General features: G+C 45.4%; 1 protein-coding gene and 1 long non-coding RNA gene across 3 annotated transcripts; one reads left to right on the top strand and one right to left on the bottom strand.

Annotated features, from left to right (window-relative positions):
* Nucleotides 1–71,049: 71,049 nt before the first annotated feature.
* LOC118883858 lies at nt 71,050–74,587 on the bottom strand. Of its 2 annotated transcripts, none has more exons than XR_005017106.1 (3): nt 74,504–74,587; nt 72,972–73,277; nt 71,050–71,137 (listed from the first exon to the last, which is right to left on the bottom strand). It is a non-coding gene; the product is annotated as an uncharacterized LOC118883858 (long non-coding RNA). The 2 variants fall into 2 exon arrangements; XR_005017107.1 differs by lacking the exon at nt 74,504–74,587 and adding an exon at nt 73,681–73,797.
* Nucleotides 74,588–75,252: 665 nt separating this feature from the next.
* On the top strand, nt 75,253–246,364 carry LOC118883628. Its single transcript, XM_036830644.1, has 7 exons — nt 75,253–75,341; nt 88,435–88,627; nt 104,674–104,778; nt 134,349–134,449; nt 239,814–239,907; nt 242,859–242,995; nt 243,729–246,364. Exons 2-7 carry the CDS (start codon nt 88,472–88,474, stop codon nt 243,757–243,759), a joined length of 624 nt encoding a protein of 207 aa, XP_036686539.1. The 5' UTR covers nt 75,253–75,341; nt 88,435–88,471; the 3' UTR covers nt 243,760–246,364.
* The last annotated feature ends 2,042 nt before the right edge of the window (nt 246,365–248,406 follow it).

Genomic DNA, 248,406 nt, shown 5'->3' with positions numbered 1-248,406 from the left:
ATGAAGAAGTCAAGTCTCTGGAAAAGATTAATTTAAGCCTCAGAGCTAGCAAATTGCAAACCTGGTATTTCAACTCAGATTGATCTAACTTCTGGGGTATTTCAACCCTAGGCACTTAACCACTGTGCTGGGGTGATGAACATTCATCAACAAACATTTACTGGGTGCTGTGTGCTAGGTACTGTTTTAGTTGCAAGGATGTAGCGAAAACCAAAAATAGGCTAGGGCCCTGCTGTCATTGGGCTTATATGCTGATAGGAAGAGATAGGTGATACACAGATACAAATACAATTTTTGTAGATGGAGGAATACTATTAAATATGGTGATGGGGTGGTCAGGGAGGAGCTCTCTGTGGAGGGGCCGACTCTGCTTACACCTGAGTGATGAGAAGCAGTGGTCAGACAAAGCTGGCTGGAGAATGTTCCAGGCAAATGGAAGAGCCAATGCAAAGGTCCTGTGTTGACAGTGAGCTTGGAAGAAGCAGGGGCAGGGAGCCTGTTTGCCCAGAAGATTTGGGGGGTAGGGACCAAACTGGTCCTGGTGGATTTGGATTTCTTTTCTAAGTGCCATAGAAAGTTTCTTGGAAGGTTTTATGCAGAGAAGTGATATCATATTCATGTTTCTAAAAAAATAATCCCTATGGCTGCAATGTGAAAAAAATGGCTTGTAAAGAGGAATCAGGAACCCCATTTGGGAGACTGTTGTAGCAGCCTTGGATCAAGGCAGTAGGTAGCAGTGGAGACGGAAAGCAGTAAATGGATTTGGGATATGTTTTAAAGAAGTAGAGCCTCCAGTTTACATTAAGTGAATAATTTGAATTAACTTTTCAGGATTACTCCTACTGAAATATACCCAAAGGTAAAACCAACAGATGAAGAACATACACTGTTTTTTTCTTTTAATTCCATGATTAGTGTTAATAGAAAAGATGCTAGGAACAGAAATCTTTCTGTCCATGTCCTGTTACAAAGTTATCTTTTAAGTTCAATGAAAATTATTTGTTAATTATCTTTGGGAAGAGTTTTTAGCAATTATTTCTAATAGATAGCGGAGGTAAGAAGGTGTGTGCATCGTTGAAATGATGTGTGTGCAGTGAACATCAGTGCGCCTCCAGAGCCATCAAGAAATTTAAATTAGGAAGCAAAACAATGTAAATGACCTCTACTAGCAAGCACTTAAAAGTTAGAATATACCGTATTCATTCAACTTGGCTCTCTAATGAGCAATGTTATGTGTTTTCTTAGCACAGGTAAGATTTACCACCGTTTTATAGACACTTTATAGTAAAGTAAACTATATTTGGCAAAATAGATGTATAAATTACCACCCGGAATATTTAGTCTAACGTAAGACTCCTTCAGTGAAAGTATTTCATCATTGGATTTTTTGTTGGGAGAGTCACCTAATTTGGAGATTTTTTTTCTTGTAGGAGTTAGAATGGTGATTTTCAAAGTATTTTGAGCTGTATAAATCATTTCTATGTCTAAGGTTTTTGCTGAACTTTCCTAATGCTCTAAACCAAAACTAAAAAACTCCCTGTATGTATGTGTTGGCAATGTAGGTCCACTGTCCTAATGGGCCTGTTGGTCTGTAGATCTTATTCTGGATCTACCAATGTAGAGTTGATTTTTAATTTGCATCTCCTTGTTGAATGTTTACCATGTAATTTAAATGAAATTGAAGAATAGGGTAATGACAATTAAAATTTCAAATATTCTTTCATCTGACATCTTTAGCTCCTAGCTCCAGAACGATTGACTCTTATCATATGTGTAGCTCCTAAACTAGTTGAAATTTTCATCAAATGAACAAAGATGGCAGAACCCATCTCCAAACGCAATACAGACATGGTATTTAAGTGTAGTGGTGTCTCCCAGTAGGTTTCTTCCTGTGAACCTTTCTCACTCGCGAGGTCTTTACTGGGCTGCAAGATAAATCTGTCATGGTGAATCTGAGTTACAGCTGAAGGACAGCATAATAGATTTATTTCTAAGGTATAATAAAGAGAAACACTAAGTCAAAGTATTGTTTAGGAATCACTTAATACTCTACTCTTGGTGATTTCCTCCATCGTCCCTTGCCCGCCTCTGCATTTTGATCTGAAAATTACAGGAATTTTCATTGATTTCAAAATTACAAATGAGAGGAACCTGATTCTTTTCCGTGACTTAAACCAGGTACTGCAGTAGCTTCACATCCTTTGCAACCCAAAACCATCTCCTAATTGTCAGCTGCAGCTAAAGCAACTTCAACTTGGATGTAGGCTGGGTGACTGAAACCTAAGCGGGCTGTAAATTTAATAGTTTGGGGAGCACACGTCACGTTTTGGAACGGAAAATTCATCCTGTTCAACATGTTTCACCATGTTTCCTTGGGAGTCAGGAAGCTCTTAACATTTTAGAATTCAGCATTTTTGTTTGGTAATAGGCACTTGTGAGTTAACCCACAGCACAGCCTGGCGTGTTAGCTCGGAGTTCTTGCCACTAGCCGTTTACCTGGTGAGGCAGGATCTCTTGCCCGAGTCTGAGTGCTGAGACAGGTGTGGTGGCGAGAACTAGTATTTAGACTTCTCCACTGTAAGCCGTGTCCAGCAGTGGGCTGTCTGTGTGAAGTATAAACCTGCCATTCTTGTTAATTCAAGTCCGTGAGCTTAAACAAAAACTCCCAACCTAAAATAGAATAAGCTACACACTCTTTTAATAACAGCTGATGTTGTGATCTGAAGAACAAGCCAGAAGGTTGCAGTCTCTCATGCTGCAAGACCAAAGTACCCCAGGACAGGATGACTGAAAGATGTTCAAGTTAAAAAAAAAAAAAGTGTATCCAATTACGAGCTTGCTTGATTTACATCCATGCTGATTTTATGAAAGAAGCTGCGCAACCGATAGTCTAAATATCTTTGCACATTCTTGAAGCTTATTCCTTAGAATTTTGGGATAGTGAATCGCGTATCTGAATGGCCCTAGCAGGCAGCCCCAGCTAAGTCTGGGACTTGAAGTCCCTGCAGGGATGGGACACGGCCTTGGCAGCCTCCACCCCTCCAGGGCTTTTCTGGGCAGTTGCGGCTCTCAGGACAGATTTGCATATCTGTAGCTGCAGAGCTCCCGTTCTCTCACGAGGCTGGAAGCCCTGCGAGGCGCCTCTGGGATCCTTTCCATCTGATTGTAAGTGTCCCTGGAAAATGAGAGCAGCCACCGTGTCTGACTGCGGAGGCATTGTTCTTGCTGGACGAAGCTGGCCTGCTTCTCAGCCCCTGGGTTTCTGCTGCCTCAGCCTGGCCCGCTCTGAGGAGCCGCTGGACTGACTCAGTGGCCTGAAGGGTTACATGAAACCGTTTAAAATTCTCCCTTTCCCCCTCGCTCTCCAAAACATAAAGTTACAAACAAACCCCAAACCCCCTTTTCTTTCGAGCCTCATCTTGTGCAGAGCCTGTGTGTTCCGAGAGAAAACAGAGAGAGTAACACAGCAATGGCAACTCAAGGACAAGGGGCTCAGCTCTGCCCCTCAGCCTCCAGACGGCTCTTGAGAAAAAAAACACCATTGGCCATCAGGACAGCCTGCGGGGGGAGGGCAGGATGCAATTAAAGCTGAAAGTGTCCCTTTACGTTTCAACCAGAAAGCTGTCCCTTGCTAGGAGATGCTCGGGTATCAAATGTTTATTACCATTAAAATCCTCCCGTGGGGGACAGTCACTGCGAAAACCCAAACGCCGTTTGTAATGTCAGAGAAACAAAAGCTTTTGTGTTTATGTTGTTGTTGTTTTTTTCAATGTGGTTTGGGAGCAGCTCTGACCTGTGAAAGGGGAGAGGGGATTGAGCGACCAAGGTGGAAAATAGACGCAGGAAGAAGAGCAGTTTTGCGAATCCTCTGGTGTTCCTCCTTGTATTTGGATCTCAAATGACTAAATGGCCAAAAACTCATCTCCAGTCCACATGTTCGCAACACGCTTGAACTTACTTCTCTGTGTACGTTCGTGTGCGTCGGACAGCGCACGATTTTACTTTGCACGTGGTATAGCATTAAGGCACAGGGAAAAGGGAGAACTGATCGCAGCGCTCCCACTGTCTAAAATGCTGCTGACGTGGCACGTGTATCCTCATGGGTGACGGGAGTCTGGTGCCTCTCCCTGCCCTCAAGGAAACACGGAAATCCACCGTAACTGGAGGATTTAGGCAGATTTACAGTTTTAATAGCCGTTCCAGGTACACAATATCTTGGCCAGTTGATTGTCAGCTGTGTCTAAATGTATTGAATACTTAAGGAGGGCCTGAGCCCACAGATCCTGGAGGAGGGGGATGACACGATGGGTTGTCCTCGGCTCCAGGTAATTTTGACTCCCTGCACCTGACAACCTCATTTCCAGAGCACCAACAGCTTGAACTGATCTCGATTAACTCAAAGGCGAGGCCATCTAGGCTTCTGAATCATTGCCACTCCCCCCCCAAAAAAAGTTTAGAAACATCAGTTGCACGGCTCACACATCAGCCCCTCCTGCGTGAACGTGGTCGTGACGCCTCTTTTCTTGTTGGTGCACCAGCGGTGATCTGAAAATGACGGCAGCAGGGCCCAGGACGGCATCCCCGCGGCCCGTGCCCACGGCCAGTTTCCTCCTGGACCTGGACACCCTTGCTTGGTGGATTCAGGCAGCCATTCTGTGCTCGGGGCTTCCTACAAGAAGCCTCCTCTCTCTCAAGGACAAATGTCATGGAGTCTTTTTGTGTATGAAGAACACTTTTTTTAAAGCTCACTAGGGAAAGGGAATAATAGGCATCATTCTTGTTCTTAAGCAGCCATCAGTTGGCAAATATTTAATGTGCAGCTAGAGGGTGTGCCAAGGGGTGGGGACGCGGGACAAAGGGTGTAGTCAGGGTCCTTGCTCTCTGGGCCCTTCGCGTGTTGCTGACGTAGTGCGTGTAAATAATATATACCTGCCTGCGATTTCGAGATTTCAAAGCACGAATGCAGGCATTATCTCAGCTGATAGAACTTTGAAACCGCAAGTTAGTTGTGAGTTTAGAGATGGAAGATATTAAGGCTCAGCCATCCCAGAGTAGCAAGGGGCCTAGTTGGGTCTTGCAGGCAGGTGTTTGGACTGTAAACCCAGAGATCTTTCTACCACGTTACGACAGCCAGCGGGCGACTCCACTATGCACAGCGGGGCAGCCCTGCACGGCCAGAGTTCGGCTCTCCTCTGAGCCTCACCGCCCTCATTTGTAAACTTGGAATAAAAATAATAATAACACCAAGCATGCCTTCCTTGTAGTGTTGTGGGAAGATTAGAAATTGTGACTGTGCAAAGTCCTTAGCGCCTGGCACTGAATTGACACGCAGTAAAGGATGACTTTAAAACCATCCTGAAACTAACACAGCACTGTAAAGCGATTATACTCCAATAAGAAAAAGTCTTAACAAAATTAAATGAAACCATCCTCATCTGTCGAGTTAGCCAGGCGGCGTGGGAGGTGCAGTCGAAAGCACTGAGGGAGGGGCTGGGGTGACGGGTCTGCAAGGAAGGTCCCACGGAAATGAGGCTGATGCCCGTCCTGAGCACTGGCGGGCAAGAGCAGCGCAGAGCCTGGAGGGGGGAGTCCGGGTGGCGGCGAGGCTTCCGGGGCGCTGGCTCTCAAGCGCCACAGAGACATGCGAGCGGCACTGGGACCTGGTACATGTTCACATTTGCATATGAATCTTCTTCAAAACTTCACGCAGTACAACATATCCTTACTTCCTCTAATGCGCTCTTCTCTGTTGTGTCCTATTCCATTAAAAAAATAAATGTTCACACCCCTCTAAATTGATTTCAGGATTCAATAATGGATGGTTATTGGAAAATTATTTGAATGAATTGAAATTTCAATTGTTTCAATAAATTGAAATCTATAATTACCTGCTTTTTGGAAAATTGTGCTTTAAGACAAGGACTTTTAACTTGGGCCTGTGGATGGGCTTTGTGGGAGGCAGGTGAAGGTGGCCTCAGATTTCCTGGAGTTGGATGCACAATTGTGTGTGTATGCGTTTTTCTGGAAAGAGGGTCCCTGAGTTTCATCTGGTCCTCAAAGCATCTGACTCCCTCTTTGAGAGGGTAGTGAGAAAGAGAACCAGAAAATTAAGTTTGCGTTGATTGGGAATTGCCTTTAATGCCACTTAGAAATGGAGAACTGATGAAAGAGCAGTCCCTGAAGAGGAGAACCCAGTTCACAGTTACACTGAGGGTCCTCCGCACATCTCCCGGATAGAGGACGCCTCTCTCCGTTGTGTCACGGCCAGCGGTCATGACTGCCCCGCTTTTCTCCTGCACCAAGTCGGGATGGAAAGAGCACCCACCATATAGGCCTGTTTTGAAGACTGGATGAGATAATGCATATAGAACAATGAGCAGAACGGGCAGAAGATAAACACACTCACAATGTCGACTATTGTGCGCACGGACCCTGCGTGATGGTGGTACCACAGGGAAGGTTGTCCCCATTGTATCCGCTCCGTTCTTGTATGAGTGTGTGTGTTGTTTTTAGTAGAATGAATGATTTCCCTCATTCATTAGGATCAAGGCTGATAGTTAGAAATTCAGGGCAATCAAATATACGTCTGGGCCTCTCCGCACGGTCCTCATACAAAGCTAGAGGATAGAAACGAGTCCTTTCCTCCCTCTCTGGCTTCTGGAAGCGGGCCCCGGGGCCTGAATGGCATGCCGGCCAGGCTACCCCAGGTTCCTGGGTGCCTATGTGCCTTGCTTGCCAGCTGGCAGACAACGCCCAGGACCTGCACTCGGGCCCTACTCACCCTTCGGTATAAAAATCAAATCAGAAGAAAACAAAATAGGCCCGAGAGAGTTGCCCTCCACTTTCCATCCTTGTGAAGAAGAATGTGAGTTGAGAAGGAAGATGCGTCTGTGTGTGCGTTGCTTGCCTTTGGGGGAGGCTGGATTTCTGCCTTTTTATCTGCGAAGCCCACCACACTGTCTGCTGTCACGCTGCTCAGTCATGACGCCTGGCTCCACACAGCAGTGGCTCTGCTGGACACAGCAGTAGGCAGTGCGGCAGCTCAGGCTGCGCTGGACACAGATGGACCGTGAGGTCGGGTGCTGCTCCCAGGAGGGGCTGAAATGCAAGCAAACAAGTCCTCTGCCAGAACCAGCTCTTCTTTCTGGAGCTTGGCTTCGAAGGACACAGAGACCAAAGCTTTTGCTGGTTTTAACAGCTCATACCTGGGAACGAATGAAGATGTACATACCTACAAGAATCAGGCCTATTTGTTTTATTTATTTATTTTTTTATAAATTTATTTATTTTTGGCTGCCCTGGGTCTTTGTTGCTGCACGCGGGCCTTCTCTAGTTGCGGCGAGCGGGGGCTACTCTGTTGTGGTGCGCAGGCTTCTCATTGCAGTGGCTTCTCTTGTTGCGGAGCACGGGCTCCAGACGCGCAGGCTCGGTAGTTGTGGCTCACGGGCTTAGTTGCTCCGTGGCATGTGGGATCTTCCTGGACCAGGGCTCGAACCCGTGTCCCCTGCATTGGCAGGCGGACTCTGAACCACTGCACCACCAGGGAAGCCCTAGGCCTATTTGTTTTAAATCAGGTGTTTTCCACTGGGAAAAGGCATGCTGTGCTATAGGCTGACTTGAGTTCCCCCCCAACCCCGTCCAGTTGATACGTTGAAGCCCTGACGCCCCCCCTCCCCCGCCAGTGCTTCAGAATGTGACTATATTTGGAGACAGGGTCTTTCAAGGGTAATTAAGATAAAATAAGGTCCTATCAGTTGGCCCTAATCCAGTGTGGCTGGTGTCCTTATAGAAAGGGGAGATCAGGACACAGACCAAGGGAAGACCATGTGAAGACACGGAGAGAAGACGACCATCCACGAGCCAAGGAAAGAGGCCTCAGAAGGAACCAACGCTGCGGACATCTTGATCTTGGTCTTACGGCTTCTAGAACAGTGAGACAATAAATTTGTTGTTTCGGCCACCCCATCCGTGGTACTTTGTTACAGCGGCCCCAGCAAACTAACACCCTGTGTGCTTTATGAATTCATATAGTAACAGTTTACAAGTCTGGCCAGCCACATGAGAAAAGGAAAAAATAAGAAACCATCACAGAGACGTGAAAAGCAGTGGTGAGGCATACCGACTTGGGTTGGAGTGAGTCTGCTTGAATCTTACTCAGCCAGTTACAAGTCCATATCCAGGGCAAGCTGCTCTACCTCGCTGGGGCTGTTTGCTTAAATGCGATGGTGATGATGATGGTAATGATGGTAGTGATGATGGTGGTAGCGCCCACTTCACAAGCCTGCCGGAAGGATTCAGCAGTTTACCATGTGTCCAGCACCTAGCCCTGAACCTGTACCTAGAAGTACTATCTGAGTGATTATTTTGTTACTATTACAAACCTGACGCTCGGCTCCAAGTCTGGAACCTCCTCCTTCCCAGATGTGTGGCCTTGAGGAGGTCACCACCCCCTGGGGACACTTCATCTACACATTGAAGGCCTGGTGGCACTTGAGGACTCTTTCAGCACTAACGTTTTATTATTCTAATAAATGTTGATATGAACCATTCTGCAGGAGCAGTGAAAAAGCTTAGCAAGTTGTGAGAAGCATAACAATTTTGGGGGTTTCTATATGTGTTCATGGTTGAGAAACCCAAGTAAATGGGGTGCCTTTAAGGAATGACCTTCCAAATGATTCCCTTAAAAAAAATCTGTACCCTTGGATTCTGTACGCATTAACACAGAAAGGAGGGGAAAAAAAAAACTTCTACTTTTAAGCAGTGCAAAGTGACTGCAGTAAATCTGTTTAGGTATCATCGTGTTTGACTTTAAGAAAATGGCTGAGCTATGGGCAAAGTAATTCAAGAAGATATAAATGGCTGCATTATAATAAGCAGACACCTATTTTAAGCATGATCTATGTTTTTGAGAAAATTCATTACAATGAGTCTTACAATACCAACCTCTTCAATGAATTTTTCATGTCGGCCTACCAAGACGTATATAAAACGATCGTAATCATGTACCTTTGGGGCAATGCTGAGCGCCAGCTGTTTCGAGGATGATTTATAGGTTGCCACGCTCAAGGTTAATAATAAGGAGAAACAGGTTACCGTATGCAATGTATTTATGTCAGGTTAGAAGTTCAGTTAGTGGAGATAGCATGTTATAAGGAAGCACACACTTTTAATTATTTTCTAACCACCCTCCCCCTACCTCATTTCTCTGCAATAAACTAAAAATAAATGATGTTTTACATAGGGAACCCTTTCTGCCAAGTGTATCTTCTGGTTACTGTTGGCCTTATTTAAAGGGAAACGACCGCTAGGAGTTATTAGCTGTACATATGAAAACACAGCTTGAAGGTACTTAAACATCTGTGCAATGGGCCCACGTAAAGGGTGTGATGGAGTTTTGTAAACATCAAGGTAATTTTGCCCTTTGGAATGGCAGCATTTTGCTGCTGGCAGGATTTCTAGCAGGATTTTCAGAGATGTGACACATACCAACCACAAGTCCATATCCAGAAGCACTAAGATGTGACTTGTCTCCCTTTGGAGACAAAATTATTGCATCAGTTTCATAAAAATCTCGAAAATATTCCCATTTTGAATTGAGACAAAAATTTATCTTATCCTAGGAAACTTTTTTTTTTATAATAAATAATGAGAAAAAATTTTTTTCTGCAGAGGGTTGAGTTCATTGTGTTCCTCATTAATCATCATTGGTCTATAAAAGTCTCTCTCTTCTTTCACTTCTTTTTTTATTCTCTTTTACCCCAGTTCTGGTCTCTCAGCTCCCACTCACCTAGGAGACACTTTCTAATGTGTTTATCACAGATATATGCTTTAGTTTTGCTTATATTTTTTTCAAAATGTGTGTTGTTTTGCGTGCACACATATTTAATTATGTAAATGGTAGTTTGTGTATCTCATTCTACTTTTTAATCTTGTGAGTTTATCTTATTTTTAACAGCTTTATTGAGGTATCATTGGCAAACGTTATACTGAACATGTTTAGATAAGTTTGGACACCTGTGAAACCATCACCAAAATCAAGATAACGACAGGTCCATCATCCCTCAGGTTTCCTCTTGTTTCTTTGTAACCCCTCTATTCCTGCCCCTTCCCACCCGTCATCTCCAGGCAACCACTGATCTGCTTTCTATCACTATAGATTAGCTTGCATTTTCTAGAATTTTCCATAAATGGGATTCTATGGTATGTACTCTTTTTCTTTTTTTTTGGTCTGCCCTCTTTTGCAAAGCATAACTGTTTTTGAGATTCATTCATGTTGTGTGTATCAATAGTTCATTCCTTTCTGTGGTAGCGTAAGTAGTATTCCATTATATGGATATATCAATTTATGTACCTAGTCACCTGCTGATGGACATTTTGGTTTTTTCCAATTTCTGGCTGTTACAAGTAAAGCTGCTATGCGTTTTTTAATAGAGAGACACTTCTGTTACTTTTGGTTAAATGCATAGAAATGGAACACCTGGATTACGTGGTAGGTATAAGTTTAACTTTTTATAACTGCCAAACTTCTTTCCAAAGCAGTTGCAGTGTTTCATTTTCCTGCCAGAAGTGTTCCAGTTCCTCCACACGCTTGCCAACACTTGGTGTAGACAGTCCTCTGAATTTTAGACATTTTAATAGGTGCATAGTGGTGTATCATTATGGTTTTAATTTGCATTTCCCTAGTGACTAATGAAGTTAAGGACCATTTATGTGCTTATTTGCCATCTGTGTATCTCCTTTGGTGCGGTGTCTGTTCACATCTTCTGCCCATTTGTGGAGGAGGTTGTTTGTTTTCTTATTATAGAGTTTTGAAAGTTATTTTTATAATCTGGATACAAGTGCCTTATCATGCACTGTATAATTTGTGAATTTGTGGCTTTTTTTCATTCTCTTAATAGAGCCTTTGGAAGAGCAGAAATTTTTAGTTTGGACGAAGTTCAGTGTATCAATTTGTTTTTCTTCTGGATCATACTTTTGGGGTTGTATATGGACTCTATATTCTGTCCCATTAATCTGTTTGTCTATCTTGATGCCAAAACCACACTGTCTTGATTACTGTAGCTCTATAATAAGTCTTGAAGTCAAGGAATCTAAGTCCTCCAACTTAATTCTTCTTTTTCAAAGTTGTTTTAGCTATTCTAGTTCCCTTGTATTTCCATATAAATTTTAGTATTCACTTGTCAATTTTTAGGAAAAAAAAAAAAAAGCCTGCTGGGAATTTGATTAGGGTTGCATTGAGTCTACCTACCAATTTGAGCAGAAAGACATCTTAACAGTATTGAATTTTCCAATCCATGAACATGATATTTTTTAAAAACCCTTTTCTCTTAACATTGAAAAATTTAAGCTTAATTTATATTCCTATGTGTATATTTACTGCATTGCTTCTAACTCTTGCTTAATTTCAGCAAGAGTATTAGTTTCCTATTACAGCTGTAACAAGTTACACCTAAAGGCTTATAACATCACGAAAGTATTCTCTTACAGTTCTGGAGGTCAGAAGTCTGAAGTCAGTTTCACTGGGCTAAAGTCAAGGTGTTGGCCAGACTGGTCCCTTCTGGAAGCTCTGAGGGAGAACCTATTTTGCCGCCTTTTTTTCAGATTCTAATGGCTGCTTGTATCCTTTGGCTGTGGCCCTTCCTCTGTCTTCAGAGTGCATCACTCCAGCCTCTGCTTTGTCCTCACATCTCTTTCTCTCATTCTGACCCTCCTGCCTTCCTCTTATAAGGATGTTGTGATCACATCAGGCCCACCCAGATAATCCAGAATAATCTCCTCACCTCAAGATCCTTAACTTTATCACATCTGCAAAGTAATAGTCACAGGTTCCAGGGATTAGGACAGGGACATCTTTGGGAGGCATTATCCAGCCTACCACGTGCCACACGCATCCACCGCATTTTAGGTACACACTTTCCCAGTGATGGACACCAGGTTGGCCCCTAGTCTCCATCACTACAGAGAATGCTGCAAAGAGCATCTGCATTCATGTCTTCTTATGGACTTCCATGCAAACTTCCTTACGATGTGCACTCAGAAATGAGGTTGCAGGGTCACCGATGCGTGCCTACATCCGTGTCACTGTGCCTGAGCAGTGACGGGCTGCTCCGCAGAAGTGCTGCGCCCGTCTACCCTCCGCCACCCCAGAACCAGTGTTGCCCTATCTCCACATCCGCCCCAGCCTGTGCCATTGTCTGTCTTTCTAACTGTGGCCAGCTGTAAATTTATGTCCTGTGGTTTTATTTTCATTTCTCTATTTACCAATGAGTTTGAGCATCCCTTCATGTTTATCAGCGTTTTTGGTTTCATTTTGTAAATTGCCTGTTTAGCTTCTTTGCCTATTTTTCTATTGGGATTGCTTTATTTTCTGGTGAATTTAATTTTACTTAGAAAGTCAGTCTCCAAACCTATATCAGAAAGATCTTATCCTAGGCTTTCTTGACTTGGTAGTTTTACTTTTCACATTGAGAATTTTATCTATCCGGATGTCATCTTTGTACGTGCTATTATGTAAGGGTGCAGTGGTATTTTTCTCCTTAGAGTGAACCAGTTTCCCCATTACCAGCTACTAAAAATTCCGTACTCTCTCCATTGGTTTATAGTGCCACCATGATCATATGTTAACTTCATGTGTATGTGTGTGTGTAATATTCCATTAGCCTCTTTGTTCTTGTACCAATATCACATTTTTTCCCCCTGTGGCTTTATAATATACTTTATTATCTAGTGTGGAAAATCCTCTCTCTTTTATTTTCAAGATGGATTTAGATGTTTTATTCTTCCATATACATGTTAATATAAGTTTAAGTTCCTCAAAAATTCAATTTCTAATCATGATTATGACTGCATTGCAATCACGGGTTAATTTTAGAGACATTGACACAAACTATTAAATCATCCAAGAGCGTGGACTGTTTTCCCTGTTGATTTTCAGGTCATCTTCTATGTTCCTCCTCAAATTTAGTTTTCTCCACAAAAGACTTCAGGATTCTTAGACGCTTCATAGATTTTGTTGCTATTATGAATGAAGGATTTTATTTTATTTTTCATTAAAATTTCTAGTTGGTTGGTTTCTGCTCTTTAGTAGGTTGATCACACTGACTAAACCTGGCAAAACTCTTGGTTAGTTCTAAGGGTTGGTTGTTGATTCGTTCAGCACTTACGCCCCAGGTGGGTGATTCTATTATCTGCAAACAATGCTAATTTATCACTTTAGAAAACATTTCCCTCCAGAATCCTATGAAAGCTTCCTTGCCTAAATTAGGGAGTCCTCATGCAGGACATCTCTCCTTTTCTTATTTAGTATAATAACATTTGAAGTATACTTAACGACCACTCTCTTACTGTCATTTCAGTATACCTGTGAGCAAGACAAGAATGGAAGAGTTGTAATTTACAAAGATGTAATTACTCAACATTATTAAATATACACTGCCTGCTGGCCTTTCTCTTTAGGATTCTTTGTTTAGTCAACACTTTAAAATTTAGTTAAGAAATATAATGAGAAGACAAATTCAGAAAACTTTCAGAACTAAAGATGAAACACTTACAGTAATGACATCACATCCCCATTAATTATCCCTCTTTCAACATTCTGGGGATTACTAAATCTTTTCCTTGCTTTTCAAGTTTTTTGTTTAATATAGTCAGTAAACTACTCAAATCTAACCTGTTCTATAAAGGTTGGGTCATTTTTTCCAAGTCAATTTCACATTCTATTTTTTATAGGGAGCAAATAACTTGGAACATTATTTCGCAGTCCACACATCTAGGAGGTGTGTGGTATCGTGGTTTATACTTGCATGGTTGTCCCAAAGTTGTTCTAAGTATTTGCTATGTCTTAACTCATTTGAAAGTTCTGATTCCTTTGACTGAAATATTTGAGCGGAACTTGTCATTAGGTCCGGTGCTGGGAAAAATTGGAATGTGAATGAATTTCTCTTTTATGCAACACCTATCCAACACTCCATTGTGAGACATACCCCAGAGACAGGAGTTCCAGGAGAAGTGCAGCCTGTGGCCCTTCCCCTAACATCCTGAGCTTGTCAGAGCTGGATCCAACTGGAGGAAATCAAGCCCAAGCCTCTCAAGTTACAGATGAGGAAACTGTCTCCAGCCCACACAGCGAGAGGCGGGTATCAACACTCAGGTGCACTAACTCTCACCCCAGAACTCCTTCCAGCAGCACCCAAAATGGTCTGCCTTATACCTTATACAAGTGGTTACCGAGGACGACACAGAGGGAGAAGGAAAGGGCAGATATATCCTAAATAATAACTAACACTCTATAATTTTAGGTAATTCTCTTTAAGATTCACATCAATAATAGACACAGATAATGATATTTAACATCATGAATCCTTGCTATATGCATTTTATGCAGATTATCTCATTTAATCCCTACAAAAGCCCTAAGATATGGGTGCTTTAATTGTCATTTCTATTTTATAGATGAGAAAACAGGACAGTAACGTCAAGTAACTTGCCTAAGATGCCACAACTGGAAAGTGGCAGAGCAAGGACTTGAATTAAGGAATCATAAGTCTGTGTGCTTAACCGTTACCCTACAGTGGGCAATTTTCTTACCTCCATTTTACAGCTATGGACCTGAGGTCTAGCCCAGTGTGGCAGAGTTCTTAGTTACAACTTACAGCAACCGATTTTGGCTCATTTAAGTAGGAAGAGAAAACTTATCAAAACTCATGACTCCAGGTTCCAAGAACACTGCATCCAGAGGCTCTCCAGGGAGCTTCCTGGAGCCTGTCCATTGTCCCCTCTGTCCCACTGTGGAGCAGTAACTCCATTTCCTCTTTATAAGCAGATTAATTACTTCAGCCCCAATCCCTAACACCCCCATCACCACACACACACACACTTTTTTTTTTTTTTTTGTCTCTTCATCCAATGGAGGAGGGTCATAAAATGTCCAGGTGTGAGTCTCAGCTTCAAGTACAGTGGAACCAGTGTCACCCCACCTGGAGGAACCATTCTCTCCTCGTTTATTAAGACCTCTAAACAAAGCCCAGTGCTGTGGGATCAGAAAACAGAATGGTTCCAAGTGATCATGAGGTCATACCATTCCCACATCCACCCTATTCACCGGTGGAGGCACCACGTGTTGATTGCTGGCTCAACACATTCTGTATACCCTAAATCAGTAGGTTGAATGGCCTAAATGCACCATTTTTGTAGGTCAAAAATGGTTGTGTAATGGCAAGATCATTTGGTTCAATTTAAGGGCAAGATTTCTTTTTTCTACTTTTCCTGTCACTAGAACTAAGTCTTCAGTAGGTTATTCTGCTGTTCTATCAGGGCATCTGCTTCTGCGAAATGGGCCACAGGGTAAAATCAGTGAGTCTCATGGACACCAGCCCATTGACTGTCTTCTTTCCCTCAGAAGTAAGTGCTTTGGCGAGACGTAATTGTGTGTGAATGTGAGATACCATCATTAATCATTAATAAGATACCATCACTAATAAGACATCCGTAAGACTGTGCAGGTCATGGAGGAAGAGGCATGGTAGGAAGAAAGGCACATGTACTCCAGATCCAGAATAAGTGTTTACCCCAGTAAGGATGAATCGCTACCTCTTTAATTATGGAAAAGATCCAGTGTAATTAACCAGCCACCAGGAGGCTGGCTGCTCCTCCTGGGGATGGCACCGTATTGACACTTAGGGTTAGTCGCTGCTGCTGACAGGCTGGATACTCAGCCAGGTGAGGACATGCCCATGGTTTTGAGCCCATGCTTAGCTTCGCTGGCACCCTTCATGGCCACTTACTTCATGAACCTATTGAGTGCGCCCAGCTGTTGACTGATATTCAGAAAATAGGTCATCACATCCACCTTAGTAAAGAAAGCCTCCTCCATCACAAGGGACTTTTGGTGAGTATTGACATGGCACTCTCTGTGCCTGTTCTTAGAAGCCAGTCCATATTCTTTCCCTAATCTGGTCACCAGCTCTTAAATTTTACTCTTTCTCATTTCCTTACCATATGGCTAAACAATTAACCACTGCCTGTATAGACTGATCAGCTCCAATCGCCTTCCAGGTGAGATAGAGGATGAAAAAAAGTCAAAGTTATAGTGACTGGGAAGATTTCTTAGCCATCCTTCAAGGCCACCCCTGAGTCAGGTGTAACTCTTCAGCTCTCTATCTCTGGCTGACACCAGCATATAGTGAGGAGAATTCTCCAGGAGGCCCAGTTGTAGGTTGAGGGAAGGGTCATAATATAGGAGGAGGATTCAGACCAGGAGCGTGAGCCGTCTGCACATAACAATTTCCTTGTGCCTTCGGGATCTGTTCAGCCTGAATGATGGGTGCGTCTGGGAATGCCTGAATTTATGGCCAGGAGGATGAGATAAAACCCACTTCGTGATGTACCTTTCAGGTTTACCTGGTGTTCTAGGCTGAGATTTTTCAACACCCATCAGAGTCCAGTAGCAATGCCTATTTCTCAGAAGAAAAATCATTCCTGCCGAACGATTGTGGCTCTGCTTCGCAAACCTGGAGGCCTCTGCCGTGAGACAAGGTGGAGCCTGGCAGAGGTTTCATACGGTGTCCTCATCTGCTACAGACGCACTGGAACCTTTGGATCTGCCGTCATAAGGCTCACGCGGAAGGGCTGTGTCTGCCGCACACTCATGCTGGTGGAGAATGGTTGACCCCGACTTAAAGCTGGTCGCGTCTCAAGTTACCTGGTACCTGAGGGGAACAGGACCACCAAATGTTGTAAAGGTTGCCTCCAAACACCAAAGAAGTTCACGAGGCATTGTGCTTCTTTCTTCGGGACTGCAAGGTGCAACAGTTAGTTCTTCACTTTGAGAAGATATCCCTTCATGCCTCCCACAGAAACTGTGCTGATGTGGCCTTTATTGTCATGGGGTGTATCTGATATCTTTGGCTTCTACATAACTTACGAAGATATCTTGGCACCTGCTGTTTACTGCTCTCCAAGTTCTGTTACTATGGTGTTCTCAATGGAGTAGACCAGTGTGATGCCTTTTGGGAAAGAGAGAGGATCAGTGGCCCTTTGGCATAGAGCCTTGGAGCAAGGTGATAAAGTGTATTGCTGGCCGACCAGGCAAAACCAAACTTCTGATGTTCTCTACTTATTGAAGTAGAGAAAAAAGCATTGTTTTTTTTGTTTTTTTGTTTTTAGATTATTACCCACATAGAAAGTACCAGAGGCTCTGTTGACTTATTTCAGTAGAGAGAGACCACTTCTGGAAGAGTAGTGGCAATTAGAACAACCACTTTATTAACCTTATGATAATCCGCTGTCATTCATTCTCCAAAACCTGTCTATCCTCAGCATTGCCCTGAGGTCTGTAACCACTTCTGGTTCCATTTCCTTTACCCATGATCATCCTCAGTCAGAAGCAACAGAAACTGACTCTGGCTGATGTACGTACTTTACAACCCCCTACATCTTTGGTGAAAGAACTTATCTCTGCAATTCTCCCAGAGATAAAGCATAGTTTTGGATTTACTGTTTGCCAGGGGCAGTCAGTATGCTTCAGGGATTTCCATCCAATTCATTGACCATAGTAGCCTTTGCTCCTTTTCTAAGAGAGAGCCAAAGTGAGGATTCTATGAATTGTTGAGATGACACACTTAGTAAAGGGCGGGGTGGGGGAGGGGGACAGGGGCGGGGAGCAGGGGGGTAAGATAAGATTTTACTGAATCTCCCGGGAGAGGACTTTGGTCAAAGGTCAAAACACTGTTTCTTACCTCACTCTCCCAAATCTCCCTCTCTGACTGGAGGACTAGAGTGGTGTTCCGGGTCTCCAGAAGTGGGTGTTTTCTAAGACCACCAGCAGCGCAGCCTATAGAAAATGGCAACCCTAGCACCATACAAATACACTGGCCTTCACTTAACCCATGCACTTCTCAGTGCTTTGACGAAGGGAGTGTTTTCTTGGGGCCTTCTTTGGAGACACGGTACATTTGGGGGAATATATTTCACTTATTCACTTATGATAAATCTGCTTGTAACAGTCCTGTCCCTCCAAACTTGAAGTCTTTGGATTGATTTTTTCAACTACATCAACTAATTTTGGGTATCGCTGTCTCATTCAGCAGGGACTCTCGATGAGTCAGACTTCAGTTGACTAAACAAATAAATAAGTGAAACTGTTCCCAGCCGCCTGAGCTAACTCAGTGAACCCAGACTCTCCTATATCAACTAAATTCAGTTTGATCTACAAATATGTACTTATCTCCTTGGTGTGGATCTTTGTGGAAGGTTCACGGGGAGCCAGAGGATTTTAGTGGATCCTCCCCAGATCCCCATTTCAACTCCCAGGCTTTTACTCTTTCCTGATCAATGCCCTAAATTTTGCATAAAATACCTACTAAGGCTGTGAATTCAATTGGCAACGGAGTTCTTCGGCTTTCAGGATCCAACTGTGAGTCTGGCTGTTGTCTCCCTCAGGCTTATCTGCAAAAAGTGAGTTTATCTTAACTGTCATACAAGTCCCATGTTTTTCTGACTCTGCTTTGCGCCAAGAGTTTACATATTTGAGCTCCACCCTTAGATCTTTAGTTCCTTGTGGCCTTTGTACCATTGTTTGGCAGGAGTCACCTGTCCCCCTGAAGCCTGCCCTGAATGGGCACTTAATTCGGAGGACCACAGGTCACGAATAACCATTTTGCCACCATGCATTGGACCTTCTTACTGTGGTGGCTTATCTTGTTGCGGAGCACGGGCTCTAAGCATGCGGGCTTCAGTAGTTGGGGTACACGGGCTCAGTAGTTGTGGCTCGCGGGCTTAGTTGCTCCGTGGCATGTGGGATCTTCCCGGACCAGGGCTCCAACTCCTGTCCCCTGCATTGGCAGGCGGATTGTTAACCACTGCGCCGCCAGGGGAGTCCCAGAATCAGATTCTTACCTGAACTTTTTTTCTGCTATCTGCCGCAACTCGGTCTGATAACCAATCCCAGATTTCCCTCATTACCTCGAAGTCTGTTTCCTATAACCACCTCTGGTTCCAATTTCTCCATCCTTGAGCATTCTTAGAGGTAAGCAGCAGAAACTTATTGGGGTTGATTTAAGCAGAAAAGAAACTCATTAAAAAAGATATTGGGAATCCCAGAGAATCTAGCGGGGTGAGAGAAGGAATAACACCACCAGATTACATCACAGGATCTATCGAATGAAGACCCTGTGGTTCTCATCTCCTAGTACCATCTGTCATGGCTGCCACCCCTGACACCACTGGGCACGGTCATGAGACATAAGAGTCAGCACTGCTGGATCTGCTTTCTCAGGAACTTCACTCGCTACAATGATCCCTGTGCCAGAGAGCAGTCTGTGCCTCCTGATATGAGGCACCACGGAGGATACGTTACCTCTGAAGATTCCTTCCCAGTGATGCGGGACCTCAGTCTAGTCATGAGGAAACGTCAGGCAGAGCCAAATTGAGGACCATTCTACAAAATAACTGACCAGCACTCTTCAGAAGTGTCAAGGTCATGGAAGACAAGAAAAGACTGAGGAACTGCCACCAATCGGAGGAGATAAGGAGATGTGACAAATAAATGCAGCATGGGATGCTGGACTGGGTCGCCTAACAGAAAAAGGACATCAGTGAAAAAACTGGTGAAATCCAAATAAAATCTGCAACTTAGCTAGTAGAATTATACTGACATTGGTTTCTCAGATTTGATCATTGTGTTATGATTATGTAAGGTGTTAACATGAGGAAGCTGTATGAGGCGCATACAGGAACTCTCTCTTATTTTGGCAACTCACCTGTAGGCCGTCTAAAATCATCTCAACGTCAAAAGTTAAAACCAAAAAACAAACAATATTATGCCCTGTAATCAATGGCATGTTTGAATGGAGGGAAAATGCTCTATTTTCTCCTCTTTAGCTGCTGTTTCCCTGAGTTATTACATCAAGGTGACTAGACACCAGGGATAAGCAGAGAGAGGAGGAGGTTGGCAGGGGCGGGCGGGAGGGAGAAGTGGGCAAGAGTGGGTGGGGAAACCCCATGACAAACTCGTGGGGAAGGTATTTTTAAGCAGACATTTGAGATGCCTTAAATTCTGCCAAAAAATGACTATTGGTTTATGGGACTGGCTTTGGAGGTCATGATTTATCAATCTGGGATTAGGAGGAAGAATACTCCTTGGAAAATAGTAACCAGTCTTGGGCACCCAAGCTAGTGTCTTATTTTTTTTTAATAAATTTATTAATTTATTTGTTTTTGGCTGCACTGGGTCTTCGTTGCTGCACACGGACTTTCTCTAGTTGTGGCGAGCGGGGGCTACTCTTCATTGCGGTGCGCGGGCTTCTCATTGCGGTGGCTTCCCTTGTTGCGGAGCACAGGCTCTAGGTGCGCGGGCTTCAGTAGTTGTGGCACGCGGGCTCAGTAGTTGTGGCGCACGGGCTTAGTTGCTCCGTGGCATGTGGGATCTTCCTGGACCAGGGCTCGAACCCGTGTCTCCTGCATGGGCAGGCGGATTCTTAACCACTGGGCCACCAGGGAAGTCCCTAGTCTCTTATTTAGAAACAATTTTCCTTCTAATGACAGCTCTGGTCCAATAGAAATTTCAGTGATGGTGGAAATGTTCCGTATCTGTGCTGTCCTATACTGTTGCCACTAGCCACGTGTGGCCATGGAGCACTTGAAATGTGGCTCATGTAATGGAGGAACTCGTTTCCAGGTAGACAGCCATGGCGACTAACGGCTCCCGTGTTGGATGGGGCAGCTCTAGTAACGAACTAGCTTAAGTCTTTTTTTTTCAGTTGATCATGATATGGCTCAATATAGGCAAAGAGATATAATTTTAAAGATGTGTATGTATGTGTGTAATCAACTACCGGAACCCTGAAGACATACTGAAATAAGGACTAGCCAAATGAACAGTTTTGCAATTGGTAAATTGCTAAATCATGGAATTTCATAGCTAGAAGAGACCTTAGAGCTTGTCTGTTCCAACAGCCTCATCTTAACTGCTGACAAAGGTGGAGACCACAGGGATCTATATGATTTTTCTAGGATCAAGGGTGAGATAAGGGCAAAGGCAGGATCAGAACCAGGTCCCCCCAGACCCGTTCTGGGGCTGTGCACGCTCACAGGCGGCCTCACACACCTAGAACTAAAGATGACATTTGCCACCTCATTCACGCTAAAGCTGCATCCATGCCAGTGGGTGCCCCACTCCACTCCACTCCTCCCTTCCCACCTTGCCCCACCCCAGCCCCTACTGTTGAACCTCATCAAAATATCCCAAATGGGATGTTTGAAGAACAATTTATTGTTACAAAAAGTGTCAAAGCCACTGTCTTTCAGCCACATGGTCTGTCTTCTGGCCCCCAGGGAGGAGGAGAACTAACTAATAAATCCTCCAGAGGATCCAGAATCAAGGACACCAGAGAGCTCTCTCATAAATTGCCTCTCCATTACAATTTGAATATCTACAGAATAGAGAACTCTAAATAAGATGAGGGAGAGCCTAATTCATTTTATAAACATCGCTTTAAATCTCTTCGTGTACCTGAGCCACGAAATTAATTTTGACTATGATGAGATGGAAAAAAAAAAAGAGTCATTTAAAACTGTAATGAATATTACCAGAGCTACTTTCATAACCAGTTTACTTTCCAAAGATGAGTAGAGGATTTCTTGAATCTCAAGCCTTACGAAAGGGCAGAAGATGGCAAACCACAATAAATTGGGTAATTCAGCAGAAAATGCAGAAAATGTATGTGAGAGTCTCATTGTCAAGGATGTCTCTTTGTCCTAAAATGACCAACACAGTTTAAGTCCCCTGTTGGGGCAAACATTGGGAAAACCACCCTCAAGTGGAAACATGAAATTGCAAAGATCAGTACAGTCTTCTCAACAAGTTTGTGTGTGACGGAGCCTGGTATAGAGATATTCCAGATGTTTTTTTTTTTTCTGGTGTGAATTTGGGGTTTTTGAAAGGCCCATTTCTTACAGCTTTGCTTTTGGAATGTAAAGACTGACGCTTCCACCTGGTTATCAAGGGAGACCATTTTGAGAACTTTCACGTTTTATGTGACTTCATTTGAGTAAGAGCCCACTTTGGTGAAGTTCCAAATTCACTTACTGACATTGAATGTTTCTTTCTTTTGTTCAAGGTCTTTCCTAAGTGGGACCTGAAGCCTATGGCAACTGACAAATCTAGTGCGTGGATTAATTTCTGCTGACTGTAAACACACACGAGGTCAAAGTGACATCCCTAGCGCTCTCTCCAGCCTCGGGATGCCCAGAGGAGGATGGCGCTTTGTCAATGATCTATACACACATCAGTTGTCACAGGCACTGCATAAATAGTTAAGGATGGGGGAGAAGATATTATAGCAGCAACTAATATTTACCGAACGTTTTCTATGTGCCGGGCACTTTTCAACCATTATCTCTTACAGCCCTTTGCGATAGATAGTTTTATTATCATCTTCATTGATGAGGGAATTGAGGCAAAAAGAAGTAACTTGCTCCAGGGCAGAAAGCAACCAGGTGATGGTCAACGTATGAATCTATCAATAGATTTATCTGGCTCAGACCCTGAACTCTTAACCCTTCTATTAGTCTGCTCTCTTTTGAAGGAAAGAGGAGTAGAGAGAGACCCAGAACCGAGAGTTAATGGGGTCCCCTGCCTTGTGACAGATTGTTTCTGATCTTGGCTCCACTCACCACCTCACCCCCTAATCTCCCAGGTGGCAGGGGTGGTGGTGGAAAGTTGATGGGAATATTTGCCTTCCATGACTCTCACTGCTTAGTCCACGCTCCTTCCTTCCACCCCCATCCCCTGCCCCTACTCTCTGGTCTCAGTGTTTCTAGGTCCTTCTGCGTCCTCTCAAATCGCATCAAGTCTCCGTTCCATCTCGGTCCAGTGTATAAAGTGAGTGCTAACTGAATCAAGTTTCCTCCTTTAAGGTTATTGTAGCCCTCTGAGGACCGGAGAACTTTACTTCCCCCCGCGTGTCTTGGTGGTGGGCATTGTGGCTGCACTGCTTTCCCCCGGGCAGGGCTCCCACAGAAGCGCTCGCTCTGTGAGATCAGTGTCAGGGAGGAAATGGGGCTTGGGCTGCTCTGAGCATCCATGATTACAGCTTTCTTGGGAAGGCCAAACCTTTGCGTTGCTAACCTCGGACGCTGGGAAGTATCCAAGAACGATTTTGTTTTAGTTTTCTTCCAGTTTTATCGATATATAATTGACATGCAGCCCTGTGTAAGTTTCAGGTGTACAACATAATGATTTACCTTACACACATCATGAAGGGATGACCACAGTAGGTTTAGGGAACATCCATCATCGCAGATAGATACAACATGGAAGAAGTAGGAAAAAACATGTTTTTCTCCCTTGTGATGAGATCTCTTGGGATTGACTGTCTTAGCAACTTTCATCTGTAACCTACAGCCGTGCTTGTTATCTTCATCATGTTGTGCCTTCCATCGCTAGAACTTATCTTACGACTGGGAGTCTGTACCTTTTGACGGCCTTCATCCAGTGTTCCCTCCCCCACCTCTGGTAACCACAAATCTCATCTCTTTTCCTATGAGTTTGTTTCTTTGTTTTTGAAGTGTACTTGACCTGCAACACCACGTTACTTCCTGGTGCACAACATAGTGATTCAATATTTCTCTGCATTTCAAAATGAACTCCATGATAAGTCTAGCTGTTATGTCACCATACAAAGATATAATTACTGACTAATTCCCCATACTGTACATTTCATACCCATACTCATTTATTTTGTAACTGAAAGTTTGTACCTCTTAATATCCCTTACTTTCTTCTCTCCTACACTCACCTCCCCGCCTCCCGCCCCTGGCAATCACCTGTTTGTTGTCTGTATCTATGACTCTGTTTCTGTTTAGCTATGTTTTCTTTTCATTTGCTTTTTTTTTTTAGATTCCACATATAAGTGAAATCATATAGTATTTGTCTTTCTGTCTGACTTATTTCACTTAGCATAATACCCTCTAGGTCCATCCATGTTGTGCACAAATGGCAAGATTTCATTCTTTTTTATGGCTGAGTAATATTCCATTTTATATACATGTATATATATACACATATACATACATATATGTATACCACATCATCTATTGATGGGCACTTAGGTTGTATCCATATCTTGGCTATTGTAAATAATGCTGCAATGAAAATAGGGTTGCAGATATCTTTTCCAATTAGTGTTTTCTTTTTCTTTGGATAAATACCCAGGAGTGAAATTACTGGATCATATGATAGTTCTGTTTTTAATTTTTTGAGGAATCTCCATACTGTTTTCCAAGGACTATTTCAGAATTACCACAAAGTTTACTTTCCAAAAATGCCCTCTTCAGCTCTAGGCATATGCTGGGGAAAAGATAATCTAAATGTCAAAGTATTTTCCAGATAGACTGACCTGGCAGTTGATATCTGGGTGCTGATCCACATAGTATGTGATTTGATGGTGATAACTTAGCCGGGAACAGACCGTAATATTAGAGCATAATTGCCACATGCATATTTGCCTTAGTGAATTTGGCAATAAAGGTCCAAAAGAAAAAAAAAAGGTGGTGTGGGGAGTGCAGAATAACAGTATGACAGTGCAGGCAATGTTGTCTGTCCACTCAATGAGCTACACCCCTCGCAGGCTGAGATGGGCATCAGAAGTCTGTCCTTCTCCTAGGGGGCCTCAGCTGCCACACGCCTTTGTGGCCTGCTCTCTGTCACTCTGGCATTTAAAGAGGTGGATTCTCCACAAGTGCTCACACGTAAACACCGAGGAAGCAATGATCTGTCCAGAAGTGAGGAGAATCTGGACGTATTGGACCTTGGAGAAATTCTCTCCAATGTGGCAGCTTCCTAAGGGACTTTCAAGGGTCCTTTTGAAAATTTGTGACTTTGCCCTGAGAGTCAAGAGACGGGACCCCACCGGCTGATAAGGGTGTGTCGTGTCCTGGTAATGATAACTGTCACCGGCTAAGAAGCCATTGTGTTCTGAGCTTCTTTCTTTCAGCAAGTACGGTGTTAGGTTTATATGGTACCTACTAGAGAGAATGAGGGCCGGTCCTTCCAAGCTGGCCCAGCTATGCCACTGCCCCCTGAAGCAAGCGCCTGGCCCCATCACGGGGCCTCCTTCTGTGTCAGAGAGAGGCGGGCCTCACCTTCACGGCCCAGGCTTCCCCCTCGACCCCTTGGCTCTGCCTGTCTCTGGGCTGACTTCACCCTGGGGCCGACTTTCTCCGTATGGTGGCTCGGGGCAAAGTTAGCTTCACAACCGCAGCAAAAAGAGCTTCTCTCTGCAGCTTCAGTAACACTTCTGGAGGCCAGTTGCATTGGCTTCGCTCACCTGGTCTGGGTCACAGGCCCATCCTCACACCAGTCCCTGCAGCCAGGTGAATGGGGTGCTCTGACTGGCCAGTCCTGGAGCTGGAGCTGGGGTGCGTCCACGCCCTGAAAACAAAGCCCCGGAACGGGGGTTGGGGAGGTGCCCCAGGGATGGTCACGCCCCTGCCGCTGAAGGAAGGACCAGGGGTGCTCACCGCAAGCACAGCCCAGGCCAGCGCCTCCTGGTCCCCCCATCCTGCCACTACCGCCGGCCTCCCCGCCCCCTCCCCCCCCCCCCCCCCCCCGCCTCCCGGACTCTCGTAACCCAGGGCCTTGCTGCCTTCCAACTTCCACACCTTCATGCCTCCTGCTTACGTTCTTCTCTGACTCTCTTTCCATCCCTTCTCACTCCACTGTAGCTGTGTCTCTTTTAACAACTCACACTGCAGTTCCCTGAAAGTTACCTGCTTGGGTTTGTTAGCGTCTGGTCCAGAGCGTCTGTACGAAGCAGTGTGGTCGTGTCAGGACACCTCATAGCCACCAACCAGCCTACAGCTCGTTTCCTTCAGGTCAGACCCCTTTCCCTGGAATAGTCAGCCAGGATGATAGAGCTGTGCTGTGTTATAGATCAAGGGACCTATGGAGAAGCTCCAGTCTGGCTTTTTTGCTCGGCACAGCAATCAGCAATCTTTGTGGCCTAAAGATTACATTCAGTATTTTCCCCCACCATTATTTCTAGTGTACGCTGTACAAACCTAAAACAACACTGGCTGAAAGAAAGATCTTTGTAGAGAGTGGTTTTTTTTTTTTTTTTGAAACCCTAGGTGATACCACTAGAGTATATGTGACGAAATGGAAACTGGAAACCTACCATCTCAATGACTAAAGGAAAATGGGTTTGATAAGAAAAGGTAAAAGGGGTTGAGAGGGGCTAAAAGGTGATGTTTTTAGGAAAATAAAGGTTAAAAAAGACATTGCTCAGCTATTCCATACGTACAGGGAGCGCAGAGCTTCGTGGATGGGTTTCAATAGCAGCAAGAAACAACCTTATTAAACCAGAGTGCAGTCCTGAGAAAAGCTTCTAAAAGCGTGTTCTTAGATGAGGTGATGGAGTCAGGGGGATTATAATTTAGAGTTTTATAGTTTGAGTTCTAAAATATAATAGAAATGGGAAGCCCAATACTTCTCTGATTTTATTTTAGTGAAAGAGCCTTCATGCTTTCTACCATTCTCTCTTCCTTCCACCCCACTGTAATTCCTAGTGGGCCAGAACCAGAGGGAGGCACAAGCCCCCAGTTTAAGGAGGCCCTCCGTCTGCCTCTCAGGTGCCAGCCCTGCACTTGCCTGCGCTGGCCTGACAGTAAGTGCCTCCTTAAATTTTGTGCCCTGGGCTCCTGCCTGTCTTATAAGAGTCCCGGCCCTCTTCAAGGAAGTATGGTGGTTTCATTTTCCTAAAAGCAAATTTTTTTGGTGGTTTAGATGAGATCAGTCACTTTATCCTGCTCTTTCTGATACGGGTTAGTGCCCCCAAACTACAAAATGAAGAATTTTGTTTGTAAGTGTGTGAGATAGAGAAGGTAAAAATGCAGATTCTACTACATGTAGAAAAAGAGTCTTGATTTTATGTTGGCTCCCTTTTTTTTTTTAAATCCCTGTGGACTATCAAAACACCTCCTCTCCTGGCTGGATCCATCCCCAGGGCTGCCAGGTGATCCGCTCCGAGCACGTTCACACCGGTCATCTGTTTCCTGTGGTCCGAGCACATCTCCAGACAGCTCATGTTCACCTGTCTTATTAATAATTGGCTGCAACCTTTTCAATTTTCCCCTCTAATAGGCTCGCAGAATTGTGTTACTTATCACGTTATGAGCTCAATTCTTCTGGATTTTTACATTATTCCTCTAATGCCTTCAAGTAAATTGAAGGACCACCTGAGTAACCTGAGGCTGATGAGGAAGGCTTTGAGGCCAGCACGGACCCACCTACATTCGGGGCCAGGATGTTCTCTGGAAACCTGGCTTAATTGTCTCTAGGCTGCTCTACAGATGCATCATGTGTGGCTTTCCTCCAGCAGTAAAAAAAAAAAAAGTCCTGTGAACAAGTGTTTCCCCCAGAAAACAGTGAGACTGCATTACCCCTCATTTTCTCACTGAGTGGCACCATATTCATTCACTTATTCATTCATTCACTCTTCTACTTCCTAAGAGGCCTTACTTTCTGAGTTGAGCATACCTCATAATTGTAAGCATGATTTCTTTTCATTTTCTAGGAAAATATTCCAGCCTTCTTGCCCCACTAGAAATAGTTATGTCCATTCAGGAAGATTCTTCTTCACACCTTTATTCCCGGAGGGAAAATCCCTAGAAACTCTGACTTTGTGGTGTCTATTTTCAAGATTGTTGAAAAATAACTGCTTTTTGATTAATAGTTGTGAATCATGTGAAAAGTATCAAATGTCGGGATTGCAGCTGTGGGCTGAGGTGTTGTGAAGAGATGGGCACTTTCCCTCTCAGGGTTTCTCCAGGCTCTGGGGTTTTGCCACAGAGAGTTGCTGGATGCGTTACCAGGGGGCTAGCTGGCTGGGAGGCTGGGTTCCCAGGGGGCACTGCCTGGCGAAATCCCCAGTCTGGTCCCAGGCTTCTCAGGGCAAGAAATGATTAGTTAGGTCACTGGAGTGGTTGGCTTAGAACTGCTTCTTGCTTAACCAAAACCCACACGAAACTGACATGTCAACCCTAAGTCCAGCTAATTCATATGTAATGCAAAATATACCAACCACATGGTCAAGAGTACCTACAACACGAGGCCGCCGACGTCTGTCCTTCTTGCCTCCATCTCTGGGGTCGGGAGTCTGTCCCAGGGAGCATAATATTACACATTGGTCAAGTCGTCCTCTTCCCCCTTCCCCCCGACAGTCCTGGGGAGAGAGTGACAATTTCTGGATCTAAAGATCCCCGTGCTGAACATTTCAAGTTGAGATTGGGTCCCTTCGTTCCCTCACTGTGATGGGCCCGAGGTCTTCTTTGGTGACTTGATGTTACCTTCCTGAGAATGTGGGTTCGTCCCTCCGCGGGACCAGGCTTCTTAATTTTCTGCAAGCCGCACATTCACTGGCTACCCCCGAGAGCCTGTCATTTCTACAGACAGCTGATCATACCTCATACACCAAGTTTCCCCATGTCACAGAAGGCCTTCCTGAAGGGCTGAATGAGCCCCGATGTTGCTTTCATGAAAAGACAATTTTCACATCCACCACACAAGAGAAATCACTGATGAAACCAGAGCAAACTGAAGGTTCACTTTGCCTGCCTCTGCTGAACTTCAGCGTCATTGAAGTATAACAGCAAATGCACGTTACACAGAAGCTCAAGATTCGAAAACTCCCCCCTCAACACACACACACACACACACAGACACACACACAGAGTGAACCAGTGAAACCAAAATTGTGTACTAAAAAACACTGAGAGTGCATATAATCTCTCTCGCCTATGTTTTCACGATCAAGTTTGGATGTTACAAAATTCTCCTAAAAATCTCAATTTGGGCTGAATATTTATATTTAAAAAACCCATCTGATAGCAAGTTAGATGATGTCTCACTTATGCTCTAAGTAACATGCTGAAATGCATATCAGTGCCGGTCTGTGTGGGTAGGTTTTTCTTGTTTAAACTCCGACAACAGGCAGAGATGATTGATAATAAGACCAACTCTAGGTTGTTCCTCTGCAGCCCACCTTCTCATCCCCTCCCCCTGCAAGTACAGGTCGGCTCTCTTTCACAAACATGAAGGCTCAAAGTAAAAAAAACAGCTCTGGTTAGTCAAAACGCTCCCCTCACTGGAAAACCACCATTGGAGGGGCCAGGAAATGACAATTTTCAGCCTCCTGTGGTACGTGAATTATAAACCATACACAGTGTCATGTGAAACCAGGGAAATTCATATATTTCAGGAAAATCTCTCCCTCCCCCTGGGCTTGTTGTGTTTTGTTCCATGTGAATCGAATTCCTGTATTTTCCTACGGATCATCTATGGTTCCTGCCGGAAGGAAACAGAAAACTTCAGTTCTCGGAAGGGAAGCTACTGCATGTGCAGCTACAGGGCTTTGCTGGAACCTGGCCGCACTTCCTCAGTAGGACTTGCAGGTTTATCTCAGCTGTGAAAGCAACAGAAAGAGAAGACTAAGGACATTTTCCTCCTCACAAAAAAGCCATTTGCTTACTGTCTGGAGAAACAGCAAATCCTTAATTTTAAAGGCACTCCAGCAATTTAGGGATAAATCAGCCCCTCCTCTTTTTGAATTTTGCCTTTCTCTTGGGTGAGGGCTTCTTATGATTTATTCAAAGATTCAGAAGTACAGTTGTCCCTCGGTATCCAAGGGGGATTGATCCCAGGGTATCTGCAGATCTTCAAGTCCTTTATATAAAATGGCACACACACATGCACATCCTCCTTTAAACTTTAAATCATCTCTAGATTAGTTATAATACCTAATACAGTGTAAATGCTATGTAGATAGTTTCCTGCATGGAACAAATTCAAGTTTTGCTTTTGGGGACTTTCTGGAATTCTTTTTTTCCCCAAATATTTTTGATTTGAGGTTGGTTGACTCTGAGGATGCAGAACCCGTACATAGGGAGGGCCGACTGTACTAGAAGAATAGGTCACTGGGTTTGTGGCTACATCTGGCTCCTACTATTGTGAAATAAAACCATGTTCTGCTGGTTTCCTTAGGTAAGAGCAGAAATGACTGGATGGAATGCCCGTCAGCCCGTGCTATTTGAAGAGACCTTGTCTGAATCCTCAAGTACTTTGAAACCTTAAAAAAAAGTCAGAACTAGTAGGAAACATTGCATCTGAAGCCACAGAATACTTAATGTTAACCTGTATGGCTGGAATAAGTGTGCAAGATGATGTATTCATCTCTGATGTATTTGGAAATAGCGCCCTTCTGTAAATTCAAATTGTTCAGAGTCCCTTTTCTATCCAGTTTGGTCTTAACATTTCTTCACGATCACGTGTGTTTGTCATTTTGTTTTTGGCTTCAGTCAAAGCTAGCGACCTGAAACAGTCATTGCCCCATTTCAGCTGTAGGACTTCTGGCAAGTTATTCAACACCCCTGTGCCTCAGTTTCTTCATTTATAAAGTGAGGGTAATAATAGTATCCTCCTGTGAGAGTGCGTCTCTGTTGATTAATTTAACAAATACCACTGCGTGTCCCCAAAACACCAGGTGTGGAGGATACGTCGGAGAGCAACACTGAATGTGTGTCCCTGTCCTTCTGGCTTTTGTTGCTCAGGGAGGGAAATGAACAAGTAAGCAAACAAAAAATAAGCAATTTTACATGATGTTAAGTGTTATGAAGGAAAATAGGGTGATTTGATTGGTTTGAAGGAAGGTCTCTATGAGGTGGAGACGTTTAAATTGAAGAATGAACAAAATTAGCCAGGCAAAGGCTGGATATTTCAGGCAGAGGGAGAAGCATGTGCAAAGGCCCTGAGGTGCAAATGTCTTTGAAGGCTGAAGAAAGAGAACACTGGACTCTTGGTTGGAGAACAGTGCTGTGGGGCTGCGAGGGGAAATAGGCAACAGGCGGGTCCAGGTGGTGCCAGCTTGTGGGCCAAGGGAAGCAGTTGGAGCTCAGTTCCTGAGCACTTTGGGAGGCCATTGGAGGACTTCACTCGAGAGCAGCACTTGACCTCATTTACATTTTAAAAAGAGCTCTCTGGCTACTGCTGTGTGGAGTGGAGACTGGGGAAGGAGTGGAAGTCAGGGTTTTCTTTGTAAGGATTAAATGAGATAATGAATGTTCAGCAGTTGGTGCAATACTTGACACATAATAACTGCCCAGTTTACGTGATTGCTGTTAGTCATTATTATCGGTATTAATAGCAATAATGCTTCAGTTTGGCATCATAATCTGATGCTATAAATTCAACATATGTACACCTGAAATTAAACGTCTTCTCTAATTTCAGTCACTACAACGTCAAAAAAATTAGGTCAGGAGTTGGGCGGTGAGTTTACTAGCCTAGCTGGGTCTCGAACGTAAAGCCCATTTTGATCCCTAAACAGTTTATTATTGCCCATATAATGAGTTGCATGTGTTGAAGGCAAACTTTTTAAGAAGAAAGTTTGTGAAACATTTTTCACTAATTAAATTACTATACCAACCTATAAAAGAAGGCACTTCGTGAAAACAGTTGGTTTTCCAGAAACCCTAACATTAACTTCTGTGAGGTTTACTTCTGACCCGAACCAGGACATGTGTGGAGAGGATGTGTCTTTGGAGAATGAGCATTTCTGTGCCAGATCTCAAGCTTTGAGAAAGGGTCTTTGCTGGCTACAGAAAATCAGAATATACGTTCTCATTCTGCTTGCTCTCTGGTGGGCTTTTAGCTCCTACTGCCATCTCCTCATCTTCCAGGCAGTGGGACAGGACTGCTGGGCGCTGAGTAACTCCGTGTACCCCCCAGGGCTTCTCTAAGCCTCAGTTTTCTCATCTGTCAAATGGTGGTGGTAAGTGCTTCCAGAGTGTCTGACACATGAAAAGAGCTCAGCAATTAGCTGTTGAGGTGATTGTTATTTTAAGACCAAAGTACCCACTCCCCCTTATTTGACCTATTTAATTCCAGATAAAAAGGATAGTTCTGGTATTCCAGGTAGAACTGCTTTGGTTATCAGAATATTTTAGAGTGATGACCTTTGACATTTTATCTCTGACCCTAATTTGACCTTTGAGCTAGGAGGAGAGCTGGAAAGAAGCCCCCAGGGAACTGGTTCCAGCTGTCGAATCTAGAGTCACAGACTGGCAGCTTTGCTAGAGGTGGTGGCCTCCCAGCCCTGCTGGAAATTACACGTGTAAACCGGGAGTTTCATAAGCCAAGGGGTCTGGGGTTTCGAGTCCCCCGTTCTCCTTTTTTCTAACTGGCAGTAATTATCTTTGCAGTGCTCTAATGCTCAATAATGATGCTGCTAATGCACGCGGCATTCTCAGGCACAGGTGCCAGCTGGTACCTCGTCGGGCAGCTGACCGCCTGGGCGCTCTCAGGCGAGTTCCCGGGGCCCAGCCCCTGCCGGCCCGAGCCAAACAAAGGCAGCCCGACCTTCCCCCGTCCACCCCGCCCTCCTCCCTCGGCCTTAAGGAGGCCCGGTCCCTCCTCCCAGCCCTCTCCCCTCCCCCGCCCCTCTTTCGCCCTTCCTCTCGCTGCCCTCCCTCCCACTGGTGGTTTCTTCCTGCAGCAGAAATCCAGGAAGCCGCCCCCCACGTTTCCTCTCCGCACAATTTTCTCCAGGGCCTAACTCACACCCGACTCAGCTTGATTTGGAGTTCCCTTTTTTCTGCCCCAGGAGAACCCCCAACTCTGCCATTCATTTCTGGGAGTAGGGGCTTGCTAGAGAAGGTTGCTTATTTTTGAGTCTCATAGTTGACCTTTCATCATCATCATCAAAAAAAAAAAAAAAAAAAAGCATACTGAAGACAAATTACCGAAGAACAAATGTGAGGCTTCTCTCTCTCTCTCCCTCCTTCTCTCTCTCTCTCTCACACACACACACACACACACACACACACACAAAGCCCCTTTACACATTCGTCAATAGAGCAACCCTCCGCAGGCAACATCTGCAGGAGGAGTCGTTTTTCGGTGACTTTAATCTCCCAGTTCACTGTGTCTGCGGTGCGAGTTGCAGGGCTGAAAGGCTGTAACAGCAGGCCGATTTGGCACACAAACAAATTTAAATGTAAACCGGGGGGGGGGGCTTGCCCACCTTATGAAGAGTGGTTGAAATGCTGCCAAAAAACAAAACAAAAACAAAACAATAGGTGGGGTTGGTGAGAGTCGGGGGACCCGGCTTGCAGTTCCTACGCAGGGCGGAGGCTCCTTTAATCCTGCCAGCCCGGAGGCTGCCGGGGTCACGGCACAGCTGCCCCGCAGGAAGGACGAAGGGCGAGCAGGGGCGCACGCGGCCTGGCGGCGGGGCGCGGCGCGGGCCCAGGGGCCGGGGCTCTGCGCCCACCGAGGCCCCGCTGCCGCCGCCGCCGCTGACCTTGACTTCTCCCCCCGCCCCGCCGCGGGCGCTGGAGGAAGGCCGGGCCAGATGGGCGTCCCGCGCGTGACGCCGCCGTCCCGGCCCCGCACTTGCCCCGTGCGCCCCTGCGGTCCCCCGGCCCGGCGCGCGCTCCGGGGGTCCCGGCGAACAAAGGCGAGCCTGGCCTCGGCCGGCTCGGGGGGCGCCTTGCCCCCAGGGCCCCGCGGGGCATCGCAGGCCCCGGCGACCCGCGCGCCCGGACCACGGTGTCGCCCGCGCCCGGCGAGTCCCTGGAGACGGACCGCGCGGTGACAGGCCGGAGGCGGCTCGAGGGAGCCACAATTTATGACGTTGCTCTTACCAATCCGGTTTGGGGTTTCACAAGCGTTGCCTGTTTTCTTTCCCAGTTGTTGCTTCCGTCCGTCCTTTTGGAGAAAACGCCTCCCCCCTCCCCTCCCCAAGACGGTAGTTACCTTACAGACTTACTGTTATAAGAAAGCAAAAAGTGAGTGTCTCCCTGAGGGATTGCTCAGAGGGGGTGAGAGGAACGCAGGTAAGGGGGCGGGGCCGCAGGAGCGGCTGAGTCCACTGCTGACCTTCGACTACTTTTACCCCAACTATGTAGGAAAACACCCTGTTTCCAGCGAGGTGGGGTGAGGCGTTTGTGCTGAGAGGCAGTGAGGACAGATCCTTCCCCTCCCCTACCACCAATCGTTCTCCTCATTTATAACTATACCTTTTGGCCCTGAGTGATTTTTTTTTTTTTTTTTTTTTTTTTTAGCACTGCAGGCCTGCAAAAAATGATGTCGGGTGGCAGGAAGGGAAGGGGTTAATTGCTCCCCCCTGCACCCGGACCAGACTGATCCCTGACCCTGCCGGGGGCCAGCATTACAGCAAAGCAACCTCAGGTGCTCCTAACTTAGGATGCATTGGGGGACCCTTTGGCAAAGGATGCTTCTGTCCTGAAAATTCCTTAAATTGCTGTAGTGATTGGGGAGAGATGTATGGATTTTATCACATTTTAAGTGCAACAAATGAGTAAAAGATAGGGACAACAAAGGACCCCACAGTAAGTTGGGGGAAGTCTTTTTTCTTTCTTTTTTTTTTCTTGAAAAGAAATTTATTCTGGGCCCCTTCTTTTTCTCATTTGGACTCAGTGCGGCTAAGTGGACTGGGGACCAGAGAGCAGCTGTTGCCAGTGCTTTTGCTGAGGCTGGAGCCTGCAAAGACTTGAGTGAGAGCAAGTCTGAGGAGGTCAGATCCACCCGTCTGGATTGCTGCACATGCCCAGAGGCCCCAAGCCCAGGGCTGCTCCCATCCCTTCCGCGGCTGAGGGAGGAACGGGCCTAGGAAGAGCTGCAAGCTCCAGAGCCTGCAGATGGCTGGGTCATTTTGTGGTTTACAAACAACCAAGTCAGGTTGAAGCCACAGTCACTGTGGTTCCAGGCAACCACGATTAGTCACACAGTGAGTGACCCAGTTACGGCACACCCTCTTTTAAAAGGACATCAGTCCACATCTTGCTAGCTTGATCGCAGACACGGTCCATGGATACAAGGAGGATGAAGACTGCAAGGGATGGGGAATTGAAACCTAGGGTGTAGGTTCCTCCTACAGGCCAGGAGTTGGGTTTTCTGAAAAGCAGCAGATCTGGGGTGTGACTTTTAGGGCAATTTAGAATTTCACTGAACTTTGACGAGAGAGTGCTTTCCAGGTCAGATATGGCCTTCTGTGAAGGGAGGCAGGGAGAGAAAAGTGCCTCCGAGTTAGCTCCTGAGTGCTGACTTGCCTTATAGGTTCCTGACCACCTGTCAGATGAAGGTGGGGAGACAGGAAGAAGAAGAAAAGCCCTGCATATGGAGGCTTGTGTGGGGTTTTGCTTTTTAAAAATAGCATTTCTTTTTACCGCAACAACGGCATAGGAACTTGTAAACACAATCCCCAGCAACAGTAAACAAATTAGTCTAGGTTCTTCCATCTGAAAAGTAAATAGAGCAAGTGTCTCTCTGTCTCAGTCTCTCCTCTCTCTCTCTTTTTTTTTTACAAAGGGAAAATGCAAAACAAAAATTCCCCCTCCTCCTAAAGGCTTGGTGAGTGTTTGTCCAGGAACAAACAGTCTTTTATTCGAATGGTCTCCAAAAGTTCATAAGCAAAAAACAGTGTCCGATGTCTGGTTACCCCACAATACAGTCTCTGGCTGCATAGTGAAGCTTTTCTGTCCTGAATTTGTGATCTGCTATCAGAGTCCTTTAATTTCTCTGAGCAGAAGGCTCTTTGGGAGAAGAAAGCTTGGGGCTGGGGAGCAATATTGGAATCAGTCTTTTTTTTTTTTCGTTTGCTGTTTTCTTCCAGTCAGCGAGGAGTGCTCGAATTCTTTTGATCTTCCCCAGCATCTTAGTGAGCTGAGGGCCAGGGAAGGGTTAAACCAGGCCACAGGCAGGTTTCCCTGCTGCCCTATTTTACCGGGGTGGAGCAGCCAGCCGGGCACCACCTAGGAACTCTTCATAAAAAGGCGCCGCCCCACTCCTGATGCCCTTTATCTCCTTGGGAGATTTTCCTTTTACCGTGCGTTTTATACCAACTTCAGTGATGACTGTCTTTTTAAAGTCATAGGTTCCCTTTAACCAAGGGGAGTTTACAGATGTTCCCGACATTCCGAATGTAGTATCTGGTGAGATGAAAGAGGCAAAGGAGGAGGGAGAAGATGGACCATCCTTTTGAGGGATGGGCAAAAATAATTATTTGTAGCTAAATTGTAATTGCTTAGAAACAAATCATTTGTAACATTTGGCCTCTTGTTGTGGGTGGAAGCTTCAGTTCAAATGAATTCAGTTTGATATCCTTTTACTGAGCAGCCTTGATCCCAGCCAGGTGCTTTCCTAGGTGCTGAGGACACCTAGGAAAGGCAAGGAAGGGCAAGGCAGGCCGAGGCCGTGCTCTCACGGAACTTACATCCTATGGGGGAGAGAGAGCTAACAGGTAAATTTTTAAATGACTTTTGGATAGGGATGAGAGCTTTGAAAATAATACCACCGGACAGAGAAACGGCCTCTCTGAGGAGCTGACATTTGAGCTAAGATCAAGAAACAAAAGGGAGGCAGCCATGGTGCCACTTGGGAGAAACAGTCCAGGCAGAGAGATGCAGGAAGGCTGGGAGGCGCTGCTTCAGCTGCAGAGACAGGGAAGGCGCAGGTCACAGGGCTGGGGAGAAGCGGGGCGGAGGGGAGGCCCAGAGTTCCTTCAATAGCCGCATGCACAACTCCAGGGGGCGCTGTCCTGACCTGCAGCCTGCCTGCAACCGGCGTCTGCCCTGATTCACTTCCACACGCAAACCAGCAGGCCGGCTGAGAGCTCAGACGCTGCCCTCTTTACCTGTGAATCTGCCTTGCCTTGCCTTGAAAGCCAGCAATATTGATTGAAAGCAGAAGACACGGCTATTGCAGAGCAAAAATCCATTTTATGCAGTGCGGGCGGAAGGTGTAGAGGGTACATCTTGAGGAGTTGGCCAACTGGTGGGGACAGGCTTGGGTCACGCAGTTCTGAGGGGAGAGATCCGTGACCTGTGACCCAGGACCAGTATTTCCCCTCGGGAGAGATTTGTGCCCCCAGAAGCAGTCCCCTCAGACCTGGGTGTGGGCCTCCTCTCAGGCGCCTGCCATCCAGCCCCCCAGGTCTGCTTCCCGTTTCCTCCAGGAGGCCTGGGGTGTCCCTCCTCACTCTCCGGTCTGTCCCAGCAGCCAAGGGCAGATTTGGTTCTTTTCTCCCATAAAAGCATCAAGTCACCTCTGAGTTCCCTGGAAAAAGGGCCCATCTCTTTCCTTCCTTTCCTGCTTTTCTCATTCCTAAATTTAGATTTTTGAATGGTGGGCAAGGCTTTTCCAGTTCTTGGGTGGAATGTGGAGGAGAGGAAGAGATAAAAGAATATTAAGTGAGGCAGCAGCAAGCACGGAGCTGAGGGACGAGGTGGGACAGCCCCTTTGCCTTACCCCTAGGGCTCTCAGTTCACTTGTAAGCAAACGCAGACGCTCCTACAATTGACTTTTTCTTTTTCTATGGTCACCTCCCTCCCCCACCCCCAGCTGCTGGCCTCAGGCAAGTCCCTCCCCGGGCCTCCGCCTCGCTCCTGGGTTGCAGGGCCTTTTGCCCCCAGGGCTCTGGCAAGTGGATGAGTTGCTCCCCGTCTCGGCCCTCACTGGCTCCGCGGCCACTGGAAAGCACCCCTCATGGCAGCCCTGGGGCTGCGTTTCCGGTAGGGGAGGGGGAGGGAAGGGGCTGCAGAGAAGCCCCCAGGCAGAGGCAGCGGCAGCCCAGCAGGGCTGTGGCCCTTCTCAGACCTCTCTGGTTCCCTCCCTGTCCTCGCCCCACTTAATCAGAAGAGTGTCTAGCCTTCTGTCTCTTTCAGTTTGAATGCTCATGCAGAATAGAGGCTTCTGTTTTGTTCTGTCAAGTGACTTAGCATCACAGAACACTGGCGTATCCTCTGTTCCATATTTCCCTTCCTCTTTCAAGATCCAGCTCTGGGTCCCACGATGACGGGTTTGAATCTTACCTCTGCCTTTTTCTGTCCACCTGACCTTGATGAATTGTACGATTGCTCGGCGTCTCAGCTCACTTGTAAAATGAGGATAATGATGGCACCCCTCCCAGAGAGTTGCTGCAAGAATTAAATGAGCCCATCGGTGAAGACCTCCTTGGAACATGCCTAGCCCGTGGCCAGGGCTCAGATACATGATAAGCGCGGAAGGTCGCAAACCAACTCCTGCTTAAAGTCTCTCCTCCCTTGGCTTTGTCACCTCACACTACGTTCTGGACGCCTCTGATCTCGGCCTGCTCTGGCTCCTTGAAGTTCTTCTCCCAGTCTTCCCTGGTCGTCTTGATGTCACTTGGGCAGTACCTGCTGGCCCTGTATTTGTCTCACACTGTTGACTCTCCCGCATCCGTCCTGCAACTACCGACTACACTGGTCACCTCCGAATTGGCATCCCCAGCCCTCTCTGCAGATGACTTCCTGTGACTCCAAGTTCCACTTGGACTGCTTGTGGCATCACAAACCCAGACTGCCTAACACCCAAGTGATCACCTTCCCTCTCCAACAGAAACCCTCTCCCTGCCTCGGAATGTATGACTCCACCCTTGGAACCATTCTGGTTCCACCTTCTCCTGAACACCCTTTCTCCCGGCTGCTGTCTGCTTCTCTGAGGCTCTGGGTCTGAGGCATCTTCATCCACAGTGACTCTGGCTGATAATCTCTCTTATTTCCTTTCCAAGACCACCACACATATCTAGCTCCTGAGCCCTTTGTGTCTGTGATGTTCTGGTCACTACTTCCCTGCCCCCAGCCTCCAAGCTCTCCTGTCTGATCCATCCTTCCATAGACTGTTTGGTCCCCAAGGCAGCCTGTGGGAGAGAAAGAACAGTCTGATCTGTTACATCAGCTGTCTCTGTGCGAGGACTCAGTTTCCTCATCCAAATGATATGCTCCTGCACGTGTGTAGTGGAGATGTTTTGGTTTATGTCCACCGTAAGTTTGATGTTAGGAGAGACTTCTGGAAAGGGCTGTGAGGTTGATTTGCATGAAGATCCAAGAGGGTCCTGGGTAAGGACTCACCATAAGGGCAAAGAGATTCAAAGTGTAATCAGAGGAATGAGACTAAAAGCTACAGCCTAGTGCAAAAAGGGAGGAGAAATTTCAGGTGAGTTAATACTAGTAACAGTAATCATTATTATTCATGTTGTTCTCTGGCCTCATCTTGCACCTTCCCTTTCAGGACTTGTATCAGATCTTTAAAAGGTGTAAGCTACAACAAAACTGAGTGGAAGAGCTGGTTCCCTAAAATATCCAACAATATGTTGTTATGAACCTAATCCGTTTCATTCCTCCAGCCCTTCCTGAGCATGCGCTGTGGGTTCAGCACTGGGGATCCGCCCGCATGGAGCTTACAGTCAAGCAGGGGAGACAGATAATACAAATGAGGAACGACCAAGAAGGCTGGTACGCGGTCTGAGTGGTCAGAAGTTCTCAGGAGCACATGTTGGGGTTCCTTCGCCTTGAGTTTAGAGTCACATGAGGCTCTGTGGAGGACACGGGGTCTAAGCTGACCACATATTGGGGTTCCTCCGCCTTGAGCTTAGAGTCACACGAGGCTCTGTGGAGGACACGGGGTCTAAGCCGAGACGCCACAGGAGACTCGGAGTCAGCCAGGTAGAGGAGGAGTTCCGTGCGAAGGGGAACGGGTGCACGAAAGTCCCTCGGGCAGAGAAGCACAGCATTTTTGAGGAACTGAAAGAGATTCAGCCCGGGCAGAGCGTGGGCGGGATGCTGAGAGGCAGGACAGGAGAGGGTGCACGGCCAGGGCCTCGTAGGCTGAGCTCGGGAGTTTTGATTTTACCCTACAAGGGAAAGGAAAGCCACGAGAGTGTTTTAAATGCTCGTGTGTGTGTGTGTGTGTGTGTGCCCACGCGTGCGTGCGCGCGCAACAATCAGACTTCAGCATTAGAAGTACGGGTATAGGAGGTTGCTGCAGATACCACCAGCAGGCGATGGAGCCTGGACTAGGGCAGGGCAGTGGAGGGGCAGAGAAATGGGTGGATCAGAGCGATACTTGAGAGGACTTGTAGTAGGGTGAATACGGGAGGCGAAGGAGAGGGGAAGGTCGAGGTAACGCCTAGGTTTCTACTTGAACAACTGGGAGGGTATTAGTGACGCTGAGTCTGGGAACACGTGGGGAAATGCAGGCGGGAAGTGGATGTGTTTGCTTGTGTGCATGCTGGGTTTGAGATTCCTGAGAGACATCCACAGGGACCTGAGCCTGGGGACACTGGTCATCGTTAGCAAATTGAGACAATCATTTGGATAATTTGTGTGTTTATTTCTGTTGTAGTCTGAGACCTTTTGGTTGTAAGGGAAGAAATTTAGTCAAGCTAGCTCAAATAAAACGTGGAAGTGTTAGCATACAACGAGCTTCCTGGGGCGCGTGGCTCACTGGGCAGCTGTGAGGATGGGCATAGCTCTGCTGGGCAGCACAGGGCAGCGTGGCCACTGGTGCCTTCGTTGCTGCCTCGCTTCCCACCGGTGGACCAGCCTTCTCCGCTCATCCGAGAGGCCTCCGTCCTCCACATCCGTGCTCTCTGTGGAGCTGACGCCTGCTCTTGCCCCACAGACCAGCATCTGAGCTGAAAAGCTCATTATCGTTACACTTTACCGTAATTTATACGTCTCTTTTATTCAGATTCTTGAGAAGAGAGGATCTGATTGGCACTCAGAAGTTAATGGCATGGTGGCTTTGGGTCAGGTGATCATCCTTGGTGCAGGCAGTGACAGCAACGTGCGTGTGTATCTGTGTGTATATATGTGTGCATGTGTGTATGCCTATGTGTGTATATGCATGTGTGTATATATGTATGTGTACATGTATGCGTGTATATGTATGTATGTGTCTCTGTATATGTATGTGTGTATACGTATGCATCTCTGTGTATGTACATATATGTGTGTATATGTGTGTATGTATGTGTGTGTGTATGTATATGCGTGTGTGCATGCGTGTATGTATGGGTGTCTCTGTGTATATGCGTGTGTGTGTGTGTCTGTGTGTGTTTATGTGTACGTGTAGGGATGATTTTGTGTGAGGGGAGTGGGCAGGCCAGCTGTCCCGTCAAGTAGGGGACTTTAGGTTGGAGGATGTTGGTACGTTATTTATTTGCTTGTGTAAGCCATTGAATGTTGATCCTGCGTGTCCTCTGTGTCCTGTGCAGCAGAAGGAAAGAGCCTGGCCAGGCAGACTGAGTCTGAACGCCTCCTATCCCAGCGCGGTCTTGGGCGGCGTGTATCCTCCTACAGACTTAGTTCCTGCTCTGTAAAATCAGCCACCCCATGTGCTGCCCAAGAGAGGGACTGAAATGAGGTGACACCGTGGACGGTTGGCAGTGGGAGGAAAGCACTCAGTGGCTGTCCTTCCCACCTTTATGCTTGTTCAAATCACCTTTTTTTCCCAGAAAACAGGAACAGTACTTACGTCACTTTTTTGTAGTGATTCCTCTGCATGAGTATGAACAAATGTTTATAGAATGATCATATATTTTACTCCATTAAAAAGTAGTTGTAAGAGTGGCCCCCACTTGCCGCAACTAGAGAAAGCCCTAGCACAGAAACAAAGACCCAACATAGCAATCAATCAATCTTTAAAAAAAAAAGTAGTTGTAACCACTCAATAACATTTTGGAAAATTGAACCAGAAAAAAATCATTTACCCATAATCCTGCCATCTAAATAAAAACACATAAACTACTTGACTTATTTCTTTTCAGCTTTTCTCCTAGGCATCTTTGTTACATACATGGAATCACAATTTATGCACAATAAAATGCAGTGTTTCAAGATGTTTAAACATAAATTATATGCAGAATGAAAAACATATACTTTAAAACTGTTTACTTTTCATAAATCTAGAATCCTGATTGGCATCTCACTCTAATTTCTTCTGTTTGGTCCAGAACATCTCACAGATGGGGCAGTGTTTAGTTAGAACCATATTTATTTCTACCAAATTACAAATATATTCCAGGCAAGAGCTATGTCCATTCAACTGTACTCTGAGATGTTAGATTTAATGTAGGGCTAATGAGGCCACGCCAGAGGTTTCATCCTCACAAGAGTCAATTAGCCTTACTAACTACTCTGGCCACAAATTTCACCCCACTCTTGGTTTCCCACCTTGCAAATGAATGGCAGGGGTCACCAGGGAGATTGAAAGAGAACCACGGAAAGTTCAATGCAAATCCATTACTAGACAACCAACCTAAAGGATTCTTTTTTGAACCATTAGGTGAACTTGGCGGGGGGTAATGCTTAATAGGCACAATTAGAATATTTCATGTTGGACAATTGTTGGATTCTAGAATGAAAGTTCCAGATCCAGCTAGAATAAAACCAGTCCAGATCCATCTCTTTTCAAGGATGGTACGTGAAAAAAATCTCTCTAGTTTCAAATGAAATGGCGGTCAGCAGCTTCAAACAATGATGGAAACCAGAGAATTCCTTCAGCAGGTTCTTTTTCTTTAATACCATCCCACTGGTTAGAGTTAGTAATTCTGAGAAAAGTAAAGTGTAGTTACTGGTTGGAGAAATTTGAAAATATGCCCATTAACCTGTTTACCTGAGGTCATTTTAGAGCAGACACACAAATTTCAAAAATTCCATTTGAGAATGCTGCATCATGCAATTGGGGAATGTTCTACAGTGACGCTAAATATATGTCACTGAACGTCTGCATGGAGTTTTACCAGCCTTACCTCTACCATGATGCACTTTCTGTGCACTGCATGTGCTTTCCTTTCAAGATGACTCGTACACATACCTGCACTCCCTGCAACTCCATGGAGAAGAAGCAGGCTGTCGAGAAATTCATGCGTGGGCTCTGGTGGCCTCTTCCCCCCTGGTGACAGGAGTTTGCGCCATGTTGATACGACACCCCACCCTTCGTGTTTCAGTTGTAAGCCTGGAGAGGGCAGGGATCTTAGTTCTTCTGTGTGATGGCTGTTCGTCAACACTCACACGTCTGCCACGTGGGTTGAGTCACACAGGAGAGCAGAAAATTTCAACCACCGAAGCTCTTGGGCTGCTTTTGTAGCATCTGGATTTTTTTCCTCCAGAGGCTTCTTTTCTCCTCTTTGCAAGCCAACCACACGGTTTGGGCTCAGAGCTTGTGTTGGAGGCCTAGTTGAGCTGCTGTTTGATATTGTGCTTGCTTGTTACCGCATCGCTGGCATCAGATGTCCTTACTGATTTGTTCCCGATTGGTCCAACCTGGAACAGGATTGGCTTCGTAGATGGGACATCTTGTGGTTTGAAATAGGAGATTTGTTTTAACAAACCACTCTTAACCATCATCTGTCCCAGGGAACGAAGCAAAGGCAAGTTATGAATTTCTTTTTGGTGGCCACTCTTGGGGGCTCTTCTCACTCCTCCTAGTGTGCCCTGCCTAGTATTCTCTTGCCTCTTTCTCCCACTGCCTGCAAACAAAAACCCCCAAACAATACTCACTGAACTCTCAAATCATTCCCTGGGCCCCTCAGTCCGACAGAATTGTGTCATTCTGGCTGCTGATGGAGTGGAGGGTGTTGGAAAAAAGTACCATTGTGCAAGTTAAGGAAAGGGTCAGAGAACTGAAAAGATGGCAGCTGTATTAAAGGGCTGTTCTGGGTTGGGATTCTCCTTTTAAGCTATCCAAAGGCATAAATTAAGGACCACAAACTACAAGATGTGGCAAATGAACAGAATACTAGGGTTTTTTTTTTTTTTAAGTGAAATTCCACTGTTTCCCAGGAATTCCAACATGAAGCTTTACATATTTTTCATGTCAGCTCTGTTCCCAGCCACCTTTGTTTCCCAGCCTGCATGCGTGCCTCCCCTTAACAGCTGGACACATCACCATTCCATTTTTCTATTGGTTGTGACTGAAGTAGCTTGAGGTCAATTATTTCCCCAGCAATTGACAAAGAATCTTGACGAAGAGGAAAGTGACATTGTCCCTTGAACAACACTGCCCCCTCCTCCCCCGGCCCTCCCGGTTGAGCGGCAGGCAGACTCTTTTTGCAAGGAGCCCAGCGGGGCAGTGGCAGTGGGGTCTGTGGAAGTGCGTGGGTAACATATGGCAAGTGGAGAAAATATTTATATTCATGGGGAAAGAGCAGGAGAAGATCCAAAGAAGGTCACTGCACAGAGATTTCAAGCAGGAGACGCACAGACTTGATATTCTGTCTCTGGCTGGACACAACAGAGAATTGAAAGAAAGAGTTTTGTTTTGTTTTGTTGCTTTCCCTGCCACCTTTGCTCCTCTTAACAATCTGCATTGTTGGCAATTTGAAAAAGGGAATATCCCTCGCCCCCGAAGCTCCAAGAAAGTATCACACTGGACCTTCCCAGGGCCCTGCTCTCCCCGCCTCCCCTCCCCCTGCCTCCCCTCCCCCAAGACCAGAATTCAAAGCCAACTTTCTCTGGTCCTATGCCTCGGGCCTGTCGGAGTTTCTTCCCTCGTTTTGATTGGGAGGCCTTTCTTCCCTCGTTTTGATGGGGAGGCCGGCACAAAGTGGGCATTTGGGCAAATGATTCTCGGGGGAAGATATAATTAATTAATCGGTGTTAGACTGCGCTCTGATGAGACACCGGAAACCTCTAGTGTCCTCTCCAGGGCTCTCCAGCCGGCGTTTTGCGCCACAGCTTCTTTGAGAGAGGTAAAGGGCTGACTGCTAGGCCCGCAGTGGAAACACTTTTCGCAGCCCGAAGCGCCACCTTCCACCGCGGGCGGTGGCGCGGGTGTGGGGGGAGCGGTGGCCGTCTGAGCGCCCGGGCTGGGGGATGGGGCCGGGCGCACACGCTCCGCGGCTCGTGGCGACCGATCGACACGTGGTCCGACGGGCACACGTGCGCATCTTGCCGCGCCCGCCTTCCCGCCCGCGTTCAGCAACCGAGGGGCGGCGCGCAGACTTGCGTGGAGAGTCGAAGACCGCGAGGGGCTCAGTTCGCATCTCGCCGTCGCACGTGTGCCCCCTCCCCCGGCGTGCAGGAAGGTGTGAACCGGGAGCTCCACTGCTCGGAACTCTGGTTTGGTTTGGGGGCTTCTTGCTCTCCACTCCCCCCCCGCCGAGTTCCAGTTCCTGGCGGGGGAGAGAGGGGTGGTGAGATGGGGTACAGGTGCGCCTGCGTCCTGGCTGGGGAGAGGTCCCCCTAGGGTGCCCTAGTGAAGCTGCCCGTAAACAGCGGCCCGCGGCACCGAGGCCAAGCTTAATGGATTCTTGCAGATAAAAGAGCCCGGCTACCTTTCTTTCCCATAATGGCCCCTGAGGCTAACAGCTTAAAGAGGAAACCCTGGGATTATTTTACAGCACGTGGGGGGGAGGGGGGCCGGCTGGCCGGGAGGGGAAGGTGGCCCCGGCCTGTTAACCCTTTCCCTCCCGCGGCCACTCAGGCCTCCCCAGCCTCGCCCGTGCTCCCAGGAGCAGAAACAGGAGGGAGGAGAGGACGATGCTGGAGGGGGCGGCCCCGTGACCCGGCCCCGGCTCCCGCCACTCCCTTCTCGGTCTTCTTTCTAAAGAACTTCCTAAAGGGAGAACGGAGATCAAGGGGCTGCAGTTTTGAGAGGCAGGCCAGGGGAACGTTTCTTGGGAGCCCCGGCTGACCCCCAGGATCAACGGGTGGCAGTTCCTCCGGGCCCCGGACTCCTGCAGGGTGACCCGTGGAAGGCGCCTTGTCTCCTCGCCCCGCATCTCGCCCCGCTCCGCGGGGCTGGGGGGAGGGCTGTTCCTGGGCCCCTTCGGAGACCCAGTTCTTCAGGTGTGAGTGCTGTGTACCCAGCCTGGGCGTCTCTTACAGGAAGTTTACATTTGCAAACTGCGGAGGGAGGAGAGGGAGAGAGGGGTAGTCGCATCTGCTTCCTGGCTTTTAGTTCTGGCTCCAGGAAAAGATCAAAACAATAGTTAAATGGCAATTGAAGACAAGTGATGTAAGAAATAAACAACAAAAATGCCCATAGGGTTGGTTTTTTTTTTTTTAAGCCTGTATTATGGAAATAATTGCACAAACACTGAGGGAGAGAAAATAGTATAATGCAGCGGGTCTCAAATTTGAGCAAGCATCAGAATCACAGGAGCAGCGGCCTTGGGAGGTTTGGTGAAAACTCCAGATTGCTGGGCCCACCCCCAGAGGTTTTTATTTAGTAGATCTGGGGTCTCCTGCAGCCGCCTGAGAATTTGCAAGTTTCCAGGTGATTCTGCTGCTGGTCTCGAAAGGGCGCTATGAGAGCCACTGGTATAGTAAACTCCCTTGTAACCCTCACCCAGCTTCAATATGTAAACTGTATAACATTTTGCCCATCACGTTTCTTCCATTCCCTCCCCCATCTTTCAGGTGGCTGGAGACTTTTATTTTATTTTATTATTTCATTTCATTTCATTTATTTTTGGCTGTGCCGTGTGGCATGCGGGATCTCAGTTCCCCAACCAGGGATCGAACCCGTGTCCCCTGCATTGGGAGTGCGGAGTCTTAACCACAGGACCGCTAGGGAAGTCCCCTGGAGACTTTTTTTTTTTGCGTTTTATAGCTACTTTATTTATTTATTTATTTACTTTTGGCTGTGTTGGGTCTTCAGTTCGTGCGAGGGCTTTCTCCAGCCGCGGCAAGCGGGGGGCCACTCTTCATCGCGGTGCGGGGACCGCTCTTCATCGCGGTGCGCGGGCCTCTCACCACCGCGGCTCCTCCCGCTGCGGGGCACAGGCTCCAGACGCGCAGGCTCAGCAGTTGTGGCTCACGGGCCCAGCCGCTCCGCGGCATGTGGGATCTTCCCAGACCAGGGCCCGAACCCGCGTCCCCTGCATTAGCAGGCAGACTCTCAACCACTGCGCCACCAGGGAAGCCCCCCTGGAGACTTTTTAAAGCAAATCCCAGACATCATGTCATTTCACCCATATGGATGATTTTTAATTCAGTAGTTACTCCAGCCAAGAGTAGTAAACACTCTTGAGAGGTACTTGGAAAAGCCTTTACGTGATTCCAGGAAGTTCAACCTCCCTTCTGGTCATTTCGCCCTGGGGCCTAGTCTAGAGCCTCTCTCTGTAAAACCCACGCCTGCATCTTGGTTCTGAGACCACCCTTCAGGAGGTCCTTGCCAGCAAAACTTGTCAGGTCCCCGGAACGCTGCTGGATTTTTCCAGCAAGCTGGCCTGGTCTGGGGTGTCACCTGGTCCCCAGCTCTCAGTTTTGGGTCATTATCCCGTCTGTCCTCATGTACTCCCGTGACCATCATTTACCCTTGTTAGGTGTTTTCCTAACAAGGCACCTTCCCCCAGGACCAAGCTCTGAACCTCCGGGGTTGAGGTGGTACCCATAACAATGCAAGCCCACGATGATATTTTGAATCCGTTGCCTCCTCCTTTAAGAATCCTGGGCTCATCCCCCAAGGGAAGCCGCTATGTCTGCCGCTTCTTAATAATCACTGGTGTTGGACAGGGGGAGATTCTAGCCTGAAGTTTCTGGAAATGTCCATCATTGAAGCCCAGTTTAACCTCCGTTCATTGGTGGGTCCTGTGCAGTCGGGCTGTGCAGGTTGATTTTGTTCAGAGGTGCTGAGCTCCCTCTTATGTTCCGCTTGGCTCTTTCTCAATGTGAAGCTTCTCGACCCCCTCTAGGCCACTCCAAGAGAACCCCCCAATTTAGGATTCCTTCTCCCCCACCACGACTTTCTCACCCCAACGCCTGGCAGGCCTACCCGACCCCAGCCCTGAGAGCTTCCTTAAGCTGTTCGCAAAGTTCACTCTCTTACATGTTGGTTGTTCTTTCTTTTTCTCTTCTCCTGACTCTCCAGGAAGCTGTATGAATTTTTCCTTTCTCCATCTGCTGCTAAAGAAAGCCCCAGGGATGGAGGAGGCTTCTCTACCCCAAGCTCTGTTTCTGTTTTCATTTTGCCTTATCTTCCTATGTTTTTCTTCTTTTGCCCGCCTGGAATCAGCTGTCACTTTTCTGTTGTCTCCCGGGTCCTTCAACTTGCCTTTGCTTTTCTAGCCTTTCTCAAAGAAAATGCGAACAGCATGTGTTTGCTCCCCTTTGGGTCCTATTGTGCCTCGTTTTTGTCTGGTCGTCCATCTCCCAGGCCGCAGCTGATGTAGCAGTTTTAGCTGTTCTCCCAGGAAGGGAGGCCTGGTGCTGGGGCAAGATTTGAGATCCAGTACTGGTTCTGACTTTTAATAGCTTGTATTGCTGGGTTCAACTTCGGAACTTCAGTTGCCTTATTCATTCATTCATTCATTCATTCATTCATTCAATAGACATGAATGAGCCTGCACTGTGTGCTGAGTGCTGTGCTGGGTGCTGGGGATATAGCTGTGAACAGAACAGACGTGGTCCTGCCTTCATGGCGCTTTTATAATATATGATTATATAGAAATTATATATTTGAGTCGGGGAGACTCAAATATATAATTTGAGTCGGGGAGACTCAAATATATAATTTAATGCATGTTAGAGAGTGATAAAGTCCTATGGTGAAAAAGCGAAACAGGAGGAGTAATCAGAAATGTTCCAGGAGGGGCTGGTGTTGATATTTCAGGGAGCGTGGCCAGGAAAGGCTTCACTGAGAAGCTGGCATCAACCAAGGCCTGAAGGAAGGCGGGTCATCTGCAGAATGGGGGTATGAATATTTCACAGACTTGTGAGGAGTAGGTGGGGTGATGTGTGTGGAACGCGTTGCCCACAGAGACAGAGCCCTTGCCTTTGTCCGGTCAATGCCTTCTCCTAAAATTGCGGTCCTTAAAACCTACTCTGAACAAGTCCAAGGTTAGAGCCCCTTTGATGGCTTTGGTGACCGCCTCCCCTGTTACCTGCTTCCTTAGGGCAGCGCTGGCCCAGAGGGGCGCCTCTGTGGGAAGCCTGGCTAGTCCCTCCATCAACTCCCTGCAAAAAGTGACATCCCTGGGGAGGCTGGAGGAAGCACCCAAGGGCAGGGCCACACGGGTGTCACTCTCTCCCTTAGTTTTCGTGGCCTCGGTGACAACGCAAAGGAAGTGATAATGCAGAGGCTGATCTTTAATGAGAGGAGGTGACAGTAGTCATGGGAGAGTTCCCCATGAGAAAGAAGAGGAACCGTCTGGTTGAGGCAAAAGCTGAAACTAGGTTGTAACTGCAGCGTCGGTGCTGATGCTCCTTCAGGCTGCTGCGCCTTTTAGCAATTTCCTGGTGCTGTTCCTGGTTGTTTGATAGACGAGACATTCTCAGGGATGTGCAGGCCCCATCCTCTTCTGTGCATAATAGGTGCTTTTCTGCACCTCGATGTCTAACGTTTATTCACTCTTCCTACCCCTTGAGGTCATCCGGGTGCTGGGCTGCAGCTGTTTTCAGAAACTCATGCAGTTTGGTGCAGAGATAACTGTGTCCCTTTTGACCTTCACTGTCTCTTTAGAATGTTGCAGGAATGAGGAAAGGGTAGATTGTTTACCGATTCAACTCTTGGCGGTTCCCAGTTATACCGACTCAAAATTGCAGGGCCAAGCGGCCTGCTCCCCTGAAGAAAAACAGCCCAACCCTCTCTGTTCTCTTTGTTATTGTTGTTTATAGCGGTACTGGTGACAACATAAACGGGTCTCTGTGTGGCTGTCGTCCCCACAATCAGGTCTGGACAGGAGAAGCCGAAGCTTTCCACCCCAAAGCAAACAGTAGTGCCGCTGGGAAGCCGGTCCCACAGGCCAAGGGAGCTGCTCTTCCTGCTGCTGGCGAGTCACTGGAGGCTTGATCGGGGGGTCTGAGCCCCGGAGAAGGCTTCTCGCTCACAGCCACTCTGAAGGCACTGCGGGCACGCGGGGTTTGGGGGCTGTCTCTTGTCTCCCTTTTGGCAGGATGAGTAGACTGTTCACCAGACCTTCTCAGAAAGGACTGGAGAGGCAGGCCAGGATGGAGGGAGATCTCCCACCCAACCCCTTGTGCTGGGCTCACTCTCAAAGCACCTATGTGAGTGGAGCTGGCTGGCAGGAAGGGAGAAGCAGCTGGGGGAGAGGATGTGGTTACTTTGCAAGACCCTGTTCTGCTCCAGGATCAAAACAAAAAAAATTGTTGCAAAACACACTCATGTTACAATGTAACAGACCTGTAGCTATTAAAATAGTGTGTGTGTGTGTGTTTTCCTGGGTATTATTATGTGGACCTTGTGGTCAGTGACCATTTAGTGTGATCAGTAGTTTACCAAGAGTCATATCTCATTGTATTACTTTGTTAGGGCTGCTAGAACAAATCACCACAGACTCGGGGGCTTAAACAACAGACGTTTATTTTCTCACAGTTCTGGAGGCTGGAAGTTTGAGATAAGATGTCCGCAGGGTTGGTTCCTTCTGAGGGCTCCCTCCTTTGTCTGCAGATGGCCGTCTTCTCTCTGTGTCCTCCTCCGGTCTTGCCTCTGTGCATGTCTGTCCAAATCGCCTCTTCTTATATAAAGTCACCCACCATTAGATCCCAACCTAATGACCTCATTTAAAACTTAATTACCTCTTTGGGATTGACATATATACACTACTGTGTATAAGATAGATAACTAATGAGAACCTACTGTAGAGCACAGGGAACTCTACTCAGTGCTTTGTGGTGACCTAAATGGGAAGGAAATCCAAAAAAGAGGGGATATATGTATAGGTATAGCTGATTCACTTTGCTGTACAGCAGAAACTAACGCAATATTGTAAAGCAACTATACTCCAATATAAAGTAATTTTAAAAACCCCATAATTACCTCTTTTAAAAACTCTTCCTCAAATATACTCAGTTTTCTGAGGTATTGGGAATTAGTACTTCAGCATATGAATTATGGAGGACACAAGATTCATCATGACACAGAACAGGGCCTTGGAGTTTAGAAAGTATAAGGGCTTAACCATGAAAAAAAAAATCAAATGTACTGGTAAGATTTTTTGTTCTGAAAAAACAGCTGAAACATTTTAGTGTTTTCCAGAACCAGTTATGCTGCAAGATTTAAAACACTTAACTATAAAACTAAGCGACCTTTGTTAGGACAATAGGATTAGAGGTAATTAACTTTGTCTCCATTTCATAAATTTTATTGTTGTTATATATTACCTTTCTCATTAAAAATTATAAATGCAAAATGAGTGGCGACATGGCACATATATCACCCTTGGAAAGCACCTATGTCCATGTCTTCTGTTTGGAGCAAGGAAGCCTGGGCACACAGAGGGAGCCGCTGCCAACTTCCCAGCGCGCACGGTCCCCAGGCCCGCGCGCAGGTAAAACTTTGCACCGAGGTAGCTGGGCGGTTCTTAGATTTCCGCAGGCCCACGGAAGTGGAATGGAGGTTATTAAATGAGCCTCTGATCCTGAGTTGGGACTTTTGCTACGTTTTCAGAGAATACTTTCCTTTGTTTGTGTTTCTGATAAATCTTGAAACCAGTGCCGGCTCTTCCTCGGCCCCCGCGCTCCCCAGATGAGACAGGCCGGGTCTCAATGGCCTTCTCGTCTCCGCCCACGACACCCACGCAAACAGGAGCCAAGACGGGTGAGCCCTAGAGTCCTTCCAGATTCTTTTCAACGGGGGACTTGATTCCTTTCTCTGTAAAAACAGCGTGCAAGCATCCCATCGGGGTGCAGCTTGTTTCAACAGGAGGCAGGCTCGCGTCCAGAGAGACCGGGAGCGGGGCCTCAGCCTAGCTGCTGGGGACAGAGCTTCTCGGAGCCCCCCGGGAAAGCCTGTTCGCCGACCCCCTGGCAGGAAGCACGCGTCAGAGCACATTTATCAGGGGCTGCGCAGCACTCTGTAATCCAGACACTGGGGATCTGATGTGAGGAAACACTTTAGATCCCTCCAACGTCCCCTGAAGGCCGAGAAGCGACTTCATAAGTCGACTGCTTCCTTATTGCAGTGAAAATTAGGATGCACGGATGTTATTTACAGGTTCCAGGAAGGATACAGTATTGTCTGATCTGTGAAAAGGCGGGCGTGTGTTGTTTTTAAGGTGATTCCCCAGAGACCTGAGGAGGATGGTTTATTTCTCAATGACATGAGATCCCTCGCTGTTCCTTGCTGTCGTGGCAGCTCTTGCCATCTGCTCTGAGATGCTCTGGGTGTGTGTGTGCCCGGGGTTGCCTGGCAGAACCCACATCCTCTGCCTGTGCATCTTCCCCTCCCAGACGTGCCCCTTTCCCCTCTCGCCCTCGCTGCTCCCCCTGACACACTGTGGGAACGAGGTTCGTCACTTCTCTCTGAGCACAGGTCTCAAAAGTTTTCCTGTTCTGGATTTGGAGTAGCATGATTAGTCACCAATACATTTTTTTGGTGATTTAAAAAAATGGTGATAGAGTTTACACCACGTAAAACCTACCACTGTAACCATTTTAAAGTGCAGAGTTCAGGGGCATTACGTACACTCACGGTGTCGGGCAGCCTGCCGCACAGCCCATCACCAGGCTTCCCCATCATCCCAAACACAAGGCCTGTGCCTGTTAAACAGTCACTCCCCACCCCCCTTCGCTCCAGCCCGAGCTAATGTCGATTCTGTTTTCTGGATTTGTGAGCGTGCCTATTCTAGGTACCTCATATACACGGAATCATACAGTATTTGTCTGGCTTACTTCACTTAGCAGAGTGTCCAAGATTCATTCATGTTGTAGCATATATTCAAACGACATTCCTTTTTAAGGCTGAAAAATATTCCTTTATATATATATATATACACATACACATACATATATCACATTTTGTTTAAGCATTTCTCTGTTGGTGGGTATCTGGCTTATCTGGCTTGCCTCCGTCTTTCTGGCTATTGTGAATAATGCTGCTAACATTAGTGTACAAACGTCTGAGTCCCTTCTTTCAGTTCTTTTGGGTATATACTTGGCAGTGGATTTGCTGGATGATATGGTCATTCTATGTTTAACTTCCCAAGGAACCGTCAACCCCAAATCACTAAGCATAGTGCCATTGTGTACTTATTTGTAAAAGCAGGACCACTGCCTCTTAGGGACAGGACCTCAGAGGTCATCCTGTCTACTTCCTTTGACCATGGGGCTGAATGGCCCAGGGGTTCTGTGCTCCCCAGGGCCAACCAGGCAGAGTTGAATTCCGGTTCTGATACTTGCTAGATCTGTAATGTTGGGTGAGTAACTTAAACACTCTAAGCAACAGTTTCTAATGAGGAAAATGCCATCTACTTCTTGGGGCTGTTGTGAGAAAATAAATAAGACAACGTGGTAAAATGCTTGGCATAGATCCAGTGATGGGCAGCTCCTTGATGAGTGGTAGATGTTGTCGTCACTGTGACCGTGTTTACAAGACTGAGAGACCCAGGGAAGATAACAGTCCTCTGGTTGCTTCTTCCCATGGCTGGTTCTAAATTTCTGTGTACCTGGCTCTCTTGATATGTCCGCACATTACAGTACAGTGTAAGTTGAAATCCTCCTGTGAACCTTGTTCATCTCCTCTGCGCTGTTCATGGCTGTGGTTGGTTGATGATTCTGACCCAGCTCGAATATTCCAGGAAGCAGGGTGACTTGGCATCATCCCACTCTGCTGTTTATGCACCGGGTGTCCTCAAGCAGGTCACTGAACCTGGCTACTCCTCGAGTTCCATCATAATATGGGGCATCACATCAAGCGTACAGGGCTGTGGTTAGACCCATGGAAAACATTTACGTGAAGTCCCAGCGCTGAGGCACTCAATGAAGAACAATTTCCATAGTTCATCCAAACAAAGACACTGATTGTCAGATGGGCAATTTAACTACTACACAAAGCTAAGGTGCCATGGACTGTAAAATGCATCTCCATTTCCCAGATGTTGAATGTGAGGAAAATGTGCATCATAGGACTGATGAAATACGGTAACTGCCTTTCGGCGAGTCCCTAAGCAAAAGGTCATAAAGGAAAAAAAGGCAGAAAAAACACAAACCAGAAGCTCAGAAAAACCTCACCTTTTGGAAAAGGAACAAAGGAACTGGAGTAGTTCTGCTTTTCCTGTGATTAATTTGGGACTCACACCTGGATCATGCTCAAGGAATTCAAGGAGAAAAAACGTCGTTGGAAATGCAGGCTCAGCTCTGGCACATAGAGTGGGAGAAGGAATGCTCTGGGGGAAAAATGCTCTCCCTTTTTCTGTTGTATGAGATGGAAGCAGTGTCCTTGACCTATGGCTGCGGCTAGTGGCTGGTGGTCTGAGCGGGGAGAAGAGTCACCTTGGACTCCACAGATTAACCAGGTCCAGCTCCCTTCCCCCCCTCCCCCTGGGTTTCTTACACAATGGATCCATCTGAAGGTGCCAACTGTAGGCGAGTGACTCAATTCTGAGCCTCTGAAACTCCAACTTGTTGGGTCTTGATGGAACTTCAGAGATGACCTTAACAGTGGCCTTGCCTCCGAAACGCTCGTGTTCCCACAGCTGGGGGTGGCTGAGGTGGCAGCAGAATCCAGGACTTCTGAGTCACTCTCCCGTGTGCACACTGGCTCTCAGAGTTTTCCAAACAAGGTTGAGCGTCTGTTAGAGGTTGAGCAGGGTCACGGATGACGATCTGCAGATCGCCTGGACCCGCAGCCCACTGGCTTCACCAGGGTTTTACTTCTTTGGTAGAAGTTAAACTTTAATAGCTGTGACCTCTTAGCAGTCCTACGGTTAAGTCTCTACTTCATTCCTCAAGACCCTCACTCAAACGAAGCAAACGCTCGCTGAGCATTTGCTACGTTTCGGGCCCAGTTCTAGGCACCTTTACCTTGAGGAAGGTCCCATCGCTATCCCCGTTTTATAGATGTCGGTTAAGCCCTGGAGTCCTCCGCCCAATGTTATGCAGCAGGTTTGAACTCTGACTTTGGAGACTGAATTCTCAACCCAGTGCTTTAGGGCCTCCCTTGACTGACGTTATCTCCTCCTCAGAGCAAATCGAAGCCATCAGATGGGAAGACGCTGAGTTTCCCTCCACTGAACTCACAAACATCCCTACATCTGCACCGTCTTCCTTGCTGGTGCCTGTCTGCTTGGGCCTCTCCGCAGCCACTTGTCCCCTCTGCGCTCGGGGTCCTTCCCTGGCCTGCCTCCTTAAGGACTTCACTCCATGACCATTCTCTTCCACCTTTACTTTCAGCCTCTTGTCATTCACGGACTCCTTTCCTCACTTAAGTATCTCCCGTGGGAAGAAAGAAATGTGATGCCCTGGCCCCTTGCTCCCTCCCCTCCCCACCCCACAGGTCCCCATGGCTCCCCACTCACCGGATGGTTGTGTCAGTTCCTGCAGTGATTGTCCCACCTGGCCTCAGCATCCCTCTGCATTCCGGCTCCACCATCAGCACCCGTTTGGAGGAGGTCTGTCCAAGGTCACGGCGGCCTCCGTGCTGCTAAATCTGGCATGATCCCCTTAGTCATTACCTCCTTGACCCATCTGGGCATCTGACAGTGCTTCCCACTCCTTTCTTGTAGAAATGCTTCCTTTGGCTTCTCTGGTACATCTCCAAAGTAGACTTTGTTTCGGGCTACTTACCTTCTGATCCTCCACCTTTGGAAAAACAACCCTCTCTTTTCCTCTTGGAAGATCCCCTGTCTTACCGCGGGGCTGTCTATGAAAAGGCTGGTCTCCCTCAGCGACCCCACCGCCAGCCCCGAGCTGCTCAAATAGCTGGTTAGGAAAGAAGCCTTGTCTCCTGCTCCTTGTTTCCACATGGAGGGATTTTCACAAATAGCGGTTCCCAAAGTGTGGTCCCTGGACCAGGGGTATCAGCATCCCTTGGGAATGTGTTAAGAATGCAGGTTCTCATTCCCCACCCCAGACTCACTGGATCAGAAACTCTGGGTGGGACTCGGCAATCCGTGTTTTACAAGCTCTCCAAACGATTCTGACACTCGTTAAAATTTGAGAACTAGCATAACACCCCTGTTTTTTGTTGTTTATTCTTGTTCTGTTTTAGGTTAGGTTTGTTGGAGTTTAATTTACATGCAGTAGTAGTCACTCTTTTTACACACACAGTTTGAGAAATTAAAAAAAAGTATATAGTCATGTAATCACTATCATTAACAAGGTATTGAATACTTCCATCACCCCAAAAAGTTCCCTTATCCCCCTTTGTATTTAATCCCTCCCTCCACCCCCTGCACCTGGCAACAAGTGATCTTATTTTTGTTCCTATAATTTTGCCATTTTCAGAATATCACGTAGATGAAATACTACTAGCTTCTTTCACTTAGTGCAATGCCTTTGAGATTTTTCCACCTTGTTGTGTGTTATCAGCGGCATGGTCTTTTTAATTGCTGAATAGTATCCATTGTGCAGATACTAGAGTTTGTGCAATCATTCATCAGTTGATGGGACATTTGGATGGTCTCAAGTTTCTGGTGACTATGAATAAAACTTCTATAAACATTCATGTACAGATCTTCATGTGGACATCCATTTTCCTTTCTCTTGGCTAAACATTTGGGAGTGGGATTGCTGGGTCATATGGTAAAAGTTCATTTAGCTGCATAAGAAACTGTCTTCCAATGTGGCTGTACTATTTTGCACTCTCATCAGTAATGGACGATTCTTCCAGTTGCTCCATGTCCTCATCAGCACTTGGTTTTGTCAGGTTTCTAAATTTTAGCCGTTCTGATAGGTCTGTGCTTGAATTTTTTTTTTCCTTTTCCATTATTCCCTGCGGGACGGAGAGATGGGCAGGTGGGTGGAGAGGTGAATCATCTGACAGGTGAGTTTGGGAGAGGGCCTGCGAGATTCAGCTCCCTTCTCTCCTATGCCCGAGAGAAGGTGCACGATGATGCACGTGGCCGGCCTGGCTGCACAGGCTGTGGTCCCAGGCTCTGCCCCTGCTGGGACATCTCCCACTGGTCCAGTTTTGCCTATGCCTGGTGGTAACTTTTTTCTCAGGTGCCACATTAGAAAGCCCATTTTTGCCGAACACCTAAGTCATGTCTCTCTCCTCCCCATGCCGCTGTCCCCCCAGCTCCCCAGCTTTAAATCTGACGTGTGGGTTCTACTTGTCTGGCTCTTGCATTCATCTCTCAATTGATCCTAAATTTGGAGGGGGAACTCATCGCCCTGGACCCTGTAATTGGTTCAGGGTTGGCAAGTGATGGCAGAAAAACTCTTCTGTGGAGATTAACATCAGCCAGGATCTGCCTGGAGCTCTCTTTGACATGGAGTCAATAGAGCGTGTCTGAGAATAAAGCCAACACAAGGGAAGCTGCGCTGAGAGACAGAGAGAGAAAGGAAGGGGTGGAAGGGAGGGGGGAGAGAGAGAGAGAGAGAGAGAGGGAGAGAGGAGTGATGACATTGCCTCTGTCCCCTCAGGTGTGCCTGAAATATGTCCCATGTTCTAGCCCCTCATCTTTTTAGTTACGGTGAACTGGTAAATCCCATGGTTAAGTCAGTTTGCATTCAGTTTCTGTTCCTCAGAACAGGAAGAGTCAATTTGGCGTAAGAGGGTGGACAGAGAACATGGTCTCTGGGGGCAGCCCCCTGAGTTAGAACCCTTGTTCTGCAGTGTGACCTTGGGCAAGCTCCTTCTTCTGTCTGTACCTCAGTTGCCTCATCTGTACTATAAGGGTACTAACGTGATAATGCCTCATAGAGGGTTGTAAGAATTAAATGGATTAATACTTGCTATCCACTTAGAACAGTACCTGGCATGTGGTAAGTTCTTAATAAATGTTAGCTGTGATTCATACGGCCGTATTCTTAGTTTTCTCCTGCCGTGCTGAGCACCCTTTCTCAGAACCCTTTGAGACCCCTGCTCATCTACTTATCATCTGTGTTGGTGGATCCTCAAGTTTCTGTGCTGGACTTTCTCCTTGTCACTGCACACTCTCCCATGGCTTTGGCTACTATCTATACGTAAATAATTGCCAAATGTGTATCTCCAGGCTTAACCTCGGTCTTGTGGTCCAGATCCAAACATCCAATTGCTTGTTCGCTATCTCCAATTGGATACTGTATTATTTTCCGATTGCTGCAAAATAAATGACTACACGCTTAGTGCCTTCAACTGACACACATTTATCATCTCGTGGTTTTCATGGGCCAGGAGTCCAGGCATGGCTTAACTGGGTCCTTTACTCAGGGTCTTACAAGGCTGAAATCAAAGTGTTGGTTGGGCTGTGATCTCATCCGGAGGCTTAGCTGAGGGAAGAATCTGGTTCCGAGCTCCCTCGGGTGCTGGCGGAATTACTTTCCACGAGGGCCCCATCCTCAGTGTCTAGAACCTGCTCCTCGTCACCTGGGCTTCCCCAACATGGCGGCTCACTGCATCGAGCCCACAGGACAGTCTCTAGTTCCGGATGGCTGAGAGAGAGTCTTCTGTAACGTAATGTAATCACAACAGTGATGTCCCATCCCCTTTGCCATAGTCTGCTGGCTGGAAGGAAGTCACAGGTCCTGCCCACACTCAAGGGGAAGGGGTCACCCAAGGGCATGAACTCCAGGAGGTTGGATCGTGGGTCACCGTAGGGTCTGAGTGCCGGACGTTTCATACGCCTCGTCCACATGGCCACACTGACACATCATCTCCTGACCGCTCTGCTCTTCCCCCATCTTCCCTGAGGCAGGAAAGGGTGCCACTCTTCACACCAAAGGCCGCGAGGTCCTCCTTGATTCCTTCTGCTAACAGCCTCTCAAGCAGTCAGCCATCAAGCCCTATTGATTTGCCTCCTAAATGCCGCTCGACTCCTTCATGCTCTCCAGTGTCTCACTACAGCTGCCTCCTGCTGCCAAGGTTCTTTTCTTTCTACCGGAGTCAGAGCAGTGCGTCTGAAGTGCAATTCTGGTCACACTGTGCTCCGCTTAAAACGCTTTAATAACTTCCCATTGACCTGAGGATGAGACCCAGATTCCTTAACGGGCCCATCGGACCCGTTGTCATCCGGCTTCCCCCGCCTCCAGCTTCTCTCCCTTCTGACCTTGGCGCTGTCCGTCCCTTTCACCTGCAACCCTTCATCCTTCCTTCTGCCGTTAACTCTACTCATGCGTCAGGACTCAGCTTCTGTGCCATGTCCTTTGGGAGGCCTTTCCTGCTCAACTCTGGTCCCTCCCCGGCCCCCACTTACTTTCCATGTTCACACCCTGGACTCCCATGTCCACGACACTCCGCACACAAGGTGGGTGTTTCTTGCTCACTTGTCCTTATTCTTCTCTGAACTGTAAGCTCTGTGAGGCTGGGGGACATCCTCTGAAAGCTGGCACCATGCTTTCAACACTGTGAGCCCTCAAATAATTGTCAAGTGCATCAAATGATAGATGAAGACTTGGATCTCAGCTTACCCTTAAAAATATTCGCACCTTCCCTCATGGTGACATCCAGCTTTCCCTCTTGATGGGCTCTGTTCCAGTTGGCAGACCATTTTAAATCAAAAGTAATAATATTAATAGAGTCACCTTTGTTTCGGGTCATATTTCTTTCCTATTACGGCCAGTCCAGCCTCAAGACATTTCCTTGCTGCTGACATACTCCGGTGACATGCGTGCTGGGATGTCACCTATTTCCTCCTTATGTGATTTTTGTCCTTTAGCTATGTAAGTGGAATTTTGTAAAAATAGCTGACCAACTGCAGCACATACAGTCCTATAAACTCACTGGGAACTGGCCCCTCCATCCACCCTACGGAGGGGCCCACACCTGCTCCTGGGACATTCCAGGAGATGCTCTCATCCACGGAGAACACAAGGAGCATTTGTTCCCTGGGCCCACTTTGGAGGGACAGCTGAGGCTCGGCCTGATCCAGCCAGGTTGGCCTGTTCCTGGGCACCGGGGCTATTTTCACACAATAAGCGATTGAGCTTAATTGACAGGTGTGAAGGCCATCCTTTCTCACCATCTCTGTTCACTTCTGCCTGTATGGGTCAGGCAGACTCTCCTGGGAGCCCAATTAGCATGTCATGGGGGGGGGTGTGTGTGTGTGTGCGTGAGAGAGAGAGGGAGAGAACAAGAGAAAGGAGAAGCAAAACCCAAACAGAGAAAGAGAGATGGAGAGAGAGAAACTCAGAAGAAGGAGAGACAGAGAAATAGAAGGAAACAAGGCAAAAGAGAAGCAGAGAGCTGGAAACAGAGTGCTGGGTGGCTAAGAGGGCTTGGGGGTGTGTGCAGGCGGCACCGCTGGGGGCCTTTTAGTTGGGTTAAGTGCGCACAAATGGAAACCAGGATGGTGTAGAGTGTCAGGCCCATATGGAGGCGCATGTGTGAAGTCAGGGCAAAGTGAGCATCTGCATGGTCATTAGTTTCTTCCTAATGGGCTGGATTCTCGCAGGGCGGTGAGCTGGGGGCAGATTAGACCAGGAGACTGTCTCCGTGGCAGGAGGCTTCACTTCCAGCCCCAGTCGGCTCTCTCGTACACACAGGAGGCTGCGGAGATGCTAGAGTGCCCACCACGCCATTATACCGGGGTTAAGATGTGAGGGCCTGTTCTGCGTGGAGGGAAATCATTCTTTTGAACGTTTAGAAGTGGTTCTAGCACACAGAGATCCTGGAAGCCAAGCGAAGCCCTTTGGAACCATCCATTGGCTTCAGAACCCCACCGAGAGGGGCAGGGCGCCATCCTTCCTGTTCTTCATATATTAACTAACTTAATCCTCACAACACCCTTAAGGGGTGATGCTTTTGCTGCCCCATTGTACAGATGGAGATAGAAGACACAGAGGAAATAACCAGCTTGCCCAACGCCACACTCCTGGGAAGTGGCGGAGCTGGACTTTGAACCCAGGATTTCTGGTTCCAGAATCAGTGCTTTTAACCACTATCCTGCTAATCAGATTCAGCTTTCAAACTGTGTTCAGTTCTTTTTTTTTTTTTCTTTTTGTCGCCAGAGTCCTTTCCAGAGGAGAGAAGCGGCAGTAGGGTGTAGGGGGAGAGCTGGGACATTTGTAGCTCTGAGTTTTCCTGACGACCTCTCTAAGCTTCGGGTGGGGCTAGTGACGAAGTGCCTGGCCTCTGGAGCCAGACCAGCCCCAGCGCTGCCCCTTCCCGGCTGGGTGCCCTTGGTCCTCTACTGAGCCAACATAGGCCACGGGCTCTTCCTCTGTAAAATGAGGACAAAAATAGGGCCGTCCTCGTGGGGTTGTGAGGGTTCAACAAAGTCATGTGTTTAACATGCCTGGCCTGAAGTAAGCTCTCAATAAATATTACCCATTATTATCTTTCAAATGATGGTCCTTTCCATTTTGTATCCTTATTGCAGGGATAAAATGAGATAATAAATGTGAAAGTGCTTTGCAAAATTTTCTGCACTGTTCCAGAGTTAGATATTATTATTGTTGTTAAACACTGAGTGAGTATAAGGTCCCTGGAAGGCATGGGGATGAATACTTCAACAGAGAGTCAGCAAGACATGGAGACCACCATGGAGCGACGGGAGGGAGGGGCTGGGGGCGGAGGAGCAGACAGGTGACTGTGACACCAGATACAGTGCGGGAAGCCCCACAGGAGAATTCCAACAGCGAACGCTGGGGTCCAGTAGACAAAGGGATAGGAAAAAGCTTAATTAAAACACCGATTTTTGAAAAGGATATGAAATCCATTCATTCAACGCATATTGAGCCTTTACCCTTTGCCAAGTCATTGGGTGCTGGGGATACAGTGATGACTAAGACATAGTCAAGGTATCCAGGCAATGATCCTTGGCATGAGTTTTCAACTGGAATTGGTTGGGAAGGGCATTTCCAGAGGAGGAGATAGGGTGAGCAAAGACAGAGAGGTAAGAAAATGTAAGCGAGCTTTGTGAAGCACCAAGGAGTCATCTGTGGCTGCTATGGATTTTGTAGAGTAAGGCAAGGTGAATCCAGAAAAGATGTTTGGGGCCGTATTTGGGCAGGTTTGAATTAATGACAGTGTGTAATTAATTTGAAAGGCAATGGAGGAGCCATCTAAGGGCAGCAATATGATTGCAGCCACATAAAGGCCACCCTCAAGTACAGATTCACATCAGCACCACTTATTTTTGCTAGTTTAGAGATTACGTCCTAAATATAGATGATAGCATATCCCAGAAAAGACTAACCCAAAACTTTTTCAGGGCGTGAACATGTATATTCAAAGTCCTTGAGGGTGATACGAAGTCAACTTCAATAAACAAGCCATACTTTTAACTTTTCACAGATTTACTGTAGTGCACACACACACACACACACACACACACACACTCACGCAGATTAGTAGACTACATTGTAAAGTCGGTTCTGTATTTGGGGGTATTTACATGTGTCATTTTCTCTTTCAACTCCAAAATTTAATGTGTCAATATACAACATTCAAGAATAAATGTATATGGCAGGGTAATTGTTCAAGAATTAAAATATATGCCAACAGAACATCGGCAGGTTTTATTTCGTGACATTTGGGGCTCCTTTCTTTGCAGTGTTTCTTTGTGGTAAAAGAGGTAGATTAAAGATTGTTGCAAATCAAAGCCGTGCTTTCAGCTTTTGAAATGAACGCTAGCTTGTCTTTTCCCACTTTTCACACATTTGCATGGATGTCAACTGAATTCTGAATTCTTTTGAGTAATGTTTTATACAAAATTAGGAACACCCGCGTGCCACAAAATTGCTTTGCCCCTCTCTCCTTCACCTCGCACCCCCTCTGCCCTTTCCTTCACCCCCTCTAGAGCCTGGTTCTACCGGAAGATTTCACAGGAGCTTAAAGAGGTGGAATCAGAGCCTTAAAAACAAACCAGTAGCCGCCAAACAGAACCTGCAAGTAGAAACTGACCCCTCCCCGCCACTGACCCTCCCATGTGATGTTCTGTGTTTGACTGCAATTCTGCTGACAGTCGGAGAAATGTGTTTTCAGATGTTCCCCAGTGAAATGCCTGCAGTATCTCCTGGCGGGATCCAGGTGGTCAGGTGCGATTCTCCTAGGGTAAAAGATCTGCTGTTGGCTTGGGCAGGGTTAAAAGGCCTCCGTGAGAGAGCCTTCGGCAGTGTGGGAGGATGGAAACCCTCATCGCTCCTTCAACTTCATTTATGGGTAGTCACGTTGGTCCAGGGGTGCGTTTGATTCCGATTGGCTGCCAGCTGCCAGACACCATTCAGGCTTGCAGCCAGCTCTGCTTGCAGTGCGTTACTAACCACAACTGTCATGGCCTTGGAAGGAAACAAAACCCCAGGGCAGGGCAGGGTCTTGGTTGGGTCTATGTTTTGTTGTCTGTTATTTTTAATTCCAGATTAATAGCATAGATCAAACCCACAGTTAAATCACACATCTGCCTGGGGGTTGGGTAGTGATTCGCAATATGTTTTTATTCATTTTTGCTTTAATTATGGCCCAGACTTCTTTTGAATCTCTCCCAAGTAACAGGTGGTTTTCTGACCATGATAAATGCTAAATGCTGCTGAGGGTAAGGCAGTTAGGCATTGTTTGCCTAGCTGTGGTTACACCTAGGCCCCAGGCAGCCTCTGAATTAGCAGCCTGCAACAGATTGGAATTCCTAGGGGACCTCACTTAACCCTTAGTTCTCCCAAACTTGTTTTCAATGCACTGTGTGGGGTGAGGGCTCCCCAGTACACCCAGCAGCGCTGCAGATGTACTTTTTGTATCCTGGGAGGTAGCGGGAGGGTTCAAGGCAGGTCAAAAAGTTAATATGTCAATGTTCTGAAGGCTGATGGGAGTAAGAACTTGGTGTGATATTAAAGATGATTTGAATTTAGATTTTTTTTTAAGAATAAAAGCATTCTTTTATATATCTGCAATAGATGATAACAATTAAATAAGTCACACATGAATCATAGAAATTAGAGCAAGGGCAAAGACCTATTAGATCATCGAGCCAATTCCCCAGCTGACACAGAATTATTCCCCACAGTATTTTCAGGAGAACTTTGTACAGTCTCTTTTGAAAGAGTTGAGCAATTGGGGCCTTCAGTTATTTCCTTGGGGAGACACTTTCCCTTATAAAAGGCCGCAGTGTTTTTCTCCTTAGCCTGATTCAAGCTAAAAAAAAAAATGTCTATGTTACATGCAAAATCGTCTGCACAATGAGACTGATCAGAGGTAGAAATTATGCCCCAAGTCTTCCAGAAAACTGTGCATATACTTGGCATTCTTCTGTGCCCTCTCATTTCTGGGTTTTATGCTGGAATTTGCCTACCCCGTGGGGAGCAGCACAGAAATATCCTCTGGAAGCCTCCATGTTTCCAGTATCACTATCACAAACCCGTCAGAGGTGACATGGAACCCCCTCCTTAGTTTGAAACAAGGGGGAAAGATGTTTTTGAATAAATCTGTTCAGACCATCCATGTTTCCAGCGTAAAGAGTACTCAGTCATCCAGGAAATAGCCACTGCTCAGAATTCCTCTCTGTTTGGAACAAACTGGTATTGTCTTCCGGGGCTGTTTGTATTGGAGAGGTATGGTTGTCTGCACACATGGCCTGGGGCTGCAGGGCAGGCACCCTGCACCAGATTCTCTGTGATCCCAGGCTGGGAGCCGCTGACCCAGCACCAGCAGAGCAGCACCCACGAAGCTGCCCACTGAGTGGCCGTGGTTTGTGTCCCAGGGCCCTTAAAGGGCCGCGTTCAGTCTAAGAGGTAAGATTTTGTGTTTGGAGAGTTATAAACACGAAAAGGGAGACACTGCATAGATTTCCAGAAGTCGGGATGCTGCGATTCAAACGGCTCTCCTGTCCCCTTCCCCTTCCCTTGCATTAGAGTCAGCCAACGTGCTAGGAAATGGGGACCAAAGGATCAAGCTTCCCGCCCTGGAAAACCTACAGACAGGTGAGGATGCAGGTGTGGGATTAATCTCCGAGCCCTGCGGATAGGGTATGAAAGGGGCAGGGCAGGGGAGGCCATGGGCACGGGGAGGGCACCCGAGCAAGGCTGGAGGCAGGAAGGAGTTCCCGGGGAAGCTGCACTTACAGGACAGATGTGGGGAAAGTTGGGGGGCGGGGTGGGGGAGATGCAAACAGGCAGAGAAGAGCAGAGGCGCCGGGGGGTGGGGAGCCGGGCAGCCTGTTGCGGGGCGCCTGCTGCCACACCAGCTTCACGTTTCTACCCGGGCCTTGTGGTCTTCATTCTGCAGGGGAGGGCACTATGGTCCAGAGAAGCCAGGTGCCTCTTCCGAGGTCACACAGCCCAGAGGCGGAGCTAGGCTGCTCACCTGCTGACCGTGCGGGCTCAGGAGGGCAGGGCAGCTGCAGTACAGATTCGGGTGGGCAGGTGTGCAGCCTCCTGTGGGGAGCAGGTGGCCACAGGAGCTGCAGCCCTGGGAGCGCCGAAGGTGGCCAGGACCTTCTGGTGTCCGCCTGCAAGGGACAGAGGCAAGGAGAGAAGAAAGAGGTTCTTCCGGAGTTCGTCGACTCCTGTTATTACTCAGAAGGACTCACGTCGAGGCAGAACGAGTCCCTTCTGCAGACCGGCCACCCTGACCAGGGCTGAGTCAGCGGGGCTGGCGGCAGGCGCACTGAGCCTGCGGCCGTGGCCAAGGCGAACGTGTAGCTTTGTGGTGGTGGCCTTCCAGCACGCATGTGATACGTGGGGAAGCCGTGGGGAGCCATCCCTCCTCAGATCTGGGGGAGGAGGGGAAAAGACGAAGAAGCCGCAGCAGCAGCCGGAGAGGCGTAGGCGTGTCATCAAGTGCGGGGGTCCGTCTGCCGGAGCGACCCTCCCGGCCTCTTCCTCATGCTTCCTCAGCCCTTCCTCAGCCCGGGTGTGGGCGTGTTTGGGTCTGATTGTTGAGGTTGTGAGAAGCGAGTGTGGCATCTTAGCCCTTCTCCTCTCTCAAAGATTTGCCAGCTCACAAATATTATGGTTTCCAGGAGCTGCGAAGCTGGGTCTGCTGCTTGCTGTGTGCTTGATGTAACTCGGACGGTACGACGAGGCAGTGGTTTGGGCTCTTTTGGTCCAGATGTGGTCTTCCATTAGGAAGAGCCAATAGTGGCCATACCTAAACTGTGGTATCCAATACAGTCTTCTTGTAATAAAGTTGCCATGTTGAACAACTGTGTCTACTTTGCATTGATTCTGAACTCAAAGATGGAGCAAAGAGCTGTGATGATCATTGCTATAACACTATAAATTTAATATTAGCTTCTGAGACATTGATCAAGTGAGGACTAGGATTGGAGCTGGGGGGAATTGCTTACTGAGAATAAGATAGACACATTAGATTATAAGCTAAAAACCAGGACGAGCTCGGTTGTCCAACAGTAAGATTTTGGTTAAATAAATTACAGCATATCAATACAATAAAACATGACATTAAAAATGATTATATGTGTATCTAGGGTGTCATAAAATATTCACACTCTATTAGAGGCCAAAGCAGATTATAAAACAGTATAATTGTGTTTTTGGTTAAAACATGCACACTTAAGAAAAAATCTGGAAAAATATAACCTAGAATATTAATAGATAATTTCTGGGAGAGGGATTATGTGAAATTTTTTTCTAATTTGTTATGTTAATTTTTTCCTAAAACGGATATGGATTTCTTGAGTAACTAAAAAAAGTGGAAGATTGTAGACATCTTGTCATACAAAAGAGAAGGTATGGCAGAAGGAAACAGCACTGGGTCTAGAACAGGAAAGAACTGGTTTTGAATCCCAGCTTTGCTCCTACTGGCGAGGTGGCCTTGGCACTTGGGTCTTTTGTTTCTTAGGCTGACTGCTGTGGGTTCACAGCAATGCACAGTAACACAGGCTGTCATCTCGTGGGTCCCTGAAGGTCGACAGGTGCTGATGTGTGAACGGGGCTTGGTCCCCACAGCTTTGCAGGCTAAAAATCTTGATTCTGTTATCACCCAAGAGTAGATCAGGGATTGATTTCCACTAACCAGCTTCATAAATGACTCATGTATATATTAACTCCATTTTTATTTGACTTGATAGAGGTAGAGTGAGCTGGCAAGAGGCAGGAGTCTTGAGTTCTCAATTTGATGTAGTTTTTCCATGCAGGCAACTACCTAGGAAGCCAAACTATAATAAAAACCTTGCTGGGTGAGCATAGAGTCTTTCATTTGTTCAACAAACAATTTCTAATTACCTAAGATGCTCTAGGCTTTGGGCTAGATGCTGCAGAGGCAGTAGTGACCAAATTGACAGTTCCTTAGTGGGTATAATATTAGAATATTAATAACTGTATAGGTTAGTGTTTAGGAGCTTTGGAGTCAGATGGTCCAAGATTCCAACTCGTCCACTTACTTACTACATAGCCTTGGGAAAGCCACTTACCCTCTCCGAACTTCATATTTTTTCTACCACTAAAGTAGAAATAACACCCACCACACTCATAGTCTTGTTCTGAGTATTACGTTAAATAATGTATACGAGGTGCGAAGCACAATGTCTGGCACATAGCCTTGCTTGACAAGTGGTGTTATAGCAACTATTGATACACAATTTTAGCTCAATGCATCGTTTTGCAACAGGCCCTACCAGGTCTGCTAACCCAGGGCCTTTGTCAGGCTAACCTCATAAGTTAGTACTTGCCTGGGAACATCTGGCTTTCATTTTCTTGACTTTTTTTTCCTTTGAAACACCCACTGACCTTTCTGATTATTACATTTTTTCTTTAAATATGTTAATACTATCAATTAGGCCAGGGGTTGGCAAACACTTTCGCTAAAGAATCTGATGACAAATATTTTGGGCAAAAGGAAAAAAGAGCTAAAGTTACAGGAGAAGGTGAGGTACATGTATCAAATGGGGGGTGTGGGGGACCCTTGTTGCTACACAGGCATTATTTCCTCTGAAGTAACAGTCCCAGCCTCTTTCCTTGCACTTTACTCAGTCCCTATGCTGTTATCTCTGTTGCAACCACTCAACTCTGCCATGATGGGACAGAAGAAGCCGTAGACTAGATGTAAATGAACGAGCATGGCTGTGTGCCAATAAAATTGTATGGATACTGAAATTTGAGTTTCATGTAGTTTTCACTTGTCACGAAATGTTTTCCTTTTTTTCTTTCTTTTTTCCTTCAATCATTAAAAAATGTAAAAATCAATCAGGAAGTAGGCTGGATTTGGTTAGGGTGCTGCCCTAACTTTTCATTTGAAGGGCTCTTACTCCTATCTTTTTCATTTACTTCTTTTTCAAAGAAGTAAATTTGGCTCCGCAAAGCACTTGAGAGAAATGTATACTTTACTGAAGATATTGTGGGAATACAGGAAGAAGAATTCACAATCCATCCCACACTGCAAAAACATAATAAAACATCTATTAGACATTCCTTCTAACTCCCACAAAGTGTTGCTGTTTTTGCCAGCTTTCTTGTCTCCCTTTCTTCTCTTGCTTCAAAATCCTCTCTACTTTCCTCAACACCCCCATTTCCACTAAGATCAGGTCTCAGTGTTGATGGTAGGTTCCAAGCACAACCTCTGGGGAAAAGGGAAATCAAGAAATGACATTTACCGAGCACTCCTGTGACCAAGCACCGTGCACTGCAATTCAGCTCAGAATTTCTTGTTCTATTCCAGAGCATCCTTTTAGGATCATCTTGTTCTTTTAGATGTTCATCCTTTAGAAGTTTCTTTCATAAGAGTCTATTAATGGTAAAGTGTCTCAGTCTTTGTTTTGCCAAAATGTTTTTATTTTCTTATCATTTTTGAAAGATAATATTTCTGAGAACACAATTCTAGATTGACAGTTATTTTCTTTCAGCCTCTGGAGATGTGGTTCCACTGTCTTTTGGCTTCATTGTTTCTGCTGGAAGTTCGCTGTCAGACCACAGTCATTCTTTGTTAGGTGATCTGTTTTTCCTTTCTTGTTGCTTTCAAGATTTTCTCTTTGGCTTTGCTGTTTTACAGTTTCACAGGATGTGCCTAACATGTGTGATAATTTACAGAATTTTTACTCTCCCTGGGATATATTATGCTTCCTGTCTCTGCAGATCCATGTCTTTCATTAGTTCTGGCATTTTCTTAGCTATTAGTTCTTCAAACAGGGTCTTTCTCTCTCTCTCTCTCTTTCTGTTCTCTCTTGTGTAACTCTGTTTGGATGTATATTAAAACTTCTCATTTATTCCTCCCTTTCTCTTTCTGTTTTCTATTTCTTTTTTGGTTTTTTGTGCTGCATTCTGAATGATTCCTTCATATCTGTCTTCAGTTCACTAATCTTCTCTTCATCCATGTTTATTTTGCTGTTTCACCTCTTCATTAGTGTATACAAACATACCCACACACATATATGTATGAATGTATCTCATTATAATTATTATATGTAATATATGTATAGTTTTAATTATGTATAGTTCTATTTTTATTTCCATAAGTTCTATTTGGTTCTTTGTCAGATCTGTTTGGTCACTTTGGTGGTACCCTTTTCAAAACTTGTTCATTTTTCTATCTTTCATTTCTTTTAACATTTCATGTGTAGTTATTTTTATGTCCTATATCTGATAATTCTAATATTTGAAGTTCTTGGGAGTTTAAATCATGCTTGTTGTTTCTGTTGATTCTCACTTATGATGGTAGTTACCTTGTGGTTTGGTAAATTTTTTCTCTTTTCAAAAACTTATATATAATCGAACTTAAACTGTGGGAATCCTCATGTGACTGAGTTAGGAAGGCTTTGTGCTGGAGAGGATTTGCATTTCTCTCTGCCAAGTGTTGTCAAACTGGGACCACTTTATTTTTTTGTTTGGGGTTTTCAAGATTAGGTGGGTAGCAAAAATTTGAATCTGAGGTTCATATGAAGCAGGTTCATAGTTACAAATCCCCAAGGGAGATCATCATTATTATTTAAAAATTTTTATTATTATCACTATTATTAATAACATTGTTGTGGTGAAAACAGAAAGATTTACCTCTGACTTGTTTTGCCAGCAGGTATGTTTTTCTAGCCCACCCTTTCCTGGAGATTAAACCCCTTTGAAGGTTCAAGCTTTAATGACTCTCGGGTTCCTCTCCCACTTTGTATAGGTCCAAAGACCCCATTTCCCTGCACAACCATTAAGGGTTTTCTTAAAGGATCAGAGTAAATATTTTAAAAGCTTGCAGGCCATATAGTCTCTGTTGCAACTACTCAGCTCTGCTGTTGTAGCACAGAAGCAGCCATGGTCAATACATAAATGAATGGGCATGGCCATCCGCCAATAAAAATTATTTACAAAAACAGGTGGTTGGCCCATGTGCTATGGTTTGTTAATCCCTGCTCTAGAATCCTGGCATTGGCATTTTTTTCCTGAGCAGCCCCAGCTCCTGAGTTTTCTTACTTTTTTGGTCATGGCTTATTTTGTTTTGTTTTATTTTACTTTATGTTTCTGGGAATTTCCCTTATTAATCAACTCATTTAATATTGCAATCTCTGTGTTTCACAATGAAAGAATATTTGAAATATCCAGTCTTCTGTATTTCTAATAGCAGAACTTAACAATTTATCTCTCTCTTTTAGCTTACATACCATTTCAGTTAGGCAAAGCCTGGTAAATTAGCTAAAGGACAGTCATCTATTTTTCCTTAAGCATCTCCCTCAGTCCTTTAGCATCTTGTTGTACCAATTTATAGCTCCTCTTCCATCTGAGAGCTTTTAGTCACAGGTTAGCAAGATTTCAGAAGAGATATCCTAAGAGACTGACCCCTCTTCTGTCGTGTCAGAGGATAGAGTAGAAGAAATTTGGGTGTTCTGTATGAATGTGGCCTTCTGCAATCTCTTTCAGCCTGTTTCCTGGGCTTCTCCTACACTTCTCTCACTGCTCTAGGGGCTAGGGTTTACAGGTAGAAAAGACAGAAAAAACTCCTGCTCTCTTGGACCCAACATTTTAATGGGGAAGAAAAGAAAATAAGTAAGTGAATAAAACTAGAAAATATCAGGAAATGAGGGTGCTATGTTGAAAATAAAAGAAGTTGTTTTACTAGCGAATGACTGGGAGGTTGTTTTTGTCTGTTTATTTTTTTGACGGTATGGTAGCAGAGGGATGCTCGGTGAGGAGGGCAACATTTGAAGCTGACTTGAATCAGATAAAGGACCGAGTTTTGTAAGGATCTGAGGTAGGGGAGGGAGCATTAAACACAGAGCAAGAGCCAATGCAGAGACTGTAAAATAGGAGCCTTTCTGGTATTTTCCGCAGTCAGAGAGAATGCTAGTGTGGCTGAGATAGAGTAATACAAGATCGAGACAAAAAAGTCTCCAAGAGAAAAATGGGAATCTGAGAAACAGTGGAACAAACCCAGGAGTGTAATGAAAAAGAAGCCCGGATGACAGCTGTGTAGCAGTCTTAGAAAGCAGTTGATCCAAATGAGTGTAGGACAGCAGAGGACCCAATAAAAAAGGCCTTTAATAAGATAGGTACTTACATTACATACATTATGCGATTAAGAACCTGGAAGATTTTCATGATAAGACGGCTGCCTGTGTCTTCTGCGAATCTGAAAAGAGAAAGATAATAGAAATTGTGAGAAAAATATGTATTATATATGTGTATGTATGTATAATTTTCTTTATTCATCTATTGATAGACAAGTTGCTTCCATATCTTGGCTATTGTAAATAATCCTGCAACGAACATGGGGTGCAGATATCTTTTTGAATTAGTGTTTTCGTTTTCTTCAGGTAAACACCCAGAAGTGAAATTGTTGGATCATATAGTAGTTCTATTTTTAACTTTTTGAGGCACCACCATAGTGTTTTCCACAGTGGCTGCATCAATTTACATTCCCACCAACAGTGCACGGCGGTTCCCTTTCTCCACATCTGCCTTTGATCTTGATGTGGGGCACACTGTCCTCTGGGCAGTATGAGCTCAGTGACAGAGAGTCCAATGGCTGCACTGACTTTTCTACAAGCACAATCACATCACTCGATGCTGCAGTGGGTGATATTTTTACAGTAACAATAGTATAATTGATGTTGTCTTGAAATTTAGAGTTAACCTAAACTGACAAAGCAAGAAGGACCCAAACATAGTTAAAGACAGAAGGTAAATGTAAACCTTGATGCTGCAGGAGGGTGCATGGCAGCTGACCAAGGCTGGGGTCACGATGGACTCTCCGTGCGCTCATTTCCTGGTCTTAACATAACGTGTTTGAGGGGTGAGGGTGGAAAGAGAATTTAAATTTTAAATTATTTTGTGCGCTTTAAAACTTTAAAAACTGCCTGCCTGTATTATTTTTAGAACCTTATATTAGAAAGAGTTATCCTTCAGGTCTTTTATTCCACAATATTTATGGAACATTGCCTACATTTCAGATGCCACGTACTGTGGAACAAGTGGAGAACAAGACAATAAAATGTCCCTGCCCTCATGTAGCTTCTATTCCAGTGGGGGAGGATGGGCCTTTCTACAAGAACCCAAAAGAGCCAAGGTAAAGAAATGGGGTGTCAGTAATATCACGGCCACGCTCGCCAGCTCCCCAGGTTCAACTGCCGTGTGCGTGTCGACGGCTTCTCACTCTGATCTTCAGACGAGATCTTGGTCCTGAGCTTGCGATCTGTGTGTCTGCGTGCCTGGTGAGCATCTCTAAACCTGATCTTCCTCCACACCCTGCAGCTCCATCAGAAGACATCTTCCCCCCCTTCCTCCATCCTTCCCTGCATTCACATGCACACCTCCCCGTGGCCGGTCAGCTACCAGCCTCTGCTGATTCTACGTCCTGTGCGGAAGTCACCTCCCTCCTGTGCCCACGGCTCCCTCTCAGACCTGGCCATCACTTCTCGCTTGGATTATCCCAACACGCCCTTCACTGCTCTCCAATCCATATTCCACCCTGCGGCCAGGGCAACGTTTCAAACAAACAGATCTGATCATCTCATTAATCTGCCTATAGTCTTTCAATGACTTCCCATGGCCCTTAGAAAAAAGTTCAGACTCTTTAGTATGGCTTGCAAAGTCCCTCTCTCTCTTTCACGTATGTGCGCATGTGCACACACACACACACACACACACACGGGCCTACACATTTGCTGCTTTTTCTTTCCAGAATGTCCTCTCCATCACCTAGCTCTCTTCTACCACGGTCTTCCCACCCTTCCTGTGAGCCCAGCTGCTTGTGCTGCTGGCAGGGCACCGACCTCACGCTTGGCTCTGAGGCTCTTCCTGTCCTGGTGTCCCATTGACTGTCTAGAGTAGAGTGATTATGCAGTGTAGGCTCTGGGGTCCCACCCCTTGGTTCAAATCCTGATTCTGCCACTTCCTTGGGCAAGTTACTTAACTTCTCTTAAGCTGTGTGAGCATCTGTAAGATGGGGATCACAGTGAACTTACCTCCCAGGTTGTTGTAAGATGTGTGACCGGTCCCACAGTGCATCTTGGCTGCCGCCGTGCATTTTATTGGGACTCACAGGTCTGGTCCCAGCTCAGGGAGGTCTTCCTTGACATGCCCTCTGTTTTCCTGCACCCCACATTTCCCCTCCCTGCACGCATCCCTTTTTATTGTCATCACTCGTGGATACTGCTAGTGTAGTAGCAGGAATTGTCTGCCGGCGTGGGAGCTTCGTCAGTGTGGAGACCAAACCTTTGGTCCTACAACACTCCCAGGGTTCAGTGGAGAGCTCGGTACACGGTCGCGCTCTGTAAAAAAGGAATAAATGAGGAACTGGGGTAGATGCGGAATTTAGTTCATCTGACTTGACCTTGGAAAGAACTTTCTGACCTTGAGAGTTGAGGGGCCCTGAAACGCCTAAGCAGCACAGCTCCACATCTCAAATGCATTCTGTCCTTCCATAGAAGAGCTTAAAAATGTATTTCTTTATTGGCTTTTAAAAAAATACTTGTTTTCCAGCCATGTTTCTAACTTTGAGATGACTAGGAGATGCTCAAAGGCTGGGGCCACCTCCCCTGGCTGAGGGCGGAGAGGTTTAGAGCTGGGCTTGCAGAGACCACGCCCCCTCAGACCCCTGTGCCTCTTTGCCTTGAGTGGGGTCCTCTTTTAAGAGGCAGTATTATTCATTCAGCACCCCCCCCCCATGCACACCTGTCACAGGACCAGCCAGCGCTCCTCCCTCGAGGATGCTGCTCTGCCCTGAGGCTGGGGGACCAGTGTTCAGGGCGCGTGTGACACAAGCTCAGGCAGTGATTTGGCTTCTTTAAGAGCTCTGACAAGCTCCATGAGTCCGGCAGCTCCCACCGCTTGGCAGGGCAGCCAGCAGCAGAGCCAGCTGTCGTGGGCCCCACGGGGACCTCGCTGTGTTTACGTGAATGGTCACGTGGTAACCTCTCCCAGCTAGCGGGCGGCTGCCTAGTTACCTCATCTGCAGCCCAGTGACCTCATGCACATAAAATGTGGCCAATGCGAGACAGGAGCAGGACGGCCCAGCCTGTCCCTCGGAGCCCAGGAGAAGCTCAGGAAAGCAGCTGGAGAGCTGTCCGCTCAGTAATGCCTCCCAGCCAGGAGCCGATTCCTAAGTCAAGTGGACGTGGCTCCCAGGGGGTGGGGCTGGGAGGTGCCTGTGCAGAAATGTCCGCGCCCACCCTGGGAGCTGCTCCTCTCAGGGGATCGGCGTCTCCCCCTCCTCCACCCCAGGAAGGACCCTGACCTCAGGCCAGGCAGAGCCACCACCACTCCCCCTCCTCCCAGCCCCCAGCCCTGAGGCACTTTGAAGAAGTTGACGCACAAACAGGATGAGAAATACACCACAAAAGCGGAGAAGGGCGCCTGTTCTCTTGACTTACGGGTGGAAGCATCACTAGATAATGTGGGGTTTTTTTTTTATTGTTTATCACTTTCTTTGAATTATATTTGCTCTCCCCCTCCAAAAAATATTGCATGTGATGACTAGGAATATAAAATAAATTACCTTTGCCATAGGCTGCTGGGTTTATGAGCCCCTTTCAAGCTCTCCACAATGTAAAGGACAGGCTGACCTAGAGTGATCTCCCTCCGGTCAGCTCCCTCTCCTTGCTAGCTCGGTAACAGGAGCTCTGCTATTTGTGCATTTAACAGCTTAACCCTTTGGGTTACCCAGAGCTCTGCATCCTTTCTGGGCTTTCTTTTGGGAGAGTGTCCGGCTTTGGGTTGGCACTCTGAATTTTAAGGCAGCTGATTTATGTTATCCATATCATGTGTATATTTAAAAAAAAACGTTAAAAAACAAGGCTAGGAAGTAAAAATGGAAGAAACAACACAAAAGTTAAATAGCTTCAGAGGTCAAGAATTTGTTTGGATGAGGTCTGCACAATGAAGGTCTTGTCAAGGGGGGCGGTTTACTCATTTTAAAGAGTAAATGTCAATAAACATAGAGTCATTCCCCCCCACTCCATTACATGGAGATCAATTAGCGATATAGGAGCCATTGCACGTTTTCTTTAAATGCCTGACAAAACCAGTTATTAAAGGTGAGATCTAAGTCTTCCAGGGGTGAAGCAAACCCTTGGCTGTAATGATCAAAGGAGCAGAGGTCATTGTTTCGATGGGGTGTTTGCTATTTACTTGCAGTCAGGCACTTGACATATTCTTCCTTATTAGCAAGCCTGGAGCCGCCCTGGAGAGTGTGCAAATCATTTCCCCCAAATCTGGATTCCACAACACTCCTCCTCCACACAGATGAATGCCCCCGCAAGCAAACTGCACCCCTTCCCCACCCCCAGCCTGTCCAGAGTCACCGAGGCTGCCGGCAAATGGTTCTTCAGAGCAAGGTAAGCACCACGGAGAACCGGAGGCTGTATATTTAAACAGTTACGGCCCGTGTGTGTCTCTGCGTCTTCTGCCCGGTCTCGAGCAAGATGGTGTCATGTGTGCGTTTTACATATCAATGGCAGAGGAACCTGTTTCCAGATGGCTGTACCTATATCAAAGCCACCTTTTTATGCAGAGGGAAGACTGTGTGACCTCCCTCCAAGTAAATGTGTTTTGTAAGCCCTGGGAATGACTGCTTAAAAAACGGTCCTGGGCTATATTTCACGTCCAGTCCAACGTGTGGTGTGTGCACAGCTGTTGCGGGCTGGCATGTGAGAGCATATTAAAAGGAAGATTACCGTTTCCCATTTTTTCCCCCTTCTGAAGGCTCGATATGCATATATGAAACTTGTGGGGAAAAAAAATAGGCATAATGAGACAAGGAAGCCGGGTCTCCAGGCACTCGGCGGGGCACATCTGGAGTTTGTAGCATTCTAGAGATAGTTGCTTATTCCCAGGAGCCGCCACCGGGGTGGGAATGGGGGCCCGGTCTCCATGGTAGCCTCCCTATCGCTCCCGCGCCAGGTGTGAGCGTGTGTGTTTCTCGGAAAGGCTGTCCTCTGAGGGAGTGGGGAGGGGAGAGGACCAGAGAGGAGAGGAAGGAGAAGACAGAAGGGAGGTAATTAGGCGCCCCCTTGCCCAGCGGAGCGAGCTCAGGAGCGGGTATTGGGAGGGCGCTGGCGGAGTCAGATGGTGCGCAGCGCCTTCTCCGCGCCCGCCAGCTCCTGGCTTGTTTCTATGGGGATGAGACCAGGGAGGAGAGGCCCTGGGGTCAGCAGAGACGCACAGATAACAACACCAAGCAGGAGGGGCCTGGGGAGGCCCCTGCTACTTGCCTCCTAGGCAGTGTGGTATTGGTCTTGAACTGACAACCTGAATTCTTGCTGGTATTTTTCCCAGTTAAGAAATCCGAAGTGTTTCAAACCTCGTTGGCTGTTATGCAGGAAAAGGCTTCATGGGGTAGCATTTTTACTGGGCAGCCGACTGGCTGATCTTATTCCTGTATAATGGAGAGAGAAAGTGGGGAGTTAGGAGCTGTAGGGACCTGCGTTACAATAAGAGGCCAATCAGGAGCGAAGCTGGGACATTTTCCCAGGAAGAGAGTTCGTTATAGTTTCATGGCTTCATGAGATTCATGGATTTTTTTCTCTTTGTTTTTTTTTTTTTTTTTGAGCTGCAGGACTGTGAGGTTTGCAAATGCCCCGTGTAAAACAATGCCCCCCAGGGGAGAGTCAGGGACAGGAAGTGTGAGGTCCAGCTCGAGGCCGCCCTAAAACAGGCTGTAAACAGCAGCTGCTTCTATTGTGCGTGCCAAGTGCTGCCTATTAGTCGAGGTCTCCTAACTCCTTGTTTCTTTCTCTTAAACCAGATGTGACCAACAGGAGTTTTGTCAGTTCCTAGGTGGATCCCAGATGGTGGGAATCAGGGGAAGGAAGCTGAGGGGCACACGCCGGGGTGCGGGGGCCCAGGCGGGAGAGGGCTGTCTGCCCTTTCTTGGGTGCTTGGTCTTTCTCCGTCTCCACATCTGATCTGCGGTCCTGCCGCCCAGCTCTCTGGATGCAGCAGCTGAGGCCAAGTGGGGAAGTGACGCCTGGCGTGTGTGATCTTCAAGCTCAAATGTGGGCACGTGGAGGGTGCAGGGCACACTTGCGGAGGGAAGATGACGGCTGAGGAGGACTCAGAGGGGCCACGATTAGGGAGCCCCAGGTGGAAGGCAGGACGAGGGTAAACAAAAGAACTCCGTGCCGCTGGGACCCTGCAGACCATGGGGAATGAAACACAAGGGCGGCGGGCGGGAAAAGACGGAGACCGTTCCGCGCAGCCACACCTGGCGCGGGGTTCATCAGTCCCCGGGCTGCTAGGCAGGAGCCGCCAACTTCAGAGCCCGAGTCCTTCTGCTTAGTTGTGTGTGTGTGTTTACCCTCTAAGAAACTGGGGGTTACACAACCTTCTGAGATACGAATCGGAAGCACTGTCTGAAATAAGTTGAACCCTAACGAGCACAGGTGAGTCAGCAGCACAGAATGGGGAGATCAGGGAGGCAGAGGTCTCCCACAGCTCACCCTCGTCCCTGCATTAAAGCGTCGTGGCCCGGGAGAAGACCCACAAGAGCAGCCGCTGCCTTTCTGTCCTCTCCTTTTCGTGGAGATGCTGAGAGTCACCGTGAGACTTAACTCCTGAGGTGCTCGGCTGTCCCACTGTGTCTGACAGCTCTTTCTGTGTTACACGGCAGTGAGTTCTCATCTACAACTGGTAGAAGTGAGGTGGGTGTGGCCATTCTGGACAGCAATTAAGAAATTGTATATTATATATTTTATATGCCATGACATGGCCATCCCAACGTACGCCAGAGAAACTGTTGCCTACGTCCATATGGAAACACACGTGGGTAAGGATGCGCCTCATAGCATTACTTCGGGTCCCAGGGAGCTGGAGGCGACATAAGTCTCCGTAATTTGGGGAATGGATAGGTGAGATGTAGCAGAAGTGGTAAACACTGTGCAGCAATGAAGCAACGGATAAACATAGTTCCTTAGAAAGAGTGTTGAATGACAAAGGAAGATGTAGAACGGGATCTATAGCAAGATATCATTCTAATAGAGTTAGGAAAAGCATACATACACTAACAACACTCTATCTTTAAGATATGTATGTTTCCAAGGGCAAATTCCTAACACTTTAGATGGGTGTCTGTCGGGTGGGGAGAGAGGAAGGAAACAGGTCATGGGGATCAAGGATACAGGGAAAAAATCAAAATAAAATTAAAGAAGGGAGGGGGTTTTATATTGACTAATTATAATAATGTGCCATGAAATGAAGAAACAATGAACTGAACCCTGTACCTGATTCCTATGTATAAAAATTCTCTCTCTCTCATCCATCCACCTACCTATCTAATACCATAGTTTCTGTGATAAGAGCTACTGTAGAAATGCATGAATGCATATATAATATCCTCAACAATCAATCATCAAACGCTCTTTAAACCGATACTACATGCCGAGTACCGAGGGGCCTGCGGAAGTATATGGGGTTGTTCTTGTTCTTATCATGCAGCTTGGAATGAACAGTGTACAATGCAAAACAGTTTATAATTAAGGCCCAAACTGTGTGAGACATACCACATGAGTTGCATGAGATTGGAAAAAAAAAACAGAAAAAGATTGTTGGTGAGGATGGTAGAAGTCAGGAAAAATTAATGTGGAAAGAAGCTCTGTCCTGGGCCATGAAGGATGGTGGGCTTGGCTTGGAGGAGGGGAGGTGGTCTTGGGGCTGCCCTTGGAGCTGCCAGGCCTCGCAGATGGGCAGGTTTGAGATGTGGAGAAAGTGCACGCCTCCCCTGTGGCCTGGGCGGCATTCACCCCGAGAGCTCTGCTGTCCTGTGTAACCTCTTAGGAGCCTGCTCTGGGCGTGGGCACTTGAGTAAGAGTGCAATTTGGGATTTGGCCAGGAGGATACATCTGCCGCCTCTGAGCTCCCTTTCACTTTATTTTCCTCCTATACTAGGGGCTGCCTCCCCTGCTTTCTCCTTCCATAAAGCAATGAGAAAGGGGCACATTTTAAAGTGACAGTCCTACACTGGCAGCATCACATAGAAAATTCTCACTCCGCACACCTTCCCAAGATCAGTTTTCAAGATCTTTTTAAAAATCAAAATCATACATGCTTGAGTTGAAAGAGTCAGCCAGTCCCCTGAGGTTTGTTAGAAAAAACACAAAACAAAAAGACCACAGGAGTCCCAAGCCCCTTCCCTCTCCATTTCTCCTTACTCAGGGGCAGTTACTTGGAGCTAGGGTGAGAGAGTCCTTTTGTATCTATTTCTGTGTTTCTATTTAATAGGATTATGTTGCTTCTTCTTAATTTTTCAGTTTTAGGCATTTAAGATTTAGCTTTCTTTCCTCTTCCTCCTTTGACACAATGAACATTTCCCATCCTCACCTTCCCGGTGGAGTTCATATTATAATTCTGATTAAATGAATATTCAGAGTATGTTACTCAAAGCTGAGCCATGTAGTAACTACAATGATTTTTCCTTTTCCACATAACTTTTTGATCTCTCTGGATCTTAACTGCCCAATACAACAGCAACTAGCCACATGGAACTTTTGAGTGCTTGAAATGTGGCTCCTGTGACCAAGGAATTAATTTTTAATATTATTAAAATGTTATTATAATAGTAATTATTATTTAATTATTAATTCGTTTACATCTAAATTAAAAACGGATGGCTTTTGGAAAAAAATTAAGTATGTATGGAGCACTTTTGGTATGTGAATCACTTTTTCAACTGCAGATTTAATGAGAACTAAATACAGCCGAAATCAAGTATTTCTGAGAAATTTCAGTGTGCAAACTGAGATGAGCTATAAATGCAAAATACATACTGGACCTCAAAGATTTAATATGAAAAAGAATATAAAAATCTCAATAATTTTATATTGATTTTATGTTGAAATAAGGTTTTGGGTAAATTGGATTAAATAAAATATACTATTGAAATTAATTTCAGCTCTTTCTTTTTTTAATATGATTGCTAATAAATGTAAAATTACATATGGGACTCTTGAGGGTGCTGCTCTGAATTGTAATTGTTTTGTTTGTTTATTTATTTGGTTTTCCATGCATTTGTCAATCCCTGATTCTATGCCAGTGTTTTAGATGTCTCTTGAGATAAGCATTCACAGAGGACGTCCTGTGTCTTATTCTTCTGGGAGAGTCTGTCCAGGAGTTCCCTGATGAGCTCTTGTGCCGACTGGCTACTGTCATTCGGAGGTCCCCCTTCACTAATGGCCTGGGAAGTCCCTTTATTGTTCTACTGTGTTGAAGTCGAGCCCTGCAACTCATATCTTCTTCCTCCTTGGTTCATTCCTTTGTTTTACGGAACACACTCTCCCAGTTTCCTAAGAAAAACTGTAGGAGGAGGTTAATTTTTCATATGTCTGAAAATGTCTTCCTTCTACACACACCCTTGACTCATAGTTTGTCTGGGTAGATAAGTCCAGTATGGAGATCATTTTGGAAGGCATTGCACCATTGTCTTTTAGCTCTCTGTGTTGCTTTTGAGAAATTCTAAGTCATTTAATTTCTTATCATTTGTGTGTGACATTTCTCTCAATCTCTCTTTCAATCCTTCTCTCTCTCTCTCCTTGCAGAATCTTCTTTTTCTCGCTACTACTGCTGTGATGTTTCGTGATAACGTGACTTGGTGTGGGGTCATGCCTCAATTTGGGGAAATTCTCTTGAATTACTTCATGGGTGATTTCCTCCTCTCCATTTTCTCTGTTCTTTCTCTCCGGAACTCTTGTTATTTGGATAAACAGATGATTGTTGGTCTGTTTGAGTCCTCTAATTTTCAGGTCTTTTTTATTTTCCATCTCCGCCTTTTGCTCTCCTTTCTAAAAAGTTTCCTTAATTATCTTCCAAAACTTCTGCTGAGTTATTCATTTATACCACCGGTTTATTTAATTTCCAAAAGCTCTTCTTTTGCTCTCTGACTACTTTTTTCTTTTTAATAGCACTCTGTTCTTGTTTATGGGTGTGATATCTTCTCCTTTATCTCCTCTCCAAGGACAATAATGATTGTTTCGCTTTTCATTTTCTTTTCCTCATGTAGCCCTCTGTTTCCTCTAAATCCCCTCTCCTCTGTGTGTTTGGTCTCTCTCTTTCATGCTGGAGGCTTTCTCAGAGGTCTGGGAATCCGGGATTGTTTGCATGTTTAGGATGGGGGGCTAAAATCTGATTGGAAGCTGTGTGCCTGTGGACAGGACCTGCTGAGAGGGACCTTCTTTGTAGGGTGGCGGTGGGGAAAGGCCTGCTTTAGGTCTTCCTCTAGAGCTGGTCAGATTTCTCAGAGGAGAATCTGTTCGCCTCCTGCCCAGAGGGTAATATCCTGGCTGTCAGCATTCCGGGAGCTGAACTGGGGAAGAGGGCTTGGTATTTCAACACTTAGCAAGTGTACATTCACCAAACCGCCTGTTTCTCTAAGGCACCGCAGGCTGCTATTGGCTGCCTCTGCCTGTTATCTTTTGCCGTTTCACGACTACCTCAAAACTTTGTGGCTTGGAATAACCATTTTATTTTGCTCACGATACTTAGGGTGAGGAGTTTGGTAGCTTGGCGTGGGTGGTGGTCTCTGATCATGCAGCCTTGGCTGGTTGCAGCTTGGCTGGAGGGTCCACTTACATGCTGGCTTCTACTCCTGTGGCATGGCGGCCCTGCCCCCCACCATGGTATCTCACTCTCCAGGGCCTTTCTGTGGCTTGGGCTTTTCACAATGTGGTGGTCTCAGGGCGATCGTACTTTTACATGACTGATGACTTCCAACTGGCAGGAAGCAAAAGCTGCTAGGCCAGTGGGGGCTGTGCCCAGCGCTGGCACCACGCATCGCTTCCTGCACATTCTGCTGCTCAGAGTTTTAGTCTGTCTGCCACCTATGACCGCTTCCCCGGATGTGAAGAAGAATAGACCTCCTCCTCCTGAAAGAAGAAGGGCCACATGCAAATGAACGTGGGAGTTGGGAGATTTGCCATCTTTGGAAAATTCACAACTACCCAGCTTAAAGCTGATTAAAAAAGAAAAATTTGGGACTTCCCTGGTGGCGCAGTGGTTAAGAATCTGCCTGACAATGCAGGGGACACGGGTTCGAGCCCTGGTCCGGGAAGATACCACACGCCACGGAGCAACGAAGCCTGTGCGCCACAACTACTGAGCCTGCATGCCACAACTACTGAGCCTGTGTGCCACAACTACTGAGCCTGCGTGCCACAACTACTGAAGCCCGTGAGCCTAGAGCCCGTGCTCCACAACAAGAGAAGCCACCGCAAGGAGAAGCCCACGCACCGCAACAAAGTGTAGCCCCCGCTCGCTGCAACTAGAGAAAGCCTGCGCGCAGAAACGAAGACCCAACACAGCCAAAAATAAATAAATAAATTAATAAATAAATAAACAATTTTTTAAAAAAGAAAAATTCTAGTGAGCATGATTTTCACTGATAGGAATATTTATCAATTGTTTCCTTTTTATAGCTATTCTCCATAATGTCCTTCCAACATCGTTGAAAATCTAAATGAAAGATTGTGTTAAACTTATCCCCTGCTTTGGAATAAGTTTATTTCATAGATAAACATTTGCTCTGAGTCTTCAAAAATGTCTTCTTTCTCTTTTCATATGCTCCGTGATTTTTATTGTATTTTATTTTTTTGATTTGTTTTCCCTTTGGAAAGAGATCTGTATTTATTCATTTTGGAGATTTGAATGGTTTTGTCAGCAATTGTACTGGTTCTTTTTCTCTTAGTCCCAAAGGGGGGAATTTTAATTTTATATTTATTTGGTAGTTTTATTTTCCTTGCTTGGGGGAATCTATTCAGCTGGGAAAAGTTGGTAGCAAACTACTGAGAAGGCCTCTTTGCCTCAGGAAGTCCACTGCTTTTTTCAAACAGCTTCTTTGAAGCCTCTTGTGTTGGAGGTGTGGATGAGGGGTCCCTCACTTCCCCAGGTGCCTCCTGGGCAGCCAGCAGCTCCGTGTCAGGCACTGGTGTTGTTGCCAAACTGCTCTCATTTGCTACCCACCAACTGTCGCACAGTCCCATCTGCTTCCAGATCAAGTTTGAGAATTTCCCAGGTCTTTGAGGGGGAATTTTATCCACTTGTTTCCCACCTGGCTTTTCTTTGTCAGTGTTGAATAGTGCTTGTCAGTATTTGGTGCGTCATTTTCACCTGTACCAAATCATGCCAACTTCTTCAAAGTTTCTAGCCCCTTGATACCATTCTTCTTTTTTTTTTTAAAATAAATTTATTTATTTAATTTATTTATTTTTGGCTGCGTTGGGTCTTCGTTGCTGTGCACAGGTTTTCTGTAGTTGCAGCGAGCAGGGGCTACTCTTCGTTGCAGTGTGCGGGCTTCTCATTGAGGTGACTTCTCTTGTTGCGGAGCACGGGCTCTAGGTGCGCGGGCTTCAGTAGTCGTGGTGCACTCACTTAGTTGCTCCGCGGCATGTGGGATCTTCCCGGACCAGGGTTCAAACCCGTGTCCCCTGCACTGGCAGGCGGACTCCTAACCACTGCCCCACCAGGGAAGCCCCATTCTTCTTTATTTTATGTTAATGTCTTACACTTTTCTCCCTGCTTAGCATAGCTCTGTGATCTTTTAGTGGGATTTGGGAAGGGAGGGGGCATTAAGCATGTCAGCTCAAATTGCCATCTGCAAGTCTTATTGGTCAGTTTGTTCTTGGTTTTCGTCAACCAGGTTTACAGAGATGCGCTCCAAAGATTGGATTATGCTTGAAAGAGTGAATATTTTCTTTTCTAGGGTTAAGAAGAGATATTGTCTGTCTCTTGATACATTGAGATGTTATTCTCAATCCTGCACTTTAAGGTCATCTGGCGGGGGTGGGGAGGGCTTTTGACAAAATGCTGACGTCCAGGCCACACCTCCAGAGGTTATGATTTTTTTTTTAAAGGTGTAAGCGAGATGGAAGTTGTCTTTTTTTTAACTTTGGGTTTATTTATTTATTTATTTATGGCTGTGTTGGGTCTTCGTTTCTGTGCTAGGGCTTTCTCTAGTTGTGGCAAGTGGGGGCCACTCTTCATCGCGGTGCGCGGACCTCTCACTATCGCGGCCTCTCTTGTTGCGGAGCACAGGCTCCAGACGCGCAGGCTCAGTAATTGTGGCTCACGGGCCTAGTTGCTCCGCGCGGCATGTGGGATCCTCCCAAACCAGGGCTTGAACCCGTGTCCCCTGCATTGGCAGGCAGATTCTCAACCACTGCGCCACCAGGGAAGCCCAGAAGTTATGATTTGATTGGCCTGGGATGGGGTCAGTCATCAGCTTTCATAAAAGCTCCCTGGGTAGTTTTGGTACTGAGAGTGCTGAGAACAATCGCTCTTAAAATAATGGGTGGGTGCATGTCCTAGGTCTGTGAGTGCCTTTGGAATAAGGAAAAAGGAGGAAAAGGAAATAGAAATAGAAATAGAAAAGGAAATAACGGAAAGGAAGACATGATAGAGCTGAGGAAAAACAGTGGGATTTAGTGCTGATTGCCAGCTCCACAACTGAATGTCTGCGTAACCTCACATTACCTCTTTGGGGCCTCATTTCATTCTTTATAAAATAGCAATAATGACACCTACCTTGTGGCATTGATGCAAGACGAAATTGCATGTCTGTGAAAGCAAATGTTTGTTATTTATTTTTTTTTAAAAAAAGGAAAGAGAGACAATGCCATGTTAGAAAAGGGAGAGAAATGACATGAAAGAAAATAAAAATCATAAGATTGAGAAAAATGATATCCCTTTTGTTGGCTACCTGACCTTGGCATGAATTTAATCACTTATTTTTTAATGGTGAGAAACTGCAGGGGACAATCCAGGAAGGGGGTCCAAAGGGGCCTTAATTTGGGTCTCAGATCTTTGCATGCTTCCTTAGCTCTAGGGGCAGTGACAATTCCAGTGATCAAGTCACAGATTTCACCCTCATTAAATGTGATTCATATTTCCTGCCTATCCTCATATTTCCTGTGATTCATATTTCCTGCAATGTAAACTCAGGATTGGTGAGCAGGTGGTGCAAGTCCTGAAAAAAATCTTGCAATCTTTTTTATAAAGTTTGTACGAAGACCTCATGTTTTACTAAAGGCAAAAGAGGTCTCTAGCAGGAAGCACCCATTAACCTCTGACTTTGCCTTCTTGAGTTTGATTCCATAAATAACACATTCATAGATTTAATTAATATGTGCTCAGTACTATTAGATTTTGTGAGAAAACAAGGATCCGTTTCTTCTTTCCCTTCCTCTTTGTAGTGAGTTGAATTATGCACCCCTAAATATATATCCAAATCCTAACCTTAGTGGGGTATTTTCTCTGACACCAACAAATTCTCTAATTCTAAACACCAAAACTGGGTGTTCAACAATTCAGTTCAATTCTGACACTAATTGCCCAGAATTAGTACAGACCCCACAGCTTAAGGGCCTGGAGCCACCAGAAGCTAGAAGGGGCAAGGAGGGATTTGGAGTATTTGGAGGGAGCACAGTTCTGCTGACACCTTGACTTTGGACTTCTGGTCTCCAGAACTGTGAGAGAACAAATGTTTTTGTTTTGAGCCACCAAGTTTGTGGTAATTTGTTATAGCAGCCCGAGGAAAGGAATACACCCTTCCTTATACCCCTTTCCTTCTTCTCCTTCTTCAGCTCAATTATAATGTTTAAGAAGAATATTGTTGTTCTCAAGAGAGAATCTAATTATGCTGGAGTAAAGGACACCTATCCCAGTGGAAGTTAAATGGTATGCAAAGTTAAGTGACCAAATAGGACCACAAGATGGGGATGCACAAGCCACCAGGTGACCAAGAGCTAAGAGTACATACAATAAGTACAGGGGAGGTCAGGGACTTTTTTGGGCTCAGAGTCAATGTTTCTCTTGATTAAACTTTCCTTGATCCTGAGAACAAGCTTTCTTCATGCTCTGGAAGATGTAACCTCATTTAGCAACATCACTTTGGTCTCTCTCAATTCTGACCCTCCTGCTAGACTCTTCTAGGTCTAATTTTTTTTCAGATCATGTTTCCAGCATGTTTTAATACTGCCTGCCTCCTAAAGTGATGTTTAGAATGTATGTGACTTAAAGATGGCAGATAAAAATCACTGGGTTGTTTAATCTCTTCTGAGAGACCATGAGAAAGTTAAGACCCACATTTATGAAATGTTTTTTCATGTTGGAAAAAACTATGTACTTTGAATTTTAAATTAATAATTATTTTCTCTTTTTTCTAAATTAGAATCAGTCAGTCACTACTGGGTGACTTCATGGGGAGAAAGCAGATAGAAGCTCCAGGAGTCTACCCATACACCAAAACAGTGACTGAGCTGGCAGGAGCTGTCAGCCCTTCTATGTGTTGAAGCGGCTTTTGAGGGGATTTAAAGAGACAGAGAACCATTTTTTTTCTCCCTGCAGCTCTTCTGGGAGGCAAACATTTAAGGAAATCTGGCTGCAGAGATAACAGAAACATGAGGGACCACACAAAGCAAGGAATACACTGTTGCTAAAATAGTTTGGAAAAGTTCAACAAGCAAGATTCAGCAATCCCTGAGGTGTGGGGAGAACTAGATCTCTAGAGTGAGTTAACACACTTCTCAGAATATCCAGTTCTCAACAATAATAACAAAAATACAAAATATACAAGGAAGCAGGAAACATGACCCATTCACAAGAAAAAAAGAGTTTGACAGAAATCAGTCCTGAGGAATCCCAGACATTGGAATTATTAGTCAGAGATGTTAAATCTGTCTTTAAATATGTTCAGTGGGCTAAAAGAAACCATGGGCAAAGAACTAAAGGAAATCAAGAAACAATACATGAACATTGTTGGTATAAGAATACCAACAAAGAGATAGAAATTATAAAAGGAACCAAAAAATTCCGGAGGTGAAAAGTATAATAACCAAATGAAAAACTTACTAGAGGGGTTAAACGTCAGATCTGAGCAGGCAAAAGAAAAGAATCAATAAATCAAAGATAAGACAACTGGAATTATCCAGTCTGAAGAACAGAAAGAAAAAGGAGTGACGAGAAAAATGAACAAGAGCATGAGGGATGTGAGGGATATCATCAAACATACTAACGTACACATTATAGGAGTCCTAGAAGGGGGAGAGAGAGAGGAAGAGGGAGAGAGAGAGGAAGGGGGAGAGAGGGAGAAAGGGGAAGAAAAAAATTTTGAATAAGTAATGGCCAGAAACTTCCCAAATCTGGAAGTACATGAATATACATGTCCAAGAATCTCAATGAACTCCATGCAGGATAAACTCAAAGAGATTCCCACCAAGACACATTATGGTCAAACTGTCAAAACTCACAAAGAGAGGATTTTGAAAGCAGCAAGAGAGAAGTAACTCATGACGTTCAAGGGATCCTCAATAAGATTAACAGCTGATTTCTCTTCGAAAAGCATAGAGGCCAGAGGCAGTGGGATAACATATTTAAAGGCCTGAAGAAAAAAAGATGTCAACCAGAATTCTTTATCTGGCAACAACTGTCTTTCATCAAGACTGAAGGAGAAATTAAGACATTTCCAGATAAACAAAAGCCAAGGGAGTTTCATTACCAATAGACTTGCTGTAAATAAATGCTATAAAGGAGTCCTTTAGGCTCAGATGAAAGGACAGTAGACTGTAAATCTCACCCATAAGAAAAATAAGGAATATTGGTAAAGATAGCTACATAGTTAATATAAAATCTAGTATCTGGATTTAAAAGTGCATAATACTGCACTTGGTAATGATTTGTAATTTCTCTCTTTTCCCATTATGATTAATAGGCCAAATTCATACAACAATGATTATAAGTCTATGTTAACAGGCATGCAATGTGCAAAGATATAATCTGTGACAATACAATATAAAGGGGGAGAGATGGAGATGTATAGGTGTGGAGTGTTTGATACTATGGAAAATAAGTTGGTATTATTCGAACCAGGTTGTTATAAATTTAAGATGTTAATTGTACCCCCCAGTAACCACCAAGAAAATAACTAAACAAAAACAAAACAAAAACACGGGAGACAAGAAGAGGAAATCGAAATGATATACTACAAAATCAGGTCCTACCAAAACATTCTACACTTTCTGAGTACCTTGCAATGTTTTTATTTCTGGGTTCTTACAACCCAGGCTGTGTGAGAGGAATCAGTAACATACTCACCCTTTGATAGTTTGGAGCACCTTAGCTGTGAGGTAGTGTGTTGGGGCCAGTTCTACCAGGCCAAGCTAAGACCTTGGTCAAAGAAGGAGTGTACTAGCGTGGAGAAAACACCCGGGCCAGAAGAACAGTAGCAGTGGGTCCTAGCTCCCTGGGTTCCTTTGCTGCCAACCAGCCATGTGACATTGGACAGCTCTCAGCTTTCTTAGCTGTAAAGGGAGGGGTGTTGAACTAGATAATTCAGAGGTCTCTCCAGGCTTGCCTATGACACGGGAGTTTGTGCACAGTCTCCCACTGACAGCGCATGCCCTCTGAATTGAAGAGCACGGGTAACAGAGACCTCTTTCTACTCATTTCCAGGACAGATGCGCATTCTGTGAGGCTAAATTTAAGAGGGATGAAAGTGTCATATGGCTGGAAGGGGACCTTACAAAATGAGTTAGTGCAAAGAACAACGACACCTGCAGCAATACTGATGCTGTCTGTCCGTGCAGAGTTTCGGAATTACCCTCAGAGGCAGCGCGCCCGGCGTGACTTTGAGACTGTGAGTCAGGTAAGACAGACATCCAGTTCAGATAAGTGGATATTGATTGAGGGTCCTCTATGTGCCAGGCCATGTGCTCCAAGCTTCACACAGGACATGAAGAGTGAGTCCTGCCTTTAAGGAGCCCACGCAGGACATCAGGCCCAGTTGAAGAAACCGGCACTTGGAGAGGTCAGGTTTTGTGAAAGAAATCACATGAGTTAAGAGGCGTAACTGGGGCGGGGAGAGACAGAGAAGGGGATCAGGCACCATTTTCACGATGTTCAGAAGAGGCGGCTGTAGAACTCCTTTTGGATAAACTCTGGGCTGGCACACCTGACTGCAGGGATTTTGTTCTCATCGGTAGCCCGAATAGCTCAAGTCAAAGTTAACACTTCCTTCCTCTTGTTCTATTTAATTGAAAAACACACAGTCCCTGCCCTTTTTCACTTCTGGTCAGTGCATAAGTTCCTCATTCAACACTTGCAGAGCACACAAATACAGCCCCCTCTGGGCAGGATGAGGTGGAGGAGGGAAAAGCAGAACTGCCAACCTGGGCCCCGTGAGATCTCAGGGCCCAAGAACCACACATGTTCTAGTAGCAAGGTTTTGCAAAGCTTGTACTTTCTTCATCTGGAGGTGAAGAGACAGGGCTGTTTCTTCTCCTGGGCCATGGTAAAAAACTTAATTTTTTTAAAAGCCTTGCTCTCTCTTTAACCATCACATGAACTCTTATCTAATTATTACAATGGGCTTTGCATGGACATCTATTTTAACTTGCTACCAATTTTGTCACATTTTTGAAATCATTCTATGTCCCTTCCTCAAGGACAGAATTGTATGGTCAATAAAGAATGAAGCATAGGGACTATAGCAGGCTGAACTGTGGCCCCCAAAATATCAGGACCTAATCCCTGGAACCTGTAAATGTTACCTTATTTGGGAAAAGATCCTTTGAAGCTGTGACTAAGTTAAAGAACTTGAGATCGGGAGAGTTTCCAGGATTATCCAGCTGGGCCCTAAATGCCATCAGAAGTGTCCATCGGGAGAGTTTCCAGGATTATCCAGCTGGGCCCTAAATGCCATCAGAAGTGTCCATCGGGAGAGTTTCCAGGATTATCCAGCTGGGCCCTAAATGCCATCAGAAGTGTCCTTGTAAGAGAGAGGCGGAGGGAGATCACACACACAGAAGAGGAGAAGGCAATGTGGACATGGAGGCAAAGACTGCAGTGATGCAGCCACAAGCAAACGAATGCTAGCGGCCCCTAGAAGCTGGAAGAGGCAAGGCAGGGATTCTCCTCTGGAGCCTCTGGAGGGGGCATGGCCCCAGGGCACCTTGATTTCTTTTTTTTTTTTTTTTTTTTAACATCTTTATTGGAGTATAATTGCTTTACAGTGGTGTGTTAGTTTCTGCTTTATAACAAAGTGAATCAGTTATACATATACATATGTTCCCATATCTCTTCCCTCTTGCATCTCCCTCCCTCCCACCCTCCCTATCCCACCCCTCTAGGTGATCACAAAGCACAGAGCTGATCTCCCTGTGCTATGCGGTTGCTTCCCACGAGCTATCTATTTTATGTTTGGTAGTGTATATATGTCCATGCCACTCTCTCACTTTGTCCCAGCTTACCCTTCCCCCTCCCCATATCCTCAAGTCCATTCTCTAGTAGGTCTGTGTCTTTATTCCTGTCTTGCCACTAGGTTCTTCATGACCTTTTTTTTTTTTTTCCTTAGATTCCATATATATGTGTTAGCATACTGTATTGGTTTTTCTCTTTCTGACTTACTTCACTCTGTATGACAGACTCTAACTCCATCCACCTCACTACAAATAACTCAATTTCGTTTCTTTTTATGGCTGAGTAATATTCCATTGTATATATGTGCCACATCTTCTTTATCCATTCATCCAATGATGGACACTTAGGTTGCTTCCATGTCCTGGCTATTGTAAATAGAGCTGCAATGAACATTTTGGTACATGACTCTTATTGAATTATGGTTTTCTCAGGGTATATGCCCAGTAGTGGGATTGCTGGGTCGTATGGTAGTTCTATTTTTAGTTTTTTAAGGAACCTCCATACTGTTCTCCATAGTGGCTGTATCAATTTACATTCCTACCAACAGTGCAAGAGTGTTCCCTTTTCTCCACACCCTCTCCAGCATTTATTGTTTCTAGATTTTTTGATGATGGCCATTCTGACCGGTGTGTGAGATGATATCTCATTGTAGTTTTGATTTGCATTTCTCTAATGATTAATGATGTTGAGCATTCTTTCATGTGTTTGTTGGCAATCTGTATATCTTCTTTGGAGAAATGTCTATTTAGGTCTTCTGCCCATTTTTGGATTGGGTTGTTTGTTTTTTTGTTATTGAGCTGTATGAGCTGCTTGTAAATTTTGGAGATTAATCCTTTGTCAGTTGCTTCATTTGTAAATATTTTCTCCCATTCTGAGGGTTGTCTTTTGGTCTTGTTTATGGTTTCCCTTTGCTGTGCAAAAGCTTTTAAGTTTCGTTAGGTCCCATTTGCTTATTTTTGTTTTATTTCCATTTCTCTAGGAGCTGGGTCAAAAAGGATCTTGCTGTGATTTATGTCATAGAGTGTTCTGCCTATGTTTTCCTCTAAGAGTTTGATAGTGTCTGGCCTTACATTTAGGCCTTTAATCCATTTTGAGTTTATTTTTGTGTATGGTGTTAGGGAGTGTTCTAATTTCATACTTTTACATGTACCTGTCCAGTTTTCCCAGCGCCACTTAATGAAGAGGCTGTCTTTTCTCCACTGTATATGCTTGCCTCCTTTATCAAAGATAAGGGGACACCTTGATTTCTGCCCAGTGAGACTGAGGTTGAACTTCTAGTCTCCAGAACTATGGGACAATAAATTTCTGTTGTTTGAAGCCACCAAAGTTGTGGTAATTTGTTACAGTAGCCACAGGAAACTAACCCAGGGACCAAAAAAAAAAAAAAAACAAGCTTAGGCCTCTGTTGTTAGAGCAGTCTAGCAAAGCCTATAGAATCCCTTCTCAGAAGAATGGATTCAGATCATAAAATAAAACACGTAAGACCGTGCCGAAAGCCAAATATATTGACACACAGTTGTTAGAACATAAGAAAACAGCTCTGCACAGCTTTGAGCACAGTAATCAAGATGACACATTTCAAATATAGCCAAGCTAGAGCTGATCTCATTTCTGTAAAACACCACTGTGACGGCCACTGTTGTCCAGCTTGAATCACCCACGGCATCGTGGACTGGCCTGCGGGGGAGAAAGGTTGAGTTCACGTGTGATCTCCTGGGGGGTAAAATACCCACTGCTGTTTTGAAGAGGTGAGGAAAGTAAAAGCTTCCAAGATACGGACAGTAGCTGTAATGTAATCATGGAAGTGTCTGGTGTGCTCTGGTGACTCAGTCCCAGGGACTGCTAGGCACTGTGGTTTGTTGCCTACTTTTGCAGTCAGAGGAAATACTGAACTTCAGACGGTGAAACTCAGGCTCAGAGGGAGAGGAAGCAGTAGCGGCAGCTTGAACAGCCGCAGTGAGTGTGAAGTTGGGGCCTGGGGAGGCCAAGGAGGGCCGGCCAGGCCTTTTTAGGGACGCCAGCCTGTGCAGGAGCTGGACCCCTCACTTGGGCGCCCAGAGAGGCAGCAGCTCCCAGGGGCTGCCCAGTGATACAGCAGGCGTGGCTAATTGGACAAGGTGTCAGGCTGACTATGAAATATGATGGATTAACAGCCGAGGCTGGTGGTGTGACCTGCTTTCAGACACTTCATTAGAAGTTATATTGCTGGATGCGTCCTATATTTGTGATGATGCTGATTGTGATAAATCATGAGTTTCTGGCAGACTCCCCCAGCCTGCTCCAATGGCTGAACAGAGAAAATGGGTAATTCTGTGGGAACATTCATGCCACGAATAAGAGCGAGGACCTGGCTGTAACAACAGAATGCTCAGTCAGTGAACAAAGTAATTAAATTGAGCTCATTAAATCACAATAAAAATAATTTTAATTTAATTAATTTCTCTGCACTGATTGAACATTATGTTGCAACCAGGAGGCTTTCTGAACACTAATAGAATTTAGGGGCTGGGGCACCGAAGTTGTGGTCAGTGGTGTGGTATGTGGGTCCACTGTTGAGGGAATGAAATTAAACACATTTAATGAGATGCTGAAATGTTGCCTGGGCCACAAATAGAAAATGCTTTTGGAGTTAAGATAATGGGGTCTTTTCCTCTCCCAGTTAGGTTTCTGTACTAAGCGGGGCGATACATTTGGTAATCATTTTAAGGGTCTAGATAAATTAGACGGTGCACAATTGCTTTACTTGTCGGGGTTGGTGGGAAACCTCAGTGGTGAGCAGAATACCAGGGACACTTACCTGTTGTCACCCCTCTCCCCAAGTCCCTGGTAGCTAAGAAAGGCTCTAGGAGCATTTGGAACTGGCATCCTGTGGGGTCCTCAGTCAAGGACTAACCAGGTGGCAATGGGTTTTGAACCAGCAGCATGAAAGATTTAGGTGAGGCGTATAGAAGGACCTTCTATCTGCCAATAACCAGTTACTTCTTGGAAACGAGAACCATGGATCCCTCCACCCCTCATCCCGTTATCCCCAGTGCTAAGCAGAGAGCCTCAGCCTAGCTGGTACTCCAGTATTTATTATGAAATCAAATTATTGAGTTCTCAAGGAATTTCTTTCCTTAGCACTTGAAAATCAGGATGGATACTCTTCTTCCGGTGTTGCTTAGACATTGTTCAGTTTATGAGCAGGAGGATACCGCACAAGGCGACCTCTCAAGGTCACCTCCCCAAGACTGATTTTGTCATGGAAGCAACCCTGGAATTCTGAGTATGTGTTAGCAGGCGCTCAAGTAATTACCAACTGTGACTTTACAGGAGTCCTGTGCTTTGGATCCCAATATTATTTATTATGCACGTTATTTTAATTAATATTTTGTGTGCGTGCCAACACGTGAACCAGACCTCATTATGACTAGTTGGGGCGCTGCATTGTTTGCTGAGGGGAATTGTTTTCGGGATGCAGCTGGTTTCCGTCCCCAGCAGCCAGGAGGGCAAAGAGGGCAGCAAAAGCCTCTGCTGCCACCACAGTGTGAGCCTGGGTCCTAGATGCTCATCCGCAAGGAGCTGTTTCTCCATCCAAAGGAGGTGGGTGTGGAGATGCCCCTTGGGAGGGCTCTGGGCCCTGAATGAGGTACCAAAGGCGGAAGGATGCGGGAATCAGCGGTGTCTGCGTGCTGCAACCGGCCTCGGGAGCGAGGGGTGTTCATGTGCCTTTGAAGAGAGAATTGGCACCTTTTCTGTTGTCTGTTGTTCCGTAATTGTGCAAACAGTGTGAAATCCAGGCTAGCACAACGCCCAAGAGCTCCAGCTGGCCGTTCAGCTCAGCTCGAACAATGACGGAAGACCCCCTGCTCCCCCAAACGTCTGCCCGCAGGACGTGTGGGCAGGTGCCCTTCTTCCCGGCAGAGCTGTCCCCGAGATTAGCACCTGACATTTTCCAGGAGGAGATGTTTGTTGTTCTGAAGGGAGAACTTCCCGCTTGACCTGCATCCCTGCCAATCCTTTCCCCACCTCCACTGGTTTCAGTTCCACCTCCATTGTGACCCCTCCCCTTCCCAGCACTTCCTGGGTGCCTCCCTCCCTCCCCCCCTCCCAGGTGCAAACGGCCATCCTCACCAGCAGGAAGGGACGGACGGTGCAGATGGTGCAGGTGGACTCCTCCCTCTTTCTAGAATCTCTTTCCTTTTCTAGTACCTGATTTTAGAAAGATGCTACCCACCAACGTGAAGCTTCATGTCCCAGTTTTGCTAATGAGAATTAAAACCCTCAGATTGGCTTTAACCCCTTTCCCTCACTCTCATAGACTCCTAAGATCTAGTTCTATTCATCTCATATGTTATTATGCTTCAAATAATACTATCTAACCTTCCTTTGAGGTCAAAGAGGCACCCAGCAATTTGCTAAGCTCTTTATCCGCATCTTTAGTTCTCACAGAAACTCTCTCAGGTAGGTGCTATTTTAATTTCCTTCTTATAGATGGGGAAATGGTAGCTTGTAGAAGTTCAATAACTTACCCCCCATCACATCTAGTAAGTAGCAAAGCTGCTATTGGAATCAAGGTCCTTCTCTTTTCAAAATCCCTCCTCTTAACCATCAACTGCCATGGAAATGAATCCACGAGTGAGATATATTTTTTCCCTGTCCTTCTCCTCTCCTGCCCAACACAGAGCTGCTGAGAATACACAAGTCGTTTGTCTGCGCCCAACTCCACAATCATCTTCCCCCAAATCCTCTTTCCCAGCTGGGAAAGCTATTTTACTGAATGAAGATCTTGGACCAACTAAGAATGTTAGGACAATTTTTTTTTCTCTTGTAAATTAACTAACACTTGCATCTGTATTGGTCCAAGGATTCTGTCACAGGAAGAAATCTCTGTAAAGGATTTGACTTTCAGACCCTAAGGTGTCTTGAACGCGGGTCTTGAAAGCCGGCTCAGGTTCTGCACATGCCCTGCGGCCGTGGGGCTCAGCGGGGCTGGACCCGGCTTCCGAGGTGACTGTCCCACGCCAGCCGCGGGCACTGGACCAGCCCGCTCAGCTCCACCTACCCGCCTGGAGAGTTCCTCCTTGATCTCCCTCTCTTTGATCTCTCTTTCTCTTTCCCCCTGTTCGTTTTCTCTCTTTTTCTCTCCAAATCGACTTTGTCAACTCTCACTCCCATTCCTGTGCCCCTCACTTCCTGTCATCTTGACTGTGCCGTTAGCGCCGTTCTCCATTGTGGCCTTTGCCTGCTTCGTGATTCTCTGCTGAGAACGAATAATAATAGAAAATCCAAGAAGAGGAAATATTTACCAGTTCTGAAATGGCTTGAATTAATGAAATAACGTTTGGGGCCATTTAGATTGAACTGGTGTAATTGTAGTTTGCAAAGTAGAATAGTAGCTCATGCAGGGATATCATTTTGTGCTATTTTACTTTCAGGTTTTTGTTAATCCAGTAGGTTTGTTGGAATTAGAGGGCTGCTGTGAAAAAAAAAAAAAGAAGCCTAAGCAACCTGCTGGCTTGAGAACAGCCTTGTCAAACTAACAGGTAGCTGCACGTTTAGCCTTTATCCAGCACACAATCAGGGCAATCACCAGGGCCTGTAGAAAGAGTATTGAACTGTCGACACAGGACATTTTTGTTGAACGTAGTCCTTTTGATTTCATCTTCCCAGGCTAATGTAATAAAAACAGACATTAGGGAATGCATTCATCCCAGTTTGATAGGGACCATCGTGAATCCCCAGCAACGTGTTCAGTCATAAAGGTTATCCAACTGCCGGAAGTGACCGGAAAGATGATTGTGGATCCAGAGGTTCTGAGCGCCTCCCCAGATGGGGGCGGGTAGCTGTCACTGGAGCAGGCCTATGTGAGACAGAGTAGAAACACGCTCTTGCTACTAGGAGGATATTTAACTTCTCAAACATTTCAAATTTCATCCACAAGCCCATTTTCTCTAATTAGCAAAACTTTGAGGGGTTATCTCAAAGGAAGAAGAAAGGAAAACAAAGTGGAAGAATCTTGAACTCATTTTTGCTGAGCCGATGGTCATTTCTATGGAAACAGAAATGGAGGCAGGAAGCGGCGCTGGACAGAGGCCTGGTTCCTGTCGGCTTCTCGTACTTTCCATATGCTCAGATTCCATACTCTGACTCTGCAAGTTTCTGACCTCAATGGGGACCAAATGCAAAGAAGAGAGCTTCATGTAACTTGAGAATTTAGGAGTTTTCTCCCAAACAAGAAGCTCACAGAAGTTAGGCTGATTCTGGCATTTGAGAGCATTCAAACTTACTCAACCTAATTTCTTTAACTGATTGTAGCATTCCAAGTTTGCTGTGACGCGGTAAACATTACTCCCAATATTTATTTGTGTGGTTGCTATGGTGCCCTTTTCCATGCACTCGCTGAAGGCCACTGAAAAGGGCTGCTTATCCTCCATTAATTATGTTCTGCCTTGAGTTTATAGGTAGTGTGTTGCTGGGTGTTTGAGAACAGGTGAGTAACTGTGGGTTGAATTTGAAATGTAGTATATAAATATAATTCCTCAAACTAAATAAAGCATGACCTGAAATTTCTTTGAGATTGAAGAGGCTTATGTCTCATTGTTCTAATAATTACTGTTGAATTCATTGTATTTTATACTTTCTGTTTGCTCGTGTATTCATTCAGCAAGCTGTCACTGAGCGCTCACTGTGAACTGGGATTCAGGTAGTAGATTCTGGGAGCTCACACACAAAGGACACAGTCCCTGCCCTCAGGCCAGTTACAGCCCAGAAGTGCTTCCAAGACCAGGGGGATGGTTACAATGTAGTATGATAAACACCAAGATAGGGAGATGCCCAGGGTACAGCAGGAGCCAGGAGGAAGCCAGAGATCCAGCCGTGTGTGCACACGTGTGTGTACACGCGTGTGCTCATGGTGTTTGGAAATGCATAGTTTAAAAGTAGACTTCCTCCTAAATGGGAAGGAAATCCAAAAAAGAGGGGATATATGTATACGTATAGCTGATTCACTTTGCTGTACAATAGAAACTAACACAACATTGTAAAGCAACTACACTTCAATAAAAAAAAAGAAAAAAGTAGCCTTCCTGGTGATGATGTCTAAAATAAATCTGGAAGGATGATAGGACTTGAGATAATAAAAGGGAAAGGGATTACATTCTAGATAAGAGCAAATGGCATTCCAAGAACTATTAAGTTACTTTGTTAATGAGTGCTACCCTTACTTAGGGTTGTGGTGATGGATGAGTCTGGAGAAATTGGCAGTGCTGTTGTGTTTCATTCCAAGGGGTTTATTTGTTGAAGGAAGGGAGGGAAGGAGGGAGGGAGGGAAGAAGGAAGGAAGGAAAGGAGGAAGGAAGGGAGGAAGGAAGAAATGACAATAGGAGTATTAAAGAATAAAAAAGGACCCAGGCCTCACACCGGTCAGAATGGCCATCATCAAAAAATCTATGAACAATAAATGCTGGAGAGGGTGTGGAGAAAAGGGAACCCTCTTGCACTGTTGGTGGGAATGTAAATTGATACAGCCACTATGGAGAACAGTATGGAGGTTCTTTAAAAAACTAAAAATAGAACTACCATACGACCCAGCAATCCCACTACTGGGCATATACCCTGAGAAAACCATAATTCAAAAAAGAGTCATGTACCACAATGTTCATTGCAGCTCTATTTACAATAGCCAGGACATGGAAGCAACCTAAGTGTCCATCGACAGATGAGTGGATAAAGAAGATGTGGCACATATATACACTGGAATATTACTCAGCCATAAAAAGAAATGAAATTGAATTATTTGTAGTAAAGTGGATGGACCTAGAGTCTGTCATACAGAGTGGTAAGTCAGAAAGAGAAAAACAAATACCATATGCTAACACATATATATGGAATCTAAAAAAAAAAAAAGGTACTGATGAACCTAGGGGCAGGACAGCAATAAAGTTGCAGACGTAGAGAATGGACTTGAGGACATGGGGAGGGGGAAGGGTAAGCTGGGACGAAGTGAGAGAGTGTCATGGACATATATACACTACCAAACGTAAAATAGATAGCTAGTGGGAAGCAGCCGCATAGCACAGGGAGATCAGCTCGGTGCTTTGTGACCACCTAGAGGGGTGGGAGGAAGAGGCAAGAGGGAGGAGATATGGGGATATATGTATATATATATAGCTGATTCACTTTGTTATAAAGCAGAAACTAACACACCATTGTAAAGCAATTATACTCCAATAAAGATGTTAAAAAAAAAAAAGACCTAAGATTTATTTTCTGCTTATGCCTGGTGATTTTCGTTAAGTCTATTATGTCTTTTAATGTTTAACCTCTGAACTGAGTTTCCTCATTTATGAAAAAGAGATGTCCCTCCAACATCGGGAAGTCGTGAGGGTCGGATGAGATGCGGATATAAGGTGCTGAGCACGGTCCCCGGCACATTACTGATGCTCAGTAACAGTGGTTATTATGATGATGAGCGTGGAGGGTGGGCTGCAAGGTGCGGGATCCGAAGCAGTAAAGACGCTGTGAGAAACGATGGCAGCCTGAGATGGGGTGGAGAGACAGCAACTGATGTGAAAGATACTTGGGGAGGCAGAATCGGCAGGGCTAGTGGCTGCTGATGCGCCGTGGTGAGAGAGAGGAGAGTCAGCAGCTTCTAGGCTGCTTCTGGCCAGGAGCATGGGGGTCCCTCCACTGAGATGGATACGGAGGGAGCCGCAGGCAGTGTCCACGAAGTGAGAGACCATACAATACCAAAACCCAAATGGTCTGTAGAGCTTGTTTGCAAAACTAGACTCAAATTGGGAGCATGTGAAGCAGTGCGTGTGCTGGTGGGTGAGATGCAAGGACATCTCAGTGGGGTGGGGACTTGCAGCAGTTCCTCCCAGATGACCCTCCCGCAGGCCATGTGACCACCTGCACCTCCGACTCCTCACCGGGCCTGTGTCTCTCCAGCTCCCTGGCCACCTGTAAGAGTCAAGCCGCTCGCTCTCTACCTTCTCCCATCAGCCCAGGTTTATCACCTTGTCACGGGATCTGTGATGCTGGTGACCTTTGATCCTCCCTACACACCAGATCCAGCGTCATTGCATGTAAACCTGTTGCTGGGGAGAAGAAAGTTAGGAATCCTGCTTCTCTGTGTTCTAGCCAGAGCAATAAAATATATTCCCAATACTAATACCGCAATTTAAATTTATTATCTTTGTGCTTTACAGTATCCATAGCAATAAAATCTATTCCCAAGAGTATCATTACAGTTTCCAACTACTTAAGGAATTATTTTTGTTTACATTTTAAAGCCACAGCAATAAAATTTAATACCAACAATAATACTACAACTTTGCATGCCCTTAAAATTTGTCATACATGATTATTGTGAGGAGATTGTCAGAAAACATGTAAATGTTTCCAGGAGAAGCAGACTTTTCCGTTTGTCTCATGGTGAGGCCCAGATTCTTCACAGAGTGTCAAGAAGCATACTCCTTCCCAATTAGCCAACAGTCTGGTTGAGCGTATCTCCTAAGTTTTTCTCAAATCATCCCATTTCTCTGTCCTCGCACCCCTGCAGCTATGTGCCACCGCTGTCATGTAGGGGACCCTTCTCTCCTGCCTGGGGGACAGCATGGCCTCTCCTTGTCCACTGTCCCACCTCCAATCAGTTCTCCCCACCGCAGCTTGGGTCACATTTTCAAAACAAAAATCTTGCCAGTTTCCAGGAGAATATGGGGGACAGAAAATAAGTTCTATGACCGCAAAGAAGCAATCAGCCAAATGCAGAATGTGGGACACTGGGCAGGACAAACGACCTGGTTTCTCTAACAAATCAATGGCATGAAAGAGGGAGAAGAGGGAAGAGAGGGGATTGTGATGGGATCAAGGTGATGTAAGAACTATCAACACAATGACCAAGTGTTATCTGTGGGCTGAGTGTGACTCCTGATTCCAACCAGCCAAGTGTATACAGACCTTCTGGAGAAAATCAGGGAAATCTGACCATGGCGTGGATATTAGCTGAAGAACTACTGTTAATTTTGTCTGCACACCCTTATGTTCGTGAAGCGAAGGCTCTATCGGTTAGAGGTGAATTCTCGGGTATTTACAGAGGAAGTGACATGATGTCTTTGTTTTAAAATACTTCAGCCCTCTCCTTCCCCAGAGTGGATGGGTGGTGTGCATAGATGAGAACCAAGATGGTCAAAGTGTTGGTAATTGTTGAAGCCGGGGAACGGCGAAGTGGGTTCATTATGTATTCTGTCTACCTTTGTGACTGTTGGGAAAGTAGCCTAAGTAAAAGTAAAAATTCAAGTGAATAGGCCAGATGAAGCATTTGTTTTTTTCAATAGTAACTGATGTATTTGACAAAGATACTCTTTCTTCACCTACTTCAATTCGATAGATTTTTTTTAACGAACGCCTACCTCATACAAAATTGAATAAGACTCAGCTTCTGCCTCTCAGAAACATCTGGTCGAGGAGGAGAAACTTACATTTGTGAAAAGATAACTAATACTAATACTAATATTAATACTCGTACTCATACTCATACTAACACTAAGAGCTAAATCGACAATATGCAAAACAGTCAAAAGCTATCACAGAAAAATTCAAGGTACAGAACACTGTACATGGTATGCTACTTTTTGAATATGTAAGGAGAAAAATAAGAATTGCTAGTTTTATTTGATTATGTGTGAGTATAGAAAAAGTCAGGAAGGACACATAAGAGACTATGAAAAATCGATACCTGTTTAGGAGAGAGGCAAATGAGGGACAAGGGAGGAGCTTTTACTGAACGCCTTCTCATGCTTTCTGGTGTTTGAAAACATGTGAAGGTATTGCATATCAAAAATTTTAAATAAAAAGTAAAATAAGCTCTCAGCTCCTTCTCCATATCAGGCCATGTTTTTCCTCTATTAAAAACCCTTTGGGAATTCCATGGCGGTCCAGTGGTTAGGACCCGGCGCTTTCACTGCCGAGGCCTGGGTTCAATCCCTGGCCGGGGAGCTAAGATCCTGCAAGCCGCACAGCGGGGCCAAAAAAGAAGAAGAAAAAAAGTTAAACAAACAAACAAACAAACAAAACTTTGTCTGGTCCTATTATCCTTGGTATATAGTGCACAGTCCTTTTGGTGGCTTTTCAGGATGGGCACAATGTGGCCTCTGCGTCCTCTCACCTCATTCATGCCTGTCACACGGATTGCACGGGCTCCCAGCGCAGCCAAGCCTGCTCTGATGCGAAAAGCCAGCAAGCTCTTTGCTCTGTCTGGTTCATCCTCACTCCCGCCTGGCCTGACCAAGCCCTGACCATTCAGGTTTCCCTGAGATGCCACATTCTCGGGCAGCTCATTCAGTAACTTGCTTTAGTCCCATATGTCTTTATTTTGGTAAGGAAATGTGTCTAATTTGTAAGTAATTGTCTGCTTTCATCTTTTATACTCACCTGTAAACTCTACGAGAGCACAGCTATGTCTCATTGTCTCCTGTGTTCCATCACCTATTTCCAAGCCTCCTGTCTAGTGGGAGTTGACTACAGAATATTTAATTGCAGGGGCCACAGTTGTAGAAAATAAAGACACGGTCAGCTTGCACGTGTATGATGTGTAGCATGCAAGAGAAGATAGCATTTCTGTGAGAAAGGAAGGTGGAGAGAAAGTGCTAGAAGGAGCAGACAGGAAGTGGCATAAAACAGCACCACAAGAAGTGACCCAAAGAACACTTTCTGAAGCAGAGGTCTTCTTTGAATCAATGTAACGGAGGGCACCCAAGAGAGGAAAGCTATGGGGAAAAAAATGGATGAAGAGAAAAGACTTATTAGAGAAGGAGAAGGGAACACCTAGGGCAGGGGGTGTTGGCCAGGTGTTTTTGGAGGTTTGCAAACCTCTAGCAACTGCACAAAAACTTTCATGGAGATATTTATGTACATATTTTTTTTGGAGTGAACTTACTTCTTCTGAAAATTCTGAAAGTCTAGAGATTTAAGACAGACTAAAGATCTTATTAGACTTAGATGAACCAGATGAACTGAGAAGAGAAAGTCATGGCGCCAAGAGCTCAGGCCCACAACCTGGGAGAACCAGGAGGTGGACGTGGGGAGTGGTTCACAGAAACTGCGGCAGCCCATGGGAGGTGGGGCGGTGGAGTTAGGGGAGGTCATGGAAGGTCCTTGAAACCCCATGGAGGAGCCCGGTCACCGCTGGGATTGTGAGCACGTCATTTTCTTCACTGAGCCTCATTTTTCACCCTTGGGAGAAGGAAAGATGGGTGAGCATTACAAAAATACCTTCTCATCTCCCTCACAAGGGTGTCATGAGGGGCTAAGAAAGACTCCTAACATCTGGAAAGCTATGGGGATTTTTCTTTCTTTAAGCAATTTCCCTTAAATTTCATGTAAAAAATAACAACAGTCCCACTGAATTGTGGGTAGGGGGAAGCCCAAAGTACTGTTTGGTCCTTAGCCCCTTATGGACCTTCTGGAATTAGGAAGAGGGATTTACAGCATCTCCCCAAACCAGAGAATCTTTTCCCATTTAGTTAATATACAGTCAGTTTGGAATGGCCTTTGCTTCGTCTCTATATAGTTCCAAGCATGGACGTCTACCCCTGGATCTCAGGCTCCAGAGCGGTCTGTACAGTGACAGCCTGGGCAATATTTCGTTCAGCAGTGCCCGCTGGCCGGGCACTCTGGGCCATTACTTCACCCTGCACCCCGGGCTTCTCAGGTATAAAATGGCAGTGACAGTCGTCCCGAGCTCATGGGACGCGGTGTGGATCACCTGGTGTGACACACGTGGAGCCCTGGGGAAGGACCTGCCCGTGAAGCTGCTCAGGGCTTCGCTCCTCCGAGTGGCAGGAGACAGGCCAGCCTCACTGCAGCCCCTCATGGACCTCCACGTCAATGATTTCTCTAGAGCTGCCCAGGGTGGGGTGTTACGGGTTCAATCCCTGGGTTCAATCCATAGGAGGGGACGTTCTTGCCCAGAGCTTCTCCTGTCTTTAGGAGCTGGAAGCTCCACTGTCTGTTCAAGGCTCCTGAGTTGAAGACAGAGGATGCCTTTTCATGCCTGCTTTGCCTCCTCACAATTTGGATTCTGAACAAGTTACTTTCTATCACTGAGCTTTTATATCCTCGCTTCTATTCTGAGTGTGCAGGCTGTTGAGAAGGTGTGCTAGTCTGCTCGGGCTGCAAAATACCACAGACTGGGGGCGGAAACAACAGAAAGCTATTCTCTCACAGTTCTGAAGGCTGGAAGTCCGAGATCAAGGTGTCTGCAGGGTTGGTTTCTCCTGAGGCCTCTCTCCCTGGCTTGTGGGTGTCCGTCTTCTCCCTGTGTCTAAACATAGTCTTTCCTTGATCCGTATCCTGATCTCTTCTTCTTATAAGGACACCAGTCAGACTGGATTAGGATCCACCCCCTACAACCTTATTTTACCTTAACTACCTCTTTAAAGACCCAGTCTCCAAAGAGCGTCCCATTTTGAGGAACTGGGGGGTTAGGACTTCAACACATGAATTTTTGGGGGGTGGGGGGCACAGTTCAGCCCATAACAGAAAGCTAAATGAAAAATTGTATATTAAAACTTGGATAAAGCAGGCACTTGATCAGTGCTGGTTCAATTTGTTGACATTTTCAGAATGGCTATCGTCAAAAAGAACACAAATAACAAATGTTGGTGAGGATGTGGAGTAAAGGGAACCTTGTGCACTGCTGGTGGGAATGTAAATTGGTGCAGCTACTGTGGAAAACAGTATAGAGGTTTCTCAGAAAATGAAAACTACCATATGACCCAGCAATTCCACTCCTGGATATATCTGAAAAAAACAAAAACACTAATTTGAAAAGATACATAGACCCCAATGTTCATGGCAGCATTATTTACAATTGCCAAGATATGGAAGCAACCTAAGCGTCCATCAACAGATAAATACCTAAAGAAGATGTGGTATTTATATACATATATAGTGGAATAGTACTCGGCCATAAAAAAGAACGAAATTTTGCCATTTGCAGCAACATGGGCAGACTTGGAGGGCGTTATGCTAAGTGAAATAAGACAGAGAAAGACAAATACTGTATGATATCACTTATATGTGGAATCTAAAAAATACAACAAACTAGTGAGTATAACAAAAAAGAAGCAGACTCACAGATATAGAGAACATACTAGCGGTTACCAGTGGGGAGAGGGAAGGGGGAGGGGCAAGATAGGGGTGGGGATTAAGAGGTGCAAACTATTAGGTATAAAATAAGCTACAAGGATGTATTGTACAACACGAGGAATATAGCCAATATTTTATAACTATGAATGGAGTATAACCTTTAAAAATTGTGAATCACTATATTGTACATCTGTAACATATAATATTGTACAGCAACTATATTTCAATATAAAAAAGAAAAAAATGTGTTGCTGCCCTGTATTTCGCTGGGATGACCTATGGCCCGTGAGCGGATATTACTGCAGCTCTGACTGGGCTGAACTGGCAATCAGACTTTGTTTCCTTCTGTCTCACGCCCAGCTTCCTCACATCCCACGCCTGCTGTACCACCACTGGCGAGGCGCAAATGAGGGCAGAGCTGAGAACTTTTTTGGCTGCGACGCTGCTGAATCAAAAATGGACTTGGTGAGTCTCCTCCGGCCACATCCTGTTAGGGGTTTCAGGACATCGCCCAACTGTTGTCTTACTGGTCACATGCCCTGTGTCACTGGAGCACAGGTTCACAATTGTCATCTTAAGAACGAAGGAAAATCTGTCCTGAGCCCATGGGGTTGCTTGCAATATCTTCACAAAATAGCCTTTCGGTGTTTCTTCAATTAACACAAAAGCACCGGTAACAACCACCAAAAATATGAAGAAAGAAGGAGAGAGAGCTACTTGGTTCTGAAGATGAGAAAAGTGAAAAGGTCTTTTGAACATTCTATCTCCGTCCCCGCCTCTGTCCCAGGTCACAACAGCAGCAGCTCTGGCTCTGGGCCTTTCCTCTCGCGTTTCTCTCTTCCTGGTCCCACGTTCCTGCATCCTACAAATGCCATCGCCAGTTATGGATTCCTCTGAGTGGTGCTCTGGTGGTTCTCTGTCACTCAAAATGTCCCCCCGGCCAGGGTTCATGGCTGTGGGCAAGGCCTGCCGGTTGGCACCCCCCCTTCTTCTGAGGAGAAGCAGGCAGAGGCTTTCAAGCCCGTGGGCTGTTTGTCTGCAACATTTGACTCTTGAAGGCCCCTTCGTTCTCCCCGCCTCTGCTCTTCTCTTTAATGGCAATTATAAGTGTTCAAGAGGCACATCACGGAGGGGAGCGGCCTCAGCTAACGGGGCTAAATGATGAAATAAAGGTAGACATTTTCTCTCTTGTGCACAGCCCTGTCTATTCCAAGAGCATAAATAATGAATTTGAGAGGAAAAAAAAAAAATGAAGCATGAAACCTGAATGGAGGTTTGAAGGAAAGAAAATTTTAATTCTAGATTTTCGGGAAAAAAAAATTCTGGTTGCAATTTTGAATACTCTTGATGGATGGATTTGGGGGAGGGTGACCACAGCTGCAGTGCAGAGAGGTCAGATGGCTTGCCAGGAAAGAGTGAAAACTCAGGGAACTCTAATGACGAGAAGCCCTCAAAGAGCTTTCAGGGAGTGGACAGACATGCTGGGAATCCTGGGGGCCACTGCAGTTAGCATCTAGAAACAATCGTGGGACGTCCTTGCCTAAAATACAGACCGACAGTGCAGTAGTACACTCTCAGTGTCTGGAGCATGGGCTCACAACAAGCAAACAATCTGTGTAGCATATAAATGTATGCAAATATGTATACATTTGATATACTTATATATTTAAATATATATATATATACATATACAGTGTACGTGTATTAAATCTGTGCTGATTAGAATAAAATCAAACGGGGAGGAGGGTGGCAGATCCCAAGTTTTTCTAGTCTCCATCCGTTGTCAACTTTCCCACATTGCCATTGGGAACACGCCCCTGGCTACCGAGCTGGGAAGGGACCAGGTTCCTGTCGTGCCTTGCCTGGCCCAGCCGCTCTCTTCCTTCTGTGTAGACTGTGCCACCAAGGAAAGGGGAGGCTGTCACCTTACTCAAGCTGCTACCAAGCTCTCTCTTCTTTAGCTGAAAAGAGCCTAAGATTTTTTTCTTTTAAATAGTATAGGATCACTTTAAATAGCCAGGTGGTCATGGTCAAAAGATGTTCTAATATTTATGTAGAGTTCATGGAAAGGAGCTCACAGCGCTCTCAGGATTCTTACCAACCCTCAGGTGTTTCTGGGTGTGAGTGTGAGTGTGTGTGTGTGTGTGTGTGTGTGTGTATGTGTGGGATGGCGGGAAGGTTGGGAAGGGGTTGGAAGGAAGGCATGATCTTTTTTTTAAAAAATTATTTATTTATTTATTTTTATTTATGGCTGTGTTGGGTCTTCGTTTCTTGTGCGAGGGCTTTCTCCAGTTGCGGCGAGCCGGGGCCACTCTTCATCGCGGTGCACGGGCCTCTCACTATCCCAGCCTCTCTTGTTGCGGAGCACAGGCTCCAGTCGCGCAGGCTCAGTAGTTGTGGCTCACGGGCCTAGTTGCTCCGCGGCATGTGGGATCTTCCCAGACCAGGGCTCGAACCTGTGTCCCCTGCATTGGCAGGCAGATTCTCAAAGATTCTTCTTTTAAAAACAAGCTGATAGGGAATTCCCTGGTGGTCCAGTGGTTAGGACTTGGCGCTTTCACTGCCAAGGGCTCGGGTTTGGTCCCCGATCAGGGAACTAAGATCCCACAAGCCGCGCAGCTTGGCCAAAAACCCAAACCCAAACCCAAACCAAAAAACAAGCTGGGGCGATGAGCATTTGTGCGTTTGCATCGTTTCCAGCAAGAAAGAATCCATAGCGCAGGCGTCCCCAACCCCCGGGCCAGTACTAGTCCGCGGCTGTTAGGAACCGGCCGCACAGCAGGAGGGGAGCGGCGGGCTGGCGAGCTGGAGCTTCACCTGCCTCTCCCCATCGCTCCCCATCGCCTGCACCATCCCCCGCCCAACCCCGCCGGCTGTTGAAACACTGTCTTCCACAAAACCGGTCCCTGGTGCCAAAAAGGTTGGGGACCACTGATATAGTGGACTCCTAGTTGAGTGCTCTGTCAGGGAGGACAAAAGACCTGAGGAGGAAGGGGGCTGGTCCCAGTCTTTTGCTGGCTGTGCTGAGGCCTTAGCTGGCAAGGATTTGAGAGGACAGGCAGAGAGGTGCCATGTCACGCCGGGAGGGCTGGCTGGCTGGTACCCACCCACTCCCTACCTGCTTCCCACCCATCCTGGTGTCATCTTCAAGCTGGAACACCCTCAGCCTTGTTCAGTGAACTTATTTGACCTTGATTCCGTAGCTGCAGTGCAATACCAGGATAACCAACCAAAGTGCCACGTGATGTGAGAGCTTGTCCTCGTGGCGCTGGCCTTGGGGTGAAGGACGGGGAGGGGGCACCACTTCTCCTCTGTGGCTTTTCAGGCCTGCCCGGTTTGGCTGCTGTCACACTTGGTGGCACAGGAGATGGGTTAAGGGACAAAAAGAATTCCTGCCAGGCTTGAGGTGTCACAGGAATTCTATTTACTGTCCCTGCATTTCTGTTTGGGTCTGATCCTGGTCTTGGAGGGGAGTCAGTAAACATGACCCCGAAAGTCTTGGTTTGAAAAGAAAAAACCCACAACAAAGCAGACCTTTTTTTTTTTTTTTTTGGACAGACTTTCCCTTTACCTGTAGTACAGGTTTGTTGACTGTCAGGCAGTTAAGTTGGCACAGGTAGTCAGTCCCTTGTGCGGCCGGAGAATCTGCCAGCTGGGTCTTCCTTTCCTGTCAGCCCTCACCCTGGTATCTATTTGCTCCCAGAGAGTCCTACAAATCACAATAAGGATGAAAAAATACAGATGAGCCCCCAAGGTGCTACAGCCTAAGGTGATTTGGGAACACATGGGACAGTCCTGCCGGCCAGCAGCCAGTATCCTGGGGTATGATGGGTGTTTGTGAGATGGAGGTGACAGGACAGCGGGAGGGTGGAGAGCAGGTGGGGGACAGCCAGTGGCAGCATTTCAGAGCAAAATCCTACTCTAAAGAGCTTGTAGCCAAACAGGGCGTGGGCTCTGGGATGACCCAGGACCTCTGGCTGATCTGTCCATTTCAGCTCAGGGTGCGAGGCTGCTGGCCGGCAGTTGCTGTGCACGAGGAACCTGGGGCAGAGGACGAAGAGGAGAGGAAGCCACGTGGGTGAAGCCGAGCCAAGCAGAGAACGGATGAGTGGTGGGAGAGGCCAGAAATAAGAAATGAGAGTGCAGAAGAGCGGCAATGAGGAAGTGAAAACGTGGGGTTTTGCAGAGAAGCATTGTGATTTGGGGGCGGAAGACCTGGGTCTCACCTCTGCCCTTTATGAGCTGGGAGCCTTAGGAAAGGGATTTACCCTCTCTGAGCCTCCATTTTACCCTCCTGAAAATAGAGCCGATAACCTCTGTCCTCTCTCCTTCATCAGGATGGTGTGAGAATTAAATGAAAACATGAAGACCTTGTAAGACAAAACTCATGCTAACACCCTCCTTGGCCAACCATTGGTTGGTTCAACAAATTTGGTTAAAGAAAGAAAGAAATAGGGGAGTACAAAATAGAACATAGAGAGAAGCTGATTAATCAAAGTAAGCAGGAGGGAGCCAGGTGGAGAATTAAGAAAGAACCAGATGGTGATGGTGCTGGCAGAGACACCAGACTCACTTGAAGATGCAGAAAGAGTGATAGGGTCCAATGGATGAGCAGTGATACCCGTGTTTCTTAAGCCCAGTGTCAGCCCAGTGAGTGGGAGACAGGGCCAGGAGAAGGGGGAGCCGGGGAGAAACCCCACGGTGGAGATGGTGAGAGAAAGTCAAACGACACTTCGTCTTAGGAAGCCTAAAGGCAGAGGCAGGAGGTCGCATACTGACGGGCAGACAGATGAAGTCATCTCGGGTGAGGTACAGTTGACAGTGAGGCAGAATGATGCAGGCAGGCTACCTTAGTTGAAATTCAGGGTAGATGAGATCTTTATCCAAAATGGCAATCTAAGAAAGGGACGTATCATTTTTTTTCAGGAGAGAAAGCCTTCACTGATTTGCTCTGAATCCGATTATTTGGTCCAAACTGGAAGATGAATCACGTGTAAGAGAGTCCAGGGAAGGAGAGTCCCATGTCCGACTCAAGAGAAGGTGGGTCAAGCTTCTGTAATTCAGTGTCATGGGAGGTAAAGGAAGAGGCTCTGGGAGGAGGTGACAGCACTGTTTAGGCTTCCAGGAAGGGGGCCGTGAAAATGGGATGATTGTAGCTGATTTAAGGGGTAAAAGTTGAGAGGCAGAGGACAACCGAGGTTGAAACGGCTTCTCTGAGAGGCCCTTTTGTTCCCAGGCAAGACGTTGCCGCTGCTGGGTTCAAGGGGAGTGGGAGGGATGATGGATTGCCAATGAACCTATGAAGAATGCGGCAAAGCAGCATGAAACCATTTGTTTGGGATTTATAGATTTTCTAATAAAAATGTCAAGGTTTTTTCACACCATTTCGAAAATGTCATCAAATGCAAAACAGTTCTCCTTGTGCCAGTGATAAAGGCTGCATTTCCAATGGTAAATTCCAGCCCGAGATGCAATAACAAAGTTTCTCAGGTTGCCTCCAAGTCAAACCAGGGGTCAGGGTTGGTCCAGGACCCTTCGGGGTGACCCTTCACAGTAATTGGCCCCTCCCAGTAGAGCCCAGAACTTTCCTGACTGTGAAGTACTGGGGGAGTGAGTAAGGCTTGGTGTTAGCCCAGTGGGAACATCCCTGAGAACAGGGGGTCTACTCCTGAGCAATGTTTGGAGAGTGAAGTGTGTATCTCTGAGCCTCTGACTCAGGATTTTTCTGCTGTAGCCGTTAGAGAACCTCTCAGTGGATTTTCTTGTCTCTAGACTCTCCTTGCAACCTGCCTCACACACTTGCTCAAAGTTATTCTTATTATTAATTATTATTATTTTAATGCATCTTTAATCAGGTAGCAGCCCAGCTCAAAGACCTCCAATGGCTCCTCTTTGCCTTTTTTTGTCTTCATTTTCATAACATTTTAACGTAACCCAAGAAATCCAAGATATTATCGTTACAAAGTGTGATCCACATCAGAATGAGATATTTTATATCCTATTTTTGTACTGAGCTTCAAATCCCGTGTGTGTTGCATAGTTACAGCCCATCTCAATTTCAAAGTTAAATTTTATCAGCTATACTTCATCTGCGTTTAGCTTTCGTAAGATTACATTTGTAAGAGAAGATTCACAAACCAAGTTGTCCAAACATACCTTAAACATTGCCAGTAACTGAATCGAACATCAGGTTTTAGAGTTGACTTTACACTAGTTAAATTTGAATCAAATTTAAAAAGTCTCATTCTCATTGCAGAGTACCATCCCATTGTAGGGCTGGACCATTCACTCCCCTTTGTCTTTTATATCAAGTGCAAACTCTTTTGACTGGTATTCGACCCCCTAATTCCTTTGCAGCCTTATCTTCTGCAGTTCCTGGGCATGGACCTCATACTCCAGCCAAACTCATCCAGCCTCTGTCCCCACCCTTCACATTTCCTGTTCTCCACTGCAGGGCCTTTGTCACCCCCTTCATCCAGGACATTTTCCCTTCACACCGTCTTTGCCTATTAAAATCCTGTTGCTCCTTCCAGATTTATTTCAGAAGTCACTTCTTCCATGAAATCTTTCCAGATTTTCTGAACTGTGATTCTGTCAACGGTTATTTCTCCTTCCTTTTTATCCTTCAAAGCACATTGGTGCCTCCAGTGAATCCACTTTGACCTGTATTCTAGTCTAATCCGAGATGCTCATCTCCTTGAAATTGAAGTAGAAACGGCCTCACACACTTTCTAGCCGCCCCCCCTACACTCCATCAGCTGCACTAAAGCTTTCTCAAGTTGCCTCCTTGTGGGCCACCAGGATTAGGGAAGAGTGAAAGCTTCCCATTTAGAGTCAGTTTTCTTCTTGGGTTCATCTCTGTTAAGTTGACTTGCGAAAAGGACCATACGTGGAAAAAAGAAAAGAAAAAAGCAGGGAGAGCAGTTGGGTTTTGACCTTGGTCTGGTCTAGCACATCAGATCTGCCACCCCACATCTGACTTTGGTAGATGTCTCTTTCCTGGGCCCAGAGGCAGAGGCCAGGAAGGGACTTGCAAATATGCTGTCTTCCGTCCCTGGCGGGTTCTCTGCAGCTCAGAGGAAAACACTTAAAGGACAAAAAAGAGAGGGGGTTTCTGAAGGGACTCTGTTTCACGTGTGGGACTTCTAGTGGGGCTTCTAGTGGACCAGGACTCTAGGGGGTCCTGGTCCAAACGCTTCCTCTTGGATCCTCTGCGCGTGAGGGATTTTAAACACTGGAAGGGCTTACTTCCATGATCCAGGCAAACACCGGAATTACAGTCTTTGACTTAAAAAAATGTATGGATCTGGGGAGTGGCCAGCAGGAAGGCAGTAAGTTCTGTATGTACTGTCTGGAGGGCATAGGGCTCAGCTCAACAGGCCGGCCACCTTCTGCGTCCCAGGAGCCATGAAGTGTTGGTGGTTGGATTAGCGACGTCTAGGCAAGAGTTTTGCAGTATGCAGGAGGAAAACTTGGAGAAGCGTAATAAAGCAGCTCCCGGACAGGATTCCCAGGGTGCAGGAAGCCACTGCTAGGATAACTGACGATAGCTTAGTCTGTTAGTCCAGAATTTCATGGTTTAGTCCTAGATCGACCAGTGGTTTATGGTAGAATCCTGAACATGTCCACCTCATGCCCGAGTTCTCCATATGTAGATGGGATTGTTGCCTGACATTTCTGGCAACCTGGCCAAACATTATGACTGATTTAGCTTCAAGCTGGAAAGCATTGCACCCCCCTCCTTCCCCTCCTCCCTTCCTCCCTCCCCCCTCCTCCCTCCCTCCCTTCCTTGCTTCCTTCCTTCCTTCCTTCCTTCCTTCCTTCAACAGATATTTATTAAATGCCTGCCAATGACCGGGAGGATACAGCAGTGATCAAAACAGTCAAACTTCCTGACACATGCTAGCAACAGCTAGACAAGAAAAAAAAATTTTCTTTTAATAATAAAAAAATACTTATTTTATATATATAATAATTATTGGGCATTGGTATATAATACTTATTGGGTACTGATAAATGCTCCAAAGAAATATAAATGCTCCAAAGATAAATAAAGATGGGTGAGGGGACAGAAAGTTCTATTTGGGACTGAGCAATCTAAAGAAGATTCATCTGTGGGGTGGCATTTGGGCAGAGCCCTGGAGGAGACAGGGGTGTCATTGGGGGAAGCGCAGTGGGAGCTGCAGAGGGAAGATTTGAGTCAGGCAGTGTGCTGCCAGCTGTATGACCCTGGGCAAGACGATAACTTCTGTGAACCTTGTTTCCAAGGTTTAAAATAAAGCTAATGACGCCTACGGGAGATTAAAATGCAAGGAGGCCTGGAAAGGCTTGGCCTGCAGTACAAACTGGACGGGGGTGGATGCTGTCAGGCCAGCAGCCTGCAGCCTGGGTGAGCAGATTGCTAATCACCCGCCTCTTCCTCAGGACCACGTCAACCCTCAGTCTCTCTGGGCCTCTTTCTCAATCAATACAAGCGGGAAACAACCCCCCGCCCCTCCTCAAAAGAATGCAAAAGGGCAGGTGAGGTAGCAAATGCAAAAATGCTTTGAACCAGCTCTTCGGATAAAGGTCTGCAGAGAATCAGAGCACGTGGGAGAGGCCGACCCTCACCCCACGGGGCTTGGCGGCAAGGACTCCAGCACCAGGACGGGTCCTTTAAAAACGTGGGGTTTAGACCGAGACGGAGGGAGACAGATTTGCCAGCACAAGAGAGAGCTGGGAAGAGAGCCAGTCCCGGGGCGGAGGCTCAGCAGAAGGGCGGCTCCGGATGACCGCCAGGAAGCAACAAAGCGGCAACACAAACAGGAAGCAGGACCGCTGGTGACAGGATGGGGCCCTGCGAGAGCCGGGAAGAGCCCGGAGAGGCGGCGGGGCCGCCGGGATGCTGGGGGAGCAGGCGGCCTAGGGCAGGAAGGTGGGGGGGGGGCTCTCCGCGCGAGGAATCCCAAGTGAAATTGACGTCGCCATCTAAGTACGGGATAATGCTCCCTCTTACACTTTTCTTAAAAATACAACAGAACGCTGCCTATTTTGCAACTCTCTTCCCACCACCTCTGTCGGGAAGGGGTTTTTCTACTTCCCTCTTACCCGCTTACGTATCCACGTCCTCTTTAGTGAAATAGCATCGCACCCCGGGCCTGCCATTACCCTCTGCTGATTTCAGAGGCTCGGGGGAACCGGGACCCACCTTATTATTAGGAACCTGCCGGTAGGGGCATCTAGAAGATGACTGACTCCCAGTGAGAACAGGATCTGCGTCTAGAATAATATGAGTAGATTGCAGATTGATTCATGGGACCAAGCACGGAGCAGCCCAAACTCCGTTCTTTCTTCCGTTCCACCTCCGACCTCCTGTCCGTCTCAAAATTGATAGAACAGCCTGAAACCATTGAACAGAGTTATGTGGGCAATCAGCTTTCTAATCCTTGCATATGGGTGCCAATATGTCAAGAGGACCCAGGCAAGGGGGCAACAGGGTGGCTTTATTTAACATGATGACAGGCAGACGCTTGAATAGCAAGGAGCTCATGAGCTTTGCAGCAGCAGGAAAAAAAAAAGGAAAAAAAGGCCCCTGCATGGATGTCTGCCTGCACTCCAGTGGCCCTGCACGGTGCAAAAAAGAGATTGCTAACAAAAAGGTTATTCAGCGGCTCCCCGAACAAATCCAAAGGTAGCAAGTATGGATGGAGCAGATGTCAGGAGACTGAGCGCTATTTTCGAAAACTGCCGAGATATTTAGAAACAGCGCTTTCTTATGAACCCAAGCATAATGCTGAAGGTCCTTTAAGATAAAACTTCCCAGATGCCACCTGTATTTGACATGGCGATAGGATGAATGCCCGAGTGTGCACTGATACTGGAAATGCTTTTAAGAACCAGCCTCAACCGATTGTTCCGGCACAAACAAATCACAAACTAATTTATGTATTCCTGCAGCTGCACCCCAGCCGAGGCGAGGAGTCGGCCAATTCACAGTTGACTAGTGCTGCCTCATTCTTTGCAGATTTTGGCATTTAACTGTAATTAAGATTTATTGTTCACTAGCTCGCAGGTCAGGGCAAGCATGACAATATGGGTAACTTTTCTGTTTACTAGTAAAATGTCTGGTAGGAGGAAGCCTCAAACCTTCCAAGCAGAACTTGACAGAAATAAATAGCACCTCTTCACTCCAGGACCGGCGCATGACCGATTTTAATCAGACACGAGGGTTCTCTTTAAAGGAGGGCAGGGAGACATCAGAAAGAGCTAGTGAACTGTACTGTTGCTTTTGCCCCAGAAGGGGACGGGCCAGAAGCCAAATCAATTATTGCTGATTTTCTGGATTTGGGGAAGGGATTGTCTGCTTGGTGTGGGAGGGAGGCACGGATGGAGACCTCGATGCTGACAAAGGTTCTGCAGAGACTGGGACCTGTGAGTCTTCTCGGCCCCTCCTTGCCACCGAGAGAAGCATCATTCCTCATCTCTCTCCGCTCTCAAGGATGCCCTTGGACCAAATCAGATGGCCGGAGGGGGAGGGAGGCAGGGTTCAGCAGTCAGCGGCCGCTCACCTGCTTTTACAGTCTGCCTGCTGAGGTCCTGTGCAGGTGACCCACAACACAGTGGGTGTGAAAGAACAAACGGTCTGTGAGCAGGCAGATGAAGAAGGACCTCTCATCCCTCCTGGTTGATTAGAAGGCAGAAATGCTGAAGCATAATGTCCTTCAATTTTCTAGCGTCTATAATTTATTGTCTATTATTGTTTGTCCTCCTTGGGGTCTTTTTGTCAGTGCCTACGTGAAATAAGAAAACATTACTCACATGAACCAGAGATTTAGACCCTGATCTTGTTCTGTTTCTCTTGTTTCCTGACAGAGGACGGGAAAGAAAGAAAAATCCTCTGCTCTACAGTAGCACTGTTGACTCCAGAATATAATTTTATATGATCTTGTAAACTTATCTCTTTGTATCTCACCTTAAACTGTACATCATTCAAATTGTGGCTTACAAAAATGCACACAACACTTTAGGAAAAAATTAAGGATAAACGAGTGAAAAATTGTGTGATTCCTGGCATTTTCTTGTTTCATGTTGTCTATTAATATTTGAGCTACCAGTTCATGGAAGTTAAAGAGGGTTAGTTCTGGTCTGCAGTGATCCAATACTTCCCCGATTGCCTTAATTAGAGCTCATTTGTTTTCCTCTTTACCAGAAAAGGATCTCAAGATTCTAAGAAGTATAAGAGATCTTTTGTTTTGACATTAAGAGGAGGCTGTAAAAGCAAGCATCTTTCCCAAAGGTAAAAGGGGGAAAATGGGTGTGAAATTCATTTTAACGGTGGATAGAGACAAAATCTGAAAAAGGACTTAAAAGAAAACTTCCTAAATATTTTACCTACTGAAGGTGTTTTATAGTCCTAGATACCAGATTTCTGGTCTTGTGGAATTCAGTTCAATTACAGCAACGCTGAATCACAGAAGAGGAAAATATAATTGCAGGAGGGTAGATCCGAATATTTAGATCCACTTGTTAGTGGTGTTTTAACCATTTAAAGGAAAGGCAGACCTCCGTCTCACCAAAGTCACTATCATTCGTTTGATTTTCGGATCTTGCCAGTTTAAGTCAGCATTACTGTATCCCAGGGACACTGAGACAGGCACAGAGAGGTTCAAGAAGCCTCAGCGTGACCATAAACGCGAGCCTAGTGTGCCGAGCCACAGGACTCTGGTCCTTGGTGATGCCCTGCAAGGTGACCTCGGAGAACACAAACGTCACTCCGCAGCTTCCCGAGTTGCTGATCTAAGCAAAGCACGTTGATACACTCGGGCTCCGGCTTCTCTGGATGCAGACAGGCACAGGAGAGGACGTAGAGGATGCTGCGGCCATTTCTCGGACAGGACGCCGCAGAGCCCGCTGCTGTTCAGCCCAGACAATGGCAGGGGGAGAGGGGGAGCCGCAGTGGCTCCAAACAGGTGCGCGGCCGGAGGAGAGTCACTCTGCTCTCAGCTGGGGGGGCTTGTGGCGGAAGCGAGGTCTCAGGAGCTGGTAGAATGATTTCAGGAGACAGCCTGACGAGTCGGGACAGGGCGGGATTCCAGGCTCGGGGACTCCTGCCCTGAACGAAGGAAATCTTGAAGGAGGGAAGGTGCTTAGCTGAAGGGGCAGCGGGAAAAATTCCAAAGAAGGAAAAGGAGGACTTAGCCGAGCTGCTTAGAGCCGCAGCCTGTAGGAGGTCCTCACCCACTCCACACAATCACTCTTTCCCCGTCTTTGCTGAAAACGTAATTACTTTGTTACATTGCTCGGCATTTATGCTTTGTTTTTTAAGAATAATACTGTGCCCACATAGGTCACCGCATTCTTAATGGAATGTTAAAGAATGAGACATGATTCATCAAAGAATGCCCGGAATAGAGAGAAAATGGATCAGAACCCAGGGAAAATAACTCCATTGTTTGAAAATTTAAAAAATGTGTTTGGGGGGGACGCCCACGGAATAATTATTATTTCCTGAGACACTAAGCATTGGGAATTTCCTTTTACAAGGAGGAGAGTAAGCAGTATCTTCAAGGAAGAAACATAGAGCTGTCAGAGATTCTGGGGCGCTTTATATAGATACCGTGGAATTATCCCTTAAAAGTGCTGCAGGAATGTTGACGCCTACCAATAGTGTGTGAGACTGGCTATTTCCCAATGTCCTTCCCAGGAATAGAAGTTATCAGTACTTACGACATCATAGGCCAAGAGCTGGTGCCGTGTTTTTTTTTTGTTTTTTTTTTTAAAGATTTTTTTGATGTGGACCATTTTAAAATTTATTTATTTATTTATTTATGGCTGTGTTGGGTCTTCGTTTCTGTGTGAGGGCTCTCTCCAGTTGTGGCAAGCGGGGGTCACTCGTCATCGTGGTGTGCGGGCCTCTCACTGTCGCGGCCTCTCTCGTTGCGGAGCACAGGCTCCAGACGCGCAGGCTCAGTAGTTGTGGCTCACGGGCCTAGTTGCTCCGCGGCATGTGGGATCTTCCCAGACCAGGGCTCGAACCCATGTCCCCTGCATTGGCAGGCAGATTCCCAACCACTGCACCACCAGGGAAGCCCTGGTGTCGTGTTTTATCCTGACCTTCTCTGACTGTGAGGACGAGTGCTATCCTAAATCAAAATCACCATCTAGACTGAAATCTCTCTCATCTATCTTGACCACTTGTAACTCTTCTGTGAATTGCCTGTTCAATCCCTTTGCCCATCTTTCTCCTGGGTTCTTTGTCATTTATTATTTTGCAGAAGTTCTTTGTATATTAGGGACACAAGACTCGTGCAAAAGAACGCTCACACCATTGTACCCTGGGCTGCATTCAGTAGAACTACCTGTTTTTTTAAAATTTTTATTTTACATTGAAATAGAGTTGATTAACAATGTTGTGTTAGTTTCAGGTGTACAGCAAAGTGATTCCATTATACATGTACATGTATCTGCTCTTTCCTCATTTAGGTTATTGAGTATTGAGCAGAGTATTGAGCAGTGTTCCCTGTGCTCTACAGCAGGTCCTTGTTGGGTATCTATTTTAAATATAGCCGTGCGTACATGCCAATCCCAAACTCCCAAACTATCCCTTCCCCCCATCCTTCCCCCCGGTAACTGTAAATTCGTCCTCTAAGTCTGTGAGTCCAGAACTGCTTTTCTTAATTTGCCAATTTAACAGTCTAAAGAGGCCATTTCAATGTTTGTGTCTATATTTGTTTGCTTATTAATGAGATTAAACATTTTTTTCATATGTTTATTAGAAATTTATATTTCTTTTGCAAATATCCCCTTGCCCATTTTTGGGGGGGTGGTGCTGACAGTGTTTTTCTTACTGGTTTGTAGGATATGAACCCAGGGCCTATTATTTGTAGTAAATAATTTGTCATTCAAATTTTAGGTACTTAGGTGTCCGTGAGCTATCAGGAAGCTTTCCTGCTTTGCTCGCAGGGGGACTTCTGGCTCTGTGGACTGACTGGGGAGAAGGTGTATGTTTCAACACTGGCTGTATTCTCCTTAAATTTGGAAATCAAACACAATTCACCATCCTGACGATTAATTTCCTTTTGAAAAACACCCAGTCTGGTCTATGTAAGAAATGGTATTTCTTCTTGTAATGTCGCTTTGACCATGTACCATATAACATAGTAACTCTGGCCTTCTTGTGCTAAAGGTCCATTTGCTTGTATTTATTACCATTGAGCTGATGAATTACAATGCCTCTGCTTTCTCCTCTGTCCACAGGAGCTGGGGGCTAGGGCAGGGTGGGCAGGGAGTAGGGATCGGCAAGTAGAAAGCAGAATAACTACCTGTAGGAAGGGCAGGGAAGAGACGTGAACTTGGCCTCAGACGCCATCAGCATCTTGTTCCCTTTGTCTCTGCCTCTTGCTGACTTCTGACTTCTGTCCTCATCTCATTCTCTCCCTTGGTTGGTTGGCCTTCTTCAGGTGTCAGACAACATCTTGAACTTTTAGCCCCTGGAAAGAGGTAGACTCTGTTCTCTTTTAATTGCATCCTGCAGAAAGCACTCTCTTGAGGGCCCAGTTTGGGTCAGGAGGAGGGATGCCAGATAAAGTAGAGGATGTCCAAGCAGATGAGAATTTCAGAGAAACAACTCATTATTTTTTAGTTATAAGTATCTCCCCAAAGTTGCATGGGCTATACTTATACTAAAAAGTTATTAATTGATTAGCTAAGATTCAAGTTTAACAGGACATCCTGTATCTTTATTTGCCGAGTTTGGCAACTCTAGTCAGGAGTCTGCTTCTGGAACAGTCAGCCCAGAGCCAGGGAGCTGGGGCTCTGTCCACCCTCACGTCGGTTATCAGTGTCCAGTGGGCATGTCCTCGCCGCTGCCCACTTGCCAGTGGTGGGGTGGGTTGGTCCCTAGACAACCCAGTGGGTGTCTGCCACACCCACCCTACCTCGACTGGCTGTCTGTCTGTGCGGTTGGCCTTTCTGCCAGCTCCCTCCCGTGACTCTGACTGCCTGACGGCACCCCTACTCACTAGCACTGTGCTCTGTCATTCGCTGTCACTGTTAACCCTCTCGGTCTCTGGTCCCCATGATGTGATATATGAAGAGCAGGGCCTGTGTGTGTGTGTGTGGTGGGGGGGAGGCTTCTTTAACGCCCCCTGACATTTCCTTACGGTGCCAGTGCACACCTGGTTGGAATGAATTCAGCCCAAGGTCCCTGAATCTGGGACATCATTTTCCTGCCATCCCTGTCCCCGGGACACCAACCTTACAGGAGACCCAGCACTTCTCTCGGGAGGCCGCATGTCAGCACTTAACGACCTGTGCACAAGGACGCGTGTGTGCCTGCCCTTTCTGCTTCTCCAGCTGTGGCCTGTGCAAACACGCACTTAGCTTTGGCGCTTTCCATCCCAGCCAGGTCACCACCAAGCCTCACGTGGATGCAGGGGCTCAGCCCTAGATGTGGGTAGCTAGTGTGCCAAGGTGACCCCACCAGCAAGAGAATCCTGCCAGGACCATCAGAGACAGGCATGAACTCATCCAGGGAAGCTGGACCCAGGATGCTCCAGGATGGCCTGTTAACAGATGCTCCCACAGGGCCAGGTATCCAGGCCCCCTCCCCCACGCTCTCCTCCACTCCCCGAGGCTTGCTCGTGCTAACTCTCCCTCTTTTCCCTTCCTTTGCAAGAGCACTTACTATATACTGGGCACTTCGCGTACTTCTTCTTTTCATGTTTTCATTTTAACAACCCCACAGCATAGCCATTTGTGTTTAAAAGCGAAGCCATTAGGAAATGAGAAACTTTAAGGAAGCCCAGCCAGAGTGCTGGCAGTGGGCTTTGACCCCAGGTCATCGGGCTGCAAGGTCTGCACGTGGAAGCACCGTGAGGTGCCAGCCCTCTGCACATGCAGGGCAGGTACAGGGGCAGGTGGGCAGGGCGGAGATTCGGGGTCGGTGTCCTGGGCGGGACTGCGTGACCCGACTTGGCACCGCCCGTCCTGCCTCTTCCCATCCGTGCCAGCACACCCCCCAATCCGTCAAGTCACCACCTGTCTTCACTCTGTCCCTTGTTTTTCATTCGTTACGCTGTAGGTTCACTGCCGCATCCCCACATCCGGGGAGGCATCTTGACTTTGCAAACCAAACATGTCCCGCTTGCTCTGGAAGACGGGCTGTCTGGAGAGATCGCCTGCAGACTGCTGAGCTCCTCGCGGCTCAGTGCTCTCGCCAACTGCGGTCCCAGAGGGTGGCACTTCCTGCCGCGGAGGAACCTTGGCCTCTCCCTGACCTCCGTCTTATTTTCCCTCGCTGTCCATCTTGGAATCCCTCTCCCATTTGAATCGAGGGCCTTGTCCTTCCGACCTCAGGACGCCCCCGCCCTGGGCAGGGAGAAAGCAGCGTGGCTCGGAGGAGGTAGGGGACAGACAGGCAGTGCAGGTTGGGCCGTGTTCCCGCCTCAGGCCTCACTCGCCCCAGGCTGAGCCTCTCCGGAATCACCGAAGGCCATAGGCTGGCAACATTCCTCAGCTCCAGTGGCCAGTTACATCAGCCAATAAATACAGGTGGAAAGAGCAGAGGTTCCTTCCTGGCCCCTTTCTAGAACCTTCCTTGAACCACATGATTCCAATCCGCAGCTGCAGCTGAGAGTGTGTTTCAGGGACTTCATTTCAGACAACAGTCCCTCCTTGCTCAGCTCCAAACTGCATTCTGCATCTCTCTCTGTCTCTCTCTCTCTGGGTCCCTCGGTCATCCTCTTTCCAGGCTTCAAAAAGGGGAAGGGTTTGGGAAGCAAATCCAAACTCTGACTTTGAGTAGGGAGAAGCCTTTCACATGAAGAAATAAAAGAACATGCATTAATAGCTCAGAAAACAATGGTAATATTTAATTAACCTTTTGGAATGGCTTCTCTGCAAATCTGCACGTGTCAGCTCATCTTCCGAACAGAGGGACTGTGTGTACCTCTGCCAAGATCAACATGCTGGGTCCGTGCTTTTCTTCTGTGGGGATTTCACAAGGTGGGGGTGGTGGGGAGTAAGATGCCCCCTGCCCCTCCCCCCCCAAATCCGTTGTTTTACTTTAAAAATTCATGCGATCCAGCTGCCCTCGTCAGGGCTGGATGTGGCCTGCGGTGCCGCACAGCTGAGGACCCCAAGCCACAGCCCGGCTCTCTCTCCTGTCATTGCAACAGACAGGCCGCGGGCTCCTAGGGGAGTGCGGGTCAGGTCTGATGACAGCAGAAATCAGCTCCTCACGCCTGGAGCTCTCCGAGCATCGAGCATGTCCACAGGACAAAGGGAATTCAACCCATCTGCAAGTGTCAACGCTCTGGCTTTTTTAGTGATCTTTTTTCTTTTAAAGGTGGTGTGCCCCTCTCATGGTGTGACATGAGGCCTCATGTCATCCAGGGAGCAGTGGGGTTGGCTCATTAAAATATCACCTGGTTGAAGTAAATCGGTGTTGATGGGATTGTTTAAGGTGTTCCCCGCGTGGAGCTGGTGTGTCAGGCTGAGCACACTTGTTACTCCCATCACGGGCTAAATGGAAACACCTCCTTTCTTGCTCTGCACCCCATACCTGCTGTAATGAGCAAGTCTCACAATGTAATTAGAAGCCTGGGTTGATGGGTGGTAACTAATATACTTCGTTTTCTTTTATCAACAGCAGTAGCAGAAAGAATTGGGGAGGGTGATATTTTGCTCTTTGGGACTTCCAGAAATTAAAGCGTGTGCACATCAAGAAAATGGATATGGAAGAGTTGGGTATGGAACAGTTGATTTGTACTTTTAAACCATATGTATCCATCAGTCAAGCAATAAGATGCATTTTGAAATGTTAAAAAGATTTCTATAACTTATTTTTAAAAAAAGCTTTTTGTTGTTGCTTTTATTTGTTTTGAACCATCAAGGAAAAAAGTTTGGGGACTTTAAGAAACATGGCAAATCTGCCCAGCTTTGGGTAGAAAGATTCAAAGCCTATGAAGACTTGATCAAGGTGGAAGATACACAGGTGATCAAATGAAGCAATTATTTGATTGCTAAGCTCTCTCCTTTCCTGATTGGAAGGACATAGCACAGTTGGGTACAACAATTGCAAAATGAGCTTATCTCTGTCACTCTAGCAAGATCAAAAGCTGTAGGGATCAAAAAATTAAGCTTGACTATTTACAAGAGCCAAGACATAGAAGCAACCTAAATGTCCATCAACAGATGAATGGATAAAGAAGATGTGGTACATATATACGGTGGAATATTACTCAGCCATAAAAAAATGAAATAATACCATTTGCAGCAACATGGATGGACCTAGAGATGATCATACTAAGTGAAGCAAGTCAGATAGAGAAAGACAAATACCGTATGATATCACGTGTGGAATCTAAAATATGACACAAATGAACTTATTTACAAAACAGAAACAGACTCACAGACATAGAAAACAAACTTATGGTTACCAAAGGGGAAGGGGGTGGGGAGGAATAAATAGGGAATTTGGGATTAACAGATACACACTACTATATATAAAACAGATAAACAACAAGGACCTACTGTATAGCCCAGGGAATAGTATTCAATATCTTGTGATAACCTATAATGGAAAAGAATCTGAAAAAGAATATATATATATTCTTTGCTGTACACCAGCGTACTTTGCTGTACACCAGAAACTAACACAACGTTGTAAATCAACTATACGTCAATAAAAAAATAAAATAAAAACACAAATAGTAGAATACTAAAAATAAAAAAAGAAATCATGTTCGAATGTGGGAGATCTTCCCTGAGATGATGAGGACAGTGCCTTTCCAGAAGAAAAAATAGCTCATCAGTGAGGGTCCCACCTGGAGCAAGATGACCATCAGTGACTCAACTCACACAGCAAGGATGAGAACATCTCAGTGACCATAATGACCCAGAAGTGTTACAAATATCACATCTTCCGGTAACAATTGCTGGGTCAAGAGCCAAGGACTTTTTAGTCCCGAAAAGCATGGAAGGTAATAGGAAGTAAGCTTTCCTGGAGGTAAAAAGAAAATTCACGGTTTGTTTACCAGCCTACACTTAGAGACTGCTTAGCGCACTCCTGCTTGTTCTCAGCATGTTACATGCCTTATCTCATTCGATCCACATAACAAACCTATGAGGTATTTACTGGTGTTAGCCTGACTTTACAGGTGGGGCGTCTGAGGCACAGAAGGGTTAAGTAACTTGCCCAAGGTCACACAGGAGCTACTGATTCTGAGTAATAGTTGAAGAGCCAAGATGAAGAGGAAGGTATCCATTATATCCACTGGTCTGTAGTTTGTAAACGGCTTTCTCTGTTTTATCTCGTCTTCCTGGTGTTTAGTAATCGGCCTCGGCTGCCCAGCCTGACTTTCACAGACTCTGGCAGTGCTGAGCGTCTCCAGTGTCAGGCTCTTCTGAGAAGACAGCCCCACTCCTGCATCCACCCCAGGATGTGAGGCAGAAACAGGACAGATCTTAGATTTCGGGGAGAGCATATCCCACTCAGGGACAAAACCCAGCCAAACTGAGAAATGAGAGTGAGGAGGGCGAGGGGTTCTGTGTGTGTGTAGCCCCTTCCCCTCCCCCTCCCCCTCCCCCGACAAAGGAAGCTCAGCTTCAGGAGGGAATTAGAAAGGGAGGCAGGATGGCAAACCAACAGGGACACTTACGGGTAGACAGATGAGCACGGCTGCCATACTGGACTTTCACCATGCGGCCCGGTGCTCCATCGACCACTTTAGTCTGCAGACTTGAGTGCATGTAAGTAACTTCAGGAGTCCTGAGAACTGGGAAGGACCTTAACACAGGACCTGGGAGAAGGACCTGATTTCTAGCCTGGGCATGTTTAAACCATCCAGAGTTCACACACAATATGGCAAGCCGGGCAATTTCTCAATAAGGAAATAGCACATGGATGTAATACTATGGGGTCCTGCAACCCTAAGTGTCTTATGTACGGGCCACGAACACGAAGTGGCTTCATTCATCTCTCAAGAGGTTGATTTGGGGCCAGGGAGTAGCCTCTTCACCAAGGGCTCCTTCTGTCGTTGAAAACCAGAGGCCACCAAAGGGCAATGTGAATAGCAAAGTCATCGGTGACTGCGGATGGTGGAACTCACCACCACGCCAAGGGAATTCTTTGGTGTCCCAGGTATTCAAGCCTGTTAATTCCCCGAGCTGCTAAACTATCACATTTAGTGATTAGCTCTCTAGGAAAATCTAAGTTGACTCCCAAGAGGTGGAGGAAGAAAACTGTATGTGCATACAGAACAGTGGAGACGTGTGTGTGTGTGTGTGTGTGTGCGTGCGCGTGCGAGCGCGCATTTGTGCAGGCAAGTGGTGAGAAGCTGAGGGTTTGAGCAGTTTTCCGAGATTCCCCAGAATATGGAAGGCTTGTGATGCACATGCGAGAGCTGACAAGTACACCAGAAGGTGAGGAAATGGCTGGAAGCAACGCTAATGGCACCCCATCTGGAAAGAGGGGCACTGTTGAGTACGTCTGGAAAGCATTATTTCTGCAAATAGCCCAACCTCTATCAACTTTCAGGCAGGGATCCCGATCTGCTGCCAAAGTGAGATCTCCCTGACGGCTCTGTGGTGGGAGCAGCTGAGCGAATGAACGAACGGCAGAAAGCAGGAACTCTGCGGAGATGGCGGCCGCGAAGGTACCACACAGCAAGCACCTGCCTCTCTCCAAAAGCACAGCCGGGGCTTCACATCACATTAGGCCAGGGCTGTGCTCGGGGAGGGCTGAACCTGGTGGGATTTCTGGGCTCGGCAGCCATCTCCCACAATTTCTCACCATTTTTGGGCTCAGAAAAGCCCCCAATATAGTTAGCCAAATGGCTTTCCTGCATTGATTTTTATACCCCTGGGTATCTTGGAGGAAATTAAATCCATGTGTTTCTGATTCCGTTGCCATTAGCACATGAAAACGCTGTTTTGTGAGAGTTATGGGATGCCGTGGGTGCCTTCGCACAGTGCTGCTAAATGCCGTAAAACCGTCTAGCCAGACACGAAGGTGCAAGAAGCCGGGTGCATTCTGTTGCCGCCATTTCCCTGCCTCTCCAGAAGGCAATGTGTTTTTGTCATTTGCATCCTTTCTGAGTGTAGCACAACACGTTTTCTCATGCCTGTTAATCATCTATCATCTCCAATTTGAATGAAGCCTTATTTGTGTGGATGATGAGAAATTGAACTTAACCACTAAGAGCTGGACAGGATTCCTACTAAAGCAGCCACCAAGACTAGTACTGGTCTCCAAGTCCATGGGCAGAAAGGCCAGCTAAAATGCACCCGCAGAAAGGCCCGCTCAGGCTCTGGTCTGCAACCCCGAAAAGCAGTAAGCATGTGCTGGCGGGGAGAAAGCGGGAGAGTCCTGGTCTGCAAGCACGAGAGAAGGGCCCTGCTGCTTTCCGTCTGTGAACTTCCTCCATGATAATCATCTGGTCAAATGCCATGCGTTTAGGGCCCTCTCTAGGCCTGGCATTCTATGATTAAAAACTGGCCCCTGTTTGCCCTTAGTTATCATATTCATTGCACGATTGCATGTATTAAATCCTTAGTGTGTTCAATTCAATGTTGAGGACACAATGATGAAAAGCGTGCTTTTGCCTTTGGAGGGAGGAGAAAGGGGCGGGGACTAATTTGTGGCGCACTGGCTATAAGTCAGACCTAGCACTAGGGGCTTTATTTGCCAATCTCATGTGATCTTCACAAGAATACTCTACAGTAGGCATTATTGCCCCCATTTTGTAGATGGAATTGCAGGAAGGATCAGGAAGATTAGATAATTCACTCAAGGACACAGTTTGTAAATGGAGGAGTTGGGAGATACAGTCTCTTATCTCTGACACCAAAGCTCTTGTTATTTTCTCTCCTCCTTACTGTTTCTTGCAGTTTAATGTGATCAATGTTAATACTGTGATCAGATGTATAAAATGTAATATTTTATACCTGGAATCACAGAGGAGGGAGTCCCTAATTCTGTTGAGGAAGTAATAGGAGATTTCACCTGAGAAGATATTTGTGTTGGGTTTTGAAGGATGAGCAGGAGTTGGCCAAGTGGAGATGGAACACGGGTTGGGGAATGGCAGAGGGAATGGTGTGTGCAAAGATACAGGGTGAAAAGGAGAGCAAGGTGTTTCGGGAACTGAAAATATAACACTCACCTCATTTCTGCAACAATGATGAATGTTTCAACTGCTGAAATGGTTCTGGTCATATTTCTCCTGTGGACCCACTTAAATCTTGAGTGTGCAGAAAGATAAGACCTCCCGTCTTCTTCGACTTCCAGCCCAGGCTCGTTACTTCACCCATTGGGCTAGGCAGGATGCCATCTTTGAGAGCAGATGACTTCTCTTCAAGTGCTGGGGTTGGCTTTGACTTGAGTCAGCCTTGACAAACTCTTGGTGCAGAAGGGGTTCCCTAAATTTTTCTCCATTTACGTTATCCTCAAAGATGCTTTGCTCTTCACTTGCAACGGAGAAAGTTGAAAGCACAGCTGGTGGCAATTTTGCTTTGAATTTGGAGGTTGTGGAGCAAACGGGAAATTTCACGCTGCAGCCGTGGGGGAGGTCTACTGAGCTTTAGTAACTTACACGGTGTGTCCACAACCTGCTTCCCATGAAATTGCCTGTCAGCTCAGGGGAGCAACAGGAGAGCGGCCATTGAGCTGCTTGTCTAGAAGGCTCTCTGGATTTTATAACTAGGCTGACTCCCGCACTTCATAAAACCACATTCTCCTGTGCTTGGACAGGTCGAACTTGGCCTGTACCCTCTTCCCACAGTCCCTTTGCTTTCTGAAGCGGTATAATCGGTGGTCCACGAAGAGTGGTCTGATCCCATCATAAGGATTTCAGGAGGCCCCTCAACTTCTGGCAAGGGGTGTGCTGTGCTCCTGACTGAACAAACTTGCTTACCTTGATCTAGAATTTAACCTGTGGCTGGAGTGCCTTTGGTGACGTGTCTGTGCTTCTAATAATGTCTAAACCGATCCTTTGGGTGCTGGTGTCAGCCAACTGTGAGAATCCAGCCCTCCATTTAGACCTAGGGGACCTACTTCTAGTCCAGAACCTTTCCCTCAAAAATAAACTTCATCGTCTGTCAAGTGAAGAGGTCAGACTAGAGAATTGCTGAGGACCTCTCCAGCTCTCAAATGTCCCAATTTCTCTTGTTCCAGCTGTGCCAGCGGTTGAGAACCACTGCTTACTCTCAAGGACAGGCTCCTTCTCCCAGTGTCATTCTGAAGCCGCTTACAGGTCCCACAACCCCATTCTAGCTTCCCCTCTTTGCTCCATTAAAACAAATCTTGATGTCCTTGGCTGTTTCTCAGAAGGATAGTTTTCCCAAACGTACCCTCACCCACATGGACCTGAAACTCTCTGGGGCCCTCTGCATGGTCTTCGCATAACCCTGCGGTTGCACCTTCCAAACAGAATGCCAGTGTGGGCTTGACTGCACTGCGGTTGTGTGGCTGGCTGGGTGTGGACAGTCAGGTTCTGCCCTTGCAAACCTTCCTTCCGCGAGAGCTAAGCCACGTCGGGGAGCTTGCAGCCCACTCTCTCCTCCACTGGGCATCTTTGGGAGTATAGGCGGCATTAAATATGTTACAAACATGGCGGCTAACGACGACTGTCCTGGACCCATTCCCCTCCTGGCTTGTGAAGAGAGAGACCGGTCAGGTGGTGTGGAAATGTTGTTGGCAGGAAGCATCACTCCCTCGATTTGGGAATGAAGGACCATAAATTGTGGCTGCCTTCCAAGCTGCCAATAAATAAGCAAATATAGAGCGTGTTGACTTTGGTCTTCCTGCCAAACTCCAGGTTGTTTCTGTCCTCGTATTGTGGAGTTATTGAACAGGCTGTTGAGAAGTAGCCTCCGTTCTACTTGGAATATCTCCTTTTGGAGACCTGTCAGTCGGCTTTCTGGTCCTTCTTGGAGAGCGAGGCAATCTGTCCAACATGAGTTTATTCATAATAATGATCAGCAATGGGGTGAAATGGAGCCATTTCTAAAGATGAAATGTTGTCCACAGATACTTAAGCTAGAGTTTGGAATAAACGCTGAGCTCCTGAGAGGGCGCTCGTCCAGCGTGCAGTGACCAGGAGAGATAGCCTCAATTTCCTCTTGGTCCACAGACTCACAAGGGTTCTCACCTCTGCCTCCTGAGTCAGAGGATTTTGTGCACTGACTGAGTCTGAATTCAGACAAGATGGTGGCCGTGTTCTATGTAAGAAAGGCACTGAGAAGAAGTAGCTAGTTTACTTTCACATGCCTAGTGCTTAATGGGTACCTGTCACATGAGAGGCACTGAATTAATATTTGTGGAAGGAATGAGTTAATTTGGAGATGCACTGCTTCCTCTCTGCTGTGATCTGCTCTCTCAGGCTGTTCCTGATTCTGAATTACTCCAGAGCTGTTCTTCCAGGATGTCTTAAAGCTTAAGATGTGTTTCTTTCAGAGACTTCTCTTGCTACCTCCTCACGTCCAGCCTCCTTCTCCTTTGGATCTTCAGCACCAGCGTCCTGCAGGGCTCCCCGTCAAGGCGGTTCTAGCTCACCCTGCACTCATCCTTTTCCTGTCCTGAAGTAAGGAAGGTCTCGAAGGTTTTCAAGGAAAAGGGAAAAAGGAAGGGGAAAGCAGTGAAACAATTTAAAAAGAAAAAAGAAAAGAAGGGAGAGAACACATGCCTACAAATCCCATGTACTTTCTCCCTTCTTTTTCTTTTTTCATTGTTTCACTGCTTCCCTGTTCCTTTTTCCCTTTTCCTTGAACAATTTCAAGACCCTCCAATATAACCTACCTCCCAAACTAAACAGACCTTAAGGAAATCACTGCCCCTTCCATCTGCTTCAGTCCTTTCTCCCTGCAAATTTCCACCACGTAATTGCTCAGTAAAGCAGTACTTATTATACCTCTCAGATTTCACAAACAACTCACAAAGTCTAACTGAGAAACTGAGGAAAGAGAAGGCAAAGAGGAATGAATAGCACAATAACTTCTCTTTTCTTAACACCCATCGGGGTTTTCTCCCTTGCTGCCTGGTCTCCTGAGCAGAGCCTAGAGCCTTAAAGGGCCATGCACACTTCAATTTTCCACTATTGTTTTGACAGCTGAAAAGCAAAGGAATTAACCCTTTGAATCAAAGTCTTCTATAGTTTGTTTGGTTACTGCTTTCCTTCAAAGTGTGATTTATCATCAACCTATTAAGGTATGGTGTGAGGACACACACACACATACTGAATGTTACTGGGTTTTTGACTAGTTTAGAAATTACTGCCTTCTTTACACAGTCTCATGGCATCTGAACTACCCAAAAGTTCCCATTAATGGTTTTGAGACAAGACTTTAAGGTAATTAGGGAGATTCTAGTTTCCAAGAAAGGCTCATCTCTTCAGAACCCCGGTTCCAAAGAACTGTGGATTATTGGTATGGAAGGCTCAAGGGACAGCCTTCAATTGGGGGCTGATATAGTTCATGGGCAGCTCATGCCACACCATAACAGTAAAGTTACATAAATGTGCCCCTTACATGTTTTCACACATTTTAAAGAATGTAATAAGCATGTTTGTGTCTATAAAGAGACATAAGCCCCATGACTGTTGGTTTTTTTTTCCATTAGGGTCTTTAATATACTTGCACTATTTATATTTTTAATGGTGCGAAAGTACCCAGAGGGTTAGTGGCAAAGGAAGAGAGTTGTAAAAATGGAATAAATAAATAAATTTGAATTTAAAAAATCTGAGTTTAGTGATGTCTGACTTCCTCTATTCATGCTATCGCTACTCTTGTTGCTTTTTGGTTTTTGTTTTGCTTCTTGACTGTTGTTGTTTTCCACCAAAGCTGTCATTTATCGTGAGAACAAGAGCAGCCATGTGTTGATTTTTCTGGATTCTTTTTGGACACTGTCCCAGTGCTAATGAAGGCCCTTCCAAAGTGCTAAAGCGCTGGTGCCAAAATCAGTTATGCTGAAAACAATAGAGGAGAGGGGTACACAGACAGCGTGTGTATCCCCCCATGTACGTGTACACACCAGGAGATATATATATATTTTTTGATTTTTGAAGTTGCCTTATTTATTTATTTTTCACACTCGGAGATATTTGAACCAATATGTGTGTGTGTGCACGCAGACACACATGCGTGTTTGTGCGCACAGAACGTGTGCGTTGGAGCTACATGGAGGGGAAGGCGGGGGCTGAACTTTTAGAAAAGGACTTTTTTGCATCTGCTTGCAGAAAATTTTCGTGGATCAAAAGATGAACAGAAAAAAAAAAAAAGATGAACAGAATCTCTAAGTTTTACGGTGTCCTCATTTGTTGGTTTAGAAGCTATTAGAGATGCATATTCACCAACTTAAAAAAATTGAGACGTGAATATAAATATTGCTGTAGCTCTTATTTGTTTTATTAAGAGATGAGGATCCTACTTCAAGGAGCACCTGGAAAGCCCTTAGCTTAGGCTCAGCTGCTGTGCTTATGTTAAGAAGGTCTCTAACACTGGCCTTGGAGTACTTTTGAGGTGGTGTATTGCTCGAGAAAAGGGGAAATTTTGTTACTGGGCTGTCTCTCCCCTCCTACATTTCCCCTTGCCTTTTTCCCAACGTGTAATTACTTCCTCGATTTGTTTACAGGGCTTGGAGATGGGGACAGAGTTCTCTGGCGACCATGCAACTGAGCAATCGCCCTAAAGAGGAGCATTTAGAAGCTATAAAACCTAAATGCCCTGCCATGCATCATTACACTGCACAGTTATTCAAATTTAGTAAATTAAATTAAATAATCTCAAATTACTTGATTTCGGGGCTTTAAAAATTCATCTCTATGATGCCCAGTAGTCAATTTCCTTTATTATTATTGTTCATCAAGTAGAATTTATGTTTTTGATGAATCAAAATCCTTGCTTGTTTCGCCGGCCCAAGCCGAGTAGGCTGTGTCGGAGGCTCGGTGCGCCATCTACCGGCCGGTTCGGGCACGACCGCCGGCTCCGGAGCTCCGGGAGCGGCGCCGAAGGCCGGTGTGGCCGCATCGCGCTCGTCACTGTAAACATCCTAGGCAGGACCGAGCTCTCAGCTCGTGTGTTAACTGCTCCCTTGGGCTTTGCCTTTGTGGGTCAACTTGAAGTCGCGGGGACAACCCAGGGAGATTTGCTGTCGAGGCCGGAGGAGGGTTTTCTGTTCCCGCTGCAACGCCAGCACGGTTTGGTCGGCTAGCAGTTCTGCTGCTTCCATTCTTCTTTATTAAAGGCCAGATGATCTAATCAAACTGCTGTTTACCCGGCTGATCTGGGAAGCCATTCCTTCATTACCAAACGCCAGTCTCTGCTCTTGCACGACACTGTTTAAAGAGGACATTGATGCGCAGAGACAGTGACTGCCGATGCGCCAAGAGCATGATTTCCCGGATAAAGACAACGCCGAATCTTGCCATTTGCCATGTTTTAAAAAGTATTTTACTCCCAGGGAAATTTTTTCCCTTCAACACTCTAAGACAGAGTTGAATTCTGGCGTGGTCAGGGCAACTGCAAACCATCCATTGTTTTAGAGGTTGGTTTAAACTATGTTCAATGTAATCATCTCGTTTAGCAAATAAACAACCATCAAGTGATAATTCTATGGGTTTTAGGAGGGAAATCCCTTCAAAGCAGCGTTAAAATGTTCCTTGCTTCAAACTTCTCTGACACCTTTGCTTAATCTATGTTGCTTCACTAAAGTTCCATAAATGTGCCACTCACATGCTTTCACAGATTTTTAAGAACATAGTAATCCATATATCCCAACGAAGGTCCCAAGCAGAGGACTCAGTGTAGGTATTTATGTGTGAGACTTCTAATTTGTCATCCACCTCCTTTCCCAGTCAAATGGTTCAACATAGCAACAGATGGGGTTTTGGGCTTTATTTTGCTGAGTTTGGGATGGTCTATTTTGTGCTTTCGCAGGGAGATTTTCACTGTTATTAATCAATTCAAATGAGATGCTAGTACCACCTCTTAAAAGTTAAGTTCACCTCACCAAGCCCCACAGTTCAGAGAATGTTTTTCTCATCCTCCAAAGGAACTCTCCTTCCCTCTCCTTAAAAGGAAGCCTCTCTTCCTACAGCACCATTCCCCACAGTTTCCAAGCATTTTCTTCAGATGTTTGTACAGGAAAGAAGTTTAAGGAAGCAGTTGCTGGGTTGGGAACAAAAGCACGTAATTTATAGTTCTTCTGCACGTGTGAAGTTACAGATCTTTGGAGATTGTAAGACCACTTTATATTCCAGGCAAGAGTCACAACTAAGTAACAGCCTTCATTTGGTTCAAGAAAAGCAGACAGAACGGTGCTAGATGGGTTTGTTACTGAGCTTGCATTTAATGCAGAAAATCCCATTCTTAAAGGACCCAGGACCTGAGAGCCTTCCTCCTTGCTACTCAGAAGAAAAATCAGACTCTTTGGTCGGGTCATTAACATTCAAGGTGGAATCACCTTTGCTTCATCTGGTGACTGAAGGCAAACTCTTCTAAATATCTTGACGGTGCACTTCACGTTGTGTTGGTAGTATTACCGGGAGGATCCATTTTGTGACAGTTATGTCACGGTCCTGCTTTCGGGCAAGTTCCCCAAGGCTTCTCCAACCAGCCAGCGTGCAGTCCGTGTGCCGTGGCCTGGAGTCACCCTCTTGCATCCTGGTCTACCCGCCTTAACATTATGGCTTTCTAGCTCCTGTCTAATATAATAATTTGTTTCATGGGTTTTTTCCTCTACTGAATATAAAGGAGTTGGCAAAGAAACACGGGTATGAATTAGCTCCCCCAAACTCAGTCTTTAATCTGTTTGGCTTATTCTTTTATGGAGAAAACCAGAAACAAAGTGTCTAAAGGTTGTGCTATCTGACACCAAAATCCCTGTAGGAAGGCGTTATGGGCTGAATTGTGTCCCCTCCAAATTCACGTGTTGAAATTCTAACCCCCTAGTACCTCAATATGTGGCCTTATTTGGAGACAGGGTCTGTACAGAGGTAATCAAGTTAAATGAGGTCATTAGGGCGGGCCCTCATCCAATATGACTGGTGTCCTTACAAGAAGGGAAGATTAGGACACAGACACGCACAGAGGGAGGACCACGCTAGGACACAGAGGATGGCCATTTACACACCAAGGAGAAAGGCCCTTCTCTCAGGGCCCCCAGAAGGAACTTATTCTGCTGACACCTTGATCTCATATTTCTCGCCTCCAGAACTGTGAGACAATACATTTCTGCTGTTTCCTAGTCTACGATTCTTTGTGACGGCAACCCTTGCAAACTCACACAGGAGGTGAGAAAGTTAATTCGGCTGTCAGGATACTCTGGTATTCCAAAACCACTTCTGTTATTTCGAAGAGCAGAGGCTTATCTTCCCTGCGGGGAAGGTGGTGTGCCTTGGTGGTGATGGTGGTGGTGGTGGTGTGTGTGTGTGTGTGTGTGTGTGTGTGTGTGTGTGTGTGTGTGTGTGGAGGGGGGTTGACAGTTTGCTAAACGAGGCCTCGGGAGGTTCTCCAGCCTGGCCCTGACCTAACGGCTGGATCCTGGGTAAAGCATAACGTAGCGCTGAGGTCTGTGTAGCATTACTGTAGTGTACACAGTGTGGTTACTAGTGGCTGTAGTTGTCTTCTATTTCGCTTCACATATCTGGACACAAAAAGATTTTTCACGCTGACAGATCAAGCACTTCAAAACATAGTGCTTTATGCATCTTTTTTGCAGACCCTTAATATGATTTTGAACAGAGTTAAGCTCTATGGACCCGCAAACTGCATCCTAAGGTACCGTGGTCCCTCGGTATCCGAGGGGGATTGATTCCAGGATCCCTCGTGGATGCCAGAATCTGAGGATGCTCAAGTCCCTTATATAAAATGGAGTAGTATTCAAATATAACCTAAGCACACCCTCCCGTATACGTTAAATCATCTCTAGATTACTTATAATACCTAATACAATGTAAATGCTATGCTAATAGTTGACAGCATGGCAAATTCAAGTTTGGCTTTTTGGAATTTTCTGGAATTTTTTTTGAATACTTTCCATCTACTGTTGGTTGACTTTGCAGATGCAGGACCAGCGTATACAAATGGCTGACTGTCCTGATGCGCCTGTGTACGGTGTCCAGACAGAAGGCTCAGGTGAGAGCTTTTCCTGGTGCTCTGAAAGGTGAGGCCTCATCAACAAATACTCCTTAGCGACTTGCCTGGTTCATCTTTTCAGTTTTTCATTGATGCAGCTGTTTTTCCCAGGGAGCACTTGGTCAGGTGCTTAGTTATTTGCTGGACGCCGTGGGCATTGAGTTTATCCTGTACGGGGTTTGTAGTAACCTTCCAGAAGCTACGTTGGCTCGGTATCTGTAGAATACAATGAGCACAGCCACCACTCCGGTACACGTGATGAATTTGGGTTAGTATCAGTAGATATGAGGAAACAACTACAACTTTAGGCTGGATTTGGTTTTTCTTTTCATGTTAGTAAATAAACATTTCAAAACCAAGTCAGATCATGAGAATTCAATTTCACTCAAGAGTGTAGAGCATTTTTGGACTTCCCTGGCGGTCCAGCGGTTAAGACTCTGTGCTTCCACTGCAGGGGGCGAGGGTTTGATCCCTGGTCGGGGAACTAAGATCCCACATGCCATGTGGTGCAGACAAAAAAAAAACGTGTAGAGCATTTTTATCTTTATTTTCTTTAGTGCACCTCACTACATAACATTGGCTTATTAAAGATGTCGCGAAGTGTTTTTTTGTGGAAAAGTGGATATAACTCAAAATGGTTCTTAAAAGGGATGGGAAAGCAGTGGAGAAGTGGAGCAAAGAAACACCTTTCAAGTGGGCTTTTACTAAAATTCAGGAGAGTTTTTTTTAAAATCAGGTATTGTTACTAGTGTCCCTTTAAGAACCTGTGAGGTTACTAATGGATACAGGTGATGGTGACAGCCGTAAATAAACCTCCAGTAATAAACAAATCATGTGGAGTTTTCGTAAGATTACCACCATCCCGTGCCTGTTCCAATAGGGCAAGGAACGCATGAAGGAAATGAACGTTATAGATCATATCCATCACACCATCATGCCCACGAGCGAGACAATGTCTCAAGGAGACTCACACTGTCTCCCGATAAAAGCCAACAAGACTGTGCGTTAACATGGATCTTGTACTTTACAAAAAACTATTCACTTCCCTGCCTTACATTGTGTTTTACACACACACAAACTATGGAATTAAAAAGGATTCAGTAGACATTAGGCATCTGCTCTAGGGGTTTGGAAATTGAATACTAAGAGGGCTAATCAAATGTCAAAAGTTGGAGTGGAATGAATAAAATAAGTAAAATGAGTTGTCTAACTCAAAATTATATATGTGTGTCACCTTTGCTTTGGGTCCGTATCACCACATAAATTAAATTTATAGTTTGACCCTCTTAAAAATAACTCCCTTTTGCTGTTGAGATCTTTAAGGTCAAGTTCAAAAAGTGTCAGCACCACGATGATTTACCATTTTGCATTTCTTTCCTGAATATCTTCTCTAGTGTTGTTGTGTTTCTCTCTGCTCATTCCCATTTGCACCAGAGAACTGATGGGCTGTGTGTTTAGACTATCCAGTGTCTGGTTGGAATATGACAAATATCTGCATGGTTTTCCATTTTTCACTTGGCATCAGCATGTTTGAGGTGATACACTAAATATGCTCATATGAAGTCATCTGACTTACAATATTGTTCCCCTCGAAGTAATCTGATTCTAACGTTCACATTCTAAAATACGATTTTGTTTAGCGGTGAATCAACCATTGTGTGATAAGCAATCAAGAGAATATTTTTGGGGTATAATAGAAAAGATCCTGAGGGCTTTCCTAGCTGGATGGTCCTTGAGATTAATGTGGTGTAAAAATATGATATATTTCACTGCTATAGAAGCAGCTCAGAAATCTTTATGTGTATTGATGGGCTAACAGCTGCGAACACAAGATGACATCTTTTTTTTAATTTTTTTTTTTTGGCTGCGTTTGGTCTTCGTTGCGGTGCGCGGGCTTCTCATTGCGATGGCTTCCCTTGTCGCGGAGCACGGGCTCTAGGTGCACGGGCTTCAGTAGTTGTGGCAGGCAGGCTTCAGTAGTTGTGGCTCGCAGGCTTCAGTAGTTGTGGCTCACGGGCTCTAGAGCACAGGCTCAGTAGTTGTGACGCACGGGCTTAGTTGCTCCGCAGCCTGTGGGATCTTCCCGGACCAGGGCCCGAACCCGTGTCCCCTGCATTGGCAGGTGGATTCTTAACCACTGCACCACCAGGGAAGCCCCGCAAGGTGACATCTTTAAAGATTAGGACATGGAGGTATTGACTGGACAAATCTGTTTGGCAAGAGCAGCAGTGATGTATAGATAGGGGAGCTGGGTGTTGGGAGAAGTCTGTGAATGCACGTATTTGAGAATAACTTGCACAATTCATAAATAATCATAGTTACAATAAAGGCTCTGCCAGTGGCTTAAGGATCCAAGAAATATGACTTGATGTGAACATTTCACTTTAAGGATAGTTTAATTAATGCTGAATCATACAGTTATTCTTGTGAAAGTCCTGTACATATGACACTCAAAATTCACACCAAATGAATTTGTTCCAAGTGGGGTAATCACAATCCACACCCAATAAATAGTAACAACACGACATTTAGGAGTCCAGGCATTAGAGTATTGAAGGTAGCAATTCCTGGCCACTCTGAGGTGTTAGGTCGTGTCAAGCCCAATTCTGGAGGTTCCCCGACATTTCAACGTGAGTTTCCTGGGTTCCAGATTTCTCTGCTGGCCACTTTGCCTCTGCTGGGCCACATATGCTGAGAGCCTTGGGTCGTGGTCCCTTGCTCTTCTAAGGGTGCTGGCTGCTCAAGGAATCTCCTAAGTAAACTGTTACCAAAGAAATGATGATGAGCTGAAGCAAATCACTAAGTCCTGTTTAACAGAGAACTTTCGAAGATTCCGGAACTGAGGGCTCCGTTCTTCGGCTGGTCTTTCTGACCCTCCCTTCCTGCTACCTAAGCTTGTTGCGTCCCACAGCTTGCTCTGGCCTTCAGGGGGCTCCTGTATCATCCTTTCCCTCTGTGTGGACTCATGCTGAGGCTCAGAGACCTGGAGGGTCTTCCCCAAGAGCACACATCTGTGAACCCCCAGCCCAGGTTCTCATATCTGGCTGCCAGCAGGGCACCTTGACCAAGCAGTGATCTGGAGTCAAATGGGGGGGAAATGCAAAAGTGTCTATTATATCAGAGGTCCCGTGTGAGAAGCCACGAGATCAGAGACTAGCCCAGATATCAGAGACGCTTCACAGGAGTTAATTCCCCGCCCTAGAGGAAGGGCGCCTGAATAGAGTTCTGGGCTTTCTAGGTATGCTTACATAACTCAGAATTGTTCCTACTTTGCTAAAAACAAAGACCTGAGACCCTTGGAGCTGGTCCTTTGTGCATTCATTTGATAATTCACCAGTTACTGAGAAGAACAAATATGAAGTCTAAATATCAAATAGATTTACCCTTCTCCCAGCATCTAAGCAGAACCCTTTTTGAGAAGCTCAGAGAGTTTAAATTACTTTGCATGAGAAAAGACCAGGAGTTGAGAAGACCTCCAGAGAAAGGCAGGTGAGAGGGCAAGGAATTTGGAGCAGCTGCACCGAGAATGGAACTATCTGGGGAGAGACTCTTGCTGTGCGCTGTGATGTAAACCCCCTCACCCCCGCCACTGCCACTTCGTCAAGGAATCTTGACTAAAGACTTGCATCATTGTTCAAGGCTTTTGGAGGCAGTGTGGCCTTGAATATGATTCTACAGAGAGCTTGATCTCAGGGTAGCCTAGCTTCGCGTGGTCCACCTTTAATGAAGCTTTTTTATTTCCTAACAAGCACTGTGTTAGGATCTAGGGATATAAAGTGACTAAGACCCCATTTCTCCTTCACATTTGGGGTAACGAGAGAGGGGGCACCCTGGACTTTCATAATTAGCTATTTAATTAAGGTCGATTTCTCCCACCAGACTGTAGCTTTACGAAGCCAAGACCCAAATCTGTTTTGTTCACAATACCTGGCGGATAATCCATGCTCAATAATATTTGGTAAATGCAGGAGGGTTGTATTAGTGTTCTAGGGCTGCTGTAAAAAGCCCCACAAACTAGGTGGTTTAAAACAACAGGACTTTATCCTCTCACAGCTCCGGAGGCTGTCAGCAGGGTTAGCTCCTGCTTGGGGGCGCAGAGGGGGATTCTCCTCATCCCTCCACCCCCGGCGGCTGGCGGTGACCATCAGCCCTTGGTGTTCCTTGGATTACAGGGCAGCACTCCAGTCTCCGCTGCTGTGGCCACCTGGCTGTCCTCCTTCTTCCTCTGTCGTGTCACGTGGCATTTCCCCCTCAGCGTGTGCCTGTCCCTGTGTCTCTTCTGATAAGGACATCGGTCACAGTGGATTAAGGGCCCACCCGACTCCACTGTGACTTCATCTTAACTTACATGTGGAAAGACTCTATTTTCCATTAAGGTCACTTTCACCTCCGCCAGGAGTTAGGACGTCAACATATCTTCTTGGGGGGACAGAGCTCAACCCACGTGGTGAATAACAGTGTGTTTCTGAGATGAGTACTTAGGAGAATCATGACCTGGAACCTAGCGTAGACAAGGATAATTTCCAAGACCCGTAGCCCATTCTCTGAGAAGTGGGCAGGGGCTGGGCTGGGAGACATCGAGGGCCTGTATCGCTCTCGGGTCCTCCCTGCGGCCCCTGCTCCTCATTCGGCCTCCCCGCCAGCCCTCACCTGCTGCCTCTGGCTCTCCCTCCCTCTGTTTGGCCCCTCTCCTCTGTTACACCCACATGCATCCCTGCCCTGGCCCTTCCTTCCTGCCTCTGCGTCTGCTTCAGCTCCTCCTCCAGATGTGCGGACTCCAAGGAGGGTGAAGAAGGGCCAGGGTGTGCACCCCTCTCCCCAGTCCTGATGCGTGCCATGCAGGTGGTTCCAGTGGCCATGAGCAAATGTCCCCGGGTCTGGGCACCTTCCTCTGGCCTCTGCAGTCTGACCAGGAGACGACAGCAAGTACGATCGCTCACACTTATTCAGCACTTAACGTGAGCAAAAGGGTGTGCTGAACACTTTACGTGTAGCTTGACTCCCAAGCGAAGTAACTGGCTCGGGGTTACCTCGCATTGTAGAGATAAGTTGGGACTTTAACCCGGCTTTATTTGCCACCAGCGTTTGCGTCCCCCACCTGGCGCCGCTGAGGGTGTGGTCTCCCCCTGAGTGTCTGGTTTACTGTGAGGCCCCTGCAGCTCCCAGGAAACTGGGTCAACGGTGGAGGGAGCACAGAGGGAGGGAGGCGGGGCAGGGGGAACAGCCACTGGAACGTGAGTGGGAGTGAAACTTGTCACTTCTGGGCTGAGGCTTTTAAGAATCAGGGACGACTTTACCACTCTCTTTCCCCTCGTCTGTCAGGAGATAGTAGAATCATGAGATGAACCAATCCAGCCCACAGGGAGCCCTTGTGTTGGGCTGTTACCTGGGTGAGAAATACATTTTGATTGTGTTAAGCCACAGAAATGTTGGTACTTATTCTTTCCCTTAACTAACATAGGGTGTAAAACAGGGCAGAAGGTCCAGGGTGATTTTAGTTCCCACGCGGCTCAGCCAGTCTGACTGTCCAACTCCTACGAGTCATGTTAAGATGCACGACAGTTTCCTGGGACAGAGGACACTCTGACACCGCTCCCCTGCGTTGGAACGTGTGTTTGCATCTAAGGTCTCTTTGCCATAATCACAGAAAGTACTGGAAAGCTCAGCGAATCTCTGGCTCAGCCTGGCCTCTGGATGCCCCCGTGGGCTGCCCGCTTGGTGGCAGGTGGCCTGGGCAGCCCTGTGCCGACCTCACGAGACCCGCGGGTGTGCCTCCATTCAGGATTTACTGCTAACAGGGCCATAGTCTCCTCCAAACATTTCATTCAGAAATAATTTCGGTCTTAGGGTAGAAATGTTCCTCTCCCCAGAACTTAGATCATCTTGGGGAAGAAGGAAATGACAAGGCACGGGGAGCAAAATATGAATTGACTAAGTATTTACCTAAAAGGGACTGAAAAGAAATCTCCAATTGACTAAATCATCATGAATTAGCAAGGCTACATTTTCCAACATCAGGGGAAAGGAGGAGCTTCAGAGGTGGTGAAGTTTAGGTTTGGAGAAGTGCAGGTCCTACGTCTTTGCACAGACGAGAGCTCTTTACACATTCACACTTATCCTCCCGCAGATGTAGCTGCTGGGAAATGCTGGGCCAAGGCCTGGTCCCCTCTGGGGCTCCTGGAAGACCTCGACAAAGCAACCTTGGGGCAGGATTCTGCCCAGGGGTGGAGAAGGTGGCTGTTGCCAAGACGCCCCTTCGTTTGTCGAATATTCTTTGAGCACAAACTGTGTGCCAGGCGCCAGGCTTTCCAAGGTGCTGGGGAAGCCCCTCCCTAGAAGGACGGCTCCTTCACCCCCTAAAGTCCTCACGTCCCTGGGCTGCACCCGCCCGAAGACTTCGGCCACGTTGGCCGCCACGAAGGAGAGGTACCGAGCAGTAGAGAGAGGCCAGTTTGGGGGTCAAGCTGCTGGGTCCAGATCTCAGCTGGGTTTGTAACTCTGGGCAAGTTATGAACTCTTAGGGCTCCTGTTTCTTCCTTTGTAAAAGGAAGATGCTAATAACGCCTACTTCGTTGTGGGGTTGCTGCGAGGATTAAATGAGATCCTTTATTTAAAGCTCTGGAATATGTTTGCTCCAAGTCTGTCAAGTTCTGAACAACCCAGTAAACTGTAGCTACCAGAGTGGATAGAAAGGAATTTTGGCGAGAGGAAGGACAGAAGGTTTCTTCAAGGAGGACAGAAGTGTGTGGAATGGCAGCCCTCAGGGGGGAAGGCCGAAGGCCCGGGGAGGGTGGACTTGGGGCAGGAGGGTCGCAGGAAGAGGATAGAAGATGTGCACTACACTCTCTTTGCTTCTCTGGACCTGCTGCCCGGCGAGGCTCCGGTCATCGGGACAAACACTTGGCGTTTGCTGGGCCCTTAGCACGGGCTTGTGGTGCCATCTTCCCAGGAAGGAACCTTTCCTCACCCGGGGGCTACTCACCCACCTTCTGGATTCCCCCTCCTGCTCCATCCATCTCCACGTTAGGTTCATCCAGAGCCAAATGCTAAAAGGGCATATTCTGTGGTTCTTTTAGAGCGAAAAGGCATCAGAAAAATTCAAAAGGTCCCAATTTCTCTCTGTGCCTTTTAAGAAAAATCCCCATTTTCCGCCTTTGGGTTTCACACTGCTACTCCCTCATTATTCTGTGTTTGGAGTAGTAAACGAACACAGAACTGCACAGCAGAGGAAATAAACCAAACAAATTACGAAGTTCCTGGCTATCGAGGAACTTGAAATCCAGCAGCATGAGTGGCATCAGTAATTCAGTGCAGAACGGGTCCAAGGTGATGAGCGGCTTTTCCTGATGAAACCCTTTGTGGGACACGTGGGGTTTCAGGAGGAGCTAAAGCAAGAAAACACGAACTGGCGTCTGTTCTGAATGAAAGGAAAAAATGCGGGGAAAGATACAAAATTAAGATTTGATGACCGAGAAGACAGAAGACTGAAGGTCTTCTGGATTTGCATAGAAGGATTCAAGGAAACAAAACAAAATAAAATAAGGGGGGAAATGCAGTGGTGGAAGGTTTTAGTTTTCAGACGAAGATACTTGATGTTCACAGAGGTTCAGAGGCATCGTGTGTTCCGACTGGGGTGTGGGGAGCAGGTGTGCAACCAGCCAGAAAGAGCTGGCCCTGAAAGCAGAGCCTGGGCCTAGGGAGCCTGGGTAGCATCGAGGATGACAAAACTCTGCTGTCGGTAAGACCTTCTTCCCTCCTGAGAGGTGAGACCATGACCTGGGGGGCGGGAAGGACATCAGGGAGACAGAACAGGCATGTGTTAAGACATTCCTGCCCCCGTGGTCTTCATCATTCGAGCACCTACTAGCGCTCTCTTTCCTCAGACCAAGTGGAAGCCAGAACACGGAAAGGGGCTGCTGCCTCGCTAGGGCTTTGCTACCTTGCCTTCCACCACCGCTGTGTGTCAGAATCTCTCTCTGAAGCACTTCCTGTCACCCTCTGTGGGTAACGCATGTGCTGCAGCCCGACAGTAAGACGGTGCTGGCCAAGCGCTGATGACCGTCAACAGATGTCAATGACCAATTAGTTCTTGGGGGGTCCAGGGACCCCACCCCCAAGATTACAGGACTTTGGGCTGTAAAGAAAAGCTGAATGAAGGGAGCTGGAGGATTGTTACCCTCTGTAGAAGCCCCTCGTCCATTTACGTGAGATTTGGGAAGGGCGACCACTGAGGAAGGGCTGAGAATAAGGGAAAGGCTACTTTTCCTTCTTCCCTGTGCCCTCTGGCTCTGAGGACTCTTCTATCCTCAAACAAAATTGCAGTGCAGTAGTCAACGCGGGCCCCAGTGGGGAAACCTAACAGGATGTATTCCTTAACTGTGGCCTCGAAATACTATCGAACAAAGTTTCTCCAAACGCCACTGCTTAAAACAGCAACCCTTTATTAGGTCTTACAAGTCTGAGGGCCTGGGCTCCAGGTGGAAAGGCTTCTGGCTGCAGTGTCTCCTGTGCTGCTCCTGGGACAGTAGACCAGCCCTGGCCTGTCCTCCTGAGGATGGCAGAATTGCAAGAGAGCCGCCACTCCCAAAACCTCTGCCTGCATGCCGTCTGCTGTCATGGCATCGCCCAGGGCGAGTGGCATGGCTGAGCCCAGCGTGGAGAGGAGGGAAGTACACCCCGCCGGGGGTGGAGGGGAATCGCATAGGGTCGGCAGTGAGGAGTCCAGAACCGCCAAAGAGGATGGTGATTCTACTGCTGTCTGTCCCGTGCGACAGAAAGAGCTCCTGTCCTTTCTCCCTAATGTGGGGGCCTGGGTTTGATCAGGTGAGAGAGAGCTTCTGGAGGATGCACCTCAGAGAGGGGAGGGGGCTGGGAAGGAACACAGAGCAGAGAGGTTCCCAGAGCGGACCCCCTCCCACTGATCTCTCGTGGGGTGGGAGGGACGCCCCTGTCTCCAGGGTGTCAGTCACCCCCGGAGGCTTTCTCCACCGGCCGTGGTCTGAACAGCCTGAGCGCTTTCCGGCTGAGAGCTCAGAGGGGACCAGTGCACTACGGTGTCACTGTTGCCTCTGGGGAGTTCTGTAACCCCTGCTGCTGCTCAGCAAGGAGCTGCCTTAGGCTGGTGAAAGAGAGTCAGCTTTTCTGCTGCAAGTCGGCCTGGACCGACCTTGATGGATGAACCAAGTCGTAGAACCAATGGCCTTTCTGTTGGTAAGCAACATAGGCTGAAGTTTAAACTCAGGAGTAAACAGCAAGACCTTGCGCACACCACCGTCTCAGAGCCTCGGGCGGCTCAAGAGGTGGCGACACAGCCCTTCACCTGCTCCTCTGGCGGGTCAGCTCCACCAGGCCCTCTCCGTCATCCCCAAGTTCAAGTGCAGAGGTTAGAGCCAGGGTCACATCAGGTTTCACCTTGGGCCCACAGCTCAAGGGTCAGAAGCCAACAGTTCTTGACTCAGAGCTGAGAAACCAGGAATGACCTTCCCACAGTCGGAATGCCCGAGAGTCGTTGGTTAAGAAGTTTTACCGATTCTCTGACCATCGCTCCCCCTTATGTCATCTTGGGAGCTTCTTCATCAACACTATTGCCAGACAGGTGTAACTTTGAGTACAACTTTCAGTGCGACTTTATTTTACCCACGACTGTTCTCTGGGGAAGTTGTGTTAATGGTTCCTGAGGGAACCCAGTACGGTGGTTGCAAAAAAGAAGCAGAGGTCTTGGAAAAAGAGAGATAAATATAGGAGGTCCCCAAACTCAGGATACGTCTGATAAACGTACAATAAGTACACAACTTGCCCTGAATTTCCAGATGTTTTAGACAATAGACAGAGTCTACTTTTTCAGACTAGTAATTGGACCTAATGCTTTAAGTTTAGAGGTGCTTTGTCAGAAAAGGATTCTGGAAGTTAAAGATGAGTACTGAGCATATTATTTGAAAATGTATATGCGTATTTTTTTCAGAGTTGAACAATGGCTTATTTTCTTTTTTTATTAAAGTATAATCAACATATAACATTATATTAGTTTCAGGTGAACAATGTAATGATTCAATATTTTTATGTATTGCAAAATGATCACCATAAGTCTAGTTAACCTCTGTCACCATATGTAGTTACACAATATATTTTCTCGTGATGAAAACTTTTAAGAGCCACTCTCTTAGCAACTTTCAAATATACAGTACAATATTATTAACTATAGTCATTAGCTCTACCTTATATCCCCATGACTAATTTATTTTATAACTGGAACTTTGTACCTTTGGCTGCCTTTCCCTGTTTCACCCAGCCTCTACCGCCCGCCTCTGGTAACCACTATCTGTTCTTTGTATCTATGAGCTTGGGTGTGTGTTTGAAGATTCCACATACAAGTGAGATTATACAGTATTTGTCTTTCTCTGTCTGACTTATTTCACTCAAAACAATGCCCTCAAAGTCAATCCATGTAGTTGCAAGTGGCAAGATGTCATTTTTAATGGCTGAATAATATTCAATTGTATATATACCACATCCTTTTTACCCTTTCATCTATTGATGAATACTTAGGTTGCTTCCATATCTTGGCTATTGTAGATAATGCTGCAGTGAACATGGGGGTACATACAGCTTTTTGTGAAAATGTATATTTAAAAAAAATTAGCAAGCAAATTGTATCAAGTGAAAAAGCAAACAAACAAACAAAACCCCTGAAATTCTTGGTCTTTAGTCTTTTCTTTTGAGGAGATCAGCACGTTTCCTACCCTGACCTCACTAGGATGATGAAGTGGATGGAGGAGGGGAAAGTCTGAAATTCCTTCTTCACCAAAGCTGCACTTTTCTTGAGAGCTCAAAAATCATAGTGTCTCCATCATTTCCTTCTTTTGTTTGCATTTTCCAGTCGGAAGTTCTATGTTTTGGTTTTTTTTTTTATTCTTTACAAAGTCAACTGATAAAATAAGGGCAAGACACCCAAGAGTAATTTTATGATTTCTCAGCCTCACCACTGGGAGAGAGATTGCCAACACTTTGATCCTGAAGAATAGGTGTGCAATGGCCTGGGCCCCTGTGACGGGCCCCGGGGTCTGACCTCTCTTCCCATTACTGAGAACTGGTCTGCACTGTCAGAGGGGAAAAAGGAAGGTCTGTTCAGTGTAATCTCTAACACGAGCCCGGAGATGCAGGTGTCTGCCCAGACTAACTCAGATATCATTTCCCTAAGGTACAGGAAGCCCTCCTCAGACTTGTTTAAAGGATAAAGACCAGGCAGAAACCCCAGCAATGATGATAAATGACTTCTCAAGGAGAACAGAGTACTAGTACACACAGACCATCCCCGCCCTCAAATCCTTCTCTTTTTTTTTTTTTTAAATTACTGTTTATAAATATTGTTTTTATGTATAAACTAGATTAACTTGACATCAATCATAAAAACATTTATTAGAATAAATTCTAATTCAATGACACTTCTGAGTGCACCTTATCAATTTTTTTATGGGTAGGTTGGTATCATCTAGACCCAGTATCACGGACTTTCTTTGTAAGGCTCCTCCCTCTGTGATTTCTCCCTCATTCCCGCCCTGCCCCTGCTCCTTCCACACCCTCCACACCACACCGAGGTTGTGCTCCTGTGGTGGTAAAGCGTCTTCACGGAGGATATTGGTGTCTTAACCACTTTCAGTGTATTTTGTAAGGTCCCTTAGGAGATGGTGAACCAGAGCAAAGGGGGATGGAAGGGTTTATGTTGTTCCCCTGCTTGCCTGGGAAGGGGAAAGAACGGCCAGAGGAAATGAGGTCTTTTGGAACTCCAAAATGGGAATTTGAGAACAATGCCGCCTCCTGGAAACTGTGGAGTGTCTTAAGGGAAGTTATCCTCTGTTACAGGAAGGGTGAGCGAGGCGCTGGATGTTGTGGGACCCCTGGCCAGGCTCTCAGGGCAGCTGCGGGGTCCAGCGTCCTGGGAAACAAGAGACTTCACTTGGCAAGACTCAGACTTGGACTGGACGTGGGCTTGGGGTTCACAGAAGCTCCACTCTAAGTTGTTTGTATTAAAATGTGAGCATTAAATTAGACCAGATAGTTGATTATGACTTGGCTTTTAAATTTTAAGAAGCTGAACTAAAAGCTTCTTTCCTTTCCTGTCCCTTCTCTCTCCCTCCCTTCCCGTTTCCTTCCTATCTTTCTTTCTTTAAGAGGAAGAGCTAGTAGAACTTTTGGTTCACGAGACGGGCTCTGGCTTGTACCCCGGCTCTGTCACTTTCTTGTCACATGCTCTTAAGCAGGGTCCTTATCTCTCTCTGCTCCAATGATCTTTCCTGTAAAATGTGGCTGATAAAAAATGGCTAACTTGTAAATGTTAAAATGAGGATTATGATTTTTTTGAATCTTTGGGAATGAAACTCTTCTTTCAGAAAGAGTGTCATACAATTTCAAATTCTGCCTTTCTTATTTAAGATTCCCCTCAGATTTGATTATTTAAAAATATCTATCATTTATATACCTTTCATTAGAAAAATGAATGAAGTGATTTGAGGACATAGGTGTCACAACTACCAAAATCTATCAAATCTAGGATATGAATTCTAGTTTCCATAACATACTTTTGAACAACTTCTTTTATCATGGACATCCTTTTATTAATCTACCCACTTGTCTGTTCACCCTTGCATCCTATCGGACCTCCAGCAGCCATACAATGAGTATTTCTAAGCTCCTGCCGTGTGTCTGACACTGAGCTTGACACTGGGCCTCTCCAACTAGAAGAGGCGGGAGATGAAAGCTCCACCGAAATCACAGCCAGAATACAAAACTTGCATTCAATAGAGGACCGACATTTTCAGTATTTTTAACATTTATACAAAATATACCCTATACTGCCGTAACACCAAAAGCATGCACCTGAGTAGTAATAAACACTTAATATTTTAAAATATTTTTAAAATTTTATTTTTTTATAATACCCATAGCATAAAGCTTACCATCGTAACCATTTTTAAATGTGCAGTTTGGGGGCATTAACTACATGCACCTTTTTGTGTAACCATAATCACCATCCATCTCCAGAACTTTTTCATCTTTCCCAAAGTGTAACTCTGTACCAATTAAACATTAAATCCCCATTCCTCCCTGCCCCCAGCCCCTGGTAATCACCATTTTACTTTCTGTCTCTATGGATTTGGCTACTCTAGGTGCCTCATATTAAGTAGAATTACACAGTCTTTGTCCTTTTGTGATTGGATTATTTCACTTAACATACTGTCTTTAAGATTCCTTCATGGTGCAGACTGTGCCAACATGTCTTTCCCTTTTATGGTTGAATAATTTTCCACTGTACATATAGACTACACTTGTTTATCCACTCATCTGTCGACGGACACTTGGGTTGCTTCCATCTTTTGACTACTGCAAACAATGCTACTAGGAACACGAGTGTACGTTAAACACTTCATATTTTGATACTAGTGATTATCTCTTCAAAACTTGATAGCAAACCAACTACTTAATGGTAAATAACAGGTAATGAAATTTCAATTTCATAAAGGGAACTCATTTGCTCTTTCAACAAACATTCTCTATCTTGGAGTGCTGGGTGCCAGGGGCCGTGTATTGGGTGTCCGGGGTGAACACCACAGGCTGTTCTAGAGCCTCTGGACACCTGAGGAGGCAGGTGTTAAACACATGAACATACCGATCAGCATATAATTATTCATTGTGATCAGCGCTGTGAAGGAAGTGATGCATTGAGAGCACGTTGATGGGTGACCTGGCTCAGGTGGGTGGTCAGGGAGGGGCTTTCCAACAAGGTGACATTTGTGTTGCAGTCTGAGGGTGAGAAGCAGCCAGGCCAGCACAGAGTGGGAGGGAAGAGACTCCTGGGGGAGGACGCGGTGCAGGCAAGTTCTGGGCGAAACTCCTGAACTGATTTTCCAACTCCCCCTTTGCAATCAGTTCTGGCTGTGTTTCCGGTTGTCCAGTGTGACTCGAGTCCCTGACATTCCAGCAGCTCAGTTTTGGTTTATGAACCAAGCATAAAACTATGGCTATTGACATGCTTGAGACTTTGGAACTGCAGCATCTCAGCAGTAGATAGAAGCATGAATATCCTTCTTCTCCAGGCTGCACACAACCCAGCCCTGTTTGAGGGCTTGGGGCCCCCGGGAGTCCCTAACAAGGATCTTTGCTTCCCATATGGGAGGCAGTGATAAGCAGGGTGAGGCTCTCAGGACCCTTTGGGAAGGAAAGTATGAAGCATGACTCATATAGAGCCCTTCCTGGATGAAAAGTGCTTTGAAAAACTATACATTTTTTCCTTTTCATTTTATACTTTTGTTGACCCATAATGGGGGAATTCTCAAATCAGGAGAGTTATTGTTGTGGAGTGGATTGCTACAGAAGAAATCCTGGATTTCTTGGTGGCCAACATAAGGATTGGTGCTGATCAGTCCTTTAAGCAGCATTGGCAAGCATCTCAAGTCCACGTCAGCCTCCTCTGCCCTTGTGGTTGGTGTGTCGCTCCCCCGCTCAGGCCTGTGTATCAAAGCCACTTCCTCAGACCCACTTTATGGAGAAGTGAGTGCTCAGCATGTATGAGTGGTGTTGGAGGAGGTCCTTTTGTGATGTGAAGTGACTCTGGACATGCACAAACACTTATCTCTCTTAGATGACCCTGAGAGAGGGTCACGATCAAAGAACGTTTAAAAGCATTACGCTCTTTTTGTTGTTATTGCTGTTACCTGTGTTATTTTTCATTAATGTGACCCCTTAGGATACAGAAACATCTGTAGCTATATCAGTCTCAGATAGCTATATCAGTCTTGGAAACATTTCTGTTTTGGTCATTCACTTTTCTCTTGATGTCGTGCTAACTCCGTGCCCCTTGGTTGGAGGCTGGCTTGATTTGTTTGTTGAAGTATTATATTTTTTTGTATGTTCAATGCAGTCTTTTCCAATTTTTTTGACCACAGTAAGAAATATATTTTGCTTCATCCAAAGTAACACAACTTCACAAAACAATACTTATTCTTCCTACAAGAGATACAATTTTGGGTTGAAACCTGCAATTTGAGAAACACTGTAAAATGAGGCCATTGAGCCTTCTGTGGTTCATTTCTGGCCCACTGCATCCAAGTTCATCCCAATAGGCTTGCAAGTTCCTTCAGTACAGGATGGTGGTTATTTTTCTCAGGACTCAGTCGATGGTGGTGTTTCCAATGGATAATGGTTGAATTAGGTGACTTAATCTCTCAGGTTTTGAATTCCTTGTACTTCCCAGATTGGCTTGAATCATATGAGAAAAAAGTTGTTTAGATGGGTACTCTCTGTGAATTAAGATTTCTGGAGGATTTGACTTCCTCTAGTCAAAATTCCAACCAGCTTGAATCCCTTTTTTGCTTTTGATCTCTCTCATATGAACTGAGAATTCTTTCTCATATTCATCTCTCCTATTCATTCATAAACAACTTTCAGGAGAGAGGTTGGGCCTTGGCCACTTCACACGCCAAGAGCCACTGCAGTAAGGAGTACTCAACAGCCAAACAGACAGGATGACTTGACCAGTTGATGTTAACCTCCACCCTTGGCTTCCCCAGTGTGTGAGCAACGGGCTCATGAACACAGTAAGCATGAAGGCAGAGAAGGAGGCTCTGCATGGGCCCCAAAGCATGGGCTTCCGCTCACCAAGGCTAATTTAGCAACTGTGCTGCTGGAAGTCAGATCTCTTAGCTAAGCAAAGCCGAGCTCCTTGAGCAGACCAAAAAGGCGCTTGTGGTAAGTCTATCACAAAGGTTCCCTCCCATTCTGGACGGAGCCGTGATTCACACTCATTGGGATTGATGCACATTCTGGACATGGGTTGGTCTTTTCTGCCCACAAGACCTTGGTCATTAGACTATACAAGGGCTTACCGAGAGTCCGTGACCCAGGATCATACACAACATGTCCTTAGACCAAAGGCTCGCTCTGTGGCAAAGGAGGTGTGGCAGTGGGTGCATGACCGTGAGATCATTCATTCGACCCTCTACCCCACCATTCAGAAGTTGCTAACATGACGCAATAGTGGAAGAGCCTTTTAACAAAGCATCTGGGTCACACATAGAGTGTGACCGCATGAAGTTCACACTCCGTGTGGATGAGGCACTGTTTTAGGATGTAGTAGATTTCTTAGGATGAGAGGTCAAAACCTGGCTCCAGGAAGCAGTTGTGGCTTTCTTCACCATCATTTCCAACATCATGACTGACTTGGGAAATTTGTGTTTTCCGTCCACACAGTTTTAGATATCTTGGTTCCCAGAGGTGGATGCTTCTCCAAATCATTTCCCTCCGCTGACGGGAACAGCCTTGTCAGGAAAACTTTCACTGGCCTCCAGGTTGGGGGGCCCATAGGCAATGACTCACTGATAAAAGGGTACAAAAGGCGGGATCATTTGCATCACGGTTGGGGGGATAGCTCTGCAGTTCTGTCCCTGCCCTAGGGCTCCTTCCACCCCCCCACCATGGGTCAGGCAGAGCCGGACTTCACCCAAGACAACAGCCTTGCTCAGCTCTTTTCTCTCCCTGCCATGCTTGACTCCCTCCCTTCCTCACCAGTTTTTCCCATAAGGCGCTCCCTCAACGAATCCTGAACACCTGGATCTCTGACCAAGACTCTGATATTCTCCCTCCTTTGGTCCTTGGGCCTAGGGAGAAGGCATTCTGTTCATTATCCCATGAACAAAAATAAGAACCCTGGTGAGTGGAGCTGCTAATGGCAGAATTTTTAGAACTGAAGGGCAAAATTTATTCAAGACCACCTCTTATTTTTACTTTTTAAAATTTTTAATTTTTAAATTGAAGTATTCAGTATAATTAATTTACAGTGTTGTGTTAATTTCAAGTATACAGCAAAGTGATTCAGTGATATATATACTTTTTCAGATTCTTTTCCATTATAGGTTATTACAAGATATTGAGTATAGTTCCCTATGCTACACAGTAGGTCCCTGTTGTTTACCTGTTTTATATAGAGTAATGGGTATATTTTAATCCCAAACTCCTAATTTATCTATCCTCCCCCTGACCCCAGCTATCCCCTTTGGTAACCATAAGTTTGTTTCCTATGTCTGTGAGTCTCTTTCTGTTTCATAAATAAGTTCATCTGTATCATTGCTTTAGATTCCACAAATAAGTGATATCATATGATATTTGTCTTTGTCTGACTTACTTCACTTAATATGACAATCTCTAGGTCCGTCTGTGTTGCTGCAAATGGCATTATTTGATTCTTTTTCATGGCTGAATAATATTCCATTGTATGTATATCATTTTTATGTTTTTTAATGGAAGGATAATGCATGCACAGAAAAGCACATTGAAATATACAGCTTGCTGAATTTTCACAAGAACATTGCAGAAAAGGAAGAGAAAGGGTACAAGGTATCACAGACTCTTCTATAACTCAGCCCAGAAATAACCATCACACTTCCATTGTCATGTCTAGGCTAGAACTTGGGACATGGCCCACCTATAAGTGGAGGGGAGAACTGGATGTGGGTAAGATTATGAATTTCTACAGCAATGAACACAAATCTGGCAAAGTCATCTTTTTTTCCCACTGAGTTTTCTTGGGTATATCAATTTCTCTCCTTTCCTCCAGTTTTGGTGGCTAGCTCAAACCATCCTAACCCAATATAGAGAAGAGGAGAGATGTTGCCTTCATTACATTCATTCCAATTATAAATTCTGAAGCACTTGATTGATTTGATTTTGGCTAAATATCACTAAATGATAGCAAAATCACCTTGACTACAATCTGAGGTTCAATTTGAAACAAAATGGTAGCTAATAAACATTCTACTAGGCATATCTTCTGCAACAGCTTGCAATAAATTTTGCATATGGTCAGAGGCTCTAAGGGCCCATGACTACACCAAAAGAGGTGCACAATTTAGAGAATCACTGATGACACCAGGAAGAATGTAAAAATAATTACAGACCCTTTGATATTAATGCACATTGTCATAATGACTGCCATTACTGGCTCTGGGGCGACATTCCATAATGAACCTTTTTTGGGACTGAGTATTGCATAGAGGTGCTAGAGATACCATTTCTATTAATGAATGTGTAGTTCTAAGCTGTGACAATGGCAATACTGTATTCTTCTGTGAGCAAATTCTGCTGAATTCACAGACAGGTGACATTGTGTGGGCACTAATGTATGTGGAGCTCTCTGTTGTAGTAAGTCTGCTATTATCTTTAACACAATAACACTGTGTGCCCTGGACTTATCAGTAGGTGCTGTTAGCTAAGACTGGACTTAACTCTTTGTGGTCTGATTTCAGCTGCTCCTTACAGCGCTATGGGTGATTTCCAACCTTAGAAACTCCCATTCTTGTTTTTGATTCTATTTTATTTTTTACTGTGTTCACGCTCTCCTCCTTTCCTTGTGTGTTTCTATAACAACCCCCTTTTGCATCCAAATTCTTCTTTTTTTGAAAATGCATATTTTGCCCATTGGAGGAAATTGTTGACTTCATCTTCATCCATGGAGTCTGAGGGAGATGCATTCTTGTGCTTTGCCTGCATCTCCCATCCCATTCCCCCAGCCTCCAAGGGCTCCATGTGGCAGGATCATTTCTCCCAAAATAATGCATTCTCTAAGGCACGGTGACTGCCCTGGGCAGAAAAGGGACATTAAACATCGCCACTGGTTGGACTTGGACACAGCTTGCTGGTCCCACAGAGGGGCCTGGGAGGCAGGAGAAACACCCTGGTTCTCGGTGGCCTGATCACACGTGGCACACAAATGAGGCACTTTCCGTGCACAGAGGGGGGAACGCAGGTGCAAAGGCCCTGAGGCACAGTTGTGCTCAGTGAGCCAGAGGACCGGCAAGGGAGCTGGTGTGAGTGAGGGACAAGGTAGGGCGGCAGAGCATATCAGAGAGGAGATGGGGAGGGTGGGGTGAGGGGCTCTGCAGACAGCTGTACGAGTTTTACTCTGAGTGAGTTGAGGGTCTCTTCGGGTGCTGACCCGAGGAAGTCATCGTCTGACTACTTTCATGAGTTCATTCTGATGGCTGAGATGAGAGGATGCCAAAGAGGACCAAGGAGGAGATGGCGCCCAGGTGGGGGGTTGTGACCATACTGGTGAGACGTGACATGACTCGGCCCAGACTGGCCAAGGTGGACGAGGTGAGAAACGGAGCTCAGACAGCGGTCGAACAGCCTGCACGTGATGTGGGACAGAGAGAGTGGAGAAAAAGACGTGGGGTGGGATTTTTGGCCTGAAGGGCAGTGAGAATGGGGGGCCAGGAGAGGGCTGGAGGGGCGGAGTGGGCAAGGCACTGGGGGCTGGGTCTTCCCCAGATGCCTATCGGTCACCACAGCGGAAAAGTAGAGTCTGGAGCCCACGAGAGGACGGTTCTCCAGAGAGAAACTTGGTGCCCATGGCACAGAGATGGCATTCGAGTCCACAGGCAGAATAAGGTTACCATTGGGGGTGGGGAGGTGCAGGTGAGACAGGAGGGAGGTCAAGGCCTGAGCTTGGGGGCCTCCAGCGTGAGGAGGCCAGGGCGCTGAGAAAGACCCGTTAAGGGGGAGACTGGGACAATGGGGTGAGCAGGTCGGTGTTTTGGGTGGTTGTCCATGACAACGAAGATAAAGCCTACAGGTGACAGCTGGTCTCAGCAAAGGGGAGGCCACTGCTGAGCCCGGGTTTTTGTAAAGAAAACCCGTCAATACACTTTAGCTGTGGCTCCGGCCCCTGCCTTAGCCTCAGGGGGGGCTTGTGGGCCCAGGTCTGGCTGACCACGGGGATCCCTTCCTCTGGCCTCGGTGACCAGTTCAGAGTGGAGCACGTGGCCCAGACTGGCCGCTTGGACGGCTCTCTGGCCATTTCCCCCTGGAGCTGTCAGGACAGACGGGCCCTTCCCCTGGGGTTGCTAAGCATTGGGGTGCAAGTCCCGGCCTCTAGCAGACGTCCTGCCTGTCGGGTGGACTCCCTCCTTCTGAGATGGAGAGAGACAGGTCCCTGACAAGAGCATCTGGACCAGCTCTGGATGCAGCTCTGCCTGAAGCCCGCTGCGTCCTTGGACTCGGTGTCACTTCCCAGCCAGTAACCTCTGTTTTAAGCTCACTGGACTCGGCCTCTGTCCCTTGCATCCAAGGGGATTTCTCTGATGCCCACCCCTTGGTGGTGGGAGACAGTGTGAGGGAGGGCGTGCTGCAGAGCCCCTGGGCAGGCAGAGGCCGACCAGACGGGTCTCTGAGCCCCCGGGCAAAGACACGGACAGTCCTTGCGGGGCAGGCCTCTGAATGAAGCCTTCCTAAGCAACCCCTGGATTCAGAACTGCTCTCAGCTGCCTGGAGTTGCATGGTGGAGGCCGGGCTGGGCAGGACCAGACAAGGTCACCTCCCCGCTCCTCCTGTGGCAGCCTCTGACGCAGGTCTGAAATCTGGGGCAGGTAGGGTTGCAAACAGAGAAGCTGGGTGAGGGCATCGGGTTCCACCTGTGACCCAGGAGGCGGCGTCCTGCGGGGCACAGGGCTCGTACTGGTACTGGGAGTTCCCTGGGAGATTACGAAAGCCACGAGGGGAACTGCCACGGGCTTGGGGGCAGACAGGGCCAGCATCTGGGGAATGCAGATGAAGTAATGGGAGACCAGGGCACAGGGAAGCAGTTGCTAAAACAAACTAATTCTGCTGGCTGAGGTTTCTCTGGCTTGGAACTGTTTTTAAAGGGCCAGCCACACACACATTGTAACATCTTAAAGACACCGGGAGCAGAGTGTAATCCATGGGTGCTGGCTTTCAGCTCTGAAGACCCAGTGCGTCTTCTCCATGTTTCTCCCCTTCTTCCAGGTCTTGGTGCAGATGGGTTGTTCAGTCCGTCTCATCGCTCTTCCCTAGGAGGGCGGATGCATGAGTCAGCCCTGGGAGAGCCCTGATCTTCTCCTCTGCACCCTGACCAGGTAAATGATGCTCCAGTGATAATCCCCGGTTACCTAGGCTGAAGTCAGGACTTGGGAGAGCCCTGCGGTATCTGCACCCAAGGTCTCGGTCTAAGTCCTGTGCATCTGAAATCATTGCCTCCTTGCTTGCTCCTATTTCAGGATTTCTTATGTCCTTGGAGAAGACTTATCTTTCACACCAACCCTTTCATCATCTAATGATGTTGAGCCTTCCTTCCTAAAGTAATAGTATACTTTACTCCCATCGTGGAATATGAAGGAGACCGACTCAACAAACCTCATTAAACGTAGTGCCACCCATTTGGAATCTGCAGCGTTTGACAGATGCTGAAATGAAATCTACTTGTTGCTCAGATAGTGCACGTTACCAGACTAAACACATTTGCAGGAAGGGTGAATTTAGAGTGTTTAAGAGAAAAACTGTCTCAAACCACCTCAAGCGCTTTAAGCCATCATATTGCACTCAAACAATGGATGCCAGGTCCACATAAATCGTCTGGATTCACACAAGCAGGTTCTTGAGGATTTCTGGAGGCTGCGGGCTTTCAGCCTACTGTTTATTTTCTGCAATAAAACTACCTAAATACCCTATCATTCACCCGATTGCTAATTTCCTTTGACCTTCTCCCACAGTCGGTCTGAAAAAGAATGTTTTACTTTAAGACTTTACCCTCCAATAAGGTATATATATTCTTGGTGCCATCATTGGATGCTGCTTTCTAAACCAGATAAAGAAAATGTTTTCCAAAAAGTCTTTCCACACTTCCTATAGTTGGGATGTGAAGTGCAGGAGGAAAGTCCTGAGGTTCAGAAATCCATAGGTCTTTTTTTTTCTGGAAGAGCAGTTTTTATTCTTCCAGGTCTGGTGCTTTTAGGTTCCCATCCTGATCCTGGGAAGGTGGGCAGAACCCGGCCTTCGGTGTGTGGGTTAAGGAAGTGCCAGCTGCTGTAACAGAAAAATCCCCGCATGGTAGCTGCCTTATGTGCCGCAAGCCTGTGTCCTGATCTCAGGATGGTCCAAGGCTGACACTTCCGGTTGGGCAGCTCTCCTCCACGAGGCGACTGGAAGAAGCGGCTCCTCTCCTCTGTGACTCCACCAGGTTCAGCGTGTGGCTCTCAAGACAGTTCCCAGAGTCCGATCGTTCCAGTGGCTGGAAGAGAAGAGCACATGGAGGGTCACAGGTGACTTGTGATCCAGACCTGGGATTGGGGTGGATCAATTCTGCTCCTTTTCAACTGACCAGAGCAGGAGGGATGCTGGACCAGGGCCACATCACCCTGCGAAGAGGCTGGGGAGTGCAGTTTAGCTGTGTGCCAGCCTGAACATGTAATAACGCTGTCTGCCTTCTGTGGCCACAGTCAAGAAGTTTCTGACTCTGGCAGTGGCCAGACTCTCCCTCCAAAGGATGTGGAACACTTGCTAGGGTGGACCTCAAGAGAGGGCATTAAATTAATTTCCTTTGTTTGCTACTGAGTTTTGCTTATCTCATAGCCTTCTAGATTGGAATTAAACATCTTAAAATCTCGGTCTATAATAACATAGAAAAAAAAAAACAGCAAAAAAGGAGAGAGTCTACAGAAAAAGAAGTCTACCTGACCTTGTTTTTTTTGTAAATCGTCTGAAAATTAGAGGCTCTGCATCAACATGGTCTGAGGCAGACAAGGTGGAGATCTCTCTCTCGCTCTCTCTGTCTCTACCTCTGTCTGTGAGATCTGGGTATCATTTATCACTGAGTACCTGTTTCAGGATGTCAAGCCTTGCCCAGACCCCCAGCTTCTTTACTTCCGCAGGTGAGTCAACTCCCACCTTCGGGCAGGTGTGGGAAAAGTTCTCCAGCCCATCATGTAGTAGCTGTGAAGTTTGGGCAACTTATTTAACCTCCTTAGGTGTTAAATTATTCTGTAAATTATTTTCCTCGGTCCCTTATTCTGTGAAGATGGGGTTAATAGTTCCCATCTCATGGGACGCTGTAAGGGTTATGGCAGATATTGAAGGAGAAATCACCTACCCCAGTGCCTGCCGTCCTGGACAATCCATCACCACCAGCTTGCTTCCTGCCTGTCTCACGCGGGGAGAGGTAAACCACCAGGGCCTTTGTCAGGATGGTAGAGCGCCTCTCCTTCCCCACCCTCCACGCCTCCCCAAGACCTAATGGCAGCAAGAGTTCTTTCCATTCAGGCAGAAATCAGAGGGTCTGAGGGCGAGGAGGGAGTAGGAGCCAGACAAAGGCGCAATTACCCCCACATGACTGCCTATCAAGAATTCTGGCTGGAGAAAGGCTCTCCTGCAGTTTGTTTTTGATAATTCTGCTCCAAGAACCCAAGAGGGAAGGCCTTCGGTCAACAGGACCGCCCCGATCTCATTGTCCCAGTGTAATTCGACTTAGTCAACCTCTGGCATTTTCTATCCTCCATCTCTTCTCTCACGTATTTCCTTGATTTATCAGCAGCTATTTACTCCAGCTAGCACCATTTCCGTTGATCTAACCCTGCTCATGCTAGCATCCTTCACACACACACACACACACACACACACACACACACACACACACACACACACACACACACACACACACACACACACACACACCCCTCCAAGAAAAATCTCACCTCTAAATGGAGGGTGAGTGGTACGCTGTGTTTCTCATGTGAGGCCTGAGTACATGATGCAGGAAGATGGAAGTCACTCCCCCTGCAAGCCTGCTCTCCCCAACTAAGTTTATGAGAATCAATTATAATCTTTAAATCTTCTCATTCTTACATAGGCTTATTTCTTACTTAGCTCTGGTATCCCACTTTGAGCCAGTCAGAGGAAAAAAACCTTTGCATCCGTGATACCTCACCACTATGCTCCCACAAGGATGATATTCTGGGATAAATCAGCAAAAGCCTTGGCTGTTTCCGTAGTAATCCTAAAGATCAACAGAAGAAATTGCTTGAAGTGGATGGATAAAATTCTTAGAATAATCCTGCCCAAGCCCTCTAGAATTCTTTTATGATGGCTTTATATATCTCAGCCTTCCACCTGGGACGATTCGAAAGTGTCACCAAAACGAATGTGCCGTGCAGTTGGGAAGGAGCGTGGTGGCTGCAGAAGGGGTTAGACTTGAAGACATCTTTTGGAAGAGTATTGAGAGAAAAAGTCCCATCGACGCTAACTGGAATTCTGGGGAAAGGTTTTAGGTGAGCTTCAATGGGGTGCAGATACAGTCACTTTTCTCACTCTGTTGAAAGTGTCAGGGAAAGCAAAATCACCCCATTGGCCAGGTCAGCGTCCACCCGACTAGAACTTTGTCCAGTGGGCTGAACTGGAGTGGGGCCTGGGGCCAGCAGGCTACAGTGAAAGGTGTGGTCTGGCAGGCGGGCTGAGGCTGGGGTGCAAAGTCTCTGGCAGTTGGCACTGTGGACTGGTGGTGGGTGGGAGAGTTTCATGCAATTGTGCAGGACGGGATGTGTTCACTGCAAAGAGTCAAGACCAGAGCAGGAAGCTTGGTCGATGCTTGAGAAGCGCGTGAGCTCGAGGCAGGGACGAGAGCTGTAGATAAATCTCCTGAGTCTTATTTCCCAACAGAAATCTTCCTTCCATAGTCTCCCTTCCTGTGGTCCAGAATATCCCAGAACTTGATAGTAACGTGACGAAAGAAACTAGATGTGGTGGATACTTCCGATTGACCACCAAGTTCTGTTCTCCTCATTATCCATTAAAAAAGGCACATACTTTTAAAATTGAGGTAGAATTAACATACAGTAAACTGCAAATCCTAAAAGTGTACAAGTCACTAATTTTGGCATATGTCTACAGCCATGAAAACATCACCACAATCAAGACAGAGAATATATCTATGACTCCAAAAAGTTTCCTTGTATCCCTTTGCAATTCCCCCATCTCTGTCCCTCTCTGCCTTATCCCCTTTTCCCCAGGTAACCTCTAATCTGCTTTTTGTTACAATACATTAATTTGCATTTTCTAGAATTTTATATAAATGGAATCATATAGTATACACTCTTTTTAGTCTGCCTTCTTTCACTCAGTGAAATTATTTTGAGGTTCATCCACGCTGTTTGTGTATTTCAGGAGTTCATTCATTTTTATTGGTAAGCAGTATTTCATCAGACAGGTAGTATACAATTTGTTTATTCACTCAACTTTTGCTGGACATTTGGTTGTTTCCAGGTTTTGGATATTACAAAAAAAGCTGCAATGAATATTCATGTGTGAGTCTGTGTATGGACATATGCTTTCTTTTTTGTTGGGTAAATATCTAGGGATAGAAAGGATGGGTCATACAGTAGGTATACATATAACTTCCTAAGAAAATGACAAACTGTTTTCACTTGATTGTACCATTTTAGAGTCATATACTAGCAATGTATGAGAGTTCTAGTTCCTCCCTATCTTCACTGATAATCGATAACATCTATTTTTGCAATTTTAGGCATTCTAACAGATGTGTTGTGGTATCTTGCGTGTCCCTAATGACTAATGATGTTGAGCATGTTTTCATGTGCTTATTTGCCATCTGTCCATATGCTTTAGTGCCTATTTAAATATTTTGTTCACTGTCTTTGTGTTGTTAGTTTTCTAATTATTGTGTTGAGAGTCTTTATATATTCATGATGCAAGACATTTATCAGATATGTGCCCTGCAAATATCATGTAAATTGTCTTTAATCCTCTGCAACAACGGATGTGCGTCCATTCCGCAGCCTCTCTTGTTGCTGGGTGTGGCCACGTGACTGAGTTGTTACTTGTGGAATGCGAGTAGAAGTGAAGTGTGCTACTTCTGGGTTCAGTCCTTAAAATAATGTGTGTGCTTCTCTGGACTCTTTTTTTTTTTTTTTACCTACTCTTTTTTTTTTTTTTCACCTCAGTTTCATCCTTTTTTTTAAAAATTAATTAATTAATTTATGGCTGTGTTGGGTCTTCATTTCTGTGCGAGGGCTTTCTCTAGTTGCGGCAAGCGGGGGCCACTCTTCATCGCGGTGCGCGGGCCTCTCACTATCGCGGCCTCTCTTGTTGCGGAGCACAGGCTCCAGACGTGCAGGCTCAGTAGTTGTGGCTCACGGGCCCAGTTGCTCCGCGGCATGGGGGATCCTCCCAGACCAGGGCTCGAACCCGTGTCCCCTGCATTGGCAGGCAGATTCTCCGCCACTGTGCCACCAGGGAAGCCCTGGACTCTTTTTTATGACCAGCTTTGGTCACGCTGGTGCGAACAGCGCCCTGGGGTCCAGAGTGACCTGGTGCAGCACCATCACTCACCTTTGCACTGTTGCGCGGTGGAGAAATGAGCTTCTATCTGCTTTTAAACCACTGAAATGTGGGGTTTCTTTATCAGCCCTTAGCAGCTTAGCTCTTACCCTAACTAATACACCAAGAAAGTCTCCCTTCCTTCCTTCCCCCCTCCCTCCCTTCCTTCCTTCCATCCTTCCTCGCTTCTTTGAGCACATTCCAACAGAAGTTTAGGTTGGCTGGTATGAAAATGAATTCATTTTCTTAGATAAGAGAATAAAAATTTCTTGAGCAACCCGTAAGGTGCTGTGCTATGTATCTGGCCTAAAAAGAGGAATAAAACCCAATTCTTATACTTGAGAATACTTGAGAAACTGATGGTCCAATGAAAATCTTTTGATTTAGTTTTGTCTCTAGCCAGTCTGGAATTATAGAGCTGTTCAGCGATTTAGGGATAAGATTTTGCTGAGCTTTGAAGAAGCCAGAAAAATGCAGAAATTTGGTGGCAAATTGGTGTTTTTCTCTTGATATTCTGCAGAAAATCACATTAAGATGAAACTGAACTTTGCCCCCTCTGCCTGACAAATGAGAAGAAGGTATTCATGTCTCAGTACCTGCAGCCCTGTACTTGATTCAAGTCTCCCCAGAGTAACTGAAATCGTGTTGTTGCCATTTATTTGGGTTCTTATGATGGGCCATACACTCTTGATGTAAGTCAACCCACTTACTTCTCTCAAGAACCTAACTGATGTTTACAGATGAGGAAATAGATTCAGAGAGGATAACTAACTTCTCCATCACCATGGAGACAGTGGGGGATGGAAGCAAGTTTGAAACCAGTCCTGGTACCCAAAGGCCAGGGCCCCTTCTGAAAGCTCTGTTGCCTTCCATGGGAGCAGCTTTGCACTTAGATTATTCAGAGTACTGCTTCGGGCTTTTGCTTTTCATGGGAGAAATAACCTCACGGACTCTGGGTCTGCTCCCACTGCCTCCTCGGCCCCAGGCTGGAGACTAGCCTCTATTACTCAGAAGAACTTATGAAACTCCGTAGTTCTTTATATTCAAGCATCAGCACGTCTGACTTTTGTTTTCAATCCAGAACCTGCCCTGTTTTCCCAGAACAAAAATCCAGATTCATTCTGAAAATGAAATGATGGTTGGTCCTTGGAAAACAACCCAGATCCCAGGTCCCCACTTTAGCACAATCCCAAGTCAAGGTTTTCTGGTTGGGTGCTTCCAAGCCCTATCACACTGATAAGGGCTTTCAGACATACCAAAGCAGGGGAAAATGAAAGAGACCCTTTCTTTTTCTTGTTGTTCCAGATCAGATAACATTGCCTGATTAGTTCCTCCACCATGAATTCACACCGCATGTACCCACACGCCAGGCCTCTGCTAAAAGGCCATCAGCTATATTGCTTCCTGCACAATAATTCACATTTTGCCTCATGCTTTCCCTTCTCCACCTCTGTTTCCGGCTCCTCCCCCTGAAGTAGCAAAGTGCCTGCAAAGAAACTGCGTCAACAGGTGAAATTTATAGGAGTTTCCTGGCCCACACAGAAATGTGAACCACAGGTATCCCCAAAGGAGAGATTTTCTTACCCAGACACTTACCCTCTTGAATATGCCCTGATTCTATTCACATGTGGGTTCTCTAGAGACGCCAGTTATCTTTTGGATGGAATCAGAGTGTGGAGCTCCCGTTTGGGAAGAGTGGCTTTGATGAAGGCCAGTTGGGATTATTTAGTTGCGGTTACAGAAAAGCCCAACCCAAACTGGCTTAGTCCAAAAGGGAATTTATTGACTCAGAAGCTGAAAGAGGATGTTAGCTACAGATGGGTCTCAGTTCAGGGCTCAGGCTTACCACTGGCACCTGCCAACTTTTAGAAACTTTATTCCTTTGTTCTGCCTTCCACTGCGCTGACTTTAGCCTTGGGTTTTATGGGTACCAGAAAGGTCCCTGCTAACCCACTCATTCTCTTATGTTTTAGGTCAAAGGTTATGAGTGAGAGTCTCTTCCCCAGAAAGTGCAGTGAAAATGTCATTGCATTTCATTGACTCTGACTAGGTCACATATGATCCACGAAGATCAAAGGATGGGGAAGTGAGATATGCTGATGGCATAGGCCTTGGTCACAAGCTCCACTCCTGGGGCTCGGTGTGGAGCCCGCTTTAATGGGACTGCATGGAAATCGGGTACAGTCACCAGGAGGGCTCTGGCACTGTTCACTGCAGTGTGTGTTGCCTTATAAGAAACGGTGCATAAGCGTCACGTGATGTTTTGTGTCCACTGCATAAGCCAGCTCCATACCTTGAAAATAGCCAGCATCTGCTTAAGTAAAATAAGAATTTACACCCAAAGCCAAGCTGATTGGAGAAAAGGTTACTTACTGATTTAAATTCCAGGAGTCAGGCTAGTTTGCCAAAATTTTGATGCAAGTAGGTCAGTATAGAAAACACTCAAAAATTCCTCAACGTCTACGGCAGGACTGTCTTATATTCTTTAAAGCATGAAGAGCCTCCACTGGTTCGGTATTGAAGACTATGGCAATGAGCCTTTCTTATCGGTTTCATTGAGTTTTTGTTTTCTAAGAAGACTCTGATATTTTAGTTATAAAGACCTCTGTAGCCTGATCAGGCTGGTTCTGGAGGGAGTGGAAGAGTTTATGGCAGAAACGTGGGAGGTCGTTGGAAGTATTTTGACTATATTATGATACACACACCAAAAGGTGTTCTCCTATAATGCTCTTTCTTCCAGTCATTCAGCTTCCTCATATGTCTTTCTAAATAAACATCTGGAATTAGGTTATTCATTCTTCTTGTCAACTCTCAACGTTAAATATTCATCCTTTTAGCCACTGAACAATTGTCATTGGTTATGAACCTCCTTTCTTCAAACACTTTATTGTTGATTGTGCATCAGATCCTCTCTAAGCACGTCACATGCATTATTTCATTTATGCTTCATAACTACTGTATGACATAGAGACTATTATTATTATTCAAATTGTATGGAAGATGAAACAGATCTAGAAGAGGTTAAATATCTTGCCCAAGGTTACACCGTTGGAGCCAAAGATTTTAAAACCATAGTATGCAAATAAAACAAAGATTTTGCCCCTGCTGCCACCAAGGTAGGGCACAGGAAGACAGACCTATAAATAAACAAGTGCATTTAATGTTGTGTTTGCTGTGATAATGAGCTACACAAGGGAAAGTGGGAGAGAGAGAGAGAGAGAAAGCAGTCATTTCTCTGGCCGGGGCTGAAAGATTTGAAATGGGTGTTGGGAAAAGTTCCCTAGAGGAGGCTAGGCTGAGATGCATAATGCTTTCCAGCTAGAAGGTGGGGGATGAGAAGAGCATCCCAGAGATCAGAACCCATGCAGGCAAAACACAGATGCATGATGGGGGAAACGCAAGCTATCTGGCCTGGGTGGAGCCTGGGGTTCAGGAAGGACAGACGTAGGAGGAGCCAAGCGGGACCCAGTCCATGAAGGGCCTGGTTGGGATTTGGTCAGGAGAAAATGGGGAACTGTTGAAGGACTTTAAGAAAAAGGTGACAGTTATTCAGACCTAGTTTTTTTTTTTTTTTTCTATTTTCTAAATTCCCAAGGTTAAATCTTTTTTTGGGGGGGGGGATTTTTTTATTGTGTAAAATAAACATAACAAAACTTACCATTTTAACCATTTTAATTGTATAATTCACTGGCATTAAGTACATTCACAATATTGTACAACCATCTCCACTATCCATTTCTAGAAAATTTTCATTATTCCAAGGGGAAACTCTGTACCCATTGAACAATCATTCCCCCATTTTTCTGACAACCTGCTGGATCAATGGAAGTTGCGCTGACAAACAAGAGGAAATAAACATATAGGTCCTCAATGTACGTTAGCACAAAGAACACTGTGATTTGTGCTTTTTTAGAAGGAAAAGCATCAACGACGCTGCATTTTAGGGCTGAGAGTCCCCGCAGTGGCTGGGGTGAGCTGTTCCTGCCAAACCAGCCAGACAACGGCGATGTTCCGTTACCACCAAGATGCCCATCTGTGGTTTCTTATGAAGAAAGGCGGTGGGTGCCCCACATGGCCGTCGTGACTAAAACTGCTAGTGAACATCCCATGGCATCAGGTTAGCCAGCAAACACACACTGAACACCTGCTATGCGCACGGTGGTCAGGGGGTCAGGTGCCATAAACAGAGAGGAGTAGGCAGTGACCCACAGCTTTCGAAGGAATCGTAGTGTAGTCGGGGAGAAGGACAAGGACACGTTAGCCTGTGACCTCAGGTGGGGTGGAACCCCCTGACCTGTGCTGATTTACCTTTTCACTGCACTCGGTAGAGCGCTTTACAGCACTGAGCACATTATCATTTTACATCAGTTCGACCCTCTTCTTGTAGTAACCATCAGACTGTTCACCCCATAATGGCAGATGCTTCGTTTGTTTTTGTTCATTATTGTCTCTTTGGAATCTAGCATAGTTCTTGGCATGTAGAATGTGCTCAACAAATGCATATTGAATAAATGGTTGCTATAATTATATATATATGTGTTTATACACACATACATACATATATAATACACATATGTGCATACCTACATACATATACATACATATATTAATGCTACAACACATTGTATATGTATACTTTCACTGAACATATAAATATATATACATTCAATGTATGGATCTATATGTACAAGTCATATTTTTGACAAAAATAATTATCATTTATTGAGCACTTTAATTTTTATAAACAGAAACTTTTTTCAGTGTTTTACATATATCATTTTATTTAATTGTCACAAGAATCCTATGAGGATTAATTCGCTTGTTTACTTTTTCCAAAAGAGGCAAAGGAAGCACAGAGAAGTTAAGAAACTTTCCGAAGGCCACACTATTTCAGTTAGTATCAAGCCATATGTTTTGAAAGCACAAACAAAAAATTCACAATAATTCAAACCATTTTTTAAACAGCTCCCACTTTGGAATCAATAGCTTCTTCCAGGACTCAGTGCTGTTTAAATATGGCTGAGACCCTGCGGCTGCAAAGCTCCGCGAGCTGGGTATGTTAACTGCACGTCTGGCACGCGCAGAGTGGGCACAGAGCTGGGTTTGTGGTCCCCACTAAGAGGTCACCATCAGGCCTCGAATGCACCCAGACAGACCCCCAGTCTCCCTCCGCAGTCTAATTAGTTAGAAGACTATTTATAGACCTCAGCGCTCCTCTCAAGACACACTCTCAGTTCCTACGCCCCTGCTCTCAGCAGACAACTTCACCTCGTGAGTCACTGAGAAAACTGAGGGCATGCGTGTGCTTTCTGGTAACTTCCCACCCTCTACCTACAATTTACCTACACCCACGTCCGTCCTCCAGCCTGGCCTCCAGCCGGCAAAGGTGAGGTGGCTTCCTCCCAGCCGTGTAAGCCTCTCCCAGGGTCCGTGTCCTACCCCCGCCCTTCTGGGTTCATCTCTCATCCCTTCCCGGCCCAGGAGGCTCTCCAATCTTCAGGTCCATTTCCACGATGATGCCCCCTCTGCCTGTGAAGAGGCTGCGCTCTCACCGCTTTCCTGGATTCCTGCAGCCGCCCCCTAACCTGCCCTGCGTTTCCATTTTGCCTCTATCACACCGCGGTCACATGGAATCTTTCAAAATGCAGGGTCACAGGCAATTCCCAGCGCACGAGCTCCAACTCACCTACGTCTCACTATTTCCAGGAATCATATCAGGATATGAGTAACTAAGGGTGATATTAAATCCTCTCTACTTTTCCCCTCCCTTCCTTCCTTCCCTCCCTCCCTTTGAAAGTAAGTCATTTGCATACGTGAGTCGTTATTAATAGTAACACTAGTTCTCCGGGTGCGCCTTACAGCGCCTCTCGCGCACCTCCACGCCCTCCCCGCCGCTCCCTGGCTCTGGTCCCAGCACCCCTAGAAAATCAGGGTCACTGGGACCTCCTCGTTGCCACTGATCTTTGTTCAGTCTTTGCATCCGGCTTTTGACAGCGTCTACCCTGCTTGTTTTCAGACTTCCCCCTACACTCCCCGTTTCCCTCACAGCGCTGGAGTGGTTCCTGTTTCCTCCGTGGATGCTTCTTGTTCCGCCTGACCCTTGAAGGCCGTGTCCATGGGGTTCTGAGCAGAACCTCCTGTCCTGGCTCTCTGAGCTTTCTGTAGGTGGCTTTACCCCCTGGCATATTTTGTGTGCATCCCTTATGCATGGTCCCCTTATCATTTTAGTTTCATTCGCTAGGTCTTTGAGAGCTTTAGCTGACCATTGTTGAGGTTTGCTTACTGGGACGTAGGCATTAATCCAAGAAGAATTATAGCTTGATTTTTCTAAAATCCTTCTTTTTGTTTTATTGTCAATACTGTTCCTGAGGACAGTGAGAATTTATGACATGTTAAGATGAAGCAGCACGTTTTCCCAAGTCTTCAAGAATTTTTGCTTGTTCCCATCCCCCACCCCAACACTTGCTGACCTTAAAATTTGCTCCTCAAGTTCAGAAGCCTGAGTCCCAAACAAAAATGGCCTCTTGCTGGGGCCCAACCTCTTTGACCTACGCTGGGTGGCATCACCAGTCCTCGCTTCTCTCTCACCTTCATCAGGCCTCTTTCAAACCTTTCCTCCCAGCCCCCCTGCCCCGCTCCCGCCAGAACCTAGATCCCCCTGCTGACCTGGGACCAAGTAAGTGTGAAGCAGATTCTGCAAGCCTGGCTCTGTGCAGTGAAGGTGGCAGTAAAAAAGAGAAAGGCTTCCCCTCAAGGAACATCCATTAAAGAGGTTGTCGTGTTTGTTTGTTTTGTTTTTTTCAGAGAAAAGCACGCACCCACATGTTGTGCTCTAAATGAGGATATTTTTCCAAAGTGCCTCTGTGTTAGTGTCCTGTTGCCACTAGAACAAATTATCACAAACTTGACTTAATACAACACAAATTTATTTTCTCACACATCTGGAGGCCAGGAGTCTGGAAACAGTCTTACTGGGCTAAAGTCAAGGTGTCAGCAGGGCTGGTTCCTCCCGGAGGGTCTCTGGGCGAATCCATTTCCTTGACTTTTCTAGCTGCTGGAGGCCACCTGCATTCCTGGGCTTGTGGCCCCTTCCCCACATCACCCAGCCCTCTTGCCTCCCTAGTCACGTCTCTTACTTCCTCTGCCTCCCTCTTAGAGTGTGATTACATTTAGGGTCCACCAGATAACCCGGGGTAATCCCATTTATTTTTATTTTTATTTTTTTAAAATATTTTTTTGGCCACCCTGTGTGGCATGAGGGATCTTAGTTCCCCGACCAGGGATCAGACCCACACCCCCTGCATTGGAAGTGCGGAACCTCAACCACTGGACCGCCAGGGAAGCCCCCCCGCTTTTTAAAATATATTTAATCCCCCCATTTCGAGATCCTTAATTTAATCACAGCTGGAGCATCCCTTTGGGCATATAAGATTAATATTCACAGATTCCAGGGGTTAGAATGTGGATACCTTCGGGGACAGTATTTAGCAGTGTCACACACTGAATTTCACCTGCCCTTTGACGACTCACTCACATGTCTTTGTGTCACTTCCTTGAGTTTTGCTTTGGCCCTGGAATATTACTTAATAAGGCATTTTCCTTTATATATGTGTATATATAATTATCATATATCATACATAAATGTATATTATATATTTATTGTGGATACGTACATAAAAGTTTATTTTGAGAGTCCACCTTCAAGGTATACTGACATGTCTTTAAGAAAGAAAACCCACGTAAAGGGTGTGGTTTCTACCGTGTCAGTGTTTGTGTTTAACGTCATGGAAAAACCATCATGCCAATAGCGTGTCCTCTTTCAGCCTGTTGAAAGAGAGTCCCTATGAGGACATGTAAACCCGTCAGGGGAGTTGTCTGGGTGTCCAGGTGTTGGGCTCACTCAGGTGCCAGTAATGACACCGGCTTCTCTACAGTCTCCAAAACTCCAAAGCCCAGAGTGACATGCCCCCCACCTGCTGTTGCACTGACTGCACACCCCCAATCGCCTCCCACTTCCCTGCCTTGTTCTTTGGTTTCCTCAGTTTTGCCCACTGCCCTCAACGCCCAGCTGGAGATATTTCCATTAAGATTCTATCCTTTAAGGACTGCCTCCCTCCTTCATGAATTTCTTCTTTGGTCATCTTACCCACTCCCATGACTGCAACTCTCGCCTGTGGGGATGAATTCCAGACCTATGTCCCTAATGGAAAATACTAAATATAAAGTATTTCTTTGATAGTTTCTCAAGTGCCTCTACTATTTCTTTTGGTTTAAGATGTTTTACTGATTAGGTTTTAATTTGCAGAGGTTATATGTTTTAATGACCCACGTTGACTGAATATTTGGTATGGTAGTGGTCTTATAAACATACATATAAAATAAACCATACTTAATGTAGTCAGGTTATCTAATTCACTTAAAAAAAGAGAAAAAACCAGAAAGACACATCCAAAATTGTGACAAGTTACATTAGCAAAAACTTGATTTAGAGTATTAAAGTTTAGAATGGAGATTTAAACACAGCTAATGGGTCCATGGTCCATCCATTGCTTCCCATATATAGCACCAAAGGGGTTTTGAATATGGTGTTCCTGCAATAAATAAAATCACATTTCTCAGCTCACATCTTAGCATAAAATAATACCATGCACCATAAGTATATGTTTGCTAATAAACATTTTATCTTCCAAAGAGAACTGTTTAGCTCTTGTCTTTAGGTCAAATCTCTGAAACCTCTAGGAAAATCAAGCTCAGTGAAAAGGAATAATAAACTAAAAAGTGAAATGATAAGGTTTTCCTTTATGGAAGTCTATATATTTTTGGTATTTGGCTATCATTTTTAACTGATAATATCATATTGATGATATATTTTTATTGATAATATAATATTTGATAATATATTAATAATATTATATTTTGGTATTTGGCTATCTTTTTTATTGATAATTTTATATTAGTTTTTAGCATTTCCTCTGAGTTGCATTCCTTTCATCTGATTTTTATATTTATTATATTTGTGGTGGTAGTGGAGGTGGGGTGGATAATAATAGTTGCCTTGTAGGTTTGTTTGTAAAAACAAATATGCATTTAAAGTGCCTGGCACTTAGTAGGCATTTACCAAATGTGAAATGAATAAATACTGGGAGTTCAGAGAAAGGAACTATTATTCCCAGCTTGGCTCAACAAAGAGAGCTCCTATCGGGCTGTTTGATCTTCGAGAATCAGGGGCGGGGGGGCCCACTTTTGAAACAGAAAATCACATCCTCCCTTTAAAAATGCTCTTCTATGTCTTTCTCCTCTTGTTCAAGTGGGCACACGTGGTTTCTATGATCACGCTGTAGTCCTTGCTTACACCTCTTCCAAAGTGAGCACTTAATCAATGGCCCAGCTTGTGGGGAAGGCTTCTCAAGTAGTTAAGGAATGGGAGTCACCACCAACTGCTCAAGCAGCATGGCATGGATTGATGGATTGATGCCAGACGGCCGCAGGTGGCTGTTTTCACATAGCAGCCCCTGGCAAATGAAAGAGGTGTGTGGAGATCTTTCTCCCCAGAGGGTGTTCCTTTCTCTACAGCTGAAAGGGCAATGAATTGATCCAAAACAGGACCAACAGTTTGAAAGAATTATGACAGATCAGTCAAGCACCCCTAAGTTTATCTGGATCAAGATGCATAAGCACCCTCCAATGTTGGCAAGGTGTGACCCCTGTAGAGGCTGAAAGAGGGGGATCAGAGCTGAGCTAACAGGACCATCACATTCCTTAGATGCATGAAATAGATCCAAATTAAAATGAAATAACATTTGCATTGGTCACATCTTCCTAACCTTAAACTACGATTGAAACTACTCTAAGTATGATGCAAACGATAGTATCTCGCAAGTTACAAACACCTAATTTATGATGGCCCATAAATATGAATGATTGGTTGGGTACTAGTTTCCCTCAAATATCCTTGCTCCCCTCTCACACATGCTCTTCTTAGAAAACACCCAGGGTGTCCTGGGCCACTGACTAACCATTGCCGCCTTGATTACAAATGGAGTATGGCGGACTCAATGGCTTGGACCACGATGCTTCCTTCCCCTCCCTCTTTTTACAGCTCAGTCAATTCAAGCTTGGTTAAACCTGTTCTCATATCCTATTTAACTTCCTTCTTTCCCTAAATCTTCCAATTCCTGCCAAATTAGATAAGAAAAAAGTTTAATATTGGATTTTCTACCAAGAGTTTGAGGCTATGGAATTAAACAAGGAATAGTACCGTGTCTGGCCCTCACTGAGTTTAAAATCTATCGTAGAAAATCATTTCTCTCTATGGACATCTATCTATCTATATACTCAACATGAAATGAAACAAAGTGGGGTACGCTGACCTGACTCAAAAGAAAATTATCATAAGGAAAAGTCAGTTTTACACATTTCTTTCATTTATTTGTTCTCTCACTTTTCCTCCACTTCTCTTTTTTTTTTTTTTTGCATCATGTTACAGCATCTGGTCTGTTGATACGCTTTTGCCTTATTTATATGACTCTGTTCTATTTTCTAGTTACACACTGGGATGGAAAATGCGTGCATGCTGGGTGGCGGCCTCTTTGTCTCCCATTTGCCTTTTCCCCTTCCCTGTGAAATGAGATATCCACAAGAAAGGGCTAAAATCACAGCACGTGTTAGCGAATGCAGAGTGGCCTGTAATCTCGCTCTCCTTCTGTGCTTCCATTTCCTGACTATGGAACATATCAGTGAGCGTTTTTTTCTGCAGCGCTGGCAGGATCAAAAGTCAGGCAGAGACGGCCCAGGTTCCATTTCTATTATGAAATAATTGTCGTATCTGCATGATAATACACACATATATGCCTGCGAAATTATCTGCCTCCTAGGCATCCATTTACGCCCCGGAGAAGATGATGAACGTGCCACATGCGTCCAGGTGGCGGTGAGCGCACGGAGATGGGCGGAGCAGGGCAACTCGCCAGCTGTTTGGGCGTCAGAAGGCGTCATCTCAGCGACTCCTGCCGTGCCACCCCTGATACCAGGTCTAACCGTCCACTGGAAGAAGGCCAGAGGCCCTGCACTAAGATTTAGGCCCATTTTCCATCTTCTGGCAACAGTGCATTTCGTCTTACACACCCTCATCGAGCCAGGCCATTCATTACTGTGTCTCCCCAGGAGTGCTACGGAGCGCTGTTCTGGGGCCAGGGCTCCTGCTTTATACTTTACATTTGGTCCTTGAAATATTTACCAAAACGTGTTGCTGGCCTCGGGCCAGGTCTTAGCCTAGAAACCAGATAATCTACTTTCCCCAGAATGAATAGCATTCAGCTATTCCTGAGCCCCTGAAAGCCAGCAAGCCCTCCAAAATTAAACACTCGCAAAGCTTTCTGCCAGCAAACCGGGGTTTGAAATCGGCGCCGGAAGGGGAGGGGAATGAGAGGAAACGCTCCGCTCTGGGGCGAGCAGAGCGCACGTCGCCGCTCCCCTCCAGCAGCGGGCAGAGCACCGGCGGCCTCAGTGGACCCCAGACCACGCCAGAGCCACGTGACGAGGCCCGGGGTGGCGGGTGGCGGGTGGCTACGAGTCTGCGCGGCTGGCGTTGCCAGGCAGTGGCCAGCGGGGGCGCTGGGCCCCTCCTTCAGCAGCCTTTGTGTCCTTGCGCTAGACTGAGCTGCCTCGACTCGGGATCAGACCGCCCCCGCTGTCCTATTGTCTTAACAAGCAGTGCTGGGGTCGGGTGGGGGGAGCCGAGGGGAGTGCTGATCTGAAGTTTTCCATAGAACCCCCACCCGGGCTTTCCCGGGACTGGATCCCAGACAGCATGGTGCCCAGTCTACCCGATAGGGCTGCCTGTCTAAGGGACGCACCAGGCAGCTGATAAAAGAAGCTGCGTGGTACAGGCTGTGGGAAGGAGGGAGGTCTGTTTGTTTTGCGTTCTGCAGTGTGGCTATGTTAACTGTCTGGGGGACCAAGGCACTCACACCAGAATTGCTCCCTTGTGCTGTGTCATGAGGCCCAAGTGATGAATTTTTTTCGCTAACTTGGCCTGATTTGGATTAGGACACCTGGGTGTGTGTTTGTGTGTTTGTTTATCTGCCACCTCTGGCAGTCGGTTCAGGGCAGGGGACCAGGCCATGGCGAGAGGTAGTGTCTTGGTCAGAGAGTGGAAATTTCTAGTTTCAGCTTGTATCTGTTTTTATGGCCATTTTGATTTGTGTTACTGTCTGGGCTTTCTACGAGCCTGAAATGCATGCAAACCGTCAGTGAAACCTCAGAAAGATTGAATCTAATTTATTCTGAAACTGGTTGTATTTTTCACTCTAACAATAAATCTAACAAGTTCAAGGACACTTTTTGAATTCAAGAATTTTCCTTCCCTCTTTTTTGATGTTGGTCAACGAAATCCACCATTGTAGAGACCTCAGGCATTTTTATGTATATTGGGCTATTCCTTCTATCTTAGTTTGCTAACCGTATTGGGCTAATGTTCCCCTAAAAGTTTCCCAAAGAATTGGATATCATTAGGTCAAAAGAGTTGTCTACAGGCACACCTCGCTTTATTGCACTTCGCAGATATTGCCTTTTTACAAGTTGAATGTTTGTGGCAACCTTGAGTAGAACAAGTCTATAGGTGCCCGTTTTCCAAGGGTGTTTGCTTACTACGTGTCTGTGTCACATTTTGATAATTCGCGAAATATTTCAAACCTTTTCATTATGTTTGTGATGGTGATCAGTGATCTTGGATGTTATTACTACAAATCTCTGAAGGCTCAGATGATGGTTAGCATTTTTTAGCAATAAAGTATTTTTAAAGTATGTACATTATCTTTTTTAGACATAATGTTATTGTACACTTAGTAGACCATAGGGTAGTGTAAACATAACTTTTATATGCACTGGAAACCAACAGATTTATGAGACTCACTTTCTTGCCATATTTGCTTTATTGTGGTGGTCTGGAACTGAACCTGCAATATCTCTGAGATATGCCTGTAAATGCATTTTTCTCATTAAATTCCAATTTTTCCAAAACCAATACCCTATTATATGATAAACATTAAATGTTGAGATAAACAGCTGCAAATGCAAATTAGCCCAGTTAGGGGATATTTACATTTAGAATTGTATGAAAACAACATCTGTGAAGGTTGAGGAAAAAGTAGGTAAGAATAATTGACCTAAGATCAAAAACATGCCAAAGACTAAAGCATTATTTCTCTGAAAGAAGTTATTTGGAAAAACTCAAAACATCTGGTTTATATTAGAAAATATAAGCATAGAAAGAGTAGCGGTCTTTGAGACATCAACTTTTATATTTCTGGAATTTTATAATCGCTCTGTCCCTATTTCTTTAAAAATAAAATGAAACTTCTGTTTTACTGTTTATGTTTGCTTCAGCTGGGGAGGGGCAGTGGCGTGAGGCTGGCAGGGGGTGGTCATGCCACCGATGATATTAAAGGAGACCCATGTGATTGCTTTCTTTACTTTTCATATCTCAATTCCCTGGCTGTTCAATTTAGTTCCTGAGGTGCTGACAGCTGGTAATATGCTAAACTGCAATCCACCTTCCCCAAGTTATTGATATTTCCTAACTGAGGTTTAATGGTGTGACTTGGCTTAGGTGAAAATGTGCCAAGGTCTTGGGTCTCCTGTGTTTCATCCAGGTTTGTTATAGTTCCAGAAACATACTGCCAGGGGCTAGAAACCACGTTGCTGCCTGGTCCTCGCAAGGCAAATGGATATCAATTACCTATTACTTTCAGAATACCTCTACACAGACCAACAAAGGGACCCAGCAGTGATTCTTTCTTTTGGGCTGTTTATTTGTCCTATTGACAAAAGCTGGTGAGTCTAAGAGATTGAAAATATCCAATTCTGCAAAATGAATAGTGCTTACATTATAGAAAATAGTCCTAATTTATTTTAGCAAAAAGCCTTTAGGAAAAGAAAAAAAAAGTCAGTGTATCTGGTACTAGATAGTAGTGATGGTTGCACGACAATGTGAATATACTAAATGTCACTAATCATGAATTTCATGTTATGTGTATTTTACCAAAATAAAAAAAGAGTCAATAGAAAAAGTTTATCTTACTCTAGTGACTGAGAATGTTAATGTTGACTATCATTGTAGCTTTGTGATTTCCAGTGAGGTGGCGGGAACAGCAAGGGTGTAATGTTCCAAACCTGGAGTTATTTATTGCTGGCACTAAATTTTATCAATGGCAAGTGGCAGATAATTTGAATATTCTTCTTAGTATAGTAGTTTCTTAGCAATAAGGATCTAACAGTTGTGGTGATCACTGTTTGTAAGAAAAACAGCATAAGGTCTACAATTTATAGTAATTTGTCATTTTGGGGAGATAAAAAAACCCAACAACACAAATCGCCAGGCTCATTGGCTGCCGGTATCTCTCCTGGTTACCTGCTCCCAGTACATGTATAGTAACGTTCATGAAGTGATTCAGAACTTTTTTCCTTTGAATAAAATGGTCATTAAGTAAGAGAAGAAGTTAGTAAAGATAGAAAATGTAGTTAATCCGTGGAGAGTTGGTCAACACGTAGCTATTGACAGAGACGCAATGAAGGAGGAATTAAGAGGTAGATGAACATTTCTGAGTTCTACTATTTGGGATTCATCTGTTTCCCAGTCCTTCTTCCCCTTGAGAATATCAGGGATATTGTATCATCTATTTTATCCAATACATCAGAACCATAATGAATGAGCTGAAAACCATGGCTTGCCTTCCTAAAATAACATGGTTTCATTTAAATGAAAGATATGTTTGTTGAGTGTGTACTGTTTGCAGAGCATTGTGTTAGATGTTATGGGAGAATATGGAGATGAGTATGGCACAGACTCTGAACTCAGAAAACTAGAAATATCATAGAAAAGACAGGTGCCCAAAGGACAATCACACTCTAATAAAAAGGAGTATTAAATGCTGAAAGTGAAAGTGGCCTGGAGCTTCACAAAGGAGAGAGAAAGTGCGACAAGAGCTAGCTATTTTTTGTGAAGTTGTGGTGTGTGTGTTTGGTCCTTTTATAATGGAGGTGGTTTTGGAAGAATGGGTAAGAATTTGGCAAACTGAGAAAGCATTTTAGGTGGCAGAATTGAAATGATAAGGCAAAGGCACAGAATAGGAAATGCCCAGGTGTTGGGAAAATGCTATAATTTTAGTTTGGCTGGAAGTAGGTTGTTTGTAGGAGATCAGTAAGAGTTAAGATTAGAAATGTAGATTGGTCCTAAATGTCAGGACGAGGCATGTTGTGTTTAATCCAGAAAGCACTGGGAAGACACTGACAGTTTCTGAGGAGGCAGTGAAATGATCCAAGTCATGCTTCACTGACAGTGGGGACTGAACTGGGATGTTTTGGGAAGAGACCTGCAGGGCGGAAGCTGGTAGGACGCCCTGTGAAGAAGAGAGAACAGAAGGAGTGGGGACCTGGGCCAGGCTGGTGGCAACAGGGAAAGAAAGAGAAGAGGCAGAATCTACATTTGATTTGGCAGCTGATCGGGTACAGGTGGATTAAAGAGAGTTCTGGAAAGATGGCAACTCGAGTGTGTCCAGGCTTCGTCTCCTGAGCCAAGGCTTGCAGAAGCCAGCAGGCATGCCAGGCTGGAGGGTGTGAGGTTGGCCCCATCTCTGGCGGATTCCGAGGTTGATGCAGGATTTCTCCTCTGTGTGCTTGACGAGAGCCTGGAATTAGTGGGAAGAGCCTATGTGAGGCAAATAGAGTAAATTGTATCTTGGTCTGCAGAGATAAGAGCGTCTTGTTGTTGGTATAAACAGAAGGGAGGACTTCTGGCTTTCAGTCTGGCTTGTAAAAAGTTTGGAAGTCATTACTCCCATCTTCACAGCAAGAAAAAGACTTAACAAACTGAAAAGCAACAACTCTTATTAGATCCATCAGAGACCGAGGTCACAGGGCAAACCACTGCCCCCCAAATTAGAGATACAGATAGGCAGATACAGAGAATCACAGTTTATTGGAGTAGAGGTACAAGAGCAGAAACCTCCATGGGAATCAGTACCAGGTTCCTTTTACTCAGCACATCATACCCAGCTTTCAGCAAAAAATGACAAGACATACCAAAAGACACGAAGCAGAGTTTGAGGAGACAGAGCAAGCATCAGAACCGGTCTCAGGTATGGCAGAGATATTGGACTTATCAGAATGGGAATTTAAAACAACTATGATTAATAGGCTAAGGACTCTAATTCAAAAAGTGGACAACGTGCAAGAAGCGATGGATAATGTAAACAGGGAGATGGAAACTCTAAGAACCAAAAGGAAGGCTAGTGATAAAAAAAAACACTGTAACAGAAATAAAGAATGCCCTTGATGGACTCATCAATAGACTGGACACAGCTGAGGAAAGAATCAGTGAGCTTAAAGAAATGTCCATAGGAACTTACAAAACAATGCAAAGAGAAAAAGAGGATGAAAAAGTCTGAACAGAATATGTAGGAACCATGGGACAATTACAGAAGGTGTTATATATGCATAATAGGAATACCGGAGGAGAAGAGAGAGGAACGGAAGAAACCGTTGAAGCTATACTGATTGAGAATTTCCTAAAATTAATGATAGACATCAAATCACAGAGCCAGGAACCTCAGAGAACACCAAGCAGGATAAATACCAAAAAAAAGAAAAGACACCTAGACATATCATATTTAAAGTTTAGAAAATCAAAGACAAAGACAAAATCTTCAAAGAAGCTCCAGGGTGAGGTGGGAGAATACATTATTTATGGAGGAGCAGGGATAAGAAGTACATCAGACTTTTCTTCAGAAACCAGACTAGACTTGGATTGTTTATGTGTCCCTTTTGTGCTAGAAAGTGAGACAATAACATGCTTAGGCTACTGAGAAGATAGAACTAAGACCAGGAATTCAATGCCTAACCAAAATAACAATTATCTGACAGAATGAAAGAAAGATATTGGTGGATTTGCAAGGATTTAAGACTTTTATCACCCAGTAGGATGACTGATTTGTCCCGGTCTATCCAGAACTTTGTCCATCTTAGCACTGAAAGTTCTGTCTCCTGGGAAACCCCTCAGTCTTAGGCAAACTGGGACAACTGGTTACCCAGTAAAATACTCCATATGAAGAAAACTGACATCAAGTGAAAAAAAAAAAGAGAGACTTTGAGGTGGGGTAGTGGTTCTCAACCAGGGACGATTTTGCGCCCCTTCTCTCACTTCCCTGGAATTTGGGAATATCTGGAGATATTTTTGGTTGTCACAGCCGGGGGACGCGAGAACTGAGGTTCTGGCATTTAGGGGTAGAGGCCGGAGATGTTGCTAAATATCCTACAATGCACAGGACAGTGCCCACAACCCCAAAAAAGAATTGTCTCACTCAAGATGTCAGTAGTGACAAGGTTGGGAAACCCTGAATTCGGGGAAGATAATGAGAAATGGAGAGAGTGGTGAGTACAAACCTCACTCTATTTATGTGTATAAAACTTAAATGTAAGGGGAGAATCAGAGATTGTCTTGGGATGTGCAGTGTAAGAGCTAATAAAAGGTTCTTGAAATAAAAGAGGTGAGCTGCAGGGAAATCCTAATAATGATCTTATGGTACAAAACTGTCTCTGCAAAACCTGGTCACTGAGGTAGGGACAGGGAGCTGGTGAAATAGGTGAGGCATTAAAGTGTTTTATTTTTTTATTTTTTTTTAAACATCTTTATTGGAGTATAATTTAAAGTGTTTTAAAAGGTCTCCATTGGGATGACCAATGACCATTGGGATGGGAATGGAACCAGTCAGGGTCTAAGAGATCTTAGAGAAGAAAATCGTAGGTATCTTGTTTTCATACGATAGTGAACAAACAGGTATGTTAGTAAGTCCCATATGATAGTAAACAAACAGGTATGTTAGTAAGTCCCGTGGAATGGAAAAGTACAGCAGAAGTCCCATATTCACAAAGGGTCCAAAGGGATTGAGCAGCAACTTGATCAGACCTGTGAAAAGAAGAGGCACGATGCAGATGGTTGGAGGAGAGCAACCTCCTGCCCACCATAGTTTTGCCAACTGAGGTTCTAAGATGTCACGGTTTTCTTTCTTTCTTTTTTTGTAAGGTCTGCTTTTATTTATTATTATTATTATTTTTAATTAATTAATTATTATTTTTGGCTGCTTTGGGTCTTCGTTACTGCGTGCTGGCTTTCTCTAGTTTCGGCGAGCAGGGGCTACTCTTTGTTGCGGTGCACGGGCTTCTCATTGCAGTGGCTTCTCTTGTTGCGGAGCACGGGCTCTAGGCACGCAGGCTTCGGTAGTTGTGGGGCATGGGCTCAGTAGTTGTGGCTCGCGGGCTCTAGAGCGCAGGCTCATTAGTTGTGGCGTATGGGCTTTGTTGCTCCGTGGCATGTGGGATCTTCCCAGACCAGGGCTCGAACCTGTGTCCCCTGCATTGGCAGGTGGATTCTTAACCACTGTGCCACCAGGGAAGCCCACGGTTCTATTTCTATAGAATATAATTCAGAAATCCATAGCCTTTTAATAAATATGTGGGGTTTAGTTCAAGGTCCTTAATGAACTAGTACAACAATTATTATTGCTTTTCCCCTCTTAAAAATCATTCATGTTTATCTGAAATTCAGATAACTTTTTGCACAAGTATATCCTGAATATTGCACTTAACTTGTACTAAAAGAATAGTTATTGTTTATCTGAAATTAAAATTTAACTGGGCGTCCTGTGTTTTATCTAGTAAAGTTATCCTAGACCATAATCCAAAGCAATATTTCTTGAACAGCTAAATAAGATTATTCAGGAAAAGGGCTATATTTTTCAAGTTAGCAATTCAAAATATTATTCAAATATAACACCTATTTTTTAAGCAGCAAACACCTTCTAGAACTTTTAATTCCTGTGCCCTTTTAATTATATCTTATTTTTCCTCAATTCCATATTTTCGAGGAGAACTTGATCCTGCCTTCCATGGTTATTTTCTAGACTATAAGCTCCAAGGTTGTCAAGGAAGTGCTGTAATCATAACAGTAAAAACAAATTGTATTTGCGTGGTGCTTTAACTTCTGTATCCATCTAACACTCACCAGAGTGAAGCAGGTAATATTATGCCCATTTCATAAATGAGGTCCAAAGTTATCGTGTGCTCATTGATGGTTGCTGTGTTAGCACGATGCTATTGAAAAGAAGCAGTATAAGGTCAAGGGCTAATCTAACAAGGACAGACTGACCATGCACCCAAAGTGCCGGCCCCAAGGAAGCCAGGTCTGAGAGTGAAAAGCAAAGGAAGGCAGGTGGGTTTTGTAATCGATCTCAAAGTGGCTCCCTTCCATGTGAGAAGTGAAATATTTGATAATACCTGTCAAAAGATGTTAAATTAGAATATTTGCCTCAGACACTAATACATAAAGAAAGCAAATACCAAAGTGAGTTGAGAAAGACACCCAAGATCACTTTTTAAGGAAACAACCAAGAAACAGTTACATAACTCTTTGGTTCCTCACCCAAATCATGCATATAAAAGAGATAAGACATTTGGAGGAAGTTTTGAACTTGATTTCCTTGGTGAAAGCTATTCTGTGACTTTTTCACCCCACCCCTCATGGAGATGGAGGGCTAGATAGGGGTGGGGTGGTGATCCCCGAGGCTCAGGGTGACCGCCTTCGCTGTCCTTATTGTTTGGCCCCCACCCTCCAGCCCCGGAAATTGAGAGGGAAAGAAAGCTGGTCCAGAGAGCTGCTCTGGGGCAGGACAAAGGAGAGTGGAGCTGACCTGCACTCATTTGTTGGGGCCAAGGGGGCAAGAGTGTTTCCTGCAAAACAGATGTGGACTACACAGGGGAGAGCCAGCCTGAAGCCATGTGGGGTCTTGGAAGAGCAATGGCACGCCAGCGGAGAATCTGTGTGCAGTGGAAAACCGAGAACCACATGGGGGCCACATGGGGGCATTAGCTGGAAGAGGAAAGTGCATGGCCTACCACATGGGTGTCACAGTTGGGTTCTTGCAGAAATCCTCAAGAAGATCCATGAGGGAGTCAGTTCTAGAATTTGCCATGTCCAGAGGGCTCAAAGCCAGCTTATGATCTTACTGGTCAGGTTAGAACATTCTGTTTCCTTTTCCAAGATCCTTTCTCAGGCTCCAACTCAGAGGAGGATTTCGTAGGAGCTCTGGGTGAGGGTGTGGGTACAGGCAATTATAGAAGAGGAGAAGCTGACCTTGGGTAGCGTGCCCGTGATATGCCTATCTGGACGGAGTGAGAGAAACAGATCTCAGCAGGGAGTGAAGATGGAAGACATTCTCATTTCTGATTTGACTCATGTAAGATGACCAGGAATTTCTATTAGGAAGGAATGACCAGCGCAGTCACAGAACCTGTTGGCATTTTTATCCAGCTATTGGAGGGGGGAAGGCTCCCCTCTACCCTAATTTTAAAATGACATTGAGGACTTCCCTGGTGGTGCAGTGGTTAAGAATCTGCCTGCCAATGCAGGGGACACAGGTTCGAGCCCTGGTCCGGGAAGATCCCACGTGCCGCAGAGCAACTAAGCCCTTGTGCCACAACTACTGAAGCCCATGCGCCTAGAGCCCGTGCTCCGCAACAAGAGAAGCCACCGCAATGAGAAGCCCGTGCACCGCAACGAAGAGTAGCTCCTGCTCGCCGCAACTAGAGAAAGCCCGCACGCAGCAACGAAGACCCAACGCAGCCAAAAATAAATAAATAAATAAATAATTTTTAAAAAATGACACTGGGAGAATTTTTTAGTTTTATCTTGAGTCTGGTTTATACTTTAAAACTATGCAATATGTTGAAATTATTAATCTTCATAATAAAATGAACCCTCATGAACCCACCATTTGACCAAAGAAATAGCATGTGCCTCAAATCCTGAAGTTCCCTGTAGACCCCTGCTCCCCACCCCCAGTCCATCCTTCACTCTGCTACCAGTTGATCAATACCCTGATATTTGGTTTATTTTCATTACAATTCTGTTTCATATGTGAGTATTCTATACTGTGTTGCTTGATTTGAACTTTATTAAATGGTATCAAACTATATGTATGTATTTTTCTATGACTTGCTTATTTCGCCTGCCATTAAGCTACTAAGATTCATCCACACTGAAGCACAGAGCTATAAATTCTTCACATTCGCTGCTGTACGGTAGTCCATTGTGTGAATACATAACAACGTATTTATCGATTTTCCTGTCAATAGAGGCTTGGCTTATTGGCATTTTTGCCATTATATACTACACTGTCTTAAACATGTTTAAAGGGACCCATTTGCAAGAGTTTGCTTAGGGTATACACCTAGGAGTGGGATTGCTGGGTTGTATGGTATCACTTTTTAATTTTTACCAAATTGTTTTCCAAAGTAGTTGATTGCCACTTTTTCAGTGTCCACCTTGCCAGCAGTGGGGGCCTAACTCAGGAAAGAAAGTCCTTGATGCCATTAATTTCAAAAGAAATTATTAAAAAATTTCCAGGAAGCAGATTCCACAGCTTCATAAACCTTCCTGATGCTCATTTGGGGTCCTATGAGGAAGTTGTCCCTAATACCTCCTGCTGTAATTTGAGCACCTCCTTCCTTTTAAAATTATTCTCTATTTATTAATCATCAGCATCCTCTGGACAGTCCAGTTTTTACTTGTTAGCACTCATTCTGACTTTTCCTGTAAGGAGATATATCACAGTTGAAAGGTCTTTCAGATAATATCATGTTCTAGTGTATAACTTGAGCTTTAAAGACCTGACATACCTTAAATCCACACTTAAGAGCGGTGAATGATTGCATTCTGTGTATGTGGCGCTTTATAACGTAGATAGCCAAATGCGTCCTCCAGAAGTCACGTTTTCCTCCCTTTATTAATTATCCTGTCTGAGCAATCTGTGGCAGGCTGAATAATGGCCCACAGGTTTTTGAGAATGTTATTCCAGCAGAAACACTGACACTTGGATGCAAAGGGACAGAAAGAAGATGAAATAAAATAAGGCTGGTGGGCTCCCCAAATTCCACAGGTAGGAGACAGGCTGATAAAAGTACTCAGCTGCAAACATGCAGTACCCTTCAAGAAAAAGGATGAGGGACTTCCCTGGTGGTCTAGCGGGTAAGACTCCACACTCCCAATGCAGGGGGCCCGGGTTCGATCCCTGGTCGGGGAACTAGAACCCGCCTGCTGCAACTAAGACCTGGCACTGCATAAATAAATAAATATTAAAAAGAAAGAAAGAAAGAAAGAAAGAAAAAGGATGGCTTCAAGGGTGAAGCTGTGGGCTGAGCCACAGAGAGTCATTCCCAGGTCCCAGAACGTAACGGAGTTTGCCTGGTTGCATTTGGATATTGGTTGAGACCCACATGCTCCTTTTCTCCTTTTGTTTTCACCCTTTTTGAATGGCATGCCTATAACTGTTATCCTATGCATGCCCCATCATTGTTTTTTTGGAACATATAGCTCATTTTCTAATTTCACTAGTTCGCAGGAAGAGAGGACTTCTGCTTCAGGACGGATTATATGCAGAGACTCACCTGTACCTGATCTGTATTTCCTAGATGAGATTTGGGAGCTGCTGAGACTTGGATGAGATTTTGGACTTGAAACTGTGATGGGTTAAGGCCTTTGGGAACCTTGGGACGGGGTTAATGCAGTTTGCATGTGGGATGCGTGTGAATCTTTGGGGGCCAGAGGGTGGACTGTGGAAGGCTGATAATGACCCCCTAAATATGTTCAGAGCCTCATCCCCAACACCTGTGACTGCTACTCTACCTGGCCAAAGCACCTTTGCAGATGTGATTTGGTTAAGGATCTTGACGTGGGGGATTATCCTGGATTATCCAAGTGGGCCTGATAATCACAAGCATCCTTGTAAGAGGGATGTGGGAGGCGTCAGAGACGGAGGAAAAGGCCACGTGAAGCAGATTGGATTGGATGTGGCCATTAGCCAAGGAATGTCAGCAGCCTCTGAGACAGGCTAGGACCTGGGACCTGGGACCCTTTGCTGCAGTGCTTGCACCTGGACAAATGTCTCCTCCAGCAATAGAATACAAAGAAGCTATAAGGGACTAAAAATAACCGTGTACGTGCACAGTTGGGGCAAATTATGGGCAACAAGATACAAAAAGAAGAGCCTGGAGCAAAAGCAGGGCGCTGCTCATGCCTGCTGCACACACCACCACCAAAGGGGTGGGCACACCACCTAAGCTCCGCCTCCGGCCGACCCTGGACTTGCCCCTATATAAGGAACCAGCTCGCCACTGCCTCAGGGAGAGAGCGAGTGAGCAGGGGAACGTGTTCTCGCTCCCTGCTGCTGCAGCAGGAGCCCCAGTAAAGCCTTGCCCGAATTTCTTGTCCGGCCTCGGATCAATTTGTATTGATTAAGGAGGTCAAGAACCCTGGTCGGTAACACCTCTAGAGGGTAAAAGAGGGAAGGAACAGATTCGCCTCTGGAGTCTCCGGAAATAACCAGCTTCTGCTGACACCTTGATTTAGACCCCATGAGACTTATTTTACTCTTCTGACCTCCAGAACTGTAAGTAATCCATGTGTGTTGTTTTAAGGCATGAAGTTTGTGGGAATTTGTTATGGAGCCGCAGTAGGAAACTAATACACTCTCTGTTGGGCCAGGGTCCTTAAGTGCTCTTGTAAATTCAAGAACTTTAGCAAGAGCAGTCGTATGAAAAGGAATGAGGGAGGGGACGTTTTTCCTAGGAGGACTATTTATTTCATAATAATTGGTGAATTTTCTTTTTCTCAAACAAAACAACATCTTTAAATGCACTACAAAGAAGCAACTAAATTATAAAGTCTTTCATAAAACAAAAGTTCTATAATTTAGCAGATACTACCTGGGGTACAATACTTAAGCTTTTACTAAATATCTGAACTAATTCCATTTTTAAAATCCTCTCTCTAGAAGACCTAAGGCCTCTTAGGAAAGAAACTAACAATAACGTATAACATTATTTTTGCCGAAATGAAAGCAAGATCACATTATTGATATTCTTATGAAATCCTAATAGGGAAAATTGCCATGGTTAAAGCTCGCGAGGTGTTTTTTTTTTTTTTATATATATTTTATTTATTTATTTATTTATTTGGCTGTGTTGGGTCTTCGTTTCTGTGCGAGGGCTTTCTCCAGTTGCGGCGAGCTGGGACCACTCTTCATCGTGGTGCGCAGGCCTCTCACTGTCGCGGCCTCTCTTGTTGCGGAGCACAGGCTCCAGATGCGTAGGCTCAGTAGTTGTGGCTCATGGGCCCAGTTGCTCCGCGGCATGTGGGATCTTCCCAGACCAGGGCTCGAACCCATGTCCCCTGCATTGGCAGGCAGATTCTCAACCACTGCGCCACCAGGGAAGCCCCTCGCAAGGTGTTTTTGATGGCACTGGTTATTTAGGACAGGTTTAGGCAGATCTGGCAAAACACTGAAGTAAAATGTATGTGCTTTCGATTTTAGGAAGAACATTCCTTAGACTGAGGTCTTTGTTCCCATGTTTACTTTCTTCTTTTGACTGATCAGAGATGCAAGCATACAACATTTAATTCATTTACATTTAATGTATGGATGCAGATTCTTTCACTGGAAAAGATTTGTAAATGGAGAAGTTTGAAGATTCTATTTAGGCAACTAGCTTATTAGGTGGCATTTTTTCTCTTAGCATTTGAGCTTTTTTGACTAAATACCAGTTTGCTCTGATGGTACCTATATTAGTCACAGACCAGTCAGGAAACCAGATGTGTGGGTTACGCATGTGATGAAAGATCTGAGATCCAGTCAAGGGCACTGGGGAGACCCATTGGTCAGCAACACAGGAGGCTACCCCTGCCTTAGTTCTAGAGGCCCAGGGGCAGGCGTGGTGGGTAGTTTCTGCTGCTGCTGCTGTAACAAATTCCCCCACACTAAGTGGCTTATGATAACACAGATTTATTGCCTTGTAGTAATTCTGTAATTCAGAGGTCCACAGTGGGTCTCCGTGGGCTAAAGTCAAGGTGTCACCAGGGCCTTCCTGGAGGCTTTGGAGGAGAACCTGTTTCCTGGAGGCTGCCCACATTCCTTGGATACTGAGTCCCTCCCTCCATCTTCAAAGCCAGCAATGGCGGGCTAGTCTTTCTCCCATCATCTCACTCAAACATCACTTTTCTGCCACCTCTTCCACATTTAAGGACCCTTGTGATTACACTGGGTCCACCTAGGCAATCCAGGATAATTTCCCTATTTGAGATCAGCTGACTGACAACCTTGATTCCTCTTGGCCTTCTGTTGTAACATAGTCACAATTTGGGGAAATTGGGACATGAACATCTTTGGAAGCCATTATTTTGCTTTCCCCAAGGGGTATTGCTGGGGCTGGCAGCCAGGGCGATACAGTGGGAGCTGGACCACCGCACGAGCTATGATCGTGGATGGAGAGGCGTGGACAAGACACATCCCTGACAGTGTGAGGCGGGGAGAAAGAAATCCCTTGTCTCCTCCCTGCAAAATGGGAAGTTTTCCCCAAGTAAATGTCTCGTACTGAACGTCCAACTTCTTGTTTTTCCCCTCCTTTTCTTTTTTTTTAAATGTGGAATCTCAGAAACCTTTTTATTAGGAGCAAGAGAGTATATCGTTCTTCTGTTTCTACTTTACTGTATATGTGACAACTATACACAACTTTATGAAGTGCACCAATGTAATGGAAAAAAGGCTAATCCTATTGAAGTTGCCATACTGACGACATACAAATCCTTTCCTTAAGTCAGGTGAGGGTCTGAGTTGTTTGTGTGGGAAAAATCATGTGATTAGAGCTAGTGTCTGTTGGCGTTTTTCATAACAATGGATAGTGTGATGATTTGTAATCCAGCCTCTATTGCTGTAGAATTCTTCCTGGGCGCAGGCCGAACGAGGTGAGTTTGGGTGAGTTAGCTTATTCAAGTTTTCCCCAAATACTGGAAAAAATAGCTCATTACAATGTGCTCACTAATTTCAAAACAAGTCTTTTTTATGTCACTCTGCGGAAATCTACAGCAAATGGGATTCAAAGGATTACTGCATGAAGCAAATGTCAATGCTAAATCTATGGGCAGTCTCTTTAGTACCGCGTGTCATAAATTAAAAGCACGCACCAGGGAGAAGGTGAAGGAAGAAATAGTGAGGCACCTAGCTGATCTCTGTTTACCTTTCTTTCTGGAACACACTTGCTTGGTTGCTCTTTTCTTGGGGCCCTTTCCCCTCCAGCAAGAAATCACCGCGTTTATCTGCCATGGTTTGGTTTTCTCGGGCTACCTTAGCAATGCTGTTTCAGCAGCTGGCTGCTATGCCAGCATCAGGTGTCACAGCCACTGGGGTGACTGGGTGAACGGCCGTGCGTTTTCCCTGGAGAAGCAGGGACAGACAGGCCAGCCTTTGTCTCTGCCAGGAGAGCTCTGCTTGTGAAACTCCATGCCAGTCAGTGTGCCTGGGAGCGTGGGGTGCCATTCATCTGGCCATTGCTTCTTCTCTGCTTGGCCACCCACTCTGTGCATGGCCAGGCACTTCTTTGAGGGAAGGAAGATGCATCTTTCTTTTCTTGCTTTCATTCTGAACCCATGTTTGGTCTGAATTCTAGAAGTCAGAACTTTTTTTTAATAAATTTATTTATTTATTTATTTTTGGCTGCATGGGGTCTTCGTTGCTGCGCGCGGGCTTTCTCTAGTTGTGGCGAGCGGGGGCTACTCTTTGTTGCGGTGCGTGGGCTTCTCATTGCGGTGGCTTCTCTTGCTGCAGAGCACGGGCTCTAGGCACGCGGGCTTCAGTCGTTGTGGCATGCGGGCTCAGTAGTTGCGGCACACGGGCTCAGTTGCTCCACGGCATGTGGGATCTTCCTGGACCAGAGCTCGAACCCGTGTCCCCTGAATTGGCAGGCGGATTCTTAACCACTGCATCACCAGGGAAGCCGAGAAGTCAGAACTTTAAATAGACCCTCCTCTGCTGGAATTTCCTATGGGTCCAGCAATCTTCTGCTCTGAGATATCTGTGTCAGAAGTGGGAGAGGGGAGTGAAAATTGTGTTTTCATCTTTCTTTTTCCCTAGTCCATCCCTCCCAGCACTGTCTTTCTGACTCAGTGATGCAGGGCACTGATGCTGGGTGTGTCCATGTGTGTTGTCTTCTTGCTGTTACCTTGTCCATGATGATGGCAGAGACCACAGCCAGTTCCCCAAGCTGTACACCCTGCTAAGCGCTTTACAGCCTGAAGGCAGTTTATCCTCAGGAAAACTCAGAGGCCGTTACTATTATCTTCTTTGTTTTAAATGTGAGTAAACAGAGACTCCAAAGGTTGGGTAACTGTTGGCTGAATTATGTACCCCCCGACCCCAATTCACATGTTGATCCCCAGTGCTTCAGAATGTGGCTGGGTTTGGAGATGGGGTCTTCAAAGAGGTAATTACATTGAAATGAGGTCGTTAAGGTGGACCCTAATCCAACATGACTGGTGTCTTTATAAGAAGAGGAGATTAGACACAGACACAGAGGGAAGACCACGTGAGGACGCAGGGCGAGGGCTGCCAAACTGCAAGCAAAAAAGAGAGGCCTCAGAAGAAGACAACCCTGCTGACACCTTGATCTCAGACTTCCAGCCTCCAGAATCGTGAGAAAGTAGATTTCTGTCGTTTTAATCCCCCAGCCTGGGGTATTTTGTTATGGCAGCCTTAGCAAAGCAATACAGTAACTTTCCCAAGGCTATACACCGGGCAAACCTGACTACAGCACCCACATTTTCAGTGTAAACCTCATAATTTTTCTATAATAAGTTCCAAGTAATACATTTAAGCATTAGTTAATATTCTGAAAGGACATGTTTTAAAATACTAGCTATGTCTCTCTGTTCCTATTTATAACATATTTACCAAATTTTGAAAGTAGTCTCTCCCAAATCTGACTCTGTGCCACCCTGGTGTCCAGTTATGTCTAAGTGAGCCGTGAAAATTTCAAAACAACACTTACGCAATTTTTCTTTAATTAAAGGGAAAGAAACAACTATGCAAAACAGCTTTTGGTTTTTAGGGGCAGAAGGCAGGTTTCAGGAAATCAAACGAACAATAAGGTTTGGAAATTCCCCAAAGAGTGGGGCTTTCTGACTCCAGAGCAGGGGTGGGCGGCCTCTCCAGAAGTGGAGCACTTTTTATTTTCCCAAAGGATCGAGAGGCTGGGCATGGGGGAGGGCTGAGGGGCTGGGGGGAGTCTCCCCAGGGGAGGCCTCTGAGGTGTGGGCCTGTGTGGTGTCTTTTTCCCAACAGGAAGCCTGGGATAAGAATGGGATGAGTGGGCGGGGTGTGGACAGCCCTGACTTGGCCAACCCCCTGGGGAGCTAGGTGACCCTACTGGTTGATCCTGGTTTACGGGTTGGAAATGTTTGCCCTAGAGGATCTTACACAACAGAGTATTTTGAGTTTTCCAAAAAGACTGACCATAATGGCAGTTGGAGACCTGCTCTCACCATGCTCTCTGGCCTACTCTGGGGCTTTGCAGTAATATATCAACACAGAGACCCCAAGCATAGGGAGTGGAATGTTTGGTGTTTCAAGCAAGGCACATCTGGCTTTTTATTTTTAATACTTTAAGAAATTTATTCCATTCCATATATATATTTAAAATATGTATAATATTTAAAAATATAACTTTAAAATATAATTGTATACTTTTATTTATTTATTTATTTTTATAAAAAGCCACGCTAGCCTACTTTCCGGGTTTCAGCTGTAGACAGTTCACGGCCTTTCTGAATTTTCACTGGGTTAGCATAGGCTACTTCTTCACTGGTTTCTTTCTAAAATCTACGTGGGAAGGACAAGAGAACAGTAAACAACAGTTTTTGTTGCATTCATGTAGATTTGAGCAGAGGAAAAATAAAGGATTCAATACGTGGTCCAGGTAAAAAAATGTGACGGTGGTGGCTTGAGCTATGACCTTGCATAGAATCAGTACGCTGCTTCCCTTTCTGTCAGGCAGAACCTACTTCTATGCTTCTTTTTCTTTCTTTTTCTTTCCTTCAGTAAAGGCAGTTACCTAATGATATTAAAATTTTAATTGATTATGCTGGATGTTCTGGAAATTGAAGCAGCCGGACTCAAACTCGCTCAACCCGGTCGCCCTCCAGCCGCCATTGAAGGTAAATGCGACAGCTGTAAACAAATGCTGCCACCTACAGGACAGAGCGGGGACGTGCGCAGCCAAAGTCGCCCATCCTCAGCCATTATTAGACTCACTGGTCTCTATATGACTTTTTCTTCTACCCACTTCCCAGTGTCATTCAAGAGATCAGAATCTGTATTTATTTGAATTTTTAAATTTTCTTTTAGAATACAAAGCGAAACCTCATATTCTGTAGGAAAAAATCTTCTTTATAATGAATCTTCAAATTCTCTAACACATTTATAATAAAGAGGATATAAATATTGAAAGAGGAGCCTTGAGAGAAGGATTTGTTCGACACAGTGTCTGAACTGGCAAGGCAACCATTTCAAATTTTTCTTTATTTTTTTCCCCTCTTATCTCAGAAGTGACTCAATAATGCTTTTCACTGTAAAATGTCATTTAAAAATACTTAAATCATGGTTGGGACTTCCCTGGCAGTCCAGTGGTTAGGACTCTGTGCTTCCACTGCAGGGGGCTCGGGTTCAGTCCCTGGTGGGGGAACTGAGATCCCACATGCTGCTTGGTGCAGCCAAATAAATAAATAGACAAATAAATCTCTTAAAAAAAGATTTATTAAAAAATAAAGACAAATCAGGTGCAGTAACCTTTGCTTGAGCTCAGGAAGCGGTCAGTGGCCAGTGGCCAGCTAACTCCATCTTGGGTCAGTGCTATTAGAAAGCACGTCCTTCTATTGGATTAAACTGTGTTCGCCTCTTGAGCCTGGTCCCGTGCTTTGGAACGCCACAGAGGACGCGGATTGTCTCTCTTCACACGTATGAAGAAGTCATCCCAGCTCCCTGGGCTTTATCCTTCAGGCTGAAGACCTGCCTTCAGAGCCTTGATCCCTACACCCTCCGCCCCCCGCCCCCCCCACCACCTGCTCCTCTGGCTGTGCCCACTCGTCGCTGGTCCTGCCTGGATTGCTGTACTTGAGCATCCGCGGCAAACCCCTGTGAAAATGATGTACAACATCACCTCCGCTCTGCAATCCCTGCTTTCTATTCTGTCCAACTCAGACATCAACTTGACCGGCAAAGCGAGCACTTTGCAAGAGCGGGAGTGCGCCGAGGCCGCTGTTAAAAGGTGTAGCTGGTCATCTGGGAGACGTGTGAGCGGGGTGATGTTTGATGAGCTCTCGCAGTACACTGCCTTTTCACCCTCAGAAACTAGCAAGGACGGCGCTGGTTGCTATTTCCCTGCCCAGGGTTTCAGGCGCACGTGGCTTGTGCGTTTCCCTGGGTGGTGTGAGTGGAGGCCGTGCTCTGGAGGAAGATGAGAGGGTCCTCCGTGTGCAGTCTGTGCTCTGGGTGAAGCTGCAAGGGAGGCTGTGACTGTCTCAGGGACCCGAGTCTCTCCTTTTGCGCCCAGCCCCTATACTTCGGAGAAACTCATCTTCATGCCTGGACTCAAGGTCATTTGTTCTCCCTTCTCTATTGAAACCTGCGCTGGGTGGAGGGTGGGGTCTACTATCGCTTACGTCATCTGGTGGACGTAATTCACAGGCTAACTGCTCTGCTCTACTACGGGCAGTAGTTGTATTTTTTTTTTTCTTTTTTTCTTTTTTTTAATATATTTATTTCTTTATTGGCTGCGTTGGGTCTTCGTTGCTGCGCGCGGGCTTTCTCTAGCTGCGGTGAGCAGGGGCTACTCTTCGTTGCGGTGCACAGGCTTCTCATTGCGGTGGCTTCTCTTGTTGTGGAGCACGGGCTCTAGGCGCGCAAGCTTCAGTAGTTGTGGCACGTGGGCTCAGTAGTTGTGGCTTGTGGGCTCTAGAGCTCAGGCTCTGTAGTAGTGGCGCACGGGCTTAGTTGCTCCGCGGCATGTGGGATCTTCCCGGACCAGGGCTCGAACCCGTGTCCCCTGCACTGGCAGGCAGATTCTTAACCACTGTGCCATCAGGGAAGCCCCAGTAGTTGTATTTTAAGTTTCCTCTCTAATTTGCAAAGGGTTTTGTCTTCTTATTAAAGGAACTTCAAGAATCCATGACCACGTGGGAGAATGGTTTGGGAGCAGTGGATCTTCTTGATCCACCCCTAAGAGTTCTTCAAAGAGGTCAGTCTTAAAAGAGCGCACGGTGTGAGGGTGAGAGTTGCCCTCTTGGTGCACGGTAGTCCACGGTCGGGGCAATAGCCACCGCCTCGGGGTGGGAATGGAATCAGGCATTTACCCACGGCATTTGCCCCCTGCTCATGAGACAAGCTAGTTTGGTATAATCATGCAATCAGATTAAAATCCCCTTTTAAGTTTTAAAGTTTAAAAATGATTTATATTTGAGTACTGGTCCTATGGTATGTCTGAGTTCTGGTTATTGTGGTATCGGGGGTTAACTCAGACCAGCGTTTCTGCTGGAGCTTTTAATTATACGTAATAACCCCCTTACTTTGTTCTTCTGTATCTTTCATACAAAGCTCAGGGTGCTCTCCAAACATCATTAACCCATTAATACTCGCAACCCTCCAGGGAGGTGGATGGGAGGCAAGGTGATTAGCCCATGTTCCAGACAGGGCCACAGAGGCACAGAGGATTTCAGTAACTTCCCCAAGGTCGCAAGAGTCAGAGCTGGGTAGAGAACAGAGCCTGCTGGTGTTCCGCCCCCAGTCTGCCGCTTCCCAGGAGTGAAAGCCAATAACAGCTGGATCTTGGGAATTGTCTCCACCTGTTTTTGAATATCGTTGTGGAGAAACACACTGAACATCTTGCCAAAAACAAAGCCAGAATATTTTTTTTTTCTTAAAATGTAAAACCTGTGCTCTTTAAGGAAAAGAGATGTGTACATGAATCACCAAAATAAAATTGGGTATCACTTAGATAGAGCCCCAAAGTCCTCAAAGTCTTCTAATATAGACCCTTAAACTTTTCTTACATAGAATCAGGAAATTCCATTTGGCCAAGCAGAAATGAAACTTGAACTTCACAAGAGTTAGGATTCAGTTTGAAACTGAGAAGTACTAACATCTGTCTTTTGAGTTTGACAGACAACCTTTTCTCCTTGGTGTCGCTTGAATGCAGGCTGGTTTCACATGGACTTCACTGTAGTTTCAGTGGAGCCGGAAGAGGGGGCCACTGTGTGATCTGGGTGGGCACCAAAGGGGCTAGTTAATGTCCAGAGAGCCACTGAAAGCCTGGAACCTGGGGTCAAAGGGCTCCAGAGACTGTCTTGAAAGGCAGAGTAGCAAATTCAGTGGGAAACCATGAGCCTTCTTGGGCCATTGTCTTTACTTATGATTCATTTATTTATTCAACAAACATTCATCGAGGATCTATTGTACGCCAGTCATTGGCTGGGTGCAAGCAGTTCTAAGATGAATAAGACATAATGCTCATCTTGCAGGAGTTTGCATTCAAGGAGCAAAGATAAACAAACAACAGATAATTATTATATAAAATAATAAGTAATCCTAGAGACATTTACAAAGTCTGATTAAGGAAAATTAGCTTGAATGGCTCAGAGAAATCTTCCAAGAGGCATTTGTTGACCATAAAGAGGATGCGTCTGTAGGATGAAGAGTTTGCTGAGGGCAGCAACGAAGCTAAACTTTCAAGCGTTATCCGTTTGCTGGAGGTCTGTGATTAGGAGTGATAGCATCATTTACAGCAGCAGCAAGTGGTCACTGAATTCCTAATATACACAAGCCACACTCCTGGACTCCTGGGGAAGCAAAGACACTAGAAATGATTCTTGACCTCAGGCAAATTATAATCTGTTTGAGAAAACAGGATATATGTTAAAAACAAGTAGCAATAGGATGTGATGTCTAGTTAGTGCCACTTGAGGACCCAGACGATACGCACAGTAGAAATCCAGAGAAAAGAGGGTGAACGTTGAAACGCTAGAATTAAGGATACTTATGGGGGAGATGGACACTAAGTTGGGGCTAGGATGAGAACCTCTGATATTTAGTGAGAGGCATAGGAGAGATTTTAGGCAGAGGAAATAAGACGAAAATGATTGTGGTGGGGATAAGTGGGGGCATATTGAGTGGACCAAACACAGGCCGTTTGGTGAGAAGGCAGGGCTCCTGTAGAAGAGAGATGGGACCCAAGCATAGGCAGATGGGGCAGGGCTTTCATGCTCGTTGACTGTGGCGCCGGCAGTGCCCCCTACCCCTCATGGTGCCAACACGCCCAGCCACCACTGGAGCCCTTTACTTCAAGCTGTACCGTCACACCTCACTTCCAGACTAGGAGGGGTGGGCTTTGACTTTGGAGAGCAGAGCATCCAAAGACTCTTGGGCAGGCAGGTCTAAAGGGTAGGATTAGGTTTGGTTGCCAGGGACTGAACCCTCCAGGCAGAAGTGGCTTACACAAGAAGAACGTTTTGTCCCCTCTCACGTCGAAGTCTGGCAGCAGATGCTCCAGGCACAGCACCCAGAGCCCCGATCCTGCTCTCTCATCACTCCACCTTGCAAAGCTCCCGTTGCCGAGACCAGGTTTTGTTTTTGTTTTTGTTTTTTTTTAGTTTTTGTGGGTTTTTTCCCCTCAAACTCCAAAGACTCTGTTTTTAACATATATGTACGTTGCTTGGGATATAACTTTTCTAGGCCAGGAAAAACACATTAAAAACATCCTAATGTTTTCTATGATCTCACATCACCTGTATTTGGCTCCAGTTTTCTTGTTTTATTTGGATTAGGCTAGGCTGTGCTGCAGTAACAAATGAGATCATTTTTAACAAATGACATTATTTTAATGTGACACTTACGTGTCAGAATGGGTTTACCTGATGGCAGTGACTGGCAGATCACCCTGGAGACTTACACACAGGCAATTAATTAACTGTTTTAAACTCAAAATGATAAATGTCACTTTTAGTGACATTTCATGGTCAAAGCAAATCACATGGCCAAGCCAAATGTCAAGGGGTGAGGAATCATAACCCTCCATTGCATCTGGAAGGAGAGAACAAGCTATCAGTGGACAGAGGTAGCGTCTCCACAAATCCAAGTTTTGACCAAGATCTAGTTTTAAGTGGTGTAAGTGGGTGCCGGAGGAGAAGCCATATGTCCACCCCCTGCCACCAGGGAGCAAGTAGGTGGAAAAAAGGTGCAGCCACCCTTGAAGGAAAGGTTTTGCAAACTGCATACCCCGCTCCCGCTTCTCTCCTGTTTCCCAGAACTTGGTCATGTGACCACACCTAGCTACAGGGGAGGGTGGGAAGTGTTGTGTTTACCAGGCATCCACGTCCACAGCTGCCTAAGGAAGAACAGGAAAGTGTGTATTAAGGGACATACGGCAGTCTTTGTCACCATGAGTAAAAGGACATTTTAAAAGAGATGATAAATGTTGTGGGTTTTTTTTTTATTTTTAATTTTTTAAATTTATTTATGGCTGTGTTGGATCTTCGTTTCTGTGCAAGGGCTTTCTCTAGTTGCGGCAAGCGGGGGCCGCTCTTCATCGCGGTGCGCAGGCCTCTCACTGTCACGGCCTCTCTTGTTGCGGAGCACCGGCTCCAGATGCGCAGGCTCAGTAATTGTGGCTCACGGGCCCAGTTGCTCCGCGGCATGTGGGATCTTCCCAGACCAGGGCTCGAACCCGTGTCCCCTGCATTGGCAGGCAGATTCTCAACCACTGTGCCACCAGGGAAGCCCCAAATGTTGTGTTTTTAAAAACACAATATTTTGGTGGATTGAATGCTATTAATTACTCATGAGCCTCCAGTTTTGCTCAGGGAAATGGGAAAGCTAAGCCTGAAACACGGGGGTCACCCTCTGCTACCCCCTTTTTACTCTCCAAAGTTCTTAGTCCCATTGAATCCCACTGCAGGTGTGCAGATGACAAAGGACAAGTCTATTTCATTCCTGACCAAAGGGGTCTCTTCTGAAGTGTTTCCTTAGAATGACAGAATTTAACGGGAATGATAGACTTTTGAATAGTTTCATTAAGCAGGACAAGGACCTAAAGACCATCACAGTGGCTACCGTTGACAATGAGCAGGACCCACAATGCATTGTGAGGCACCGATCTGTTGAACTGTTCATCGCTATTTTATTAATTGCTATTTTATTAGCCACTACTTTATGGCATAGGCAAAAATGATACAAGTAAAGCAAATGACTGGTCTAAATTCCAGCACTAGAAATTACACCAGAACTTCAAATAGTATCCTAAAATGTTTTAGTGTTCTGGAGAATTTACTTTGACTTTTCCACAAAAGCTTTAAAATTCAAGCCATGACTTATTTCTTTTAAATTGTTTTTTTTTTTCTTTTTTTTTCAGAAACAGAAAATTGTAATTCATATAATATACAATTCACCCATTTAAGTGTACGATCAATGGCTTTTAGTGTATTCACAGAGTTGTGCATCCGTTACGACAATCAATCTTAGAACATTTTCATCACCCCCAAAGGAAACCTTATGTTCCTTAGCCATCACTCCCAATCTCCCATATGCTACCCCCTCCTCCAGCCTTAGGGAACCACCAAACTAACTCTGTGATTTGCCTATTTTGAACATTTAATATAGATATATGGTCCTTTTTGACTGGATTCTTTCACTTAGCATAATGTTTTCAAGGCTCATCCGTGTTGTAGCTTGTATCTGTACTTCATTTCTTTTTATTGTGGAATAATATTTTACTGTATGTATATACCACATTTTGTTTGTCCATTTGTCAGTTGATAAACATGAGAGTTGTTTCCATGTTTTGGCTATTATGAATGATACTTCTATGAACATTAGTGTACAAATATTTGTGTGCACATATGTGTTCATGTCTCTTCAACATATACCTAAGGAGTGGAATTGCTGGGTTATGTGGTAGCATGACCATATGTTTAAACATTTGAGGAACTGCCAGATTGTTTTCCAAAGTGTCTGCACCATTTTACATTCCCACCAGTAGAGTATGAGGGTTCCAATTTCTACATATCTTCACCAACACTTTTTGATTCTTGCCATCCTAGTGCACATAAAGTGGAATCTCATTGTGGTTTTGATTTGCATTTCCCTGATAGCTAATACCGTTGATAGTCTTTTTATGTGCTTATTAGCCATTTGCACATCTTCTTTGGAAAAATGTCTATCTGGATCCTTTGCCATCTTTTAAACAACTGGGTTATCTTTTTATTAGTGAGTTGTAATAATTCTTATGTATATTTTTTCAATACAAATCCCTTATCTGATATATTATTTTCAAAAATTTTATCTCATTCTGTGGGTTCAATTTTTTATCCCATTCTTGTCAATTTCTGCAAAGAAGTCAGCTGGGGTTTTGATAGAGATTACATCAAATCTGTAGATCAATTTGGGGAGTATTGTCATTTTAACAATAGCTTTAAGTCTTCCAAACCATGAACATGAGATGCTTTTCCATTTATTTAGTTCTTCTTTTAACTTCTGTCAACAATATCTTATAGGTTTCAGAGTATTAGTTTTACACTTATTTTGTTAAATTTATTTCTAAGTATTTTTTTGTTGATGCTATTATAAACAGAACTGTTTTCTTAATTTCTTTTCTATTTTTCTCATTGCCACTGTATCAAAATACAATTGAATTTTGTATATTTTTCTTGTATCCTGCAACCTCACTGAACTTGTTCATTAGCTCTAGTAGTTTTTTAGTGGGTTCCTTGAGATTTTCTATACATCAGGTCATGTCATCTGCAAATAGAGTTAGTTTTACTTTCTCCTTTCCAATCTGTATGCCTGTTATTTAAGATTCTTGCCTAATTGACTTGGTTAGAAATGATAACTTCTGGAGAGAATACCATGGATCATAGTGACAAGCTCCGTGCCTCTCCAAAGCTCTTTATTCCTAAATGCCGTTACTGGGCTGAGCTGTCATCTGGGATTTACTACTAGGTCCCTAGGGAAGAAATATCTTAGGAAAATAGGAAAAGGGGAAAACGAGAGGAAAAAGGAGAAGTGAGTAAAGGGAGAGAAACAGGAAGGAGGTAATGAAGGAGGAGGAGAAGGAAAAGGATAGAAAAAAAGAGTTGGCTCTGGGGCTGAAGTTTTCCTCTCTGAGCTCTGTGTAGGCAGTCGTGCCAGCAGTGATGCTGTTGGTTTTTGTGTACTGCCTGATCACCAGCAGGAAAGGCAGGCAGTGGTGCTCTAGCTTAGTAAAGGCTTTCATTTTCTTTGTGTAAAGCAGAAAAGCAACAAATCCTTATGCAGGATTGGCAGTTTTAGAGAAAATAGCGTCAAGATGGCAGATGATGCGACGCAGGTTTCTGTGTAGAAAGCGGTGATGCTGTCCTTGTCAGTGACTTTGAGCCAGGAACGGAAGGGTAGGCCTCGGTTGTGCTGCCGCTCTTCCTTGCCCACTGGTGACCATCTGGTTGTAGGTGAGGGGTAACAATGAAGAAATAACCAAGGGGAGTGCATTTCAACCCAAATGGCCCTACTCCAAATGTGGTTCTTTGCCAAGGACCAAAGGTAACCATGAGGATTATTGACTTGTGATTAATTCATTCAATCTCTGGGTTGCGGGTGCTTGTTTTAACTTGGATAATCTGAAGGCAGCTGGATCCAGAAAAAGATTGGTATCTGAAAGGAATATGATTTTTCAGAGGCTTTGGGGTTATAAGGAAATATCCTTGGAGTATGTGAGTTTTTAAAGAGAATTAATCAGAAAATGTGCACGTCAGAATGTAGGCAGCACAAGGCTGTGAACAGTGGCACTTCTGGAATAACAAAAGGCAAACGGGATCCTTAAGGAAATGGGCTGGCTTAGAATTATGAATCACTGGCCCATTTCTTATAGTGATTAATGATGAGTCACTGTTTTAACTTTGGATGAAATAATAGGCTGCATCCGAGGTGCTCCATTAATCATCATAAGAATTAGGCTTCTGCCAATTCATTACTGCAGGGTCGACATGTGCTGAACAGTTGAGTTGAATTTCAGGAAGGGGTGAACTTTAGGCAAGGGCTGGCTTAAAAGAATGCAAACGTTAGGACTCTATTCTCTCCTGGATGGGTGGGAATTTATGAGTGGAGAATAGATGCTATTATATCGTCCCTCCACTGGACCCCTCTTCTAGAAGCCTAACAAAACTCCAACTACAAAGTCTTTTGGCTTTTTGGTATTCAGGGGCACAATACAATAGATAACCAACATAGATCATAAAATCTGTTTTTTTTCTCTGTGTGTTTCATGTATTCGGAAAGTGATTAACAACCTGCTAGATACTGGGATTTCAGAAGGCATGAAAGTAAGCAAATTTAGCCCATTGCTCTTTGAAGAACAAATTCAGCCTTGCAAAATTGCTGCTTTTCTAAAAACTTCTTACTATAGATAATGAAAACTTGAGCTACAGGCAGCAGAAGGAAGAAACTTGGTCCATATAAACCAGGAGTCAGGCTGGATTCATCATTTGGTCAACTTCAAAGCTCTTTGAGCTGAATGGGAGGTTAAACAGTTGTTTCAGCAGATTAAAATTAATGTGCTTGAAAGGTATATAGAAAGTGTAGCTATCTCTATTGTTGTGGTTGGCAGTGACGGGAAATCCAAGAGAAATTCATGCAGTCCTTGACTCCAGTGATTTGGATGGAGTAGAAGAAAAACTCACCCAAGTTACAAAAGCGATCTATTGCTACATCTTAATGTTATTAACTGTAGTGACCTGTAAGAATGTGAAACACATTCAAATCATCATTTGGAAACTTGGTTTATTCTATACAATACAGATTTTTTCAGATTTTTTTTTTTTTGGTCAAATCAAAAGCATATGTGTTTTTTGAAGAAAACCCAAGAATTGGATCAGAATGTTAAAATTTATTTTAAGAGACATTTTTAAAATACAGATTTTCTTAAGGTAGCTTTCATCAATATTTATAGGAAGAAAAAACAATAAAAGGAATTTGAAAAACAAACTTGAATCAATTAGATATACACAGAGAACTTTTGTGCATACCTTACACACACACACACACACACACACACACACACATGCACACATGCAATTTTGCATAAAGCTTCTGTCATTGAAATCGAATAGCTTCTCAACTGATTTCTCTGACCCCAGGTTCTTCCTCATTCATTTCATTTTTCATAACTACCAGAGAGAACTTCTTATGACAGAGAACGTATCTGATGCCTGCCTACCTAGGGAGACAAAAGACCTGTACTCAGAAAACTATAAGACACAGATGAAATAAATTAAAGATGACACAAACAGATGGAGAGATATACCATGTTCTTGGATTGGAAGAATCAATATTGTGAAAATGACTATACTACCCAAAGCAATCTACAGAGTCAGTGCAATCCTTAACAAATTACCAGTGGCATTTTTTACAGAACTAGAACAAAAAAATCTTAAAATTTGTACAGAGACACAAAAGACCCAAATTGCCAAAGCAGTCTTGAGGGAAAAACATGGAGCTGGAGGAATCAGACTCTCTGACTTCAGACTATACTACAAAGCTACAGTAATCAAGACAATATGGTACTGGCACAAAAACAGAAATATAGATCAATGGAACAGGATAGAAAGCCCAGAGATAAACCCACACACCTAGGGTCAACTAATCTATGACAAAGGAGGCAAGGATATACGATGGAGAAAAGAGAGTCTCTTCAATAAGTGGTGCTGGGAAAACTGGACAGCTACATGTACAAGAATGAAATTAGAACACTCCCTAACACCATACACAAAAATAAACTCAAAATGGATTAGAGACCTAAATATAAGACCAGACACTATAAAACTCTTAGAGGAAAACATAGGAAGAACACTCTTTGACATAAGTCACAGCAAGATCTTTTTTGATCCACCTCCTGGAGTAATGGAAATAAAAACAAAAACAAACAAATGGGACCTAATGAAACTTAAAAGCTTTTGCAAAGCAAAGGAAACTACAAACAAGATGAAAAGACAACCCTCAGAATGGGAGAAAATATTTGCAAACAAATTAACGGACAAGGGATTAATCTCCAAAATATATAAACAGCTCATGCAGCTCAATATTAAAAAAGCAAACAACCCAATCAAAAAATGGGCAGAAGACCTAAATAGACATTTCTCCAAAGGAGACATAGAGATGGCCAAGAAGCACATGAAAAGCTGCTCAACATCACTAAATATTAGAGAAATGCAAATCAAAACTACAATGAGGTATCACCTCACACCAGTTAGAATGGGCATCATTAGAAAATCTACAAACAACAAATGCTGGAGAGGGTGTGGACAAAAGGGAACCCTCTTGCACTGTTGGTGGGAATATAAATTGATACAGCCGCTATGGAGAACAGTATGGAGGTTCCTTAGAAAACTAAAAATAGAATTACCATATGACTCAGCAATCCCACTACTGGGCATATACCCTGAGAAAACCATAATTCAAAAAGACACATGCACTCCAATGTTCATTGCAGCACTATTTACAATAGCCAGGTCATGGAAGCAACCTAAATGCCCATCGACAGATGAATGGATAAAGAAGTTGTGGTACGTATATACAATGGAATATTACTCAGCCATAAAAAAGGAACGCAATTGGGTCATTTGTAGAGATGTGGATGGAGACTGTCATACAGAGTGAAGTAAGTCAGAAAGAGAAAAACAAATATCGTATATTAACGCATATATGTGGAACCTAGAAAAATGGTACAGATGAATGGGTTTGCAGGGCAGAAATAGAGACACGGATGTAGAGAACAAATGTATGGACCCAAGGGGGGAAAGCAGCGGAGGGGGGGGTGCGTGGAGGGTTGTGGGATGAACTGGGAGATTGGGATTGACATGCATACACTAATATGTATAAAATAGATAACTAATAAGAACCTGCTGTATAAAAAAAATAAAATTCCAAAATTCCAAAAAAATAAAAATAAAAATAAAAAAGATTTAGAGTGAAGGCTAAAGAGGTTTGGGGAGCCAAGCAGAAAAACAATCCTTGGAACAGGCTCTGCAACCAGACTGGGCGTAGGGGAGACACACAATGATGGTGGGAGGATTAGAGATTAGGAAAAGGAGAGCGGAGCCCGGGCCCGCTCCAGACCCCGCGGAATGAGCGACTGGCATCTTGGCGGCGGACGGTGCTGGGGTGTCGCAGCCCCTGGCACGTTGACAAGCAGCCCAGATGCAGGCTGCCGGCCTGGACCGGCTGCGCGGAGGCACTTGGCCATGTGGAGATGCCTGATTTTGTTCCCTGCACGCGGAGGAGACACAGCTACTGAAATCTTACTGGGTAAACTCCCAGGTACTGTGAAGTTCATAGATAAGAATCAGCCCAAGTCAGCCTTAAGGGATGTACCGTGACATTGAGAAGAAAAGACCAGGCTTCTTCTTCTAGGATTCCTAGAGGCAAGCAGAGGGCCAGGTGCTCAGTGATGATGGAATGAATGAATGAGAAAATACGCACAGCTGCATAGTTGCTTGTGACAGCGTGCCTGACGGAGGGCCCAGGCAGTGACAGTCCCGAATCTTTGAGAAGGCTGTCTCAGAAGGATGGACGGAAGCCGGCCGAACGCCACCCTCCCTCACTCCCCCCTTTGATTATCCTAATGGATTTTGGACATTTTCATCATCTACATCCCTGTTACCCTAACTGAGGAAGCAGAACATAAAAACTAGGCGGACAATTTGAAACCGGAAGGGCTGGTCTGCACATTAGAGAGAGTGAGAACTTATCTAAAGACCAGTCAGAATTCAGGACCGAAGCCTTCCTTTGCTCTGCGGAACCCAACGTGCTGAGGTTCTCCACCTGTGAGGACCAACCTGGAGCCGCGGATGGTCCCCTGTGAAGTCGACTTTTGCAGCATCTTTGTCTGCATCTCCCTCTGCTCAGCGCGGCATCAGTTGGCACAGAAACGTTTTTGTCTGGATTGAACTGAAATGTCGTTGGAGCTGCTTTGGAAATATTTCCCCCATTCTCTGCAGTTTCCAGAGTTCAAGTGATCGCCTTTTCCTTTGGATTGGGTGGAATTGTGAACCGACATGTTTCTATGTTCTCTGGTTATTTATAAGCTGAAATGTAATTCATTCAATCAATGTTTATCGAGTGCTTGTTCTATACCAGGCTCTGCTCCAGGCACTTGGGATTCATCAGAGAACAAAACAGACAGGAATTTCTGCTCTTTTGGGTCTTACATTCAGTGTAATAAAAATCTGCAACGTTAGTTACAAACATACACTAATGGCTACATTTCTCCTTTATATCAAAAGGAGTGACACTTGCTTGGTACTTTTCTGTGCCATTCATGGGTCATTGTTGACTACTTAGTTGATCTGTAATTCTGGTATCTAAAAGCTCTGAAAGGATCTCTATTTTAGTCTATTCCAATTTCTCACGCTTTCTGTCTCTGTGTCTGTCTCTTTCTCTGTGTGTCTGTCTCTTTCTCTTTGTGTATATCTCTTTCTCTGTATATACTCATACTCAGCTAATATGTACATCCCTAAGAACATTTGGAAGAAAGGATGAAAGGGACATCTATTATTGTACTTATATGTGTGAGCCTGGGTAAGACTATTAGAACTTCCAAGAAATCTTCTAAGACCCAACCAGGCTAAATACAATAAGTCCTAATCCAGGGGTTGTATTTTCCCCTGACTTTGTTTTTCCTTTCCACTTACAACCCTCTCGGCTGTACACGTCCTGACTGTCGTTACAAGGCGCAGCCCCGAGTCTGGAGCTCACTGTTTAGAAGGCTCTTTTTTTCTTTAGTGGGCCAGGCAGCCCTGTTGATTCAGAGGCCTGTGCGCGTTTCCAGCTCTGTATTCTGGTTTGCTCATCTCTCTTGGTTCTGAGCCACGTTGCCCTGAGCAGGGGAACAGCCTTTCCTGCGAGAGCAGAGAGCACTTTCCTTAGCAAGATGCTTGGTCGGAGCGAAGGGGGTGGGCAGGGATTTTCCCCATCTCTTTTAGGATTCGCTAAGCAGTTTCCTCCTTGGGGTTTCTCCCCCTCTTGGCTAAGCGCCGGCCCGAGGACCTGGTGTGAGGGGAAGAGTGACTGCAGGGGGTCCCTTTGCGTGGCTGGTGGAGGCTGACGTCCTCAGGCTGGGGAATCATACTGGGTCCACCTTCCACTTCTTCCAGTGATTTCTGTAACTTTCCTCATTCGTACTATAAGGAAAATACTACTACTCTTAAAGTCTAAAGGAAGTAATTTCCATAAAAGAGCCTGGTACCTGTGTGCTACTGGGGGGACGTGGTGTTGGGCACCCCCTAGGGTTGCCAAATTAAGCAACTAAAAACAGGATGCCCAGTTAAGGTGGAATTTCTGATTGGCTGCTGAAGGCCCCCAGCTGCCCCTTTGGCTGAACAGAGCTGCCTCACCTGGGAAATTAAGGCTCCGCCATCCCCTCTCCCTGAAATGGGAGCAGCCCGTGGCTCTGACTGACTGGCAGGTGGCACAAAAGACCAGCCCCCCTTTCTCAAGGAGGGACCCCTCAGTGCAGTTCGTGCTGGAGAGCTGCCCTGAGGGCCCAGGCTGCGGCCAGGCTCCAGCTGAGACCCCGTCCTGCATCTTCTTTCCTCTGCTCCCTCCCTCTGTCCCCTCTGGAGAACTGTTTCTTAATTTCCCAAGAATCCTTGTCTCAAGCCCTGTCTTAGGTGGGAAATAAATCTAAGACAGCTATCCATGAATGTGGATGTTTTCCCCTTCCTATAATTAAAAAACTGTGAAGATTTATAAAAATAAGCAGGATTTTTTTCTGAAGAAAATGCAATGATGCTTAAGAGAACATATTCAGATATTAATAGTCAGCTTTTGCTGTGCGAAAACCTAGAAAACTCATGAACAGAAAGATCATAATATTTGTCAGATTATTAAACTTCTCTACGAAATGACGGTTCATCACAGAAGCAGGATGCTCTTCTTCCCCCAAAAGGCACTGTCACTTTTCCCAAGAGAAGGATGGTGGCTCAGTATTTTCTTTGTTATCTTCTTGGAATTTACTTTTGGTGAAGATAGATGTGTTGGATGTGTATTATCCTTCGAATGTAGCACGAAAGAATTGGGACTGGAAAAGAAACACAAGCAGGGTCCATTTGTGGTTTTATCTTTCACATTTAAACTTTAATTCAATTGAAATTCCTTTTAGTTAACAAGTTCTAGCTATATTTATTGATCCTTTCCATGTTGATCTGAATGCTACTGTTATAATCTGTTTATATATGGGCCCATTTCTGGTCTACGCTGTTCTGTAAATCTTTCTGCCTAGTTCTTTGCTGTTAGTACACTTTTAAATTACTGTGGCTTTAGAACATGTTTTAGTATATGGGAAAATGAGTCTTCCTTCTTTTCTTTTGTCTTTTTTAAAACTATTGGCTGTCGTATATTCATTCTATCAAATAAGTCTAAAATTCATTTTTATAGGTTTCAAAATATTTCCTTGAAATTTCTATTGAAATTATATTGAATTTATAGATGATTTTGCAGAGACTTGGCATTTATTTTTGCCATAAAATCTCTCTAATTAGTAGCGTCTTCTCTTAGTAGTCTCAGGAAAGTTTTTTTAAACCAGTCCTGCAGATTTCTTGCTAAATGTCACCTAGGCATTTTTGTTTTTGTTTTTGTTTTGTTTTTTGCTATTATGAGTAAGATCTTTTCCTCATTATATTTCAAATGGCTTTTCAGAGAAGAAAAAGGAAGAAAAAAACAATCTATAAGCCCACCACCTAGTGTGACCACCGTTATTATTCTGGTGTAACGTTCTCCATGCTAAACACACACACACACACACACACACACACACACACACACTCGTGCGCACACATAAAGAGGTTCATATGTTTTTTTTCCTCTGACCATTCCTGAATTCTTAGAATAAAACCTACTTGATCATGGTGTATTAATCTCGATAATATAAGCTTTATTAAATTTGCTGATACTTAATGTAGAATTTCATGCATTTCTATTGTAGTTGAGGATTGTTCAATCATTTTCTCTTTTTCAGTGCTATCTTTGTAAGATTTTATATCAGAGTTCAGCTATGTTGATCAAATAATTGCAAAGCTTCCCATTTTTAAAACTTTGGAATAATTTGAATAGGCAGAGAGAGAAGTCTTTCCTTAAAGCCTTGAAATAATTAGCCAATTAAAGCCTTGCAGGTCAATACTACATGTGTATTTCTATAAAAATTAGAAATAAGATGCTAGCGCCTCACTTTTTCCAAAGATTTAGAGCAGAGAAAAGTAAGAGAGGGTCTAAAAATTTCGAGAGGTGAAAGAAAACTAGAACTTGATTGAACCCCAGTCTGGAAAGAAACAGAACCAGCAAATTTTTGGAGTTTGACTGACTGGGGTTCGGGTCCTGGTGCCACCAGAGGGTAACACAGGGCCTACCTCTGTGAGTTTCCTTTTTTAATCTGTAGAATGGGAATAATCTTACTAACCTAAAAATAAGTGATAACAGCCTGAAAAAGCTGTTTTGTGGGAATCTTTGGGAGGCTCTGGACACAGCAGAACATGTGGGATGCCTGGCTGCAGAGAGCAGTGCAGTCTGGGAAGACATTTCTCCCCTTTTTGCTTGGACTGCTGCCCTGCCTTGGCACCTGGACAGTCTGCAGTTTAGAGAGCCGGGGGCGTGTGGGGCAATGTCCACAATAGCTCCCACTCCCAGGGCAGCCCTGAGCTCCCTCACGGGAGAAGTAGAGTGAGGCAGAAGGCCTTGGGAGACTGGGCTGACGATTCGATTCTTAAGTACACGGGGGCATCTCAGGGTACTCCTGGAAATACCTTGCAGGAAAGTTGTGGGAAGATGTGGAGGGCCAGAGGTCTTCGGCAGCAGCAGAACAAGAAAAGGAAATTTCAGTTAATGTTGTAAAAGGGATCTTGTTTAGACCCACAGGCTGCTGAGCCCTGAGGAATGTCCAGATTAAGCAAACATCGTTTTGAGTGGTGCGGACGTGTCAAACTACACTGAGAGCGAAAGCGAAGAAGATAATTTTGGGGGTGGGTGGTGGTAGGCAAAGCCACGTGGGAGAAGCCTGCCTCAGCCTTGAACTTGCTCTTCAGGCCCCAGGAAGGCAGCTTCTAGTCACACCACTCAGAGGCTCCCCACCCAGCTGCTGTCCATCCTTCACCCCGTCTGTGCAAAAGAGGCAAAGGACCAAGACACAAACTGGCTGTGGGGAGTTTTTCAAGAGAGCAAGTTCCCGGGTCAGAAACCGCGCAGCATAGAGCCACCTGGAAGGGGTGCTCCCGCCCAGGCCACGTGCATCAGAGCCCCCAGCTCCACCCCCATCACAGGTCCCAGCTTCCATCATGGGCAGCCCCCAGTCCATGGGGGGAGGTGTGGGCTGTCCAGTGAATCTGGATTCAGAAGACAAGAAAGCACATGGCCCATTTTGGACAATAGATGGCTCTTAAGGCCCTTTCTCATCTTACTGTTTATTTAGTCAATAATTTGCACAACAGTTTAACATGCTAACATTTGGAACTCTTATTCATATAGAACACTAAGCCATGCCAAACTCTACATTGCAAAAGCTGTCAAGTTAAGGTAGATTAAAAAGAAACCAGCCAAAGCACTGAAGGGCTCTGATATCTAAAAGATCCTTCAACAACTGTATTTACTCTTTGCCAACTTTTTCTGTAAAGGGCCAGGTAGTAAATATTTTAGGCTTTCGGGGCCTGTAGCCACTCTTCAACTCGGTCCTTGTGTTTCGAAAGCAGTCATGGGCAGTAAATAAATGAACAACCATGGCCGTGTTCCAGTAAAACTGTATTTATGGATAATAAAATTTGAATTTCATGTAATGTTCACATGTCATGAAATATTCTTCTTCTTGTGTTTCTTTTCAATCGTTTGAAAATGTAAAAGCAGTTTTAGGTTGCAGGCCTTAGGACACCAGGTGGCAGACCGTAATTGGCCGACCCTGCCTTTACCCACAAGAAAGACTCACTTGCTTTATGAACCCGGGTACAGTCCTTTGGTAGGGCCAACCCCACCCAGAGAAATAAACGAAACAGCAGGAGGAGCTTTGTGTGGGTTCGGTAAAGCATCGTCCACAGCAGGTTGCCCAGAAAACCCTCTGAATTTTGAATTAACTGGGCCTTCTACACAAACGCTCTGAGGGAGTGGCTTTCACAGAAATGATGTAAAAAAAAAAAAGACCAAATTCCTAAATAAAACCACTTTTGCAGTTAAAGGATCAAAAGAAAAAAATTCAACAACCAAGCTATTTTTTGTACTGATAAACAATGTTTATCAGCAAGCTAACGGCTAAACAAATTTCTTCCCCTTTGAGCAAGATGTTGAAACTATCACCTAATACATTATCCTGAGGTTAAAAAAAAATGGTTGCAAATGAAGCATGTATTTGCCAAGAGTTCTAGAATGGCCAAAATAACTTTTGGTATAGGAAATATCTTGCAAATATTAAAAGAAAGTGAATAAAATCTTGTTTATTCCAGCCTTCTCAAACCTCCAGATTCATCTTTTGCTTCTGTACTTTCTAAGCAACATTCTCAAATCACTGAATAGCACAGGCAACTCTCTATTGAAAAACAACAAACAAAAATAAAAACAGAAAGCTCCCAGTGCTTTCACGTGAGTGTAAGACAGCCTCAGAAGATATGAAAAATCTCTCCGTGCTCTTAAAAGTTCCATGCAATTTTCTGGCTTGTCGTTTTCAGCCACTGAAGGTGTGTGAAGCCAGACTCTGTAAATGACTGAAATGATTGTGTAATGTTTTTCCACAGACATTTTTGGAAGCAGCCCTTTGTAGAGGAGACATGAAAGCAGGGTTCAGGGCACAGGCTTTGGAGGATGCAGCCCTGGGCTCAAAATGCTGTTCTGATGCTTACCCCTGTGTGACTTGGGACAAATTACTCTGAACCATTAGGAAAATGGGACTGATAATAGTGATTTTTCACCATTATTGTGAACCAAAATGAGATACCGTGTGCAGAGCATTTAGTACAACGTCTGACACATATTAAGGGTTAGAAAAAGGGCAGCTTGTATTATTTCAACTATTAGATTTACTATGTGTGTGTGTTAGAATATATTCCAGGAAGAATCACTGAAACATGTTTCTTGTGGCCCTTACATATGGATCAGACACGTTCTGGGAAATAAAACTATCAGATAGACTTTGAAATTATGTCTCCGTCCATCAGGTTTCTGCAGAAGAATCAAAACTTGAGTGAAGAGATACTGCAGCCTGTGAAATCACAGAGAGAGGCTGAGCATTTCAAGTACATCCATGGCGGTCAAAGCACAGCGTCCGCAAAAACAGCAGGGCTGCTTAGCACGGAAACACGCCCACTCACACGCAGGCTTTAGAGCAGTTGGATGTACATTTTAGGGTGTATACTTGCTTAAAGCAGCACAAAATAGAAATTCTTGAAAGAGTCTAGAGGGAAAAAAAAAAAAAAAAGATGCATGAATACATGCAAACTATCCATGTGGAAGTGTCGTCTTCCAGAAGAGAAGCATGCCGGTGAAATGAAGACCCTGACATACAATAGTAAGACTCCACACAGTGGGAAGGTAAAAGAGTCAGATGAATTGAGGCATTAAAGTTTCCATAAGTCAAAACACAAAACAAAACACCGAACTTGGTGCAAATCTCTTCTAACTATAAAACCTTTAACTATAAAACCTTCTGAAGAGTCTAAAGCCACTTTCTCCAGCAATTCCTGTGTCTGTTTCCGTCTGTTGCTAGTAGACGTGACTTACAAAAATGACCCAGGTAAAATGAGCTGATTTGGTTCCTCTAAAGCTGCTTCCGTTATAAGGACACAGCAAAGTAAGGAGAAGACTAGCGCTGCTGAAGATACGGGCAGGGTCTTGTTGAGAGCTCTTGCCACTGCAAACCTCTTGGAAGATGCAGGGAGTGACACCATCACTGCCTCATCAGCATAGCAGAGCAGGTTAAGCACCACATACAGGATCCTTGCAATTGCTACAAAATTCAGAGTTTTTCCAGTTTCTCAGGCCAGGAATATGGCTTGTTAGGGGTTCTGTCAAACACAGTTTTTTGTTTGTTTGTTTTTTTAATTTATTTTATTTATTTATGGCTGTGTTGGGTCTTCGTTTCTGTGCGAGGGCTTTCTCTAGTTGTGGCAAGCGGGGGCCACTCTTCATCGCGGTGCGCGGGCCTCTCACTATCGCGGCCTCTCTTGTTGCGGAGCACAGGCTCCAGACGCGCAGGCTCAGTAATTGTGGCTCACGGGTCCACTTGCTCCACGGCATGTGGGATCCTCCCAGACCAGGGCTCAAACCCGTGTCCCCTGCATTGGCAGGCAGACTCTCAACCACTGCGCCACCAGGGAAGCCCCAAACACAGTTTTATGGCAACCTAGTGGCCAGGCTTTGCGAACTCTGGCTTTTGGGTCTCCATACTTCTTATGGAATCCTATTGATCCATTTCTTCCAACATGCAAAAACCATTGGCCTCTATTAAGAAAAACCCCAAAACAGCAAACCAAGAAATTAAAGATCACGTGAAAGTGTGAGGTTGGTCTTTTGAATTTTCAGAAGGCAGTGAAAGGGATAAAACGTTAGCACCAGAGGAGGCTGAGACACACTTCCCAAGACCAAAGATGCTTTGGACCAGCTTCAGCTCCTGGCTCCTTTGCTGGAAAAGGATGCTTGACGCTGTAATGGCTTTAAGCTTAGAAAATGTCACTTTCTGTGTTAATGTTTCTGGTTTCTTCGGTTTTTGCCTGCTTTTCATAAACTGGTCAAAAAAAAAGATATCTAGTGCTTTAAAAATTTTCATAGTTTGTACCTCCTTTTATAGAATATGATAAAACCTTGGGAAATAAATTCAATCCGCAACATTATAATTATTTTTAAGTCACCTTCTTTTCTGATGTAGAGTAAAAATCATTGTGAATTTTTATGACCAAAAAAAGTTACAACAAATGCCTTTTTGTGCTGTTAAAGCTAAAAAGCACATGTAATAAATAGATTTCAAATTGTTCCCCCAAATTTCCATTTTTAAGCAGGAATGTTTTGGACAAAAAATTTTAATATTAAATATTTTTAAATATTAAAAAATTAATATTTAAAATATTTTAAATATTAAAAAATAATATTTAAAATATTTTAAATATTAAAAAAATAATATTTAAAATATTTTTAAATATTAAAAAATTAATATTTTAAAATATTTAAAAATTTCCCATGGTTTCAAAATAACTAGAAATATTTATTCTTTTCTTCATCATTAGTTTAACAGAAAACTTTGCTCCCCCAAATTGGGGAAGAGTATGCCGTGCTGATTTGGGTCATTCTTTTGGAGTTTTATAAATGCCGGGTCCACCCGTGTCCATGGACTAAACCCCATGAGGGCAGGGCCTCCTGGGGGCTGAGCGACCACAGCTCTCCCGGCCAGGCGGGCGCTGGCGCCCCAACAGGCTTCACGCGGCCTGTTTATACTGCAGCTCTGGATTCACTTGGAAACAGCCCGATCATCAAACCAGGCAAAAAGGGAGCTGGAGCAGGAATAACAGGGGAAGAGGTGACCGCTTCTCCTTTCCTTCAGCTCCAAACATTAAAAAAAAAAAAGAATTGACTTTCATTTGAGTCTTAAAGAGAGGTTTAAAAATGTTTTGTTTTTGTACAACCAAGGCTCAAACGACTCACTTTCAAAGCACAAACTTCTGTGTTAAAAAAAAAAAAGAAATGGATAACAATCAATTGTTAAAAAGTCACTTTAGTAAAATACCCATGTGTTTCAGAGGATCAATGTTCCTCGGTGGTTATACTTTCAGGTTCAAACCTTTGCAGAAGAAAAACCCTCCAAAATTCACCATCACTGAGTGAGTTTTAAAACAACGATTTGAATGAAAGCAACGAATACATAACCGAACGACAAGATTTAGGAGGTCTTAAAAAAACAGGCCAAGTACTTCATATGAGATTCCATGGTTGGTGACTGATCTCTGGAAGGAGATGAATCATTCCCAGTCATCACTTGTTTGACAGCACTGGAGTGAGTCGCTTTGTTTTAAAGCTGGTGTGTGCGTGTCTGGACAAGGCCTTCATTTCTTATAAAGGGAGCATGTTATTGTCATATGTTTGATACAAATCCGTTATTTTTAACAGCCCCTTTATCTTGTCCCCTTTCTAGTCAAGCTTGTCTAGTTTTCTAGGACACGAAACTGCAGCGTGTCACTGTGGTTCCTGCAGACCCTTTAATGAAAGCACCAGACTGGCGCTCTGATGCGTGTGATCTCGAGGAAGCCGCTCAGGACGGCTGAGCCTCCAGTTCTTCATGTTAGAATTCATCCACTCATTCCTTTAAAATTCAGGGAATGGCCACTAGATGTTGGGTGTCAGACACACAAGGACAAATAAGATACAGTCTTACTATCATTAACCTCGTGAGTTACGCTGTGGTGCAGAGATGCACATGTTCATGTCATGCGTGCCCTGAGCTCTTGGAAGTGTCCCTACACCAAGTGAGGGTGGGAGGTGGGTGATCGGTTCTCCTTGGGGACGAGAGGAGCAGGGGACATCAGAGACAGAGGAGAGTGAATGTTTGGGAAAGTCCTTGGCTAATAGTAATAGCAAACAATCACATAGCACTTACTACGCGCATGTCCCGGGCCCGGGCGTTGCAGGCACTTTTCATCTCTCTCCGCACACCTCTTTGCTGGTTACTATTATTATCTCTAAACTGAAGAGGAAACGGAGGCCCACAGAGATTAGCAACTTGCCCAAGGTCATGCAATCAGCATGACAACTTCAAGATTCTCCTCCAGGCAATGAACCCCGGAGTCTGCCTTTAAACGCTAACCCTCGCTGTCTTCCCCTTTCTCGGCTTTGGTGCTGCAAACACAGAGTGGGTCTCTCTCCCCCATGGTGGCAGCTGCATCCACAGGTGCGACAGTATCCCGGGAGGGGGTGAGGGCTTGATGGGGGACAGGTTATGCCACAGCACAGCCGGCCTAGGAGAGTCAGGTTTTACCCAGAAGGGGTTACTCAAAACTAAAAGTAAAACTAAAACAATTATGTAAATTCAGTTCCTCATTTTGGTTTGTCTCTTCCAGATCTTATTTCTTTTCTCAGTTAGTTCAAACTGACTGAAAAAGACATGAGTGATTTTTTTTTCTTCCTTTAAAACACGAGATTAAAAGAACACTGGGTCACATGATAGAGGCACATGGAATCATTCTTGGGAGAGTTAAAATAAACAGGCAACAAACTTTCAACTATTGTTTAAATTCAGTCCGAAGGGATTTTCTAATCTAAAGAAGTCCGTTGTTCTTTTTTCCAGGGTCAGGACAATGTCCTACTTAGTACGCAGGAAGGTTTTCTGGGAGGGAATTTAAAAAAGCGATATGCAAATATCCCGGGGAGATTAATAGGAAGACACAGCTCTGAGACACACGCAATGAAATACTATGACAGATAATATATTTCAGTTTGATTCTTCAACATTACATAAACGTTCTTAATTAATATTAAAACAACAATTAATGAGAAATAGCCTTGCTGGTTTGATAAATGGAGTAGAGTCTTTTTCAAGGACATTTTTTTTCTTTTTTGGTCTGATTCCAAATGTAATATAGTTTATTGTGGAAGGTTTGGAAATGAATGATAAGTACCCAAAGAAATGGAAATCACTAAGGTCTTGAGGCTTCCTCAGAGCCCCACCATGAACTTTGTGGAGGTCTGTCCTGCCAGGCTAGCTGGCCCTGTATCATGGTCTCACTTCTCTCTTTCTCTTTATACATACATGTACACATAATAAGTGGGCAAAACTGTTTGCTATTGTCATAACTAGAATTATTTCTTACATTATTATTTTACAAAATTGGAATATTTTGTACATCCAAATTTTGTGTATTCTGATGTACATAAAATATATAATTTTTGTATCCAGTGGAACTGACAGCATTAAAGAAATATTAAAATAACCACCTAAGTTGTATTAATCAGGGGTTTTTGCAGTGCAAGAACCAGAAGTCCTGACTGATTTAATTGAGGTCTAGGGAAAATTTCACACTTTTGCATGGCTGGATCCAAGGGTTTAAACAACACTGTTATCACTTTCTCTCTCTCTTCCTCTCATTTTTCAGAGCAGCTTATTTCTGTTTTTTTGTTTGTATGTCAGGTTTACTCTCTTCCTGATTCATACTTTTCTTTAAATTGCTGGCAAGTCTTGAGTTGACATTCCTACCATTCATGATTCCCAGACGGAAAGGGTAGTCTTTCCTTCTGAAGCCAAGAGGTGGCACAGAGGACTCTCCACTTAGGTCACATGTACATCCTGAACCAATCACTGGGTCCTGGGGGTATGGTTCCGTGTTGGTCTGGGATCTCTTTCCCTCCTGCGGGCAGGTCCAGGTGGGCCTGCTGGGGGGCTTGAAATGAGCATGGTGATTTCACCCCTGTACAGGCCCACAGGATGGGGGAGGAGCTTGCCAAAAGAACCTCCAAAACGAGGGTTGCAGACAAAAGCTTCAGCAACAAGAGTTGTCTTTTATTTATTTATTTATTTTTAATATTGATTCAGTTTAGAATTAAGCCTCAGATGTATGTCTTTTAGGATAAAAAAAGTATCTATAAAGTGGAGGAAACATACCATGATTTTTTTATAGTTTTGATTAATTTTTAACTGGAATATGCCTAATGAGCTCACAGAATATTATATCTACACTTGATAGCACACTGAGTATTTTAAGCCAAATTGATTAATCTTTGAGATAAACTACACTTTAAGATTATATACTTTTCTTTCATTGTGCATTCCAATTGGATATTCAATATCAAACAGCATCCTTGCGAAGTCAAAACAAGAGTCCCCTCCCCTCATTCTTTTTCGAGATATACAGTCTGTTCTACAAACCATGTGAAATAAATACTGTTAACCATTCTTTGTAATAAACACAACTGTCACTATTAGAGGACCATCCCAATGGGAGATGGTTTTAAATACACATAGAAGATCTAAGAAGCAACAATAGTGGGGAAAAAAAGAGTTATTTTGAAAACTCATTAACCAGCTGCTGTGGAGTGTTCAGTCGACTGATTTTATTATTTTTTTTTAAACAAGCTTTTTGGGATCAGTATAATCAAATATCTGATTTTTTGAGTTCTTGCTGTATATGATCACCTAGATCTAAAGCTATTTCTTAGTAGTGTTACCTGATTTGTGCACAGATACATGCAGTCCTGAAAGAATTATTGTGATCTGACTTCTTCTTGGAACTCATTTAGGCACTGAGGGGTAAGGCCTGAATTACTCCACAGGCACGTGGGTTAGATTTTACTCTTTTTGATCTGTTAGATGCTTTCCAAGAAATTCCTTCATAAGCCCTCACAGTCAGCACTAGCCACAGAATTGGATGTTTGGTTGTCTTTATCATCTGTGTTTTTTTCTGGACTCTTTTCCTCCATGCGTAGGATTCCTTCCTCTAGATTCTTTTTTTCTAACAATTGTTCTATCTTCTTAATGGTCGCAGGCTCCTGCAATATGAAGCCGTGACTTGGTGTGTTACGTAACATGGTATGAAATCCAGGATCCAGGGGAGAAAGAGGCAGAGGATTCGTGCCAGGGCAGCCGCCAAGCGTGGCCTCCATCTGTGCTCTTTTGTCTCCACTCTGGGGCTTCTCAACCTGTCCCAGTGTTTCCGTCAGCCTCGACTTTCAGTAGCTTCACTGACACGTGAATACACTTTGGCTTTTTGCCGTCTGTACCTTCCTTCTCACTCTCCAGCCCAAACCCCTAAGAAGCATGTTGCTGAATAGCTACTTCTCATATCAACCCACTTAGGAGACCCGTTTTTTTCTTTGTTGCTGTTGTTTTTGAGCGCGCAGCTTGGGGGATCTTAGTTCCCTGCCCAGGGATTGGACATGAATCCTCAGCAGGGAGAGCGTGGAGTCCTAACCACTGGACTGCCAGGGAATTCCCAGAAGACCCATTTCTTTACCATCAAGAGTTGACCTTGTCCCAGTTTGTCGGAGGAATAGATAATAAGTTTTTCTAAGTTGTTTGGGGGATTCCTGACTGATTAGTGACTGATTCTGTTTTTGTTGCCTTAGATACTGTTCAGCCTTTTCCAGGGTAATGTTCAGTGAGTCCTGTTTCTACACCAAGAAGATCCTGATTCTGAAGCCCATCCAGTTTTGTTAGAACGCTAACCCTCAGCTGATTCATTTGTTGCAAGGTAGGCCCCAGGCAAGCCACAGAGAGAGATGGAATTGTTTGTAGCTAAATGGAACAAATAGATAGTAACTCATGGTTGCTGATGACCAGACAATTTCATGTTATCTGTTTCAGAAAAGAAGAGGCACAGTGGAAGCTTTGCCTGTGGATGAATGAAATTTGGCCATTTTAGTTGTGTAGCAATTAGAGGACTTTGATTTGAGCACCTGTGACACAGCTATTAAGTGGAGGAAAAACTGCTTCTGGTTCTGTGTCCTGCCACTGCAGGGATTCTGACATTTACACTTTGGCTAAACCTATGGTTACTGCTTTTTCCTTTAACTCTGTCTCCTTTTAAAAAGTGAGCAAGTTGGAGTCGCTATCTATGAATAATCTTTTTAGAGTCAAGTATGGATAGAGAAGCCCAATGTTACTTAAGGGCACATGAAACATTGACTACTCAGAGAAATAACTGGTCAAATATAAGAAGAGAGAGGTGGTTTGTCTTGTTGAAGTTAATAGGAAATACTTTCTGGACCATTCCTAATGAGAGCAGTAGAAATGCATATTGAAAACCTTCCCTTTCCTCCTGTATCGCTTGTCTGTTGCTGGGTAATAAGCCAGTCCCAAGATTAATGGTGTCTATCAACAGTAATCATTTTATAATCAATCACCGTTTCTGAGGGTCAGGGATTCAGGAAGACTCCTCGAGGCTGACCTGCCTCTGGGTCTACTGAGTGGTCCCGTCAGCCAGTAGCTGGAGATGAAACAGTAGGAGGCTGGAGAGAGGGGCTTGTGCAGGCACATACCTCTCTCTTTCTCCATGTAGTCTCGGGACCTCCTGTGGGGTCTTTCTACGCAGGCCAGCTTGGGCTTCCTTATAGAATGGCATCCTCTCTGTGGTAGCACTTCCTAGCAGAGACTTAGGGCTTCAATGTGAATGTTCCAGAGAACCAGGTAAAAACCACCTTGCTTTTATGGCACAGTCTCAGAAGTCCTGTAGCACCATTACTGCCAAACTCGTTGGTCAGCGGTCACTAAGTTTGGGCCGGGTTCAAAGGGAGGGCATACAGACTGCTACCTCTCAATGGCAGGAATGTCAAACCATTTGCAGACATATTTTCAAAGCAGCACACCTCTCTAAGACAATGTTAATATATTCTTTGGTTTGAATCTAAACAAACACATGCTTTTTTTTTTTAATGATCCTGATTGAACAATTGGTTTAAAGAGTTTAAAAGCACATGTATAGGGCTTCCCTGCTGGCGCAGTGGTTGAGAATCTGCCTGCTAATGCAGGGGACACGGGTTCGAGCCCTGGTCTGGGAAGATCCCACATGCCGCGGAGCAGCTGGGCCCGTGAGCCACAGCTACTGAGCCTGCGCGTCTGGAGCCTGTGCCCCGCAACGGGAGGGGCCGCGATAGTGAAAGGCCCGCGCACCGCGATGAAGAGCGGTGCCCGCACCGCGATGAAGAGTGGCCCCCACTTGCCGCAACTAGAGAAAGCCCTCGCACGAACCGAAGACCCAGCATAGCCAAAAATAAATAAATAAATAAAAATAAAAGTAGCTATAAAATTTAAAAAAAAAAAAAAAGAAGCAACCATCACTCATATTGGCTGGGAGAGGGGGATGGCTGGTATTAAAAAAAAAAAAAAAAAGCACATGTATATTGCAAAGCTCCACTGTAGATCAGTATATTCCATAAGATATCATGAACAGTATGGCGCCTTTGTGTACATCCAGTTGGCCCAATTCATGCCGAGCATTCTGTGGATAGTGAATAAAGAGTTACGGAGTGAATGGATGAATATATAATGCATTAGTTCACATATCTGTCATCAATCAAAAAAACTCTTAAGCCAAATAGATTAGAAGCCAACAGAATGAATAATAACTTGGCATCCCGGGTGAGGAAATATGTTTCTAAATTATAATTAGTATAGCATTTGTTTCTCTTTGTTTTATTTGTACATATAATTTCGTTCAAAGGTAGTTACATATATTCACAGAACTGCCTGATGGGGTGAAGGAAGGCAGAGGAAGAGAACGTTTTCCGAAGAGCTTTGAGAGGCTCCAGGGCAAGTGTTTGAAATGTACAGGCTGCAGGGCCCCCCTCCCTGACTTCACTGCTGATGGAAGGCTCATTGGGATTCTCTCGGAAGCCTGGAAGCTAGTTGCCATGGGGCTGCTTGGTGATCACCCTGGGCCTCTTCCTTTCTCTGCAAAACTGATGCCAGGGCAGAGGCCTAAGACGTTTCCAAAATTCCAGATGCATCAAATCATAATAATTTCACTATTCATAAGGTTAGAAGGAGTTCTGGCTCAGGGCTTGTTTCAGGCCTGAATGTTCTGAACCCGTTTCTACTTCTAGGTTAGCCCTGGGTGTGCCCACCTGCATACCTGGGGATTGTTCTACACAAGGGTCATGCGCCTAATCCCCAGGCAGGGGTCCCCACAATGACTACTCCCCACTCTATGTCCCCCTCCGATGGCCCAATGTTTTTCTCTGGGGAGGTAATTTCCATCTGTGTCTCTGCGCTGAGGTATTATCACAGCAACAGTGCGCACATACCATTTGACACCAGAGCTTTTTGACCTGAGTATGTTTGCATTTTAGGAGGTTCCCTCTGGTAGCAGAAGGGAGAGTGATTCAAGATGGGAGGAGACGGCTGCAATAGTCCAGGTGTCAGGTGACGCGGGCATGGCTTAGGGCAGTTGTTATGCAGCTGAGAAATAGTGAACATAGCTGAGGAGTCTGCAGAAGCGAAGTAAATGGTATGAATTGCTTGGGTTTGAGAAAATAAATGCTTACTGTATGAGCCAAAAAAACCCACAAAACCCCAATTTGCAGCCATGTTGGGCTGCAAATATATTGGGTTTGAGCTTTTCCAACTGGATAGATGACAATGTGGCTATGGAAGGGAATAGGGAAGAAGGGGCTTTGGCCGGGGTGGGGGGACAGTCAAGGAAGGAAAGAAAAGTTGCTCTTGGTTAGGATGTCAGAAATGTGAGCACCAAGCCTTTACTATCGGCAGAGAAGAGATATGGGTTAGCCAAGCGCTTTTACTTAGTGCCCAGAACAACCCTACCTGTGGGCCTGCGCAGATGGTTCTTTAACTGTTACTACCCACAGAGCAAGATTTAAGTGAGTGCTTTTTAAAATCCAGACTCTTTTTCTTTTTCAATAAAGATCTGAATCAAGAGAATGATGGGGAAGAGAACCAAGGTGAGGCAGGAGCTCCAGGAAGTGATTTCTCAGCGTGGACCAGACTTGTTCTCAGCCCGGAGAAGTATGAGTAAATGTGACCTGGTGTTTTTGAAAACTGCATGAACCTCAGCACCAGGGGACTTCCTGAAGGCGGCCCTTCCCCTGAAGCTCCACTTGGACGTGTGAAGGGGCACTTTGGTAGCCACAGTGACTGGGTGGGGTCATGGATGCCAAACGATCTTCTGTATCCAGACACTCACACGGAAAGAACTGTGCCCCATATGGTCACCTTATGATTGATAAAGGAGGCAAGAATATACAATGGAGAAAAGACAGCCTCTTCAATAAGTGGTGCTGGGAAAATTGGACAGATACATGTAAAAGAATGAAATTAGAACACTCCCTACCACCATACACAAAAATAAACTCAAAATGGATTAAAGACCTAAATGTAAGGCCAGACACTATCAAATTCTTAGAGGAAAACATAGGCAGAACACTCTATGACATAAATCACAGCAAGATCCTTTTTGACCCAGCTCCTAGAGACATGGAAATAAAAACCAAAATAAACAAATTGGACCTAATGAAACTTAAAAGCTTTTGCACAGCAAAGGAAACCATAAACAAGACAAAATGACAACCCTCAGAATGGGAGAAAATATTTGCAAACGAAGCAACTGACAAAGGATTAATCTCCAAAATTTACAAGCAGCTCATGCAACTCAATATCAAAAAAACAAACAACCCAATCCAAAAATGGGCAGAAGACCTAAATAGACATTTCTCCAAAGAAAATATACAGATTGACAACAAACACATGAAAGGATGCTCAACATCACTAATCATTAGAGAAATGCAAATCAAAACTACAATGAGGTATCACCTCACACCGGTCAGAATGGCCATCATCAAAAAATCTACAAACAATAAATGCTGGAGAGGGTGTGGAGAAAAGGGAACACTCTTGCACTGTTGGTGGGAATGTAAATTGATACAGCCACTATGGAGACAGTATGGATGTTCCCTAAAAAACTAAAAATAGAACTACCATACGACCCAGCAATCCCACTACTGGGCATATACCCTGAGAAAACCATAATTCAAAAAGAGTCATGTACCAAAATGTTCATTGCGGCTCTATTTACAATAGCCAGAACATGGAAGCAACCTAAGTGTCCATCGACAGATAAATGGATAAAGAAGATGTGGCACGTATACACAATAGAATATTACTCAGCCATAAAAAGAAATGAAATTGAGTTATTTGTAGTGAGGTGGATGGACCTAGAGTCTGTCATACAGAGTGAAGTAAGTCAGAAAGAGAAAGAGAAAAACAAATACTGTATGGTAACACATATATACGGAATCTAAAAAAAAAAAAAAAAGGTTCTGAAGAACCTAGGGGCAGGGCAGGAATAAAGACGCAGACCTAATAGAGAATGAACTTGAGGACACGAGGAGGGGGAAGGGTAAGCTGGGACGACGTGAGAGAGTGGCATGGACATATATACACTACCAAATGTAAAATAGATAGCTAGTGGGAAGCAGCCGCATAGCACAGGGAGATCAGCTCGGTGCTCTGTGACCACCTAGAGGGGTGGGAGGGAGATGCAAGAGGGAGGAGATATGGGGATATATGTATATGTATAGCTGATTCACTTTGTTATAAAGCAGAAACTAACCCACCATTGTAAAGCAATTATACTCCAATAAAGATGTTAAAAAAAAAAAAAAAAAGAAAGAACTGTGCTTGCTGCTGAATCCCGGTAGGCACCCGCATTGGGCAGGGGTCAGGCTAGAGCTTCAAAGTGCTTTCGTCCTTATGACCTTGTGATTCTTTCACTCGTGGGGAGATTGCGTGTGTCCTTCTTTGCAGTAAGTGAAACCACGATGTGAGAAACCAGCCCTATATTGGCCCAGTCTTCTGGCCTGGGAGCCCTTTGGGAGGGATCTGGGGAGCTGGGCTGGGATCGGCTGCTGGTGGTGATGAAAAGTGACACTTCACTCTGGCCAGGCCCAGAAAGGTGTTCCCGGAAAGCTCTGGAAGCTGGAGATGCACCGGCCGAGGGCGACTCAGTCGTGTGAGGGGGGCTGAGGCTGGTGGGATGGGGCTGGCTTTTGGCGCAGGTGGATCCCTGCCCCCAAAAAGCAGTTGCCCCAATTTTCACAAAAGAGAAGAGAGAACCCTCGTAGGTGTCCTTCCTTCCATCAGAGACACTGCAGCTTGTAGCACCTGCCCTCCTGTGCGGCAGAGCCCAGCCTACTTGTCAGTTTTTCTCACGGGATCGACCTGTCCGTGGGCGTACTTAGTAGTGAGACTCCCAGGGCTGATCCAGGGCTGTTACCCCCAGGCTAGCGGCTGCTCAGCCAGCTGGACGCCTCCGATGCCCTGGGAGCGGGGCGGGGTTCGCTCCTGTGATGGGGCCTCCAGTGTCCCTGCTGGGACTCAATGCCTGACTCCCATGATGCTGAAGGGGGTGGCTTAGGGTGCACGCAGCATGTCATTAGTGCAACGTGACGCAGGGCATGTGGTTTCATCTACCAGGGGGGATGCATGATCCTGCTGCTGCCATTTAGCCAAGCATGAGATGCAGCTTTTGTGGGGTGGGCCTCACACAGGACAGTCTTCCCTTACAGAAAGGCCTGAGCAGCGTGGCTCTTTTTATGGAAATCAGTGAGATTCTGAATTGGAAGAGTGATAACTGCCAACATCCAAGTCCTGCGAGAACCAGCGTCCTTCTACTGCACCGTGGGGGGGGCGGTCTCGTGTCAGCCTGGAGGTTAGAGCTTTTATGCATGTGACATCAACTGAGGGCCAGGTGCTGTGCTTGGTCCCGGAGACACCAAGAGACATCGCCCTCGAAGACCTAGTAGCCTATGGGGAAGGCAGACCGGAAAGCAAACAATTTCGGTGGAGTTAATTACATGCCAGAGAGACAGATGTAAAAAGATACAGAGGTGGAATGGAGAGGAATCACATCAGTTCTGCACAGGAGGCAGCGCTAAGGAAACCTCCCCAGCAGACGTGAGTGCTGAGTGAGTAGAGATCAGCCATGTGGACAAAGGGGCACGAAGTCCAGGAAGAAGACACGGCACGTGCAGAGGCGTGACAGCACAGAACAGCATGTTTCTTGATGTTGCAAGTTGTTCTTTGTGACTGGTGATCAGGGCGGCGGGGGGCAGCAGGATGTAGACAGTCAGGCAGGGGCCAGGTCACGGGGACCTTTCCTGTGATTCTAAGGAGCCTGACGTCAGGCTCCTTTCACCCGGCAATGAATGAAGCAACATCTTGGAGGGCTTTGGGTCCAGGAGTCACGGAGTGACTCTGCTGAAGCGTTTGGAGGTTACTCCGGCAAAATATGTTGGAAGCATTGGAAGGGGCAAGACTGGAGTTTGCCAGCCCAGGTTTAGGAGGCCTTTGTGATGGAGAGTCCTAGGGATGAACGCGGGGATGAAGGCACTGGCCAGGGGGATAGTTGAAGGGCGCTGTTGGGAGTCAAGGGTGGACACCACAGGCTCTCAGGGCCAGCTGCAGAATGTGAGGGAGAGAAGGGGAGAATGATGTCTCGAGGTCTGAACTGGGTGACCAGGTGCATCATGGTGCTAACAAGCCGGGAAAGGTGTCTAGAAGTTGCTTGTTTCTGGTTGAGGTGGTTGAGTGTGTGGGGCGGGGAGAAGAAGTAGAGATGATGAGTTCAGTGGAGCTTAGCTTTGGACACAGTGCCCGTGAGGTGTTTATGGGATGTTCAGGAGGAGCGTCCAGCAGGCAGCTGGGTACATAGTGGAGCCACACGTCATTAGCATATGTAGTGTATGCAAATCCAACTGCACACAGCACATAGATACAGAGATAGGGAGGTCCAGGGAGAGGAAACACTAGTTTAAAAAGCGTTTGTGCCACTCTGCTCATGAGCATACGCCCAGTGGGGAGCAGCAAGTGCGGGCACTAACTGTCCGTTTTCTCAGTGGACCGTGTGTGCCAGGGGCCTTTCAGAGTGTGAGGGTCGGCCTGATGGTGATTCTGGGGCAGGGGTTTAATGGTTTTAGGAATTCACTGGCAGTCCAGTGGTTAAGACTCCACGCTCTCACTGCCGAGGGCCCGGGGTCAAGCCAGGGTCAGGGAACTAAGATTCCACAAGCTGCGTGGCTAAAAATTTTTTGTTTTTTGTTTTTTTTTTAACATCTTTATTGGAGTGTAATTGCTTTACAATGGTGTGTTAGTTTCTGCTTTATAACAAAGTGAATCAGTTATACATATACATATGTTCCCATATCCCCTCCCTCTTGCATCTCCCTCCCTCCCACCCTCCCTATCCCACCCCTCTAGGTGGTCACAAAGCACCAAGCTGATCTCCCTGTGCTATGCGGCTGCTTCCCACTAGCTATCTATTTTACATTTGGTAGTGTATATATGTCCGTGACACTCTCTCACCCTGTCACATCTCACCCCTCCCCCTCCCCATATCCTCAAGTCCATTCTCTAGTAGGTCTGTGTCTTTATTCCCGTCTTGCCACTAGGTTCTTCATGACCTTTTTTTTTTTTTTCCTTAGAGTCCATATATATGTGTTAGCATACTGTATTTGTTTTTCTCTTTCTGACTTACTTCACTCTGTATGACAGACTCTAACTCCATCCACCTCATTACAAATACCTCCATTTCATTTCTTTTTATGGCTGAGTAATATTCCATTGTATATATGTGCCACATCTTCTTTATCCATTCATCCGATGATGGACACTTAGGTTGCTTCCATGTCCTGGCTATTGTAAATAGAGCTGCAATGAACATTTTGGTACATGACTCTTTTTGAATTATGGTTTTCTCAGGGTATATGCCCAGTAGTGGGATTGCTAGGTCATATGGTAGTTCTATTTTTAGTTTTTTAAGGAACCTCCATACTCTTCTCCATAGTGGCTGTATCAATTTACATTCCCACCAACAGTGCAAGAGGGTTCCCTTTTCTCCACACCCTCTCCAGCATTTATTGTTTCTAGATTTTTTGATGATGGCCATTCTGACCGGTGTGAGGTGATACCTCATTGTAGTTTTGATTTGCATTTCTCTAATGATTAGTGATGTTGAGCATCCTTTCATGTGTTTGTTGGCAATCTGTATATTTTCTTTGGAGAAATGTCTATTTAGGTCTTCTGCCCATTTTTGGATTGGGTTGTTTGTTTTTTTGTTATTGAGCTGCATGAGCTGCTTGTAAATCTTGGAGATTAATCCTTTGTCAGTTGCTTCATTTGCAAATATTTTCTCCCATTCTGAGGGTTGTCTTTTGGTCTTGTTTATGGTTTCCTTTGCTGTGCAAAAGCTTTTAAGTTTCATTAGGTCCCATTTGATTATTTGTGTTTTTATTTCCATTTCTCTAGGGGCTGGGTCAAAAAGGATCTTGCTGTGATTTATGTCATAGAGTGTTCTGCCTATGTTTTCCTCTAAGAGTTTGATAGTGTCTGGCCTTACACTTAGGTCTTTAATCCATTTTGAGTTTATTTTTGTGTATGGTGTCAGGGAGTGTTCTAATTTCATACTTTTACATGTACCTGTCCAATTTTCCCAGCACCACTTATTGAAGAGGCTGTCTTTTCTCCACTGTATATGCTTGCCTCCTTTATCGAAGATAAGGTGACCATATGCGCTTGGGTTTATCTCTGGGCTTTCTATCCTGTTCCATTGACCTATATTTCTGTTTTTGTGCCAGTACCAAACTGTCTTGATTACTGTAGCTTTGTAATATAGTCTAAAGTCAGGGAGCCTGATTCCTCCAGCTCCATTTTTCGTTCTCAAGATTGCTTTGGCTATTCGGGGTCTTTTGTGTCTCCATACAAATTGTGAATTTTTTTTTTCTAGTTCTGTGAAAAATGCCAGTGGTAGTTTGATAGGGATTGCATTGAATCTGTAGATTGCTTTGGGTAGTAGAGTCATTTTCACAATGTTGATTCTTCCAATCCAAGAACATGGTATATCTCTCCATCTATTTGTATCATCTTTAATTTCTTTCATCAGTGTCCTATAATTTTCTGCAGACAGGTCTTTTGTCTCCTTAGGTAGGTTTATTCCTAGATATTTTATTCTTTTTGTTGCAATGGTAAACGGGAGTGTTTTCTTAATTTCACTTTCAGATTTTTCATCATTAGTATATAGGAATGCAAGAGATTTCTGTGCATTAATTTTGTATCCTGCTACTTTACCAAACTCATTGATTAGCTCTAGTAATTTTCTGGTAGCATCTTTAGGATTCTCTATGTATAGTATCATGTCATCTGCAAACAGTGACAGCTTTACTTCTTCTTTTCTGATTTGGATTCCTTTTATTTCTTTTTCTTCTCTGATTGCTGTGGCTAACACTTCCAAAACTATGTTGAATAATAGTGGTGAGAGTGGGCAACCTTGTCTTGTTCCTGATCTTAGTGGAAATGGTTTCAGTTTTTCACCATTGAGGACAATGTTGGCTGTGGGTTTGTCATATATGGCCTTTATTATGTTGAGGAAAGTTCCCTCTATGCCTACTTTCTGCAGGGCTTTTATCATAAATGGGTGTTGAATTTTGTCGAAAGCTTTCTCTGCATCTATTGAGATGATCATATGGTTTTTCTCCTTCAATTTGTTAATATGATGTATCACGTTGATTGATTTGCGTATATTGAAGAATCCTTGCATTCCTGGAATAAACCCCACTTGATCATGGTGTATGATCCTTTTAATGTGCTGTTGGATTCTGTTTGCTAGTATTTTGTTGAGGATTTTTGCATCTATGTTCATCAGTGATATTGGCCTGTAGTTTTCTTTCTTTGTGACATCTTTGTCTGGTTTTGGTATCAGGGTGATGGTGGCCTCGTAGAATGAGTTTGGGAGTGTTCCTCCCTCTGCAATATTTTGGAAGAGTTTGAGAAGGATAGATGTTAGCTCTTCTCTAAATGTTTGATAGAATTCGCCTGTGAAGCCATCTGGTCCTGGGCTTTTGTTTGTTGGAAGATTTTTAATCACAGTTTCAATTTCAGTGCTTGTGATTGGTCTGTTCATATTATCTATTTCTTCCTGGTTCAGTCTCGGCAGGTTGTGCATTTCTAAGAATCTGTCCATTTCTTCCAGGTTGTCCATTTTATTGGCATAGAGTTGTTTGTAGTAATCTCTCATGATTGTTTGTATTTCTGCAGTGTCAGTGGTTACTTCTCCTTTTTCATTTCTAATTCTATTGATTTGAGTCTTCTCCCTTTTTCTCTTGATAAGTCTGGCTAATGGTTTATCAATTTTGTTTATCTTCTCAAAGAACCAGCTTTTAGTTTCATTGATTTTTGCTATTGTTTCCTTCATTTCTTTTTCATTTATTTCTGTTCTGATCTTTATGATTTCTTTCCTTCTGCTAGCTTCGGGGTTTTTTTGCTCTTCTTTCTCTAATTGCTTTAGGTGCAAGGTTAGGTTGTTTATTCGAGATGTTTCCTGTTTCTTGACGTAGGCTTGTATTGCTATAAACTTCCCTCTTGGAACTGCTTTTGCTGCATCCCATAGGTTTTGGGTCGTCGTGTCTCCATTGTCATTTGTTTCTAGGTATTTTTTGATTTCCCCTTTGATTTCTTCAGTGATCACTTCGTTATTAAGTAGTGTATTGTGTAGCCTCCATGTGAATGTATTTTTTACAGATCTTTTCCTGTAATTGATATCTAGTGTCATAGCATTGTGGTCGGAAAAGATACTTGATACGATTTCAATTTTCTTAAATTTACCAAGGCTTGATTTGTGACCCAAGATATGATCTATCCTGGAGAATGTTCCATGAGCACTTGAGAAAAATGTGTATTCTGTTGTTTTTGGGTGGAATGTCCTATAAATATCAATTAAGTCCATCTTGTTTAATGTATCATTTAAAGCTTGTGTTTCCTTATTTATTTTCATTTTGGATGATCTGTCCATTGGTGAAAGTGGGGTGTTAAAGTCCCCTACTATGATTGTGTTACTGTCGATTTCCCCTTTTATGGCTGTTAGTATTTGCCTTATGTATTGAGGTGCTCGTATGTTGGGTGCATAAATATTTACAATTGTTATACCTTCCTCTTGGATCGATCCCTTGATCATTATATAGTGTCCTTCTTTGTCTCTTGTAATAGTCTTTATTTTAAAGTCTATTTTGTCTGATGTGAGAATTGCTACTCCAGCTTTCTTTTGATTTCCATTTGCATGGAATATCTTTTTCCATCCCCTCACTTTCAGTCTGTATGTGTCTCTAGGTCTGAAGTGGGTCTCTTGTAGACAGCATATATATGGGTCTTGTTTTTGTATCCATTCAGCCAGTCTGTGTCTTTTGGTGGGAGCACTTAATCCATTTACATTTAAGGTAATTATCGATATGTATGTTCCTATTCCCATTTTCTTAAATGTTTTGGGTTTGTTATTGTAGGTGTTTTCCTTCTCTTGTGTTTCTTGCCTAGAGAAGTTCCTTTGGCATTTGTTGTAAAGCTGGTTTGGTGGTGCTGAACTCTCTCAGCTTTTGCTTGTCTGTAAAGGTTTTAATTTCTCCATCCAATCTGAATGAGATCCTTGCTGGGCAGAGTAACCTTGGTTGTAGGTTTTTCTCCTTCATCACTTTAAGTATATCCTGCCACTCCCTTCTGGCTTGCAGAGTTTCTGCTGAAAGGTCAGCTGTTAACCTTATGGGGATTCCCTTGTGTGTTATTTGCTGTTTTTCCCTTGCTGCTTTTAATATGTTTTCTTTATATTTAATTTTTGATAGTTTGATTAATATGTGTCTTGGCGTGTTTCTCCTTGGATTTATCCTGTATGGGACTCTCTGTGCTTCCAGGACTTGATTAACTATTTCCTTTCCCATATTAGGGAAGTTTTCAACTGTAATCTCTTCAAATATTTTCTCAGTCCCTTTCTTTTTCTCTTCTTCTTCTGGGACCCCTGTAATTCGAATGTTGGTGCGTTTAATGTTGTCCCAGAGGTCTCTGAGACTGTCCTCAGTTCTTTTCATTCTTCTTTTTTTTTTAAATTTTATTTATTTATTTATTATTATTATTATCATTTTTTGGTTGTGTTGGGTCTTCTTTTCTGTGCAAGGGCTTTTTTCTCTAGTTGTGGCAAGCGGGGACCACTCTTCATCGCGGTGCACGGGCCTCTCACTGTGCGGCCTCTCTTGTTGTGGAGCACAGGCTCCAGATGCACAGGCTCAGTAATTGTGGCTCACGGGCCCAGTTGCTCCGTGGCATGTGGGATCTTCCCAGACCAGGGCTCGAACCCGTGTCTCCTGCATTAGCAGGCAGATTCTCAACCACTGCACCACCAGGGAAGCCCCCCATTCTTCTTTCTTTATTCTGCTCTGCAGTAGTTATTTCCACTATTTTATCTTTCAGGTCACTTATCCTTTCTTCTGCCTCAGTTATTCTGCTATTGATCCCATCTAGAGTATTTTTAATTTCATTTATTGTGTTTTTCATCGTTGCTTGGGTCCTCTTTAGTTCTTCTACGTCCTTGTTAAATGTTTCTTGCATTTTGTCTATTCTATTTCCAAGATTTTGGATCATCTTTACTGTCATTATTCTGAATTCTTTTTCAGGTAGACTGCCTATTTTCTCTTCATTTGTTAGGTCTGGTGTGTTTTGACCCTGCTCCTTCATCTGCTTTGTGTTTTTTTGTCTTCTCATTTTGCTTATCTTACTGTGTTTGGGGTCTCCTTTTCACAGGCTGCAGGTTCGTAGTTCCCATTGTTTTTGGTATCTGTCCCCAGTGGCTAAGTTTGGTTCAGTGGGTCGTGTAGGCTTCCTGGTGGAGGGAACTAGTGCCTGTGTTCTGGTGGATGAGGTTGGATCTTGTCTTTCTGGTGGGTACGTCCACGTCTGGTGGTGTGTTTTGGGGTGTCTGTGGCCTTATTATGATTTTAGGCAGCTTCTCTGCTAATGGATGGGGCTGTGTTCCTGTCTTGCTAGTTGTTTGGCATAGGGTGTCCAGCACTGTAGCTTGCTGGTCGTTGAGTGAAGCTGGGTCTTGATGTTGAGATGGAGATCTCTGAGAGATTTTCGCCGTTTGGTATTACGTGGAGCTGGGTGGTCTCTTGTGGACCAGTGTCCTGAAGTTGGCTCTCCCACCTCAGAGGCACAGCCCTGATGCCTGGCTGGAGCACCAAGAGCCTTTCATCCACACGGCTCAGAATAAAAGGGAGAAAAAAATAGAAAGAAAGAAAGAAAGAGAATAAAATAAAATAAAATAAAGCTATTATAATAAAAAGTAAGAAAAAAATTGTTAGAAAAAATTTATTAAGAAAAAAAATTTTTAATTTTTTGAAATAACAAATTTGAAAACACTTATTAAAGTTTTTTTTAATTTCTAAAAATAGAAAATAAGGAAAAATTATTAAGAAAACATTTATTAGGAAAAAAAAATTCTTTAAGTAAAAAAAAAAACAAAAAAAAACGGACGGACCTAACCCTAGGACTAATGGTGAAAGCAAAGCTATACAGACAAAATCTCACCCAGGAGCATATACATACACACTCACAAAAAAAGAAGTGGAAAAATTAATATATCCTGCTCCCAAAGTCCACCTCCTGAATTTGGGATGATTCCTTGTCTATTCAGGTATTCAGCAGATGCAGGCACATCAAGTTGTTTGTGGAGCTTTAATCCGCTGCTTCTGAGGCTGATGGGAGAGATTTCTCTTTCTCTTCTTTGTTCATACAGCTCCCAGGGTTCAGCTTTGGATTTGGACCCGCCTCTGCGTGTAGGTCGCCTGAGGGCGTCTGTTCCCCGCCCAGACAGGACGGGGTTAAAGGAGCAGCTGCTTCGGGGGCTCCGGCTCACTCAGGCGGGGGGAGGGAGCGGTACGGAGGAGGCGGGGCGAGCCTGCGGCGTCAGAGGCGTCGTGACGTTGCACGAGCCCGAGGCGCGCCGTGCGTTCTCCCGGGGAAGTTGTCCCTGGCTCACGGGACGCTGGCCGTGGCGGGCTGCACAGGCTCCCGGGAGGGGCGGTGTGGAGAGTGACCTGTGCTCGCACACGGGCTTCTTGGAGGCGGCAGCAGCAGCCTTAGCGTCTCATGCCCGTCTCGGGGGTCCACGCTGACGGCCGCGGCTCGCGCCGGTCTCTGGAGCTCGTTTAGGCGGCGCTCTGAATCCCCTCTCCTCGCGCACCAGGAAACAAGGAGGTAAGAAAAAGTCTCTTGCCTCTTCGGCAGCTGCAGACTTTTTCCCGGACTCCCTCCCGGCTAGCTGTGGCGCACTAACCCCTTCAGGCTGTGTTCACGCCGCCAACCCCAGTCCTCTCCCTGCGATCCGACGGAAGCCCGAGCCTCAGCTCCCAGCCCCGCCCGCCCCGGCGGGGGAGCAGACAAGCCTCTCGGGCTGGTGAGTGCTGCTCGGCGCCGAGCCTCCGTGCGGGAACCTCTCCGCTTTGCCCTCCGCACCCCTGTGGCTGCGCTCTCCTCCGTGGCTCCGAAGCTTCCCCCCTCCACCACCCGCAGTCTCCGCCCGCGAAGGGGCTCCTAGTGTGTGGATACCTTTCCTCCTTCACGGCTCCGTCCCACTGGTGCAGGGCCCGTCCCTATTCTTTTGTCTCTGTTGTTTCTTTTTTCTTTTGCCCTACCCAAGTACGGGGGGAGTTTCTTGCCTTTTGGGAGGTCTGATGTCTTCTGCCAGCGTTCAGTGGGTGTTCTGTAGGAGCAGTTCCACGTGTAGATGTATTTCTACTGTATCTGTGGGAAGGAAGGTGATCTCCGTGTCTTACCCTTCCGCCATCTTGCCCAGACCGCCCTAAAAATGTTTTTTAGAAAGAATATTTCATGACATGTGAAAATTATATGAAATTCAAATTTCAGTGTTTATAAATAAACTTTTAGGGGATGGCATCAACACTTTTTTTTGTTGGTGAGTTATCTATGGCTGCTTTAGCGATATATTAGCAAAGTTAAGAAAGAGACAGTTTTGCTCCCAAAGACAAAGATTTTTACTATTTTGCTTTTTACAGATAAAGTGTGCTGATCCCTGCTCTAGGGCCTAAACACACATTGCTTTAGTAACATACCACTAAGCACAAGCCAAACTCAGTATGCATTTGTACACATATGTTACTGTACATGCATGTATAGAAAAATCCTTGTATATTTTGTGAATGATTTAAGGAATTTTCAAGGATATTTTCCGTTAGATGCAATTTTCGCCACATATGCTGGCTTCAAAACATCTTTGCCATGTAAAGTATCTGGGATGGAGATATCTATTTGAGAATCAATAGACTAAAATCTGTATTAGTTTCCTATCGCTACCATAACTAATTGCCACAAACTTCATGGCTTAAAATGATACAAATTTATGCGCTTCCAGTTCTGGAGGTCAGAATTCCAAAATAGGTCTCACTAGGCTAAAATCAAGGTGTTGTCAGGGCTTTTCTGGGGTCCTAGGTAACACACATAACAACACATTTTCTTGCTTTTCCCACTTTTAGTGGTTGCCCAAATTCCTTGGCTTGTGGCCCCTTCTCCATCTTCAAAGCAGCAACCACAGTGGAGTCTTTGTCACATCACACCAGTCTGGCACTGACTCTTCTGTCTCACCCTTTTACTTATGGGACACTGGGTCCACTGGATAATCCAGGATATCCTTCCTATCTCAAGGTCAGCTGATTAGCAACCTAATCCCCCTTTGCCATGTGACGTAACATAGCCACAGGTTATGGAAGTTAGGATGTACACATCTTTGGAGGACCATTATTCTGCCATATCCCATGAATGGAGATATACATTTGGGAATCAACTGCCTTAGGGTGGTATTTAAAAGCAAGAGCGTGGATGGCATCCTAGAAAGTACATAAAACAAAAAGAGCCCTAAGGAAAAATCCTTGATGTACACCTGGATTTAAGTGGCACAAGAAGATGATCCTGAAAAGTAGACTGAAATTGGAGGAGGGCAAGGAAAGTATGTAATCAAGAAAGCCAGGAGAAGAGCGGTCCAAGGAGGGAGGCAAATGCTCCATTGAAGTCAGGGGAGATTCAGATGGAAGAGTGCCCATTAGATTTGGCAGTTAGCAGTGGCAGTGACGCCTGATGGCCTGGGGAGGTCCATAATCCATGCACTTGTCCCCTTCCAAACGCCTGCGATTTGTCTGGGGATCAAGAGTGGAGTACGTCATGTCAGCCTAATGTGAATTGCCATTTTCCCGTTTGGTTCGGGGCGAGGGCTTGCTTCAATTTGTGTCAATGAGAAGCGATCACAAGAATGCGATTTTGGCTGGGAATCCTGGGAAAGATTTTAATGTAAGAATTTGCCAGGCCTTTAGCTTCAGTAGCCTTCTTTAGACCCCAGTGAAAAGGACTCATGGTAACGGAGACTATGTGAAGGAGAAAGGGAGAGAGGAGACAGAGCACGAGAAAGGAGGGGTTGAGAAAGAGAAATTGGTCCTGGTGACGTCATTCGAGCCCTGATCAAGCCAGGTTTAGACTTCTCGCTTTTGGAACCAATACATTTGTTTTTATTTTGCAATATATTTGTGTTTATTTCAACCGGAGCCAGGCTTTCTGTCACTTAAACCAAATGAGCCCTAACCCACCTAGAGGCCTCTGGAGTTTTTTGCACATGCAGAGTCGGTGAGTAGAGGCTTAAAAATGCATTTCACAACAGAAAAGTAACTCTACTAGAGGATACATGCCTTGGTGACCAGTGTAAGTTAAGGATGAAGCCACCTGGGGATGCTCAGGGAGTGCTCCAGTCCCGGGCCTTACTCTTCTGGGCTCTTCCACTGACTCCGGCTACACCTGCTCAGGGGCAGCGGTACTCCAAGTATGCGCTTCACACCAACAGCACCCGCATCTCTTGGCAATTGGTTAGAAACCAAAATTCTTGGATTTCCCCAGTCCTACTGAATCAGAAACTCCAGGGATTTTGAGGCACAGTTGTCTGTATTTTAATAATCCTCCAAGTGATTGTGATGGACACGGAAGTTTGAGAACCACTGCTCTCAGGCTGCGATTTCTGACTCTTGCCACGTATAGTATCACCGGAGGGTCATGTGGGATGCATGTGGAATTCAGTGGATCTTGATGTCGAAGACTTGAGATTTGATTTCCCTGCTGACATTGTAACAGGGAAGGGCCAAATCTGATTATAGGTTGGATCTGTTTCTTTTACTTTAACCTTTGCTTTCCGCTGCTTTCACGAAAAGGATACTGTCTATCCCTAATGGCCTGCCTCGGGGCACCCCGCCCCTCCGCCTGAACGGTAAACCAAAGTGCCTTTGTTCAGGGAAACATCCGGCCCCTGTCCACCTGTGGATGGCTGCAAGAAAGAAGAAATTAACACATCCCCTCCCCGAGGCTGGCCATTCCAGGCGATATTTGCCAAACTTGTGGTTTGTACTTTACTTCCGCACCACCTCCCCCTCTCTGTGCTATAAAAGAAACTGGCATCCAAACCCCGATAATATGGTTGTTTTGAGACTTTAGTCTGCCATCTTCTCCGTCTGCCGGCTTTCCGAATAAAGTCGTCTTCCTTGCCTCAGCACCTCGTCTCCAATTGATTGGCCTGTCGTGTGGCGAGCAGAGCAAACTTGGACTCGGTAAAAACATGGCACACTCAAATTCTTAGCTCTAAGCTCCTGGTTCACTGCAACACCATTTTGTGATATAAAGTTGAGACACAAGTCTGGGTTTCTCTGAAACACCAAAGTACAGAGATTTGTGAGCTTGGGTTTCTTCTCTGAAGAATGTAATAGTCGATTAGATCTCTTTAATCACTGCTATTTAATCCTACTGATGCCTAAGGAAGTGTGACACAGGGACGGAACGTGATGAATGAAGTAGCATCTCATATTTCCTAGTAAAGTGGGGTATATGAAAGTGGACATCGCCTATATAAGATGGGAAATGAGACTCTTCAATTACTGATCCCCATCAGACCTAGGACTTGCCCAGACTGGGAGGTATGAAGGGGTCTGAATTATAGGTGACCCTTAATATTCAAGGGGGCCTGTTTCAGAGATGGAGAAATCTACCGGTACTCCCAAGGTGGAGAGGAGGATGATCTTTAGAAGGGCTAGACCACTTTACTCAGAGGTGGGAGGTTAGTTCCTGCTTGTGCCAGGTGCTTTGGCCTTCCTTCTCAAAGCCGAGCAAACGTTAACGTAATGCGAAAATATAGGCTTAAAGTCATGGAGCCCGGGTCTGAATCCTAGGGCTGTCACTTAGTTGCTGTGTGACCTCAGGTATGGAACCAAGTTCATCTGAGCCTCAATTTCCCATTGAGAAAATGGGGATCGTGATCTTCTATGGCTGGCATGAGGTTCAGAAGGGATATAAGCAGCATTTGGCACGTACAAGGGACTCAGGCAATTTCCCTCTCCTCTAAGCCCCTCTGCGGAGCTCCCACACCCTCTTCTTTCCTTGTGTGCCTAGTGTCCTAATAGCTCTCTCCTGGGTCTCAATTCTTGTACTCCTGCCAGACCTGTCCTCTGCCGAGTTCGCAAGTCTCCAGAACCGCTCTCTCCTCTCCTCCAGAAATCACGTCCCTTTTCAAAGGTAGCTAGGCTTGAAGTGGTCAGCTTCATCTAATTTAAAAGTTGAAGGTCCAGGTGAACTTAACTGGCCAAAGCCTCCCAGGAGGTGATGCTGTGTCCTCCCCAGCCGCCACAGGGGCAGATTAAGTCATAGGACTCTGAGTTGGCAGGTACAAGGATATGGTTGGGGCAGGTAGGTGCTTCTGGGACCCCTCTGGTGTTTGCATTCTTTCCTGCCTTCATTCATTCACTCATGCAGTGAACATGTGGTGAGTCTCAAGTGTCTCCAGGTACTGTGCAGGCTGTACGGGATGGAAAAGATGACTCAGACAGTCCTGGAATTCAAGAAGCTCATACATGGAGGGCAGACAGACTCCTAAGCAGACACTTAGGAAACTCCTGAAGGAGAAGAGGCCTTCAGCAAGGCTTGAGTCTTGGATAAATGAACAGATGAAGGGGCCAGGAGAGGGTCTAGTAGGTAAAGGGATTAGCATTACCACTGGCAGAGATCAGACACCGGGTGTGCATGGGAGAGCCCCAGGGCTTCCATCGCTGGTTTGTAAAGCTTGAGAAGATGCTTGAGGAGGAAGCGGAGAGCTAGGCAGAGGCTGATTTTATCTGAGACGCATGTAGGGAGCCCCTTAAAGCATTCACTGGGCAGGAAGTGGCGGATCAGAGATAACTAAATTTCTAGCTAAAATTTCTTGAGTGCTTACCCCATGCCTAGCACTGTATGAAGAGCTTTATGTTAATTGAGTCATTTAATGTAGATCTCCTTGGGTTGAGTGGAGGATGGACTTGGGAAGGAGAGAGCTGGCGGGGGAGGGGCAAGTTGGGGTGACTGACCGGGGAATAGTGCCAGGAACGCAGCCTGAAGGGGAGGGACAGCAGCCGGCTAGGCGGGCGGGGCTGGGTCCCCTCAGGGAGTGCTCCTTGGGGGGATGGTGGTTCCCAGCTGGGGTGAATGGTTTATCACTGGACCCTGAATCTGGAAATCTTGTATATACGCCCCAGGTGTTTTTTCGTTCTTTCCTAGTAGCAACCCTTCCCCACGCCCCTAACACACACGTATCTTCGTTCCCCAAGCAAATCTCTTTCAGGCAGGGAAGTCCTCGGCGACAGTGGCTTTCTTCATCTGTGCACTGACAGCCTGGGAGCGGGTAGCCTCGGCCGCGCGGCGGAAAGAAGGAGCAGCTGAGCATCCATCCGGTGGGGTCCGATGCCCTCGAAGGCGGTAGATTTCTGCTGTGCCCCCTTGCATACAGCTACACACGCCTTGGCGCCGTCTCCCCTCCCGCATAGGTGACCGCGTGTCTCCGCTCGGGGCGTTGCCAGCGCCGCCGCCCAGCAGAGGGCAGTGTTGAGACACCAACGGAGCCGGCGCCCCGGGGCCGCGCCGGGAAGCCGAGCCTCAGGACCCACGCTCGCTGCAGGCGCCAACCTGTCAAGCGATTCCCCGGGGAGCCCTTCCAGCCGTGTGACGGGTGCCCGAAAAGGAGTAGGTGACAGGAATGAAATATTCAACAAATCTGTTCCGCAGAATGAAAATGAGTTGTCGTTCAGCATTTTATCATCTGGTGACACACTCTTCCCGCTTAAGGATGGTGCAGGAGCCGGTGAACGTCTGCCGCGTGCCCCCAGCCCCTCTCCCCAGCGCCAAGCATCCTCTCTGGGGGCGCCGCCAGCAGCGGACAAGGGGCAGCGGACCCGGGCCCCGGCGGGGCGGGAAGGCAGGCGGCTGCATTAAGGATGCCGAGGACGCAGGCACATTTCCAGAGGCTGTGATCTAGAAGGCAGCAAAGCATCACAGCCTGATGAAGGAAGAGGGGACGGCAGAAAGGGGAGACAGGCAGCCCTGCTCTTCCCATTGGCGACAGGTGTCTCCTCCCATACTGATTCCGTTGATCAGCAGGAAGAAATGTTTAGCAGTTTCTTTGTCCTTCGGCATCTCCATTGACTTGCCATTCCTCGCCCCTGCTTGTGACTGTGCAGCAGCAGATTCCCGGGCACACCTTCGAGGCTGAAAGTGACCCTGAATCCTTCCCTATTTGGCCAGAAGGGTGAGACTCATTTTGTGTCCATTTTCTGCCTTTTACTAATTTCATTATTTCACTTATTTGAGCTCATCTGAGCTCCCGTTTTCTCAGATGTAAAATGGGGTAATAATAACAGTTGTTTCGTCGTGTGTGCACATGTACATAAAGTACAAGGAGGTGTCAAAAACACCTGCAGCATAGTAGGTCCTCCGAAATATCAGCCCTCCCCTTCCTCCTCTGCTTCCTCTTTTCTGTCTCCTTTTCTTCAAATAACCTCATCCAAAAAAGCATAGATAAACATGGAGACAAGTGGAACTTTATCACCTCAGTTGTATTTCAACTCACTTAAGAACAATCGCAGCATTCAGAAAATAGCATATATATAATACATATTTCTTATATTTTATTTCTGTATTCATCTATTTGTTGAATACTGGTGTATTAACCAGTATTTTGACTATATATATATATATATATATCTCATCAACATGACTGTAGGGTCTTTATAAAGCCCCAAGTTAAAAGCATACTTTATATATTGTTTTGGGGACATACCTAATTAGGTAGGCGCAACCCATATTTGAGTTCCTTTCCTGGTGATGAGATTGATCATAAGGTCAGCAGCAACCCTTGCAAAAGGGTGACTGAAACAGGACTTCCTCCTTTTGAGAATGTCCCCTTCACAAGATGGAGAGTTTCTCAGTCAAGCTTAAAAGAGAAGGGGCGTTGTTTGTCCATGTGGAATCCCCGGGCCTGAGAGAGGAAGTGAATCACGTGTTCCCGATACAAACCCCAAGACAGGCTTAGGCGAAAGAGCGAATCACCAGCGAGGGCTGGAAATAACCGGACCTCGGCTGGACCCCTCACTCAGTGAAAACAGAGCTGCCGATATATTTCCCACTTGTTTTGGCGACAGTTCTATTTCTAGGAAGTTAAAAGAAGCAACAATGGGTATTGCTGCTGTGGAATTATTTCAGATCAAAGAGGGAATACTTTGTAATTATAAAAACCTTGGGTGTGAAAGAGAATGTCATCTGAAGCTTAAAGAAATTTCTTAGCATAGTGCTTAGACCAGGCACATATGAATTTAGAAATTTAATTTTCAAAATATCCTAAAAAGATAGGTGTAAAATCTCATTTTTTCTTTTTTAAAGATTTTAAAAATTGCAGTAACATTGGCTTATAACATGATGTAAGTTTCATGTGTACAACATTATATGTCTATTTCTGTATACCCACCAAAAATTTAGTTTCCATCCATCACCATACAGTTGACCCCCTTTACCCATTTCGCCCACCCCCCTGCCCCTTCCCCTCTGGTAACCACTACTCTGTTCTCTGTGTCTATGTGTTTGTTTTCATTTGGTTTCGTTTGTTCACTTTTTTTTTTATATTCCGCATATGAGTGACATTGTGCGGTATTTGTCTTTCACTTATTTCTTATATAGGTTTCCTTTCTATCACCTTCTGCTTTACTGTTGGGGAACTTCTCTATATCCTCAAATAAAAGGTATGAACAACAAAAACGATACACGAAAAGCAATAAATGGAGAAGTGTTCAATTCCTATTTTCTACCTACATTTTTTTTTAGGGATGAGAATCTTACTGGAAATGGGTGGACTGATGACCATAAAAGGAACCCAACATTAGATCAATGATTGTAAGTGAGGCTGTTATGGGTTCTAAGTTTCTAAGTCTCTGGCCCCAAATGGATTGCGTCTTAGGACATTGAGAAAACACCTTCATTTTCAACTGCATCAGTGCTGTCAGCAACCTCTGGGGGATCCTGGAACATGATCCAGGGATTAATGTTGGAATTTTCAAGGGGAAAATAAAGATATGTGTTCCATAAACTGGTGAGCCCATATATAGAATAGGCAAGATTCTAAAACACATATTTAGAACAGAGTTTCAAAAGGAGAGTTTCTGAGAATTCAAATTCAAGACTCAGCACCCGTTTAATGCCACAATGACCTTCTTTCTTTGTTCGCTGGGTCTTGAATGAATGTGTAAGTGTATTTGGATTTCAGCAAGTGTCTTGCATATTTCTCTTTTCTGTGGACTGGCTCATTATATTTTAGTTGGGTTGATAACTGCTTGACTGTCCACAGTCCTTCCCTGTCCCCTCTTGGGAGATGTTTTTATCACGAGTTGGATCTGAATGTTGGTGTCATGCTTATCAAATCTGAGAGTGAAATGTAGGACAGTTAAAATCCTAATGACAATATCTGCACTAAAAAAAAAAAGAAAATATTAAGCAGGTAGCAAAATGGCTTTAACAGAAAAAGGGTGAGACCCAGGCCCTCCTCTTGACCACCCCTCCCCACCCAAAATGACAAAATTACAGGATACTAGTGGCGATGCTCAGCAGCAGCACATGTGATAGACTTACTGTACTTAGTTGGCTGAGAGCTTAATGGGAGGCCTAATGCATACAGGTTGTCAAAGCCGATTGCGACTCTGGCACCCCAATGTCTGGAAGCACAGAAGTCTAGTTAATGGTAGGATGGAGTCCAGAACAAGAGAGTGAGTGCATGGACCCACCCCTCCTGTATCCGTCAGACCAAATTTAAAGTGGACTCTCCAGTTTTGAACACTATATTTTAAGAGCAACACTGATGGACAGATTTATACGTTTGAAATGATAGAGGAATATCGATGTTTAACCAAGAGGAAAGAAGACAGCTGTGTCTGCGTGCCTACATATGCCTACACACGCGTGTGTGAGTGTCATGGTATCTGTCTTCAAATATGAGCAGAGGCTGAGGCAAGAGGGCTGGAAATATGCTGTGTGATTCCAGGAACATTCACGTTGCAGCTCATATGTCGCCTTAGCCCTTCATAAGCCCTCACAGAAAGCCCCTCCTCCCGGACCTGCACTATCTCATCATCCTGTTTCATTTCCACTATAAGACTTAGCACAAGTTGAAATTTTTGTTCATTTGTTTTCTTTTTTTTTTTTTTCTCTTTATCCATCAAACTATAATCCCCATGAGGCAAGGGCCCTTCTCTCTTCTTCAATGCTGTGCCTTGGTGCTCAAGCCAATTTACACAGCACAGAGTAGGTTCTTAATCAATAATAGCTGGAAGATAGAAAGGAAGGAAGAAAACATGAATGGATTCCAGTGGGCAAAAATAGACGTAGCGCATAGAGTTAGGAAGAGACTAATTCTAACTTAATAAGACATGGGATGTTCCAACAATTGCTGGTGTCTGGTCTTGGAACCAGTGTTTTCTGGGGATGGTTCCCTGTGCCTTGATATATTCAAAGAAAACGTTGCAGGCCAGGACTAGAGTGAGAAATGGATTCAATGACCTCTACAAGTGGGTGAGATTAAGCTAAAAATATTTTTTATATTTAAAATTTCTCCTCCTCTTTAGGAATCCAGCGCTGTGTGGACTTATCAGCTTAAACCACGTGGATTTAGACCTCCGGCTGCTAAGGCGCACTCACGGCCACGGGAGAGGGGAAGAGGTGAGTTGGTGGCCACGTTCAGAATCTGTGACCGTCACGCTGCTGGAAATCCCACTTCCTGGGAGCGCTTTGAACTTTTTTGTTTCAGTTTTTTCAGTTGGGGAAGGTGAATAATAATACCTTCCTTACAGACACGTTGTGACCTAATTAAATATTTCAAAAGTATTCCTGTGATGCCCAGATAAAATGCATCTAGTAAAGGCCAAACAACCCTCTTGTTCTCTCTGCAGACACTTTCCTGTAACCGTCCTCACCACAGCACCTGGCGCGCGCGCGCCCGTGTGTGTGTGTGTGTGTGTGTGTGTGTGTGTGTCCTGAGAGCAGATAAATGTAAGGCCGGAAGTGCTTTGTCAGTGTGATGGGAACCCTTGAAAGCCTTGACTTAGCTGCCAGGTTCCAGTTTCACTCTTCTTCATTTCTGGTCCAGCAAGACAAAGCTCTGAGCTGCACAGAGGGTCAAGGTCATGGCGCTTAGTACTTCCTGCATTCGACCAGGTGCTCGAGTGGCCCTGGGCAGCTCTGCTGTTCCTTTCCACACTTTTCTAAGCTTGATCTCCTGAGGCCGGATGCTGGGGAAACCTGCCTTGCCCCATTCTGTGACCCGAAGTTTCTATGGGTTACGTGGAAAGCCTGGTTTGGATTCTACCCCGGCCCCCAAGGGAGGGTCGGGTGGGGAGCCCGCCTCTGACTCCCATTACAGACCCCAGTCGGGCCAGGCTTCCTCTAATGCTCCGGGGGTAAGGCCCTGGGTCGCTGGGCCCGGGATCCTTGGCTGCAGCGGGCATGTGCCCTCCAGAATGTCATGACGACCCTTTCTTGCCCTGAGGTTCCACCAGAAGCCCCAGCCACTGTGATCTGCCTGTCCCCTCAGTTGTACAAAGATGTGACTCTCACAGGGCCAGTTGGGGCAAATCCCTGGAGTTGGTGTGTAGGCACTGTGGGTGATGCATCCTCTTTTTATGGAGGTCGATACGCTGGGAGGATGAGATTCCGGGGACGCAGAGAGCCATCTTTCCCACCCATCAGACAAGCCATCTGCAGCAGGAGAGGGGGCTGATCCACACAGGAAAGCAGAATGAGAAATGGAGCCGGAGAGAGCTGGGTGACATTACAGGGCCCTGCATAAGCCAGCACGTAAGTTCTCGGGGGTGGGAATCAATGCCCTTCCAGACCGTGTTTGAGCAAATTAGATTTCTGTCTCTTGCAATAAAAAAAGTCTTGACTAGTACACTGGCTACCAGGGCTAGAGGAACACAAACTCTTGTACCCACGTGCATGTAACAGGAAGTCAATGTCGAGGTGAAGAGAAGTAAGAGCTGGGCTTCTGAGGTGTTAGTACAGCAGCTTGGGTGAATTAGGAAGGTAGGTTTTCAAGTCCGGTGCTGTTCAGAGGATGTTGGAATAAACCAGAAAATGGAAAGGGGCCAGAATGAGGAAACTAATATTTACTGAATGTTTACTGGCTTTGGACCCTGGGCTATGTTCTTTGCTACGTTATCTTGTTAATTCTCATGATAATCTTATGAAGTAGATGTTCTCCCCATTTTACTGATGAGAAAACTGAGGTTTAGTGGAGTTAAGTTACTCTTTCAAGCACCCACAGCTACAAAGAGGCAGAGCTTTTACTGAAGTCAAGATCAGTCTGATTTTGAAGTTGTTGCTCTTTCTAGAACCCCCGAGGGCTTCTTAAAGTGAGAGATTTCGGCCTCAAAGAGGGCTGTGGTTCCTGTGGAAAGATGGGAAAGTGTGAGGGGGTGGTGGGGAGCAGGGCACGAGGGGGGCCTGTCATGTGACCTATCACAGGGCCGGGCACATATCAAGTGGTTCACAAATATTTCCTGGAAGGAGTAGCTTCCAGTTCTTGCGTTTTTCTACCCCAGGAAGGGTGAGCCACTTGGATGCAAGCCCCTTCCTTGCAGATTTTCAGATCTGAAATCCTTGAGGTCCTGGTTTATTAAAGTTGAAGGGATGCGACCAGGTGCTTGCAGAGGAGCCGGGGGAGTGTTCAGCTGCCCCTCCTTGTGCCTCATGGACCCGCGTGGGGTAGGGGCGAGATTTCACCCAATGTCCCCCCCCCCCCCGCCCACTGTCTTTCCTTTTCTATTTCTTCTTCTTCTTGGCTGCTGCGAGGCTCAGATTCTCTGTAGGTATCTGAAAAAGGTGACTATTGAGTGAAGAAGAACTAGTGCTACCCACCCGAGTGTTTTCCTAGGGGTGGTGCAAGCGAATTTTCAAAAATTGGTAAACACTGTTAGCAGAAGAGAGTCTGGAGACCCCTTCTCCCATGGGCCTTGGTTCTTGGTAAGGACGCAAGGAAGAATCTGAGGTCTTACCCGTTGCAAGAGAATTTACTGAAGATAAGGAGAGAACAGAGAGAACACCTCAAAAGAGAGGCGGGCCAGGCCAAGGAAGGCAATGGCCCCCAAGGACTGGGGTGTAGAGCTTTTTAGGCAAGGTTTTTGCGTAATCCAGGAGGTCGTTGATTGATAGTCTTAACTGACAGCTGCAGGTTATATAACAAGAGGCTCTGTTGCGCATGTCCTTCCCATAATGCAGTCTGTTATAATTAGATGTATGTATTCATAGAATATTTATGAACATTTAATGAGCCCAAAGGTTATCTAAGGACATGATAGCCTGAGGTGTGCGCATGTGCCAGAGTGAGGACAGTCCCTCCAGTCGGCCAGGGGGCGGTTTTCGGTGCCCTGACCATTTTGGAGTACTGATGGGGGCGTGTTTGGGGCGGGGTTGGCAAAATAGCTTGGCGGGATTAGGCGGCTGTTGGACATTCCACCGAGGGGACCACCTCTCGTTGCTCATGGCTGACTTGCTGCCTAACAAAACCAATGCAGTTCTCGGACAGCCCTGCGGAGGCACTTGAAATGGGTAGATTTGCCTTTTAGAAATGCCATTTCAAACGCTCACTTATGGACTTTCGATGTCTAATCAAGGGGCTGCAATTAAAATCTGAAATCGCAGTGTTTGCGGGAAAGCAGTCGCACGGCTGGGCAAGCGGCTGCCTTTCAGAGGCCTGTTGGAAACGTTTGCACGTGGACGAAAGGAGCACTGTCGCAGACGGTGGCTGCAGGTGGGGTTTGCTCCAGGCGCGGTGGGTGTGGAGACAATCGGAAGTGCTGTTGTGGTTTGTTTTCTGCGGCTGGCAAGGCAGCCATAAAAATAAAGTCCTCCAACAACGAGGATAAAGTAAACGGGAGAGGGGGTTTGTGCCTCCGGGGTGGGGGGGACGGGGACCATGACGGGCCCACGCTCGGGGCTGCGAGTCGCCCCTGGAGGAGGGCGGTGGCCTCGGGGTTCAGGGAGGAGGAGGGGGCTGCCCACGGGACCCCTGCCTCGTGTCTGCGTGCAGCTGTCCCTGCAACATTGTGGGTCCGGGCTTGTCCTGGGTTTCCGGGTGCCTCCAGGATACTGAGGGAAAGGATGAATGTCGGCCACCTGGCGGGCTCCTGAACCCGGTGTCCTGGGGGCATTTCCAGGTAAAATTGCACCAATACGGTTAGAAGGAGTTCAGATGTGCAAAAAACAAAAAACAAAAACAAAAACCTAGGCCTTTCAAGATGCTTTACAAGCCATTTTAAGCTAGATTCCCTAGGCTTTTAAGAGTGACTATCTGGGGAGCTGGAAAAAAAATATCTACAAATCAGAATTTTTTCCTTCTCCACAAAGAAAGCAAAAAAGGAAACCCCAAACAGCAATTCCAAGAGGCTCCGCACCATCCCTGCTTTTGTCATTATTCACAATAATAACATGGAACCTGAGATCTTTTTTTCCCCCCTGGTGTAACACATTACTTTATTTTTTAGGTCAGCAGAAATTGATTTTTGTCTGTTCTGAACGAAGCTGAAATGAAGGAGGCTGTGTTCCAACAACACCATCAGATTCAACAGAGGAAACAGCTTTTCTTTGCCAAACATTCCAAACTCAAAAATCAGAGACGACCATGTCATCCTTCTGGCCTGAAAAATTGTAGCTGCCAAAGCGTATGAGGGCACTGTATCACTTTGGGGGGGCGGGTAGTTTTAACACATAGCTTGATCTGGCAAAAAATAAAACAAATACACCCAGAGCAACACAGAGGAATCTAGCCTACATCGTGGTTAGGAACAGGCATTGAAGCTTGACAGCCCTCTGTTCAAACTCAGGATTAATTAGCTCTGTGTCCACAAGGAAGTGGTTGAATCCCCCTGCGTCTCTGCTTGGTCATCTAGAAGATCATAATGATGAAACCTCCCTTGTGCTGTGGTTGTGATCATTAGAGATGCTGCCTCTGAAGGGCTTAGCACAGTGCATGGCACAGTCAGTGCCCAGCAAATTCCCTTCCTGCCCATCTCCAAGTGCTCAGTATACTTACAAGGCCCCTACACTATGACTTTGACAACCATAGCTGGAAAGGAGACTTTCCACCAAAACTTCAAAGAGACCTATCTGCCATGGATGTAAAAAAATTACTATTCTTAAAATGTCAGCTTCCCTATGATAAAAATCACTTTAGAATTTATGAGGAGGAAATAGGAAAGTGAAAATTGGTCAGGCTACTTACTCCTTAATTCTGATTTAGAGCAGCCGTAAAACTCTAAATATATCTGCTCAGTGCCCTAGCACTGAGGAGGTTTCCATGCAGTTTTCTAGAAATGAGAGTAAATGACTGTGTTTTGGATCAAGAAGCCCCACACGGCAGAGCTTCATGCAGAACCTGGGACCATTCCTCTTTCAGTGGGGATGGAAAACAACAAACTAGGACTCTATCCTTTGCAAACGCCAACAGCTCTTTTGATTTATTTTCCCTCTCTCATCATCAGAGAGCTTGAGAAGCTAACATGAGAATCAGGCCTCAGGTAGAAATGCCCCCTGGTTTGTGCCCATCACCTCCCCAGCTTGAATGCTCCTGGGCCTCATTCACTGTTGGTTTCTTCTGTTCGAGGACAGGGCAGCTCCTGCTCTGGAGGATTCACAGCAGACCTGGTAGAGTCCTTGTACAGATGAGAATCAATTTCTCTGTGCCCTTCCCTTCCTCCTGGTAGGAAGGGGCTCTTTTTTACATAAACATATTAAAGTAATGGTAAGTCCACATATAAGCATTCAAATGATTTTTAGCCTGGGCACCAAAGCCATTTAATGGAGAAAAGAAAATCTATTCAACTGGCAGTGCTGGTATAACTGTGTATCTGTTTGGAAAAATAAAGAACCTTGTTCCGTCTCACACCGCACACAAAAACCAACTGAAGCTGGATCACAGATCTACGTGAGAAAGCAAAAATGATTAACCTACTAGAATAGAACACAGACGTATCTTTACAACCTTGAGGTGGGTATATATTTTCTAGAGAGGACATAAAAACCGCAGACCATAAAAGAATAAACATTAATAAATTAGACTATCAAAATTAAAAATTCCTGTGGATTAAAAAACACCATCAAGAAAATTGATAGGCAATTCACAGACTGGGAAAAATAATTCACAACACATACATATGACAAATGACTTGTATCTAGTATATCAAGAACTCCTGCAACTCAATAGTAAAAGAGACAACCAAATAAAAACTGGACAAAAGACTTAAGTATTTCACAAAAGATGATAATGAAATGGCAGTAAGCACATGAAAAAGCACACACGATCCTTCAGGAATGCAAATGAAAATCACGAGATACTGCTGGACACCCACTATAGTGGATAAAATGAGAGAACATGCCGCAATCAGAACTTTCATATATTGCTAGCAGGAGCATAAAGTGGTACATCCTGTTTGACAGTGTTTTAAAAAGTTAAACTTACAACTACCCTATGACCTAAGTATTTATCCAAGAGAGATGAAAACAACATGTGCAAGCATGTTGATGGCAGCTTTCTGTATAATAGCCCCAAACTAGAAGTATCCTGCATGCCCATCAATAGAGTGGATAAGCAAACTGTGGTACATCTATACAGTGAAATATTACTCATCAAAGCAAAAGGAACAAACTCATGATGTATGCAGCAAGATAGATGCACCTCAAAAACATTTTCCTAGTGAAAGAAGCCAGACCTCCTCACCAGCCAAAACCTAAATGTATGATTCTACTTATATAAAATTCTAAGTAAAGCAAACTATGTTATGGTGATGGAAATCTGATCAGTGATTACTTCCAGGGAGCGAGAATTGAGTGGGGAAGGGCAGACAGACTTTCTGGAGCAACATCAATGTTCTGTGCTTGGATGCACGTGCGTTAAGACTGAGTGGACAGTACACTTAAGATCTGGGCATTTCACTGTGCATAAATTAAACCTCAATTTAAAAATGAAAGTTATCGGGGGAAGGTTGTCCAAAGGTACAAACGTTCAGTTAGAAGATAGATAATCAGTACCAAGGATATAAAGTACCACATGATGACTATAGTTAACTCTGCAGGGTGATATATAGGAAAGTTACTAAAAGACTATATCCTAAGAGTTCTCATTACAAAGAAAAAAATATTTTTTTTCTTATTTTGGTTTTTCTTTTCATTGTATCTATATGAGATGATGGAGGCACACTAAATTTATTGTGGTAAACATTTCACAATATATGTAAATCAAACCATTAGGCTGAATGCCTTAAACCTACCCAGTGATGTACGTCAACTATAGCTCCATAAAACTGGAAAAAAAGTTAAAGCCACAGCCAATTGATCATGGGTTGCAGAAGAGAGCTTTGTTTGTGTGGCAAGCGCTTCCTGCAGAAGACAGAGCAGTGCATCATGAGGGGCTGGATGGCCTGGGCTATGAGGACAGAGCTCCCCTCACAGGTCTAACCTAAAGGGGCGGCAGCAAAAGGAGTCTAGGTTAGAGGGTGGGCGAGGGTAGGAAACAAAGGGGATCAAGAGAAAGACCTCATTGGCCTCTCTGCAATGGCTTCTGAAAGACTGGAAGATGAGGGTAGGAATCATAAGAAATACGCTGCAATAGCATCTGGACCTGATTGGCTACTAGTAAAATTGCTTCCTTTGTGCTCGCAGCCTGTGCTTACAAATGACTTCACTGGGCCGAGTCACGGGCCTAGGAGATGCTCAGTAAATACTTCTCAAATGCGTGTTCTTCTGGAGGGACCTTCTTCCCCACCTGAACCGACCTCACGTACCTTAGTACCTTAAACGCTTCTTCCTGGCTCACCCGCTCGCGCCGGGGCAGGCAGGAGAAAGGCTGGGATGCAAACGCAGGCCCAAGGAGACACGGCCGGGCGAGCTCGCTGCAGTGGCTCACGCCTGAGTCTGCTCGGGCTGCCATGACAACCCGCCATGGACACAGCACTCAAACAGCAGACATTCCTGTCTCACAGCTCTGGAGGCTGGAAGTCCAAGATCAAGGTTCAGGCTGAATTGGTTTCTGGCAAGGTCTCTGTTTCTGGCTTGTAGACAGAGAGAGAGAAAGAGAGAGAGAGAGAGAGAGAGTGCTCAAGCAAGCGAGTTCTGGTGTCTCTTCCTTTTCTTATGAGGACACTAATCTTATTAGATCAGAGCCTTACCCTTATGCCCTCACTTAACCTTCATTACTTGCAAAGGCTCTATCTTCAAATACAGTCACATTAAGGGGATGAGGCTTCAAAGTATGAATTTTGGAGGGACACAATATTCAGTTCACAACAAGGCCAGAGGAGTGACCTTTGCAAAGACTCCCGGGTATGGGGGAGATTTGCTCCTTCTCTGCTGGTGAATGGCTTTTAGACAATAGCCTCTTGTCTCCATTAACCGAATGGGATTTGAATCAGAGAAAAGCACGTTTATTTCCTCAGCCTCCTGAGCTATCCAGTCTTTCCACCGGGACAGCCCCTCTCCAGGCACCCAGTCATTTATCAGAAATGAAAAAGCTTGCTGAGAATGCGAAATGCTGTAAGACAAGGCATGGATCTGAGTCCATCAGAGAAAGTCAAGGCTTCGTGCATTTAACTGATGGCCAGGAGGAGAAAGAATGGCTGGTGTGACAGTCCTCTGGGGCTTTGTCACATGAGCAACAGAAAGAAAAGTGGGCTGTGTCCTGAACAGAGCCCAGAGGGGCAGGAGCAAGCGGACATTGAACCATTGTCTACACTCAGGAAAGGAATTCAGAGTGATTGGGAGCAGCTTGATTTTCCTGAACATTCTCCAAGAATTCTTGGGAGGCCCTCAGAATTATTTATAGCTCCTTTCCGCCTAGGCTTAGGTTTCTTGCTGACACCATAAGTGACTGACACTTACCCAGGCTGGACTTTTTATCTCACTGTTCACTGTCAGTGGAGCTGAGGCTGGCGTGTTTCCATTTCTTCTCTGGCCTGACTGGTTCTGGAAGGAACTGAAAGTCTCCTGCAGAAGCAGAGCACAGATTGGGCTTCAGAGGAGGCTGGGAAGGCCCTACTTGAACGACTCTTGGATTCAGAGTCGCTCAACCTTGAATTTTAAGAAATGCATATTGATGACAAGAATTAATTGCAGTGTCTCTAAAATCAGTATCAGTAGTATGTCAATAAGTCATTAAAAATATCTAAAATC

The sequence above is a fragment of the Balaenoptera musculus genome, chromosome 17 (genome assembly GCF_009873245.2).
Source record: "Balaenoptera musculus isolate JJ_BM4_2016_0621 chromosome 17, mBalMus1.pri.v3, whole genome shotgun sequence".
Classification (NCBI taxonomy): domain Eukaryota; kingdom Metazoa; phylum Chordata; class Mammalia; order Artiodactyla; family Balaenopteridae; genus Balaenoptera; species Balaenoptera musculus.
The sequence above is the reverse complement of the archived record's forward strand: the minus strand, read 5'-3'. Positions and strand labels throughout refer to the sequence as shown.

What these genes read in the sequence shown, in the direction of transcription:
- LOC118883628 (XM_036830644.1), top strand. Translation starts at nt 88,472, where the DNA reads ATGAAAGTGTCATATGGCTGGAAGGGGACCTTACAAAATGAGTTAGTG. An exon ending in GCCACGGGAGAGGGGAAGAG is followed by an intron (nt 239,908 to 242,858) that starts GTGAGTTGGTGG and finishes TGTCTAATCAAG; the next exon opens with GGGCTGCAATTAAAATCTGA. An exon ending in GTCGCAGACGGTGGCTGCAG is followed by an intron (nt 242,996 to 243,728) that starts GTGGGGTTTGCT and finishes TTTATTTTTTAG; the next exon opens with GTCAGCAGAAATTGATTTTT.